Source organism: Budorcas taxicolor, chromosome 5, assembly GCF_023091745.1.
Source record: "Budorcas taxicolor isolate Tak-1 chromosome 5, Takin1.1, whole genome shotgun sequence".
Classification (NCBI taxonomy): domain Eukaryota; kingdom Metazoa; phylum Chordata; class Mammalia; order Artiodactyla; family Bovidae; genus Budorcas; species Budorcas taxicolor.
This window is the reverse complement of record NC_068914.1, coordinates 144062617-144350974: the sequence shown is the minus strand read 5'-3', so window position 1 is coordinate 144350974 and position 288358 is coordinate 144062617. Positions and strand designations below refer to the sequence as shown.

Sequence of the window (288358 nt, the reverse complement as noted above, 5' to 3'; positions counted from 1 at the left end):
TTAAAAAAAATTTACATAATTTTGAAGGTTACTTTCCATTTATTGCTATTAAAAAATATTGGCTATATTCCCCAGGGTTGTACAACGCATCCTTGAGCCTATCTTACACCCACCTAATAGTTTGTGCCTCTCACGTCCCCACGCCTCTCTGACCCCTCCGCCTTCTCTCTCCCCACTGCTGGCCACTAGTTTGTTCTCTATGTCTGTGTCTGCTTCTTTTTTGTTATAGTTATTAGTTTGTTGTATTTTTTAGATTCCACATATATGTGTGACATTATATAGTATTTGTCTTTCTCTCTCTGATTGCCATTATGTTATCTTGAATATTCTGAAGTTCTGCTGGAATGAAGCTATTTTGAATTATTCCAAGTTTTATATTAGGTTATCACATCACCGAGAATGTCATTATTTGTTCATTAGAAATATAGGGTACAGTGCAAGGCAGTAAGTGAGCCTGGAGTAAATTTGCATGAAAAGAAGAAGGAATCAATGATAGATACTCTCTAGAAATATATATTGAGAGTTTAGCACACTTGTTTAGCGTCTGTATTGCAGACAGCGAACAATCCTTTTAAAGAGTCCTGGTTCTGACGATTCCAGCAAAACCTTGTCTATAGATAATGGGCTTCAAATATTTCCTAGTTCTGCGTCTGTAAAGGGAAAAAGTAAACGGATGATTTAGGGCTTTACAGGTGTGAATGCACTTCTAATTGGATATTAATGACAGGTCTTGATAAAGGAAGCCAAACTGGCTGTAACTGAGATTGGGATTCATCAAATATCCACTGTATAAAAAATACAGACTCTTCTGGTAAAGAAATTAGAAAGAAATCTTTCAGAGAGTTAGCACTCTTCTCCCCTAGTGTATACTTCTGTGTTATTATGTGGCATGAGGAATCTGAGATCAAGTGGAAAAAGATCTAGATGATTCTGTATTTAGGAGGACTGGCTTTCAGAACAAAATAAAGACGACACTTGGAACACAGACTGCTTACCAGTGTTACAGGGAGTTCTGTACTCAGCAAAAGCTGGTTAATCTGAAAGACACAATGGGGGAAAAGCTTGATAAACGGGAGCTTCAATGGGACAGGTTTTCATGGAGAGGTTTTCACAGATCGGAACTGCACACTTGACTGAAGCAGGAATTGTATCATTGCAGAAATACCAGCTCACTGGGGAAATAGACAAAAATGTCGAGGGATTTCCTCTCTTGATATCATTGAAGGAATCCCCTGCTCTGGGGGAGAAGTGAAGGGCTGCCCACACTGCAGTTGTTCAAGCAAAGTACAGGATGCGGCTAACCGTGGCGTGTGTCCTGTCAGTTCTGCTTTGATATTTGCTTCTTACTCCCTTCATGATATTTTCTCATCCTTCTTTCCAAGTCTGCAACATTCAGCAAGTTCCTCTCCACTAATCAGAATAGTACTCACCCTCTATCTTCCAACTAAATTTTTATTTTTTTATTCTTTTTTTTAATGCTGGAGAAATATCTGAAAGTATATTTATTTCAGATCACCAGCATTATATCATTAGTTTTTAAAAAAATTTTCTTTTCTTTTTTTTTTTTTTTACTTTACAATATTGTATTGGTTCTGCCACACATCAACATGAATCTGCCATGGGCATATGCGTGTTCCCATATCCTGAACCCCCCTCCCACCTCCCACCCTGTACCATCCCTCCGAGTCAGCCCAGTGCACCAGCCCCAAGCATCCTGTATCGAACCTGGACTGGTGATTCGTTTCTTATATGATATTATACATGTTTCAGTGCCATTCCCCCAAATCGTCCCACCCTCTCCCTCTCCCATAGAGTCCAAAAGACTGTTCTTTACATCTGTGTCTCTTTTGCTGTCTTGCATACAGGGTTATCGTTACCATATTTCTAAAGTCCATATATATGCGTTAGTATACTGTATTGGTGTTTTTCTTTCTGGATTACTTCACTCTGTATAATAGGCTCCAGTTTCATCCACCTCATTAGAACTGACTCAAATGTATTCTTTTTAATGACTGAGTAATACTCCATTGTGTATATGTACCACAGCTTTCTTATCCATTCATCTGCTGATGGACATCTAGGTTGTTTCCATGTCCTGGCTATTATAAACAGTGCTGCAATGAACATTGGGGTACACATGTCTATTTCAATTCTGGTTTCTTTGGTGTGTATGCCCAGCAGTGGGATTGTTGGGTCATAATGCAGTTCTATTTCCAGTTTTTTAAGGAATCTCCACACTGTTCTCCATAGTGGATGTACTAGTGTACTAGTTTGCATTACTACCAACAGTGTAAGAGGGTTCCCTTTTCTCCACACCTTTTCCAGCATTTATTGCTTGCAGATTTTTGGATCGCAGACATTCTGACTGGCATGAAGTGGTACCTCATTGTGGTTTTGATTTGCATTTCTCTGATAATGAGTGATGTTGAGCATCTTTTTATGTGTTTGTTAGCCATCTGTATGTCTTCTTTGGAGAAATGTCTACTTAGTTCTTTGGCCCATTTTTTGATTGGGTCGTTTATTTTTCTGGAATCGAGCTGCAGGAGTTGCTTGTATATTTTTGAGATTAGTTGTTTGTCACTTGCTTCATTTGCTATTATTTTCTTCCATTCTTAAGGCTGTCTTTCCACCTTGCTTATAGTTTCCTTTTATAAGCAGAAGCTTATAATTTAAATTAGGTCCCATTTGTTTATTTTTGCTCTTATTTCCAATATTCTGGGAGGTGGGTCATAGAGGATCCTGCTATGATTTATGTCGGAGAGTGTTTTGCCTATGTTCTCCTCTAGGAGTTTTACAGTTTCTGGTCTTACATTTAGATCTTTAATCCATTTTGAGTTTATTTTCGTGTGCAGTGTTAGAAAGTATTCTAGTTTCATTCTTTTACAAGTGGTTGACCAGTTTTCCCAGCAGCACTTGTTAAGGAGATTGTCTTTACTCCATTGTATATTCTTGCCTTCTTTGTCAAAGATAAGGTGTCCATATGTGTGTGGATTTATCTCTGGGCTTTCTATTTTGTTCCATTGATCTATATTTCTGTCTTTGTGCCAGTACCATACTGTCTTGATGACTGTGGCTTTGTAGTAGAGCCTGAAGTCAGGCAGGTTGATTCCTCCAGTTCCATTCTTCTTTCTCAAGAGTGCTTTGCCATGCAAATTGTGAAATTATTTGTTCTAGATCTGTGAAAAATACTGTTGGTAGCTTGATAGGGATTGCATTAAATCTATAGATTGCTTTGGCTAGTGTACTCATTTTCACTATATTGATTCTTCCAATCCATGAACATGGTATATTTCTCCATCTATTAGTGTCCTCTTTGATATCTTTCACCAGTGTTTTATAGTTTTCTAAATATAGGTCTTTTGTTTCTTTAGGTAGATATATTCCTAAGTATTTTATTCTTTTCGTTGCAATGGTGAATGGAACTGTTTCCTTAATTTCTCTTCCTGTTTTCTCATTATTAGTGTATAGGAATGCAAGGGATTTCTGAGTGTTGATTTTATATCCTGCAACTTTACTATATTCATTGATTAGCTCTAGTAATTTTCTGGTGGAATCTTTAGGGTTTTCTATGTAGAGGATCATGTCATCTGCAGACAGCGAGAGTTTTACTTCTTTTCCAATTTGGATTCGTTTTATTTATTTTTCTGCTCCGATTGCTGTGGCCAAAACTTCCAAAACTATGTTAAACAGTAGTGGTGACAGTGGGCACCCTTGTCTTGTTCCTGACTTTAGGGGAAATGCTTTCAGTTTTTCACCACTGAGGATAATATTTGCTGTCGGTTTGTCATATATAGCTTTTATTATGTTGAGGTATGTTCCCTCTATTCCTGCTTTCTGGAGTGCTTTTATCATAAATGGATATTGAATTTTGTCAAAGGCTTTCTTTGCATCTATTGAGATAATCATATGGCTTTTATTTTTCAATTTGTTAATGTGGTGTATTACATTGATTGATTTGCAGATATTGAAGAATCCTTGCATCTCTGGGATAAAGCCCACTTGGCCATGGTGTATGATCTTTTTAATGTGTTGTTGGATTCTGATTGCTAGAATTTTGTTAAGGATTTTTATATCTATGTTCATCAGTGATGTTGGCCTGTAGTCTTCTTTTTTTGTGTGGCATCTTTGTCAGGTTTTGGTATTAGGGTAATGGTGGCCTCATAGATTGAGTTTGGAAGTTTACCTTCCTCTGCAATTTTCTGGAAGAGTTTCAGTAGGATAGGTGTTAGCTCTTCTCTAAATTTTTGGTAGAATTCAGCTGTGAAGGCATCTGGACCTGGGCTTTTGTTTGCTGGAAGATTTCTGATTACAGTTTCAATTTCTGTGCTTGTGATAGGTCTGTTAAGATTTTCTATTCCTTCCTGGTTCAGTTTTGGAAAGTTGTACTTTTCTAAGAATTTGTCCATTTCTTCCATGTTGTCCATTTTATTGGCATATAATTGCTGATAGTATTCTCTTATGATCCTTTGTATTTCTGTGTTGTCTGTTGTGATCTCTCCATTTTCACTTCTAATTTTATTGATTTGATTTTTCTCTCTTTGTTTCTTGATGAGTCTGGCTAATGGTTTGTCAATTTTATTTATCCTTTCAAAGAACCAGCTTTTGGTTTTGTTGATTTTTGCTATGGTCTCTTTTGTTTCTTTTGAATTTATTTCTGCCCTAATTTTTAAGATTTCTTTCCTTCTACTAATCCTGAGGTTCTTCATTTCTTCCTTTTCTAGTTGCTTTAGGTGTAGAGTTAGGTTATTTATTTGACTTTTTTCTTGTTTCTTGAGGTATGCCTGTATTGCTATGAACTTTCCCCTTAGCACTGCTTTTATAGTGTCCCACAGGTTTTGGGTTGTTGTGCTTTCATTTTCATTCATTTCTATCATATTTTGATTTTTTCTGTGTTTTGTTGGTTATTCAGAAGCGTGTTGTTCAGCCTCCATATGTTGCAATTTTTAATAGTTTTTCTCCTGTAATTGAGATCTAATGTTACTGCATTGTGGTCAGAAAAGATATTTGGAATGATTTCAATTTTTTTGAATTTACCAAGGCTAGACTTATGACCCAGGATGTGATCTATCCTGGAGAAGGTTCCGTGTGCACTTGAGAAAAAGGTGAAATTCATTGTTTTGGGGTGAAATGTCCTATAGATATCAACTAGGTCTAACTGGTCTATTGTATCATTTAAAGTTTTGTTTCCTTGTTAATTTTCTATTTAGTTGATCTATCCATAGGTGTGAGTGGGGTATTAAAGTCTCCGACTATTATTGTGTTATTGTTAATTTCCCCTTTCATACTTGTTAGCATTTGTCTTACATGTTGTGGTGCTCCTGTGTTGGGTGCATATATATTTATAATTGTTATATCTTCTTCTTGGATGGATCCTTTGATCATTATGTAGTGTACTTCTTTGTCTCTTTTCACAGCCTTTGTTTTAAAGTCTATTTTATCTGATATGAATATTGCTACTCTTGCTTTCTTTTGGTCTCTATTTGCATGCGATATATTTTTCCAGCCCTTCACTTTCAGTCTGTATGTGTCCCCTGTTTTGAGGTGAGTCTCTTGTAGACAACATATATGGGGGTCTTGTTTTTGTATTCATTCAGCCAGTCTTTGTCTCTTGGTTGGGGCATTCAACCCATTTACGTTTAAGGTAATTATTGATAAGTATGATCTGGTTGCCATTTACTTTATTGTTTTGGGTTTGAGTTTATACACCCTTTTTGCATTTTCTGTCTAGAGAATATCCTTTAGCATTTTTGGAGAGCTGGTTTGGTGGTGCTTAGTTATCTCAGCTTCTGTTTGTCTGTGAAGCTTTTGATATTTCCTTCATTTCTGAATGAGATCCTTGCTGGGTACAGTAATCTGGGCTGTAGGTTATTTTCTTTCATCACTTTAACTATGTCTTGCCATTCCTTCCTGGCCTGAAGAGTTTCTATTGAAAGATCAGCTGTTATCCTTATGGGAATCCCCTTGTGTGTTATTTGTTGTTTTTCCCTTGCTGCTTTTAGTATTTGTTCTTTGTGTTTGATCTTTGTTAATTTGATTAATATGTATCTTGGGGTATTTCGCCTTGGGTTTATCCTGTCTGGGACTCTCTGGGTTTGTTGGATTTGGGTAATTATTTCCTTCCCCATTTTAGGGAAGTTTTCAACTATTATCTCCTCAAGGTTTTTCTCATGGTCTTTCTTTTTGTCTTCTTCTTCTGGGACTCCTGTGATTCGAATGTTGGGGCATTTAATATTGTCCTGGAGGTCTCTGAGATTGTCCTAATTTCTTTTAATTCATTTTTTCCCTCTCTGATTCATTTATTTCTACTATTCTATCTTCTATTTCACTATTCCTATTTTCTGCCTCCATTATTCTACTATTTGTTGCCTTATTCATTATATATTGACTCTTTTTTATTTCTTCTAGGTCCTTGTTAAACCTTTCTTGCACCTTCTCAATCCTTGTCTCCAGGCTATTTATCTGTGATTCCATTTTTATTTCAAGATTTTGGATCATTTTCACTATCATTATTCAGAATTCTTTCTCAGGTAGATTCCCCATCTCTTCCTCTTTTGTTTGATTTGGTGGGAATTTATCCTGTTCCTTTACCTGCTGGGTATTCCACAGTCTCTTCATCTTGTTTATATGGCTGTGTTTGGGATGGCCTTTCTATATTCTGGCAGTTTGTGGAGTTCTGTTTATTGTGGAGTTTCCTCACTGTGGGTGGGGTTGTATGCGTGGCTTGTCAAGTTTTCCTGGTTAGGGAAGCTTGTGTCAGTGTTCTGGTGGGTGGAGCTGGGTTTCTTCTCTCTAGAGTGCAATGAAGTGTCCAGTAATGAGTTACAAGATGTCAGTGGGTCTGGAGTAACTTTGGGCAGCCTGTATATTGAAGCTCAGGGCTGTATTCTTGTGTTGCTGAATAATTTGCGTGGTATGTCTTGCTCTGGAACTTGTTGGCTCTTGGGTCGTGCTTGGTTTCAGTGTAGGTATGGAGGTGTTTAAAAGACACTCCTTGGAAGAAAAGTTATGACCAACCTAGATAGTATATTCAAAAGCAGAGACATTACTTTGCCGACTAAGGTCCATCTAGTTGAGGCTATGGTTTTTCCTGTGGCCATATATGGATGTGAGAGTTGGACTGTGAAGAAGACTGAGTGCTGAAGAGTTGATGCTTTTGAACTGTGGTGTTGGAGAAGACTCTTGAGAGTCCCTTGGACTGCAAGGAGATCCAACCAGTCCATTCTGAAGAAGATCAGCCCTGGGATTTGTTTGGAAGGAATGATGCTAAAGCTGAAAGTCCGGTACTTTGGCCACCTCATGCGAAGAGTTGACTCATTGGAAAAGACTCTGATGCTGAGAGGGATTGGGGGCAGGAGGAGAAGGGAATGACAGAAGATGAGTTGGCTGGATGGCATCACTGACTCGATGGACGTGAGTCTGAGTGAACTCCAGGAGTTGGTGATGAAGGCCTGGCGTTGGTGACGAGGCCTGGCGTGCTGCGATTCATGGGGTTGCAAAGAGTCAGACTGAGTGACTGAACTGAACTGAACTGAACTGAATTGATGGAGGTGTTTGATGAGCTCCTATTGATTAATGTTTCCTGGAGTCAGGAGTTCTCTGGTGCTCTCAGGATTTGGACTTAAGTCTCCTGCTACTGGTTTTCAGTCTTATTTTTACAGTAGTCTCAAGACTTCTCCAGCTATACAGTGCCATTGATAAAACATCTAGGTTTAAGATGAAAAGTTTCTCCATAGTTAGGGACACCCAGGGAGGTTCACAATTACATGGAGAATAGAGGGAGGAGGGAGTTAGAGGTGACCTGAATGAGATGAGGTGGCATCAAAAGAGGAGACAGCAAGCTAGCCAGTAATCACTTCCTTATGTGCACTCCACGGTCTGGACTGCTCAGAGATGTTCATGGAGTTATACAGAGAAGAGAACAGGGAGGAAGCAGACAGAGGTGGCCAGGAGGATAAAGGGGAGAATCAAAAGGAGAGAGACAGATCCATCCAGTAATCAGTTCCCTAAGTATTCTCCACCATCTGGAACACACAAAGAGATTCACAGAGTTGGGTAGAGAAGAGAAGGAGGAAGGAGGAGACAGAGGCGACCTGGTGAAGAAAAAGAAGAGTCCAAAGGGGGAGAGAGAAGTCAAGCCAGTAATCTTGCTCCCAAGTAAAAATGAGTACTAATAATTGGGTTCTTAAAGGTACAAAATTGACAACAAATACTAAAAAGCAAAGATTAAAAATCTAGAGGTTGGATTTTCAAAAACACAATATTAAAGAAAAGAAGGAAAAAAAAAGTCACAAAAATTATAACAAAAAATATATATGAAGTTTGCTTTAAAAAATAGGGTCTCTTTTTTTTTTTTTTTTTGCAAAGTAATAGTAGGTTATAAAAATGAAAATTAAAGGAGTAGTAGAGGACTTAAAAATTAAAAAAATTAAAAAAAAGAATGATAGTAAAAATATACCTAGGACTTTCTCTGGTATTGCTGTAGGCAGTGTGGGGTCAGGTCATTTTTGGATAGTTCCTTGGTCTGGCTTATATTTCTCAAGATCTATAGGCCCCTTCCTATGTAGTTGGTACTAACGACAGGGTTTTAATCTATTTCACCTGTCACTTCCAAGGTGGTTCCCTCTGTTTTAGCTTCTTCTGTTTGCTGGTCTCTTCAGTGTCTGGTTTCTGCCCTGACACAAGGAGGCGGTGGTGGACACTTTTTTAGGCTCACTTGTTCAGTTGCGCTGTGGGGAGGGAGGGACGCTGCAAACAAATAACACTGGCATGTGCTCGCAGTGCCTCAGCCACACTGGGCCTGCCCCCGCTCATGGCGCGTGTACCCTCCCTGCCCACACTGCTCAGGCTCTAGGTTGCTCCACCAGGAACTGTCTGAGGCTGGCCCTGGGCTGCATGCACCTCCTAGGTCTAAGCCGCTCAGGTTCAGGCACTCAGGTAGTCCTCAGAGGCACAGACTCGGTTGGGCCTGCGTTTGTGCCCTTCCCAGATCCGAGCAGCTCTGGTGATGAGGTGTTTGGTGAGTGTGGTCACTGCAACTTATCGCCTCTCTCGTCCCTGCCACTCGGTTTTCTGGGTGTACAACGAGTGCCCCTTCTCAGGCAGATGTTGACCGTCCAGAACCCCAAGGAGTCTTAGTTAGCAAAGTAGCCTGCTTGCAATTTGGTAGATAATGTCTCTCTGGGGCTGCAATTGCCCCCTTCCGGCTCTGGCTGCCTGTCACCAGAGGGGGATGGTCTGCAGTGGGCTAGCTCTGTTCAGTCCTTTGTTTTGTGAGCAGGCCTGGCGGTGTCTTAGGTTAGGGCTTATCGCATGGTAGTTATCTCACAGTCTGGTTTGCTAGCCCAAGTTAGTTCCCTCAGATTGCCCTTGGGGCATTCAGGCCCAGTCCTTACTCTAAGCAATGCAGCCCACTACTCCCTGCCCAGTCCCCGCTTGCTAGTGGCAGGTGCAGGCATCTGCGCTGCTTCTCTACTGGGAAAGTTACTGTTGGGCACGTAATCTGTGGGTTTTAATTTTTTATTTATTTTTCCTACCGATTATGTTGCCCTCTGCGGTTCCAAGGCTCACCACAGACTCAGCAGTGAGAGTGTTTCTTGGTGTTTGGGAACTTCTCTCTTTTTAAGACTCCTTTCCTGGGATGGAACTCCATCCCTACCTCTTTTGTCTCTTTTTTTGTCTTTTATATTTTTTCCTACCTCCTTTTGAAGACACTGGGCTGCTTTTCTGGGTGCCTGATGTCCTCTGCTGGCATTCAGAAGTTGTTTTGTGGAATTTACTCAGCGTTTAAATGTTCTTTTGATTAATTTGTGGGGGAGAAAGTAGTCTCCCCGTCCTTCCTCCACCATCTTAGGACCGTCCCTGTATTTTCTTTTATTCTTAAATTTTTATTTAAAAATTTTTTGCAATACCACATGGCAGGCAGGATCTTAGGTCCAAGAGCAGGAATAGAACCCAAGCCCACTTCAGTGGAAGTGTAGTCTTAACCACTGGACCACCAGGGAAGTTCTCCACTTTTTTTTTTTTTTGATTGGTCTTCATTGACCATTCAAGGTTGTTCTCTTCCTATCTCTAATTTTCTCCTATAAATATCTGTATAATTCTCCCAACTTATATTTATTACTTTGCATTATTCAAGTATCTTTTAAAGAAGATTTATATATCTCCTTATCTGTAAACATTTCTTCATAAAACTCTTAGTCCCTTGGAAATCATTGCATGATTGGCAGACTTATGTTGTAGCTAGTTTTTATAGTAGTTTTATAGGCCAAGGTAGCAGAATAAGGTAATAGAATATGTCGAAAACAAGAATTACCTATACATGTCTGTCACACTCTAATTCCTTTATTATGGATTGAGGTAACTTAGGGTCCTTGCTGTTGTTGTTTAGTCGCTAAGTTGTGCCTGACTCTTTGCAACCCTATGGACTGTAGCCCAGCAGGCTCTTCTGTCCATGGAAAATACCAGACAAGAGTACTGGAGCAGGTTGCCATTTCCTTCTCCAACTTAGGGTCTTAGTCCTCTGTTACTCACTGGTCTCATGGTAATCGTAGACTTTCATGATAGCAGGTTGCAGGTTTCCTACAGGGATGTCTTGTAGAACACAGAAGGAAAAGCTCAGTGTCTGATTGGTACCTGAAAAAAGACAGGGAGAATAATCCAGAATCAAGGAGTCCTCACCTCTTTTTCTTTAGCTACATTCAGTCTTCATCCTTTGAGGAACAGTCCTGTTGGTGGTGGTGTTTAATCTCAAGGCAGCTGTGCTCCCTCACTGCTCTTGCAGGAGGACGGTGATGAAGATTTTAGAGTAGGAACCCCAGGAGTTAGAGAAGAGATCCTTAGAGTACTGAAACTTTACCTGACTTTTAAACAATTAAAACAATTCAGGGACTTCCCTGGTTGTCTGACAGCTAAGATTCCACACTCTCAATGCAGGGGGCCCAGGTTCCATTCCTGATCAGGGACCTAGATCCCACACACTGCAATTGAGTTTGCATACTGCAACTAAAGATTCTGCATGCTGCAAGGAAGAGGGAAGATCCTGAGTACTGCAACTAAGACATGGCTCGGTTCAGTTCAGTCGATCAGTCGTCTCCGACTCTGCGACCCCATGAATCGCAGCATGCCAGGCCTCCCTGTTCATCACCAACTCCTGGAGTTCACTCAGACTCACGTCCATCGAGTCAGTGATGCCATCCAGCCATCTCATCCTCGGTCGTCCCCTTCTCCTCCTGCCCCCAATCCCTCCCAGCATCAGAGTCTTTTCCAATGAGTCAACTCTTGGCATGAGGTGGCCAAAGACTGGAGTTTCAGCTTTAGCATCATTCCTTCCAAAGAAATCCCAGGTGATCTCCTTCAGAAGGGACTGGTTGGATCTCCTTGCAGTCCAAGGGACCCTCAAGAGTCTTCTCCAACCCCACAGTTCAGAAGCATCAATTCTTCGGTGCTCAGCTTTCTTCATAGTCCAACTCTCACATCCATGCATGACCACAGGAAAAACCATAGCTTTGACTAGACGGACCTTAGTCAGCAAAGTAATGTCTCTGCTTTGAATATACTGTCTAGGATGGTCATAACTTTTCTTCCAAGGAGTAAGCGTCTTTTAATTTTATAGCTACAGTCACCATCTGCAGTGATTTTGGAGCCCCCCAAAATAAAGTCTGACACTGTTTCCACATCTATTTCCCATGAAGTGATGGGACCAGATGCCATGATCTTCATTTTCTGAATGTTGAGCTTTAGGCCAACTTTTTCACTCTCCACTTTCACTTTCATCAAGAGGCTTTTTAGTTCCTCTTCACTTTCTGCCATAAGGGTGATGTCATCTGCATATCTGAGGTTATTGATATTTCTCCTGGCAATTTTGATTCCAGCATGTGTTTCTTCCAGTCCAGCGTTTCTCATGATGTACTCTACATAGAAGTTAAATAAGCAGAGTGACAATATACAGCCTTGACATACTCCTTTCCTGATTTGGAACCAGTCTGTTGTTCCATGTTCAGTTCTAACAGTTTCTTTCTGACCTGCATACAGATTTCTCAAGAGGCAGGTCAGGTGGTCTGGTATTCCCATCTCTTTCAGAATTTTCCAGAGTTTATTGTGATCCACACAGTCAAAGGCTTTGGCATAGTCAATAAAGCAGAAATAGATGTTTTTCTGGAACTCTTTTGCTTTTTCCATGATTCAGCAGATGTTGGCAATTTGATCTCTGGTTCCTCTGCCTTTTCTAAAACCAGCTTGAACATCAGGAAGTTCACGGTTCACGTAATGCTGAAGCATGGGTTGGAGAATTTTGAGCATTACTTTACTAGCATGTGAGATGAGTGCAATTGTGCAGTAGTTGGAGCATTCTTTGGCATTGTCTTTCTTTGGGATTAGAATGAAAACTGACCTTTCCCAGTCCTGTGGCCACTGCTGAGTTGTCCAAATTTGCTGGCATATTGAGTGCAGCACTTTCACAGCATCATCTTTCAGGATTTGAAACAACTCAACTGGAATTCCATCACCTCCACTAGCTTTGTTCGTAGCAATGCTTTCCAAGGCCCACTTGACTTCACATTCCATGATGTCTGGCTCTAGGTGAGTGATCACATCATCATGATTATCTGGGTCGTGAAGATCTTTTTTGTACCGTTCTTCTGTGTATTCTTGCCACCTCTTCTTAATATCTCCTACTTCTGTTAGGTCCAGACCATTTCTGTCCTTGATCGAGCCCATCTTTGCATGAAATGTTCCCTTGGTATCTCTAATTTTCTTGAAGAGATCTCTAGTCTTTCCCATTCTGTTCTTTTCTTCTATTTCTTTGCATTGATGAGTGAAGAAGGCTTTCTTATCTCTTCTTGCTATTCTTTGGAACTCTGCATTCAGATGCCTATATCTTTCCTTCTCTCCTTTGCTTTTCACCTCTCTTCTTTTCACAGCTATTTGTAAGGCCTCCCCAGACAACCATTTTACTTTTCTGCATTTCTTTTCCATGGGGATGGTCTTGATCCCTGTCTCCTGTACAATGTCATGAACCTCAGTCCATAGTTCATCAGGCACTCTATCTATCAGATCTAGGCCCTTAAATCTATTTCTCACTTCCACTGTATAATCATAAGGGATTTGATTTAGGTCATACCTGAAGGGTCTAGCGGTTTTCCCTACTTTCTTTAATTTGAGTCTGAATTTGGCAATAAGGAGTTCATGATCTGAGCCACAGTCAGCTCCTGGTCTTCTTTTTGTTGCCAGGATAGAGCTTCTCCATCTTTGGCTGCAAAGAATATAATCAATCTGATTTCGGTGTTGACCATCTGGTGATGTCCATGTGTAGAGTCTTCTCCTGTGTTGTTGGAAGAGGGTGTTTGCTACGACCAGTGCATTTTCTTGGCAAGACTCTATTAGTCTTTGCCCTGCTTCATTTCACATTCCAAGGCCAAATTTGCCTGTTACTCCAGGTGTTTCTTGAGTTCTTACTTTAGCATTCCAGTCCCCTATAATGAAAAGGACATCTTTTTTGGGTGTTAGTTCTAAAAGGTCTTGTAGGTCTTCATAAAACTATTCAACTTCAGCTTCTTCAGCATTACTGGTTGGGGCATAGACTTGGATAACTGTGATACTGAATGGTTTGCCTTGGAGATGAACAGAGATCATTCTGTCGTTTTTGAGATTGCATCCAAGTACTGCAGTTTGGACTCTTTTGTTGACCATGATGGCTACAGCCAAATAAATAAATATTTAGAAAAAAACGGTCCATGTTTCTCCATAATGTCCAATATATGGTTCTGCTCGGAGTGAGAGAGAATTTTTTCTTTTTAATGAAAAAAATTCTTTTCTTGGCTATGCCATTCAGAATGCGGGATCTTAGTTCCCTGCCCAGGACAAACCCACATCATCTCATTGGAAGCTCAGAATCCTTACCACTGGACTGCCAGGAAGTGCCCAGAAATTCTTTTTACTGGTCGACTGACTCTATCCATATTAGTATTTATGAATATTTAGAAAATATTTTTCAACGTATAAACATTCACATACAAAATCAGAGTGGTTTCTTGTGTTGCTACTGAAATTGATTACATTATGATGAAAGTAACTATGATTAACACTTCTAGACTGACAACATATCTGTCTATATCTATCTATGTATATATCTATCTACTTACCTATCTATCTATTTATCAACATCTAATTTTTGGTATATATTTATGTTAAGGTGAGGTTGGCATAATCATTGGCCAACTCCTGGGAACACTTCCTACTCTTGATCAGCAACTTTCAACTAAGCTTCTAGATGATCGAGCCTGTTTGAGGAAAAGTGTGTCTAGAACTCACAGAGACTCACATTCGACACCTGAGTAAACATGTGCCTTTGGTAAGTTTCTTCATTTATAAAATAGAAATAATAAAACCTATCTTCCTAGAATTGTTATGGAGACTGAATGTCTACCTGAAGCAGACAGAAATACTCATATTCCCACTTTAGTACAAGTCCATATTCTCTGAAATGCTCATATTCCCCCCACCCCCCATGCTTTTGACACTCCAAATTCCAGGGAAGACTGCAGTGAGGAAAGAGACTTTATAATATTATCTAATGGAACTGAAAGAATGTGCTTTTCGAGGAGGCTTCCCTTATCGCTTTTCTCATATCAGGTACCTCCCAGGTGAAGAGACCCAAGTAAGAGGAATGTCCACCTGCCTGTGTCTAGCAAGGCTGCAGGGCTCTTACCTGTTCCACGTAAATCAGGGCATTGTTGTTGCTCACTTCTATCCTGCTCACGTGGTGCGAGTTATCAAGCTGAGGCAAATGAGAGAAATCACCAGTGTTCCTGAATAAATGAAGCCCTTGGGGTACTATGGCTTCCCTGATAGCTCAGTTGGTAAAGAATCTGTTTGCAATGCAGGAGCCCCCAGTTCAATTCCTGGGTCTGGAAGATCCACTGGAGAAGGGATAGGCTACCCACTCCAGTATTCTTGGCTTCCCTTGTGGCTCAACTAGTAAAGAATCTGCTTGCAATGCAGTATACCTGGGTTCGATCCCTGAGTTGGGAAGATCCCCTGAAAAAGGGAAAATCTACCCGCTCCAGTATTCTGTCCTGGAGAATTCCATGGACTGTATAGTCAGACACAACTGAGCGACTTTCACTTTGGGGTACTAAAGGACAAGCAGACTGTGTGAAGTCTATACAAAGAAGAAGCTGGTATTAAATTCCTTGAGATGGGATTTGCAGATGCTTATCCAGTAGAATGGAAACATATATGGGAAATTGTGACTACCAATATATCAGAAGCAAGACTGAGTCTTTACATGACTCCGTAATAGATATCTTTGGCTTTGGTTTGAAGGTAAGGGAGAAGTATTCTCAAATTGGATAGCTGTTCATCTGAGATTATTTATGAAGGTGTCTTTTTATTTCTAAAGTTGCATCTAATAATAGTTTACATTTATTCAAACACAGCTCTGAGCATTCATCATGGCTTTATCTTGTTCAGTCCTCCTCACAACTCTATGAGGTAGACACTTGTTACCCCCATTTTACAGAAGAGAAGACTGAGGCACAGCAAAGTGAAGTGTCTTGCCCAAAGTCACACAGTAAATAATCAAATGAGGACTTGAGCCCAGGAAGTCTGGCCCCAGAGTTTGTGTTCTTAGCTGCTAGGGTGCTCTGCTTTCTGCATGAAAAATTTACTCCTAGGTGTGGAGCTGAAGGTATCTTTATTTATTCTAACACTAATCTCAGCTTTTTCTGAATTCCCACAGTATTAAAAACTATACCAATCATTTGGTACTTAATTACATCTTGCCCTGAAATATTGATGGTTCCAGTTACCCATTTCTAAATATTCTTAAGTAGAATGTAGGCCCAATTAATTCAGACATCTGCTGGGAGCCAGCGTGAGGAACTCTGCCCTTGGCAAAGGTCATGAGGAAGGAGGCTTGGCATTACGCAATGGCGGGATCGAGCCTCAGGAAACCCCCTGTTCCCGAGCATCTACCCCCCAAACCAGGGTCTGCCTACTTTACTGTTTTATGCTCTCACCTATACCCCTGACTTTACGTGGAGCTGACCCCCATTACCTCTCTCTGAGAAGGAGTTAACTTATAGCTCCAAGTCAATAAAAATTCCTGGGCATGACAAGAGTGTTTCAACTTACGAACTCCTCTGAAGGTTATCTATCCTGCCTGTACAGGTTCATCCGGCCACATGTGATTGTTTACAGCCTCCCAATCATGAGAGGCATGAGATGTTTTAGATTTACTAAAGGCAGATTCTTTTGGGAAGTTAGAAATTATTAGTATAGTGGGTTAGTTAAGAATTATATTGGTGAAGGGTTTTTCATTTGTTGTGCCAATAATTGCTGCTAATTCCCTGCCCTGGGTGTGACAAAGGTGTCTCATGTCAAATCTCTCAGACTAGCTTGTGTGACAGGATTATCCATACTCCTGCCACTATGCACATGATTGTTTACTACCTCTCAACCATAAACAGCACAGAGAGTTTTGGAGTATTTTGAAAATCTTAATTAGCATAGGGCTCTTCTCATTGTTGAGTCAATGATTGCCGCCAGGCCTCCATATCCTTAGGCACCTGGGAATATATTAATGTATTTGGAATATAGAAAAGGAAATATAGTAGTTTTTGATGTTAGCAATACTAGACTTTTTGAGTTAATGAATTTTCTCTTTTGTTATAGATCACTGTACTTTGTTATAAATCACTGTGTCTTTGCTATGTAAAAATGTAACTTTATCACTATCTTAAGACTAAATAGATCTTAAGGGGACATTGGCGAAGGGTTTTCATTTGTTGGGCTGATGTTTGCTGCTAAATCTCCATATTCCCTGCCCTTATAATGAATATAACTAGCATAAAGGAAAAATAAGTATTAACCTTTAAGATTAATTATGTTAACCTTAGGTTAATTAAATTCCTTTCTTAGTTATAACCCACTACACCCTCACCCTATAGGAATGCAATTTTATCTGCTACCTTCAGAGGGTGGCGCCTGGTTTAAGAAAATCTCCCTTGGAAAAAATAAGTTTTTTGGTTATCAGAAAGATAGGATCATAAAATGTCAGCAGGCCCCATGGCCATAAGATGATGTAAAACCCCTAAGACCTTTTTTTATACATTTATGTGAAGTACCTGATTTTGATAAAGGTCAGGTCTGCTGACCCCCACGTGACTCTGTATTCATCCCTATGTATAACAAAAGGTATATAAGCAAACCTAAAAAATAAAGAAATCAGATCAGTTTCTGGAAAGACTGATTCCCCTGTGTCATTCTTTCTTTCCCCTTCTAGCTGAATTCCCATCTGGAATGTGGGTACTCACCAAGCCTGCTAATTTTGCCTGGGCTTCTAAGATCAGACCAGGGAGGCCTCAGTGCCTCCTCTCCTTCGGGAGAATGGAAAGACGCCTGTGGCCTACATAGGTGGTGATTGGTATTCCATGTAAACCAAGTTATTCAGCCTCTTTTTCTCCACTAATTTTCCTGCTACACTATCCGTTTCTAATCTCTCTCTATATCTGTAATTAAATAAGTTTTTTCCTAGGACGCCTACTCTGTCTCCCCTTCGAATTACCCTGGATCCACTGGGGCTGAACCCCGGCAGACATCTTTCATATATTTCTTGTGTTTGTACCAAATTAATTCAATGTGTTTAATTAGGACCAATGTTGCTTTGATACATACAGGGCAATATTATGAGGATACTGTTGGTGTGATCCTAAGCTAGCAATACAGAAATTTCAAATACCTAGCATCTGCTTACCTTTTTCACTATTGGCTTCAGGGGAATGAAACCAGGTATCATCTTTACATCAACAATTATCATGTTGGAGACCGGACAGATCCCTGTGTGGCTACAGACACAAGAAAGGGAAGAAACAGGCTTCATTACATTTGAATCTTGCCCTTCCTTAAGGTCCAACATAAGCCTTGGCATTTTTTTGTTTTTTAAATTTTATTTATTTATTTTTGGCTGTGTGTGTGAGATGAGTGCAATTGTGTGGTAGTTTGAGCATGCTTTTACATTGCCTTTCTTTGGTTTTGGAATGAAAACTGGCCTTTCCCAGTCCTGTGGCCTCTGCTGAGTTTTCCAAATTTGCTATCACACTGAGGGCAGCACTTTCACAGCATCATCTTTCAGGATTTGAAATAGCTCAACTGGAATTCCATCACCTCTACTAGCTTTGTTCATAATGATGCTTTCTAAGATCCACTTGACTTCACATTCCAGGATGTCTGGCTCTAGGTGAGTGATCACAACATGGTGATTATCTTGGTCATGAAGATCTTTTTTGTACAGTTCTTCTGTGTATTCCTGCCACCTCTTCTGCTTCTGTTAGGTGCATACCATTTTTGTCTTTTATCGAGCTCATCTTTACATGAAATGTTCAAGAGATCTCTAGTCTTTCTCATTCTGTTGCTTTCCTCTATTTCTTTGCACTGATCACTGAGGAAGGCTTTCTTATCTCTCCTTGCTATTCTTTGGAACTCTGCATTTAGATGCCTATATCTTTCCTTTTCTCCTTTGTTTTTCATTTCTCTTCTTTTCACAGCTATTTGTAAGGCCTTCCCAGACAGCCATTTTGCTTTTTTGCATTTCTTTTCCATGGGGATAGTCTTGATCCCTGTCTCCTGTACAATGTCATGAATCTCAGTCCATAGTTCATCAGGCACTCTATCTATCAGATCTAGGCCCTTAAATCTATTTCTCACTTCCACTGTATAATCATAAGGGATTTGATTTAGGTCATACCTGAAGGGTCTAGTGGTTTTCCCTACTTTCTTCAATTTAGGTCTGAATTTGGTGATAAGGATTTCATAATCTGAGCCAAAGTTAGCTCCTGGTCTTGTTTTTGCTGACTGTATAGCATTTCTCCATCTTTGGCTGCAGAGAATATAATCAATCTGATTTCGGTGTTGACCATCTGGTGATGTCCATGTGTAGAGTCTTTTCTTGTGTTGTTGGAAGAGGGTGTTTGCTATGACCAGTGTGTTCTCTTGGCAAAACTATTAGCCTTTGCCCTGCTTCATTGTATATTCCAAGGCCAAATTTGCCCATTACTCCAGGTGCTTCTTGACATCCTACTTTTGCATTCCAGTCTCCTATAATGAAAAGGACATCTTTTTTGGGTGTTAGTTCTAAAAGGTCTTGTAGGTCTTCATAGAACCATTCAACTTCAGCTTCTTCAGTGTTACTGGTTGGGGTATAGATTTGGATTACTGTGATACTGAATGGTTTGCCTTGGAGACGATTCAGTCATTTTTGAGATTGCATCCAAGTACTGCATTTCGGGCTCTTTTGTTGACCATGATTGCTACTCCATTTCTTCTAAGGGATTCTTGCCCGCAGTAGTAGATATAATGGTCATCTGCATTAAATTCACCCATTCCAGTCCATTTTAGTTTGCTGATTCCTAGAATGTCGACATTCACTCTTGCCATCTCCTGTTTGACCACTTCCAATTTGCCTTGATTCATGGACCTGACATTTCAGGTTCCTACACAATATTGCTTTTTACAGCATCGGACCTTGCTTCTATCACCAGTCACATCCACAGCTGGGTATTTTTGCTTTGGCTCCATCCCTTCATTCTTTCTGGAGTTATTTCTCCACTGATCTCCAGTAGCATATTGGGCACCTAATGACCTGGGGAGTTCCTCTTTTAGTATACTATCATTTTGCCTTTTCATATTGTTCACGGGGTTCTCAAGGCAAGAATACTGAAGTAGTTTGCCATTCCTTCTCCAGTGGACCACATTCTGTCAGAACTCTCCACCATGACCTGCCCATCTTGGGTCACCCCACAGGGCATGGCTTGGTTTCATTGAGTTAGACAAGGCTGTGGTCGTAGTGTGATTAGGTTGCCTAGTTTTCTGTGATTATGGTTTCAGTGTGTCTGCCCTCTGATGTCCTTTGCAACATCTACCATCTTACTTGGGTTTCTCTTATGTTGGACGTGGGGTACCACTTCATGGCTGCTCCAGCAAAGCACAACCACTGCTCCTTACCTTGGACGAGGGGTATCTCCTCACCACCGCCCCTCCTGACCTTGAACGTGGAATAGCTCTTCTAGGCCCTCCTGTGCCCACGCAACCAGCGGTCCTTGGATGTGGGGTTGCTCCTCTCGGCCGCTGCCCCTGACTTTGCATGTGGGGTAGCTCCTCTCGGCTGCTCCTGTCCTGTTGCAGCTTGGCACTCTCGGCCGCTGCCCCTGACCTTGGAAGTTGGGTACGTGGGTGGCTGTGACAGCACACAAGCGTGGACAGCAGTCACATGCTTAGAGGATTGGAACTTTTAGGCTCAACTCCTCCTCCTGCTACTCATCCCTAGGGAGTGGAGAGAGGGTCGGGGTTGAGTTAATCACCAGTGGTTAATGATTTAAATCAGCCAAGTGTATGTAATGGGCTTCCAGAAGATCCCATGGACAGAGGACCCTGGCAAGTTACAGTCCATAGCTTAGCAAAGAGTCAGACACGGATGAAGCAACTTAACACGCAAGTCTGCGTGATGGGACTGCTACAAAAATCCTAAAGAAAGGGATTGAAAGGACTTCTAGGTTGGTCACCACCCGGAGATGTGAGGGTAGGGGTAGGGGGTAGGATAGTATGCCAGGGGAGGGTTTGTAAGCAGTGCACCCTTGGTACAAGCCTCACTCTGGTCATCTCCTACGTTTGGATATTCCTGTTTGCTTTCCTGAGTTCTGTGAGCCATTCCAGAAAATTATCAAAGAGGGGGTTGTGGGAACACCTAAAGCATGGCTGAAGTACAGGAGGCCTAGACTAGTGACTGGCATTGGAAGTAAGGGGCAGTTTTGTGGAGTGGAGCCATTAACCTGTGAGGTGTGTGCTTCTCCAGGTGGTCCCTGCCGGAAGTGTTGAGGGAGAGGAAGATGATCTTCCCTTTAGGATATAATATTTGGAAGTAAAATTGGGAGAGTGTCAAGAAAGGAGGAAAAGAGATGCCAGCTGGTGCAGTGGGCAATGGCAACCCACTCCAGTATGCTTGCCTGGAAAATCCCATGGACAGAGGAGCCTGATAGGCTGCAGCCCATGAGGTCATGAAGAGTTGGACACGACTGAACGACTTCACTTTCCCTCTTCTCTTTCATGCATTGGAGAAGGAAATAGCAACCCACTCCAGTATTCTTGCCTGGAGAATCTCAGGGACAGGGGGGCCTGGTGGGCTGCCATCTATGGGGTTGCACAGAGTCGGACACGGCAAAGCGACTTAGCAGCAGCAGCAGCAGTGAGAACAGAAAGACTTGGATGAGCTTCTCTTGTTTGTCCATCACGTTTTAGGTGATCCACCCCATGGTTCAGTTCAGGGATCGACTTCTGGGATTCTAGGCTTTCCAGAGTTTTTGTCATTGAACATAAACTAAGGTTTTGGTTTCTGAGCAAAAGATGGTGTGGTACAAAGTGAGCTTTAGAGAGAACTTTAGTTCTCTAGCACACGGATTAGGACGTTAGAGATTATTATGGGAACTGTTTTAGACTCTTCTTATTTCCTGCAGACTCAAAATCATAACAGATATCCTTTTCCTCATTTCACTTCCTCACTCCCTTTTGTTTCCTCTCGTCGCCAGATGTCTATCTCTTGTTCAAGCCTCCGTGCTGCAACGTAACCCAAAGGGGAACCATGGACCTGGGTGCAGAAAAAGCTCCAACATCCTGCTGCCCCCGCCCCGCCCCCACCGGGAATTCTGCTGCTTTGAGATCCACTTCATTATGCTCATGGCAGAGGTGAGGTCCTTGAGGTCCAGGCAGGCTGGACAGTGAGGTAAGCGAGGAGTGCTTGGTGGTCGTCTCCACCTCCGCAGAAGGAGCCTGGGGTTGGTAAATACCCTCGGTGGGCGTCCTGGGTTTCTTAGGTCACTCCCAGTGAACCGCATTGTCTTAAGAATAGGGAAAGAACTAAAGCGACTGGTGTTTAATGTAGGACAATATCTTAATGTTTAGAAATAGATACATATAGCAAAAGCGGAAGTTTTTTTTTTATAGTCTTGTTATCCCTGGGCTTGTTATTTACAAATAAAAGACTGAACTTGCAATGGTCTAGTGTGGTCCAGGGGAGCATTGTAGACAGGAATTTATATGAAGTGAACAACTTTCTCACCGGCCTGTGGGCCAGCGCACTAAGCGTGGCTGAGAGCTACCCCATGTCCGAAGTCAGGAACAGCAGCCCAGAGAGCCAGGCTGTGATGGCGCAGGAATGGCCAGGAGGAGCAACCCAGTGTCAGAGGCCAGTGGCGGCCAGGAAGAGACACCCCACGTCCGAGGTCAGGGGCGGCTGGGAGAAGCCACCTCACGCCCAAGGCCAGGGGCGGTGACCCTGAGGAGCCACCCCAAGCCTGAGGCCAGGGGCGGCAGCTGGGAAGAGCTTCCCAGGCCCGAGGCCAGGGCTGGTGGCCGGGAGGTGCAACCCGAGGAGTGGTGGCTGAGCAGGCACAGGAGGGCCTAGAGGAGCTATCCCAAGTTGAAGGTCAGGAATGGTGGTGGTAAGGAGATACCCCTTGTCCAAGGTAAAGAGCAGCGGTGGTGCTTTGCTGGAGCAACCGTGAAGAGATACCCCACGCCCAAGGTAAGAGAAACCCAAGTAAGATGGTAGGTGTTGCAAGAGGGCATCAGAGGGCAGACACACTGAAACCATACTCACAGAAAACTAGTCAATCTAATCACACCAGGACCACAGCCTTGTCTAACTCAATGAAACCAAGCTATGCCTGTGGGGCACCCCAAGACGGGTGGGTCGTGGTGAAGAGGTCTGATAGAATGTGGTCCACTGGAGAAGGGAATGGCAAGCCACTTCAGCATTCTTGCCTTGAGAACCCCATGAACAGTATGGAAAGGCAAAATGATAGGATACCAAAAGAGGAACTCCCCAGGTCATTAGGTGCCCAATATACTACTGGAGGTCAGTGGAGAAATAACTCCAGAAAGAATGAAGGGATGGAGTCAAAGCAAAAACAATACCCAGCTGTGGATGTGACTGGTGATAGAAGCAAGATCCGATGCTGTAAAGAGCAATATTGCATAGGAACCTGGAATGTCAGGTCCATGAATCAAGGCAAATTGGAAGTGGTCAAACAAGAGATGGCAAGAGTGAATGTCGACATTCTAGAAATCAGCAAACTAAAATGGACTGGAATGGGTGAATTTAACGCAGATGACCATTATATCTACTACTGCGGGCAGGAATCCCTTAGAAGAAATGGAGTAGCCATCATGGTCAACAGAAGAGTCCAAAATGCAGTACTTGGATGCAGTCTCAAAAACGATAGAATGATCTCTGTTCATCTCCAAGGCAAACCATTCAGTATCACAGTTATCCAAGTCTATGCCCCAACCAGTAACGCTGAAGAAACTGAAGTTGAACAGTTCTATGAAGACCTACAAGACCTTTTAGAACTAACACCCAAAAAAGATGTCCTTTTCACTATAGGGGACTGGAATGCAAAAGTAGGAAGTCAAAAAGCACCTGGAGTAACAGGCAAATTTGGCCTTGGAATGCAGAATGAAGCAGGGCAAAGACTAATAGAGTTTTGCCAAGAAAATGCACTGGTCGTAGCAAACACCCTCTTCCAACAACACAGGAGAAGACTCTACACATGGACATCACCAGATGTCAACACCGAAATCAGATTGATTATATTCTTTGCAGCCAAAGATGGAGAAGCTCTATACTGGCAACAAAAACAAGACCAGGGGCTGACTGTGGCTCAGATCATGAACTCCTTATTACCAAATTCAGACTCAAATTGAAGAAAGTAGGGGAAACTGCTAAACCATTCAGGTATGACCTAAATAAAATCCCTTAAGATTATACAGTGAAAGTGAGAAATAGATTTAAGGGCCTAGATCTGATAGATAGAGTGCCTGATGAACTATGGACTGAGGTTCATGACATTGTACAGGAGACAGGGATCAAGACCATCCCCATGGAAAAGAAATGCAGAAAAGTAAAATGGTTGTCTGGGGAGGCCTTAAAAATAGCTGTGAAAAGAAGAGAGGTGAAAAGCAAAGGAGAAAAGAAAAGATATAGGCATCTGAATGCAGAGTTCCAAAGAATAGCAAGAAGAGATAAGAAAGCCTTCTTCAGCGATCAATGAAAAGAAATAGAGGAAAAGAACAGAATGGGAAAGACTAGAGATCTCTTCAAGAAAATTAGAGATACCAAGGGAACATTTCATGCAAAGATGGGCTCGATCAAGGACAGAAATGGTCTGGACCTAACAGAAGCAGAAGATATTAAGAAGAGGTGGCAAGAATACACAGAAGAACTGTACAAAAAAGATCTTCATGACCCAGATAATCATGATGGTGTGATCACTCATCCAGAGCCAGACATCCTGGAATGTGAAGTCAAGTGGGCCTTAGAAAGCATCACTACGAACAAAGCTAGTGGAGGTGATGGAATTTCAGTTGAGTTGTTTCAAATCCTGAAAGATGATGCTGTGAAGGTGCTGCACTCAATATGCCAGCAAATTTGGACAACTCAGCAGTGGCCACAGGACTGGAAAAGGTCAGTTTTCATTCCAATTCCAAAGAAAGGCAAAGCCAAAGAATGCTCAAACTACCCCACAATTGCACTCATCTCACATGCTAGTAAAGTAATGCTCAAAATTCTCCAAGCCAGGCTTCAGCAATACGTGAACCGTGAACTTCCTGATGTTCAAGCTGCCTTTTAGAAAAGGCAAAGGAAGCAGAGATCAAATTGCCAACATCCGCTGGATCATGGAAAAAGCAAAAGAGTTCCAGAAAAACATCTATTTCTGCTTCATTGACTATGCCAAAGCCTTTGACTGTGTGGATCACAATAAACTCTGGAAAATTCTGAAAGAGATGGGAATACCAGACCACCTGACCTGCCTCTTGAGAAATCTGTATGCAGGTCAGGAAGCAACAGTTAGAACTGGACATGAAACAACAGACTGGTTCCAAATAGGAAAAGGAGTACGTCAAGGCTATATATTGTCACCCTGCTTATTTAACTTCTATGTAGAGTACATCATGAGAAATGCTGAACTGGAAGAAACACAAGCTGGAATCAAGATTGCCGGGAGAAATATCAATAACCTCAGATATGCAGATGACACCACCCTTATGGCAGAAAGTCCGTCTAGTCAAGGCTATGGTTTTTCCTGTGGTCATGTATGGATGTGAGAGTTGGACTGTGAAGAAGGCTGAGCACCGAAGAATTGATACTTTTGAACTGTGGTGTTGGAGAAGACTCTTGAGAGTCCCTTGGACTGCAAGGAGATCCAACCAGTCCATTCTGAAGGAGATCAGCCCTGGGATTTCTTTGAAAGGAATGATGCTAAAGCTGAAGCTGCAGTACTTTGGCCACCTCATGCGAAAAGTTGACTCATTGGAAAAGACTCTGATGCCGGGAAGAATTGGGGGCAGGAGGAGAAGGGGACGACCGAGGATGAGATGGCTGGATGGCATCACTGACTCGATGGACATGAGTCTGAGTGAACTCCGAGAGGTGATGATGGACAGGGAGGCCTGGCATTCTGCGATTCATGGGGATGCAAAGAGTCGGACACGACTGAGCTGAGCTGAACCGAACAACTTTCTCAAGTGTTGTTCCTATAGAGTTGGTGTGAAAAAAGGCCTTATATGATTTCCTTACTGGTTGGATCCTTCGCTTGCAGTCTAAAATGATTTGGTTATAATTTAGGCTTTCTTTTAAAAATGAGATATAAAACCTTCCAATTTATTTCAGAGAGTTGTACTGGAAACAGTAACATGGAAGGTGTTATTGTGGATGACGTTGTCTTTGCTACAGCGCTTCCACCCACCCTGATATACATTTGTGTAAAGAAATGTGGTAGGAAATGGCAACCCTCTGCAGTATTCTCGCCTGGAAAATCCCATAAACAGAGGAGCCTGGCAGGTTAGAGTCCATAGGGGTCACAAAGAGTTGGACATGACTGAGCACACACATACCATAAAGAAAAGTATAAATGTTAACTATGTTTGTCTTTATAAATAAAGGAAGATTGGACCTTCCACTGTCCCAACTCAGTCTGTGTTATTATATTTATCTATCTTGTTGTCTCTATTACAAAAAATTGCAGAGAAGGTTTGGGTATAAAAGGAATATTAATCCTGTAATGAGTTGTTGTTGTTCAGTCGGTCAGTGGTGTCCACTTCATGGTGTCCAACTCTTTGTGACCTCATGGACTGCAGTCCACCAGGCTTCCCTGTCCTTCACTATCTCCCAGAGTTTGCTCAAACTCGTGTCCATTGAGTTGATGATGCCAACTTAATGAGTTAGTCTACATCAAGATGTCTGCATTTGTGGGAGGTTGTTCTCAGGAATTCTGCATTCTTCCACTTTTCTTTCTCTCCACTGGAAGGGGGTGGGAAGAACAGCTTGATGTGTGCTTTCATCTTCTGTTATAACATTCTCATCAAGTGATTTCAGTATCTCTCTCCTTTTGGCCTGGTCACTGGGCAGGGCAAAAGCATAGGCCAGCAGTGCTCTGGTGTGGAAGTGGCTGCCTTGGGCCTTTTCTGGTGTTCTCTTCCAGGCTGACTCCAGGCAGCCCAGGGCCTTGTCGACAACAGGGTGTTGTAAAAGGAGAGCGGTAGTCTCCAGAGTTTTGTGCAGAGAGGTCCTGGCACAGTGTAACCAGTGTACCAGTGCTTCTCAGATCAAAAAACTTATATCAAATGGGGCTATCTATCTATCCACTGACCATGTGTTTAGAAATCACTTTTTTTTGATTGTCAAAAACACACAACATAATAGAAATCAGTCTTCAAAAAATTACTTTCTAACTAAAATAAACTGATAAGGGTTGGGCTAGAAGCTGTGTGTTTTAGAATTGGCTTTGGCACATAGTCCAGGTCTCTACTGGACAAGTGAATCCTTCATGAACTAGTTGGTTTCTTTATCATTTTGGCAGATGTCTCAGCATTGCACAGATGGAGAGCTGTCACTGGGCTTTGAGAGGAGTGTCATTAGAACTGCAGGGCAGCGGTTTCATGGTGGTCTGGGAGGCTGAGGAGGTGATGGTTACCTACGGTGACCAGGAGAGGCATTTCCAGAAGGGCGATGGTGATGTTGGCAGAGAGGGTCAATTTATCTTCTGCCTCATCCTGCAGGTACAAGGGTCGGACAGAGAGATTATTTCCACTTCATAAAACCCTTTAGAGATGTCTCCTCTCGTGGTCAGTCCTTTCTTTTGCATAGTTCCTGGAAAGTTCTCATCTACATCTCTCCCTGTGGCACAAAGTGTGACTCTAAACAAATTCCATTCCTTTTAGCTCAGGGGTATGTGGATTCACTCTCCCTCCCTAGTGTGCTAGCTGCTCAGTCATGTCCGACTCTTTGTGACCCCCTGGAATGTAGCCTGCCAGGCTCCTCTGTCCATGGAATTCTCCAGGCAGGAATACTGGAGTGGGTTGCCATTACATTCTCCAGGGGATCGAACTGGGTCTCCTACATTGCAGGCAGATTTTTTACCATCTGAGCCACCAGGGAAGCCCTCCCTTCCTAAGCCCTTCCCATAATTCCCAGTCCTTTCCTTTAGGAATTCCTTTGTGCTTTCTTCTTAGATGCCTTCACCCTTGGACAGACTGCCATGGAACAGTGAGATCAAGAGCTTCAGACTAGCTCACAACAGTGATCCCCTTGATGGCATTGTTGAGTGGTGACCCAGAACTCCTGAAACAGCTATTGTTCTGCTGCTTCTCCGAGGGCCAGGTGAGGGCTTCAGTAATGTGGGGGGTGTCGATGAAGATGAAGGCTCGAACCTGGACAAAGAAGGTCTTGAGAACAAAAGCTGTGAGCCTGGGAGGAAGAAAGAGTGGGCTGGTGAGCACCTTTGATGCACAGGCTTCCTGGGTCCCCTCCAGACTCACCCATCGGTATGTGGGGTTCTGAGTATTTTGAGTTGGGGATTCTCTAGTTGTTCCTCCAGGACTAAGTGGTTTTAAGGGGTTCTTACTTCCTTGTCCACTTTCTCATTGCTTCAAGGATTCAGGCTTCATGTTCATTATTTAGGTGGTTGACTCAGATATTTGTACTCAGGCTAGGTTTTCTCCCTTTCTCTGTTTTTCTACTGCAGAGGAGACAAACCTTCTCTTTGGCAGCCCCTGCTGTATGGACTAACTTCTTGGTGATGTCTGTATCTTCAAAAAATGAAATACCTTCCCCCTGAGCTTCCTTGCCTGTCTTTCCACCAACCTCATTTTCATTAATTACTGCTTGTTTGCCTGTGTGTTTTGTCTCAGAGGGACAGTGCTTTTTGATACAGGGTGCAGAATGGCAGCAGCTTTTTGAGTTTCAGTTGCTAGTATCTCTGGATACTGGAAAATAACTTAAGGTTGTCAGGGTCCTTTAATGGACTGGAACCTGGTGGTCCAGAGTCGACAATAAGAAAGTGAAAGAAAGAAAGAGGCTAATATTCCCTGGGTTATGCAGCAGGCCTTTGTGCTCCAGGGAATTAGCCAGAAATAAAGAGATATATATAGAGAGAGATAAGGAAGGACACAGGGAACCCAAGTCTGCTGCTTTATTGAATTCTGTGTGAGTATATATACCATATTACAAGGTAGCTTCTTCAGAAAAAGATCAAAAGATCAGGCTTTACAAGTTACCAAGAAAACAAGGAAGAATAGAGACCATAAGGCCAAAAGGCAATCCATATCAAAAGAAGGTCGTAGATAATCCCTTTCATCATATGGAAAAGCTAATGAAGGAAATCCTATGCAAGAATCCCATCTCTTTGACCTCAGTCCTGGGAGTGGCTTGCCACTCCTCTTGCTCCTATCAGGAACTGATAAGGAACAGAGGGTTCAAGAGAGATAGGAAACAGCACACAAGAATCCTACTATTAAACATTCCCTGACAATTCCCCCTATTTTATCATATGTGTAAAAAAGGTCCTGACCATTTGAGTTTGTTTAGTTTTAACAATTTTTGCAGAAAGGCAACGGCAAACAACAAATATAATTGGCAAGACAATTGCCAGAGTTACAGTTCCAGACCCAATGCTGTGGGTGATACTTTGAAACCATCCTTGTGGGTCTAGCCCAGATAATTGATCAGCCAGTTGTTCAGCTAAAATTTCCAGATTGGTGGATGAGGGCAGACTTTTAGAGGTTTCAAAGATTTATTTTTGCAATAATTGTACATTCAGAGAGGCATTATCATGTATATTTTGTAAATGAAATTTGATTTGCTCCCAGTTATAGGCACTATGATTGAATTGAACAGGAGTAACACAAAATTGAGTAGAATTCCAACCACATTTTAGTATCACTTGGTTTTGTACATCTATTAATTGATCTCCAACCCATTTGATGGCTGTTTTTAGTTCCTGTATTTCATCTTGAATATCCTTATCTATCTGGGCCTGAGTGGCCCACATAATATGAGCATCTTTAGTCCAATTTTGGATAAAATTATGTGTTTGAACTGAGGTTTGTAAAGCAATGCCAGCAACGGCAGCAGTGTTGCAAATAGCTATTAATCCCAAAATGCCAAAAATCAGCCATCCAATGAATCGTTTAGATCGTCTGAGTAATTTAGTAAGTAACTGGGAAGCAAGCCCAGCCATGGGACCTTCTTCCCAGGGCCGTTGGAGATTTACCGGTAACCACAAGTTATGTCAAGATCGAAGAAACTAAAAGGATTCATTTCTTAAGGAAATGGAAGAGTTAAGACAGGTATATAATTTGCAGTTTATACAAGTTACAGAACGTAAAGTCTTATTTACTGGAGTCCAGCTCCAGCAGCCAGGGAATCAGCCTGAAGGGATGAGCGGTGTCGGCAGGGGATGATGTAGCCTCTGACTCAAAGTACGGGACTACATGTTTATTTCAAGCTTCAGGTTTTCTTTTATACTTTGACAAAAGCATTAGGTCAGAGATTTGACATTTTTAGTTTCCCTCACCCAGATTTATTGTCTCCAGAAATCATTGTTGCCCTTCAAACAGAGTTCTTGCTTCAGCAATTCTCTCAGAATTGGCTTTACTATTATCTACTTCCTCTTATGTGTCCTATACTTAACTTATGATTACATTGTAACTCATGCTACATTCCTCAGTTTATTTCTTATCTTTCTAAATCCTGTTTGCCCCTAGCATCTTAAGATCACTATCTCCTAAAAAGGCTTCTAGCTATTCTTAATTATTCCTAAACCCTAAGCTCAGCAAACTTCTTTTGCCATAAACATTCCCCTCACAAACAGGTCTCAGATAACAATCCTTCCCATGGCCTCAAGCTGCAGCCTATGTGCTCATCCTGGAACATTCTTTGTAAAGATCCTTGAACAAATGTCAGTGGTTAACTTTATGGATTATTTTCTGGGCACAAGTACAGAAGGCTTTGTGCTTTCTCATGCTCCTCTCAAAAACAATAAGCACCTTAACATTCTTTCCAGCCAACTCAACTGAAGAAAGGAAGAAACAAGTCAGAATCACAAGAGATAACCCCTTCATCCTGGGACCGTGCCTGCAAGATGAGGAGAGGGGGTTGGGGCCATGCCTCCATTTTGTCAGTAATGTCTAACGCGGCTCCCGACACTTATTGAATTGCAAGATTCCTATGGCTAAAACAAAAGGAAGGGGAATACAAGCTTGTATGAAATATGATTGATTATAGTGAAAGAAATAATTACTATGACTACGACTGGTTCTTGTGAAATGTCCAGTCCAATGTTCCAAGTTCTTCGGTGCTTGCAGCAAGTTTCCATACATCCCACTGTTCAGGCCCAATTTGTTTATTGAGGATGATCCAAGGATGAGGGGGTGCCATTCCACTGTCAAGCTAGCCAAAAAATCCTTTGTCATTGTAATGTTCCATCGTAGTGTTAGTAACTTTCCAAGCCACTTGAGTAGCATAATCACATACAGTGCTATTAATATCATCTGAACAGTTAGATAACCACATACCATGGGGTCCCCAATTGACAATGGTGTGGCTAGCCACAAACATTAGTTTTCCTGATTTGGCTTGACATTTGTCCCAAAGAACAGGAGTATATTTAAAGTTCTTATAAGTAAACCCTTTACATAATGTTCTTTGTTCTTTCCCTAACTCTTTCCCTAAGGTTTTAGTAGTATAAACATGGTTCACAGACAAAGAAAGGGCAGTAAATAATCCAAGCAATGTCTGAAAGTCTTCTTTTGGAGGCAGGACAAAAGCCTCTTTGTCAGCTGACATTTATGCATAATTCCCCTGGGCCCAGGCACAAGGGGAGGACTTCTAGCTTAGAAAAATGTTAATTAGTTTTCCCTCCTCCCCAGGGTGTGAGGGCCCTTTCACGTTCCAGGGAGGGGGCATATGGGTGGAGTCATTTGTTGATACAGTCGGTCCTTTCTCTGTCCATTCTATGCAATAAAGGGGGGGTGGGTAGGTAAGTAAGCCCAGTAAGTATGATTAGTTAATCCGGCTTGAGTGGGGCATTGGGTGGGGTGGGTAGGGGGGGTGGGGGTGGTGGGGGTGGTGGTGGGGGGTGGGTGGGGGGGGTGGAGTTGTGAGGGCCAACATAGCCATAGCGATAAGAAGGTTTTCAGGACTCCAAGGCATTCCCCAGATTTTCAGCTTGATTAGTAAAGGTTTTTATCTGTCCCCAATAGGGGAGGTCATAAGGTTGATGTCACCGAGGGTGGTGCTTCCTGGATATCTTTAGAGCCTACATGGCCCGTATTGGAATTTCTTCCTCCTGGGGTTTTTGTTGTTTCATCTCCAGTTTGAATGCCAGGGGTCCCCTTGGGTTGAATCTTCTGAAGAGGAAGCCATATGAGTTTGTTGGATCCATCTTTGGAAATACAAGCATATCCCTTTCCCTGTAAGATTAATTTTCCAGACTTCCATTGTTTATTGAACCTGTCTTGATACCAAATGGGCAAAGGAAGAGAAGTGTCCTTCAATTCCTCGAAATGTTTTTCTGCTCTTGTCAAGATATCTCCTTGTGATAAGTTAAAAAAATTTAAAACAAAGCTGTATTAACAATAGTTATAGGTTTAGATAATATCTTATGTCGGAATCTAGTAGAGTGTGCTTTAGAAAGGAAAGATAGCAATGTTCCAGGGTATTCCTCCTTTTTTAATTTTTTATTTGCAATTTTAGTGTGTGATGTGAATAAGAGCATATAATTCGTTTTGTTGAGCAGAATGGAATTTAGTGTAAAAACCTTTATATTTTTTGAGAGACCAGAATGAGACTTGAGCGTGGTTAGTCCCATCTATATAGAAAACTTCAGCTTGAGGTATTGGCTGTGAGCTGATGATGGGGGAAATAATAAATTCAGTATTTTTGAAGAAATTTCATAGCTTGTTAGGAGGATAATGAAATGAAATCTCTCCAAAATATTCTAGAAAAGCTATCTGGAAATCAGTAGAAGTTTCTTTTCTTCCAAGGAGTAATAGTCTTGTCTGTTTAATGGGCATTAATTACTTTGTGTCCTGGCTTTCTCATAGTAATATTATAAAAGTCAAAAGAGAGGACTTACGGGGAAAAGTTTGTTGTAATTTAAAAATGTTATTTGCTTATTGCTGTTTTGAGTGACTCTTACCTGATATACAAATAAGGAGTTGAAAGTATATTCCTTCTTGATTCCTTCAGGCTTCAGTGGAAAAAAGAGTTAGAGATAAGAAGGGACTGAGTATTCAACTTAAAAATAGTGTGAGTTTAGAGAGGGTATCTACAGCCTCCTTACTTGTGAAGTGATGAACTTCAGTTAGATGCTTTCTTCTTTCCATTACATTAGGAAAGGCCTAAAGTATGACTGTGTGGATCACAATAAACTGTGGAAAATTCTGAAAGAGATGGGAATACCAGACCACCTGACCTGCCTCTTGAGAAATCTGTATGCAGGTCAGGAAGTAACAGTTAGAACTGGACATGGAACAACAGACTGGTTCCAAATAGGAAAAGGAGTATGTCAAGGCTATATATTGTCACCCTGCTTATTTAACTTCTATGCAGAGTACATCATGAGGAGTGCTGGGCTGGAAGAAGCACAAGCTGGAATCAAGATTGCCAGGAGAAATATCAATAACCTCGGATATGTACATGACACCACCCTTATGGCAGAAAGGGAAGAGGAACTAAAGAGCCTCTTGATGAAAGTGAGAGAGGAGAGTGAAAAAGTTGGCTTAGAGCTCAACATTCAGAAAATGAAGATCATGGCATCAGTCCCATCATTTCATGGCAAATAGATGGAGAAACAGTGGAAACAGTGTCAGACTTTATTCTTTTGGGCTCCAAAATCACTGCAGATGGTGACTGCAGCCATGAAATTAAAAGATGCTTACTCCTTGGAAGGAAGATTATGACCAACTCAGACAGCATATAAAAAAGCAGAGACATTACTTTGCCAACAGAGATCTGTCTAGTCAAAGCTATGGTTTTTCCAGCAGTCATGTATGGATGTGAGAGTTGGACTATAAAGAAAGCTGAGTGCTGAAGAATTGATGCTTTTGAACTGTGGTGTTGGAGAAGACTCTTGAGAGTCCCTTGAACCTCAAGGAGATCCAACAAGTCCATCCTAAAGGAGATCAGTCCTGGGTGTTCATTAGAAGGACTGATGTTGAAGCTGAAACTCCAATACTTTGGCCACCTCATGTGAAGAGCTGACTCATTGGAAAAGACCCTGATGCTGGGAAAGATTGAGGGCAGGAGCAGAAGGAGAGGACAGAGGATGAGTTGACTGGATGGCATCACTACCTCAATGGACATGAGTTTGGGTAAGCTCCGGGAGTTGGTGATGGACAGGGTAGGCCTGGAGTGCTGTGGTTCATGGGGTCACAGTGTCGAACACGACTGAGCGACTGAACTGGAACTGGAAAGTATGAGAAATTTAGAGAAGACCAAGTGAGGCAGACAGGAATAAAGAAGGATAATCAAGGAGAAAAGGAGAAAGAGGTGATGGGAAAGGAGGGGAGGGATGCAGAATAAAGAAAAAGAAATTGGCACAAAATATATTAGCCCAACTTTCAATGAATGGGAAAATAGCCAAAAGGCAAGTGGAAAAACAAAACAAAATACTGACTTTATTTTAATGCATAGACTTGTCATTTGTTGTCAAATATACTAAGTCGATGTATTATTCTTCACACTTTTTAAGAGATGGGAGGAATTGAGAGATTGTGATTGACACATATACACTGCTACATTACGTATAAAATAGATAACTAATGAGAACATACTGTATAGCACAGGGAGCTCAACTTCATGCACTGTGGTGACCTGAGTGGGCAGGAAACCCAAAAGGGAGTGAATATATATATTTGTGCGTGTGGCTTATTCATTTCGCTGTATCAGTTCAGTTCAGTTGCTCAGTCGTGTCCGACTCTTTGCGATCCCATGAATCGCAGCATGCCAGGCCTCCCTGTCCATCACCAACTCCAGGAATTCACTCAGATTCATGTCCATCAAGTCAGTGATGCCATCCAGCCATCTCATCCTCGGTCGTCCCCTTCTCCTCCTGCCCCCAATCCCTCCCAGCATCAGGGTCTTTTTCAATGAGTCAACTTTTCGCATGAGGTGGCCGAAGTACTGGAGCTTCAGCTTTAGCATCATTCCTTCCAAAGAAATCTCAGGGCTGATCTCCTTCAGAATGGACTGGTTGGATCTCCTTGCAGTCCAAGGGACTCTCAAGAGTCTTCTCCAACACCACAGTTCAAAAGCACCAATTCTTCGGTGCTCAGCCTTCTTCACAGTCCAACTCTCACATCCATACATGACTACTGGAAAAACCATAGCCTAGACTAGAAGGACCTTAGTCGGCAAAATAACATCTCTGCTTTTGAATATGCTATCTAGGTTGGTCATAACTTTTCTTCCAAGGAGTAAGCGTCTTTTAATTTCATGGCTGCAGTCACCATCTGCAGTGATTTTGGAGCCCCCCAAAATAAAGTCTGACACTGTTTCCACTGTTTTCCCATCTATTTCCCATGAAGTGATGGGACTGGATGCCATGATCTTCGTTTTCTGAATGTTGAGCTTTAAGCCAACTTTTTCGCTCTCCTCTTTCACTTTCATCAAGAGGCTTTTTAGCTCCTCTTCACTTTCTGCCATAAGGGTGGTGTCATATGCATATCGGAGGTTATTAATATTTCTCTCGGCAATCTTGATTCCAGCTTGTGTTTCTTCCAGTCCAGCGTTTCTCATGATGTACTCTGCATATAAGGTAAATAAGCAGGGTGACAATAGACAGCCTTGACATACTCCTTTTCCTATTTGGAAACAGTCTGTTGTTCCATGTCCAGTTCTAACTGTTGCTTCCTGGCTTGCATACAGGTTTTGCTGTATAGTAGAAACTAATACAACATTATAAAGCAAGTATAAATAAGTAATATTTGTCATTCAGTTGTGTCCAACTCTTTGCAACCCCATGGGCTGTAGCCCACCAGACTCCTCTGTCCATGTAATTTTCCAAGCAAGAATACTGGAGAGGGTTGCCATTTCCTTCTCCAGGAAAAACAATTATACTGCAACAAAAATTAATTTAAAAATACTTTTTTTTTTTTAACCTGAGGACTACAGGCAGCCAATATTGTTACCGTTCTCTGGACTCTGTAGAGCTGTCAAGCAAGTCAGGCTTACTCAGCTCAACTAAAAGAAGTTTGACAACTGTGTCTTTCCTCCCAATTTCAGGAACTGTAGCCACCTGAGTATCACACAACTTCGAGGAGTGCACAATTTTTGCATGCAGAGAGATATTCACATTCCCTGAAAGAGTGTGTTGATGTGAGCTTAGCAGTCCCAGGGACCTCTGCACATCATGTCCAATCTGGTGCTCTTGAAATCCCCAGAATCCACAAGGTATCCTAGATTTTGTGAGCAATTCAAAAGCTTTTGTTGTTGTTCACTTGCTCAGTTTGTCCAACTCCTTGTGACCCCATGGACTGCAGCATGGCAGGCTTCCCTATCCTTCACCATCTCACAGAGCTTTCTCAAACCCATGTCCATTGAGTCAGTGATGACATCCAACCATCTCCTCCTACCTCCTATCTTTCCCAGCATCAGGGTCTTTTCCAAGGAGAAAAGTTTGCTCCTGATTTTAAGGAGCTGGCAAGTTCAGGGACATGTATAGCATCAACTGAAGTCTTTGACTTGTGGGGTCCAAAGAGGCAAACTCAATTTGAGGAACCTTCCTATTTCCACCGTCTTTGAGTGAAATGGTCTCTTCAGAGAACTCTCACTCACCTAGTGATTTGGCAGTAACCAATCAGAATACTGATTGCCTCCCATCTTCTCAGAGGCAGGAGGAATATTGGTCTTTCTCCACAGGGACAGCCATGAAGTCAGGAGGCTTCCAGCTGCACAGCCACCTGTAGCCCCCCAGGGGCAAAGCAACATGAGAGAGACGGTTAGAAAGGTAATAAGATGACACATGGGATGGGCAAGTGAGAGAGCCTGGAGTTGTTAAAAAGAGACAGATGGACTTCATAGAGTAGCATTGACATAAACAGACTAACATGTATAAGAAGAGTTAAAAGCTTTGCCTACAAAGGTCCGTATAGTCAAAGCTATGGTTTTTCCAGTAGTCATGTACGGATGTGACAGTTGCACCATAAAGAAGCCTGGCCACCAAAGAACTGATGCTTTTGAACGGTGGTGTTGGAGAAGACTCTTGGGAGTCTCTTGGACTGCAAGGAGATCAGACCAGTCAATCCTAAAGTAAATCAATCCTGAATATTTCAATGGAAGGACTGATGTTGAAGCTGAAGTTCCAATACTTTGGCTATCTGATGCGAAGAGCTGACTCCTTTGAAAAGACCCTGATGCTGGGAAAGATTGAAGGCAGGAGGAGAGGACGACAGAGAATGATATGGTTGGATGGCATCCTCAACTCAATGGACATGATTTTGAGCAAACTCTGGGAGGTGGTGAAGGACAGGGAAGCCTGGTGGGCTGCAGTCTATGGGGTCACAAAGAGTAAAATACGATTGAGCGACTAAATGACTATGTGGGAAGCTGCTGCATAGCACAGGGCATTCAGCTCAGTGCTCTGTGTTGACCTAGAGGGGTGGGATTGTGGGTGGGATGGGATGGAGGCTCAAGAGGAGGGGATATATGTGAACATAGAGATGACTGAGGGCAGGAGGAGAAGAGGGCAACAGAGAATGAGATGGTGGATCACATCACTCACTCAGTGGACATGACTTCACTATCTCTCCGATAGTGAAGGACAGGGAAGCCTGGTGTGCTGCAGTCCTTTGGGTTGCAAAGAGTCAGACACAGCAACTGAACAACAACATATTTACATAAAAAATTTGTATCATAGAACATATGTATTTCTAAATATGCTTAATATAAATATGTATTATGTTTATTAATTTTTTTGTATGTGGTGTTGGAGAAGACTCTTGAGAGTCCCTTGGACTGCAAGGAGATCCAACCAGTCCATTCTAAAGGAGATCAGTCCTGGGTGTTCTTTGGAAGGAATGATGCTACAGCTGAAACTCCAGTACTTTGGCCACCTCATGCGAAGAGTTGACTCATTGGAAAAGACTCTGATGCTGGGAGGGATTGAGGGCAGGAGGACAAGGGGACGACAAAAGGATGAGATGGCTGGATGGCATCACTGACTCAAAGGACATGAGTCTGAGTGAACTCCAGGAGCTGGTGATGAACAGGGAGGCCAGGCATGCTGCAATTCATGGGATCGCAAATAGTAGGACACGACTGAGCAACTGAACTGAACTGAACTGAATTGAACTGAGTGAAGGAACAGGAAAGTGAAAATAGCATGTTGTCCTGAGGAAATTTAGGTACTGGCTTAGACTCATGAGACTTCTCCCGGCTAACTTTGTAGCGATAGTCCATTTGGCGCTCCCTCTTTCAATTTTTTCCTTCCTTCATTTTTTTTTTAATCCGCACTGTAATCTACTCATTCAATTAAAAACATTTATTTCTTTATGGTAAACTTATGCAAATAAGCACTTCTATGACATAAGTGCCTCCTTTCCTCAATATGGTTTTGGTTGCAGGATGTAAACGATGCCAGCAGAAGAGTTACATTACATAAGGGTTAAATGCAATGTGTGTTAGAAGAAAGGTACAAAGTAAGTCATAGGAATTTAGAGGAAGACTTCAGTTCAGTTCAGTTGCTCAGTCGTGTCTGACTCTTTGCGACCCCATGAATCACAGCACGCCAGGCCTCCCTGTCCATCACCATCTCCCGGAGTTCACTCAGACTCACGTCCATCGAGTCGGTGATGCCATCAGCCATCGCATCCTCGGTCGTCGCCTTCTCCTCCTGCCCCCAATCCCTCCCAGCATCAGAGTCTTTTCCAATGAGTCAACTCTTCTCATGAGGTGGCCAAAGTTCTGGAGCTTCAGCTTTAGCATCATTCCTTCCAAAGAAATCCCAGGGCTGATCTCCTTTAGAATGGACTGGTTGGATCTCCTTGCAGTCCAAGGGACTCTCAAGAGTCTTCTCCAACAGCACAGTTCAAAAGCATCAATTCTTCGGCGCTCAGCCTTCTTCACAGTCCAACTCTCACATCCATTCATGACCACAGGAAAAACCATAACCTTGACTAGACGGACCTTCATCGGCAAAGTAACGTCTCTGCTTTTGCATATGCTATCTAGGTTGGTCATAACTTTTCTTCCAAGAAGTAAGCGTCTTTTAATTTCATGGCTGCAGTCACCATCTGCAGTGATTTTGCAGCCCCCCAAAATAAAGTCTGACACTGTTTCTACTGTTTCCCCATCCATTTCCCATGAAGTGATGGGACTGATGCCATGATCTTCGTTTTCTGAATGTTGAGCTTTAAGACAACTTTTTCACTCTGCTCTTTCACCTTCATCAAGAGGTTTTTTAGTTCCTCTTCACTTTCTGCCATAAGGGTGGTGTCATCTGCATATCTGAGGTTATTGATATTTCTCCCGGCAATCTTGATTCCAGCTTGTGTTTCTTCCAGCCCAGCATTTCTCTTGATGTACTCTGTATAGAAGTTAAATAAGCAGGGTGACAATATACAGCCTCGATGTCCTCCTTTTCCTATTTGGAGCCAGTCTGTTGTTTCATGTCCAGTTCTAACTGTTGCTTCCTGGCCTGCATACAGATTTCTCAAGAGGCAGGTCAGGTGGTCTGGTATTCCCATCTCTTTCAGAATTTTCCACAGTTTATTGTGATCCACACTAGAAAATCCAAATAATGAGATTGAATAGTACTGACTAATGTCATTTTTGGACACTTGGCCTAGGTTATAATAAAATACTTTTTGTAAGCTTGAGAAATGAAAGAAGACCTAGAATGTGTAAGCTATAGTTTCACAGCCAATGTTTTATATATTTTTGAAAAAAAAAAAAAAAAAAGGCTACTTATGCCCCTTAACCTAGGACATGATTATTAGTGGCATGGTAATATATGTAATTGGAATCATGGGTTACTTCAGTGATCTGGAAGAAATGTTATGGGCAAAAAACAATTTTAAATTCATGCTTAATTTGGGAATGTCCTTACCCAAATACACTTGGGAAGGTAGTTAACACCATGGCCTTAGTGGGAAGGCTTCTCTGTGGATCACAGAGTAGGGCGTCGTGACCTCCAAGAAGAAGGGCTGGAAGGCTCAGAGAGAGGCAGTTGAGAGAGAGATCAAGTCCAGTGTCACTGGACAGACACAGGACCCCTGCCTTCCACTCAGTGATGGTATCAGAGACTGTTACTCACTCCTATTTCAGTTACACCCAAGGAGCTGCAGAGGACAGCCATGTGATGAACAAAAAACAAGCAAGTGAACTGGTTATTTCTAAGATGGGAACTGGGCTTCCCAGGTGGCTCAGTGGTAAAGAATCCAGCTGAGTGACTGAGCACTCACACACAAGCTGGTAACTGATGAGTGTGACCCAATATCATACTTTTGAGTTCTCTCAAAAGAGTTAGGGGCTTCCCAGGTGGCTCGGCTGGCAAAGAATCTGCCTGCAATATGGAAGACCTGGGTTTGATCCCTGAGTTGGGAAGATCCCTTGTAGAAGGGAAAGGCTACCCATTCCAGTATTCTGGTCTGGAGAATCCCATGGACTCTATAGTCCATGGGGTCTCAAAGAGTCGGACACGACTGAACAACTTTCACTTTCAAAAGAATTATAGAAATTAACAGTGTAAGCAAGGCCCAAGATGGAAAAATAAAAGGATTTCAGTGACTCAACTTCCCCCAACATGGTCATGCCTCCCACATGTGTGTACAATCATTAGAAATCTGACTATAGGTACTCCCCTGTTGGTCCAGTGTTAAGACTCTGAGCTCCCAGCGCAGGGGCCCCAGGTTTGATCCGTGGTCAGGGAACTAGATCTTATATGCTACAACTAAGACCTGGGGCAGCCAAATAAATAAAATTAAAAAAAAATCTGACTATAGAATTGAAATTGTCATTGAGCTTCCCTCTCTAAAATACTCTCTGACAACTTTATAATTCTAAAAGTGGTTTATTCCACTTGCTTGTAGGATTGATTCAGGTTTGCTCTTCAATATGGCATTTGTGCTTGGTAAACATTAAACTTGATTATAATTGGCTTCCCTGATAGCTGAGTTGGTAAAGAATCCACCTGCAATGCAGAAGACACGAGTTTGATTCCTGGGTCAGGAAGATCCACTGGAGCAGGGATGGGCTACCCTATCCTGTATTCCTGGGCTTCCCTTGTGGCTCAGCTGATAAAGACTCTGCCTGCAATGGGGGAGACCCGGCTTCAACCCCTGGGTTGGGAAGATCCCCTGGAGAAGAGAAAGGCTGCACACTCCAGTATTATGGCCTGGAGAATTCCATAATTAGTCACCTCTTTTATTTTCTAGAAGTGCCAGAAATAAATACATATCTACAATTGATGAATTGATATAGTTAGACCAAAGTTTTATAAATTAGCCTAGTCCTGTTTTGAAATGACAGATAATTAGAGAAATGGTTGGAAATAACGAAGTCATGTTTTTTACATCCAAAGCAAATGTGGTTGAGTGGAAGATACTCACTTTATTACCACCAAGTCCTAGATCCAGGCTTCAGGGAAATAGCTTCTCATGGTCTTAGTGATTGATTTGAATGGATCTCTTCCATTACCGTGGTATCTTCCTCAGTGGCAAGGGCCATTGTGAATATTACAGTGGGAAGAAGAAGATGCTGCTTTGAGAAAGTTATTTCCACACAATGTGACATATATGAATAATGCAGCTAAATATTTAGTTTTCCTGCTAAAATTAAAATGTTAAAACAGTTGCACTGGAAACCATGTTCAGCCACTCATTTTCCAAATGGATAGAATCTTTATCAAAAGTAGAAATGAGTGGATTTTTCTGATGGCATAGTGGATGGGAATTCACCTGCCAGTGCAGGGGATAGGGGTTCTGAGATCCCTGGTTTGGGAAGATTCCACATGCCGAGGGGCAACTAAGCCTGTGGGCCACAACTCCTGAGCCCGAGTACTGTACTACTGAAGCCCGTGTGCCTACAGCCTGTGGCCTGCAACGGGAGAAGCTACCACAATGAAAAGTAGCCCCCACCCACCACAATCCGTGCAGACAAAACTTTTTTTTAAAAGTAGAAATGGCAAAATCCTGAAGAAAGCCCAACCTAGTATAAGAGAGACTAGAAGGAAAATGAAAGTCGCTCAGTCATTTGCGACCCCATGGGCTGTCCAGTCCGTGGAATTCTCCAGAACAGAATACTGGAGTGGGTAGCCATTCCCTTCTCCAGGGGATCTTAACAACCCACAGATTGAACTCATGTTTCCCTCATTGCAGGTGGATTCTTTACAAGTTGAGCCACCATTGAATGGTGTATATTTTGAGAGTGAGGGTAGTTGGGGAGGGCTTCCAAAAACAGGAGAACTTTCACATTAGATAGCAGCAGGAACCTTAAACTGCCCTTTAGGCAAGATATCTCCAGCTGTAAGAAGAGTCATTTCAATTATGAATGGCAAGAGCTGAACAGTGCCAACGTTATTAGTAGAGAGATTCTTGCAATCAGCAAACTTAATGCTTTGACTTACCTGTTTTTAATTTGTGAAAAAAGGCAAGAAATGGAAAAGTATTAACTTCTGAACTAGAAAGGGTTGAAAGGGAACATTCCCTATCCAGTGTGTGTGTGTGTGTGTGTGTGTGTGTGTGTGTGTATTTGATGGGGCAAAGGAAAATCAGGACACAAGAATCATAGCTTTTTCTTGGAGTTAAAGTGGCAGGAAATAAAAATCTTACAACTAGTAGCAGAAGTTCTTGGTCTGCATTTTCTTAGAATATGAATACAAACAGATTCAGAGTTAAGGCTTGTAACAAAGTGTTCCCTTCTTAAGTGGACTTAATTTCAGAAATAACTGTCAAAGAACTGATAAAATGAGGAGACTATACAGAAATTGTTTATCCTTCCCTTGTGGATTTTTTTCTGCATTTATACAGTTTCATTTTTTCTGGGTTTTTCTCTGCCATGGCCACTGACTTCTTAACTTGGCCTCTGACTTTCTTTTTAACATTCATTCCTCAGAGTTTTCTAAGGTCTCAGTTCTCTACTCAGCATCTGCCAGTCTGCATGACCAGTTTATCTAGCAGGTACAGTAGAGCTTCCCTGGTGACTCAGTGGTAAAGTATCCGCCTGGCAGTGGAAGAGACTTGGGTTTGATCCCTGGGTCGCAAATAAGTTGGACACAGCTACTAAACAACAATAGCAAATAGGAAATAGAGTGACCATACTTCATCTATAGTGTTGTCGTTCAGTTGCTAAGTTGCCTCTGACTCTTTGCGACCCCATGGATTGCAGCATGCCAAGCTTCCCTGTCCTTCACTATTTCCCAGAGTTTGCTCAAAGTCATGTCTGATTGAGTCAATGATGCCTTCCAACCATCATTTGACTTAATTATTTCTCTTTCTTTGATAGTATTCCCTTTGCTTAAAGGGTCTTTTTTCTTTTGTTCTATCTCTCACACAGTTGCTAAAATGCTCTTCATTCCATATGATACATCTTGTATATGTAAAAACATCCAGACTTCTTAGAATTGTTCTCTTCTGATGTACACTTCATCCACCTGCTATAGGAATAATTATATTTTATCTTACTGTTTATTTTTTTGCTTATTGAATGACAGCATAATGTCCAATGCAGTAAAAAAAAAAAAAGTGGCTCCTCCGTGGCTGTTTTTATTTTATCTGGATGATAGAAACTTATAGGATCAGGACAGAATTTGGGATGTTTGAGCTTCAAGTTGGTGAGCCTTTAGTCTATGTCCTGGAAAGAAAATAATTACCAAATCAAACACAAATATTTAAATATTATATAAAAACCCCACTTTGTGTTACAAATCATAATACCTAATAAGTGAGTTTCATTATCGTTTTACATAACCAAGAAGAGTTCAAAATACTCAGTGCAGCAGTGGAATAATAACATTTTTCCAAAATTTATCCCATGTATTGTTTCGCATAGCAAAGCTGAGTATTGTAAAGTTAAACTTGTAAAGCCACAGAGCATGTTTAAAGGAACACAGCTGTGTGAATGCACACTCATAATCAGCCTTATGCCCTGCTTTGGCTCTGATACAATGAGCTATGTTCCATAAGCAAGTCCCTTAAAAGCCTCTTGAAAGTGAAAGTGGAAAGTGACAAAGTTGGCTTAAAGCTCAACATTCAGAAAAAGGAAGATCATGGCATCTGGTCCCATCACTTAATGGGAAATAGATGGGGAAACAGTGGAAACAGTGTCAGACTTTATTTTGGGGGGCTCTAAAATCACTGCAGATGGTGACTGCAGCCATGAAATTAAAAGACGCTTACTCCTTGGAAGAAAAGTTATGACCAACCTAGATAGCATATGCAAAAGCAGAGACATTACTTTGCCGACTAAGGTCCTTCTAGTCAAGGCTATGGTTTTTCCTTTGGTCATGTATGGATGTGAGAGTTGGACTGTGAAGAAGGCTGAGCACCGAAGAATTGATGCTTTTGAACTGTGGTGTTGGAGAAGATTCTTGAGAGTCCCTTAGACTGCAAGGAGATCCAACCAGTCCATTCTGAAGGAGATCAGCCCTGCGATTTCTTTGGAAGGAATGATGCTAAAGCTGAAACTCCGGTACTTTGGCCACTTTCATTTTCATGAGAAGAGTTGACTCATTGGAAAAGACTCTGATGCTGGGAGGGATTGGGGGCAGGAGGAGAAGGGGATGACAGAGGATGAGAGGGCTGGATGCCATCACTGACTCGATGGATGTGAGTCTGAGTGAACTCCGGGTGTTGGTGATGGATAGGGAGGCCTGGTGTGCTGCGATTCATGGGGTCACAAAGAGTTGGACACGACTGAGTTACTGAACTGAGCTGAACTGAACTAACCTCTTTATGTCCCTGTTTCCTCTGGAGAAAAACAATGATCCAGACTGGGTACTTTCTAGTATTTTTTATTCATATAGTGTTCTAATCCTAAATAATTCATAAGACAGACTATTAATGGATATATGGGCTTTACAGTTAGGGTTAGGGTTGCCATCATGAAGCTATAAATATCCTCTGCTTGTCTGTGTGATACTGGAGAGCCCATGAATTCATCAGTAAGGGTATTGTGAAGATCAGGGCTGATACAGTGTTCTCAGTCTTTTTGCCACTGAGTGAAGCTCTGAATGAAGTCTGTCATGTCCCTCCCAGGTATCAGATTATATATCTATAAAAAAGGGGGAAAAAGGAGAAAAACTTATTTTTTTGAATGATACCCATCAAAAAGAAAAGAACCTTTGTGATCAACACCAATCATTTTTTGAGTGTTCATGATCTATAAAAGAGATTTTGTAGACATTTTGTTTTGAATAGTGTTTTGTTCTAAAGCTGTATATTCAAGAAAAGACTAAAAATATTCCAAGTACCTAAGACTAACAGGAGCATTAAAAGAGAGCTCAGGACTTCTTGATGGCACAGTGGATAAAACTTCACCTGCCAATGTAGGGGACATGAGTTTGATCACTGGTCTTGGAAGATTCCACATGCTGAGAAGTAGCTAAGCCTGTGCCCCACAACTACTGAGCCCACGTGCTGCAACTCCTGAAGCCTGTGTGCCTGGAGCCTGTGTTCCTCAATGAGAAGCCACCACAGTTAAAAGCCCACATACCGCAACCAAGAATAGCCCCTGCCAACCACAACTAGAGGAAGCATATGCAAAGCAACAAAGACCCAGTGCAGCCAAAAATAAATAAAATTGAAAAGAAAGGAGAGAGCTCAAAGACAAATTATAGACCTTATGCTTGATAGAATATTTATAATTGGATATATAATATATATTAAATAAACTTAATATATGCTTACAATATAGTAGCAATCTCAATAATAAAACTTTACTACATGAAAGAATAAAATTAGTTTTGTAGGTCTCACTCTCAAGGTGCAGATCAATTCAGTTGGATTTGTAATCTAAATAGGTGTGTGTAATCTTGCCACTATTCAATGAGTTTATATCTCCACTTACTTTTACCTTTCATGTAAAGCAGTAATTTTCTCAAGGTCCCTTCAAACATGTAGCTATTTGTTGAATAACTTTGAGTTATGCAAACCAAACCAACCAACCAAAAATTGTTTATTGCTTTTCACATATTTCACTAAACAGTCTAGTTGGTGATCCAGTAGTGTTATATAAACTTCCCAAGTCTAAAGAATAGTTAAAAATTGCAGAGGAAGGTAAACTTCCAAACTCATTCTATGAGGCCACCATCACCCTAATACCAAAACCTGACAAAGATACTACAAAAAAAAAGAAAACTACAGGCCAATATCACTGATGAACATAGATGCAAAAATCCTCAACAAAATTCTAGCAATCAGAATCCAACAACACATTAAAAAGATCATACACTATGACCAAGTGGGCTTTATCCCAGGGATGCAAGGATTCTTCAATATCCGCAAATCAATCAATGGAATTCACTACATTAACAAATTGAAAAATAAAAGCCATATGATTATCTCAATAGATGCAGAGAAGGCCTTTGACAAAATTCAACATCCATTTATGATAAAAACTCTCCAGAAAGCAGGAGTAGAAGGAACATACCTCAACATAATAAAAGCTATATATGACAAACCCACAGCAAACATTATCCTCAATGGTGAAAAATTGAAAGCATTTCCCCTAAAGTCAGGAACAAGACAAGGGTGCCCACTTTCACCGCTACTATTCAACATAGTTCTGTAAGTTTTGGCCACAGCAATCAGAGCAGAATAAGAAATAAAAGGAATCCAAATTGGAAAAGAAGAAGTAAAACTCTCACTGTTTGCAGATGACATGATCCTCTACATAGAAAACCCTAAAGACTCCACCAGAAAATTACTAGAGCTAATCAACGAATATAGTAAAGTTGCAGGATATAAAATCAACACTCAGAAATCCCTTGCATTCCTATACACTAATAATGAGAAAGTAGAAAAAGAAATTAAGGAAACAATTCCATTCACCATTGCAACGAAAAGAATAAAATACTTAGGAATATATCTACCTAAAGAAACTAAAGACCTATACATAGAAAACTATAAAACACTGATGAAAGAAATCAAAGAGGACACTAATAGATGGAGAAATATACCATGTTCATGGATCAGAAGAATCAATATAGTGAAAATGAGTATACTACCCAAAGCAATCTACAGATTCAATGCAATCCCTATCAAGCTACCAGCGATATTTTTCACAGAACTAGAACAAATAATTTCAAGATTTGTATGGAAATACAAAAAACCTCGAATAGCCAAAGCAATCTTGAGAAAGAAGAATGGAACTGGAGGAATCAACTTGCCTGACTTCAGGCTCTACTACAAAGCCACAGTCATCAAGACAGTATGGTACTGGCACAAAGACAGAAATATAGATCAATGGAACAAAATAGAAAGCCCAGAGATAAATCCACACACATATGGACACCTTATCTTCGACAAAGGAGGCAAGAATATACAATGGAGTAAAGACAATCTCTTTAACAAGTGTTGCTGGGAAAACTGGTCAACCACTTGTAAAAGAATGAAACTAGAACACTTTCTAACACCGCACATGAAAATAAACTCAAAATGGATTAAAGATCTAAATGTAAGACCAGAAACTATAAAACTCCTAGAGGAGAACATAGGCAAAACACTCTCCGACATAAATCACAGCAGGATCCTCTATGATCCACCTCCCAGAATTCTGGAAATAAAAGCAAAAATAAACAAATGGGATCTAATTAAAATTAAAAGCTTCTGCACAACAAAGGAAACTATAAGCAAGGTGAAAAGACAGCCTTCTGAATGGGAGAAAATAATAGCAACTGAAACAACTGACAAACAACTAATCTCAAAAATATACAAGCAACTTATGCAACTCAATTCCAGAAAAATAAACAACCCAATCAAAAAATGGGCCAAAGAACTAAATAGACATTTCTCCAAAGAAGACATACGGATGGCTAACAAACACATGAAAAGATGCTCAACATCACTCATTATTAGAGAAATGCAAATCAAAACCACAATGAGGTACCACTTCACACCAGTCAGAATGTCTGCGATCCAAAAATCTGCAAGCAATAAATGCTGGAGAGGGTGTGGAGAAAAGGGAACCCTCCTACACCGTTGGTGGGAATGCAAACTAGTACAGCCACTATGGAAAACAGTGTAGAGATTCCTTAAAAAATTGCAAATAGAACTGCCTTATGACCCAGCAATCCCACTGCTGGGCATACACACCGAGGAAACCAGAATTGAAAGAGACACAGGTACCCCTATGTTCATCGCAGCACTGTTTATAATAGCCAGGACATGGAAACAACCTAGATGTCCATCATCAGACGAATGGATAAGAAAGCTGTGGTACATATACACAATGGAGTATTACTCAGCCATTAAAAAGAATACATTTGAATCAGTTCTGATGAGATGGATGAAACTGGAGCTGATTATACAGAGTGAAGTAAGCCAGAAAGAAAAACACCAATACAGTGTACTAACACATATATATGGAATTTAGAAAGATGGCAATGATGACCCTGTATGCAAGACAGCAAAAAAGACACAGATGTGTATAGCGGACTTTTGGACTCAGAGGGAGAGGGAGAGGGTGGGATGATTTGGGAGAATGGCATTGAAACATGTATACTATCATGTAAGAATCAAATCACCAGTCTATGTCCGATGCAGGATACAGCATGCTTGGGGCTGGTGCACAGGGATGACCCAGAGGGATGTTGTTGGGAGGGAGGTGGGAGGGGGGTTCATGTTTGGGATCGCATGTACACCCGTGGTGGATTCATGTCAATGTATGGCAAAACCAATACAGTATTGTAAAGTAAAATAAAGTAAAAAAAAAAAAAAAAAGAATAGATGAAATTGTTTGCATTTCTACTTTTGAAAACTGCAACGTCTACAAATTTCTCTTTATATGATCTTTTTATTAGAAAAGGAAGTAGAGTTAATAGAACTGAATTGAACAGTGTTTACAGAATCATTAGAGGTGTAAAGACAGACAGAAAATGGGAGAACAAAAACCCTAAGCAAATGTGAAAATAAGGCAATGATTAAACTCCAGGAAAAATAAAAATAAGCAAGAGGGGAAATATAATAATAATACACAATTTGGTTTAGTGATGAACTACATGTATATGTATATATATAGTTACAATAAGGAAATTTGACAAAGGATTTAAGCTAAATTATCATGTAACTGTATTGGTAAGATGAGGTGAGAGGAAATGAATAGTAAGAGTTAAATGCTACTTTATTATAGTAAGAATCAATCCATGCATGCTGAGTCCTGTCCGATTCTGTGACACTGTGGACTGTAGCCTGCTAGGTTCCTCTGTTCATGGGATTTCCCCAGCAAGAATACTGGAGTGGGTTCCCATTTCCTCCTCCACAGGATCTTCCTGACCCAGGGATTAAACTCAAGTCTCTTGAGTCACCTGCAGTGGCAGGTGGATTTGTTACCACGGTGCCACCTGGGAAGCCATGTTGTTGTTGTTCAGTTGCTCAGTAGGGTCTGACTGTTTTCGACCCCATGGACTGCAACATGCCAGGCTTCGCTGTCCTTCACTATCTCCCAGAGTTATAGAAATTAATAGAAAATGTTAAAAAAGATGAAGTATGAACAATGGTTGGGAATTTTTCTTATTTGGAAATATGGAAGTAAATATCAGAGGAAAAAACCAGAATGGTTGATAGTATGTGCCTCCAAGGAAAGTAATGAAGAAAGGAGATGTGGAGACAGAAAACTGTTATTGTTTTTTGGTTGTAACTCTTCTAACACTAACTATACTTTTATTTATTTTTTTTGATTTTCAAAATGCAAATTCTTATTCCTTGAATCTGAGATTGAGGCCTGAGATTCTGCATTTTCTTTTTTCTTTCTTTATTTTTTTAAGTTTTTTTTTTTTTAATTTTAAAATCTTTAATTCTTACTTGCTTATATGTATGTCCCAGATACAAATAATTGCTCAAGAGATATCTTGTTATAAGGATATTTTAATGAAGTGAAAATATAAATGGCAAATTTTAGTAATATTTTTTCAAAGAATTTGTTACATATGAAACAAATTCTCATTGTTTAAACTGTAGTTTAAGCACTAATTTAATTTAAACATCATTTGAATTAAACAGTGATAAGTTCCTAGCCTTATCCTAGCTAAATAATTCTGTAAATAATTAAACAGCTTTTAATAAGTAAAATAATTAAATGAAATGCAATAAAGTTAAAATTTATGTACACAATCTGTTTTAAAATCATGCTGCCAAATAATAATAATTCTTAAATTTCTTTTAAAATTAGAACTGTCATACAACTGGGCTTCCCTGGTGGCTCAGTGGTAAAGAATCCACCTGCCAATGCAGAAGATACAGGAGACTTGTGTTTGATCCCTGGGTCGGGAAGATCCCCTGTAGAAGGAAATGGCAACCTTTGCCAGTATTCTTGTCTGGGAAATCCCACGGGTAGAGAAGCCTGGTGGGCTACAGTTCATGGGGTCACAAAGAGTTGGATGTGACTGAGCACACATATAAAACTATTTTTCATAAATGTTGTTTTAACCCAATATGAAAAGTAAATATAAAAGCCAAGAGAGTTTACATTTTTGCTTGTTTGATTTTGGCTATGCCTCACGGTTTGTGGGATCTTAATTCTTCCTCCGGGATTAAATTCAGGCCATGACAGTGAATGTGCCAACTCCTGAACACTGGCCTGCCAGGGAATTCTCCAGACTTTACGTTTTAACTAGCTTAAGTAAGTAAGTGTTAGTCGCTCAGTCATGTCCGACTCTTTGTGACCCCATGGACTGTAGCCTGCCAGGCTCCTCTGTCCATGGGATTCTCGACACAAGAATACTGGAGTGGGTTGCCATTCCCTTCTCCAGGGGATTTCCGAACCCAGGGATCGAACTCAGGTCTTCTGCATTGCAGGCAGGGTCTTTACCATCTAAGCCACCCGGGAAGCCCTTTAATTAGCCTAGGTAAGACTACTGCAATTAGTTCATTACTTCATTTGTGCTTTGAGAATTTTGATAAGAATTTGAGAACCTCCTTTATTTTTATTTTTTTAATTTCATTTTCTCCCTAGTTTAGGAGCTCTTGAAATTTATAAGGATCTGTTTTTACAAAAAGTTTACTTTGGTACCCAAAGACCAGTGTTACTCTGATAGGCTCTATGCTGAGTATCTTAAGGGCAAAAGTAACTAAAATATACATTTGAGCCATGATGAACATAACAGTGACATAATAGGGGATCTTCCCGACCCAGGAATCAAACCAGGGTCTCCTGCATTGCAGGCAGATTCTTTACCAGCTGAGCTACAAGGGAAGCCCAGATGGCAGGTAGATAGGCAAATGGCTTCTCTTGATTTGGAGCATGGGTTCTAGGGTGTGCAGGCTTCTGTAGTCGCAGCATATGGGCTCAGTAGTTGCAGCTGTCGGGCTCTAGAGTACAGGCTCAATAGTTGTGGTGCACAGGCTTAGCTGCTCTGTGGCATGTGGGATCTTCCTGGATCAAGGATTGAACCCGTGTCTCTCGCATTGGCAGGTGAATTCTTTACCACTGAGCCACTAGGGAAGCCCTAAAGATTACTTTAGAGTGAAAAAATTACATAGAATTATATAATATTAAAGTTGAAAGGAGTTGAGATTTTAGGGAAAAATGGTAATGGAAAAATATGAGAGAGAGAAAGATGGAAAAGAGAAATGATGAAATGAAATAGGGCCTTGGGTGGTACTCACGGTTTCCCCTGGACAGAGACAGGACAGGCAGGAGAGCAGCAAGGATTAGAGCAAGACCCAGTGGAGCAGGTCTGACTTCCTCATGATGTCGGGCGAAAGAGCAGGGGATCAGGGAATACAGTGTCCTCCTCCTTGCACTCTCCCTGGCCTCAAAAACTCCCCAGTCCACAGGAATTTATTTATGAGAGTGCTCTGTGCACACAGCAATCCCCACTCCAAGGCTTCCCAACACTGTATAATTTGGCAAGAATTCCTCAAAGGGGTTATTGCTCTCAGTGGCGGCCTCATGTCACTTCAACGATAAATCTCAGTAGGCTCAGAAACGGTGTCAGCAGCATGGGGAGGAAAGGGCGGGATGAATTGCGAGAGGAGTGTTGGCTTATATCTACTATCATGAGTAAAACAGATAGCTAGAGGGAAGCTACTATATAACACAGGGAGCTCAGCTTGGTGCTCTGTGATGACCTAGACGGGTGGAATGGGTGGTGGGGGGAGGGAGGCTCAAGAGGGAGGAGATATATGTATATTTATGGCTGATTCACCTTGTACAGCAGAAACCAACACAATATTGTAAAGCAAATATCCCCAAAATTAAGTAATGATGACTTAAAATGATAACACAATAAATCATAAGCTCTCCCTTCCCCTGCAGAAAAGAAGTGGTATCAGAGTAGTTGTTGGTGGCAAAGAATACGTTACCACCAACACATGAGTGGAAGCCCACATTATAGTTAGAATCCACTTCCTTTGCATGGGAACAGAGGCTCTGAACTTCAAAACCATTGCCAGTTTGGAGCAAATAAATTCGTATTGTGGAGGGTTGTCTTGTGATAGAGGGCTTCCCAGGTGGCTCAGTGAGAAAGAATCCTCCTGCATTGCAGGAGTCACAGGAGATGAGGGTTCGATCCCTGGGTTGGAAAATTGCCTGGAGGAGGGCATGGCAACCCATGCTGGTATTTCTGCCTGGAGAATCCCATGGACAGAGGAGCCTGCTGGGCTACACTCCATAAGGTCACAAAGAGTGGGACATGACCGAAGTGACTTAGCATGCAACATTCTTGCTAATACCCACTGATGCCAACGGCATTTTCTCGTTGTGACAACTGAACGTCTCCTCTCTCCTAGTTGAGAACTAGTGGCTTATAAAGTTCTGGTAAGAGATTTTCAGCTTTCCTGTGCAGATTCCAAAACTGTTACTAGCCACATGGCACTGCTTTCGACTTCCTCATTAGAACAGTAAACCTCAAAATTTTTCACATTGCAGCACACATGGAAAATAATATTTGCACAGTATACTGGGAAGTCAAAGAGATTTCTTGCAGCTAAAAGTGACCTGTTGAGGGCTGAGGGGATTAATATTTGGGACATACCTTAATTCTCTTTGTACCACATTACTGTACTGGCTGGGAAGTACCTCAGTATTTTTCTTTTAGATAATGTGGGCTCTTCATTTTTGCAGAGAATCTAGGAAAATATTCCTGAGAGAGGAGAAATAAGCTAATATCAACTGTAATATTGAGGTATTAATCAAGCAATAGTGGTAAAAGAAAGACAATGCTGGGGGAGACTATGGTGGGAGTCAAGAGGATGGAAGAGTAAATAAAACTTTCTGTTGTTCACAGATTTGCCCCTAAAAGGTCCAATCTCTCATTGGTAAGAAACGTCTTACCAACACCTGAACTTGTCATTTGTTTCTAACTTGGGCTTCCCTGATAGCTCAGTTGGTAAAGAATCCGCCTGCAATGCAGGAGACCCCGATTTGATTCCTGGGTTGAGAAGATCCACTGGAGAAGGGATAGGCTATCCACTCCAATATTCTTGGGCTTCCCTTGTGGCTTAGCTGGCAAAGTATCCACCTGCAATGTGGGAGACCTTGGTTCAATCCCTGGGTTGGGAAGATCCCCAAAAGAAGGGAAAGGGTACCCACTCCAGTATTCTGGCCTAGAGAATTACATGGACTGAGTTGGACAGGACTGAGTGACTTTCACTTTCAGCTCTTATGATAATTATATTTGTTCACCCATTCATTCAACAAATACTTATTGGACATTTCTAAGATCAATATACTGCACTATACATTGAAAATACATCAATGAACAGTATGGACATTGTTTAAGTCTAAGTAGGGACCCTTAACTTCTGGGATCTAATGCCTGATGATCTGAGGTGGAGCTGATGTAATAATAACAGAACAAAAGTGCACAATAAATGTAATGCCCTTGAATAATCCCCAAACGACCCTCCCGCTCTGGTCCATGGAAAAATTGTCTTCCACAAAACCGGTTCCTGGTGCCAAAAGAGTTGGGAACTGCTTTTGGAGGGAGTGATGGATACCAAGCCTTGAACAGCACAGTGTAGTGAATAAAAACAGAGGACATGTAGAGCTTACTAAAAAGCACTGAGTTGGGTGTGTAATCCAGGCTTCAAAACTCAGGGAAGACTTCTTTTAGAACGTTAGAAAAAGCTGGGCTATAATGAATGACTTAAAATTTTTCGGATGGTTGGGCTGCAGGTCTTTGCTTAGGAAAAACACACAAACAGGCTTAAAGATAAGAGAAAGTTTGGTATAGTCTGAGAATGGGAAGTATTTCATGAAAATAAGGATGCAGAGAGAAGTTAGAACTTGATCATAAAGAGGCTTATGAGGAGTTTAGATCATATCATGGGAGAAATGAGGAGCCCTGAGGAAATTAAAGCAACACAATGGTGTAATCAGGTTTACGTTTAGAACGACTATTCGTATGATGATTTGGAAGAAGGCTGGTGTGATTATCTAGACATGTTGTGATGGTGTCCTGAACTAAGTAAGAGACGGGTTGTAAGAATAGAGAAGATGAAGGATTCATGAGATATTTAGAAGAAAAACAAAACAAAACTAAACAATGTTGCCTGTTGATTGACTGCATGTTTAGGATGGAAAGGGAGAAGTTCAGGGTGAGGTCCAGGTGTCTGCTTTAGTTAGTTGGGTGAGTTATTAAATTTTTTGCTGATAAGAGACACAGCAAGGAGATTGTGTGTGCGTGTGTGTGTGTGTGTGTGTGTGTGTGTGTGGTGTGTATGTGTGTGATTATGAATGTGGCTTAGACATGGTGTGCCTATAGGTATCTACTATTGAGTTGGACATGAAACTCTAAGTCACAGGAAAGACCTCATGCTAGAGACACACATTTTGGAATTTTCATGATATTTTGAGGATTTTTTTAGCAGTGGAAATAGATGAAAGCCCCTATGTAGAGAACACGGAACAAGAAGAGGTGTAGAAAGGGGTTCTGAGAAGCAAGTGCATTTAAGGAGACCTAGAGGAAGGAGCCCGGAGAAGGTGATGGCACCCCACTCCAGCACTCTTGCCTGGAAAATCCCATGAACGGAGGAGCCTGGTGGGCTGCAGCCCATGGGGTCGCGAAGAGTTGGACACAACTGAGCGACTTCACTTTCATGCATTGGAGAAGGAAATGGCAACCCACTCCAGTGTTCTTGCCTGGAGAATCCCAGGGTCGTGGGAGCCTGGTGGGCTGCCGTCTATGGGGTCCCACAGAGTCAGACATGACTGAAGCAACTTAGCAGCAGCAGCAGCAGCAGAGGAAGGAGCCAGAGCAGTAGGAGAAAAATCAGGATAATGTGGTATCATGAAAATTAAAGGAAAAACAAGGCATGAAAATTTAAGAGGTATAAAAATAAATACAGATTTTTACAAAATTGGGCAATTGTAAAATTTGTTATCTTTTCAGTTTGGGTCAGATTTAATGAAGGATTATTTACATATAGAAACTTAGTCCTTTAGTATATAGTTCTGTGTCACTCAGTTGTGTTTGACTCTCAGGCAACCCCATGGACTGTAGCTTGCCAGTCCTCCACTGTCCATGGGATTCTCCAGGCTAGAACACTGGAGTGGGTAATATTCCCTTTTCCAGGGGAGCTTCCTGACCCAGGGAGCGAATTGGGTCTCCTGCATTGCAAGAGGATTCTTTACCTTCTGAGCCACCATAGTTCTTTTAATTTTTAATTCTAGTGTTCATTATTATTATTTATTATTTTGGTAAAATACCATAAACTTTCCTGAAACAGGAAATTTCCTTGCTTGGAATATTGCTCTACCAAGTCAGATCCTGAATACACACTGCTCTGAGTACCACACTGAACTGGAAGTCCAAATGGAGTTCTGTTTTTACACTGGGTAGTTTATTGAACTCTAATGTTTATTGAACTCTTATGGTATGCTAGGCTGTGTTACCTAATTTAACACTTCCAATTACCTCACCAAGTGGGTCTTATTATTGCCCCCACTTTAGAGATGGAGTACCCAGAGGTTAGGTCACCTCCTGGGGATTCACAGCTAGCTGGTAAGTGCAGCAAGAAAATCTGAACTCAGGTGTTCTGGGCTCAGGGCCCCAGCTCTTCTTCACCACGATGCACCATTGCCTCTTTCATGTGCTTCTGATGAAGTCACCTTTGCTTCTAACCTAAGCTACAGGTTTCTGAGCACTAACACTGGGATAAGGAGATTTTCATGAGAAGAAGCCTTAGAAAAAACACTGAAGAGTTCAAGACTCGCATGATGATTGAGAATGTCTGGAGTTAGAATGCCAGGGTTCAAATCCTGAGTTCTCTGGTTTACTTAAGATTGCAAAGCTTCACTTTTACATCCTTAAAATGTGGATACTAATAGTATCTGCTCATAGGATTACTTGAAAGTGCAGAAAGAAAGCTGTGTAATATGTTCATGACAGGGCAGGATGCAAGGTGAACAAGGGTAAGTGCTAGAGCACCTCCCTTTTCCCCACCCCTAATAATAATAATAATACAATAACAATGATAATAATCACTGCTCCCAAGATATGTTAAGGGAAACAGTTATAAGTCTGCTACTGATATGAATGATGTAGGGAAGAAATTTATCAATCTTTAGACAATACAGCTATTAGATTATCTTTGTAAAGATTCTGTGAGGAACAGAGCTGCTATGACTTTAATACAGATTCTACAGCTTTTCAATACTTATTTCATCGTGTAGTTTCTGTAGTAAAGAGGAAGAGAGAGAAAAGGTAGAAGGAAAGAAGAAAGGGAAATCAAAGACAAGAAGGCAGGGAAACCAGAGACAGGAAAACGCACAATATTTTTTTCACCTTTTACAAGTTGCTGCATAAAAGTGAGCCTCTCCTGGAGGCTTTCCTGTTTAGAGATGTAATCACTTTCCACTCGTACTCACACCTTCTTCCCCTGCTTTGTTTCCCATAGTGGGAAACATTTCTTATATGCAATTTAGCTTCTTCATTTATCTTGCTTTTTATCTTTCTCCTCACTCTAGAGCATAAGCTCTCTGTTGTTCAGTTGTTCAGTTGCTAAGTCTCTCTGACTCTGTGATGTCAGGCTTCCCTGTCCTTCACTGTCTCTCGGAGTTTGCTCAGATTCATGTCCATTGAGACAGTGATCATATCTAACCATCTCATCCTCTGTCACCCGCTTCTCCTGCCCTCAATCTTTCCCAGCATCTGTATCCTTTCCGATGAGTCTGCTCTTACATCAGGTGACCAAAGTATTGGAGCGTCAGCTTCAACATCAGTCCTTCTAATGAATATTTAGGGTTGATTTCCTTTAGGATTGACTGGTTTGATTTCCTTGCAGTCCAAGGGACTCTCAAGAGTCTTCTCCAGCACTACCATTTGAAAGCATCAATTCTTTGGCGCTCAGCATTCTTTATGGTCCAACTCTCACATTCGTGCATGACTACTGGAAAAACAATAGCTTTGACTAGACAGACCTTTGGTTGCAAAGTGATGTCTCTTCTTTTTAATATGTTGTCTAGGTTTGTCATAGCTTAAGCGTTTTAATTAAGCTCTCTGAAGGTGGGGATTTTTGTCTGTTTTACTTCCTAGTGGGCCAGAGTGTAGTTGCTCAATAAATAATGGTTGAATGATTGATGGACATGAAACAGAAAGCAAAAGTGTTTTCAGTTGGAGACAAAATAGGGATGATGAACTGAAGGCTTGAACCAATTTTATAAAATGTTAATTTCCCATAACAGTTACTGTATGACTGAAGAACTCACCTGTCTTCCCTTTGCATCCCACAAGTCTCCTTCTTGTATTTGCACTCTACCCAAATAAATTACACAAGAGTACATTTAGCTGCACTTTGCCTGAGTCCCACACCTGCTGAGGACATTTCCTTTGCTTAAATATTAACCTGCTTCAAGTACAGGAAGCCCAATTACTGGATATGACCAATTTTTTCTTCTCAGAATCTGAGCCCAACTATGTTTTGACATAACTCTTTTCACTAGTTTTTAAACAGAAGCTAATCAGAATACACAAAGTGAAAAACATAATAAAACACTTTAAAAACTATCACTATCCATAAAGTTATAATTTGGTTCTTATTTTAAGCTGAACTTTATAGTTTAGGTAATTTTTTTCATTTTGAAAAATGACCTAAAGAATAAAATACATTGATAATAAGTGTCAACATCTGAAAATTAAAATCTTTTTCCTTTAATGTTGTTCCAGAAAGGTCTCCAGCTCATTGTCCAGTGAAAATAATGGCTCATTTATTTTCCTGCCAAATTTCTTTCTGTGGGGATTCTGATATCTCTGCCATCCTGCATTTTTAAAAAGAATACATGAAGGACATCTTTTAAGACAGTCAGTCATAAACATAAAGCCAGTATAGAGGGATTAAAGAAAAAAATAAACTGGAATCCAAATGCAGGCTTTACTATTTTTTAAACCATTTTTTTCTAAATTGTAAAGCAAATTGACTCATTGAACTGCTTAAATGAAAATCAATTTTTTATTGCCTAAAGGGTTGTATAAACTTCCATTGATTTTGCTACAATTCTCTCCTTCCTTGACCCAACTGGGTAAAACCTGCCATTTATCCACAAAGTATTAGGAATTTTATCTAGTGGAAGAAGAGTTTCTGTGTGTTTTAATTCAGAGCCAGTTAATTATTTTATCTGCTCTATAGTATTGTATGGATGTCCTTGGTGGCTCAGACGGTAAAACGTTTGTCTGCAATGCAGGAGACCCGGGTTCTATCCCTGGGTTGGGAAGATCCCTTGGAGAAGGAAATGGCAGCCCACTCCAGTATTCTTGCCTGGAAAATCCCATGGACAGCGGAGCCTGGTAGGCTACTGTCCATGGGGTCGCAAAGAGTCGGACACAACTGAGCAACTTCACTTCACTTCACTTCATAGTATTGTATTGCACAATACCACATTTTATTCTGCCCTTTTAATATTTAAACTGTGGTTTCTAGGTTTTTCGGATAACAATGCTGTAATGAATGTTCTTGCATAGGCTCCTTATTTACATGTCGGGTATTTCTTTACGGTAGACATGCAGAAGTGGAATTGTTACCATACTGTATGTTTATTTTAGAATCCTAACAAATTACACTTCAAGGTATATATTCCCTTCTGCAATCTTGCCCAATTTTAACAGTACCAAACTTAAAAAATTTTCCCGATGTATGTAAATAAGTACAGTTCAGATCAGTCGCTCAGTCGTGTCGGACTCATTGCGACCCCATGAGTCGCAGCAGGCCAGGCCTCCCTGTCCATCACCAACTCACAGAGTTCACTCAAACTCATGTCCACTGAGTCAGTGATGCCATCCAGCCATCTCATCCTCTGTCATCCCCCTCTCCTCCTGCCTCCAATCCCTCCCAGCATCAGGGTCTTTCCAATGAGTCAACACTTCTCATGAGGTGGCCAAAGTACTGGAGTTTCAGCTTTAGCATCATTCCTTCCAAAGAAATCCCAGGGGTGATCTCCTTCAGAATGGACTGGTTGCATCTCCTTGCAGTCCAAGGGACTCTCAAGAGTCTTCTCCAACACCACAGTTCAAAAGCATCAATTCTTCAGTGCTCAGCTTTCTTCACAGTCCAACTCTCAATCCATACATGACCACAGGAATAACCAGAGCCTTGACTAGATGGACCTTTGTTGGTAAAGTAATGTCTCTGCTTTTGAATATGCTATCTAGGTTGGTCATAACTTTTCTTCCAAGGAGTAAGCATCTTTTAATTTCATGGCTGCAGTCACCATCTGCAGTGATTTGGAGCCCCCCAAAATAAAGTCTGACTGTTTCCCCATCTATTTGCCATGAAGTGATGGGACCAGATGCCATGTTCTTAGTTTTCTGAATGTTGAGCTTTAAGCCAACTTTTTCACTCTCCTCTTTCACTTTCATCAAGAGGCTTTTTAGCTCCTCTTCACTTTCTGCCATAAGGGTGGTGTCATCTGCATATCTGAGGTTATTGATATTTCTCCCAGCAGTCTTGATTCCAGCTTGTGCTTCTTCCAGCCCAGCACTGCTCATGATGTACTCTGCATATAAGTTAAATAAGCAGGGTGACAATATACAGCCTTGATGTACTGCTTTTCCTATTTGGAACCAGTCTGTTGTTCCATGTCCAGTTCTAACTGTTGCTTCCTGACCTGCATATAGGTTTCTCAAGAGGCAGGTCAGGTGGTCTGGTATTCCCATCTTTTTCAGAATTTTCCACAGTTTCTTGTGATCCACACAGTCAAAGGCTTTGGCATAGTCAATAAAGCAGAAATAGATGTTTTTCTGGAACTCTCTTGCTTTTTTTGATGATCCAGCGGATGTTGGCAATTTGATCTCTGGTTCCTTTGCCTTTTCTAAAACCAGCTTGAACATCTGGAAGTTCACAGTTCACATATTGCTGAAGCCTGACTTGGAGAATTTTGAGAATTATTTAACTAGTGTGTGAGATGAGTGCAATTGTGCGGTAGTTTGAGCATTCTTTGGCATTGCTTTTCTTTGGGATTGGAATGAAAACTGACCTTTTCCAGTCCTGTGGCCACTGCTGAGTTTTCCAAATTTGCTGGCATATTGAGTGCAACACTTTCACAGCATCATCTTTCAAGATTTGAAACAGCTCAACTGGAATTCCATCACCTCCACTAGCTTTGTTCGAAGTGATGCTTTCTAAGGCCCACTTGACTTCACATTCCAGGATGTCTGGCTCTAGGTGAGTGATCACACCATCGTGATTATCTGGGTCATGAAGATCTTTTTTGTACAGTTCTTCTGTGTGTTCTTGCCACCTCTTCTTATATCTTCTGGTTCTGTCAGGTCCATACCATTTCTGTCCTTTATTGAGCCCATCTTTGCATGAAATGTTCCTTTGGTATCTCTAACTTTCCTGAAGAGATCTCTAGTCTTTCCCAATCTGTTGTTTTCCTCTATTTCTTTGCACTGATGGCTGAGGAAGGCTTTCTTAGATGGTCAACACCGAAATCAGAGTGATTATATTCTATGCAGCCAAAGATAGAGAAGCTCTATACAGTCAACAAAAACAAGACTGGGAGCTGACTGTGGCTCAGATCATTAACTCCTTATTACCAAATTCAGAACTTAAATTGAAGAAAGTAGGGAAAACCACTACACCATTCAGGTATGACCTAAATCAAATCCCTTATGATTATACAGTGGAAGTGAGAAATAGATTTAAGGGCCTAGATCTGATAGATAGAGTGCCTGATGAACTATGGAATGAGGTTTGTGACATTGTGCAGGAGACAGGGATCAAGATCATCCCCATGGGAAAGAAATGCAAAAAAGCAAAATGGTTGTCTGGGGAGGACTTACAAATAGCTGTGAAAAGAAGAGAGGCAAAAAACAAAGGAGAAAAGGAAAGATATAGGCATCTGAATGCAGAGTTCCAAAGAATAGCAAGAAGAGATAAGAAAGCCTTCTTCAGCCATCAGTGCAAAGAAATAGAGGAAAACAACAGATTGGGAAAGACTAGAGATCTCTTCAAGAAAATTAGAGATACCAAGGGAACATTTCATGCAAAGATGGGCTCGATCAAGGACAGAAATGGTCTGGACCTAACAGAAGCAGAAGATATTAAGAAGAGGTGGCAAGAATACACAGAAGAACTGTACAAAAAAGATCTTCATGACCCAGATAGTCATGATGATATGATCACTAATCTAGAACCAGACACCTTGGAATGTGAAGTCAAGTGGGCCTTAGAAAGCATCACTTCGAACAAAGCTAGTGCAGGTGATGGAATTCCAATTGAGCTGTTTCAAATCTTGAAAGATGATGCTGTGAAAGTGCTGCACTCAATATGCCAGCAAATTTGGAAAACTCAGCAGTGGCCACAGGACTGGAAAAGGTCAGTTTTCATTCCAATCCCAAAGAAAGGCAATGTCAAAGAATGTTCAAACTACCGCACAATTGCACTCATCTCACATGCTAGTAAAGTAATGCTCAAAATTCTCCAAGCCAGGCTTCAGCAATACGTGAACAGTGAACTTCCAGATGTTCAAGCTGGTTTTAGAAAAGGCAGAGGAACCAAAGATCAAATTGCCAACATCCGCTGGATCATGGAAAAAGCAAGAGAGTTCCAGAAAAACATCTATTTCTGCTTTATTGACTATGCCAAAGCCTTTGACTGTGTGGATCACAAGAAACTGTGGAAAATTCTGAAAGAGATGGGAATACCAGACCACCTGACCTGCCTCTTGAGAAACCTACATGCAGGTCAGGAAGCAACAGTTAGAACTGGACATGGAACAACAGACTGGTTCCAAATAGGAAAAGGAGTACATCAAGGCTGTATATTGTCACCCTGCTTATTTAACTTATATGCAGTGTAATCATGAGAAACGCTGGACTGGAAGTAACACAAGCTGGAATCAAGACTGCTGGGAGAAATATCAATAACCTCAGATATGCAGATGACACCACCCTTATGGCAGAAAGTGAAGAGGAGCTAAAAAGCCTCTTGATGAAAGTGAAAGAGGAGAGTGAAAAAGTTGGCCTAAAGCTCAACATTCAGAAAACGAAGATCATGGCATCTGGTCCCATCACTTCATGGGAAATAGATGGGAAAACAGTGGAAAGAATCAGACTTCATTTTTTTGGGCTGCAGAATCACTGCAGATGGTGACTGCAGCCATGAAATTAAAAGATGCTTACTCCTTGGAAGAAAAGTTATGACCAACCTAGACAGCATATTCAAAAGCAGAGACATCACATTGCTGACTAAGCTCTGTCTAGTCAAGGCTCTGGTTATTCCTGTGGTCATGTATGGATTGAGAGTTGGACTGTGAAGAAGACTGAGTGCAGAAGAACTGATGCTTTTGAACTGTGGTGTTGGAGAAGACTCTTGAGAGTCCCTTGGACTGCAAGAGGAAACCAGTCTATTCTGAAGGAGATCAGCCCTGGGGTTTCTTTGGAGGGACTGATGCTAAAGCTGAAACTCCAGTACTTTGGCCACCTCATGAGAAGAATTGACTCATTGGAAAAAACTCTGATGTTGGGAGGGATTGGAGGCAGGAGGAGAAGGGGATGACTGAGGATGAGATGGCTGGATGGCATCACGGACTCGATGGACATGGGTCTGAGTGAACTCCGGCAGATGGTGATGAACAGGGAGGCCTGGCATGCTGCGATTCATGGAGTTGCAGAGTCGGACACGACTGAGTGACTGAACTGACCTGAACTGAACTGAACTTGCTATTCTTTTGAACTCTGCATTCACGTGCTTACATCTTTCCTTTTCTCCTTTGCTTTTCACTTCTCTTCTTTTCACAGCTATTTGCAAGGCCTTCCCAGACAGCCATTTTGCTTTTTTGCATTTCTTTTTCTTGGGGATGCTCTTGATCCCTGTCTCCTGTACAATGTCACGAATCTCAGTCCATAGTTCATCAGGGACTCTATTTATCAGAGCTAGTCCTTTAAATCTATTTCTCACTTCTACTGTATAATCATAAGGGATTTGATTTAGGTCATACCTGAATGGTGTAGTGGTTTTCCCTACTTTCTTCAGTTTAAGTCTGAATTTGGCAATAATGAGCTCATGATCTGAGCCACAGTTAGATCCTGGTCTTATTTTTTCTGAACTGTATAGAGTTTCTCCATCTTTGGCTTCAAAGAATATAATCAATATGATTTTGGTGTTGACCTTCTGGTGATGTCCATGTGTAGAGTCTTCTCTTGTGTTGTTGGAAGAGGGTGTTTGCTATGACCAGTGTGTTCTCTTGGTAAAACTCTATTAGCCTTTGCCCTGCTTCATTCTGTATTCCAAGGACAAATTTGCCTATTACTCCAGGTGTTTCTTGACTTCCTACTTTTGCATTTCATTCCCTTATAATGAAAAGGTCATCTTTTTTGGTGTTAGTTCTCAAAGGTCTTGTAGGTCTTCATAGAACCGTTTAACTTCAGCTTCTTCAGTGTTACCGGTTGGGGCATAGTCTTGGATTACTGTGATACTGAATGGTTTGCCTTGGAAACGAACCGAGATCATTCTGTCTTTTATGAGATTGCATCCAAGTACTGCATTTCGGGCTCTTTTGTTGACCATGATGGCTACTCCATTTCTTCTAAGGGATTCTTGCCCACAGTAGTAGATATAATGGTCATCTGCATTAAATTCACCCATTCCAGTCCATTTTAGTTTGCTGAGTCCTAGAATGTCGACGTTCACTCTTGCCATCTCCTGTTTGACCACTTCTAATTTGCCTTGATTCATTGACCTGACATTCCAGGTTCCTATGCAATATTGCTCTTTACAGCATCAGACATTGCCTCCATCACCAGTCACATCCACAACTGGTATTGTTTTTGGTTTGGCTCCATCCCTTCATTCTTTCTGGAGTTATTTCTCCACTGATCTCCAGTAGCATATTGGGCACCTACTGACCTGGGGAGTTCCTTTTTCAGTATCCTATCATTTTGCCTTTTCATGCTGTTCTGGGGTTCTCAAGGCAAGAATACTGAAGTGGTTTGCCATTTCCTTCTCCCGTGGACCACATTCTGTCAGACCTCTCCACCATGACCTGCCTGTCTTCGGTGGCCCCACAGGGCATGGTTAGTTTCATTGAGTTAGACAAGGCTGTGGTCTGTGTGATTAGATTGCCTAGTTTTCTGTGATTATGGTTTCAGTGGATCTGCCCTCTGATGCCCCCTTGCAACACCTACCGTCTTACTTGGGTTTCTCTTACCTTGCTGCTGCTAAGTTACTTCAGTCGTGTCTGACTCTGTGCAACCCCATAGATGGCAGCCCACCAGGCTCCCCCGTCCCTGGGATTCTCCAGGCAAGAACACTGGAGTGGGTTGCCATTTTCTTCTCCAATGCAGGAAAGTGAAAAGTGAAAGTGAAGTCACTCAGTCATGTCTGACTTGGACGTGGGATAAATAATGTTGTTTTAATTTGTGTGTTTCTGATTACTAAACAGGCTAGGTATTCCTGTGTTTACCAACCACTTACATAACCTTTAGGATATATATAGGGCTTCCCTGGTGGCTCAGAGGTTAAAGTGTCTACCTCCAATGCGGGAGACCTGGGTTCGATCCCTGCGTCGGGAAGATCCCCTGGAGAAGGAAATGGCAACCCACTCCAGTATTCTTGCCTGGAGAATCCCATGGACTTAGGAGCCTGGTGGGCTGCAGTCCACGGGGTTACAAAGAGTTGGACATGACTGAGTGACTTTACTTACTTATATATCCTTTAATTGTTTCATGTCTTTGTTCATTTTTCTATTAATTTGTCTTATTCATGATGATTTATACCCTTAAAAGATACATTCTAGACACTAATATTTTTAAAATTGAAGTACAGTTGATTTACAATGCTGTGTTAATTTCTGCTGTACAAAGTGATTCAGTTATATATAATTTATATATGTGTGTGTATCTATCTATCTGGAAAAAGGCATGGCAACCGACTCCAGTATTCTTGCCTGGTGAATCCCATGGACAGAGGAGCCTGACGGGCTACAGTCTTTAGGGTTGCAAAGAGTGGGACATGACTGAAGCGACTCAGCGGGCATGCACACACACACACACACACACACACACACACACACACACACACACACATGCTTTTCTTCATTATAGATTATCCCAATAGATTGGATATAGTTCCTTGTGCTATACAGTAGGACCTTGTTGTTTATCTATTCTATATATGTAATAGCTACGTCTGCTAACCCCAAACTCCAACTCCATCCCTCTCCCAAACCATCTCCCTTGGCAACCACAAGTCTGTTCTCTGTTAGGGACTAATAATTGTTTTTTTTTTTTTTTTTTTTTTTTTTAATTTTTATTTTTTTTTATTATTATTATTTTTTTTTTTAATTTTAAAATCTTTAATTCTTACATGTGTTCCCAAACATGAACCCCCCTCCCACCTCCCTCCCCATAACATCTCTGTGGGTCATCCCCATGCACCAGCCCCAAGCATGCTGTATCCTGCGTCAGACATAGACTAGCGATTCAATTCTTACATGATAGTATACATGATAGAATGCCATTCTCCCATATCATCCCACCCTCTCCCTCTCCCTCTGAGTCCAAAAGTCCGTTATAGACAGCTGCGTCTTTTTCCTGTCTTGCATCCAGGGTCGTCATTGCCATCTTTCTAAATTCCGTATATATGTGTTAGTATACTGTATTGGTGTTTTTCTTTCTGGCTTACTTCACTCTGTATAATCGGCTCCAGTTTCGTCCATCTCATCAGAACTGATTCAAATGAATTCTTTTTAACGGCTGAGTAATACTCCATTGTGTATATGTACCACAGCTTTCTTATCCATTCATCTGCTGATGGACATCTAGGTTGTTTCCATGTCCTGGCTATTATAAACAGTGCTGCGATGAACATTGGGGTACATGTGTCTCTTTCAATTCTGGTTTCCTCGGTGTGTATGCCCAGCAGTGGGATTGCTGGGTCATAAGGGAGTTCTATTTGCAATTTTTTAAGGAATCTCCACACTGTTCTCCATAGTGGCTGTACTAGTTTGCATTCCCACCAACAGTGTAGGAGGGTTCCCTTTTCTCCACACCCTCTCCAGCATTTATTGCTTGCAGATTTTTGGATCGCAGCCATTCTGACTGGTGTGAAGTGGTACCTCATTGTGGTTTTGATTTGCATTTCTCTGATAATGAGTGATGTTGAGCATCTTTTCATGTGTTTGTTAGCCATCCGTATGTCTTCTTTGGAGATGTGTCTATTTAGTTCTTTGGCCCATTTTTTGATTGGGTCATTTATTTTTCTGGAATTGAGCTGCATAAGTTGCTTGTATATTTTTGAGATTAGTTGTTTGTCAGTTGCTACTAATAATTGTTTATTTGAATTAAAAGTATCCTCTCCCAGTCTGCCTTTTGTTTACCTAAAATTTTTTTGACCCTTGTTTGTAAGTTATCTAGGTGTATATTTTTAGATTTGAAGATATTTTCTCTCAATGTTTTGAGATATTTTGTTATCTTCTGGCTTCAATTACTGTTTTTGAGTAATCTGTTCATTCTAATATATGTTCTTTGTCTTCGTTTTCTGAATTTTCACTATGATATGCCTAACATTGGATTTTTTTGGGTGTTTTTACTATAGTGAAGTATATAAAGTATAAAAATTGTCATTTCAACCATTATTTAAATGCATAATTCAGTGGCTTTAATTATATATGCAATGTTGTATAATCATCACCACTATTTTATCTCCAATACCTTTTTGCCATTCTTAAGAGATGCTTTGTATCCATTAGGTAATAGCTCCAGTCTTCCACCTATCCCCTGTCCCTGGTATCCTCTAGTCTACTTTCTGTTTCTAAGATGTCTTCTCTTCTAGATATTTCATATAAGTGGAATCATACAATATTCATCCTTTTGTTTGTGGCTTATTTCACTTAGCATAATGTTTTCAAGTTTCATCCAGTTGTAGAAATGTCAGAACTGTATCCCTTTTTTATGACCAAATAATTTTCCACTGTAGGTACATACCACCTTTTATATATCCCTTCATCATCTGTTGATGGATTTTTGATTACTAACTTATTGTGACTAATGGTGTTGTGAACAATGGCATACAAGCATCTGATTGAGGTTTCTTTTCCAATTCTTTGGAGGTATATCCTTAGAAGTGGAACTGTCGAATCATATAGTAATTTTATGTTTAACATTTTGAGGCTCCAGCACACTTTTTCACAGAAGCTGCACCATTTGACATTCCTGGCAGCTATACAAAGGCTATAATTTCTCTACATCCTTGACAACACTTGTTAATTTTTAAAACAATTATAGCCATTTTTGTAGATATAAAGTGGTATCTTATTATGGTCTCAATTTATGTTTCTCTAATCAGTAATAGTATCAGGGTTCTTTCAGGTCAGTCAGTCAGTTCAGTCACTCAGTCATGTCTGACTTTTTGAGATCCCATGGACTGCAACACACCAGGCTTCCCTGTCCATCACCAACTCCCGGAGCTTGCCCAAACTCATGTCCATTGAATTGGTGATGCCATCCAACCATCTCATCCTCTGTCATCCCCTTCTCCTCCTGCCTTTAAAATCTTTCCCAGCATCAAGGTCTTTTCCAATGAGTCAGTTCTTTGCATCAGGTGGCCAAAGTACTGGAGTTTCAGCTTCAGCATCAGTCCTTCCAGTGAATATTCAGGACTGATTTCCTTTAGGATGGACTGGTTGGATCTCCTTGCAGTCCAAGGGACTCTCAAAAGTCTTCTCCAACACCACAATTCAAAAGCATCCATTCTTTGGCACTTAGCTTTCTTTATAATCCAACTTTCACATCCATACATAACTACTGGAAAAACCATAGCTTTGACTAGATGGACCTTTGTCAGCAAAGTCATGTCTCTGCTTTTTAATATGCTGTCTAGATTTGTCATAGCTTTTCTTCCAAGGAGCAAGCATCTTTGAATTTCATGGCTGCAGTCACCACCTGCAGTGATTTTGGAGCCCAAACATAGTCTCTTTGTTTGCTTTGTTTCTCCGTCTACTTGCCATGAAGTGATAGGACCAGATACTATGATCTAAGTTTTCTTAATGTTGAGTTTTAAGCCAATTTTTTCATTCACCTCTTTCACTTTCATCAAGAGGCTCTTTAGTTCTTCTTCCTTTTTTGCCATAAGGGTGGTGTCATCTGCGTATCTGAGGTTATTGATATTTCTCCTGGAAATTTTAATTCCAGCTTGTGCTTCATCCAGCCTGGCACTTCACATGATATACACCACATGTAAGTTAAATAAGCAGAGTGACAATATGCAGCCTTGAGGTACTCCTTTCCCTATTTGGAACTAGTCTGTTGTTCCATGTCCAGTTCTAACTGCTGCTTCTTGACCTGCATATAGATTTCTCAGGAGGCAGGTAAGGTGGTCTTGGTAGTCCCATCTCTTTAAGAAATTTCCAGTTTGTTGTTCTTTCAGGTACTTATATGTCATTTATATATCTTTAGAGAAATACCTATTCAAGTGCTTTGACATATTTTAGCAAGTCTTCTAGATGATTCTGATGCACACTAAACTTTTAAAAATCAAGTAACTAGAAACTAATAAACTACTACCACAAATAATGTATTAACATAATTGGAACCAACTGGAATAAAGCTGTTAGTTTTTTTTTTAAATTATTTATTTATTTATTTGTGCTGAGTCTTAGTCGTGTGCACGTGGGATCTAGTTCCCTGATCAGGGTTTGAACCTGGGTGCCCTGCATTGGGAGCTCATTGTCTTAAGCACTGGACCACCAGGGAAGTTCCAAGTGTTAGTTTTTTGTTATAAGACTATTTAATAGATCACGGTGAATATGTGCTATTTAATTTTCAAAAGCTTGTCTCTTGTCTTCTTAAGTAGACAAAAGCTGAGGAGAAATAGATAAACATTTGTGGAAAGGAAGAGAAGAAATCGAATAAGTGGAGGATAAACAGAAACAAGAGCAGGAAAATAATTTCCACAAAACCAGATATGTGGAGTATTTAAGACCAAATGAGGATTATGAAGTAAGATGTCTTTAATTGTACTTCATAGAGTAAGTTTCCTTTTTTCTTGTGCAGAAGGACAGGTACTGAATTCAAGGACTTCCCTGTAGCTCAAACGGTAAAGAATCTGCCTGTGATTCAGGAAGCCAAGGTTTTATTCCTGGACTGGAAGATCCTCTGGAGAAGGGAATGGCAATCCACTGCCGTATTTTTGCCTGGAGAATTCCATGGACAGAGAAGCCTGGCAGGCTACAGTTCGTGGGGTCGCAAAGAGTCAGACACGGTTGAGGGACTAACACACAGCTTGAAGTGAAGTGAAGTGAAGTGAAGTCACTCAGTCGTGTCCGACTCTTGGGACACTCATTGGGCAAGTCCCAGGCAAATACATTTTTAGTAGCTTTTTTTTTCTTTCTGGTGGACATCATTCTAATCTTAGTTTATGTAAGTGCAAAAAAAGGACACATTATTTCCTTCCCCTCCCCTTATTATTTAAGAGCCTGTATTATGTACCCGGTCCTTTGCTCTATTGTTTTCTCATAACAGTATAATCCTGGAGATATTTCTGTATTGATATGGAGAGTGCTTTCTCATTCTGTTTCCAGCCGCATATGTTGCCATTGTTTGGATGTTTCCCAATATATTCTGAATTCTTGTGACCTCTTTCATACAGTAAACTGTTATACCCTCACCTCCCAGTGTTAACTTTTGATTTATCAGTAGAGTTTACCTGAATATAAAAGACATTTATTCTTCCGAGGTAGATCAAGTATTCTATTTCTTTCTCTTTGAATTCCTGCCATAACCACGCAACCAACCTCTGACCTCTCTATCTCATTTACAGTCATTTCTCTACATACTTTTACAGAAAGAATAAATAGTTCATGAAATTTGATGTTGTCAAGATATATCATTCTTTAAAAGTCTGCTGAATTTTAATCCCATGATTCCCAACCAGTAGGCTGGTGGCAGATCTATTTTCAATTATAATTAGATATTTTCTTCAGGATAAAGAACACAATGCAAAAATTCATGACTCAAGAGTGTCCAGGTCTCTCTGGTTATGAAAATAATGTCCAAAATCCTCTTACAATGAAAAGTGAAGTGAATTATAAAAGAATTCATACAGAGTGACTGGTAATTACCAGAATATCAGAATTTGAATGTGGTATGTCAAAACTTGAGAAGGTCATTGTATCTGGAGTCCATCCTAGAAATAGTTTGCAATATTTATCATGTAGTATTACAATAAGCCAAATATGAAACTGTTTCTTTTATTCTTCAGTGTAATTTCTCTAAGGAAAGAATCCCAATGTATTCAGTTTTGCATCATAGCATGGAATATAGTGCCTGACACACTGGAATGAATGAATAAATGTTTCTTGAGTGAGTCTTCTTGGTCCAAGGAGATACAGTGATTGATTTGCAACAAGCATACCCTTCAAGTACTTTTGCAGTCATGACTTCCATAAGAACAAAGAAAAAAGGACTAGACTAAGTGATAGAATTTATTATAATCCTGTTAGTTTATTTCCTTTAGTCATACTCTTAGGAGAAGGAAATGGCAACCCACTCTAGTATACTTGCCTAGAGAATCCCGTGGACAGAGGAGCCTTGTGGGCTGCTGTCCATAGGGTTGCACAGAATCAGACATGACTGAAGTGACTTAGGATGCATACATGCATTGGAGAAGGAAATGGCAACCAACTCCAGTATTCTTGCCTGGAGAATCTCAGGGACAGAGGAGCCTGGTGGGCTGCTGTCTATGGGGTTGCATAGAGTCAGGCATGACTGAAGTGACTTAGCAGCAGCAGCAGTAATACCCCTAATTTCTTTTATATTTCATGCCTTAGATTGATCTAATTATAACATGTATTCAGCTCTGAAATGTTTTCTCCTTGGCCTTGTTGTCTGGTGTGGGTTGGAGAGGCAGAATGGTTTGAGGTTATGAGTGTAGACTTGGAAGCCAGACTTCTTGATATTGAATTCTGGTTTAGCCATTTACTCCCTGAATAAATTGGGGAAATTACACCTCTCTGTGCCTCAGTGTCCTCGCTTGTTATGCAAGTGAAAGTGTTAGTCACTCAGTTGTGTTCCCAACTCTTTGTGACCTCGTGGACTGTAGCTCGCCAGGCTCCTCTGTCCTTGGGATTCTCTAGGCAAGAATACTTGAGTAAGCTGCCATTTCCTCCTCCAGGGGATCTTCCCAACCCTGGTCTCCTGCATTGCAGGTAGATTTGTTTACTGTCTGATCCACCAGGGAATCCTCAGTTGTTATAATAATACCTGTTTCATAGGGTTGATATATTAATACCTATGAAGTGCTTAGAGTAGAATCTAGCACAAAGGCGATTAACTTTCTTTCTTAAAGATTTTTTTGATGTGGACCATTTTTAAAGTCTTTATTGAATTCGTTATAATATTGCTTCTGTTTTATATTTTTTGGCCAAGAGGCACATATGATCTTAGCACCCTGACCGGGGATCGGACCCACCCCCCCCCCTCCCCCTCCCCCCCCGCCCCCGCACTGCATTGGAAGGCAAAGTGTTAACCACTGGATAGCCAGGGAAGTTCCAGGGTGATAGCTTTTAGCTTTTATTTTGCCTAGCCTGGAGACAGAGCTAAGGGTGCTTGAACTTCAAAGACCTTCACAGTTTTTAGTTTATAGCATCCAGGCTCTGTCAGACTCAACCAAATGAAGACTAGGACTCCTAGGACTTTCCAGGGATCTTCTCTTCAAACTCTGGAAGCTTCTACTCCTCCATCCATATGATGGATGATTTAATGCATATGAGTATCTCCGTGAGTTTATATTCATCCTTTGGTTCTGGCTTAAAGTTCCAAAAAAAAAAAAAGATGTTTCAATGTAACACTCTTATTTAGGCTTTGACTCCTATGTATTCTTTCCTCTAGGAAAACTCACTTCTCTTTGAATCAACTCTTCAGTATTTTCAATCTGTCATCCTTCACTCAATCTGATACCCAAGGTTAACTAACTGATCACATGTAGTGGTCAATGGCAGATTTGGTTCTCAGGACACATAACTTCCAATTCAAATCAAGTCCCAATTAATTATGCTGCCTCCCTATGTTGGACAGTCAACTTTCTATTTTATTACTTCCCTTTAATGTGGAAAGTTTTCTTTCTCCAGGCAGCCTTTTGTTCTCTCATGAATCCACTCTGGCTTTTTCTTAGGGTACTGCCATAACCAAACACACTTTAAATGCTCCTAGTATATTATACAATACTTTCTTCTTTTCCCTGCAACCTTTAAATGAAGCCTACTCAGACTACCATCTCTGCAATGTTTCTCATTTTTGAAATCCCTTAACTCTTGACTTTTTAAACAGTAATTTTATTTATATATTTTTGGCTGTGCTGGGTCTGTATTGCTGCACAAAGGCTTTCTGTAGTTGTGGTGAGTGGGGGCAACTCTCTACTTGCAGTGTGTGGGCTTATCATTGCAGTGGCTTCTCTTGTTGCAGAGCATGGGCTCTAGTGTGTGCAGACTTCAGTAGTTGCAGCACGGGGGCTCAGTAGTTGCAGCTCCTGAGCGCTAGAGCACAGACTCAATAGTTGTTGCACATGGGCTTAGCTGCTCCTCAAGATGTGGTATCTTTCCTGACCAGGGATCAAATCCTTGTCTCCAGCATTGGCAGGTGGATTCTTTACCACTGAGCCAGCACAGATACCCCTTTCTATGAATTTTTATCTCAGGAGTCTATTGGGAATCACATGGAATTTTAATAAACATTTATTGAGTAAATGAGGAAACAGTGATAGAGACTGACCAGAAAAAAAAAAAAAGAAAGTTTATTCAACAAGCCTTCAGAGATGTTAAAAACTGTCTTCTTCCATGGAGATCTGAGTCTGTGGAACAGGGACTCCAGGAAAGTAGTTTTCATTGACATGGTCTTTAAGCATTTCCAGTATCTGTGATAGTGGAAAGGATAGAAAGTTCAGATGGACATAGGTTTCTGGAGCAGTGTAAATTCCTTCCAAGGTCTGGGTGGCATACTGCCAGAGGAAATCCAGTTAGTATAGTGGAAATGAGATTCATTACTTAAAATGATTCAACTTGCAGTTCTATGAACTATCTGAGATTTGACTATCAGGGGCCCCTTTCCAATAAAGGTTTTTTTTTTTTTTTTACAATAAGTTGCACCTTGAGCAGTATGATATCCATGAAAAATATTTAGCAAGAATTTTATGGAGGAGATTTGAGGGGAGACAAATTGGTTCTCACTCCATCTGGAAGGAGTTTTGCTTACCTTTGCTGCAAGGAGCACTGTACTCAGCAACTGCAAACTCATCTGAATAAAAACAAAAACAGTCAGGCAAAGTGAGAAGGAAAGCAAACATTGATGGGATACAGGTTAGTGAAAGAATCTTTATTGTGGGAAGAATTGTATTAGAAACACCAGCATCATTCATTTGATGTGTTCTTACTGCCTTGTGTCTTCAAATACTTTATGTTACTCTTGAAGGGCAGCAGTTTAGATATCATACTTATTTAAATTTCATATTGTCCTAAGTTGATTTTATCTGAAGAAAAGAGAACTAGATATCCTACAGGTGCTTTGTATTAGGAATAGTACATTTATACAGTAGGTAATTTCTACAATGTTTGTGTAGAAGACAAAGATAGGAGAATCAGACTTGGTGGAGACACACGAACTGATGAGAGCAGTTAGTTTAATGAACTGGCCCAACACATCTTTCAAATATAAATCTCTGTGATCAAGAATTTAATTTCTGTGTGAACGTTTTTCTCACTCACCTGTCTCATAATAGTCATAGACTTTCACTATGGCTGGTTTCAGATCCCTTACTGGGATGTCTTGCAGAACTGTGAAGGTCAAGGTCAGGGTCTCATTTGTCACCTATAAAGCAAAAAGGAAGTAAATGATCCTCCAGGGAGCTTCCATCTCTCTTTGAGTGAGTTTAAGTATTCACCTATTTGGGGGAAAAACTTTTTGTCAACTAACAGAGCCCTTAAATTGGGTTAAAAGCTCTCAAAGTAGATGAAAACTTCCCCAAACTATTTCTTAAATAACTAAAACTATTCATACACTCCCATTAATGTGAGTTCATGGCTCTGTTAATAGGGGTGAATGATGTATGCTTTTTATTGTTTGAATACCTATGTTTATTTTTAAGTATCAGAATTCAATACTTTTACTTCTCTATCATACAGAAATACTTATTATCTCAAAATACGTGTATATATATGGCTGAGTCCTTTCGCTTTTCACCTGAAACTGACACAACATTGTTAATTGGCTAATGTATGCATGCTAAGTCGCTCAGTCGTGTCTGGCTCTTTGCGACCCTATGGACTACAGCCCACCAGGCTTCTCTGTCCATGGGATTTTCCAGGCAAGAATACTGGAGTGGGTTGCCATGCTCTCCTCAAGGGTATCTTCCTGAACCAGGGATTGAACTCTTGTCTGTTATGTCTTCTGCATTGGCAGGTAGGTTTTATTTTTTATTTTATTTTTTACCACTGAGCCACCTGGGAAGCCCAACTGGCTATACTCCCGTACAAAATAAAAAGTTTAAAAAAAAAAGAATATAAAAGGCAGGTCACTGCAGACTTAAGTTTCATAAAATTGTAAGCTATAATATCCATTAATATGGGAGCAAATAAACTATGTAACAACGCACAACTATAAAGTCAGATTGGTTTATTGGTGGACTGATCCTATATTTTATGGCCTAAGTCCTTCCTGAGATTGATAGTGCATTACCCTTTTGTTTTACTGATGTGATGTTGAAATGTGTGTGTGCTGAGTCATGTGCAACCCTTAGCGATGCCAAGGACTATAGCCCACCAGGCTCCTCTGTCCATGGGATTTCCCAGGCAAAAATACTGGAGTTGGTTGCCATTTACTCCTCCAGGGGATCTTCCTGACCTGGGGATCAAACCCTTGTCTTTTAAGTCTCCTGCATTGGCAGGTGGATTCTTTACCTTTGGTGTCACCTAGGATGCTGATATAGTAATTGACTAACCCCAATGGTTGCTTCCTTCTATTATGCAGTATTTGCAAAATAACTTGTGCACATAAGTCAGCATCTTTTGTGGAGAATTTCTTGCTTTTGAGGGTCCCTAGAAATATGCATATCCCAATATTATATATAACAAGCCATTTCTTCCCATAGTCCCAGATGAAATATAAATAGAGGAGAGGAGAATATTCATTGGAACTAATGTTAGAATTCTCAAATTTTTAGTATGGAGATGATGTCTCCAAAAATGTCTTATCTGTATATTTTTGCAACTAGATTGGCAGGGCGCTCACCTTATCCAGATAAATCAAAACACGATTGTTGCTAACTTCTGTTCGGCTCACGTCAGATCTTTCTAGCTGAAGAAAATTAAGACATTGTAAATGTTAATAAACAGGTGAAAACTCTGGAGAACCAGAGAAAAGAATGTTTATTACCAAACTAAGCCTGAGGATGAAATTTTTTGAAACGCTTTTTATAAGCAAAGACAATAATGTGGCAAAATTAAAAAGGAAAGGTAATTGGGATGCAGGGTTTAATATTAGTATGATACAGGACCTATGTATAAAGTTGATTTATTTGAGGAACAGGGAAAAAAAATTAGAAATTACCTATATTTCAAGGTTCAATTCACATTCCATTCCTTTATGGAGGCTTTTTTTTCTTTACTTTTTCTTATTCTCAGTTTTCTCTGTACTTCTGCAGTAGTTCTAGTTTATGTCAAACTTCTTCATATTTTTTCACTAGCTCATGTGCTTATGCTTTATTTTCTAAGCTCCATTAAAATAGAAGCTTGCCAATACTTTTTTTCCTAGTAGATGTGGCTCCTAGCATAGTGCTGTTCATGACAGGAGACAGGCTGTTGCTGTGTCACTAAAGCAGTGGACAGGAAGGATGCTGGAGCTGGCATACAGCATCCAGGTATGCTCAGGAAGTTCAGAAGACTAAATTAATATGATCCCTAATACCTGCCACCCCAGTGTGATCCATGGTGGAAGAACAGTCTCAAAATTGTCTGAATTGACCACTGAAGTTAGTAGTGAAAGACTAGTTAATGATAACAATGCTTCATAAAACTAGAAGAAAAGGAGAATATTTTACAGACCATTTGTTTTTCATGGGTGGCAGTTTTGGGTTACTAGTACTTAAAATTAATATTTCAAATTAATATCTTAATGGAAATATGACCAAAAAATTCATCACAAAATTTTGAAACCCATTAAAGCAAAGTTTAATGAGAAAAGAAACAGGCTCCCCATACAAACATGCTAAATTATATTTCTGCATTTGGTGAAAGTAATGTCTTTGGTAGGAGTTGATTTAATAGTATTTTATATTAATGTCTTAGTCTAGAGATATATAAAACATTAAATAAAATAGAGTCTCCTGGGCTTATGTAGACCTACCATTTTCACTGTTGGTTTCAAGGGAATGAAGCCAGATACCATCTTCACATCAACAATTGCCATGTTGGAGGCTGGACGGCTTCCAATATAACTAAAAATCCAGGGAAGAAAGAAGTTAGGATTTTCTGTGTTATTAAATATTTTTTTTCTATGTCCAGTAAGCACATAAGAGTCCTGAAAGGTACCAGAAATCTTCCTAAATTTCTTATCAAGTAGCTCAAAAAACTGGCTGTGCATTAGAATCTTCAGGGGAGCCTGTTGAAGCCACAGAGACCAGGCCTTACTCCAGACCAGATGAATCAGAATTTCATGGGTGTGACCTCTGAGAATCTGCCTTTTAAGAAAGCTCTATAAGTGATGCATAGTTGGGCAGTTCAGTTCAGTCGCTCAGTCATGTCCGATTCTTTGCAACCCCATGGACTGCACCATGCCAGGCCTTCCTGTCCATCACCAATTCCCGGAGTTTACTCAGACTCATGTCCATCGAGTTGGTGATGCCATCCAACCATCTCATCCTCTGTCGTCCCCTTCTCCTCCCACCTTCACTCTTTCCCATCATCATGGTCTTTTCATATGAGTCAGTTCTTCACATCAGGTGGCCAAAGTATTGGAGTTTCAGCTTCAGCAACAGTCCTTCCAATGACTATTCAGTACTGATTTCCTTTAGGATGGACTAGTTGGATCTTCTTGCAGTCCAAGGGACTCTCAAGAGTCTTCTCCAACACCACAGTTCAAAAGCATAGATGGGCATAAGATTGCTAATTTATCCAGTTATTTGTTACATGCACTTTGTTTTTTTTTTTCCTGAATAATATCCCCAACCAGGTTATAATATTCTTGTTGTTCAGTCACTAAGTTGGGTCTGACTCTTTGCGATCCCATAGACTACAGGATGCCAGGCTCTTTTGTCTTTCACTATCTGCCAGAGTTTGCTCATAATATTCTTTTTTTTTTGTTCATAATATTCTTGTGTACAGATACAGATAGCCTAGTAGTTATTTGAAAATGGCTGCATATGTATGTATTTCCCCCAGATTGATTATTTTATATGTAATCTGAGATTTAATTATCACCAGTAGGAATTCTAACTAAAGAGTCACTACTCCCTTCTATTCATACTTTTCAAGAGGTCTCCACCTTTGTCCTGGATAAAGCAAGAATAATATTAGATTTCATGACAATAGAATGAAATCAGGATGAATCATAACATTAGAATAAAATCAGGAATTCAGGTTAGAGGCAAGGGGTAATGTTCTTTATGTAATTATTATTGAGGGGGATTAATAAGCTGTAAATAAGGAGATTAGACACTAAGAGATTCTGCAGTGGGGGATATAAAATGTAAACTCCATCACTGAGAAATTCTGTGTCAATATGGGAACAGGTTGCTTTTTCAATAAATGCAGAACAGACATTCACTGTCACGCTGCTCTGCTTAACGTGGAGTTCTAGTGAGAAGATTGGCTGTTATACCCAGAACTACATGATGCAGTTAGAGGTCTTACCTGACATTCAGTGAGATCTGGAAGCTAGTGTGGGCTTTGGGTCCATCACAAGTTTGAGGCAGTGTCTGCACCTCCAAAGCAAATGGGAACTCGTCTTTTTTCAGGAGAATATTGTATTTCAAAGATGTCTGTGGAACAGAGAAAAATCTGTGATTTTTCCTTCTCCAGGACTCCTCCCAGATACCTCAACTCTTTCTCTCATTTGTGCCATCGCTCACTGAGTTAGGACTTTTCAGTGACCATGGTGACTCTGGACCTTCTGTCCCCACAGTCTCACCTGGAGGTAAACACATCCTTCTCCTGTGACTGACATGCTGTACTCTCCAGGCACCTCTGGCAATGAAACCTGCTGCAGCAACAGGCGGTTGCTGTTTTCCACTTGGAATTTTGTGGAAAATGTCCCTGAAGACTTGATGGTCACCTGTGCAGCCTTGCTAGTCCTGGTGAAAGTGGCTGCTCCATATCTGGACAAGGCGTGGAGAGCTACCACTGTGTCCTGGAAGAGACAGGTGAGAGGACCCACGTAGGCATGACAGCCCTTGAAAGACCCAAAAGTCCATGTTAGTGAATAGTGAAAGTCACTCAGTCATGTCTGACTCTTTGCGACCCCATGGACTGTAGCCTGCCAGCCTCCTCTGTCCATGGAATTCTCTAGGCAAGAATACTGGAGTGGTTAGCCTTTCCCTTCTCCAGGGTATCTTCCTAACCCAGGGATTGAATCCAGGTATCCCGCATTGCAGGCAGATTCTTTACTGTCTGAGCCACCAGGAAAGCCCAAGAATACTGCAGTGGGTAGCCTATCCCTTCTCCTGGGGAACTTCCCAACTCAGGGATAGGACCAAGGTCTCCTGCATCGCAGGAGGATTCTTTACCAGCTGAGTTACCAGGGAAACCCAAAATCCATGTTAGCTGCCACAAAAGGAGCTTCGGTTTCCTACGGTTTCCTATTTCCTGTTCCCCTCACTACTTCAGTAGTAGAATCCTCATTTTAAGATTGATTATAGTCCTTAGATAGATGACAGAACCATATCTTTTGCATATCTGCCTTGGACTGTATGGTTCTGATCATGTATCTATCCTTATTTCTCACCATCCTTCAATACTAATAACATTTTTCCTCATTTCAAGCATTTGTATCTTCATTTTTTTCTTCTTTTGAATGTTTGTATCTTGTTCAAACATTTTGCTACCTGAAGGTGAAGTGAAAGGTTCTGGCTAAGCACGGACCTGGGTGGAAGAGAAGCCCCCCTGGGAATTCTGCTGCTTTGAGATCCACTTCACGATGCTCGTGGCAGGGGTGAGGTCCTGCAAGGTCGGGGCAGGCTGGGCCGTGAGGTGAGCAAGGAGCACGTAGGCCGTCATCTCCACCTCTGCAGACGGAGCCCTGGGTTGGTAAACATCCTCCGTGAGCGCCCTGGGTTTCTGAGGTCGTGTCCAGTGGATGGAATTACCTGGAGGTGAGAAAAAGATTTTTTCATGTGGTATGTAAGTGACCACATACTCATATTCAACTTCAAGTAAAAGTATAGGAGCCAGACCTGAAGTGAGGGTTGCATTCCAATGATAGTCTGTTAAACCTTATCTAGATGCTTTTCCTTATATGAAAAGCTGAACTTGACTTCTCATAGAACTTGGGCTAAGGCGGTCATGTTGCTGGAGTCCAAAGCCTACAGCCGGCCAAGATGCCAAATGGTTGCTGCAGTTGTGTTAGTGGAAGAAATAGCTGAGCAAGTTCTCTCATTGGTTGTAGTAATTTCCTGTATTTGATGTTATTCTAACCTCAATTTTCTATAAAGCCTGTCTTTGGAGATTTCTTATGAGGATCACAAATCACATGAGATAATGGAGTTTTCATTCATTAGATTAAAAAAAGTAGAGTAATTCTCAAAATACCAAAGGCTGACAGGGTGTGAAATAACAGGTACTGATTTATACTGCTGTGGGAAGCAAACAGCTCTTTGGAAAGTAATTTGGCAGTAATCCAGCAAAGTGGAAAATGTACTGAGCTCACGAATCCAGCAGTTATGCTTTCCAAGTTCAAGTTAGACAATCTCAGGTCCTACCCCCTCAAGGAGAATATGAGTATTCATTGCAGCATGGTTTGCAACAGAAGTAAATAACAAGAAAAGATCCATGAGAAGAGACACTCTATATAAGTTACGCCTTTTTAGTATATTGTAATGTATTATGCTAGTCAATCTAATCACATGGACCACAGCCTCTTCTAACTCAATGAAACTAAGCCATGCCCAGTTGGGCCACCCAAGATAGGTGGGTCATGGTGGAGAGGTCTGACAGAATGTGGTCCACTGGAGAAGGGAATGGCAAACTACTTCAGTATTCTTGCCTTGAGAACCCCATGAACAGTATGAAAAGGCAAAATGATAGGATACTGAAAAAGGAATTCCCCAGGTCGGTAGGTGCCCAATATGTTACTGGAGATCAGTGAAGAAATAACTCCAGAAAGAATGAAGGGATGGAGCCAAACCAAAAACAATACCAGTTGTGGATGTGACTGGTGATGGAAGCAAGGTCCGATGCTGTAAAGAGCAATATTGCATAGGAACCTGGAATGTCAGGTCCATGAATCAAGGCAAATTGGAAGTGGTTGAACAGGAGATGGCAATAGTGAACGTCAACATTCTAGGAATCAGTGAACTAAAATGGACTGGAATGGGTGAATTTAACTCAGATGACCATTATATCTACTACTGTGAGCAGGAATCCCTCAGAAGAAATGGAGTAGCCATCATGGTCAACAAAAGAGTCCGAAATGGAGTACTTGGATACAATCTCAAAAATGACAGAATGATCTCTGTTCATCTCCAAGGCAAACCATTCAACATCACGGTAATCCAAGTCTATGACCCAACCAGTAATGCTGAAGAAGTTGAAGTTGAACGGTTCTATGAAGACTTACAAGACCTTTTAGAACTAACACCCAAAAAAGATGTCCTTTTCATTATAGGGGACTGGAATGCAAAAGTAGAAAGTCAAGAAACACCTGGAGTAACAGGCAAATTTGGCCTTGGAATACGGAATGAAGCAAGGCAAAGGCTAAATGAGTTTTGCCAAGAAAATGCACTGGTCATAGCAAAAACACTCTTTCAACAACACAAGAGAAGATTATACACATGGACATCACCAGAAGGTCAACACCGAAATCATATTGATTATATTCTTTGCAGCCAAAGATGGAAAAGCTCTCTACAGTCAGCAAAAACAAGTCTGGGAGATGACTGTGGCTCAGATCATGAGCTCCTTAATGCCAAATTCAGACTCAAATTGAAGAAAGTAGGGAAAACCACTAGGCCATTCAGGTATGACCTAAATCAAATCCCTTATGATTGTACAGTAGAAGTGAGAAATAGATTTAAGGGACTAGCTCTGATAGATAGAGTGCCTGATGAACTATGGACAGAGGTTTGTGACATTGTACAGCAGACAGGGATCAAGACCATCCCCAAGAAAAAGAAATGCAAAAAAGCAAAATGGCTGTCTGGGGAGGCATTGCAAATAGCTGTGAAAAGAAGAGAAGTGAAAAGCAAAGGAGAATAGGAAAGATATAAGCATCTGAATGCAGAATTCCAAAGAATAGCAAGAAGAGATAAGAAAGCCTTCCTCAGTGATCAAAGCAAAGAAATAGAGGAAAACAACAGAATGAGAAAGACTAGAGATCTCTTCAAGAAAATTAGAGATACCAAGGGAACATTTCATGCAAAGATGGGCTCGATCAAGGACAGAAATGGTCTGGACCTAACAGAAGCAGAAGATATTAAGAAGAGGTGGCAAGAACACACAGAAGAAATGTACAAAAAAGATCTTCACGACCCAGATAATCACGATGGTGTGATCACTCACCTAGAGCCAGACATCTTGGAATGTGAAGTCAAGTGGGCCTTAGAAAGCATCACTATGAACAAAGCTAGTGGAGGTGATGGAATTCCAGTTGAGCTATTTCAAATCTTGAAAGATGATGCTGTGAAAATGTTGCACTCAATATGCCAGCAAATTTGGAAAACTCAGCAGTGGCCACAGGACTGGAAAAGTTCAGTTTTCATTCCAATCCCAAAGAAAGGCAATGCCAAAGAATGCTCAAACTACCCCACAATTGCACTCATCTCACATGCTAGTAAAGTAATGCTCAAAATTCTCCAAGTCAGGCTTCAGCAATACGTGAACTGTGAACTTCCAGATATTCAAGCTGGTTTTAGAAAAGGCAGAGGAACCAGAGATCAAACTGCCAACATCTGCTGGATCATGGAAAAAGCAAGAGAGTTCCAGAAAAGCATCTATTTCTGCTTTATTGACTATGCCAAAGCCTTTAACTGTGTAGTGCCGGGAGCCAGCATGAGGAATTCCACTCGTGACAAGGTCATGCGGCAGAGCTCTGACGGCAGGGCTAATCAGACCTCAGGTTTTCCCCCTGGAATTTCCTGAGCATCCACCCCCCAAAAATAAGAATCTGCCTGCTTTTCTACTCTTCTGACATTCTCTGGAAAAAGTCAATTCAGGGCTTTAGTCTTCTGCATTTGAAACAGTGTTTCAATCCAAAAACCCCTCTGATGGCTTTCTAGCCTGCCTGCAGGACTCGCACAGCTGCGCCTGTGATTGTTTGAGGCCTCCTGACTGCAGGAGGCACAGGAAGCTTAAAATACCCTGGGAATGTAGGGGCTTCCGAAGAGTCAAAATCATTAGAATAGGACTGATTAAAGGTTTCATTTGCTGAGCCAATACTTGCTGCCAAATTTTCATATCCTTTATTTTTAGATATAGTTGGTATATAGAAAAACAAGTAGTAGACCTGGTAGATCTTTGAGTTAAGTACCTTCTTTGTTATAACCCACTGCATGTAACTTTAGCGCTTTAAGGGGATACAGATTAAAGAAAAACGCTTAGGGGAAACGAAATTAACATTCATTAAGGAAGAGAGCCAAAAAGTGTTAACAAGCCTCTTGGCCAGAAGATAATGTAAATCACCTGAGACCTTTTGTATACAAAAAGATATACAGAAAGTCTGGGCTGCTAAGGCTACATAATTTTGTATTACCCACTGATCTCTATGTATAATCAAAAGTATAAAAGGCCTTGAAGGACAATAGAAGGAGAGCCAGTCGCTGGACTGGTTTCCCCCGTGTCTCCTCTTTACTCTGATTTCAGGCTGAATTCCCATCTGGGGCGTGGAGGCTCACTATGTCTACTTACTTGTCCCGGCTTTTAAGATACTTAAGAGAGAGAGCCCAAGGCGGCCTAACGTAGATGGTGCAAGCTCCTTGTCTGGAACTTTATTGGTTTTCCATGTAACCCAAGTTAATCAGCCTCTTCTCTCCACTTAATTTTTCCTACTACACTATTTCTTCCTAATCTAATCTGATATTAATAAATAAATAAGTCTTTCCTCGCTGACTCCGTCCACCCTTAGAATTCCCTGGATCCACCGGGGCTGGGCCCCGGCAATGTGGATCACAATAAACTGTGGAAAATTCTGAAAGAGATGGGAATACCAGACCACTTGACCTGCCTCTTGAGAAACCTATATGCAGGTCAGGAAGCAACAGTTAGAACTGGACATGGAACAACAGACTGGTTCCAAATAGGAAAAGGAGTACGTCAAGGCTGTATATTGTCACCCTGCTTATTTAACTTATATGCAGAGTACATCATGAGGAGTGCTGGGCTGGAAGAAGCACAAGCTGGAATCAAGATTGCTGGGAGAAATATCAATAACGTCAGATATGCAGATGACACCACCCTTATGGCAGAAAGTGAAGAGGAACTAAAAAGCTTCTTGATGAAAGTGAAAGGGGAGAGTGCAAAAGTTGGCTTAAATCTCAACATTCAGAGAACTAAGATCATGGCATCTGGTTCTATCACTTCATGGGAAATAGGTGGGGAAACAGTGGAAACAGTATCAGACTTTATTTGTTGGGGCTCCAAAATCACTGCAGAGGGTGATTACAGCCATGAAATTAAAAGACACTTACTCCCTGGAAGAAAAGTTATGACCAACCTAGATAGCATATTCAAAAGCAGAGACATTACTTTGCTGACTAAGGTCCATCTAGTCAAGGCTATGGTTTTTCCAGTGGTCATGTATGGATGTGAAAGTTGGACTGTGAAGAAGGCTTAGTGCCGAAGAATTGATGCTTTTGAAGTGTGGTGTTGGAGAAGACTCTTGGGAGTCCCTTGGACTGCAAGGAGATTCAACCAGTCCATTCTAAAGGAGATCAGTCCTGGGTGTTCATTGGAAGGAATGATGCCAAAGCTGAAATTCCAGTACTTTGACCACCTCTTGTGAAGAGTTGACTCACTGGAAAAGGCTCTGATGCTGGGAGGGATTGGGGGCTGGAGGAGAAGGGGACGACAGAGGATGAGATGGCTGGATGGCATCACCAACTCGATGGACATGAGTTTGAGTGAACTCTGGGAGTTGGTGATGGACAGGGAGGCTGGTGTGGTGTAGTTCATGGGTTCACAAAGAGTCGGACATGACTGAACGACTGAAGTGAACTGAATGTATTATGCAGCAGTGAAAATTAACACACATGTACAAGGGATTCCTTTCAGCCTAATGTTGAACTTAAAATACAAATGGCAAGCAGACAGAAAAAGATCAAGTAGAAATACTTAGAAGGATGATAGTTCTTATCTAAAGATGAAAAATGTAAGCATTCTGAATATTATTTAGGATTACACATGCAATAAAAAGATAAATCCATGGAGATTGTAATGACAAATTCTAGATCAACTACTTTTTAGCGTAGGAGTGGCACCCTGAGGGTTTTTCCAGCATTGGTAATATTCTGTTTCTTAATCTGAAAGGGAGGTATTAAAGGTATTTGCTAATTATTCTTTATGCATTTTTGTATATCTGAAATATTTCTCAGTGCCTTACAAGAGTAAACAACTAATAGCACTGTCAAGGGAGAAGAGCAGGATATGTTTTATTGGATATCTTATTATTTGCATTTTATTTTGATTTCTTCTACCTGTCACATAGACCATTATATACATAGAAATATTGTGTGGATAATGAATAGACTTGTCCAACATCATCAGTTTTGTGAAATGAGCATAAAATACAAGAATTTATTCATGGGATTCCTTCTTTCAGTCTTATGTTTAAAATGATATGATACACTGGGTGAGGGTGGAGCATATATTGAGAACTGATATATTAATCAATAGCTAATACTTGTATAGCACTTGCTCTGGGCCATATACTTTTTAAGCACTAGTCTTCAGAGGCCAAGCTTCTTACTATTACAGTATACTGCCTTTTAATCTTTGGATGTGTAAGTTGAGTAAGAAACTTCAAGTCTATAATGATATAGAGGGACTTCCTTGGTGGCCCAGTGGTTAAGACTGAGCCTTCCAATGCAAGTGGTATGGATTCAACTCTTGGTCGGGGACCTAGGATCCCACATACTGCATAGTGTGGTCAAAAATTAAAAAATAAACAAAATGTAAATATAATGATATAGTTAAAAGAAGAGAGGGAAAGGGATCCTGAGAGGTAGTCATGGGAGACCTTTGGTGTAGAATTCTTGATCCCGAGAATGTGGGATGGGAGAAAGTTCTTGGGTGTGCTCTCACCTTTCTTCACGGCTTCCTTATGCAGTGACGTGAGTACCTCTGTCCTCCTTTCCTGGTTACCTGCCAGGGCAAAGGCATAGGCCAACAGTGCCTTGGTGTAGACGTGGCTGCCTTGGGATCCTTCCTTGGCTGACTTCCAGGCTGAGTCCAGGCAGAACAGGGCATTGCGGACGACAGGATGCTGGCGAGGGAGAACAGGAAGGGGGTGAGCTGTGTGAATAGGGAGGTTGGGGCCCCCAGGTGAAAACAGACCACAGCACAGAGGTCAAGTTGTTCAGAAGCATTTGTCCCTCTAGCCTCGTTCTTAGGGAGGGAGAGAATAGTATTTTTTAATTTGTTAGTCTACATTCATAGTGCAAGAATATAATCCATATCTTTAGAATTCTAGATTCTATGTGTGTGTGGTGCTGGTGGTGAGTTTGCTCGGGAAGAAATAGATGAGGGCCATCACTGAGAAAGTGTAAATGTGTCTTAGTGGTTTGATCAAATTCTCTTATGATCTGGGAAGCATTGGCATTGCATAGTGGGAAAGGTGAGTAAGGTGACATTTCAGACAATATGTCAGCAGTTTCACTGCATCCAGAGCAATGCTTTAGCCAGGACACTTACTGTGACAGGGAGAGGCATTTCTAGAAGGGCGATGGTGATGTAGGCAGAGAGGGTCACTTCATCGTCCACCCCACCCTGTAAACATGAGACAGAGAGAGATTTAAGAAGGACATTTATAGAGATACAGCTTACTTTAGGAAACAAGAAAAATCTCAAATAAACAATTTAATCTTATGCCTGAAGCAACTAGAGCAAGAAGAACAAACAAAACCCAAAGTGTGTAGAAGGAAAGAAATCATAAAGATCAGAGCAGAAATAAATGAAATAGAAACTAAAAATTAAAAAAAAATCAGTGAAACTAAAAGCTGGTTCTTTGAAAATACAGATAAATTGATAAACCTTTCACTGGACTCGTCATGAAAAAAAAAGGGAGCGGGCCCAAATCAATAAAATCAGAAGTGAAAAAAGAAGTTACAACCGACACTGCAGACATACAGTGGAGTATAAGAGAGTGCTATCAGCAACTGTATGTCAATAAAATGGACAATCTAGAAGAAGTGGACAAGTTCCTAGAAGGTGCCATCTCCCAAGAAATTGAACCAGGAAGAATAGAAAGTTTGAACAGACCAATTACCAGTACTGAACTTGACTCAGTAATTTAAAAACTCCCAGTAACTTCTGAGAATGCGCTTCATCAGCTCCTTGTATTCTGTTGTCAAGGGATTTGTCCTAATCCATATTCATCACCGTGGGGCAAAGTATCACAGTCACCCTAAGTTCCATCCCCTCTTCCTGGTGCTGCTATCCAGGTTTTATTTTCATCTGATACCTTCCTTAAGGAATCCTTAGGTTATCACTTCCTCTCCTTATTCTTGTGGACAGTATAATGGACAAAGGAAAAATAGCCCTGGGAATACTCCACCTTGATGGCATTGTTAAGCAGAGACCCAGAACTCCTGAAACAGCCATTGCTCTTCTGCTTTTGGGCCAGCCAGGTGAGAGCTTCAGTAATATGTGCTTCATCAATGAAGATATAGCTTCGAGCCTGGGCAAAACTCTTCAGTACAAAGGCCGTGAGCCTGTGGGGGAAAGGAAGTGATGATCAGATCTATGTTGGTACAGTGGTTTCATAACCACTTCACAGCAGCAGCCTGCATAGGACACGTCTCATACACTGATGTGAGTCATCTAACAGACATACTTGTGCACTTAGAGCTTCCATTGCCTTTACTTGATGAGTCTGCTGGATTTAGTATAGTTGACTCTTGAACAACATGGTTTGAAATGCATGAGTCCACTTACTCAATGGTTTTTTTTTTTAACAAATATGTACTACATGATCCCCAGTTGGTTGAATCTGTGGATGGACAATTGGGTTACAGAGGGCCAACTGTAGAGTGACAGTGTAGAATTTTCTACTGCTGAAGGTCAGCACCCATAACCTGCATGTTTTTCAAGGGTCAGCTGTACTCCTAATGTTACTTTTTTTTGTCTGTTTGATTAAGGCTTTAAATCTTTAGTGATTTTCTTTTGTAGATGGTAGCATTTTCTCGTATATAGCTGTTACATGTGGTACCTTCTGACACTGTTTTGCCTGAGGTATCTCTTTTTTGATTTTTTTTGATGTGGGCCATTTTAAAGGTCTTTATTGAGTTTGTTACAATATTGCTTCTGTTTTATAAGGCTTGTGGGATCTTAGCTGCCCAACCAGAGATCGAACCTGCACTGCCTCTGTTAGAAGGCAGTCTTCACCCCTGGACCACTGGGGATGTTCCTACCTTAGGGATTTAAAAATAATGTTTGATATCACTGGGACCATCTCATTTCTTTCCTCACTATTAGTTTATTAGTGATCAAAGTGAATCTGATCTAAAAAAAAACATAATCTGAAGTTAACACAGTTTATTTGGAAGTTATGTGATATGGCCACTGGCTATCTCATTTAAAAAGTCATGGTTATGGAGGCTGTTTTTTAAAAAAATAGCTATTTCAGAAAGAATACCTTGGTGTATTATGAACAGGATGAATTCTGGGGACAAGTCTAACATATGTGTATTTGAATCTCAGCTTTTTTGCTTGTTGCCTTGCTAGTCTTGTATATTTATCCAGTATAACTAACTATAGGCTTAATGATAATATCTGATAGGGTTACTGGGAATATAATTTTGATTATATATGTAAGAGAGCTGACACAAAAATAGAAGCTTGTAAAAGCTTTCTTTCCCTTACCAAGTATTGCCCTCACTGTTGCCGTGATGCTCCCCAAAGGTGCTGTAAGAGCCATCGAAGTGCTTGTAGAGCAGCTGTCTCTGGTAACCTGGAGTGGAAGTTTCATAAGCAACATGATATATTGTACATTGCATGGCCAGACAAATCATTAAAATGCCCTGGCATCTTGTTCTATTCCCTAAATTCTGTTGCAATATGTTGGATGGTTCTGAGTCCTAAACATTTTATCGGAGGTTGGGCACTGGATAGGTCTCATGAAATTAACCGTCATAGTAGTCTTATTATTGTAAATATCCTAGAATGATACATTTACATATCATAGAATGGATAAGTAACTCAAGCCTACCGGAGAATCCAATCTGTTATTAAAATAACACTGCAAAGTTTTCATGCACTTATTCAGTCACTCACCAGTGTTGAGGTAGTGGATAGCCTTGGACTTGAGCTCTGCAGTCAGCTGCTGTGTCTCATTTAGATAATCCAGAACATAGATGTTAGGGGCAAAGAGGGCCATATTCTGTTCTCCACAACCATAGGGCATTTGGAGGAGATTTTGGGTGTTTCGCATGGCAGAGCCTAATATGTCTCCTAGGAAATGGGAGAGATGGGAAGTAATAAAATTTATAGATTATGATGTATCAGAATCATTAAGAAGAAATGTATAATTAGCTAAGGTAAAGAAAGGAGGATTTTTAGGAAGGGTGGGTCTTTTAAGTACAGAAGTATGATTAAAAGCAATAAATAAGTCCAAAGGAGAAGAGAACAAAGAAGTTAAAATTATAGCTGTTATTTTGAGAAAATATTTATGGAAAAAATAGTAGATATTGTCTAATATGGTTCACTAGTCCCTATAGTCCCTTAGGGCTGGAGACTCACCCAAAACTGAGAAGGAGGCTCGGGCAGATTCTTCCACCACATTTGGTGGCAGCTTCAGAGGTAATGATTCAGACGCCTCGGCACCTAGAGAAAGAAACAAATCAACCATGATGAAAATGACTTCTACTGTCTATCTTCCTAAAGAGCTCCAAGACCCAGAAGCCAGAACTATGCCTTGAACCTAAACTTCTTCTGAAAAGTTGTCCCTCTTTTAATATTCCAGTTTTTTAAATATCTTCAACATATATGAATGGGACTCTGAGATTTCTAGAATCTTTCCTTTCCCAGCTTCCTTGTGTGTGGAATTGCAGCCAAAAGAAGGCTACACATTGACAAGAGCCTGTTATATCATGATTCTCTGTAATTCCCCATAAGGGAAGCCCAAAATCTAGTTTTTTTGGGCTTCCCTGATAGCTCAGTTGGTAAAGAATCCGCCTACAATGCATGAGACCCTGGTTGGATTCCTGGGTCGGGAAGATCCGCTGGAGAAGGGATAAGGTACCCACTCCGGTATTCTTGGGCTTCCCTTGTGGCTCAGCTGGTCAAGAATCTGCCTGCAATTCAGGAGACCTGGGTTCAATCCCTGGGTTGGGAAGATACCCTGGAGAAGGGAAAGGCTACCCACCCCAGTATTCTGGCCTGGAGAATTCCACGGACTGTGTAGTCCATAGGGTTGCAAAGAGTTGAACACAACTCACGTGTTTCATTAAGACCAGACTATGGTCAGAATATCTTGGTGGTGGTTTCAGCTGTCACTCAAAAGTTCCTGAATTCTACCTTAATGCTCAGTCTTTACTTCCATTAAATTTCACCAGATATGAACACAGTATTTTTATGGAAACCCTAGACATGGGGCAGGGGGTAAAGATGAACAGTATTTGACTCACTGAAAAGAAATTAATAGTTGCTGATAAGCATACACTTGCTGGCCTTTTAATATTGGTGAATAACATGAAGAAGAAAAGAAAAAATTGTAGTATTTATCATCATACTGAATTCCATCTTTATAGATTAATAATGAAACTTTTGTCAAAGGGCACAAAGTATCAGTTATACAAGATGAATAAATTCAAGAGGTTTATTGTAAAGTGTAGTGCCTAGAGTTAATAATACTGTATTGTGTACCTCTTGCTGCTGCTGCTAAGTCACTTCAGTTATGTTCGACTCTGTGCAACCGCAAAGATGGCAGCCCACCAGGCTCCCCAATCCCTGGGATTCTCCAGGCAAGAATACTGGAGTGGGTTGCCATTTCCTCCTCCAATGCATGAAAGTGAAATCCAAACATTTGCTAATAGGATATATCGTATATTACAAAAACATAATAATTAGAGAGTGAGAGGAAACTGTTGCAAGTGATGGATAAGTTTATGGTATAGATTGTGGTGACAGTTTCACAAGTGTATACTTCCTCCAAACTCATTAAGTAGGATACATCAATTATGTATGTACTATCAGTTATATTAATTACATAGTCATGTAGTTAAATTTAATCCTGTAGTTAAATATATAATTGTGTGCTAAATATATAGTTATATTAATTATATATTACTTGTATATCAAAAAATTCTGTTACATTCAAGAAACATTTTGTAAGAAAACATGACATAAGCAAAGCAAAAAGACAAATTACCAAATGAAAGGAAATATTTACAAATTACTTAGTAGATAAAGAATCAATGTATACAACTGAATCCAAAAAAATCCAAACTACTCCAACATATTGAAAATGGTCAAGGATATGAAAGCAATTCATAAGTGTGCAAAAATAAAGTCATGCTAATTTTCAGCTAGAGAAATGTAAATTAAAGCAACAATGCTTTTTTTTAATCCACATTTTTGGTCAAAATTTAAAAACTTTGATGGTAACAAATGCTGGTGATAATGCAGGGAAATATAAATTGGTGGAAATAGAAGCATATTTAGGTAATAGACTTTGTTTAGTTCTATTAAGACTAAGAATACACATTACTGGTTCTTAATTAGGAATTTCATGTTTTGTTATCTACCTTAGATATACTTGCATATATACACAAGAAGGCATCTATCTATCTAGTCCAGCAAATAGTTAGAAAAATCAATTTGGGAACTGCTATAAAACCAAGCAGAACTGTGATAGTTTGAAATTAAACGAAATTATCTAAATCTATAATTTAACATGGAGAGATTTCTAAGATAAAAGTCCTTGAGTGAAAAAGAAAGCAAGTTATATGATTAAACTTATCCATTTATGTAAATCACACATACAGAAACAAATTTATCAATGTATTATTTAAAAATGTACATTGATAATCATTAAAGTATTGGAAAGATTTCAAGGTGGTGACAATAGCCTTTAATATGAGGTTTTGATTTTTTTTTAAGGAGAAAGTATTTTTTGCATTATGTGGGTAATTAAAATTAATTTAAATAAAACTCTGATGATTAGCCCTAGACACATGAGAGAGAAATCAAAATGAAAAACTCAGAAATGGAGGAAAATCTATGATGGATTTGGTAGTAAGCAGTAAGTTCACTTAAATGTAGAAACAAGGCTAAATAATAAGGCAATTATGTTTTTAAGAATACATTTCATATATTAATATGTTAAGTCTTGACATGACAAAAAATATAATAAAGAGAAGTGAGTATGAAGAGAAAGGCAAGAAATGATGTTGATTAGACATTAATTTGAGATAAGAACACATTGCATTGATAAATTTCTTAGTGTACTAAGTTTCTATAAATGTTTTTATTTAGACTAGGAAATTCTCCACAAAGATAAAGCTATATCTTTTACTATAAGGTTCTTTAGTTCCTCCTTGGAATGACTGATAAGATGTTAGAATCGACACCAAACAAATATTGACAGGACAAATGGTACAGGCTATGGAAACCTTTTCTCAGGAAGTACCATAGCCTCATCCTCTAATGTAGTTAGCTATGCAAAACTCGGTGTTGCAGTGGCTTGAATTCAGCAATTCAGCTACTTGTATTGTATTGTATATTATAATTGTATTATATATATGCCTTCCATGTTGTATTACTAAATATCCAAGAAAATATCCTCTTTGGCAATATTCACTTTGAATCTACCCACTTTCTATTAAAACCTATAACCACATCATACACTAGTCAGAAGGTCATTTTGATAGTTGTACAGGTGCTTAAGAAATAAAGACTCAGAATTCATGGAATAAGGATAGTCCCCTGATCAAATTACTTGGCCTCTTTAAGAAGCAGTTTCCTCACTTACCAAATGGGTTGATGGTTCTTCGGGTCTTACCTCATAGGGAAAGTGTAGGAAGGGTATATATAAAATACTTTGAACTTCAAATATTATACTCTAGTCAATGTCATTTTAATTATGATGGCCGAGTCTTACCTGATGGACAAAGCAGGAAGTTGAATATTTCTTCCTTCTCTAGTCCTTCAGGCTTTAGGTGGAAAGAAAAAAAGTTAGAAATGAGAGACTTTCAGGACATAGGGGAACTACAGGTTTCTTGATGAAGAAAAGTATTGGAACTGATTTTCAAGAGTATTATATAAACAAATTGATTAAGTGTAAGCAAAAGCTTCTTGATGAAAGTGAAAGAGGAGAGTGAAAAAGTTGGCTTAAAGCTCAACATTCAGAAAACAAAGGTCATGGCATCTGGACTCATCACTTCATGGTAACAGATGGGGAAACAGTGGAAGTAGTGTTGGACTTTATTTTGGGGGGCTCCAAAATCACTGCAGATGGTGAGTGCAGCCATGAAATTAAAAGACGCTTGCTCCTTGGAAGGAAAGTTATGACCAACCTAGATAGCATATTCAAAAGCAGAGACATTACTTTACCAACAAAGGTCTGTCTAGTTAAGGCTATGGTTTTTCCAGTGGTCATGTATGGATGTGAAAGTTGGACTGTGAAGAAGACTGAGTGCTGAAGAATTGATGCTTTTGAAATGTGGTGTTGGAGAAGACTCTTGAGAGTCCCTTGGACTGCAAGGAGATCCAATCAGTTCATTCTAAAGGAGATCAGTCCTGGGATTTCTTTGGAAGGACTGATGATAAAGCTGAAACTCCAATACTTTGGTCACCTCATGCAAAAGGTTGATTTATTGGAAAAGACTCTGATGCTGGGAAGGATTGGGGGCAGGAGGAGAAGGGGGCGACAGAGGACGAGACGGCTGGATGGTGTCCCTACTTGATGCACATGAGTTTGGGTGGACTCTGGAAGTTGGTGATGGACAGGGAGGCCTGGCATGCTGCAATTCATGGCGTCTCAAAGAGTTGGACACGACTGAGCGACTGAACTGAACTGAACTGAAGCAATATATGAAGGAGACAAATTGATAGATGGGAAATGGAGGGGAATTATAAAGTTAAATCAAGAGAGGTAGAGATGAGAGAGACAGAGAGAGAGAATCATATTGTGAAATATCACATGATCGTATATTATTTAGTTCTTCTTACCCAAAAGCAGAAACTCCAACTGGATTAACCACTGTTTTTCTTGACTCATTGGGACCCATCAAAAAAAAAAACCAAACAAACAAACAAAACACAGCAGGCTTACTTACCTCAACCAACAGGGACTTGATGATTGTGTCTTTCCTTCCATGCTCAGGGACCACAGGCACCTCACTCCCACACAGCTCTTGAGAGTTCCCTGCTTCTGCTCTCACTGTGAAATTCACATTCCCTAGAAAATGGGGACCAGTAGAGATGAACGCCATCTCTGTCTTCTTCAGCGACTCCAAACCCCAAGGTTTATACATGTTTAATGCTCTGTGACTTTTTATTTTGGTTTATAAAAATATAGGAGCAGAAATGGAAGTAGTATAGACTAGAGGCTAATGATACTGAGAATCCAAGGTAGAGATGGAGGTGAGGGAAAGAGGGTATCCTTCTAGACCTCCTAGAATGAAAGAGAGAAAAATATTCTACCATCTGGTGGAGAGGGGGCACATTCTTTGCCTGGATATAAGGATCCCATAGATATATACAATCTTTAGGTACAGAATTGCCTATAAAAGGCTGTCTCTCACCTAAGGACTTTGGGGTTACCGCCCAGGACACAGTCTGCCGGCCATTCCCACAGATGCAGGGAGTCTCTTGTTCCTTCTTTTCTGGAACAGCTAGGAATGCAGGAGAGGCTTCTAGGTGCACACTGACCTGAAACCATGGGTGAGACGAAGAGACAAATGGACCAGAGGAAAAGGGAACCAAAGAGGGAATGGCTTAAAATAAAGCACATTGGGGGATTAAGTAGATTTCAGGTTGCCTAACACTGAAGATAATATAAATGAAGACTGAGCATCTTATGGGTGGATCTGACATCTAAATCTTAGTATTTGGGAGTAATCTGCTCTTTCACGTGGTTAGGAGCCGAGTTGAAGAAAAGTCATGATAGTAGGTTTGTTGCCTGTGGAAGCTCTATTCCTTTGGCTTAGGATTTTTTTTTTTAAATTTATTTTTAATTGGAGGATAATTGCTTTACAGTGTTGAGTTAGTTTCTGCCATACAACAATGTGAATGAGCCTTAACTGTACACATATCCCCTTCCTCCTGAACCTCCTTCCCACTCTCTTGGCTTAGGATCTCAACCGCACCTTCAGGTCTCCCAGCAGAGTATATAAGATTTACAAACAGTTATGGTGAGATGTAAAAATTAAGTTTAATATAATTAATCATATATGAAAAGTTAAATATTAATATATACGAATGCATAGGTTGAAATCTTGGAGAACAAAAGACATGAGGATTATGATAAGGTCAGAACCTTATTTCACATTGTCATTTGGTATTTGGACATTTCAGAAACTGCGGTCATATAATACCTGAATATTTCTGACAGTATTCTCTCCTGGTGAGCCCATCTTATAAATAGGAAGTTTGTCAGTATTCCCAGGAATGCAGTTCTTAATTTATTGGATGGTTACCCTGTGTTCAATTTAAGATAGAGAGGTCATTACCCGGATGCATTTGGGAAGGTAGTTTAACACTGTGGCCTTGAGTGTGAAGGCCTCTCCACGGATCACAGAGTAGGGCATCGTTAGCTCCACAAAGAAGGGCTGGAAGACTCGGAGAGAGGCGGTCGGAGAGAGACCAAGTCCAGTGTCTCTGGACAGGCAGAGGGCCCCTGCCTTCCACTCAGTGATGGTATCAGGGACTGTTACTTCTACTTCATGCACACCTGAAGAGCTGGGGAGGATGGCCATGTGAAAAACAAAAAGCAGGCAGTTAAAATACAGGCCTTGTTGTTGTGTTTAGTTGCTAAGTTGTGTCCAACTCTTTGAGACTCTATGGACTATAGCCCACAAGGCTCCTCTGTCCATGGGATTCTCCAGACAAAAACACTGGCGTGGGTTGCCATTCCCTTCCTCAGGGGATCTTCCTGATTCAGGGACTGAACCCGTGTCTCCTACATTGGCAGGCAGATTCTTTACACTGAGCCGCCAGGGAAGCCCCAACACAGGCATACCTCGTTTTATTGGGCTTTACTTTACTGTGCTTTACAGTTCTGTGTTTTTAAACAAATTGTGGCTATCCTGTGTCAAACAAGTTTATTGGTATCATTTTTCTACCAGCATTTGCTCACTTCAGGTCTCTGAAGTAATTCTTTCAATATTTCAGACTTTTACATTATTATTTTATTTGTTGTGGTAATATGTGATCATTAATTTTTGGTGTTACTATTTTACTTGTTTTGGGGTACCATGAACTGCACCCATATAGGACAGCAAACTTAACAGATAAGTGCTGTGTGTGTCTGACTGCTCCACTGACTAGCCATTCCCCCAACTCTCTTCTTCTTCTCAGGCTTCCCTATTCCCTGAGACATAACAATACTGAAATTAAGCCAATTAATAATCCTAGGATGGCTTGTAAGTGTTCAGTGAAAGGAAGGATTGCATACCTCTCACTTTAATAAACCAAAAGCTAGAAATAGGGTTTCCCTGGTGTTCCAGTGGTTAAGAATTCACCTGCCAATGTAGGGGACATGAGTTTGATCCTGGTCTGGGAAGATCCCACATGCCTCAGGGCAACTAAGCCAGTGTGCAACTACTTGAGCCTACATTCTAGAGCCCATGTTCCACAAGAGTAGTCACTGCAATAAGAAGCCCACACACCACAACAATGAGTAGCCTCCACTCACTGCAACTAGAGAAAACCTGCATGCAGTGACAAAGACCCAGTACAGCCAAAAATAAATAAATGCAATTTTTTTAAAAGCTAGAAATGATTAAGCTTTCTAGGGAATTCAAGTTGGAAGCTAGGCCTCTTGCACCAGTTAGCCAAGTTATGAATGCTCGGGAAAGTTCTTAAAGGAATTTAACAGTACTACTTGGGTAAACACTTAGATGATAAGATAGAAAATCAGCCTTACTGCTTGACATAGAGAAAATTTGAGTGATTTAGCCAGAAGACCAAACCAGCCACAACATTTCCTGAAACCAAATCCTGATCCAGAGCAAGGCCCCAACTGTCTTTGGTTCAACTCTCTTCAATTCTTTGTGGGGTGAGAGAGGTAAGGGAGCTGCAGAAGAGTTTGAAGCTGGCAGAGAATGGTTCATGAGGCTTAAGGAAAGAAGTCAACTCCATAACATAAAAGCTCAAGGTGATGTAGCAAGTGCTGATAAAGAAGCTGCTGCAAGTTACCCAGAAGATAATTAGTGAAGGTGACCACACTAAATGACAGATTTTTAAATGTAGATGAGGCAGCCTTATATTGTAAGAACATGCCAACTCGGACTTTCATAGTTGGAGAGGAAAAGTCAGTGTCTGACTTTAAATCTTCAAAGGACGGGCAGACTCCCTAGTTAGGGGCTAATGCAGCTGGTGACTTGAAGTTGAAACCAGTGCTCATTTATCATTCTGGAAATCTTGGGGCCCTTCAGAATTATGCTAAATCTACTCTGCCTGTGCTCTATAAATGGAACAACAGAGCCTGTATGATAGAACATCTGTTTACAACATGGTTTACTGAATATTTTAAGCCCACTGTTGATACCCACTGCTTAGAAAGAAAAGATCCCTTTCCAAATACTACTGCTCATTGACAATGTACCTGGTCTCCCAAGAGCTCTGATGGAGATGCTCAATGAGATTAATGTTGTCATCACGCCGGCTAACACAATAATCACGGAAGTCCATGGATCAAGAAGTAGTTTTGACTTCCAAGTCTCATTCTTTAAGGAATATATGTTGTAAGGCTTTAGCTGCCATAAATGGTTGAGTCCCCTAAGGATCTGGGCAAAGTCAATTGAAATCCTCTTGGAAAGGATTCACCATTCTAGGTGCCATTGAGAACATTCATGATTCATAGGAAAAGGTCAGACTATTAACACTAACAAGAGAGTGAAAAAAAGTGGATTCCAACTCTCATGGATGACTTTGAGGGGTTAAGACTTCAGTGGAGGAAGTAACTGCAGATGTGGTATAAATAGCAAGAGAACCAGAATTAGGAGTGCAGCCTGAAGATATGACCAAATTGCTCCAATCTCATGTTAAAACTTGAATGGATAAGGAGTTGCTTTTTATGGATGAGCAAAGAAAGTGGTTTCCTGAGATGGAGACTACTCCTGTGGAAGATACTGTAAACTGTTGAAATGACAACAAAAGAGTTAGAATATTACATAAACTTAGTTGCCAAAGCCATGGCAGAGTTTGAGAAGACTGACTCCAATTTTGAAGGACATTCTACAGTGGGTAAATGCTATCAGACAACATTGCATGCTACAGAGAAATTGCCTGTGCACAGCAAGGAAGACCCAGCAGAGTCAATAATAAATAATAAAATAAATGAAAAGTGAAAATAAAATAAATATAAAATAAATAAGTAATTTAAAAGAAGTTGCTTACCTTACAACCACCAAATCCCAGATCCATGTCTCAGGGAAGTACTTTCGCACAGTCTCTGTGGGAGGCTCTGAAGTATCATCAAAATGTATAAAACCACCATTTCTTCTCATTTCAGCTAAGGCTGTGGAGGAAACAGTAACAATAACTATAAAGATAAAGCTTGTGAGAGATTGTAATAAGTGCAACAAAAGAAATAGGGTGATGAAAAAGATAGGAACTGGGAAAGGACACTTGGGTTAAGGGAAAGCTTCTTGGAGGAGGTGATATTTTTAGGTGAATTCTGAAGTATTACAGTAAGCTATATGTGAGCTGGGGGAAGTGAGCCCCAGTCAGAGAACAGTGAGACGCAGAAGCAGAAAGAGTCTGGATAGTTTATGAGAGGAGACCTAGAGACAGAAAGGAGGCTCTGCAGCTACTCCATGTTGTTCTAAGTGGAAAGGGTTATGACTTGAGATCTGGATTCGGTCTGCACGAGCAAAGAAAAACCATACTCAGACATTATGACAGGGGCTTTGAGAAATAGTTTATGGGAGTGAGAGGATCAAGAATTTAAAAAGTTCTTCATTCCCCAATTTTTATCCATCCTATATATAATAGTTTGCATCTACTAACTCTAAACTCCCAGTTCACCCCTCTCCAAACCTTCCTTCCCTCTTGGCAACCCAAGTCTGCTCTCCATGTCTTGAATCACAAGTTCTTTTTGGTTAATTTCATCACATTTTATCTTTTTTTAAAGAATTATTTTATTTGGTTCAACATATTAGGCAATTAATTAATTTTTTACCTGGAGAAGCTAATAGTGGCTGTCTTTGAGACTGCATTCTATATTGTTCAGGCTGTGGACATATCTTGGGTTTATGAATCTTAGAGTTGGTAAATGCCTTCAAGCCCATATCCTGTAAAGGAAATCATAACCGAATCAGTACATCAATATTTTATACCCATTCTTCTTTTCATAGAATTGAACAAATAATCCAGCTAGGTTAATATTAAACTTTTAATGTTCACATGAGTAGAAAGGAAATTGATAAAGAGATAATTTTATTCTGGCTTTAAACCTTTTTCAAAGGTAATTATTTTACATATATGATATTTATAAATATCATAAGGCAATGAATTTCGGTAAAAAGCCAAAACAAAATTCGCTTAATAGTCCCAGAAGTTCCAGTCCTAGTTATGTTGCTCTTGCAGATCTGCTACTATTAGTAGATGTTGTAGAAGTTACTTGACCTCTCTATGTTCCATTGCCCTCAACAATGGTACGGAAGCATTAAAATAAATATTCTTTCTATGGGTAATATTTTGTGAACCTTAAGAAGTGAGCCGATTATACAGAGTGAAGTAAGCCAGAAAGAAAAACACCAATACAGTATACTAACACATATATATGGAATTTAGAAAGATGGCAATGACGACCCTGTATGCAAGACAGGAAAAAAGACACAGCTGTGTATAACGGACTTTTGGACTCAGAGGGAGAGGGAGAGGGTGGGATGATTTGGGAGAATGGCATTCTATCATGTATACTATCATGTAAGAATTGAATCGCCAGTCTATGTCTGATGCAGGATACAGCATGCTTGGGGCTGGTGCATGGGGATGACCCACAGAGATGTTATGGGAAGGGAGGTGGGAGGGGGGTTCATGTTTGGGAACACATGTAAGAATTAAGATTAAAAAAATAAATAAATAAATAAATAAATAAAAAAAAGAAGTGACCATCAGCAGTATAAGGGACTTACCTGTAGGAAGCTATACATATCTTTTTCATTTGTATTTGATACTGGAAAATACATGATTCCATTGATATAGACATTGTCATGGCTGATGCAGTCTTCATTGTCTTCCTCCTGTTGATTTACACTTGAGGGGAAACTGCTGAGGTCCTTGACTGGTAGCAGGTTATAAATCTATACAAATGCAAAGGACAAAAGGACAAAATTAAGGACTTCTGTGGAGGTCCAGTGGTTAAGAGTCCACGCTTCCAAGGCAGGGGGCTCAAGTTTGATCCCTGGTTGGGGAGCTAAGATCCCACAAGCTGTGCAGCTTAGGGGGGGGGGCGCACCATGCCCCCACAAAACGATTAAACAGTTTTTTAAAAAAGGCCAAAATTATTTGTGGCTTATTTTTCTTAAGTTCAAGGAGAAATGAAAAGACTAATCAACGCCAGACTTTCTTTGAGTGGCTCTGTTACTTAGATAATTTATAGAGAAGGTGATTTTGAAGATGTTTAACAGTGTTAGGGGGGAAAAAGCCCCCAAACATTCCTATCTAAGTACCCAAAGATCATTATCCTTTGTTACATAATTCAGAGACAAACCCTAGACTCTATGTTGGAATGAAATAAAATTTAATTAAGAGAAATTGAAGTTTGCTCTACTTGAGAGATTGTGTAACACTTTGGGATGAGAGAATTAAGTAATGGTTTTTTCTCTACCTGGTGGTTAGCAACAGACTCAGTGTATAACAAAGTAAATGGATGCATGTTCTAAACAGGCACATGGATAAGCCTGTATCCTCTATATAGGTCAGGGTGGTATTTTCTTACTATTAATGATGAGAACAAAATGCTCCATATCTTTATAAAATACATAAACTTTGATTGTAGAATACTGAAAATGATACTTGCAAATTCACTTCAACAGAAGAATAAAACAAACATAAAAATCTTGACGAAATTGTTTGACAAGACTAGATTAGCGAGTAGCACAATGAAATGAAACACTTTCTCAAAGGCAGCTCCCTTTTGGCATCTCTGTCTCCTTGCTCTGCTTTATTTTTCTTGAAAGTGTATAATGTAATTATTGTCTATCTCATCTACAAAAATGTAAGATCCATGAGTGCATAGATTTTTTTCTTTCTAGTAGTTCACTATTGAGATCCCCAGAATTTAGGCACACAGTAGGCACATCCAGAACACAGTAGGCACTAAATAAGTATGTGTGGACTGAATGACTTATGTTACTGCTGCTGCTGCTGCTGCTAAGTCGCTTCAGTCATGTCCGACTCTGTGCGACCCCATAGACAGCAGCCCACCAGGCTCCCCGTAGCTGCAGGCATTTCATTACTGAAACATTATCATAGATTGAGAGGAACTCTTGTTCTAACCCAGGTTTGCTCCTAAATACCTGAAAGTGTCTGTTTTATTATTAACAAACTAGTAGAATCTTCTGCCTTATCTATCCACTGAGGTTGTTATAATTTAAAAAAATTTTGAGAACTGTGAACTTATGTTCAGTTCAGTTCAGTTCAGTAACTCAGTTGTGTCCGACTCTTTGTGACCCCATGAATTGCAGCACCCCAGGCCTCCCTATCCATCACCAACTCCCGGAGGTCACTCAGACTCACATCCATCGAGTCAGTGATGCCATCCAGCCATCTCATCCTCTGTCGTCCCCTTTTCCTCTGCCCCCAATCCCTCCCAGCATCAGAACTTATGTTATATAAGCATAAAACATTAATTTAATTTGCCCACATATTTCTTTCCACTATGCATTTAAGAATTCCTTTAGAAGTATCTTAAGATTTTTAATTAAATACCATTGGAAGGACCCAAAAGTCCTTTACTTATGTTTCTCTTGTAGGGAAGAAAAAACATAACTTTCCCTTTATAAAATTTTGATAGTAAAAAAAAAACTTCAGTAAGAGGTATTCCAATTGGCCTCATTGAAAATTTGAAGAAATGGGCAAACTACTATTAGGATACATTAAGTAGTTTCTTGTTGTTACACTCAGAATATTCTTTTGTTACTTTTCCTATTAGCCCAATATTTTATCTCATTTAATTTATTTTTCTATGTATTATTATTATTTTCTTTTTTAGTATTTATTTGGCTGTGTTGGGTGTTAGTTGTGCATGAGGGAATCTAGTTTCCTGACCAGGGATCAAACCCCAGACCCCTGCTTTGGGAGGTTGGAGTTTAGCCACTGGACCACCAGGGAAGTCCCCTAACCCAATATTTTAAAAGATTTCATTTTCGTTTGCCACACAGCAATTAATTTTTCCCAATTTTTATTAATCAGAGACAATATAGATCTTCCTTCAGAAACTGTGTTCATCTTGGGAAATGCAATGTTACAACTGATACAATTCTTATAAAAAATTGATATTTCATTTAGCCTGTGCAGTCTTAGTGCAGGTATATGTATCACTTCTGTTAAGACTTTTTGAAATATTGAAACTAGTTTGAAAACTCTTATTATTGGGTTCATAAAGCTCTTCAATATCAGGGATTTTGGATTGTGCATCATTTAACTCTATATATTCATATGTAATATCTTCCTTACCAAAAAAAAGGTGCACATGAAAGAGCTCAAAATGATTAACTCCTAGATAAATATAACTTTAATAGAACCCACCCCACTCTTCTTGCTCTGAGTCACCCGTGGGGCCCTTCCTGTCCCCTGGGGCTCACAGAACTCACCGTGGCCGCTGAGAGCTCAGCTTCAGGCCTCATGAGCAGCACACTTTGATCCACGGCACGGAGGGCGCAGAGGGACTGAGGGGAAGCGGTGACTTGAAGGTGGGCCTGGGAGGCTGGGAAACTCTGTCCGGGGCTGAAGTTCAAACCCACCTGTGGAATTGGGGACAAAGTCAGAAGAACAAATTTCCTGATTGATCCATGGATTCACCAGCCTTTCCTGGGTGTTCCTCAAATTTGGTGCACAATCACCCTGACTTTGTTGATGTTTGGCGCCGTGTGAGTCTTAAGGCCTTTGATTCCCTATTTGTCACTCTGATATTCATCAATTGAGCCATTATAATGATATCTATTTTTATAAGTTATTAAATTTGAGACTCCGCTTTCCATCTTTGATACATGATGAGGTGTTCATTAACTGTGGCTAGAATGCAAATGGCTCTAGACACTCTTGTATTTTTTTGGCTCTTTTGTAGTCTTATAAACTTGGTTACATATTTCCCAACACTTCACCATAAAAGAAAGGAACAAGGTACTGTGAACTGGGTAAGAGATAATGCATGGGGATTTTGTGCTAGGAGTCAAGTGACATGGCTTCTTTCTTTCTTTTTTTAAATTGTGATATAGTTCCTTTAAAATGTTGTGTTAGAGTCTGTTGTGCAATGAAGTGAATCAGCTATATGTATACATATATCCCTTCCCTCGTGGACCTCCCTCCCACCCTCCTCCCCCAACACCCATCCTGGTCATCACAGAGCACCAAGCTGAGCTCCCTGTACCTTACAGCAGCTTCCCACTATCTGTTTTACACATGCTGGTGTGTATACATCAATCCTAATCTCCCAATTCATCCCACCCTCAATACCCCCTCCTTGTTCACACATCTGTCCTTTGCATCCACGTCTCTATTCTTGCCCTGCAAATAGTTCATCTGTACCATTTTCCTAGATTTCAAAAATATGTGTTAATATATGATATTTGTTTTTCTTTTGATGTGGCTTCTTAGTGTGATCTGCCACTACCTTGCTGAAAATTTCTGGAGAATTCATTTAACCCCTTTGACCCCAAAGTGCAAGTGTAGAAAATAATTGATAGTGATAGTAACATAGTTTTAAATGTTGAAAATTTTACCATATAAAACACTCACCTTGTTGGTCAGACAGTGTTCAGCTTCATATCTTGCAGAATCCCCTACCACTTCTCCATCAGGCAAAATGGCGTAGATGAGCAGCCTAGCGACAGGAGCGATGTCTGACTCCACGGGGACTGACATGGAAAAATGGCCTTGCACTGGAGCACAGAGACAATAAGGAAGCGATCATGGGTTAGAGTTCAAGGCTAAATTAATGCTTTTCTGTTGTATCAGTACAAAGTCATTTTAGAAGCCTGGTTTGGCTAATGACTCTATTAGTAATGTAATGTTATTTAGTCGCTAAGTCCTGTCTGACTCACGGCGACCCCATGAACTTGGTCCCACCAGGCTTCTCTGTCCATGGGAGTTCCCAGGCAAGAATACTGGAGTGCGTTACCATTTCCTTCTCCAGGGGATCTTCCTGACCCTGGGATCGAACCCAAGTCTCCTGTTTGGCAGGTAATTTCTTTACCACAGAGCCACCAGGGAAGCCCAGTAGATGTAGCAGATATAAGAAATAGTAGATGCAATAAATGGATGACTACCTCTAAGAACTCTGGGTTAAAAAAAAACTTTATCAATATTCTCATCTCTGAAAACCACATAATGATTTCTCCCCAGTTTTAAGCTTGAGTTAAGCTTGAGTTCATCTGTATAAAATTCTGATGTTATCTAAGGATGTGGAGACATCTGCTTGGCTTCCATTTGATCTATACTTCACAGTGGAGAAGGAAATAGAACTTGCAGTTGTGAGATATAATAGTAAGAGTTTAATGCATTGTATTTACCCTTATATCCTCTAACTTTCTATGAACCAAATATTCTAGTTTTTCTTCTTAAGAGGAGTACTGAGCTCCTTTGAAAGTTGTTTTTTGACACATACATAGATTTGTTAGAAGTTAAATCAACCTTCTCTAAGTCTACTGTAGCGCTTCTATGTTGCTACAAAGAAGCAACAAAAGAGTAGTTCACTGATAATTTTCTAGTAAGGGATCTTTTAGATTCCCTTAGGATAAGTGAAAAGTTCAGAGATTATATTGTTTCACATATGTTCCTGTGGAAAGTCCGATTCAATGTTGGAAAAACTCAGTTTATCTATTCATAAGTCATAAATATCTTCAAAAGGGAAATATAATGTGAAAATGTAAATAACTCTGCACAAGACCCAATATATAAAAGACACTGCAAAGTTTTAGCTTCTTTCCACTGTCTAAAACAATTTTGAAATGTTATTTTGAGGAGGTTCATGAGTATTTATTTTGGAAAATTCGGAGTAAGCAGAGATGGTGAACCAACTCAACATTTTAAGTCTGAACAGATTAACCTGAAGGAAAAGAAAAATATTTGATAAAGTGTTTGTTAAAAAAGAAACATTATTGCTTTCCCCTCTCAACTTTTCTTTTTTTTCTTTTAAATATTTTTTTGGATGCTTACCGTTTTTAATGTCTTTATTGAGTTTGTTACAATATTGCTTCTGTTTTATGCTTTGGTTTTTTTGGCCACGAGGCATGTGGGATCTTTGTTCCCTGATCAAGGGTCAAACCTAAACCCTCCACATTGGAAGTGTGGAGTCTTAACCACTAGACTGCCAAATAAGTCTCCCTTTTCAACTCTTTTTTTGAGGGTGGGATGAACAGTCTCTCCCTATTTGAGACTATTCCTGGTATTTTTGCCGCATAAGGCTGCATGTGACAGAGGAGGGCAAGCATGAGGCAAGCATGAGTATAGAAATACTCACTGTCTCCCTGCTCCACGGGCAGTGTGTGAGTCCCAGATCGGACAATGCTTCCTTTTGCCATTATCTGCAAACAAGAAAATGAAAAGGGATTCAATTTGCCTGAAAGAGCTCTTAGCCAAAGTTCTTGCCCTCCATGTAACATGCCTGTTTTATTAAGCCCCTACTGGCAATAATTAGATTGGAGAAAAGTCAAACTTTCAAAAGGAACGTGGATAAGAGGTCAAAGAAGTGATATGTAAGAGTGGAAGTTGCTCATCGTGTCCGACTCTATGTGACCCTGTGGACTGTAGCCCGCCAAGCTTCTCTGTCCCTGGAATTCTCCAGGCAAGAGTACTGGAGTGGGTTGCCATGCCCTCCTCCAGGGGATCTTCCTGACCTAGGGATCAAACCTGGGTCTCCCACATTGCAGACAGATTACCATCTGAGCTTTCAGGGAAGGAATGTAAAGAGCTTCATAAATGCCCACACAGTGCTTTTATCTACAGACAGTGAAGGTGACCCTCCTTCTCACCAGGTAATAGAACACGAGCTCCTTTAGATCCTTTAGGACCTGTCCCTTCAGCACATAATGTGCCTGGACTGTCTGAGTTTGGCCACAGGGCAGTTCACGAGGCAAGGGCTCAAGGTAGACAAAGCTGTTGCTTCTGGAGAACACAAGATTAGCACTGTGATAAGCGTCTTCATGTTGTTCTGACAGCCACTGGTAGCCGTAACAGGGGCTATGATCCTTGTATTTGACCTGATGAATTAGAAAACCAGTATTAGCTTATAGATTATATATCAGAGAGAATGGCAGTGTGCTCACAAAATTGGTTTAGTTTAGTACCCTACCTTAACTAGTGTACCTAGAAATCTTTTGCTCCACACTAAAAAGTGAGAGAGAAGTGTCCCTTATTTTGTTTATCTGTATTGCAGACCCTTTACATGGCAGAGGCTTCCTGGGTTGGTATTTATACTTCTGAAGAGCATATGAAGAGGCAGCCTTGACTCTGATTAGTTCCCTTGCGTTTCTGTAGCCACCTTATGTATTCAGACAGAGACACTGGAGCTATAAAACCTCACTGGGGAGACTAACTGATCCTCAGAAACTAAAGAATTCCATTGCGGAGAGGAGATGCCTCATTTAGGATGGGTTTCAAATGGATATTATGAATAAATGTAATATTGCAAACTTAGAGGTCTGAGAACACTTTCTGTAACTAGCATTTGTTCAAGAGTTGAGTTTATGTTTGTTTATGTTCAGTCACCCAGTCGCGTCTGACTCTTTGCGACCCCGTGGACTGTAGCACACCAGGCCTCCCTGTCCTTCACCATCTCCCAGAGCTTGCTCAAACTCATGTCTATCTAGTCAGTGATGCTATCTGACCATCTCATCCTCTGTCGTCCCCTTCTCCTGCTGCCTTCAATCTTTCCCAGCACCAGTGTCTTTTCCAATGAGTCAGCTCTTCATATCAGGGGGCCAAAGTATTGGAGCTTCAGCTTCAGCATCAGTCCTTCCAGTGAATATTCAGGGTTGATTTCCTTTAGGATGGACTGGTTTGATTTCTTTGCTGTCCAAGGGACTCTCAAGAGTCTTCTATAGCACCACAATTTGAAAGCATCAATTCTTTGAGTGAAGTAATTGATGCCTACCTCTCCCAGGCTGCATGTGTAGACTGCTCCCCCACTTTAACCACAACTCTGTGCTGCCTCTTTTTAATAAACTGTTTCAAAATTGACCTTAAATTAGTTTCTAATTTCTCATTTTTTCCCTGTCTTCTTTAAGACTAAACACAACTTGGAAATGCCATCACTTTTCGGTTGCAACCTTTTTTCCTTAGACTTCTTCATGTCACTGGTAACTTCCTTACAGACTTACCCTGATACTGAGGGAGGTGCCCTTGATGTTGGTGGTGGTGATGGAGAACTGTGCCCGGCCGTGCTCATCAGTGGTGACGTTAAAGTTGTGGTTGGCTTCATTTGCTGTGATGAAGATGACTTTATTTGGCATGGGGACACCTTTCCCATCCACTAGGAGCACCTGAAGATTAAAAGCTGTAGATCAGTTATGTGGCTAATATCCAATATGCAGCAAACATTCATTTTAGCACAGATATTTATTGTGTCTGATACATTGAATGTGGTTGCAGGCATTGAGGCTACAGTAGCGAACAAAACAAAGTTCCTTCTGTCTTTGAGCACTCAGTCCAGGAAAAGAGAGAGCTGCTAAATAAATGCGTAAGTAACGGATTTCCCTGGTAGCTAGGCTTCCCTGGTGGCTCAGTGGTAAACAGCCCGCCTGCTAATGAAGAAGACATGGGTTCGATTCCTGGGTCAGGAAGATGCCCTGGAGAAGGAAAGGGCAACCCATTCCAGTATTCTTGCCTGGAGAATTCCATGGACAAAGGAGCCTGGTGCACTATAGTCCACGGGGTCACAAAGAGTCATACACAACTGAGAAACTAACACTTTCAATTTCAACAAACTCTGAGTTTGCCAATGAAATGTCAGTTGCATGTCTGAAGACCAGAACACCAAAATTCTTTCTCTTTTGATAACAAATGGGAGTATTGGGATAGTTATTTAGCAGGAATAAAATCTCAAAAAGTACAATATATCTCTGAGAAATCTGAAAAAGTGAACTTTCATTTTAGGAAGTGACCAAAGTTTCTGAACATGTGTGCTGTCATAACATAATCAAAACATTCTAAAATTTATTCCACCACTGCTCTAGAGCCTGATCGTGCTGTCTTTTACACTCTCCATAGCTGACACAATGTTTCTATTGAAGATGAGATGCATGGTGATTATACTTGGAGGTACATATGACTGTCATCTTAGACTTCTGGAGTCTGAAAACTCCATTAGCACTTTTGCATATAATAGAAAAATAACAGGAGAAGATATTTTTTATGTGTAGATTTGAGAGAAAAAATTTGTATCTTTAAAATCTGGTGAAAGTGAAAGTATTAGTTGCTCAGTTGTGTTTGACTCTTTGCAACCCCATGGATTGTAGCATGTCAGGCTCCTCTGTCCATAGAATTCTCTAGGCTAGAATACTGGAGTTGGTTGCCATTCTCTTCTCCAGAGTATATTCCCAACCCAGAGATCGAACCCGGTTCTCTTGCATTGCAGGCAGATGCTTTATCTTCTGAGCCACCTAAGCAAATATTTTATAATATTTCATAACTCCAGGGGAATCTTCCCAACCCAGGGATTGAACCTGGGTCTCTTGCATCTCCTGCATTGGCAGGCAGATTCTTTACCACTGGCACCACCTGGAAGGGTAAACCTTAAATAGCAGTATTTTACCCCTCTATGTACTGTTTTTAAAATATACTTGCTATTAAAGAAAGAGTAATATAAATACAAAATCCATGAAAGAAACAACAGGTACAGTGATTGCCATGTGCTCAGTCATGTCCAACTCTTTGCAACTCCATGGACTGTAGCCTGGCAGGCTCCCCTGTCCATGGGATTCTCTAGGCAAGAATACTGGAGTGGGTTGTCATTTCCTCCTCTAGAGAATCTTCCTGCCTCAGAAATCTAACCCTAATCTCCTCTTGCATTACAGGTGGATTCTTTACCTCCTGAGCCATCAGAAAACAGTAGAACCTCTTACATTTCAAAATAAAAATAAAAGCCACCTACCCATCATTTCCATACAAAATTAATGTAGGAAAGATAATGTAATTGGCCAGCATGAATTTTGAGATGCATATGGAAAAATATAAAAATCTGAGACTGCATGGTAAGCCATGGGAAAGAGTTTGAATGATAACACACAGGGCTGTTTTAAAAACCTTCTAATTTTAGCATGTTTTTTATAGATTTGATATACAAATTTACCGAGGAACAAATCTATTTTATGCAGTTTTATAGCCTTGATTGGGGGCTTCCCAGGTGGTGCTAGTGGTAAAGAACCCACCTGCCAATGCAGGAGACATAAGAGATGCAGGTTCGATCCCTGGGTTGAGAAGATCCCATGGAGGAGGGCATGGCAACCCACTCCAGTATTCTTGCCTGGAGCATCCCCATGGAGAGAAGAGCCTGGCAGGCTACAGTCCATAGGGTCACAAAAAACTGGACACAACTGAAGCGACTGAGCACACACGTACACGTTTTTGATTATATTAATCAGTGGATAATACCAGCCAAATGTGGTTTTAGCAGAATATTTTGTGTCTATTAGGGGAGACTATGGTTTGACATGTGAATTGAAAAATACTTCACCTGCCCAGTGAAAGGAATTCCTCGTCTAAGGTTTGAGTCCACTGTGACAAATGAGAGTTTGGTGATGGTTGTTGTTATTTCAGTGGCCCCCTTTCCAGTTAATTCCACCTCTGAAAAAGAAGGAAAAAATAAGTTCTCATTTGGAAGGATTTTCTCCGTGAACTTACACCACCACCTCCCTTTCATAATTTGGCAAAGGAGCTAAATCAGTGTCCGTTGTTCTTTTGCCGTGCCCAGGAGGTATACACACCTGTTCCTTCTTCTTGGATCTTGGCTTCCACTTCGATTTTCATTTCAAACTCTTGTCTCTTCATCTGGAAGATCTTGGTGTTTACTTGCTGAGAGAAGCAGCCCTCACTGTTCAGCTAGGAGGGGATGAAATAAAACACACAAACGTAAGACTGGACAAATGAATGGTCAAGCAGTCTGGAGGGATTTTTTTTTTTTTTTTTTGAGGCAACAAGACTTAGGAATTTTGCATGATAGAAACACAATAAATATTCTCTAGGAATTAATTATTATTATATCTCACAACAGTCTCTGCCTTAAAACCTGACAGGTGTATTCCTTAGTTTCTGATAATCTCCAGAGTGAAGGAGGTATAGAAACTTAAACCATTAAAATTGGAGTTTGATCCCTGGGTCAGGAAGATCCCCTGGAGAAGGAAATGGCAACTCAGTTCAGGATCCTTGCCAGCGAAATCCCATGGACAGAGGAGCCTGGTGGGCTACAGTCCATGGGGTTGTGAGAGTCAGACTCGACTGAGAAACTAAACAATAACAACAATCTTACTGTAGGAGGCAGCTAACTCTTCACTGAAATCTGGCTTCCTTTAGTTTACAGCTGTGGCTGGGAGGTAGCTGCCCATGTGGGGACTGTGTTTCCTCTGTCCCTGACATCTAGGTGGGGCTATGTGACAAGCTCTTGCTCATAGAAAGAGGGAAGAACTGAAGCCCTTCCCAGCCAAGGTGGTTAAGATGGGTATATTTTGTCTTCTTTCTTCCTGTAGATACTCAAAGGGGTTTTAGATACCAGGTTCTGGGTCCTTGGTGCACAAAGAATGCCTACAACTGACAAGAAATAATTCCTATTAGGCTAAGTCACTGATTTTTATCAAGAAAAACTACTATAGCTAGCATAGAATTCTTTTATAGGTCTGTTCTTGCTTGAATTATCACCATGTTATAACTCACTGCTTGTCAATGGTGCCTAGGCTGTTAGTCCCTAGGAGTGGCTTCCCACGTACCTGCCCACTGAACTTCTCACAGACAGCATTGGATTCTTCACCATGACAATTAGAAGGGTTCCTGTACTTTCTGCACATGTTCATAGTCACACGTCCTGGGACAGGCTTCCCATAAGTGTATCTGTCATAAAAGCATCCACAAGGATCAAATCAGACATTGAACACCCTCATTTTTGAGCTGTTTATTTCCCCTCTAGCTATAGCATATTTTTACTCTCTGTATTTCCTTCTAACTTCTGCAGGGCTCATGTAATGTTGAGGGCAAGTAAACTAACTGGTTTGAGTTCCCTAACATACATCCAGCAAATTCCCACTGGCTATCTATTTTATATATGATAATGTAATTGTTTCCATGCTGCTCTCTCAATTTGTCCCACCCTCTTCTTCCCCAACTGGGTCCACAAGTCTGTTAAAACCTTCTGTTTTAGAAATTTACAGTGCAGCATCCTGAAATTTACTACCATCTCTTTTACCATGTCTTTTTTCCCCTTGATATCTGATTTTCAGTTTCATCTTTTTAAAAATATTTTTCTTATTGTCAAAGCTACACCAGATCTTAAGAGAAAACAACCATACCAACAAAACAAAGACAAGAAACGAGTGCTTTCAATTCTACACAGGAATATAAACCATTAATTTGATGGTGTCTTTCCTTCCTCCATCTTTTTCCTATGGGCAGCTATCTCTGTTTATGTCGAAGTTTACTTGTTTACTTTTTACAAAAACTGTGGTGTTGGAGAAGACTCTTGAGAGTCCCTTGGACTGCAAGGAGATCCAACCAGTCCATCCTAAAGGAAATCAGTTCTGAATATTCTTTGGAAGGACTGATGTTGCAGCTGATACTCCAATACTTTGGCCACCTGATGTGAAGAGTTGACTCATTTGGAAAGACCCTGATGCTGGGAAAGATTGAAGGCAGGAAGAGAAGGGGACAACAGAGGATGAAATGGTTGGATGGCATCACTGACTCAATGGACATGAGTCTGAGTAAACTCCAGGAGTTGGTGATGGACAGGGAGGCCTGACATGGTGCAGTCCATGGGGTCGCAAAGAGTCAGACACGACTGAGCGAGCGACTGTACTGAACTGAACTGAACTGAACTGAGCTTTTTACAAAAATGAGATTGTGGCATAAATATGTCATTGGTAATTGCTGTAGTTTTGAGAGTGTTTTCTTCCCAATTTAAATATCCTCAGGACTGCCCAGATGGTATAGTGGTTAAGAATCCACCTTCTAGACATACAGATGGCTAACAAATACATGAAAATATGCTCAACATTGTTCATTATTAGAGAAATGCAAATCAGAACTACAGTGAGGTATCACCTCACTTTGGTCAGAATGGCCATCATCAAAAAATCTACAAACAATAAAAGCTGGAGAGGGTGTGGGGAAAAGGGAACCCTCTTCCACTGTTGGTGGAAATGCAAATTGATACAGCCAATATAGAGAATACTATGGAGATTCCTCAGAAAACTAGAAATAAAACTATCATCTGACCCAACAATCCCACTACAAGGCATATAACCTGAGGAAACCACAATTGAAAAAGACACGTATACCCTGTGTTCACTGCAGCACTATTTACAATAGCCAGGACACGGAAGCAACCTAGATGTCCATCGACAGATGAATGGGTAAAAAATCTGTGGTGCATATATACAATTGAATATTACTCGGCCATAAAAAGGAACACATTTGAGTTATATATATATATCCTTTTCCTATTATACAGAGTGAAGTAAGTCAAGAAAAGAAAAATAAATCCCACATATTAATGCATATATATGAAATCTAGAAAGGAAGTACTGGTGAACCTATTTGCAGGGCAACAAAGGAGATGCAGGCATAGAGAACAGATTTGTGGACCTAGCTGGGGAAGGAGAGTGTGGAACAAATTGAGAGAGTGGCATGGAAACAATTACATTACCATATATAAAATAGATAGCCAGTGGGAATTTGCTGTACGACTCAGAGAGCTCAAATCAGTACTCTGACAACCTAGAGGGGTGGGATGGGGTGGGAGGTGGAAGGGAGATTTAAGAGGGAGGAGACACATGTAAACCGATGGCTGATTCATGCTGATGTATGGCAAAAACCAACACAATATTGTGTAGCAATTATTCTCCAGTTAAGTATAAGTAAATTAAAAAAATAGAATCTGCCTTCTAATGCAGGAGACGTCGGTTTGATCCCCGGTCAGGGAACTAAAATCCCACATGCCTCAGGGCAGCTAAACCTGTATGCCACAACTACAGAAACCTGCAACGAAGGCCCAGTGCAGAAAAAAAAAAAAAAAAAATCCTCTATCTCTGTATATGTAAGAGTATTGGTTCATTAGCTCTGTGGAACAGGAGCTTTGTGGTCTTCCCCTGAGAGAGTGCTGGGCAGGAACCCAGCTGAACAGCTAGTATATTACAACTGTGGTCTTTAGGTAGGACTTGTTTCTTCATTGCTTGTTCTTTCTGTTACTGCTACTGCTGGGCTACTGGAGATGGGAGGATAAGATCCTAGTAACATTAATTCTCAAGGTTGGAAAAGCCTGACTGAGAGATCATGTCCAGTCTCATCAGTGACAATGGCAGTGCCAAGAAGTATGTGACCTGCCTTAGGTAGATGGATGAGTTAGATGAGGTTTCTGTAACACGCTTATCTCTATAAATTCCAAATCTAAGTTATTTTTCCACTATGTCTGCAAGGTCAGGTAAATGATCTGTTGATGACTGACTTTCCTTTACAACCTGATAAAGTGAAAGTCACTACCCTTCAACACTCTCTTATTTGTGTGCCTATGTGTGCACGAGTAGCTTTATTACTTTCAGAATCAACTCTACTAGCATAGCTTCTCTAGAAACAGTTGCCTATCCCGTGATAGTTACAATAATTCTGGTAAGGACAGGAAAGAAATTAAGAAGGAAAATAGAAAAGCAACAGGAAAGTTCTAGAGATGGGAATGTTCCCATGTATTTAAGGTGTTTGTGCAGCATTCCTCATAGACAAGCTAGCAAGATATCCCAAAGAGTGAGTCTCTTTTAAATAAATAACCCACCCTAAAAGACGATTTTTGGAAAGTATAAACTCACAGGCCGCACACGGACACTTTCACCTCTTCTTCCAAGATGGTGATTGTCTTTGGCATTCTTACTTGTACTTCAAACTTAGGAAGCACTGTTGATTGGAGAAAAGGAAGTTGATGATTGGTTTTCAACTTTTGGGGAATTGGCATTTCCAGATTCTCAATAATAATTCCCTAATATTATTTTAGGGCCCTGTAAAGGAGCCCTCTTCTCCAGTATATTCACCTTCCTCTCAATTGGAGATCTTGGTTGAAGGACTGTGATGGATCAATGTAATCCTAGTGAATTATGGGAGACCCCACTAGACAACAAATGTTTTACATTTTTAAAGGTTAAATTTGTTACAAAAAAGGCTATATGACATCCTATTCACAAATCACTGATGGTCCTTGTTGGATTTAGATATAATTTGCTCCACTCCAAGTCTAATCTCACCCATGAGTAATAGGAAGATTCAAAAAAAACTTGAATTCTAGGCCTTAGAAGTTCAAATATAAAAAAAAGAACTCCATGGTGATTTTTCTTATTGGCATACCGAATTCCTCCACGGTGAAGTGGTGCTCTGCAGTCCCACCTGATTCTTTCTGTACCACCACCTTATAGGACCCTTGAAAGGGTTCTGACGAGAGGGGGAAGGTCAACTGCTGGAGGCCATTCTCTACCTCGAGGTTCTGCCACTGTGCGATGCGATTTCCTTTGGGGTCCTACAGACACAATAATCGTAATTTACAAAAGCCTAGAGTGTTAGACAGTACAGGAAATCAATGGGGACTCTGATGTTATCCACAAAGAGGGATTCTGATGTTATCCACAAAGAGGGGTGGGAGGAGATGACTTGGAACAAACCAGTGTTACATGAGTTTGAAGGCTTCTCCCTTAATGATAAATTTCTGAAATATTGTAAGAATCTCTTAAATAAGAACATTTCCCCTAAGTTTATTATAATTATGGAATGTTTCACATTGCTTACCTCAATATATACTAGTGGAACCTGAAAGACAAAAGGATAGTAAGCAGTTTAGAACTCTTCTCATAGCCTCAATTCTGACTTATAAGCAAAGTAGTTTTATGCAGAATAGTTTTATTTATAGTAAAACACAGAAAAATTCTAGATTAAGTTTTATAGAAGTTTAATCCATTACAAGGAATTAATGAGTAATGTTAAGTACTTATTGGACTCTCAGCAACAAATGCATGTGTGCCATTCATTAGGAATGGTATTTACTAATATTACTTAAATACTTATAGCATCCCAGTGAAGAACATTCCTTTGCTATACTATTTTACAGATTGAGAAATAAACACCAATGGAACAATGAGTAACCATGTTCAGATTCAAATATTAAGGTAGACTACAGCATTCTTAACTAGTTCTAAGAATAAGAAGGAGTGGGAATAAATCCTCTACTATTAATGCATATTCATTTTATTTTATTTATTTTTTCATTTTTACTTTATTTTACTTTACAGTACTGTATTGGTTTTGCCATACATTGACATGAATCCACCACGGGTGTATACAAGCTCCCAATCCTGAATCCCCCTACCACCTCCCACCCCATATCATCACTCTGGATCATCCCCATGCACCAGCCCCAAGCATCCTGTATCCTGTATCGAACATAGACTGGCACTTCGTTTCTTACATGATAGTATACATGTTTCAATGCCATTCTCCCAAATCATCCCACCCTCTCCCTCTCCCTCTGAGTCCAAAAGTCCGTTATACACATCTGTGTCTCTTTTGCTGTCTCGCATACAGGGTCGTCATTGCCATCTTTCTAAATTCCATATATATGTGTCAGTATACTGTATTGGTGTTTTTCTTTCTGGCTTACTTCACTCTGTATAATTGGCTCCAGTTTCATCCATCTCATTAGAACTGATTCAAATGTATTCTTTTTAATGGCTGAGTAATACTCCATTGTGTATATGTCCCACAGCTTTCTTATCCATTCATCTGCTGATGGACATCTAGGTTGTTTCCATGTCCTGGCTATTATAAACAGTGCTGCAATGAACATTGGGGTACATGTGTCTCTTTCAATTCTGGTTTCCTTGGTGTGTATGCCCAGCAGTGGGATTGCTGGGTCATAAGGCAGCTCTATTTGCAATTTTTTAAGGAATCTCCACACTGTTTTCCATAGTGGCTGTTTAAAAACAGATATTTATTAAGTGCCTACCAGGTGCCATGTATAATCTTAGTGTAAAGAACCCACCTACCAAAGCAGGAGATGTAAGAGATGTGGGTTCAAGCCCTGGAGGGGGGCATGGCAACCCACTCCAGTATTCTTGCCTGGAGAATGGCATGGACAGAGGAGCCTGGTGGGCTATAGTTCATGGGGTCTCAAAGAGTTGGACGCTACTGAAGTGATTGAGCATGCACATTAAGTGCTTACCAAGTGCTGTGTATCATCCTAGGTGCTATAAATACAGCAATCCACAAAAGAGCAATAGCTCTGCTTCTCATGGAGCTTGCATTCTAATAGGGATGGATATATGAAAAACAGACATATATGCAATATATGTTTTTGATATGTATAGATACACATTTGATATATATGTTTGGTGTATGAGATACACATATTTGACATATATATTTAAGGTACATATATATTTAAATTATATATATATGTTTAAAGTAGTGTCAAGAAATGAAAATAAAGCAGAGTTCAGGTAACAGAGTGATGGATGAAGTGTTTAATTTTAGATAGAAAAGTTTAAGTAGAAACCAGGAGACCCATTTCAAGGCTACTGCAATAGTGTTATTTAGAGGTGATATTGGTTAGAACAAAGTTGTAGCAATTCAGGTGGTAAAGCACAGTCTGGATATATTTTAAGCTAACATGATTTTCTGATAAAATAGGATGTGGCTGTAAGAGAAGGAAATGAAGGATTATGCCTTAATCTTTTGCTTTAGGAGCTAGAAGGAAAAAATTGCTCCATCCCCGCCAGTCCTCTCCGCTCCTTCTGACAACACCCTCCCCCATTCCCACCCCATTCCTGAGCAGAGATGGATTTAATTAGGATCAGCAGGGAATTGCAGCCCCCCATGGCCTGGGAAAGGGTGTGTTTTTAAGAGGGGAAAAGGAAGTTGGGAGGGGGAGGGACTATAGTAAACAGAGTTTGTGGCTTTTAATTGAAAAGTGTCTCTTTCCAAGATTAAAAAAAAAAATGTGGCTGAGGACTAGATTTGGGAGAGAAAAATTAAGACTTTGGTTTCTTGTCTACATTAAAATTGAGTGTTAGTCTTGAGGAACAAACGTTGATTATACTCTCCTTCCTTTATAGGAGAGGTTTTGGTAGGTGTGTTTAGAAAAATTTTTAATCTGTGAAAAGTTATTTAAACCTAAGTTTTTTGACAGTTTATTTATTTAGTGTATCTTTCTAGTTTGCCTAACTGAGAATTTTTCAAAGAGTAAGTTTAATTGTGTGACAATCAAGTACCAGTAACAAGAAAGAATCAACAACTCTCTTGACCCAGGGTACTGTTTTAAATGAGGATTTTGCACAATGGCCATGCCAGAAAATATTGTTATCAGCAATAGATTCTTCCTTTCTCTGGCCCTCCTCCAACACCAAAAGCAGACTCCCAGCCTGTTTATACAGATAATAATAATTCTAGATAGATATTAGGAGACTTACCAACTCATTCAGGGGGTGAAAGCTTTCATTCAACAAGACAATACGAAATTTCACTGAAACAGAAATATTTTCCATGAGTCCCAGAAACCTTAGGCCAGGTCCGTAGGTTAGTAAGACAAGCTATTAAGGAACCAGGATTCCTTTGACTGGGAAACATGCAAGAGAGGAAGTTGGGAACTTTTGGGAAGTTGTCCTGACTATAGGCCTCTGTACCTGTCTGCTCTGGTTTATAGATGGGTTTGTCTGTCTGGACAAAGACCAGGCTCTCTTCATTTTTAACCAACACTGTGGTCCGCTTCTTGAATTCTTGGGTTGGTCCTTTAACTTGGATGGTGAGGAACATTACCTCTTGACTGGTTGGAGATCTTGGGAGCTGAAATAGAGGAAAGACCCTGAAAACCCACTCATTTCTCAAGTTTCTTCTCCAAGTCCCTCTCCAACTTCTCCCTAGGGGTCTTGCCCCTTTTAATTTCACTGGCCCATCTCATCGGAGAAAGTTGGCATGAACAGAAATTCATGGACAGAATGATCTCTGTCACTTGTGAATGGGAAGACAGAACAAAAGGTGGAGGAAATCAAAACAGTGAATGAGGTCATACATGAGATGCACATCTCCTTATAGATCAGCCAGAACAGTTTTTTTAAAAAATTTTTTTGCTCAATTGTTTTTAACTTTTATTTATATTGGAGTATAGTTGATCAACAACTTTGTGTTAGTTTCACGTGTACAGCAAAGTGATTCAGTTATTCATATATATGTATCTATTCTTTTTCAAATTCTTTTTCCACTTAGGTTATTACAGGATATTGAGCAGACTTCCCTATGCTATATAGTAGATCCTTATTGGCTATCTATTTTAAATATAGCAGTGTGTACATGTCAATCTCAAACTCCCAATCTATCCCTCTGCCGGTAAGTCTATGAGTCTGTTTCTGTTTTGAAAATAAGTTTATCTGTATGATTTTTTTTTTTAAGATTCCACATGTAAGTGATATTATGTGATATTTGTCTTTCTCTGTCTGACTTTCTTCACTTAGTATGATAATCTCCAGGTCCATCCATGTTGCTGCAAATCAGCTAGTACAGCTTTGATTCATTTATACACTGAACTTAACCAAACTGCTGTTATGTGATAAATGAGCATGGTATTATAGAAGCATTTCTTAATGCTATGAGAAAGGAAACTGCAATATTTTATTGGCTGGATGCTGTAAGGATTCTATACAACTCTGAAGAGATAATGGCTGTACATTCATGGTGATTTCCACAGTTTCATGCTTAGAAAGAGTCTGGGATGATGTGTTTTGTGTTCCAGTCAGCCCACCACTGGGGCTTATGTTGAACACTGGTCTAGTATGTTTTATTAGTCTTTTTTCCATTTTCATTTTAAGGAGAAGTCACACTTTCCCTTTGTCTAGTTCTTACTTTTTTTTTTTTGTTAAGAGGAATTTTCTCAATTCATTAAGCTCATTTTAATATCTCTGTAAATATTTGTCTACTGTGGTTGGAAATTCACATATTGCTTCTTAATTTCTACGCTTAGTCGTTACATTTAGATTCCCTCGTGAAGTCCATGCCAGCCTCGCAAAGTCTTATCTTGATGAATTCTAGATCCCTGTGTTCCTGACCCATAGAAACAAGTGTATTAAGTCAAACTGTCATACTCACACTGAAGGAGACACAGTGGAATAAGTCCTTCTCTGCCACCACATCAGTGAAGAGGCTCCTGTTCTCTCTGATGGACTCCAAGGAGGCGCTGACAGTCACCGTCTCATTCAGGTGGCTCAGAAGGAGGCAGCCCTTCTCAGGGATTCCAGTACGGAGCAGGGAGGGGACCAGCACCATGTATTGCCTGGGGTTGGGGGAGTCCAGTTAAAGGAGAGTGTAGGAGGTGAGGCATTGTTATCAGCAGCACTATTTTCTGCTGTAATTTTGTTACTATCCATAGTTCTATGCCAAGAGAAGACATATTGGTAAGCAGGAAATTGATCCCTGCCACTGAAAGGCATGCAAGAGAATTATTCTCCTTTCCATAGTCAGTGCCATGTCAGTGAACATTTTACTTGAAGTGAGCCTTAATGAGGTGAACATTTGCAGGCATATCTCACGCTGAGGAACTCAAATCTGAATTCAAATAAAGACATGATAATTATACTCAGTCAAGCTGTCAATCTATTTTACATTAGGATTACTGAGGAAAGCAAGCAATTCTCATGTGAGACATTACAAAAGCCAATCCATTTATAGAACTTTTCATTGAATACATAGCAAGCCTGTAAAAATGGAATGGCATGTTCTTGCTTTCCACTTTATGGATATGGAGCCTGAGGCTTAAAGAAAGTCATTAGTTTAAAGTCTCAGTGTGTTAAGCAACTAATGACATCTTGGTGTGTTACCTAACCCTGAATGTTTGTACATTAAATATTTGACTTTCAACTCATGGCTGGACAAAAATGGTCTACTCAAGGGTGGTTTTCGAAAGATTGAATTTGGAGTCCTGGTAACTCATGAGGAGAAAAGAAACTTTCCCAATACCCTCATATATAATTTTATTGACTCTCAAATTTTCAAACATTTTTGCTTACAATATCCCTAACATAATTCTTAGACACTATGGACTCCTTACATATACTCAGGAAAACAACTTTTTTTTTCACAAGTTTAAGTAATAGTGAAATATATTATTTTTGATGATACTTTAAAATAAAACTTACATTACTTTTTTTTTTTTTTTTTTTGCTACCTGGATATAACTCAGTTGGTAGAGAATCTGCCTGAAATTCAGGAGACCTGGGTTTGATTCCTGGGTTGGCAAGATCCTCTGGAGAAGAAAATGGCAACCCACTCCAGTATTCTTGCCTGGAGAATCCCATGGACAGAGGAGCCTGACTGGCTGCAGACCATGAGGTCACAAGAGTCAGACACGACTTAGAGACTAAAGCAAACCACCACCGCCACATTACTTTTTTGTAACTTTCCCATGGAATCTTAAATATCATATTGATAAGATATCCAATATGATCTATTTAAAAAATACACCAAAATCTTCTTTTTGTAATGATCAGAAATTTAGCAGCTTTCTCCTTTTCCCTCGTGAGCTTGAATTTTCATGTCACTTACCTAACAGAAGTCTGTCCTAACATTTCTATGCTTTAAAATATTTTATGGATCACTCTAGTGTCTTTATTTTGTATGGGTATACATATGCATATATGCATATGTATGTGTGATGTGTATGCATATGACTTTGCATATGTACATGTATGCATGTACTGTTGTGTGTGGGTATATAAATTGCATTTTAACTCTTAAATTTAATGTGATCATAAAGTTGTAAATGTTAAACATTTTCTTCTGAATTGTTTTCAAAAGTCTTAGTAGTATACAACAGATCACAACAAAATAAATATATTACAAGCTATGATTCATATATTTTACATATTAATATAAAATCAAAACACTTTTGAAGCACATCTCTGATGAAAATGATGAACTGTTCTTATATATTCATGGACAGATATTCCTTACTGCAAGAATTAAACAAAGGTCTACCATGAACTCTGTTGCTAGTTTTGGTTTGTGTAGATGCAGTGCTGTGAAAAATTGTTTGCATAAAAGTAAATAAATTATATCATTTTTTATCAGCTCCTGTAACTTCTGCATTACATGCCAAAAAATCACAGTGCTCTATTATCAAGAGTTGCTTCTTATCATCTATCAACTGGTATTTCCCTTAGATCCTCCTTCAATTCTGTTGAAACAAAGAATTCATCACCACACTATCTGCAAAATGATTTTCTCTTCTGTCATTTGAGTCTTTTGTTTTCTCAACATCAACATCAGTTTTTCAAATTGCTCCTTTATTTGGAACTCTAGAGATTTTTATATTCCAGAACAATGTTCCACAGTAACAACTGATTGAGGGGAGGTTTGTCTCTTTTAAAGTGGAAGATGGGAAATTAAAAAAGGGGAGGTAAGAAAGGGTAGATAGCATGGTCTCAAGCTGATCAGCATGAGTGTGAGGATCTAAAAGTTGATTCTTTTAAAAGTATCAATTTCCAGTGCCCTTTAGGAAGTCTTTGTATATCCTCAGATAACTTAGAGATTCAGAGATCCAGAAAGTTGGAGAGAAATGTTTAAGAATAAGCAAAGATTTGTAAAATCTCATTCTTGAAAGATACCTTAAAGATAAGGAGGTGACAGTTCCATAGGGGGGACAAATAAATGAATGGGAAGCATTTAAAATAAAGGAAAGGACTCTTCAAATTTATGTTTTATGTGAAACTCACGGTTTTCCAGAGACTGAAGCATCTGTCAGCAGCAAGAGCAGAAGAAGAAGAGTAAGACTTGGATAAAGGAGTTTGTTCTTCCCCATGCTGCAGGGAGAAGGGACCGGAGGAGACCAGACTGTGTTGCACCTTTCTCCCTGCAGTTGTTCTGGTCCCAGACTTTCCTCAGAGCAAGTAGGCTTTATGCTGCCCTCTGTGTAAACAGGAAGTTCCACCCACACAAGGTGTCTAAACAAAGTAGAGGTCTCTGAACATTTTCTGGAAGGTCATTGCTCTCAGGGACTTAATTACAGTCAAGGTTAATTCCTGGCAAGCTAAATAGGATTCCTGGAGGGATAAAATCCACATTCCCATTAGTGCTCATTTTCCCCCGGTTTTCCTGTAAAGCAGCTAATCGGCTTTTCAATCCCTTCTCTCTCTCTTGCTCCCTCCTTCTGCTTCCTCATAGTGCCTTTTATGGCTTTCCTCTCATCTCTTGCATGAATAGCTGGCAGGGGAAGCTATAATTTAAGCAACACTGGAAGGCTCAAAATAGATATTTCACTACAAGTCAGTCTCCTGCAAGTCCTACATCAGATATGTCTACCTCAAATACTGAAGCAGTTTAAGAATTTAATTGTCCTCTGTGGAAATGACAATGGATTAAAAGAATACCTTTTTGTCTTGGAGGAGATTGCTGAATTGCAGATAAAGAACTAGGTTCTGGAAGAATAATAGAAATATTTCCCTGTATTAAGGAAGTGAGAAGATGAAAGGAGAAGTAGCAGGATCTCAAAAACAAGCTTTGACTTACTCTGCCCAAGAAAGATCTTAATTGCCTTTACCATCTACTTAAGTGAACATGAACACATTTTGTTACTGCTTTCTAAATATGCAACTCCCCTCCAGTCTATCCATACATCCATCCATCCACTCATTCATTCATTCATCCAATTGATTGATTGTTTTGTAAGTTTTATTGAGCCCAGTTGGTCTAGGATCATACAAAATCATGGAGATGGAATGATCAAATATGTAGAAACAGATTGCACATTCTTGAGGGTATGAAATCAGGCAAATAAACAAGCAATAAAAATACAGTAGCTGGATATTATTATCGGAGAAGTTCAGGTGCTCTGGGAGCACAGGATTGGGGCACACAATTTAAACTTGGGTCTTGGAAAGGAAATCAAAGGGAAGGAAAAAAGCAAATTAAGCATCCACCCACACTTGTGGGTGGTTAGCCAGGGAAAAGAGGAGATGCAAAGTGCATTTGAAGCACGTAAGGAATGACATAAACAAAGACACAGGAGGCAATAACCATCATGACACATTCATGATAAACATCATGACAGTAAAATGAAAAATTTTTGGAATGGAGAAAATGCTTGTCCACTTAGAAAAGTGGTGAAGTAAGCTCGCTTCAGATTAAAAAAAGAAACTTTCTGGTAGTACTAGGGTACTTGGGGAGTAATCAGTGAAATGAATTTCCCAAATTTATTTCTTGGAAAGATCACACTCACTGAAATTTGGGAGAGTGATGGGAAGGAGGCAATCCAGAAAGCAGGGTGGGTGTTGGCACAATTATATGGATGAGAAATGATGGTATTTGAGCTAGGGTTGGGGCTTCCCAAGTGGCTAGTGGTAAAGAACCACCTGTCAAGGCAGGAGACATAAGAGATGTGGATGCGATCCCTGGACTGGGAAGATCCCTGGAGAAGGGTATGACAACCCACTCCAGTATTCTTGCCTGGAGAATCCCCATGGACCAAGGAGCTGGGCGGGCTACAGTCCATGGGGGTCACAAAAAGTTGGACACAATTGAAGTGACTTATGCATGTATGCGTGTGTTTATAATGATATTGGATAGAGGTTGACAGATTTATATCATATCTAAGAGGTAAAATTACAGTACACAGTGAACACATGAATGTGATGGGTAAAGGAAAATGTGCCTTCCAATTTTCCTGGCTATTCACTGAATGACTTATGTTGCTTTTAAGTGATTGAGTGAAACACAGGACATAGGTTGAGAACAGAACGAGAACAGAGGGGTGAGAGTTGGGAAGATAAAGAGTCTCATTTTAGAAAGTGTTGTGCTTTAAGTAATAACATTTGTAGGAAGTTTTACATTAGCTTTTGAACTGTGGTGTTGGAGAAGACTCTTGAGAGTCCCTTGAACAGCAAGGAGATCCAACTAATCCATTCTAAAGGAAATCAGTCCTGAATATTCATTGGAATGACTGATGCTGAAGCTGAAACTCCAATACTTTGGTCACCTGATGCAAAGAACTGACTCATTTGAAAAGACCCTGATGCTGGGAAAGATTGAAGGTGGGAGGAGAAGGGGATGACAAAGGATGAGATGGTTTGATGGCATCACTGACTTAATGGACATGAGTTTGAGTAAACTCTGGGAGTTGGTGATGGACAGGGAGGCCTGGTGTGCTGCAGTCCATGGGGTTGTAAAGTGTCAGACATGACTGAGCGGCTGAACTGAATTGAACTGAACTGAACTGAATTGTTTAGTGGTTTTCCCTACTTTCTTCAATTTCAGTCTGAATTTGGTAATAAGGAGTTCATGATCTGAGCCAGTCAGCTCCTGGTCTTGTTTTTGTTGACTGTTTAGAGCTTCTCCATCTTTGGCTGCAAAGAATATAATCAATCTGATTTCGGTGTTGACCATCTGGTGATGTCCATGTGTAGTCTTCTCTTGTGTTGCTGGAAGAGGGTGTTTGCTATGACCAATGCATTTCCTTGGCAAAACTCTATTAGTCTTTGCCTTGTTTCATTCCATATTCCAGCTGTGTTTCCTCCCTGCTATTTACCTGGGGCCAAAGACAACTCTTTCTTTTTTGGGGGTGTTAGTTCTAAAAGGTCTTGTAGGTCTTCATAGAACCATTCAACTTCAGCTTCTTCAGCGTTACTGGTTGGGGCATAGACTTGGATTACTCTGATATTGAATGGTTTGCCTTGGAAACGAACAGAAATCATTCTGTCGGTTTTGAGATTGCATCCAAGTACTGCATTTGGGACTCTTTTGTTGACCATGATGGCTACTCCATTTCTTCTGAGGGATTCCTGCCCACAGCAGTAGATGTAATGGTCATCTGAGTGAAATTCACCCATTCCAGTCCATTTTAGTTCGCTGATTCCTAGAATGTCGACATTCACTCTTGCCATCTCTTGTTTGACCACTTCCAATTTGCCTTGATTCATGGACCTGACATTCCAGGTTCCTATGCAATATTGCTCTTTACAGCATCGGACCTTGCTTCTATCACCAGTCACATCCACAGCTGGGTATTCTTTTTGTTTTGGCTCCATCCCTTCATTCTTTCTGGAGTTATTTCTCCACTGATCTCCAGTAGCATATTGGGCACCTACTGAACTGGGGAGTTCCTCTTTCAGTATCCTATCATTTTGTCTTTTCATACTGTTCATGGGATTCTCAAGGCAAGAATACTGAAGTGGTTTGCCATTCCCTTCTCCAGTGGACCACATTCTGTCAGACCTCTCCACCATGACTTGCCCATCTTGGGTTGCCCCGCGGGCATGGCTTAGTTTCATTCTTTCTCCCTAACCATCTTCAAACTATGGGTAGCTATTTGATCTAGTCTGGCCAGTGACATTTAAATGGAAAACTTTTGGGCAGGGCTTGTAGAAAACTTTTGGTTTCTTAACAAAGAAAACGTTTCAGGAGACACAGCAATGAATGTTTTTATTTATTCTTTCTGGATGGAAATTGAAGGTAACACTTAAAGTTTCAATGGCCATCTTGAGTTGACAAAGCAACGAACAGGATGATCAAGGTCTGTATGCTAAGCAGGTACAAACGATAGAAAGGGCTTTGGTCTCTGTCAGTATTATTGGGTAATTGTGTCAAAGTTGGAATGTCAACCTATGGACTTCTTCCCTATTTGTTCAGCAATTACTAGTTGCTTTTCTGTTATTTATTGCCAGAGGAATCCCTAGCTGATTCACAGACAGAGGCAAAATGCATTTTAAATATATAGAGAATATTAGAACTTAAAGTAACATTGCAACAGTGGGGAGAGTGTGAAAAATGTAGATTTTAAGTGTATTGGACATGACAATTACTAGTTTAATATTGATGAACATACTAAGAGAAAAATTACAGTACTCCTTTTTTACCTTGTTTGATGCACTATTGATATAAAGGACACAATTATTTAATATATTACTTAAAGGAAAAGCTCTTCCAATTAAATTATGTAAAATATGTTATGGTATGAAACGATGTGTATGTTGCAATCACTGAATGCCAGAAATAGCTAATATTTGTAGGTACTATATGTTAGGCATTGTGTTAAGCACTTCATTTCATTTATTTTGTTCAAAAATACATAAACTAGTTATGGGCTTTTCCATTTTGGAGATGATAAATAGGGAATGACTCTAGGTTTCTCACTGAGGCTCTTGTGGGTGATCTTGCTAATAAGAGACAGGAAATTGTCAGGTAGAATCTTAGGTATGTTGGCTTTGAGGCTTTCTTGTGAAATTCAGGGAAGCTGTTCAATAGGGAGTTGGGGATAAATTTCAGAAGTGAAGGAAAAAAAAGAGATTGATTAATTGGCTCCTTCGTCCATTCAGTTAATATTTAAGCTTACTATGAACCAGGCTCTGTATTAAGTACTGGGGATATTGTGAAGCAAAGCAGTAAAGTGGAGAAGATGTATATTATTTAGTCAGTCCACATATATTCTAATGCATATTTTATACCAGACACTGTCCTGTGGTTAACAAAAACCATATGTTTCTGCTATTGAGGAGTTTGCATTCCTTTGCAACAAAATTAAGACGGTGACTGGTGAAACACATGTGACCATGCCAACAGATCCACTTTAAATTCACGACTGCAGCCTTAGGTGCAAACACAGCCTCTATGCACTGCTGCTGCATTGCTCAAGTGATTTTATTTTCTCACTCTCCCAGGTCATCATTTCTATAAACAATGCCCTTTCTCTCTTTTCTGTCTACTGATGACATTGCTTCTTATTTCACTGAAAGAATAGAAATGATCACAAGTAAAATTCTGATCATCTGTCTCCAATTTTGAAATTGTCAGCTTGTCTGCATCTGCACCCATGGACTCTGTATTCTCTTGTGTTGCACCGGATAAACTTGTGTGCATCTAAATGCAAACCACCATTAAATTTTTTTTTTTTAGTGTAACTTACTCTTTTCACATACTCAAAAACTTTTTTACTAAATTGACTTACCTCTCTCTGTGCCGTGCTTAATCACTCAGTCATGTCCGACTCTTTGCAACCCCATGGACTGTGGCCTGCTAGGCTCTTCTCTCTGTGGGATTCTCCAGGTAAGAATACTGGATTGGGTTGTCATGCCCTCCTCCAGGGGATCTTCCCAACCCAGGGATAGGACCCAGGTCTCCCACATTGTAGGCGGATTCTTTACTGTTTGAGCTACCAGGGAAGCCCTTAGCTCTCTCTACTACACCATAAAAATCTCTCCTCTCAACCTCATTATTCTCATCAGCATATAAATATATATTTCACCTGTGAAAAAAACAAAATCTTTGACTATACATATCCATCTATCAATCCCCCCCCCCCCCATTTTTTGGTTTCTTTTCCCATAAATCTCCTATCAATATTTGTCCAAACTTACTACTTCAGCTTCTTCTTCTCTCATTATTTCATTAAAAACCCACTCCTAACAGGCTTTATCTCCATCTGTCAGTCACCAGCGATCTCCATGTTGCCAATTTCAGTGGTTAATTCTCAGTTCTCATTTTATTATGTCTTTCAGAAGCAACTGACTTAGCTGCTCACTCTGTTCTTGAAATTCTTCTGGAAGCCATTTCTTCACTTGAATTTCAACTCCCTGCCCTTCTCTGATTTTGTCAATCATTTTCAGAATCCTTTATTATTTGTTTTCCTGACACTTAAACATTGCCGTGTCTCAAAGTCCAGTCTTCTAACTTCATCTCATTTCAAGACATATTGTTGCTTTTTGTCCCAGGGTTTTAAATGTTATATTTAGAGAGTATTTAAACTCTCATTCTCAAACAATTTCTCATTGCAAAGTATCTATCCCTGATTGCTCCCTTCTGATTGAGAATTGTATTTATAACTGCTTCCTCTGACTCTCTACTGAAGTCTTACCGGCACCTCAAATTCAACACAGGATTAAGCATCTGATTCCTCCTCCCTTCCTGGGACTTTTCCTCTAAGTGGTATCTCCATTAAACCAACTGCTTAGGCCAAAAATATGTGGATTCATCCTTGGTTTCTTTCTTTCTGCTATTTCCAGTGTTAAGTTTAACAACAATCAGAATATATCTTTAGTATGCTGATGTTATTTCATCTACTGCCGTCTAGTCTAAATCACCATCATCCTTTGTCAGTCCCAGTGCAAGACTAGTTTAACTTGTCTTCTTGATTCTCCCACTGTTCTCTGACAATCCACTGTCTCACGCAAAAGTCGGAATAAATCCTTTAAAGGAAAAATCTATTTATGTCACCCCTCGGAAACTCCTCTAACAGCTCCGCATGATCCCGAATCCAGATTTTTTATCAAAGCCTAGAAGATGTCCAGGACTTGGTGATTCCCTCCCATGGTCTGACCTCATTTTTATGGCTTCACCCATCCTGTTCACTCTGCTGAAGTCACACTGCTGTCTTTCCTGTTCCTAGAATACACAAAGTCTGTTTTTGCTTCAGGGCCATGTACTCCCTGTTTGCTTTTCTTGGGGCACTTGGGATATGCATATGGCTTTCTGTTCTACTTCATTCATGTCTCTGCTCAACCTCACAAAGACTTTTCTTGACCATTCTACCAGAATAGCAGTCCTCCACATATTGTCCTCTGTTTCCTTATGCTGTTTTTTATTGTTTCTAGCACATTTCATTTGGGGAAGGCAATGGCACCCCACTCCAGTACTCTTGCCTGGAAAATCCCATGGGCGGAGGAGCCTGGTAGGCTGCAGTCCATGGGATCGCTACAGGTTGGACACGACTGAGCGACTTCACTTTCATTTTTCACTTTCATGAATTGGAGAAGGAAATGGCAACCCACTCCAGTGTTCTTGCCTGGAGAATCCCAGGGAAGGGGGAGCCTGGTGGGCTGCCGTCTATGGGGTCGCACAGGGTCGGACACGACTGACGTGACTTAGCAGTAGCAGTAGTAACAGCGTATTTCATTACACACATATATGTGACCATATGACATTACATAAAAATATAAATGACCCATGATGGCTCAGATGATAAAGAATCTGTCTGCAAAGCAGGAGACTCAGGTTCGATCCCTGGGTTGGGATGATCCCCTGGAGAAGAGAATGGCAACCCACTCCAGTATTCTTGCCTGGAGAATCCCATGGACAGTATGGACAGAAGAGCCTGGTGAGCTACAGTCTATAGGGTTACAAAGAGTTGGACACAACTGAGCAACTAACACAGAGTGTACATATGACAAAATGTATTACATGTAACCATATGAAAATGTACATACAATTTATACAGTATCAGTTCAGTTCAGTTCAGTCGCTCAGTCGTGTCCGACTCTTTGCGACCCCATGAATCACAGCACGCCAGACCTCCCTGTCCATCACCAACTCCTGGAGTTCACCCAGACTCGCTTCCATTGAGTCAGTGATGCCATCCAGCCATCTCATCCTCTGTCGTCCCCTTCTCCTCCTGCCCCCAATGCCTCCCAGCATCAAAGTCTTTTCCAATAAGTCAACTCTTCTCATGAGGTGGCCAAAGTACTGAAGTTTCAGCTTTAGCATCATTCCTTCCAAAGAAATCCCAGAGTCGATCTCCTTCAGAATGGACTGGTTGAATCTCCTTGCAGTCCAAGGGACCCTCAAGAGTCTTCTCCAACACCACAGTTCAAAAGCATCCATTCTTCGGTGCTCAGCCTTCTTCACGGTCCAGCTCTCACATCCATACATGACCACTGGAAAACCTATAGCCTTGACTAGACAGACCTTAGTCGGCAAAGTAATGTCTCTGCTTTTGAACACGCTATCTAGGTTGGTCATAACTTTTCTTCCAAGGAGTAAGCGTCTTTTAATTTCATGGCTGCAATCACCATCTGCAGTGATTTTGGAGCCCCCCAAAATAAAGTCTGACACTGTTTCCACTGTTTCTCCATCTATTTCCCATGGAGTGATGGGACTGGATGCCATGATCTTCGTTTTCTGAATGTTGAGCTTTAAGCCAACTTTTTCTCTCTATATACATATTAATGCGAGAACAGTACCCATTTGTTCATATTAGGTGCTCAATAAATAACTGTTGAAAGAAAAAATGACTGAAGTTAATATGTAAAAGAATATTATGTTGGCAAATATTGGCCTTTATTTTCAGTTTTCAAATGTGATTCCAGTGTTCATAGAGTTGTCTTTCCCAGTACTGTTATTTACAAAATTGATAACCATTCTTTTTTTAAAAATTATTTTTATTTATTTATTATTTTTTGCTGTGCTGGGTGTTGGTTGCAGTGCAAAGTCTCTTCGCTGCTGGGAAGGGTTTTCTTTAGTTGTGGGGAGTGGGGGCTGCTCCTAGTTGCAGCTCGTGGGCTTAGTTGCTCCATGACATGTGGAATCTTCCTGGATCAGGGATCAAACCCATGTCTCCTGCATTGGCAGGTGGATTCTCAACCACTGAACCACCAGGCAAGTCCCTGATAAGCACTCCTTTTGTGACAGTACATGAAGAGTTGAAAAGGCTAAATACTAAAGACTTAATGTGTTCTCAGTTCAATTCAGTTCAGTTCAGTCGCTCAGTCCTGTCCGACTCTGCAACCCATGAATCACAGCATGCCAGGCCTCCCTGTCCATCACCAACTCCCAGAGTTCACTCAAACTCATGTCCATCGAGTTAGTGATGCCATCCAGCAATCTCATCCTCTGTTGTCCCCTTCTCCTCCTGCTCCCAATCCCTCCCAGCATCAGAGTCTTTTCCAATGAATCAACTCTTTGTATGAGGTAGCCATAGTACTGGAGTTTCAGCTTTAGCATCATTCCTTCCAAAGAACACCAAGGACTGATCTCCTTTAGAATGGACTGGTTGGATCTCCTTGCAGTCCAAGGGACTCTCAAGAGTCTTCTCCAACACCACACTTCAAAAGCATCAATTCTTCAGTGCTCAGCTTTCTTCACAGTCCAACTGTCACATCCATACATGACCACTGGAAAAACCATAGCCTTGGCTAGACTTTGATGAGACATTACTTTAAAGTAATGTCTCTGCTTTTGAATATGCTATCTAGGTTGGTCATAACTTTCCTTCCAAGGAGCAAGCGTCTTTTAATTTCATGGCCGCACTCACCATCTGCAGTGATTTTGGAGCCCCCCAAAAATAAAGTCTGATACTGTTTCCACTGTTTCCTCACGTATTTGCTGTGAAGTGGTGAGACCAGATGCCATGATCTTCGTTTTCTGAATGTTGAGCTTTAAGCCAACTTTCTCACTCTCCTCTTTCATGTTCATCAAGAGGCTTTTTAGTTTCTCTTCACTTTCTGCCATAAGGGTGGTGTCATCTGCATATCTGACGTTATTGATATTTCTCCCGGCAATGTTGATTCCAGCTTGTGCTTCTTCCAGCCCAGCATTTCTCATGATGTACTCTGCATATAAGTTAAATAAGCAGGGTGACAATATACAGACTTGACGTACTCCTTTTCCTATTTGGAACCAGTCTGTTGTTCCATGTCCAGTTCTAACTGTTGCTTCCTGACCTGCATATAGGTTTCTCAAGAGGCAGGTCGGTTTCTAAGTTAAAATGTATTTATTAACATTCTAGGTATAGTAATATGACTGTGAATTAAGCTATGAATTTACTCACAACTATGCAACTCACATTTCTCTATTTTAAAAAATGTATTTATTTATTTAATTGGCTGTGCTGTTAGTCGTGACATGTGGGATTCAGTTCCCTAACCTGGGATCGAGACCAGACCCCCTTCATTGGGAGTCGTAGCCACTGGGCCACCAAAGAAGTCCCCCCCTATTTTTCATAAAGGCACTTTCTACACTCCTCTGCCTTTGTCAGCAGTGTTGCCCAGTGCCATCACTGTCACTGCTCCTGTTGCCTCCAGGATCGTGGGTATCTTGCTGCTCCAGTATCCGTGGCAGCACTACCTGGGGCACCAGGATGACAGGTGCCTGTGCCACGTCCAAGGCCTCCTGGGGCGTAGGCTCTGGTGCTGTGTGCTGTGTGTGGGCTGAATCCAGAATCATGAGTGTCTCTACCATGACCAGAGTTGTTGAGTCATGGATACTGCCACTGTGTGTGTGTGTGTGTGTGTGTGTGTGTGTGTCAAAGGTGGAGTTACAGGTACCTTTGTGGCTGGAGGGATAGGATCTCAGGCCCCACTGCCATGCTGTTCAGTTCCCTGTGGCCACGGGCGCGTCTGCACCCAGAAGGTCAGTGTCACGTGCACTTTTCCTGATGCTGCCGGCTTGTGTGGGGCCGCGGGCTCAGCCACAAAGTCTGGTGATCCAGAATCACAGGCATGGCTTCCGGCGTTCTCCTGGCTTTGCCTCCTCTATGTGCCCAGGCCACCCACCTTTAATGTATGGATGTGTGAAATCCTCTGATGTCCTGGTGTGTTGGATGGAGGCACCTTTGCTGAGTTGCAGATGTTTTCCTGGTGGTAGACTGAAGAGGGGCAATAAAGAGAGCATCTCAACCACCATGATGCTGATGTCACACCAAAAAGATTATTCTTGCAGCGGTGGGAGACAATGGTGCTTCAGATTAGGATTTAGAAGGAGATAGGGAGAGCATATTTAGCTAAGTGATGATAATGCCGTTGCCAAGATAGTTTATACGTGAGGAGAGGAAAAGTGAGGAGGCGGCAAGAGTTTGATGTGGTTGTAAGACATCCAGGTAGAGATGTCCAGAAGGCATGTGCATCTTCAGATGGGATATCCCAGGGTGGTGCTGTGTTCTTATTGTAACCCTGTCAGGTAGTACATGGTTCAGTATTTTCCATTTGGGGCAATGTTAAATCCAATCACTTGATTAAGGTGTTATGTGCCATACTTGTGAATTTATGTTTTGCCTTGTAACTAATATTTTATGGGGATACTATTAGACTATATAAATGTCCTGCTGTGTGCCTAGTCGCTCAGTCATGTCCGACTCTTTGCCACCTACCTACCTACTTCTCAGAGACAGAGAAGCCTGGCAGGCTACAGTCCATTGGGTCACCAATAGCTGGACACAACTGTGCAACTAACACACACATACCTACTTCTCATCAAAATTTCAATGTGTTTGTTTGTTTCTGCCAGTATAGTCATGTTTTCCTCCTTTGTATAATGGGTTATAATCTATTATTTCATTATTTAATTTGATGCTCAAATAGTCTCAGATTTGACCAGTAAACATCCATTTAAGCTGACTTCTGGGTCCTATTGGCATGCCTTCATTAATCTTGGGCAACTACTTATCTTCTGACCCAAGATATTTCAGGCTCATATTATAATTTTCCTTTACTATGTTTTTTTTTTTTTTCTTTTAGTGAATGACATTAGAAATCAAGAATTGGTATGTAGGTATGCCCTTTATTTTTATGGTGTCCCTACTCCTAGACTTTCTTAGCAAAAGAGCTAGGGAGTTATGCATGTTTAAACATACATACACATGTAGATAAATTGATACATGCTCTGTTAGGCTTCTGATGCCCCACGCGTAGACTAACCCTCCATAAGTACACCCACCTCATCTTGCTCCAACTCTATTACCACAGGAGTGGTATTTATTCTTTCTCAATCTGTGTAATTTTAATTTCCTTTTATTGTCTTATTGAATTAGCCAGAACTTCTAATATGCTATTAAGCCAGGCTACTTTCTTTGTGAACATTCTTCTCATCCTTTTAGGAGTTGTACACCGCACTATCTACTATCTTAACTCTCTTCAACACAGTGTGACATCTGTCTTATCTATCTCTATCTAGTGGTGTTGGGCTGACTTATTCAGAAAACAATGGAAGAGGTAGAGACATGATTTTCATTGGCCAATCCAATACTTCTTTAGTGGTTTGCTACATTTTTCAAATTTACTCTAGGAACCAGTGCTGCTTATAAAATAAACACAATTAAGGAAAAATAAACAGACAAATCTAGGCAGATAAATAGGATTATCTTGCTAAAATGCTATTTATTCTGTGAGGAAATTAAGTCTAATTCCTTCAGGGATTGCTTAACTAGTATTATATCTAGTTAAAATAAATAGAGAAGTCTGTAGCTTGTCTTCTCATTTTCTTGATAGAGTCTTTCACAGAGCAGATTTTTAATCATAATCAAGTTTAGCTTATCAATTATTTCTTTCATGGATAATGCCTTTGCTTTGTATCGAAAAAGGTCATCACTATAACTAATGTCACCTAGATTTTCTCCTGTGTTGTCTTCTAGGATTTTGAAGTTTTGTATTTTACGTTTAGGTCTATGATGCATTTTGAGTTAATTTTTTTTGAAAAGTGTGTAGATTCCTTCATTTTCTTTTTTTTTGCATGTGGATGTCCAGTTGTTCTAGCAGCATATGTATTTATTTTGTTAAGTTTATACCTAATTATTTCATTTTGGTGGGGTTGTTAATGTAAATGGTATTGTGCTTTTAAATTCTAAATTTTACTTGTTCATTTCTGGTATATAGGAAAGCAATTGAGTTTTTATATTAACTTTGTATCCTGCAACCTTATTATTACTGCTGTATGTAGTGATCTGAAAGAAATAATTAAAAAAAACTCCCATGACTAATATCACAGGAGTGATATTTATTCTTTCTCAATCTGTGTAATTTTAATTTCCTTTTATTGTCTTATTGCATTAGTTAGAACTTCTAATATGATATTGGAAAGAAGTGGTAAGAGAGAATATACTTTCTTTGTTCCTGTTAGTGGGAAAATTTTAGTTTTGCACTAGTAAGTGTGATATAAGTTGTAAGTTTCTAGTACATTTTTAAAAAGAAAATCATGTTGAGGAAGTTCTCCTCTGTTTCTGTTTTGCTGAGTGGTTTTGTTTTTTGGGGCTTCCCTGATAGCTCAGTTGGTAAAGAATCTGCCTGGAATGCAGGAGACCCTGGTTTGATTCCTGGGTCAGGAAGATCTAGAGAAGGGATATTCTTGGGCTTCCCTTGTGTCTCAGGTGGTAAAGAGTCTTCCTGCAATGCGGGAGATGTGGGTTCAGTCCCTGGGTTGGGAAGATCCCTTGGAGAAGGGAAAGGCTGCCCATTCCAGTATTCTAGTCTAGAGAATTCCATGGACAGTCCATGGGGTTGCAAACAGTTGGACACAATTGAACTACTTTCACTTTTTTTTTTTTTTTAAATCACGAATGGGTGTTGGATTCTGTTAACTGCTTTTTTCTGTATCTACTGATACCATGTAATATCAATTTCTTCTTTAGCCTATTGATGTAATGGGTTACATTAATTGATTTTCAAATACTGAACCAGATTTGCATAACTGTGATAAATCCCACTTGGTCATTGTGTATAATTCTTTTATACACTGTTGGATATGATTTACTATTTTTTAAAAAAAGATTTTTGCACTTATGCCCATGAGAAATATTGTTCTGCAGTTTTATTTTATTGTATTGCATTGCCATGGTGCAGTTTTAGTATTATGTTAATTCTGGGCTTATAAATTGAGTTAGAAAATATTTCCTTGTCTATCTTTTGAAAGAGACTGAAGAGAATAGGTATAACTCTTTCCTTAGATGTTTGATAAATTCACCAGTGAACCTATCTGGGCCTGATGGTTTCTGTTTTGCAAGGTTATTAATTATTGATTCAATTTCTTCAATAGATGTAGGTCAGTTTGAATTGTCTATTTCTCCTTGTAGGAGTTTTGGCAAAAGTGGCCTTTCAAGAAGTTATAGTATTCCTTTGTTATCCTTTTACTGTCCTTATGATCCAGCAATTCCATTCCTGAGTATTTATCCATAGAAAACAAAACTACTAATTTGAAAAGATATATGCTCCCCTATGTTCATTGCAGTATTATATATAATAGCCAAGATATGGAAGCAACCCAAGTGTCCATTGACAGGTGACTGATAAAGAAAATGTGACATGCAAATACAAAGGAATATTACTCAGCCATAATAAAGAATGAAATATTACTATTTGCAACAGCATGGATGGACCTGGGGGATATTATGGTAAGTGGAATGTGTCAGACAGAGAAAGACAAATGCCATATAATTTCACTTACATGTGGAATTTAAAAAAGGAGAGAAGTGAACAAACATAAGAAAACTGAAACAAACTCATAGAGCAAACAAGTGGTTGCTAGGGGAGGGGAGTAGGGGGAATTAGTGAAGCAAGTGTGGGAGATTAAGAGGCACAAACTTCTAGTGAGAAAAGAAATGAGTCTTGTGGATGAAATGTACAACATTTATGAGGAATATAGTCAATAATATTGTAATAGTTTTTTATGGTGACAGATGGCAAGTAGACTTATTGTGGTGATCATTTTGTATAGAAATATCAAATCACCATGTTGTGTGCCTGGAATTAACATAGTGTTGTAGGTCAATTGCACTTCAATCAGAAAAAGAAATATAACATTGCTTTACTTTCTTTGTGCGTGTGTGCTAAGTTGCTTCAGTTGTGTTTGACCCTTTGCTACCCTGCAGATCCTAGCCCACCAGGCTTCTTTGTCTGGGACTCTCCTGGCAAGAATACTGGAGTGGGCTGCCGTGCTCTCCTCCAAGGGATTTTCCTGACCCAGGGATCGAACCTGTGTCTCTTGAGTCTCCTATGTTGGCAGGCAGGCTCTTTACCACTAGTGCCACTTGGGAGTTGAATTAAATCTGACTCTGCTTTCATTCTTCTAAAATTCTAGTGAGACTTAATCTTCATTTTTATTAGCGCCTTCCCCACACTGGGGTTTGTAAAACAAACTATTTGGGATGCTGCTTTTGTCTTTGCATGAAACTGGTTACTCCTCATATGACCATGCCATTGTCCAGCCCTTCAGCCATTTTGAAGCCTGGCTACTTGGCTGCTTCTATGCTCTATCCGGACACGGGAATATTTCCTGAGACTGAGAGCTCTGTAGGCCAGAATGTGCCTCACACAGCTACTTAGCTCAGAAGTCCTATCTATTACCCTGAGTGCAATGATGGAGGTGACCCAGTGCCCACTATCCTGGGTCCCATAAGCTCCACTCATGTCCTGGTTTTGATTTCTTCCTGCCAGTGGGGCTTCTCTCTCTCTCTTTTATAAAAAAAACCTTTTGATTTTGTATTGGGATATAGCCAATTAACAATGCTGTGATAGTTTCAGGTAAACAGAAAAGGGACTCAGTCACACATATACGTATATCCATTCTCCTGCAAACTCCCTTCCCATCCTGGCTGCAGTGGGGCTTCTCTTTAATGTCTCTGCAAAAGACTTCTTTTTCTTCTTCCTCAGGAGCACCTCTGGTGACTTGCCCAAGCGCCAGGGCTTTTGCATAGTATCTTTAAGCAACCTCTGCTTCTAACCTTGAAAATTCTTAAGGCAAAAGGCCACAAGGACTTGGCTACACTTTGAAATAGGGAAGGGAAAAAAATACCATAGGACAAGAATCAGCACAGATTACAATCTTTTCAAATCCTTTTCAGTGATGAAACCAAAATAATCTTTCATATTTCAGTAAATTATTCTTCCACATTAGGAAGGGAAGTAGGCTGGGAAAACAGAGGTATTTTGCTTACTTTGGGAAAAGAAATGTGAACTTGTGTAGTTTCAGTTAAGATTTATCCATGTAACTGTTAGGGGGAGGAAAAAAAAAGATAAAGGAAAGGGGAAAAGCAGGCTGATCTTTTTATTATTTGAGAAATTCATGTTTTCATATATATAGTTCCATAACCTCATATTATTGAACAAAAACTAATGTAGAGACTTCTGCTGATCTGTGTGATTTTCTTATACAATAGTAAATAAAATGACTCTTTTTCCAATTTCTTCTTTGGTTCTTGTTTGGAAGTGCTGTTACTGTCCCACACACATATCTTTCCTGCTTCTGCAAGCAAACATATGGTTCTGGAAATCTGGAATTTTAACCCCAGGATTCAATAAAGAGCACTAGTATTGAAACTTAACTGTTCCGCCCCATCCCCCTCCCCCCACCACCTGGGGAGTAGTGATACGTTGGGAGAATGTGACTATCTTTGCTTTCTGTTTCTACCATTTCTACCATTCCCTATGAAAAAATGCATTAACAATATTTCACCTTATGAGAGAGGGATCAAAATGCATAGTAATAAGTGGTATTAAACACATCCTTTGAGGAAAAAGACCAGTACACAGCTTCTTTTCTCTTTGCAAAATATGAAGATGAAATTTAAAAAGTGGTCTGGATTAGGAAGAGAATTCTTAGACTTCTAATTGCCCTAACCTCCTATCCTGTCTCTTGTTGGCCTATGTATTCTCTATGATTGAGAAATCCCTTGTTTCGAACAAAATTCTTTCTTACATTCTAATTCAGATCTTTTGGATCATTTTCAAAGATTTCTTTCAAGTTTCCCATTGTGAAATTCTGTGTCTTGTGATTATGGTCTACAATGAGGCCAAGGAGAGCAGTTTCTCATGCTGCTTCTGGCTTATTCTCTGGAACAGTTTAGAAAAAAATGAGATGTATAGAAACATCTCTGAGATGTGTAAAATACCATGCAAGTATAAAATTATATCAATATTTTATTTTCCTACCAAAAAGAAAGAGAAAGAGAAGACCCCACATAAAAATAAAAAACGAATGGACAAAATTCCTTCATAAGTATATTGTGTAGGTTAAGAATTCTCTGACCAAAAGGACTGCAATGGAAACAAAACTGAGTTTCTGAATCAAGTGAAACTTCTCTCCTTTTCTTTGCTTAGTGGCTCATTTAAAGGATGCTGAAAACAGAGATGGGCTTCCCCAGTGGCTCAGCGGTAAAAAAATCCAACTGCAATGTAGGAGCCACAGGACACTCAGGTTTGATCCCTGAGTCAGGAAGATCCCTTGGAGGAGGGCATGGCAAACCACTCCAGTATTCTTGCCTGGAGAATCCCATGGACAGAGGAGCCTGGTGGGCTACAGTCCAAAGGGTCGCAAAGAGTCAGACATAACTTAAGTGACTTAGCATGCATGCATGAAAATAGAAACCCACAGTAGGGCTGAAAAGGAGACACAACCAGCTCAGATTGATAGATGATTCTTGCAAATTAAATACAATTAACGAGGAATTATACATACATAAGGATGAAACAGCAGGGGGCGTGGCAGCCCAGAACACTGAGATGTAGACATTGAAGCCATTATTTTGGAGGGAAATAGATTCTAATCATGGTTTTCTCTTTCTGGTGCCCAGATCCCATTTTGAAGCTATCCAGGAGCCCACCAACAGTTGCTTCATTAGAAGAAAAGATCTCTTATCTAAAAAATCCCAATGGATTTAGGAGCTCTGAGTCAGCAACTTGGGTCAAAGAGCAAAACTTTAAATAAAAGATGCTCTAAGTACTCTTATCACTTAGGAAATTCCAAGGGGATTTTTAGGAGTGCTATGCCAGGAACTAGGAGCAGACAGATAGACACATAGGCAGACAGACACACATATATAAAATGTCATCTATCTTAATGGGGTTTTTAAAATCTGAATTTTAGAATCAGCATCTCTGATCCTAATGGTCTTTGAGCTAAGATTACTTCAAATGTAAATAAATTTAGGGAGTATTGACATTTGACATTTTCATGATGCTGACTTTTAACCTATCCAAAAATATAGGGTGCTTTATTAACATTTGTTCAAGTCCTTTTTTTGTGTTCTTCATTACTATTTAAAAGTTTTTCTTATATATATTTTACCCATTTTTTTCACATTTATTCCTGGGTATCATGAGAAAAATCAAACCCAAAATAAAAATCAAAGTACAGAATCAATGTACTTTGGGATAAAAATAAAGTCAAAGTTTTGACTGTAGCATCCGACATTAAGGTTCAGAACTAAATAAAGTTATGCCTAGCAGTTACTTTCGAATAGAAAAAAAATTCTGAGAAATTTAAGGGTATTCCTCTGTATTTGCTAGACAATAGGAATTCTAATAATCTAGTTCACAGGAGCCCTGTAGGTGACCTAAGGCAGAGATGAGCCTTTTGGAGAGGTTTGTGGGTATTGGTTTTGTCTCATGGAATAAATCTCATTAAAACTGATATGAAACCATGACATTTAAAAGGAGAATTGTACTAACAGAAGCATTTCCAGATGGGACTTCAAAGGACAGAAATCATTCAAAGGGAAAAGAAGATTTCAGAGCCCTCAAATATCTACAGACTGGAAGAAGATTGAGAGCATATCTCAGCTGAAAACATATGCCTTTTCTCATGGGAGATAAAGGATGAATTAGAGTGTAGAGTGGATTCCAGAGCCACAGAGAACCACTCTGAGGAAGCAAGACTGAACCCTAATCAGAGAACTGGTGACAACTGCCTGGTCAGATTTCAGAGTGGCTATGGACCATGAACTGGAGTGGCCTCCTGTGCTCCACCTTTTTGAATAGAAGTATCTGTCACAGTTGTCCTGGGATTGTCCCCAGCAGAGTGGTGGTAGATAAATTTTCTGTTTAGTTCACAGATATTCAGAACGAGAACTACACTAAAGGAACTGAAATTGAGCAGATGACCCCAACGAGTCTCATCTATACTTGGACATAATTTAGATGCTGGATTTCAAGCCTGAGGCTGATGTCTTCATATGACAAGACATCAAGTGTTGGAGGGGAACATGGATGAGTGTTATTTTTTTTTTTTTTTAACATGGAAGTGAGATGCAAATCAGTGGGGGGCTTATGCAAGATTATGAAAGCTTAGTGGTTAGAGATTGTTTATTAATAAACCATGCCTTTCAGTATTTTAAGGCTTATGTGGTTCCCTCTCCTTGCCCTATGCCTTGCTTTTGAAAAAGGGTAGTGACGGAAGTGGTACTATGTGACTTCCAAAGCTAGGCACTAAGAGGCTCTTCAGGTTCTGTCCCATTCCCTAGAATGCTTATGTTAATACTTGGGACACAGTCTCTTGGAATCCTGCTCCAAATCCTGAGCCATTTGGAGAGGACATGTGTCAACACTCTGGGCAGCATTACTAGATGAGCCACCAGGTGATGGCCAGCATGAACTGCATGCCATCTGAGGAGCCATCTTGGATACCCAGTCCAGTTGAATCTTCAGAGGACCAAAGCCCTAGCCAATATCTGACTTCAACTGCAAGAGAGAACCAAAGCAAATAATGCCTTGTTGGGTGAACCTGGTCAAACCATAAAACCATGAGAGAAAAATGATAAAGTATTGTTTTAATTCATTACACACTGGAACACATAGCAACATAGACACACATACACACACACACATGATTTGTAGCAGAGACTGGCTAGTTGTGCACTGAGTTTCTTTCCTTTTCCTCCTGAATACACAGAAAGACTGTCTCATCATGCAACTGAGTTCTGGCTAATGGAGCATAAGTAAATGTGATGTATGTCATATCCAGGTTTGCTGTATTAAAACTTCCTGTGGGCACCTTTATATCACTGTTTGATGGATAAGTATTTGGAAGTGACACACACAAAAACGACAAAGTTAGGTTATTGTGCTTTGTCACTGAGTTTTTGGGTTTGCTGTTTAAGCAGCTAATGCAAAATCAACTAAATAAACAGCTGTAACAAACTGGCAGTATTTTATTTTGCATTTTGCTTCTATGTCCATACATGAGATTGACATTTAATTTTCTTTTTTGTGTGATTCTTATGATATTAAACTTAAAATAATTTATATAGGTATTCTTTTTCTGCTCTCTAAATATTGTTTTTAGGATTGGGATTATCATTTCCTTGAAAGTGTGATGAAATTTTTCTATAAAATATTATTATGCTATCTTTTGTAAGTGAGGGATTATTTTTTACTCCTAATTCACTTTCATTCTGGTTTATTCAATTTTTAAAAATATTCTGTCCTCGGTTTTGATAATTTGCATAATTTTTATTCTTCTAGAACATTATATTTTTCATTGAGGCTTTCAAAATTTACCAATTGTATGTTTTATTAATCTTTAGAATACAGACTTTTGTTTTCTTGATTCTATCATTTTGTTGACTTTCATTTTATTAACTTCTGTTCTTCACAATTTGCTGTCAACACTGTTTGTATATTGCTTTCCCCCCCATTTTTCTAGCTCATTTCATTCATATAACAATCTTTCTTGATTTTTAAATTCATAGAATGTTTAGGTTTTATAAAATGTACTTCCACATGTACTAGATATTTAAACAAATAAATCAGGTATTTTGACATAAAATGGTTTAATTCTTGTTCAGTTCTCAATGTTTTGTAACTTTCATTGTTACTTCCTTTTAATTTTAAAGTTTTTATGATGGAGCATTTCAAACATGCATAAAATTAGACAAAATAATAAATGAATCCAAATATATCCACAATATTATTATTATTTTCATAATATGTTTTTAATAGGCTTTTATCCTGCTCTCCTGACATATGTTCCACTCAGAAAAATACTAGTATTTAAAAGTAGTGGTAGTAGTTATAGTCTTAAAAAAAGCATCATTTGAACAGAAATGCTAAAGTTAACCTCAAAAATAACCCTAATGCTTGGTTACCAGTCACCCATGACCACACTGAAAATCTTTCTGGTTTGTAATTTATCTGCAAGGCATCTTTTATATGTAAAGTGAGAAATCACCAATCCTGTGTAAATTTTAATCTGGAATATTTTTTGTAAATATATAAAACTTTCCATGTAATATATGTACACATATTCTTTATTTGTTCATCTAACTGTTCTAAATCTACTAAAAGTCTACATCCGCAATACTGTATTAATATAATGAGCTACCAGACTCTTAATACCCAGTTCTAACGTCCAAGAACATCTATGTGCACTCTTGCCTTAGCTATACCATATCCACATTCCATCTACATTCACCTTCTAAGCACCTCACCTTTCCCATTATCATTTTGAAGCAAAACCCCAAAATATTTCAGCATATATTTCCAGAAGGAAAGGGTTATTTTTAAACAAAAACATGCTACATTATCATACATAAACATTTAACAAAAATTTTTAATATCATCTATATTTAAATATTCAGCCAGTACAAATTTATAATTCCTTGTTAAAATGTCATTTTTTTTAATTGGAGTAAATGGCTGTACAGTGTTGCATTAGTTTTTGTTGTACAACAACATGAATCAGCCAAATGTATACATATAACCCCTCCTTCTTGAGCCTCCCTCCCACGCCCCCATCCCACCCGTCCAGGTCATCACAGACGTCATGATGTTTTAAAAGATGTCTTTGAAATCATTATAAAAATTAGGCCTATACATTGTGATTGATTAATTGATTGATATACCTTTTAAATCTTTCTAATTTTATAGGTGGTCTCTGCTTCTCATTCTGAGACAATTTATTTGTTGGAGAAATCAAATGGTCAGTTTTCCACGGTATGAATTTTGCAAATTATATGCTTGTGATATAATTTAACATGTTCCTTACCTTCTGTGTACATATAATCTGCAATATGAGTTTAATTACTCCCAACTGTACATTTTAAATATTTTTATAGTCCATACCTTTCACCTGAAAGAATGATTCTGTGAGGGTAAGGCCTGAGGTTTGTCATGCTTCCTAATGACTGCTTATTGTGTTTATGACTATTATTGACTCCATGAAAAACATGACTTCAAGAATGTAGAATAAGTGAAAGAAAAAATATATTACTTTCTTATAATTTTAAGGTATTTTAAGGAATGGAAGGGTAGCAATTACTAGGAAAGGCAAAGCCTTGTTATATTCTTACTACTTTCTTATAACTTTAAGGTATCTTAAGGAATGAAAGGGTAGCAATTACTAGGAAAGGCAAAGCAGAGATATAAGGGAGAGACTGAAATAAAAAACAGACTATTGAGCAAGAGATGTTGGGTGAGACTTACGGTTCCACAGAATCTGAGGCGCTGGTAGAAAATCGAATGAGGAGAAGTAGCAGGAGACATGAGTGAAGAAGTCTGCCTTCCCCCATCGTGAGGGGCAAACCGCAGGCACCGTATCGTGCCCAGCTCCTGCCCTCAACCTGGTCCTTGAGACCTTTCAAATTTAGCAGACTTTATATGCTATTTGCAAACAAGCTCCACCTAGTGCCTCCAAACGGAGTTCATGGTTGGACACAGATTCCCTGAAAGGGTTGATGCTCTCAGCGATTGCTTCATTAGTCTCAAGGCTAAACTCTGTCTGACAGGCTCTGAGTCATTTCCAGACAATAAAAATTTATGTTCCAGTGAGAATTAACCTTCTTTAACTTTGACAGCAAAGCTCCTGAGGAGGAACTTTCAACCCATCCTTCTTCAACTCCTTCAAAATTCTTGCAAGTAGCTGTCAAAAAGAGCTACCTTTGAGGGTCAAGGGATGTGTCATTATGCCAGTAACTCATTCAATGACTTTAGGGGGACTTCTTGGCAGAGGATTGAATAAGCAGCTCTGGAGAAAGTAATTCAAAACAAATGCCCGTGCTTGACTAAAATTGCAGGTGTTCTCCCTGTCTTCTCTATCCCCCTCACTTCATCATGACCCACCCATCTAGCACTCTCTCCTAGCCTTCCTCAAGCTGCAGCCAAGCCCTGCTCCCAACATACTTCCCCTGTATCACTAACACTGTGGATCCACCCCACACTCAACATTCTCCTACAGACTTGCTAAGGCTGGGCAGTAGACACAGTTCACACAGGACACCTGTTGATCACCTGGTGCTGGTGGCCACAGGGACTAACCTCCCTGGGCCCCACAGGTCTGTAATGATTGGAAAGATAGTTCGGGGCAGGCGGACACACCCAGGACATTACACAGGCAGCAGAAAAAAATTACCCATAGTCTGCCTGTGAAAAAGACATTTACTTGTCCCGGAACTTCAGCCTTAGGGACAGGCTTCAGCACTGCCGCTCTTCTAGAGGCTGCAGACGAACTTGTAGGGAATATAGGGAGGAAGATGCAGTCTTTGTGCCTTTCCGTTGTTGCATCGTCCCCTGACCTCGCCATGGCTTGCTGGGATCTTCCAGCAATGAGCTTATACACTCAGAGGAAGGCTTAGTTCTGGCAACTGTTGCCCAGAAACACTCCCGGATCTCCTGGTCTGGAGGTCAGCAGGGATTGCAGACCCACAGGACTATTTATGTACTTTAACAGCTGTTGCTGGAGGATCTGGCTTTCAATCTGTCTGAAACTAGGCACTAACTCTGGCAGCAAGCTTTCTGGAACACTGACAGGTCTTAAAACACCCTCAACAACTGGGATCCATCAAGAATAAATCAGGCTGCTAAACACACTGATTGGAAACAACCAAGAGCTAGGGTGAGGATAAATGATAAGCTTCATCTCATACACAGGACACTCTTTCAATGGGAAAGTGGGCTGTTTTATTTAGCATGCAGACTCAAACATAGAGAGTCAAGCAAAATGAGGAAAATGGGGGAAGATGCTTCGAATGAGCAAAACGAAACTTCAGGAAAAAAATCTTAGCAAAATGGGGATACTTATGGCTGATTCATGTTGATGTATGACAAAAATCATCACAATATTGTAAAGTAATTATCTTCTGATTAAAGTAAATAAATTGAAAAAATGGAGATACATAAATTATCTGAAAAAAAAGTGCAAAAGAATAGTTGAAAAATGCTCACTGAATTTGAGGAAGAATGGATGAACACAGTGAGAGCTTGAGCAAAGATAAATAAGAAAGTGCTGAACAGAAGTCATAGAGCTGAAGAATATAATAACTGAACTGAAAATAGGCTTGAGGGGTTCAACGGAAGATGAAGTGGAGCAGAAGACAGGATTAGTGACCTGAAAGAGCAGTGGAACACATCCAAATAGAGCAGCAAAGAGAAAAAAGAAGAATGTTGAAAGAGTGGAGGCAGGTAAAGAGTTCCTATGGGACAACATCAAGCAGAATAACATTCACATTAAAGGAGTCCCAAAAGGAGAAGACAGAGAGAAAGAGCCTGAAAATTTGAGAAATAATGGCTGAAAACGTCCCTAAGAAAGGGGAAGAAACAGATACTCAGGTACAGGAAGCACAAAGAGTTCCTTATGAGAGGAACCAAAGAGATCTCTACCAAGGCATGTTATAATTAAAATTAAAAGTTCAAGAGAGAATCTTAAAAACAGCAAGAGAGAAAAAAACAAAAAGACCTTGTTACATACAAGGGAACTGCCATTGGACTATCAGCTGAGTTTTCAGCAGAAACTCTGCAGGTCAGAAGGGAGTAGCAAGATATATTTAAAGTTGTGAAGGAGAAAACTTCTCACTAAGAATCTCTACCCAGCAAGGCCACCATTTAGAACTGAAGGAAAGAGAAAAAGTTTTCCATAGAAGCAAAAGCTAAAGGAGTTTATCACCACAAAACCGGCTTTACAGGAAATGTTAAAGGGACTTCTTTAAGCTGAAAACATACTAATAACTTGAAAACGTATGTAAGTAAAAATCTAACTGGTAAAGCCAAGTAAATAGTAAAGATAGTGGTTAACTGCGGCTTATTTGTACTAGTGGCTCAAGACAGGTTTTCTATGACATTTTTAGCTTTAAAAGCAAATATACTTCATGAAAAAGAATGCTTTGCCTAGGATCAAGCAGAATAAGAATTACTAGGATTGAATGAACAAGGAGAGAAACTAAAATGTGGATATTTATTTAGAATATGATAGGTCTTTATCCCCCTGGAGGAGGAAACAGCAACCCACTCCAATATTCTTGCCTGAAAAATTCCATGGACAGAGGAGCCTGGCAAGCTACAGTCCAAGAGCATTGCAAAGAGTTAGACACAAGTGAGCAACTCAACACACACACACACACACACAAACATACACACAGAGGTATTTTTTAAATGTATTTTAAACAAATATGGGGAAAAGTTCTTCCTCTTTCTTTAAAAAAAAAAGCTTTATTTATTTATTTTTGGCTGTGCTCTGTGGGCTTCTCTTTAGTTTCAGTGAGGGGGGGCTACTCCTCCAGATGAGGTGCTCAGACTTCTCTTGTTGCAGAGCACAGGCTCTCAGGCATGTAGGCTTCAGTAGTTGTGGCTCCAGGGTTTTAGAACACAGGCTCAGTAGTTGTGGCACACAGACTTCGCTGTTCCTCTGCATGTGGGATCTTCCCGGACCAGGAACTGCTGAACCTGCATCTCCTGCATTGGCAGGCAGATTCTTTACCCCTGAGCCACCAGGGAAGACTTTTCTCTTTTTGCTCTATATCTAGCACCTAATTTAGTAGATTCTGTTTCTGTATGTAGATGGAGACAAAGCATTTAAAAATGGTATCTGATTTGCACTAACTCTCTTAAAATTCAGAACAAAAACTTACTTTTTCAAGTAAAAATATATCCATACGTTTCATGGCAACATAGTTAATTGCATTAGTTTAATAAGAATATGTCTTTTTAAAAAATCTAGACATAATTTGGACAGATTGATTGTGTAATTAAGGCCTACAAGAAAAATAATTTTTGAAAATAATTGTTATTTAATCAGTCATGACAAGCTCACAATAGAGAAATATGGGTGGAGTCAATATTTACAAAGTCCTCAAAGGAAACTGACATGGTGTATGACATATAGGGTACCAGCTTCACACATAAAGAAAATTGTTTCCTGGCAGGCCAAGGATCTTGGGAATTTGGGCGGGGGAGGCTTCTAGAGGAGAGGAATTCCTCTGACTTTGTAGTTACTGCAGGTAATAATACAAGTTTTCAGTTCAGTCGTTCAGTCGTGTCCAGCTCTTTGTGACCCAGTGGACTGCAGCATGCCAGGCTTCCCTGTCCATCAGCAACTTCTGGAGCTTGCGCAAACTCATGTCCATAGAGTCAGTGATGCCATCCAACCATCTCATTCTCCGTCGTTCCCTTCTCCTCCTGCCTTCAATCTTTCCCAGCAGAAGAGACTTCTCCAGTGAGTCAGTTCTGCACATCAGGTGGCCAAAGTAATGGAGCTTCCATTTCAGCATCAGTCCTTCCAATGAAAATTCAGTACTGATTTCCTTTAGGATTGACTGGTTTGATCTCCTTGCAGTCCAAGGTATTCTTGAGAGTCTTCTCCAACACCACAGTTTGAGAGCATTAATTCTTCGGTGCTCAGCTTTCTTTATGGTCCAACTCTCACACCCATATATGACTATTAGAAAAACCATAGCTTTGACTAGACGGACCTTTGTCGACAAAGTAATGTCTCTACTTTTTAATATGCTTTTAATCTGTTTTTAAATACAGTCATGGCTTTTCTTTCTTCCAAGGAGCAAGAGTCTTTTAATTTCCTGGCTGCAGTCACCATCTGCAGTGATTTTAGAGCCCAAGAAAATAAACTCTGTCACTGTTTTCAAGTTTTAGGGGTTCTTAAAAGCTTAAACCAAAACACTAATTTGAAAAGATATATCCACCCTAATGTTCACTTCAGCATTATTTACAATAGCTAAATTATGGATTCAATCTAAATGTCCATTGATAGATAAATGGCTAAAGAATGGCATATTACTTGGCTAAAAGAAAAAATAAAATCTTGCCATTTTGACAACATGAGTGAACTTAGATGTATTATGCTAAGTGAAATAAATCAGACAGAGAAAGACAAACACGGTATGATCTTATATGTGTGTGTTTGTTGTTCAGTCATGTCTGACTTTTTGTGACCCCACGGACTTAAGCCTATGAGGCTCCTCTGTCCATGGGTATTCTCCTGGCAAGAGTACTGGAGTGGGTTGCCAGTTCCTTCTCCAGGGTATCTTCCTGACCCAGGAATCAAACCCAGGTCTCCCACATAGCAGGCAGATTCTTTATTGTCTGAGACACCAGGGCCAATCCAACTTCTATAAGGAATCTAAAAACTCATAAATACAGAGGGCCAAACTGGTGGCTGCCAGAGGAAGGGTGGTTGGGGGGTGGGCTGAAACAGGTGAAGGAGGTTAAGAGATACAAAACTGGTTATAAAATAAATGTCATGAGGATGTAATACATAGCATATGGAACATAGTCAATAATGCTGTAATAATTTTGTATGGTAACAGACAGTTATGAGACTTACTGTGGTGATCATTTTATAATATATTTAAATGCCAAATCATTATGATGTATACCTAAACTAACATAATATTGCACATCAATTATACTTCAATTAGAAAAGAAAGACCTTCAGCAATAGTTCTGCTTTGTATTCAGTTCAGTTCAGTCCCTCAGTCGTGTTCAACTCTTTGCGACCCCATGAATCACAGCACGCCAGGCCTCTCTGTCCATCACCATCTCCCAGAGTTCACTCAGACTCACGTCCATTGAGTCCATGATGCCATCCAGCCATCTCATCCTCTGTTGTCCCCTTCTCCTCCTGCCCCCAGTCCCTTCCAGCATCAGAGTCTTTTCCAATGAGTCAACTCTTCAAATGAGGTGGCCAAAGTACTGGAGCTTCAGCTTTAGCATCATTCCTTCCAAAGAAATCCCAGGGTTGATCTCCTTCACAATGGACTGGTTGGATCTCCTTGCAGTCCAAGGGACTCTCAAGAGTCTTCTCCAACACCACAGTTCAAAAGAATCAATTCTTCAGCACTCAGCCTTCTTCACAATCCAACTCTCACATCCGTACATGACCACAGGAAAAACCATAGCCTTGACTAGACAGAACTTAGTCGGCAAAGTAGTCTCTGCTTTTCAATGTATCTAGGTTGGTCATAACTTTTCTTCCAAGGACTAAGTGTCTTTTAATTTCATGGCTTCAGTCACTATCTACAGTGATTCTGCAGCCCCAAAAAATAAAGTCTGACACTGTTTCCACTGTTTCCCCATCTATTTCCCATGAGTGATGGGACCGGATGCCATGATCTTTGTTTTCTGAATGCTGAGCTTTAAGCCAACTTTTTCACTCTCCTCTTTCACTTTCATCAAGGGGCTTTTTAGCTCCTCTTCACTTTCTGCCATAAGGGTGGTGTCATCTGCATATCTGAGGTTATTGATATTTCTCCCGGCAAACTTGATTCCAGCTTGTGTTTCTTCCAGTCCAGCGTTTCTCATAATGTACTCTGCATAGGAGCTAAATAAGCAGGGTGATGATATACAGCCTTGACATACTCCTTTTCCTATTTGGAACCAGTCTATTGTTCCATGTCCAGTTCTAACTGTTGCTTCCTGACCTGCATGCAGATTGCTCAAGAGGCAGGTTAGGTGGTCTGGTATTCCCATCTCTTTCAGAATTTTCCACAGTTTATTGTGATCCACACAGTCAAAGGCTTTGGCATAGTCAATAAAGCAGAAATCGATGTTTTTCTGGAACTCTCTTGCTTGTTCCATGATCCAGCGGATGTTGGCAATTTGATCTCTGGTTCCTCTGCCTTTTCTAAAACCAGCTTGAACATCAGGGAGTTCACGGTTAACGTATTGCTGAAGCCTGGCTTGGAGAATTTTGAGCATTACTTTGCTAGTATGTGAGATGAGTGCAATTGTGCAGTAGTTTGAGCATTCTATGAAAACTGACCTTTTCCAGTCCTGTGGCCACTGCTGAGTTTTCCAAATTTGCTGGCATATTGAGTGCAGCACTTTCACAGTATCATCTTTCAGGATTTGAAATAGCTCAACTGGAATTCCATCACCTTCACTAGGAACACAGCCTTGTCTAACTCAATGAAACCAAGCGATGCCTGCAGGGCAACCCAAGATGGGTGGGTCATGGTGGAGAGGTCTCACAGAATGTGGTCCACTGGAGAAGGGAATGGCAAGCCACTTCAGTATTCTTGCCTTGAGAACCCCATGAACAGTATGAAAAGACAAAATGATAGGATAGCAAAAGAGGAACTCCTCAGGTCATTAGGTGCCCGATATGTTACTGGAAATCAGTGGAGAAATAACTCCAGAAAGAATGAAGGGATGGAGCCAAAGCAAAAACAATACCCAGCTGTGGATGTGACTGGTGATAGAAGCAAGGTCTGATGCTGTAAAGAGCAATATTGCATAGGAACCTGGAATGTCAGGTCCATGAATCAAGGCAAATTGGAAGTGGTCAAACAAGAGATGGCAAGGTGAACATCGACATTCTAGGAATCAGTGAACTAAAATGGACTGGAATGGGTGAATTTTACTCAGATGACCATTACATCTACTACTGTGGGCAGGAATCCCTCAGAAGAAATGGAGTAGCCATCATGGTCAACAAAAGAGTCCGAAATGCAGTACTTGGATGCAATCTTAAAAACGACAGAATGATCTCTTCATCTCCAAGGCAAACCATTCAATGTCACAGTTATCCACGTCTATGCTCCAACCAGTAACGCTGAAGAAACTGAAGTTGAACGGTTTTATGAAGACCTACAAGACCTTTTAGAACTACCACACAAAAAAGATGTCCTTCTCATTATAGGGGACTGGAATGCAAAAGTAGGAAGTCAAGAAGCACCTGGAGTAACAGGCAAATTTGGCCTTGGAATGCGGAATGAAGCAGGGCAAAGACTAATAGAGTTTTGCCAAGAAAATGGACTGGTCATAGCAAACACCCTCTTCCAACAACACAAGAGAAGACTCTACACATGGACATTACCAGATGGTCAACACCGAAATCAGATAGATTATATACTTTGCAGCCCAATATGGAGAAGCTCTATACAGTCAACAAAAACAAGACCAGGAGCTGACTGTGGCTCAGATCATGAACTCCTTATTACCAAATTCAGACTTAAATTGAAGAAAGTAGGGAAAATCGCTAGACCATTCAGGTATGACCTGAATCAAATCCCTTATGATTATACAGTGGAAGTGAGAAATAGATTTAAGGGCCTAGATCTGATAGATAGAGTGCCTGATGAACTATGGAATGAGGTTTGTGACATTGTACAGGAGACAGGGATCAAGATTATCCCCATGGAAAAGAAATGCTTTGTATTAAATACTGATAAACATTCTTTGAAAGGCTGTACTAGAGCAGATTAAAATCTATAAATCAGTCTTTTTACCCACATTTGCATTGAAGTCTAGCAATATTCATGACTCAAAGATTTATTAATTTATATCATGAATTATTTTATTTTCTGGAGTGGATTGCCATTTCCTCTTCCATGGGATTTTCCTGATCCAGGGATCAAACCCATGATTCCTTCGTCTCCTGCATTAGCAGATGAATTCTTATCACTGAGTCACCTGAGAAGCTGGCAAATTTTTCCTCAAGTCCTAATAAATAACCCAAATTCCTTCTTCTTATTTCTCTGACTTTGGAAAAGTATGAAAATCTGTTTTATGTGTTTGTGAAACAGTAAGCAATTCAAGTCAGATTTGAGTGAAAATGATCTTTCTGGCTCATTTTCTCTACTGGTATGTGCTAAAACCTTTGCATTATTCCATTTATCCTCTGTCTCTCTGCTTGAGGGAATATGCTCACTCAGCACTGACCCATTTTTTTTCACTGTCTACTATATTCCCAGAACTGTGTTGGGTGAACAGGCGGCAGACATGATTAAAATACAGGTCTGGCTTCAAAGAGCTCTGACTATACAGAAGATGGGGAAAAAACAATTTTTTAAGGTGTGGAATTGTACAAGTCAAAAGAGAGATATTTGTGCTAAACCATCAGAAGCATGAAAAGAGAACAGTTCTGCACAAATGACTCTATCAGAAATCAGAAAGATCAGAAAAAAAACTTTCTTTCTTTATCCTACCATGGCCTAGAAGATGGACTACCTATAATACAACTCTGAAATAATTCTCTTTTTAAAAACCTTTCAGTGGTTTTCATAAAAAATGACGATTATTGTTCTAGTCTTTACTTATTTTGTAATTTTATTTTTGCCCTTATCTTTTAATTTGTCTATTTGTACACATTTTATTGGGTTTTTCAGATGGTGCTGGTGGTAAAGAACCCGCCTGCCAATGCAACAGACATAGAGATGAGGGTTCGATCCCTGGGTCGAGAAGATCCCCTGATGGAGGGCATGGTAACCTACTCCAGTGTTCTTGGCTGGGAAATCCCGGGGACAGAGGAATCTGGCAGGCTAGAGTCCACAGGGTGGCAAAGAGTCAGACACGACTGAGGGAACTTAAGCACACATGCATGCATACATTTTATTATTCTTTCAACTTATTTTTGCTATTTATGCCCGTGAAATTAATCTTTAATTTTCATTTTATAGATCAGTCCAAATTCAGAAATTAAGTCCGAATTAGAATTCACTTCTTGTTGAGTTGAATAAATGAAGATAAAATGTATCTGACTAAGGAAGGCTAAATATTGTAAAAAAAAAAATTGACATTCATAATCATTATACATTTATTTGTATTCAGTGAATCTCCAGACAATACCCAATGTGACTATAGGGATAATTCACATCATAAAAAAAATTCAAAAATTTCAAAAATTTTCAAAATTTAACCTGGAATAAATGATAAGCTTAGTATTGCAAAGAAGGTGAGAACTGACCAGCTGAATAATTACAACATTTCATTTAGCCACAGTAATTCAAATATTTTAGTATGTATGAAAGAATAAACTGGTTAATCAGTGAAATAGAATAAATCATTTAGAAACAAATCTTAAAATAAAGGAGTCATCTCATTTGCAGGGAAATCTTGAATTGGTTAATAAATGATAATGGGACAATTAGAAGGCTACATAAGTGAGGAAAAAAGTCAATTTAGATATCAACTCATATAGTACACAATAGGCAACAAAATGACTTGAGATGGAATTAAATGTAAAAATTCAAACCAGGACTTTTGCTTCCACACATGCAGGATTTCTTCAGCACAAAGTTCTCTCTAATGCAATCCCTTTATAAGTTGCACCCCTTTTCCCATTTCCCTAGCACCTATAACCCCTGGAAACCACTCATTTATCTTCCATTTCTATGGTTTTGTCATTTCAAGAATGTTTTATGAAAGGAGTCATACAGTGTGACCTTTTGAGATTGTATTTCTTATCACTCAGTGTAAAGTTTGTGAGATCCATCCAAGTAGTTGTTTGTATCAGTGCTTTGTCTGTTTTTATTAGTGAGTAGTATTCCATAGTATGGATGTACCACAGCTAGTCTGATGGACATTTTGGTTGTTTCCAATATTTAGAAATATTGTTTTCTTTCCCCTATCTTCTGGGAAAGCAGATTTTGGAATTTAATTTTTAATTATCTGCAGATTTTTTTGTGTGTACCTTTTTGTGTAGTTTTTCTGTATTTTTAAAAACACCATAGGGACTTCCCTGGGGTCCAGTGGTTAACCTACTGTGCTTCCACTGCATGGGGCAAGGGTTAGATCCCTGGTTGGGGAACTAAGATCCTGCATGCCATGTGGAGTGGCAAAAAAACAAAACAAAACTAAACACTGTGGAGAATAGATACATAAGAAGGAACACATAATATTGATAAAAATAGTTATAAATGTCATAAATTTATTCAACATACAAATTTAGCATACTTCCAATTCCTGTCCTTTCTTTCTCCCACTGGCCTCTCTTCTGATGACTCTTTGTTCTTTGTTTCTGAAGCAGTTCATCTGATGAGGTCCACAAGTTACCATCTTCAATCATTTCCATGTTCAGACTAAACAGTAAAGAAAAGATAGAAATATTAGGAAAATTTTGTGATCTAATAAAGGAATAATTTTTCATACTTTAGTGATAAATATTTGAACTTAGTATGCTTATTTATTTTTATTGATAAGGCTGGTCTCAGTTTTTCCATGTTTTAACGTAGAGAGTGGAAAGTCTCATAGCAAGTATTGTATTGTCAAAGACGAACCCTGTCAGTTAGCCAAAAGGAACATCTTAGAGATCACATCTCTTGTGCAGTATTATATGGACAATTTTAGAGTGAAAAGTTGCCTGACTTTAACTTGTGTAAGTTTAGAAACATCTCAGAAAGGCCATGGGCGATAAATATATCACCACTGAGCACAGAGATATAAACTAAATATTAAATGATTTAGCTTTTATATGTGGCAAATTCCTGGATTCATCCTCAAACAAGTCAACCTAGATACATGTAATTATATTTTACTTGCATTTTTTCCTACTGTGAAAGTGTATAATACATCTGAGATAGTTCAATTCATAAATGATTCACCAAGGAGTTTTATAATATGGTAAGGGAATGCTCAAGAGGCAGCTTTACTCAAACAGCAAATGTTTATTTTCTTTTCATTGGCATCAGATTTTACTGTCTATACTTTACCAGCACTGCAGGGAACACTGTACTCTTCGATGGTGAATTCCTCTGAAATGCAAAAAGAATGAGACAGCGATGACAGACATGCAGTAATAGGCACATGAGTAGTTAACTGTAAATAAACTGCATAAGCTATGAAAGAAAGTGTAAAGCATAGTTATAGAGCCAATAAAAGGGCTTCTTTTGTACTAAGCCACTTGGGATTGTTTGGTGGGAAGTAACAGAAAGTTGGGCCTGGATACAAAGCTCACAAATGGATAACTGTCTTTCTGTAGGACACTGTATAGCCCCTTTTCACAATTATGTTTTTCTTATTGGAGTTGTACCTTCTGCTCTAAACCTTTTCTTTTCTAAGAAAGAGTTAAGTTGGAACACCACCAGCATGCTAAGATGGTGTAAGTTTCTAGTTCAAAGTCATGAGCAAATCAAAGAATTTCCTGATATATTACACGGTTTCCCAAAATTCGTGATTCTCCAAGGCCCAGGTGAAAAATAGATCAAATTTTGGGTCTCATAGCACACATTAGTACTGGGAAGTGTTTGCTTTTTTTTTTTTTTTTTTTAAGTTATTGCTGCTCTTCTTTCCTGTCTAGAATAATTCAGTGTAGAACAAACAACTTCATAGGAGAATTTAGAAAGAACTGATCCCCTTATTGCTTTATGATCAGTTTATAAGAATGACTCTGATACTTGTTTGGGGACAATTATTATGAATAAGATTATCCTGTGATTATAAACTCACTCTTTCTTCCAGTGAGAGATTGTGGAGTTTTCTTTCAGTTATGGTGACACTATCCTAGGATAGTCATCTTTTTCCTTTCAAGGCTTGGCATGTCTGACTCTCACTCACCTGTCTCATAGTAATCATATGCCTTTACAGTAGCTGGTTTTAAATTCTTTACTGCGATGTCTTGTTCCACTGAGAAGGAGAAACTCACGATATGATGGGTTAGCTGGAGAGACAGGAAAACTGAATTGGAATCAAAGATTAACTTTGTCTCTCTTTAAGATATTATCAAACCCTGTACTTATGCTATTCTCTGTGCCAAAACCTATGGAAAGAACGAGATGGCTTCAGACTTGTATAATACATTCAAGGACAGATAAAAGAAGGGCAAGAAGACAATTCTACAGACATTTAAATGTAGTAAATCAAGCCTGTTGACTTGGCCAGGATTCATTTTCCTCTATAGCTATTTCCTCCCCTTTCATAAATGAAATACCAGGGAGTTTTATAATATGGGAAAGAGTCTGCCTACAATGTGGGAGACCCGGCTTCAATCCCTGGGTCAGGAAGATTCCTCTGGAGAAGAGAATGGCAATGCACTCCAGTATTCTTGCCTGGAGAATTTCTTGGATGGACAGAAGAGCCTGGTGAGCTGTAGTCTGTGGGGCTGTAAAGAGTCGAACATGACTGAGTGACTAACACTTACACCAGAGACTTATGCAACATGGTAAGCTGTGTATGTGAAGTACACTCTTTGGAACCTGGGTTGGCTTGTTAGAACCTCTAGTGGCTCTTCTGGATCTAGCAGAGTCACAGAGAATCTTACCTCTTCAAAATAAATCAGGACATGGTTGGTGTTCACTTCAGTCCTCTGAATCTGAGCCATTTCCTGGAGCTGTAGATGCAGAAGATAAACCAAAGGGTATGAGATGAGGGACTCTCAGGCTGAGATAGTCTTCAGATATTTATGTTCTAAATGGCTTCTCAGAGACATCACACTCTAATTTGATCTCCTCATGAATAATAGCAATAGTAATACAAATAACATTGACTAAACACCCTTCCTATCTATTATCTACATAGAGAGACAGGGAATTATCTTCTAACTATATTTTAAAAAAGGCAGGGAGGAGGATAAAAGACATTTCTCCCCATCTTTTGAGTCTAGCATAATTTTGATACCAGAAACCAGTAGGAATAATGTAAGAAACAAAAAGTATAGCCCAATGTCAGTCATTGGGATGATGTCAGTCACTGGGAGAAGGGGACAACAGAGGATGAGATGGTTGGATGGCATCACTGACTCAATGGATATGAGTTTGGGTAAACTCCGGGAGTTGGTGATGGACAGGGAGGCCTGGCATGCTGCTGTTCATGGGGTCACGAAGCATCGGACATGACTGAATGACTGAACTGAACTGAGTGTCAGTCATGATATTAAAAAAAAAAAAAAAAAAAAAAAAAAAACCACAACCATCTATAAGCAAACAGAATCCAGAAATTTATTTTAAAAAATAAACACAACGACCAGGTCCAGTTAGTCCTAAGAATGTAAAGTTGCTTCAGAATTTAAAAGACCAATGTGATTTATTATACTAATTAAAAATAAAATCACTGTCATCTAAAATACAGAAAAAGATTTGAACTAAAGCACAGCACCCATTTGCTACAAGAACTTTTGTAAATTATAATTGGAAACTTCCTGAACCAATAAGAAAATGATCCAAAACCCTAAAGCAAACATTTTATCAATGATGAAGAGATAAAAACTTTCTCTTCTATGTCAAGGAAAAGCTCAGAAAAAAATTTTTAAAATGGAGAATATATGTACATACATTCATATGATGTAGTCTCCCTTTTCCTTTTTATACGTAATGGAAAGATAATTTAATGCACTATGCATTCTTACAGGTCTCCAGGTTAAACATTATTAACCATGTTTATGATTTGTATCTTGTAGTTGAGACCATATAACTAGGATGCCCACTGTTCAAATAATGGAAACACACACTAGAGACACAAGTTTGAGAGACCTCTTGAAGAATTGAATCAAAAAAATAAAATTTACAGCATTTATTTGCCATGACTTTGCTATCTGTAAGGGATTTAGGGCTTACCTTTCTCACGGATGATTTCACAGGTATGAAGCCTGATACCATCTTCACATCAACAATGACCATGTTGGAGCTGGGTCGTTCCCCCGTGTAACTATGAAGTCAAGGTGTATGGACAAGGCAGTCAAACAAAATCCTTTGGATTTCATTCAAGACAGAAGTCTCTCCTCTTTTATTTCTAGTGTTTCCTATCCCTGGCTACCATTCAGCTTCACCATCTACTCTATTTGCTTCTGTATAGTTGTCTGGGGCTTCTCAGGTGGCACTAGTGGTAAAGAATCTGCCAGCCAATGCAGGAGATGCACGTTTGATCCCTGGATGGGAACAAGAACCCCTCTTGGGTAGGAAGGAATGGGCAACCCACTCCAGCATTCTTGCCTGGAACACTCCATGGACAGAGGAGCCTGGTGGGTTACAATCCATGGAGTTGCAAAAGAGTGGGACATGACTGAACAATTGAACATGTAGTTGTTTAGAAAACTGATAAGAAGTCATACTCTGCAGGCATAGTGACATCATATTCTCAACATCAAAGGCTTTTTGGTTAAGAGTGAAGAAAACTTTCTTTTGAATAAATATTGCAAGAATTTCTTATTCATTGTGTATGACCCTGGACAGTGAAGATCCTGTGCACCAGAAAATCAATTTCACCATATTCTACAAAAGGTCGGGTAGCAATTTACAATTTACCTAATGTTGATGTGAATCTGGGCTTTCCTGTGAGTGCTGGCTCCATCACAATTCTTGGGGAGAGTTTCAACTTTCAGAGTAAAGGGAGCTTTTCTTTCTTTCTTGGGCAGGATATTATATCTCAAGGATGTCTAAAATAAATGGGGAAAAAAAGCCTTTATTTTTACACTCAATCTGTTGCTTCTAGGTAATTTATATTTCCCCTTGGTACACGTTTCTTTCTCTGTTTTGAAGTTCCGATCTACTTCTCGAGACTTGATCTCCCATTTGTGACACTTCTGGAACCCTGACAAGTCTCACCTGGACATACACACATCCCGACCCTGACACAACTGTGCTGTACTTCCCCGGGATCTCTGGCAAAGCCACCTCCTGCAGCAGTAGGCGTTTAGCTTCATCTACTTGGAATTCTTCAGAGAAGGTCTCCTCAGACTTCACGGTGACAGTAGCTGCTTTCTCCCCTTTAGTGAAAGTTGCTGCCCCATATTTGGAAAGTGCCTGGAGAGCCACCACTGTATCCTGAAAAAAGATGGGTGCAGAAATTATAGGAGAGGAAGGTGGTCAAATCATACTGGATATAAACCATATCCATGCTACTCTCAGAGTTACCTAGTCATAAACACTGTTCATTCACTGAATTTCAAGTCTATTCAGAGCTCGTTATTCATCTTGAACTATTCATTCATCTTGAACTAGTCTATGTACTTCGTGTGCGTTAGTCACTCCATCATGTCCTACCCAGCGATCCCATGGACTGTAGCCCACCAGGCTTCTCTGTTCGTGGAATTCTCCAGGCAAGAATACTGGAGTGGATAGCGATTCCCTTCTCCAGGGGATCTTCCCAACTCAGGGATTGAATCCAGGTCTTCCACATTGCAGGCAGATTCTTTACCATTTGAGCCATCTGGAAATCCTTAGGTACTTTGGGGAAATGCAGTTTCCTCATTCAAGTAGTTTACAATGTACATATGGGACTTAGACTCTAATAATTGACATAGAGTAGAACACATTTCAATAATCTATACATTTCTGTGTATTTCTACAAGCTTTACAGGTGGCAGAGTGGTAAAGAATCTGCCTACCAATGCAGGAGATGCAAGAGACTTGGGTTTGATCCCTGGGTCAGAAAGATCCCTGAAGGAGGAAATGGCAACCTACTCCAGTATTCTTGCCTGGAGAATCCCAAAGACAGAGGAGTCTCACAGGCTACAGTCCATGGGGTCACAAAGAGTCAGACATGACTGAGCATGGACACATGTAATATATACATTTCTATAACAATATTTGTTGGGAAAATTCAGGAAAAGAGGAGTTGGAGCTAGTATACATAATAAGAGAAGGCTGTGAAGAAGATGAGAATTAAGATTATCTCTGAATAGTGAGAAAGATTTATGCAAACAGAAAAGAGGCATCAGGCAATAACAGGAAGGGACATATTGGAAGTTAAGACCTGGAGAAGAGTGAAACAATTCCAGGAAAAGTGAAGAGATCAGCCTTATTAGACAAGATTATTCATGTTTACTGAGGAGAGGAAATATTTTGGGCAAATTAATTTTAGTCTTTGGATGAAAAATGCCACAAAGCATGTGGGATCTCAGTTCCCACACCAACCAGGGATGGAACCTGAGCCCCCTGCAGTGGAAGCACAGAGTCTGGACCACCAGGAAAGACTCTAAAGGAAGTAATCGTATGAAGACATTGTTTTAGGAAGATTGGTTACTTTATAGAAAAGGATCCACTAAGAAGAGAAAATATGAGAGATTGTATAGAGGACAGGGAAATAACCCAAGTATAAAATAATGAGGCTTAAACCTTTTTGGTGATGCAAGAGTAAAACATAATTTAGAAACACTATTCACTTACTCAACTCTTAGAATATGGTTGTGTCTACATAGGTATTAGTACATTAATTTTTCTTCCTAGAGTCTCTTCACAGACCTGAGTGGAGGAGAAGCCCCCATTGGGGTTCTGTTGCTTGGTGAGCCATTTTACAATCTGTGCAGCCACAGACAGATCTTCCGAAGATGGGGCAGGCTGGGCAGTAAGATGGGCAAGGAGGGAGTAAGATGTCATCTCCACGTCAACAGAAGGAGCCCGGGGTGGACTGTAGAGTTCATTAACTTCTTGAGGCTTCCTAGGACGTTGCCAGTGGATTGAGTCCTCTTAGAAATAAAAAAGGATATCATCTTCAGCTTAGAGAACATTTTCAAAAAATCTAAATCTTTAATGATCCCTGTAATTACAGCTCACCCATTGAATGGACATACGTGAAATGAAGTGAAAGCTTCTCAGTCGTGTCTGATTTTTTGCGACCCTATGGACTATACAGTCCATGGAATTCTCCAGGCCAGAATACTGGAGTTGGTAGCCTTTCCTTTCTCCAGGGGATCTTCCCAACCCCAGGGATTGAACCCAGGTCTCCCGCATTGCAGGCAGATTCTTTACCAGCTGAGCCTTCAGGGAAGCCCCAAAATACTAGAGTGGGTAGTCTTTCCTTTCTCCAGTGGATCTTCCCAGCCCAAGAATTGAACCAGGGTCTCCTGCATTGCAGGCAGATTCTTTACCAACTGAGCTATCAGGGAAGCCCAGACATACATGAAGTGAAAGTATTAAGTAATCACCAATCAAGCTAATCTTTGCCAAGAAAGTACATTGAGGTTCCAGTAAATCACCTCATGTCCTTGTGTTTACTACATCCTTGTGTGATATTAGAAACTGGACTGTTTCGAGGCCTATAATGTATGAATTGATAAAATCATCCATGTTACCTAGAGATGTTAGGTTAGTAATAATTAATCTTCTTATAATAATAAAAATGGATATAATATAATATAAGCATGATGTGAAAGTGAAAAGTGAAAGTCATTCAGTGGTTTCCAACTCTTTGCAACCCCATGGACTCTGATTATATACAGTTCATGGAATTCTCCAGGTGAGAACACTGGAGTGGGTAGCTGTTCCCTTCTCCAGTGGATCTTCCCAAACCAGGGATAGAACCCAAGTCTCCCGCATTGCAGGCAGATACAAGCTGAGCCACCAGGGAAGCCCAAGAATACTGGAGTGGGTAGCCTATCCCTTCTCCAGGGGATCTTCCTGACCCAGGAATCGAACCGGGGCCTCCTGCGTTGCAGGTGGATTCTTTGCCGGCCGAGCTACCAGGGAAAGCCCAAAATAGATGTGAATAAAATAGGCTCTCTCCCTTTGATCACTGGTGACTTTGGAAGTCAATTCTTACCTTCTCTTACAGCTTCTTTGTCTAGTGACTCAAGCAGTTCCTTTCTCTTGGCTTGGTCTCCTGCTAGTGCGAAGGCATAGGCCAATAACGCCTTGGTATAGACAAGACTTCCTTGGGCCTCTGAGGCAGATTGCCAGGCCCTTTCCAGGCAGAACAGAGCATTGCGGACAACTGGGTGCTATAAAGAAGATAAAGACCCTGCTTCTGTTTTCCCTTGTTCCAGCCATTTACTTATTTATTTATTTTTGGGGGGTGGCGTGGGGAGGGTATAGCTGCTTTACAACATTGTGTTAGTTTCTGCTGTACAGCAAAGTGAATCAGCTCTACGTATACATATATCCCCTCCCTTTTCGACTGCCTTCCCATTCAGGTCACCACAGAGCACTGAGCAGAGTTCCCTGTGCTATACAGCAGGTTCCCATTAGGTATCTATTTTACACATAGTAGTTGTGTATACGTCAGTCCACATCTCCCAGCTCTTCCCACCTCCACGTTTCCCCTTTGGTATCCATATGTTCTCATTCTCCACATCAATCTTGTTCCTGCCTTGCAAAGAGATTCATCTGTACCACTTTTCTAGATTCCACATATATGCATTAATATACAAAATGTGTTTTTCTTTTTCTGACTTACTGAAAATGAAGGAAGATCTTAAGCTAGCTGAACCAGGCTAATGAACTGTCCCCTGGCTAGCCACAGATTAAATGCCCCAGTGTGCTTGCACAACACCACAGTTCTGACCAGAGGGTAATTTCCTTTGCAGCTTCCCAAGGGATCTACTGTCCTTTGTGCTCCAGTGAAATATACTAATTTTAAATAATGTGAAAATCACAACTCATTTTCCTCAGAGATTCATAGCTCTACGAGTTTCATCCTTACATTAGAGGAAGGTACAGGGTGGGAGTGGCGGTACATACGGTGACAAGCAGTGGCATCTCCAGCAGAGCGATGGTAATATAGGCAGAGAGCGTTACCTCGTCATCGACCCCACCCTGTAGGATCAGAGGCAGAGACACTCAAACACTCCAATAAGCATCACCCAGAGGCAGCTAACTCTAATTTCCCCCTTGGTTATCTTCACCAGAATGTATCTTTTCTAGGGCAATATTATTGTTTCCTCTGCTTCCTCTTTCACCCCCAAATTCTGAAATCTGTCCCAAATCACTTTCCCTCATTTTTAGTGACATAGTGGAGTTTTTTGGACATGCTATTTTCTTAACCATAGGAAACACCTAATTTATTGTTAGGTTTCAAAAGCTTTTGCTTCTGCTGTCCTTCTCAAAGTTATGTCACCATGACTTGAGGAATCCATAGGAGCATCACAACTCATACATTTCACTCTTCTCAGGGACCAGAACAAATTTAAAGGCATCACCTTAATAGCATTGTTTAGCAATGATCCAGAGCGCTGGAAACAGCCATTTTCCTTCTGCTTCCGTGAAAGCCAGGTAAGGGAGTCTGTGATGTGCGAGTCCTCTACAAAGATGTGTGATTGGGCTTGAGAAAAAGACTTGAGCACAAATGCAGTAAGCCTGTTCAGCAAAGAAGAGAAGGAGACCTGAGGATCATCTCCTTTTTAAAGGTCACTGTGTTTCATTGCCTCCAGAGAGCTTTGCAGTTCCATGGAGAAAATTGGTGGGGAGATGACCCTTGAATACTGAATATACTCTTATTTGTCCAACAAACTTCTGAATCTATTTAAAAATCTCTCAACTTTATTGGTTTCTCCAGAGTTGATACTTTTTTTTCCTCATAAAAAGTTTGTTGGAGACTCCAAGCCTTCCCACCACCCAAATTGCCATTTTCTGAATGATTTTACTACATTACGGTGTCTTTCTGTTCTTCGCCTCCTCTCCTTCCTGAATGCACAATATAGAAATTTCTTCCTCTCTCATTTCACATTGTGACACCTTATGCCTTATATTTCTGCTTGAGGGGACCCTAATTTTACTATTATCTATTGTACTATCCGCCTGCAATGCAGGAGACACAGGTTCTATCCTTGGGCCTGGAAGATCCCCTGGAGAAGGAAATGGCAACCCACTCCAGTATTCTTGCCTGGGAAATACCATGGACAGAGAAGCCAGGTGGGCTACAGTCCATGGGGTCCCAAAACAGTCAGACATGGCTTAGCGACTAAACAACTGTACTATCAGAACAGTGAGCTTTCATACATGAAATGGTGAGATCTTCCGCTAGCAATGATATGCATGTGGGTTTTTAAAGGATAACAAATTTCTACACAATAAGTCCAGGTATCAGATAAGAGCTATTTCCAGTTATCTGAAATATCTTGGATCTACAGAGAGCATATGGAAATAATTATCTTACCAAGTGTTTCCCTGACTTCTACCATCACGATCCCCAAAGGTGCTGTAAGAACCATCACTGTGCTTATAGTTCAACTGTCTTTGGTAACCTTAAGAAGAAGAATGTTTGCATAGATTTAGGAAATAGCAGAGACACTGGAGAAGGAATCAGGCTTTTCCTTGAAACTCATTGAGGAATCACAGGGAAGCTACTATTTTACTACAAAGTCTCCAAGATTTGAAGATGCCATTTAATTCTCTGGTTGTATTGTGAGACATCTTGTTGGATGTCACAGCAAAGGTAATTACTAAATCTTAATCTAAGGGAAGTGGATTTGAGTTCAATGGAGGAGATATTTAGGAAATCAACTAATGTTTTTCCTTTGGGGGTAATCTCTCACCACTGATGAGGTAGCTGATGGCTTTGGACTTGATCTTCTCAGTGAGCTGTCCTGTCTCATTTAGATAGTTCAGAACATAGATGTTAGGGGTGAAAAGGACCATATTCTGTTCTCCACAACCATAGGGCATCCGGAGAAGATTCTGAAGATTTTGCATTGCAGAGCCTAGTATATCACCTGAGGAATGAAATACAGAAAAAATTTTAGAGGAACTCAGCTGATTGATGTTAGGGTAGGAAAATAGATGACTAGCTAAGTGAGAAGTCAAATCATGTATAAAGAAAGCATAAGAGGTGAAGAAAAACAAGAATAGAAAGAGAAATGTTGGAACAATAAAGTAGATGTTCAAAGATGGGAAAAATAGGAAAAAACAAAAATGGAAGGATATACCTTTCTGATGCGTCACACATCTGGTAAAAAATGATTAGTTTCATCTCTAGTAGAAAGCATCACTATCTAGCCAATATCTTGAAGGTGAGAGCACAAAGAGATGACTCTCTTTGCTCTTTAGAGTATATCAAGGTTTAAGATGCAGCATAGCATTGATTCAGCCCCTCTTTCCCACTAATACACAGTGTGGTCCTGATGCTTTCTCTCAGTTCAATGCCTAGACACAGGGACTTCATTAGGAAGGGATGATGAGACGCCATGCACTAGAGTTAAAAGGATGGACAGATGCTTCTTTTGGGATGGGAGACTCACCCAAAACTGAATATGTCGCCCTGGCAGAACCTTCAACCACATTTGAAGGAAGTTTTAATGACAACATTTCAGATCCTCCAGTTTCTAATGAAACAAGACAAATACACAGAAGGGAGGGAAAAATGAGAGAAATGTTCTAGTTCTATCTGCATTTTTTCCCATCTCTATGATCAAGATCCAACATCATGTTTTTCTTAGTTATTATTTCATTTCTTTGATGCAATCCAAGTTTCTGCTAGAGCCACAATTCATCTCACAGTGAAGTTCATATTAATCATATATATTTATGCTAAATCTCTATAGATCTCTGTATAAGCATATACCTTATGTTATACTTATTTCCTTCTCTTTCTTGTTTATGTTAACTTATACTATAGCTAGTGGTTGTAAAAAAATCATATTTACTCCATAAATATGTATTAAGTGTGTGCTATGTACCAGATTTTGTATTAAGTGCAGTGATACAGCAATTTTTGGAAGACATTTCCTGACATCATAATAAGTTCATTTTGATGGGAGTAATAAAAAAACAAATTTTTAGTATGCTAGATACTGATAAGTTCTATACAAAAAATAAAGCAGAGTGTTTATATGGGTGAGCTAGTGAGGCAAGGTAAACCAGGAAGTGCAGGGTGTGGGGAGGAATTTGTCATCCAAATACTCATTGATTAAAAAATCAGGTACTTCCCTGTTGTTTCAGTGGCTAAGACTCCATGCTCTCAATTCAGGGGGCCTTGGTTCAATCCCTGGTCAGGGAAATAGATTCACATGCCCCAACTAAGATCTGGTATAGCCAAAATCAGAAAGGTACCAGGAATGTTAGGTCCATGAATTAAGGTAAATTAGAAGTGGTCAAACAAGAGATGACAAGAGTGAACATTGACATTTTAAGAATCAGTGAATTAAAATGGACTGGAATGGGCAAATTTAATTCAGATGACCATTATATCTACTACTGTGGGCAAGAATCCCTTAGAAGAAATGGAGTAGCCTTCATAGTCAACAAGAGTCCAAAATGCAGTACTTGGGTGCAACCTCAAAAATAACAGAATGATCTCTGTTCATTTCCAAGGGAAGTCATTCAATATTACAGTAATCCAAGTCTATGCCCCAACCAGTAATGCTGAGGAAGCTGAAGTTGAATGGTTCTCTGAAGACCTACCAGATCTTTTAGAACTAACCCTCAATAAAGATGTCTTTTTCATCATAGGGGACTGGAATGCAAAAGTAGGAAGTCAAGAGATACCTGGAGTAACAGGCAAATTTGGCCTTGGAGTACAAAAGAAGCATGGCAAAGGCTAACAGAGTTTTGCCAAGAAATCACACTGAGGTCATAAAAAATACCCTCTTCCAATAACACAAGAGAAGACTCTACATGGACATCACCAGATGGTCATTACCGAAATCAGATTGGTTATATTCTTTGCAGCCAAAGATGAAGAAGCTCTATATAGCCAGCAAAATAAGACCAGGAGCTGACTGTGGCTCAGATCATGACTCTTTATTGTACAATTCAGACTTAAATTCAAGAAAGTAGGGAAAGCCACTAGACCATTCAGGTATGAATTAAATTCTTTACAATTATACAGTGGAATTGACAAATAAATTGCAGAAGTCAGATCTGATAGACAGAGTGCCTGAAGAACTGTGGACTGAGGTTTTAAACATTGTACAGGAGACAGGGAGCAAGACCATCCCCAAGAAAAAGAAATGCAGAAAGGCAAGATGGCTGAGGAGGCCTTACAAATAGCTGAGAAAAGAAGCAAAAGATAAAGGAGAAAAGGAAAGCTATACCCATTTGAATGAATTCCAAAGAATAGCAAGGAGAGATAAGAAAGACTTCCTCAGTGATCAATGCAAAGAAATAGAGGAAAACAACAGAATGGGAAAGACTGGAGATCTCTTCAAGAAAATTAGAGATACCAAGAGAACATTTCATGCAAAGATGGGCTCAATAAGGACAGAAATGGTATGAAACTAACAGAAGCAGAAGATATTAAGAAGAGGTGGCAAGAATACACAGAAGAACTGTACAAAAAAGATCTTCATGACCCAGATAACTGCAATGGTGTGATCACTCACCTAGAGCCAGACATCCTGGAATGTGAAGTCAAGTGGGCCTTAGAAAGCATCACTGTGAACAAAGCTAGTAGAGGTGATGCAATTCCAGTTGAGCTATTTCAAATCGTAAAAGATGATGCTGTGAAACTGCTGCACTCAATATGCCAGCAAATTTAGAAAACTCAGCAGTGGCCACAGGATTGGAAAAGGTCAGTTTTCACTCCAATCCCAAAGAAAGGCAGTGCCAATGAATGTTCAAACTACCACACAGTTACACTCATCTCACACAGTAGGAAAGTAATGCTCAAAATTCTGCAAGCCAGGCTTCAACAGTACATGAACCATGAACTTCCAGATGTTCAAGCTGGATTTAGAAAAGGGAGAGAAACCAGAGATCAAATTGCTAACATCAATTCTATCATTGAAAAAGCAAGAGAATACCAGAAAAAATCTACTTCTGCTTTATTAATTATGCCACAATCTTTGACTGTGAAGATCACAACAAACTATTGAAAATTCTGAAACAGTTGGGAATACCAGACCACCTGACCTGCCTCTTGAGAAATCTCTATGCAGGTCAAGAAGCAACAGTTAGAACTGGACATGGAAGAACAGACTGGTTCCAAATTGGGAAAGGAGTATATCAAGGCTGTATATTGTCACCCTGCTTATATGCAGAGTACATCATGCAAAATGCTGGGCTGGATGAAACACTACTTGGAATCAATATTGCTGGGAGAACTATCAATAACCTCAGATACACAGATGACACCACCCTTATGGCAGAAAGTGAAGAAGAACTAAAGAGACTCTTGATGAAAGTGAAAGGGGAGAGTGAAAAAGCTGGCTTAAAACTCAACATTCAAAAAACAAAGATCATGGCATCTGGTCCTGTGACTTCATGGCAAATAGATGGGCAAACAATGGAGACAGTGAGACACTTTATATTTTTGGGCTCCAGAATCACTGCAGATGGTGACTGTAGCTCTGAAATTAAAAGGCACTTGCTCTTTGGAAGAAAAACTAAGACCAATCTAGACAGCATATTAAAAAGCAGAGACATTACTTTGCCAACAAAGGTCTGTCTAGTCAAAGCTATAGTTTTTTCAGTAGTCAGGTATGGATGTGAGAGTTGGACCATAAACAAAGCTGAGCGCCGAAGAATTGAAAGTTTAGAACTTTGGTGTTGGAGAAAACTCTTGAGAGTCCCTAGGACTGCAAGGAGATCCAACGAGTCCATCCTAAAGGAAATCAGTCCTGAATATTCATTGGAAGGATTGATGCTGAAGCTGAAACTCCAATACTTTGGCCAACTGATGCAAAGAACTGACTTGTTCAAAAAGACCCTGATGCTAGGAATGATTAAAGGCGGGAGGAGAAGGGGATGACAGAGGATGAGATGGTTGGATGGCATCACCGACTCAATGGACATGAGTTTGAGCAAACTCTGGGAGTTGGTGATGGACAGGGAAGCCTGGTGTGCTGCAGTCCATGGGGTCACAAAGAGTCAGACATGACTGAGTGACTGAACTGAACTGAATAGCCAAAATAAATAAATATATAAATAGTTTTAAAAAATCATAAGTGATGAAGACTAAATCAGGGAGTAAAATTTATAGATATCTAGGGGAAGAGACTTGCTGGAATACAGAGCAAAACATGAAAAGACATCAAAGATGAGAGCATGCTGGTTGTGTTCCAAGATCAGATTAGGAGACCAGTGTGATTAGATTAGGAGGAGCAGGGTGAGTGGAGGACAGGGTAAGAAGGTATGAAGTCACAACGGTGGAAAGGTTTTGTAGGTGAGGTTGGAGACATGCTCTAACTTTGAGGGACATGGGAGACTCTTGGAAGATTCTGAACAGAGGAGGGGCATGGTGTGAAATATGCTTTAATGATTCTCTTGCTATGGAAGAACAAGGGGAGATGACCAGGAGACCAGTTAGGAGGTGGCTGAGATGATCCAAGAGAGAAAGGTCTAGAGCAGGAGTGGACATGATGAGAAGTGGGAAAATTCTGAATAATATTTAAAGGTAGAACCAACTAGATTTGGAATTGATTGGGTATGGAGTAAAAGAGAAAGAATATAATTAAAGGACAACTCCAAAATTTTTATCTCCAGCAAGCGGAAGAATAGGATTTCCATCACTGCAGCAGCATCTGAGATGAAGAAAACTGTAGGAGAAGCAGTGAGTCCTGCAGGGGTTCAGTTTTGAGCAAGCTAGTTTTGAGAGACCTCTTAGACCTCCAAGCCTGCAAGTGGAGATGATAAGTGAACAGTTGAATACATGAGTCTCAGTTTAGGAAAGAGGTATGGACTGAAGATAGATACATTTTGTGGTCTCTGGTACAAAGTTATTAAAGTTCTGTGACTAGCTGAGATTATCAGGGGCTACTTAAATAGACAAGAGAGGCCATCTGTACACTAAGCATTGTTCTCAAGATGATTTTAGATAGTGCAGAGTTGAACATTTTAATAGTCATTTTCTAAATGACTGTATGAATGTTTAGATGGTAATTTTAAGGGTTCAATAAAGATTGTTTTTCTCTATATGTTAGTGACCTAAAATTCTTCAAATAATTTGTTTAAACAAAAACATGAATACACTTAAACTATTAACTGAATAACCAATAATACTAGTGCCACAAAGATATTTCAATATTTGGAAAATTGTGTAGGAAGAAGTTTGGGAAGCAAGGTGTATTGGAAAGATTCCTGTCTGATAGTCATCAGCTTTAGTCCTCATTATTGGCCAAGAATTTTTAAGTGAATCTCTTTAACTTTTCGATGCCCTCATCAGGAAAAGCTTGTTCTCCATCAAATGTCCTTCGATTTGCACATGGGATAATATACTTCTTTCCTTTTTTTCCCACCAGAGAAAACGTGCCTCCAAGGGCATTTCACATCATATACTTTAGCAAGTGGCTTAACATAAAAATTTTATCTATTTCTGACACTTACCTGATGCACAGAGAAGTGTGTTGAAAGTTTCTTCTCTTTCTATTCCTTCAGGCTTTGTATAGCAAGAAGAAAATTAAGAAGAAAAGTTATGTGTATATATATATGGAATCTAGAAAAATGGTACTGATGAACCTATTTACAGGGAAGGAATAGAGGACAAACTTGTGGATACAGGGAGGAAGGAGAGGGTGGGGTGAATTGAGAGAGTAGTATTGACATATATATACAACTGTGTGTGAAATAGATAACTAGTGAGAAGCTGCTGTAAGCATAGGGAGCTCAGCTCAGTGCTCTGTAATGACTTAGAGGGATGGGATTTGGGAGGTGAGTGGAAGGGAGGATTCAGAAGGAGGGGATACATGTATACATGTAGCTGATTCACATTGTTGTACAGTAGAAGCTAATACAACATTGTAAAGCAATTACTCTCCAATTAAAAATGAATTAAAAAAAAAGAGAAGTGATAGTGCATCAGAGAAGAAGCAATTACTTTAGAAGAGAAAATGTTAGTGAAAGCTTGAGTTGTGAACATATTCATATTCATGGGAATGAAATGTCACTGCCACATACATGTTAGATAATGCGATTTCCATAATAAAGCTTCGGAGACTCAGAGAAATTAGACCTTCATACCTCAACAAGTAAAGGCTTGATAACGGTGTCCTTCTGTCCAAGTTCTGGGAAGTGAGGCACCTCACTGCCACATAGTTCCTGAGACTGTAGGGCTTCTGCAGTAGCTGTGAAATTCACCTCTCCTGCGGAATAAAATTCGTAAGGAGTTAAACAGTGATCCTATATTGAATGGTTTCTTCTTTTTAAGCCTCTCCAATATATATAATTGTTTTCCTTCCATTGATCAGTCAAAGGAGGAGAGAAAAACATGCATCTGAGTGGAAGTGGAAAGCAATCAGCACAACAAAGGAAGTAGGATTCGTGAACACCGTTATCACTCACCCAGTGACTTTGGGGTCACAGCCCAGGACATGGTTTTCTGCTTGTTTCCACAGACACAGTGAGATTCTTCTTTCTTCTCTACTGGGATGGCCAAGAAGGCAGAAGAGGCCTCCAGCTGTATGCTCACCTGTCCCCCATTCCCACCCACAAGTTGGAGAAAGAACGCAGGCAAAAGGTCAGTAATGGGATGTCAGGGCGGGGGGAGGGAAAGAAGCTTAAAGGGACAATGCATACTAATGAGAGGCTTTGAGAAGCTGTTCAGACAAGGTAAATCCTGTCAGGTATTTTGTAGTTTAGATGTTTGCCATAAGGACATTGAAAAACTGACGGGAATCAAGATAAATACTCAGGATTTAGGCTTGTGCCAACACAAGGAAGAAATATTTTTCTTTTGTTAGAGTGAAAAAATAATCAGGTGGGAGTAATATCTGAATTCAGGAATACACAAATAAAATAGAGTCCTGGATGACTATAACCTTACCACCTTGGGTCTGTCGGGAGCTTTGTTCTTAGCACTTGAAAGTGGAAGTGTTATTCACTCAGTCGTGTCTGACCCTTTGCGACTCCCTGGACTGCAGCCCACCAGGCTCCTCTGTCCTTGGGGATTCTCCAGGCGAGAATACTGGAGTGGGTTGACATTACCTCTCCAAGGGATCTTCCCAACCCAGGGATTGAACCCAGGTCTCCCACACTGCAGGCAGATTCTTTGCTATCTGAGTCACCAGGGAAGCCCAGATGGTTGTAACCTTACCACCTCGGACCTGTTGGGGAGCTTTGTTCTTAGCACCTATTCCAGTCTAAAATTAGGCCACATCGTATTCGGTTATGATTTACTAGGAGATGACCTGGAGGAGATTTAGGAAACGGATGGTGTGTTCCTTCCTCCTACCTTCACTTACATCCAGACAAGTGCCCTTACCCGAATGCAATGGGACAGATAGTTGAACACAGTGGCTTTGAGTGTGAAGGCTTCTCCTCGAACCACAGAATAGGGAAGAGTGAGTTCCAAGAAGAAGGGCTGGAAGGCTGTGAGAGAGACGGTGGGCGAGAGTCCAAGCCCTGCTGCTCCAGACAAGCAGAGGGCGCTGGCTTTCCAGTCCGTGACGGTGTCAGGGACCTTGATTGCCAACTCATGTTTGCCCCACATACTAGAGATGGGAAAAAAGAAGACAAGAGTCAATGAATTCCTTTTCTTAAAAGCATGGACCACAGCTGACTCTAGAGCATGACACTTTAGAAACCCAGTGTGATAAATGCTAAACTTGATATAAAGTTTGGTGCTCCTAGAGAGGTCTCTGAAAAAATTTTTTTTTTTTTTCTTTTTAGGGTTAAGGGTGGCTTTCTATTAAGTATCTCAGGAACAAATTAGAAAAACAAAATTGCATTGTTTAGCTATGAGATAAATGAACTACGAATCTACACATCTATCAGAAAAGAGTGGGGCAAAACAGAAAGGACTGGCCCTACGATTACACCAGAATCATAGAAGAGGATTCAAATCCTCCTACGAACTCAGTTCCAAGCAGCACACAACTTACTCGAGTGGCATCAACTCCCAGATCCAGGTCTCAGGGAAATACTTTCGGATTGTTTCTTTCACTTTCATAGCTGAAGAGTCTTCTCTCACATTCAATGGATAAACTACCCCTGCACCTACACCTGCTAGTCCACCTACGGGGCCTGGTGGACCTGGTGGGCCTGGTTGACCTAGTGCACCTGGTGCACCTGGAGCTGTGGAGAGACAACACGAGGGCCTAATGTAAGCCTGAGTTTTATCATCAAGTTCTCAGAGCTGCCTTATGTATCAAGTAGAATAAGGCCATACACTCAGGGAATGTCTTTTATTAGAACAATTTACCCTACCACCTTCTTACTTTGTTTTCTCATCTGTTTGTCTTATTGGAAGGTTAATCCTGTTGCTTCATCAAATAGTTTAGAGGCAAACGTATTTTTCTCTAGAAATGAAGACAAATGTAACTCTCCCTAAGCTGATTTTTCAACTGGTGAAAGGAAGAATAAAGAGTAGTTTAACCACCCCCACCACTCCCATACTGCTCAGATGGTAAAGAATCTGCATGCAATGTGGGAGACCTGAGTTTGATCCCTGGGTCGGGACCCCCTGGAGGAGGGCATGGCAACCCACTCCAGTATTCTTGCCTGGAGAATCCCCATGGACAGAGGAGCCTGGCAGGCTGCAGTCTATGGGGTTGCAAAGACTCAGACATGACTAAGTGACTAACAACAGCACAGCACATACTGCTTATGGCCTTCCCAGGTGTCACTAGTGGTAAAGAACCTGCCTGCCAATGTAGGAGACGTAAGAGACATGAGTTCAATCCCTGGGTCAGGAAGATCAAGTGGAGGTGGGCATGGCAACCCACTCCAATATTCAAGAATCCCATGGACAGAGGAGCCTGGAAGGCTACAGTTAACAGGCTCACAAAGAGTTGGACATGACTGAAGTGATGTAGCTCAGCACACAGCACAGGAGGAAACAGGATTCGTAGGCATCTCAGCATGCCTAGAGAAATGTCTCTGTTAGCAGCAGAAGAGAAAACAGAATCTTTTTGACTTTTCCTCTTTTCTATGTATACTTGAGACACAAGGAGACTAACAGTATATCTGCCAAAAGTTGAATTATTCTATTCTATTATTTAACTTGTCAGAATCACTGATTTCCATGAAAGAATGACTGAGGCAAATAATATCCATATAATCGTTCACATTTCTCAGATCCCTTGCAGATAGGGCACCATGATCTGTGCCACTTCCACAGCTGGCTGTGCATATCTACTCCTTCTCCAAGATAGTAACCTTGAAAGGCTTGCTGGAGATAGAGTCACAAGAGGAAAGCTGAATGAATCTCCTTGACAATGATTGGTCAGTATTCTGACCAATGGAGGTGTTTTGAACAGCCCCTGGGCTCACAAGCAGTTTTTGTGAGAGCATTAAAATTAACTGTTAGGTGCTTAGACGGTGACTTCACTTTCACTTTTCACTTTCATGCATTGGAAAAGGAAATGGCAACCCACTCCAGTGTTCTTGCCTGGAGAATCCCAGGGACAGAGGAGCCTAGTGGGCTGCCATCTATGGGGTTGCACAGAGTTGGACACAACTGAAGCGACTTAGCAGCAGCAGCAGCTTAGACTCTGAGATGTGGGGGTTTGTTTGCTAAGGCGGTATAATTTATCTTATCTTGACTAATTCAGATACTGAAGGCACAGTAGATAAAGAGGATTTAAAGTACCACGACTGTATTTAATTTTGATTAGAGAGAGACAGAGAAATCATAATGCTTCATTTTTTCCCTAGAGAAAAAAGTTATTTGAGGAAATTTTACTGAGAAATTGCTGCAGAGTCATAACATTCAGTACCTAAAAAATGTTTTTTTATCACAACCCAGCAAAACATTACTTTTCTTCTATTATTTTAGTGGATAAATAACTTTCACCCTTACCATATGCATAGTTCATAGACATTCCTGGATATGGAAGCGGCTGGCAAAAATATGGCTTGTGGATTTTTGAGTTGGTAAAAATATTTAACCCTGCAGACTGGAAGAAAAATAATTATTAAAGCATATCGGCAATCCAGTCTAGAGACTGGGATATTTTCTTACATCTGTATTATACCCTTAGTATTATACATAGAACTCAGGATTATCGTGAAAATTCCACCCAATGGAGAAGAGAGGTATTTTATAAAAATGAAAATGGGGTCACAGAGAGTCCAGATCATCCAATTAATGAATGGGAGTTGGGATTGGAATCTACTTCTGATTCCTATTTCTGAATTTTGTCTCCTGTATGCTTGGAGCCCCTTTAATTATCTTTTGCCTCCAAGAAACTGAGTGTTTTAGCTTTGGATGTTTTTCTTCCCTTCCTCCCCCTGCCTCAAACCACACATTAACTTTGTTGCAGAGAATAGTTTTTTGTTCCTTTTCATTTGAAATTGTAGGGTTGCATATTGGAGGTTTTTCTTCATAGCCATTACACTTTGCTTTGTTTTTGTTTTATTGGGAAATATGCCTTTGCCTGAATATCTGTGTTCAGCTCATCCCTTTTGTGATTTATCCTTTTGTTTTTTTTTCTTTTTCAGTTTTAAGCATATTGAAACTCTGCATGCAAAACACCCGTGCAGACATCCACAGTAGCTTGATTCCTTGATTCCTGTTACAGACTTCCTCCTTCTTCAATATTAGCCACAGTTAAATACTACTTGCTGTCCTCTAGAGTGCTAGGGAAGCTGTGGGACTCTGAAGCACAGTTGTCAGTGGTGGCAGTGGTATGGGACAGGGAGAAAGAAGTCAGAAAGAAACATTTAACAGTTAATAAAGAGCCTTCTTTTTCTCCCTCCATCACCAACTGATTCTGGAGGCTCCAGAAAAGGGAGGTTTAAACTGCTCTCAGCTAAGCTGCAGACCTCCACAGCAGTATGACACATGGCTTCCTCAAGGTATAGAGAGTGTTTTCAGTCCTTTTTGGTGCAGCTAAGATTTAATCTCACAACTTGGATAAACTTCCCTTTCATAACTCTGCCTAACTGCAGTTAAAGATACACATTTGCTCTAGTGTACCTAAGGCATGCTAATGCTTCTACTGCAAGTTTTATAAATTCTTCTGTATGAACAGCTACTTTCAATTCACCTGAAATTTTACTGCACTGAAACTGTTGGCTGCAGTATTTTACTTTATGTATTCAGTCATTTGCTGATTCATTTATTGTGAAATGACTGTTACAGTGGTTGCTGACAGAGTATTCACTTTTTTTTTTTAAGGATGTCAGAGGCTCTGTGGGAAATGTTTGCTTTGTTTTTCTCACATATTGGAATCTCTGAGAATCACCAAGAGGATATATGATGGTGATGACTAGCTTTGGATCAACTTGGTTAAAGTTGTGGGCCCTAAAAGTATACCCCTTGCTCTTAAAGTGCCAGAGAAATTCATGACTGACTGTTTGTGTGTGTACAAAGTTCTCCATCCTTCTGACATTTCAATATTTTTCTGTTAATCATAGCTTTGTTTTTTGGTGGTTGAGAGGAAGATCAGATTCTAGAGCTTAGAAATCCGTTTCTTCTCCATCTTGATGATGATGTAGACATCAATTTAGGTTGTGTTTTTAAGAAGAGGAATTACCTCAAAGATACTGTAAACATCATCATCACTGATGAGCTGCTTTGGAGCGTAAATGATTCCACTGTGAGTTATGTCTTCCGCATTGATGCATTTTTCCCCATCTTCATTCATGTGGTCTCTATATCCCATGCTAAAAGTTCTCTTTACTGATAGCAAATTATACACCTGCAAAGTAGAACAAAGGAAAAACTGTTATGTATTTTATAAAGTGAGATAATGTTCAATCTGGAGTTTAAGAGATCTTGGTGTTTATTTAATACTCCCACAGCAACATTATAAAACATGACACAGAAGTCATGGAGTGATATCAAAGGTTATGGATCCCAATCCTTTTGTTGTACAACAGAAAATAATGTATAAAGAAATCAAATTCATTGATGAAACACTCAGAGGTCATTTAGCCTAAAACTCAAGTCTCTTTGTCTCCCAGCCCAAATGCCTACTTTTTTTTTTAAATTTATCTTTTGAATTTTATTTATATTTATTGGTGTATAATTGCTTTACAATGTGGTGTTAGCTTCTGCTGTACAACAAAGTGAATCAGCTATTTGTATACATGTATCCCCTCCCTCTTGGAACATCCTCCCACTTCACGTCTCATCCCACCCCTCCAGGTCGTCGCAGCAAGCTGAGCTTCCTCTGCTTTACAGCAGGTTCCTGCTAACCAGCTATTTTACACATGGTAGTGTATATATGTCAGTCCTAATTTCCCAATTCGCCCCACTCTCCCCTTCCCCACCCTGTGCCTATATGTCATTCTCTCTGTCTGTGTCTCTATTCCTGCCCTGGAAATAAGTTCATCAGTACCATTTTTCTAGACTCTACATATATGCATTAATACATTTGTTTTTCTCTTTCTGACATACTGCACTCTGTTTGACAGACCCTAGGTCCAACTTTTAAAAGAAAGCACAGAGAAGCATTATGAAAGAACAGAAGTCATTCATATCCATCACCTAGAAACAACCTCTGTAAATACTTAATTTGTTTCCTTTTCCCACTTTATGTGATTATATTCTTACCAGGTTTTTTTTTTTTTCCCCCAGTCTACTGCTGTAGGACCAAGTTTAACTCAGGAGGAAATTAGATGCAAAGTTAACCCAGAAATAAATTCATTCTAGTTCAGTTTTTGCCTTGTGCGTGCGTGCTGAGTTAGTTGTGTCCGATTCTTTGTGACCCTATGGACTGTAGCCCACCAGGCTCCTCTGTCCATGGGATTCTCCAGGCAAGAATACTGGAGTGGGTTGCTATGCCCTCCTCCAGGGGATCTTCCCATTCCAGGGATAGAACCGCATCTCTTATGTCTTCTACACTGGCAGGCAGGTTCTTTACCACTAGTACCACCTGGGAAGCCCCATCATAAGGCCACCTGCTCAGTCGTACAGTATTCAGGCTGTTAAAGACACATTGACTCCATGCGGACCTGTTGTCATCTCTTATCTAAGCTACTACCATAGCCTCCTATTTCCATGCTTTCATTCTTGCTCCCATACTCTGAACAGCAAACTGGTTCTTCATAACTAGGTAAATCTAAATTGTCGCTCTCCTGCTTTAAACTCTTCACTGATATATCATTGCCTTTGCTGTCAATTCAATTCCTGGGTCGGGAGGATCCCCTGGAGAAGGAAATGGCAACCCACTCCAGTTCTCTTGCTTGGAAAATCCCATGGACAGAGGATCCTGGTAGGCTACAGTCCATGGGATCACAAAAGAGTCAGACATGACTGAACGACTTCACTTTCACTTTTCACTTTGCTGTCAATGCCTAATTCCACTCCAGGTTCACGGTCCTCCTTATGATCTTCCTGACTTTCATTCCACCAACTGCCTCTACCATCCTTTTCTCTCACCACTTAATGGGAGGTCATTACCGTTTCCTTTGTTCTGGCCTCAGGACTTTCATGCTGCTTTCATTCTTTACATTCCCTGCCCCTGCCCGTGTTATTTGACAATCTAAGAAGAGATCTCGATCACTACATTAAAACTTGCTCAACTGTTTTCTTCATCTCAACATCCTGTTTATTCCTTAAATGATACTTACCGACACTTAGAACTACTATATGTTGATGTGTTTTTGTTGCTTGCTTGCTTAACACATGAGACTATGAATCTAACATGGTCAAAGATCACATCTATTTTTCATCATTAGAACTCTTATTCTCAGAGCACTATCTTGTAGTCAAAATGCAGTGGATATTTGTTAAATAAATAAATGGACAATGAAGACTATAAAACTGAACTCTTTTACAAGTTATTCATTATAAGAAACATCTTTTTTTTTTTTTAAGCTGTGCTGCGCAGCATATGGGATCTTAATTCCCCAAGCAGGGATCTGAGATCCCTGCAGTAGAAGCAGAGTCTGATCCATTGGACCACCAGGGAAGTCCCAAGAAACATGTTTAAAAGTTTGATTGAAATCTCTTTTGTCCATACTTAAAACAAGTAAGTGCCTGGACTTTGGAGAAGATTTAAAAATTTGACATTTCACATACTATCTGGAACTGTGGTGTGTTAGACATGGCATTGAATAAAATTTGGTTCAAATTCTACCTTTAAAATATATTTTTTGGTGCATTGTTTCTATAGTTCCTTAATCTAACTCTGCTGTGTTTTCTTATTCCATAAAATAAAGGTAATAATGCCCTCCTTAAGGAATTATTCATTTCTTTACTCATTAAAAATGTGTTGAGCATCTTTTACACATGAGGACTGTGCGAGGCACAGGTGGGCAAGATTGCTCAGTCTTTGATACATCGTAGCAGACAATGAAGTGAGATGATCTGTGGAAAGCATCTTGTGCAATGTCTTTTTCAGAAACAAGTAGAATTCAAACTCTTATGTGACTTAGTGCACTATTCCTGACACTCTAAAGAACTTGTCCTTTGCAGGTATAACTTCCAGCTTCCAGAAATGGTCATATCATGTGTGCATTTTCTGATATCCGAGACTGAGATGGGACTCACTGACTGAGGTGAGAGCTCAGCTTCAGGCTTCATTAGCAGGACACTCTTGTCCACGGCTCGGAGGCCACAGAGAGAGTAAGGAGCGGCTGTGATCTTCAGGCTGGTGTTTGAGGCTGGAAGGCCTTGGGCTGAGGAGAAGCTCAGATTTACCTGTAAGGAGGATATAATTATAGCAATGAATTTTCCAATTGTTACAATCTTAAAACACTCTTCTACCCCAGGCTTCCCAGGTGGTGCTAGTAATCAAGAATCCACCTGCAATGCAGGTAAGAGATGCGGGTTTGATCCCTGGACCAGAAAGATCCCCTGGAGGAGGGCATGGCAACCCACTCCAGTATTCATGCCTGGAGAATCCCATAGACAGAGGAGCCTGGTGGGCTATGGTCCATAGGGTCACAAAGAGTTGGACTGAGTGAAGCAATTTAGCACACAGCACACACCCCAGGGAAGTCCCTAGAATATATTTTGAATTCCTCATGAATTTTCAGATAAAACAATAGACTTGCAAGAAATCGTGCTAATGGCCACCTGCTTTGAACTACTCCATTAGACTGCTCAGGTTTTGTTATCATTCTCTGCTGTTAGAGATCCTTTGGCAGAAAGTTTTAGAAGCACCACCTGACTGTCTTTTAGTGAACATAAGTTACTTATTTTCCATGCTTCAAAAAGAGGAGATGAAGAAAAGGACTGGGCTTAAACAAAACACCCACCTTATTGGCAAAACAGTTTTCAATGTCGAGCATCTCAGTATCTGCGACAACTTCTCCATTAGGTAAAATGGTATAAACAAGTAACTGGGCTATAGGAGCAATGTTTGATTTCACTCGGAAGGAGAAGGAAAATATCCCTTTTACTGCAAAGTAAAGAAAGTTCAAGATAATAGATTAGGAAGAGGGAAGACCTTCAGTTTTATAAAGAGGAGCCTCTCAAATTATTTTACTTATTTACAGGTGGAGTGTACTAACGTTACAAAAAGACTTGCCTTTATGCCATTGCGCTTGCAGTGAAAGTGAAAGTGTTAGTCTCTCAGTCATGTCTGACTCTATGTGACTCCATGGATTGTAGCCCTCCAGGCTCCTTTGTCTATGGAATTCTTCAGGCAAGAATACTGGAGTGGGTTGCCATTCCCTTTTCCAAGGGATTTTCCCCACCTAGGGATCGAATCTGGATCTCCTGCATTGCAGGCAGATTCTACGCAGTAGTATTCAGTAAACATATGCTGAACTACTGATATTATTTTCCTTAAAGATGTAGATTATATTGTTAATTTCCTCTGCTTAAGAAAGAAAGAACATTTAGTAAGTATTTTTAAATTAAAAAAAAGACATTAAGAAGTCAAGAGAGCAGAACTTCTAGACATCTTTAATGATCTCTATGATACAGTCAGCACAAGTTTTGTCATATGAATGTGCTTAGTCGCTCAGTCATGTCCAGGGAAGCCTGTCATATGCATGAGGGCAAGTCAAAGAATGCAACACAGTCTTTACCTTCAGGCCATTTACAGTAGAGCAGAGATACAGGTACACATGGGTGTCCCTAGTGGCTCAGCTGGTAAAGAATCCGCCTGCAACGTGGGAGACCTGGGTTCAATCCCTGAGTTGGGAAGACACCCTGGACGAGGGCATGGCAACCCACTCCAGTATCCTTGCCTGGAGAATCTCCATGGACAGAGGAACCTGGCAGGCTACAGTCCCTGGGACTGAAAAGAGTCAGACATGACTGAGTGACTAAGCAAAAGCACAGGTACACATAATCATGTACAAAATATAGTATGCCTCTGATTTTTATAATGCATCTATTTCAGTTGTTTTCTGTGTGAATTACATAGTGTTTAATTCACGCACCTTGAATCTTGTTCTGTCTAATCTTTGTAGCATACATTTATTTTAAAGCTGTTGTCTTATACATCTATAGAATATTTGAGGGCAACTTGTGGGGAAAATACACAAAACAGCAGGGTTAAAATAAATGTGAACTAGTGGCTGGTTCATATTTTTGTATGGCAGAAACCAATATGCCATTGGAAAGCAATTATCCTCCAATTAAAAATAAATTTAGAAAATGAATTAGTAAAAAAAAATTGAAGTAATAAAACTAAAACCATATGAAATTAAATTTCTGAAGCAGGGCTAAACATAGACAGGAATTAATTATTAAGATGCCATAATGAATGATTAAACACTAGAGTGCTTAAATTTAACAGCTTCCCAGAAATCTGAGACAAATGGAAAAACAACCATTTACATAGCTATCATCAAAATAAAGTATGCTTTATCTTACGGAGACACTTCCTTCTCCCCATTTCACCTCTCAAGATACTTAATATACTATGTAGGATTTAAATTCTATTAGTGTAAGTTAGTTCCAGAAAAACATCTATTTCTGCTTTATTGACTATGCCAAAGCCTTTGACTGTGTGGATCACAAGAAACTGTGGAAAATTCTGAAAGAGATGGGGATACCAGACCACCTAACCTGCCTCTTGAGAAATCTGTATGCAGGTCAGGAAGCATCGGTTAGAACTGGACATGGAACAACAGACTGGTTCCAAATGGGAAAAGGAGTACATCAAGGCTGTATATTGTCACCCTGCTTATTACACTTCTATGCAGAGTACATCATGAGAATCGCTGGACTGGAAGAAACACAAGCTGGAATGAAGATTGCTGGGAGAAATATCAATAACCTCAGATATGCAGATGACACCACCCTTATGGCAGAAAGTGAAGAGGAGCTAAAAAGCCTCTTGATGAAAGTGAAAGAGGAGAGTGAAAAAGTTGGCTTAAAGCTCAACATTCAGAAAATGAAGATCATAGCATCCGGTCCCATCACTTCATGGGAAATAGATAGGGAAACAGTGGAAACAGTGTCAGACTTTTTTTTTTCAGGGCTCCAAAATCACTGCAGATGGTGACTGCAGCCATGAAAGTAAAAGACGCTTACTCCCTGGAAGAAAATTTATGACCAACCTAGATAGCATATTCAAAAGCAGAGACATTACTTTGCCGACTAAGGTCCATCTAGTCAAGGCTATGGTTTTTCCTGTGGTCATGTATGGATGTGAGAGTTGGATTGTGAAGAAGGCTGAGCGCTGAAGAATTGATGCTTTTGAACTGTGGTGTTGGAGAAGACTCTTGAGAGTCCCTTGGACTGCAAGGAGATGCAACCAGTCCATTCTGAAGGAGATCAGCCCTGAGATTTCTTTGGAAGGAATGATGCTAAAGCTGAAACTCCAATACTTTGGCCACCTCATGTGAACAGTTGACTCATTGAGGATGAGATGGCTGGATGGCATCACGGACTCGATGGACATGAGTCTGAGTGAACTCCTGGAGATGGTGATGAACAGGGAGGCCTGGCGTGCTGCGATTCATGGGGTCACAAAGAGTTGGACACGACTGAGAGACTGAACTGAACTGAACCGAACTGAAAGTTTCTCAGTCGTGTCTGACTCTCTGTGACCCCATGGACTATACAGTTTATGAAATTCTCCAGGCCAGGATACTGAAAGGGTAGCTTTTCTCTTCTCTAGGGGATTTTCCCAGTCCAGGGATCAAACCTAGGTCTCCTGCATTGCAGGCAGATTCTCTACCAGTTGAGTCACAAGGGAAGCAGGAACTAATTTTGAAGAAATTTCCTCAAGAGGAAATTTGGCTTTTGATATGCTATTGGGAACAAACTTACCTGCTCTTGAAAAACCAAGATAATGTTCAGTCCCATAAAAATCCATGATAAATGGAAAATTAGAGAGACTGTTCCATATTTGAGTACCTGAATTCAATTTTTTTAAGGAATAAAAAAATTTAGTAAGAGAGTTTTTATCTAGAAAAGAGATTTTATGGACCTAAGGAGAATCTGTGATGAGCAGGGTTTAGAGTGGTATGTCTTTATTATGGCCTTGGTTGTCTCATGCTGCTGGAAAAATGGATAGACTAGAAAAAAAAGCTTTCATTTAGTGATAGAGTTAGTAGAAATTTAATAACAGATGAATTTGAAATTCAAAGAATTACAAGATTTTAAGCACAATCTAAAAGTCATGATTAATTATAAAGGTCTTTTTAATCCAGCTTTTTATGATTATTTCAACAAAGGTGGTGAATAAATAGAGTTAGGAGATTAAATAAAAATCAATCTTCATTTGGAAAATTCTGAAGAATGTTGAAGTGCAATGCTGGCTTTATGTTGTGTTGAGCTGCTTAAATAAAAAGAGATAAAGGGCCACTAGAGAAATGGAGTGAAAAGAGACCCTTCTTGGCACAGCAGTTTATCTTAAGCAAGTTGAGACTTTTTTTTTTTTTTGGCTAGCAGTTTTTCTACTTTACAAAATAAAGAAATAGTGCTTAATTCTAAGTTCTTCCATTAGAATTTTTAGTAAAGAATGGGATTTATTCAAACATATAAGCAGAAGAGTGCCCAAAAAATATAGCCTCTTGAGGGCAATGATCATGTTTTATTAATGTTTTTATGCAAAGCTCCTATTATGAGCTATAGCAAGATAGGAAGATAGACTCTCTTGAAGTATAGTTTTGATGGGGAAACTTTTTTTCCAAAAAATTTAACAGTTGTAAATCATAAAGAAATTTCTTAATCTTCATTTATGAATTAGTTAAAAAATATGTATTGCATACTCACTGTGTGTCAGGTACTAATGTGAGAAATGGTGTGTCAAAAATAAAAGACAAATATGTTCTAATCTTTATAATACATATTCTTTATTTTTCTTGAAAATATTCACTCACCTTGGGTGAATGGACTTTTTGATCTTTCCAAATATGCTTTTTTTAAAAATAAAAATTGTTTTAGTAAACTGACAGCCTATAATTCAAATGAACAGAAATAAAGGGACGCTACTTATGAGATTTAGCCTGGGGATATGTAACAAAAAGACTAAACATACTTATCTTTGGTAATAGAGTATTCCTTGAAAAGTTAATTAACAGATATTAATGGATATTTATGATTCAAGAAGATCCAGAAGGAAAGTATGATCTAAAAGAGAGAGGCAGGAATACAAGTGAGAGACTTGAAGATGGTGTGTTGCTAGCACTTAAGATAGAAGAAGCCATAAATTTAGGAATGCAGGAGGTCTTTAGAAGCTGCAAAAGGTGAGGAAACAGGTAATCCTCTGGAGTTCCAGAAGGAATTTAATTCTGCTGACACCTTGATGTTAGCCCAGTAAGACTTCTTTCTACAGAACTACAAGAAAGTAAATTTGTGTGGATTTTAGCCAGCAAGCTTCCTACAGAAGCAATAAGAAACTAATACAAAATCATACAGAGTAAAATATTTCTTTGGTGATTATTTTCATTTTTCAGTTATTTTCTGCATTAAAAAATTTAATAATAAAATGAATATATTTTACTTTAGAAATAAAATTTAAAATATAGAAACATTATAAAAAGGATTTTAAAAAGTACTAAAATGAACCTAGTATTCTTATTTTTAAAATCAGCTTCCCCATCTTTGGTTGATGGAAGAAAGTTGGTAGCCATTTGCTCTGATGTAAGAAATAGCTAAAGTGTTTAGGGCAATTTAAGAGAAAAAAAATAGGAAATCCTGAAAATACTTACACTCTCCTTGTTTAATGGATAACACATGGGTTCCTGATTGAGCGATGCTTCCTCTTGCTTTGATCTGAAGACAGAGGGAAATATGTTTAGTATCATTTTAAAGGGTAGTTTTTAAACTTACATATTTATAATATACAAATAACATATTTATAATTCACAAATAACAAGAATCTCACTATTTCAACCCAAAAGTTACTTTTGTTTACTAAATTTCTCTTCCAATATTTTCCAATATGTGTAGTTTAAGTAATAAACTTCAAACAATATACTTTAAATCACAAACATGTAATTTTACAATGTTTTAGAATTTTCTTACTATTTACTACTTATCTTGGATATTAATATTTTAAATTTACATATTCTTTCAACATATATTTTAAGCATCTATTATATGCAAAGCAATATATAGTGAAAGGAGATATAAAATATAATTAAGTATTATCTATTGCTGCCTTTATTTTAAAAAACAGCAAAAAATTACAAGCATTTACACTTTCCATGTATCTGGTACTGAACTAAATAATTTTAAGATTTTTCTTTAATTCTGGCAATAACTCTATGTTGCTGTTGTTTCGTTGCTCAGTTGTGCCTGATTATTTGCAATCCCATGGACTGCGGCTCACCAGGCCTCCCTGTCCTTCACCATCTCACAGAGTTTGCTCAAACTCATGTCCATTAAGTCGATGATGCCATCCAACCATCTCATCCTCTGTTACCCTCTTCTCCTTCTGCCCTCAATCTTTCCCAGCATCAAGATTTTTTCCAATGAGTCAGCTCTTTGCATCAGGCGGCCAAAGTAGAGGAGCCTCAGCTTCAGCATCAGTCTTTCCAATCAATATTCAGGGTTGATTTCCTTTAGGACTGACCAGTTTGATATCCATGCTGTCCAAGGGACTTTCAAGAGTCTTCTCTAGCACCACAGCTTGAAGGCATCAATTCTTTGGCGCTTAGCCTTCTTTATGGTCTGCCTCTCTAATCCGTACATGACTATTGGAAAAACCAGAGCTTTGACTATATGCACCTTTGTAGGTAAAGTGATGTCTCTGCTTTTTAACACACTGTCTAGGTTTGTCATAGCTTTTCTTCCAGGAGCAAGCATCTTTTAATTTCATGGCTGCAGTCACCATCTGCAGTGACTTTGGAGTCCAAGAAAATAAAGCCTGTCACTGTTTCCATTATTTCCCCATCTATTTGCCATGAAGTGATGGGACTGGATGCCATGATTTTAGTTTTTTGAATGTTGAGTTTTAAGCCAGCTTTTTCACTCTCCTCTTTAACCTTCATCAAGAGGCTCTTTAGTTCCTCTTTGCTTTCTTCCATTAGGGTGGTGTCATCTGCATATCTGAGGTTGTTGATATTTCTCTCAACAATCTTGCTTCCAGCTTGTACTTCATCCATACTGGCGCTTCACATGATGCACACTGCATATAAGTTAAATGGGCAGGGTGACAATATACGACCTTGACATATTCTTTTCCCAATTTTGAACCAGTCCATTGTTTCATGTCTGGTTCTAACTGTTGCTTCTTGAGCTGCATACAGGTTTCTCAGGAGGCAGATAAGCTGATCTTGTATTCCCATCTCTTTCAGAATTTTCCACAGTTTGTTGTGGAAAACTGTGCCAAAGGCTTCAGTGTAGTCAATGAAGCATAAGTATTCAAGAAAATTAAATACACCAAGGTAGCAATTCATGCAAAGATGGGCACAATAAAGGAAAGAAATGGTGTGAATCTAACAGAAGCAGAAGATGTTAAGAAGAGTTGGTAAGAATATACAGAAAGTGAAGTCACTCAGTTGTGTCTGACTCTTTGCAACCCCATGGACTATAGCATACAAGGCCCCGCTGTCCATGGGATTTTCCAGGCAAGGGTATTGGAGTGGGTTGGCATTTCCTTCTCCAGAGGATCTTCCCGACCCAGGGATTGAACCCTGGTCTGCCACATTGCAGGCAGATGTTTTACCATCTGAGCCACCAAGAAAGCCTCTAGAACATACAGAAGAACTGTATAAAAAAGGGCTTCAGTTCAGTCCAGTTCAGTCACTCAGTCATGTCTGACTCTTTGCAACTCCATGAACCGCAGCATGCCAGGCCTCCCTGTCCATCACTAACTTCTAGAGTTTACCCAAACTCATGTCCATTGAGTTGGTGATGCTATCGAGCCATCTCATCCTCTGTTGTCCCCTTCTCTTCCTGCCTGACCCTAACCACGATGGTGTAATCACTCACCTAGAATCAGACAACCTGGGGTGTGAAGTCAAGCAGAACTTAGGATGTGTTACTATGAACCAAGCTAGTGGAGGTGATGAAATTCCAGCTGAGCTATTTCAAATCCAAAAGATGATGCTGTGAAAGTGCTGCACTCAATATGCCAGCAAATTTGGAAAACTCAGCAGTGGCCACAGGACTGGAAAAGGTCAGTTTTCATTCCAATCCCAAAGAAAGGCAATGCGAAAGAATATTCAAACTACACTGCACAGTTGTACTCAGTACACATGCTAGCAAGGTTATTCTCAAAATCCTTCAAGCAAGGCTTCAACAGTATGTGAACAGAGAACTTCCAGATGTTCAAGCTGGATTTAGAAAAGGAACCAGAGGAACCAGACATCAAATTGCCAACATCCACTGGATCATTGAAAAAACAAGAAAATTCCAGAAATAATCTACCTCTGCTTTATTGACTACCGTTAAAGCCTCTGATTGTGTGGATCACAACAATAACTCTATGAGATGATTGACATTATTCTTTACAGGTGAGATTAAGTAAATGACCTGAGGTCATATAACTAGGAAGCAATAAAACTAGGATTCTAACTTACTGTCAATTATTTTACTTTTTTTAGAATTACAAAAATACTATATATATTATATGTTCCTATACAGAATTTTCTAACACATAAGGTTTTTTTTTTGTTCAAAAGTCTTACTTGGGTAATTACCAGCTTTGAATATTTCTAATTTTTGGACGTAAATAGGTATACTGACCCCAAAAGTATCATACCAACTTATAATATGCCTGTCAGTGTACTTTTGCCTATAGTCACACACAAATTCTTGAACTTGTAAATTATTTAGAACTTTTATAGGAGTAAAAGTCTACTGCTTTATTTTTAAAATTTTCACTTCTCCAATTAATGTAAAATTCAACATTTTTCCTAAAGATTGTTTATACATTTTATTTTCTATTGACTGTTTTGATTTTTGTCTTTTGTCTATTGATCTACTGAGTTCTAAGATAAAACATTCTTTCTGACTAATATGTTGCCTAAGTGTTTTCCTCTTCTGTTCAATAATTTTCCAATGGAACTCAGAAAAAAATGAAAAAACTTAAAGTTTCAGGGGAGACTAGAACATGAATGAAAAATTAAAGCATTAATTTGCTAGGAAGCAACTTTTTTTCACTGATAAACACAGAAACAAATTATATTGATATAAAGGGCATTACAGCAAGGAGATCCAACCAGTCCATTCTGAAGGAGAGCAGCCCTGGGATTTCTTTGGAGGGAATGATGCTAAAGCTGAAACTCCAGTACTTTGGCCACCTCATGCGAAGTGTTGACTCATTGGAAAAGACTCTGATGCTGGGAGGGATTGTGGGCAGGAGGACAAGGGGACGACAGAGGATGAGATGGCTGGATGGCATCACTGCCTCGATGGACGTGAGTCTGAGTGAACTACGGGAGTTGGTGATGGACAGGGAGGCCTGGTGTGCTGCAATTCATGGGGTGGCAAAGTGTCAGACATGACTGAGTGACTGAACTGAACTGAACTGACTGATTTAGATACAAATTCTATCTTTTTAGTTGGAACTTCCCTGGTGGCTCAGTAGAAAAGAATCTGCTTGAAGTGCAGGAGACCTGGGTTCGATCCTGAGCTGGGAAGATCCCCTGGAGAAGGACATGGCAACCCATTCCATTATTCTTACCTGGGAGATCCCAGTTGCAGAGAGTCAGACATGACTTAGCAACTAAATAGCAATCTTTTTAGGGTTTATATAATTAGGAAGAGCTACAGTGGCTTTTAGTCTTACCAAATAATAAAAGGTTAATTCCGTTTCATCTGTCAGAATCTGTCCATTCAGGATGTAGTGCACCCGAATCTCCTGTGTTTGCCCACAGGTGACAGTACCAGCCACAGGTTCAAGCTGAATGTAACTCTTGCTTGGGGAGAAAATATGTGTTGCAGTATGCATTGCTGGTATGTGAGATTCTTCAACCCATCTGCTATCAAAACAGTAGCTATTCTGTTTGTAAGTGACCTAATGGATAGAATAAAGGTCTTAAGTAAGTTATTTTTATTAACATTATATATATATATATATGTATATAACGTCACTCTGTCATTTGCTGAAGATTTTTTAAGACCCATGCTTACTCGATTACATTATAGGCTGCCTTCCAAAATAAAGAGTAACCTATAAACAACTTTCTGTTAAGTTTATTTAAAGTTACACTGTATGAATTTAGTCACATTCACTCATAATCAAGATCAATAACTTTTTCTTAATATCCTTATGGTTGTACATTGCATAAGGACATTATAATATTTCACACAAAATGAAAATAGTGGTTTACTAAAGAAATAATTAAAATCGAGTTTGTAATAAAGCTATAAAAATGTTGGATTTTCAAGGGACTGTCAAGATGGTTTAATAAATGTCTCCTGAAACTAGATCATGTCATAAAGTCTAAAGTGAAAACTTTCTGACAGAATTTTTTATTTCTTATTTTGTATTTAGATTTCCACTTACCCCAACTGAAATGAAAGAAGATGTGAAGTTACTGGTATCAATGGAAATGTTCACCAAACCGTGCTCATTTGTAGTAAATCTGGCACTGTACTGAAACATATCCACATTGACCACTACAGTCTCACTGGGGATTGGCTGATCCTTCTCATCAACTAGAAGAACCTAGAAGTAGGAAAGAGAAATAAGAAAGTGAAAACTGATTTCAGGTGTTATATAGCAATAACATTTTCCACTCTATTGTGTTCACTTCTTGACACCTTGGCCATTGTCATCTAATGAAGATCTTAGAATATAAAAGTAAGATTTGTTTTCTGGGCTCTAAAATATTTTGCTTTTTGACATTTCTGTTTAGATAACTTATGAGCGTTTAATCGAGAACTGCCAACAGTAGATTCACGGTGTTACCTTCCCCAGCTTTCTTCATCTTTGTTGTTCTGTATCTCATTATAAGGCTTCTTTTTGTTTTTGTTGTCACTGTTGCTCAGTTGTGTCCGACCTTTTGCGACCCCGTGGACTGTAACCTGCTAGGCTTCTCTGTCCATGGGATCTCCTGCAGTGGGTTACTATTTCCTTCTCCAGGGAATTTTCCTGACTCGGATCAAACCCAGGTCTCCTGCTTGGCGGGTAGAGTCTTTACTGCTGAGCCACCAGTGAAGCCGTATATAAGGCGTTTGCCTTTAAAGTTTTTATAATTTCTTTACTCACTCTAAATAAATGTTTGTTTTTATAATAAATTTTGCTTTTGTATAATAAAAGAATTTTGATTCATTTAAAAGATAAGTTTTGATATAAAACTTGGTTTTCCGATAAGTCACATGCCCCCAAATATGGTTATATTGAAAAGAAACTTTACCTGCCCAAAGAAAGGAAGCCCACGTCTGTAATGTGAATCCACTTTAGTAAATTTCAGTTTGCTTAAGGTGTTTGTGATTTCACTTGATCCATGTCCGGTTAGTTCCAACCCTGAAGAATAATTCAGAAAAGTTGAACTGTTCTATATGTTCTGTTCACCTCACCTCCTATCCCATCCCAGCTTCACTCCATTATTAAGAAAAAACCATCCATATACTCTTATTCTTTCATTGACATCTATAATTCCTCAATTCTCTCATTTCACAAATATCCTGCTTGTTCCATCCATGTTCTTGAGGAGATTTTTTCCTCATTTCCTCAGAGATCTTGCTCTGATTTGCTCCCCTCCAGCAACCATCTGGGAACAACTTGATTCTTCACACTGGCCTAAAAATATTCTTAAATTTCTGTCAGAAACCCCTTCCCCAGCAAAAGCCTTCTTTCCAGCACATGGTGAAAAGTATAGCCAATACCCAGGGCTTTTTCATTCAGTGAAGTGTGATCTGTATTTTACCTCCATTATCTAAAGTCTTCCTCTGTCAAAAGAAACTACTTTTTCATTCCCCCCAACTCTAACCCTATGTGTGCTCAATCACCTAGTCATACAGAGTGGGTTGCCATTTCCTTCTCTAACCCTATGTCTTCTAGTTTTATTCTGCCTATTTATCTAATCTTCTGACTGTAGTTGTTTCAGTTTTTCAGCCCCTCCTTGTCCACCTCTAGCCTCAATTTAGCAATGATAATTAACTTACTTTCAGAACACTTGCTTTTTCTCTTAGGATGATCTGAATACAATAAGAATGGTTTCAGATTTACATTTCGGATCCTGATTTTGCTCAGACTTTTCTTTTGAAATTGTCCATTGAGTGAATCAACTGACATTTTGATATTCCAAGCTATGATGAATTGTCTTAGACAAATCCTTATCACCATAATTCTTTCTCATCTTTTCCTTATCTTGGTTAATGATATTTTCATTTCCTAGACCTCCAAAATTGTAGTCTTTGGGGTCATTTTGGACAGTATTCTGATTTAACACATTGTAACATATTTTTCATCTAGCCTGTCCTTTTCACGCCTGCTAAAATTAACTTTTTTTTTTCTTGTTCTTATATTTTTTAAACTGAAATGACAATAAAAAAATAAAAGTGACTATTTAAATCAAACTTTAACTTTACAAATATAAAAATATAACCAAAGCCCTCTTTTGCATTGTATAATTATAATATATGCCATGTTCTTTTCTCTGAGTAGTCTAAGTACTGTATATTCTATATAAAACTACTAAATGGTAATTGGAAAATATTTAATAGCTTGAGGTGAAAAAACTAAAAAGTTTTACTCAAATGTTTTAAATCACATTTAGGATTGACATCCCTTTGAAGAAAAGTGAAATTTGTGTTTTTTTCTATGTGATGAAAACATGATTTTTAAAAAGTGGATAATATTCAAAACAGCATTATGATAATTCTGGGTATGGACTCATACTATTAATAGCATTAACAGATTTTTTTTTTTTTTACTTTTTATCATTGCCTTCCCTTGTAATTAGCATTGTATGGTTCACTTGCTATTTTTTTATATATTTAAGGGTTCTGTTAAGTTAGCATTTTATTTGGAATTAACAATTATTTTATTTATATGAATTTTTTTTGGAATTAACTTAAAAATAGTTTATTAGGTCATTCTCCTTAAATATAGCTGAAGATATCTAATTCTTTCATAAGAAAGTCTAACCTCTCTAGTATACAATTTACTTTTCTAAACACCTTTATAACCAACCTACTTTTAAAGATTCCTTTGGGACTGAAGACATTTGTTTCATGCTTATTATGCTTTTCTGGTGCATTAGTGTTTCGAAATACAATCCATTCTATTCAAATCTGCTCAAATGCTACTTTTTAGAAGTTTTTTTTGGTCTATATTAGAATAAACTATCTCTCTTCACACTTATTGTGCCCTTATTTATTAACTTCCTGTGAAAACTTTATGGTGTGGGCCAAGTCGCTTCAGTCGTGTCTGACTCCTTGCGACCCTATGGACCATAGCCCGCCAAGTTCCTCTGTTGATGGGATTCTCCATGCAAGAGTGCTGGAGTGGGTTGCTATTCCCTCCTCCAGGGGATCTGGGAGGCAGTTTCTTTATCACTAGCGCTACCTGGGAAGCCTCCAGATTTTATTATGGTCATATATAATACATAGATACATATATACATAGCCATTTATATGTATAATTTCTTTTTAGATTCCTAATTCCTTGAGGGCAGACACCATATCACTAACATAGTCCCCAGAAACTAGAAAGTATTTTACATGGATTGAATATTTAATAAATGTTCAACAAATTAATACACATTTAATAATAATACAAACCTGTTCCCTCCTCTCTGACCTTGGCTTCCACTTCTAATGTGTTCTCATATCCTTTTTGTTTCAGCTGAAGTGATTTAGCATTTACTAGTTGTGTGAAACAACCTTCATCGTCTGTCTGAAAAGAAAGGAAGAGAAGTCCTGGGTTCTCTGATTTGTGATTTAAAAAAGTCAGTTTTCAACCAATGATGATTTTGTGTTGGCCATAGAAGAAAATTTTACAAATGTTTTGTTCACCTTTTGGGTGCTTATCTTTTCCCCCAGGTGATACAAAATTCGTTCACTAATCATTGCATCAAATCATTGCAAACCTCTGCTTTCTCCCCTCGCTTCTGAAGGCTTATCCCATTTCTGTCATATTTAACTTTCCTTCCTATGTGATGCTAGTGATAAAGAACCTGCCTGCCAATGCAGGAGACACAGGAGATGCAGGTTCGATTTCTGGATTGGTAAGATCCCCTGGAGGAGGTCATGGTAACCGACTCCGATATTCTTGCCTGGGAAAGCTCTTGGACAGGGGAGCCTGGTGGGCCGTCGTCCATAGAGTCGGAAAGAGTTGGACATGACTAATGCAACATATGACCAACCTAGACAGCATATGAAAAAGCAGAGACATTACTTTGCCAACAAAGGTTTGTCTAGTCAAGGCTATGGTTTTTCCTGTGGTCATGTATGGATGTGAGAGTTGGACTGTGAAGAAAGCTCAGTGCTGAAGAATTGATGCTTTTGAACTGTGGTGTTGGAGAAGACTCTTGAGAGTCCCTTGGACTGCAAGGAGATCCAACCAATCCGTTCTGAAGGAGATCAGCCCTAGGATTTCTATGGAGGGAATGATGCTGAAGCTGAAACTCCAGTACTTTGGCCACCTGATGCAAAGAGTTGACTCATTGGAAAAGACTCTGATGCTGGGAGGGATTGGGGGCAGGAGGAGAAGGGGACGGCAGATGATGAGATGGCTGGATGGCATCACTGACTCGATGGACATAAGTCTGAATGAACTCCGGGAGTTGGTGATGGACAGGGAGACCTGGCGTGCTGTGATTCATAGGGTGGCAAAGAGTTGGACACGACTGAGTGACTGAACTGAACTGAACTGAATGCAACATAGCTAGTGTTTCCCAACATTCCATGGTATTTTGTAATTTTATCTCTTTGTGTACATTGTTCCTTAAATATCTTTTCTTGCTTCCACTCTCATTGTGGCCAACAGTCACAGCTCTTCTAAACACAACTCAGACATAACACGTTCTGAGCCTTTGACTGTGTGGATCACAATAAATTGTGGAAAATTCTGAAAGAGATGAGAATACCAGACCACCTAACCTGCCTCTTGAGAAATCTGTATGCAGGTCAGGAAACAACAGTTAGAACTGGACATGGAACAACAGACTGGTTCCAAATGGGAAAAGGAGTATGTCAAGGCTGTATATTGTCACACTGCTTATTACACTTCTATGCAGAGTACATCATGAGAAACTCTGCTGGAAGAAACAAGCTGGAATGAAGATTGCTGGAAGAAATATCAATAACCTCAGATATGCAGATGACACCACCCTTGTGGCAGAAAGTGAAGAGGAGCTAAAAAGCCTCTTGATGAAAGTGAAAGAGGAGAGTGAAAAAGTTGGCTTAAAGCTCAACATTCAGAAAACGAAGATCATGGCATCTGGTCCCATCACTTCATGGGAAATAGATGGGGAAACAGAGGAAACAGTGTCAGACTTTATTTTTCGGGGCTCCAAAATCACTGCAGATGGTGACTGCAGCCATGAAATTAAAAGACGCTTACTCCTTAGAAGAAAAGTTATGACCAACCTAGATAGTATATTCAAAAGCAGAGACATTACTTGCCGACTAAGGTCCGTCTAGTCAAGGCTATGGTTTTTCTTGTGGTCATGTATGGATGTGAGAGTTGGACTGTGAAGAAGGCTGAGCGCTGAAGAATTGATGCTTTTGAACTGTGGTGTTGGAGAAGACTCTTGAGAGTCCCTTGGACTGCAAGGAGATCCAACCAGTCCATTCTGAAGGAGATCAACCCTGGGATTTCTTTGGAAGGAATGTTGCTAAAGCTGAAACTCCAGTACTTTGGCCTCCTCATGTGAAGAGTTGACTCATTGGAAAAGACTCTGATGCTGGGAGGGATTGGGGGCAGGAGGAGAAGGGGACGACAGAGGATGAGATGGCTGGATGGCATCACTGACTCGATGGACGTGAGTCTGAGTGAACTACGGGAGTTGGTGATGGACAGGGAGGCCTGGCGTGCTGCGATTCATGGGGTCACAAAGAGTCGGACACGACTGAGTGGCTGAACTGAACTGAAGAAGCCTCTGTAATGATCTCGACCTAAATATTGACTGTAGTTGTTCAGTGGCTCAGTTGTGTCTGACTCTTTTGCCACCCCATAGACTGTAGATCACCAGTCTTCTCTGTCCATGGGATTCTCCAGGCAAGAATACTGGGTTGCCATTTCCTTCTCCAGGGGATCTTCCTGACCCAAGATCGAACCCACATCTCCTGCATTGCAGGAAGATTCTTTACTGCTGAGTCATCAGGGAAGCCTAAATATTGACTAGGGATTGTTAACTGTGTTTTCTTGATATCTAGGACATTAATGAAAGCACATATATTTATTGACTAGATGATTCATTATAGAAATTAGATTTCTAATCTAAACACTGGGTTCCATATTATAATAAACTTTTGTTTTCATTTTTTACTTGTTTGCATGATATTTATTGCATAGTAAAATTTAGTCATGCTTAATTTGGGCTTCCCTGGTGGGTCAGATGGTAAATAGTCTGCCTGCAATGCAGGATACCAAGGTTTGATCCCTGGGTCCAGAAGATTCCCTGAAGAAGGGAATGGTTACCCATTCCAATATTCTTGCCTGTATTTATTGAACAATAAATAAATATTTATTGCATAACTTTAATCAATTTAATTTACTTATATACAGATGCCATGACTCATTTGAAAATGAAAATGAATCTTAGTCTCCCTGATTTGATAAAGATTTTGACAGCTATATTTCTCTCATGATTATCTTGCTTATTAGTATTCATCTTGACATTCATCATCATGTTCACCACCTTAGCCTTTCATTCTGCAACTTAGATACCTTGCTTTTCCACACCTGACAATGTCTGTTCACAGTGCCTCACCTTGACCTTTTTTATACGCTTCCTCTGAAATCAGTAATTCATACATTTCATTTCTTAATACAGCATGTCCTGCTGCTGTTTCCTTTACATCTCTGATGTAATCGAGGACTCTCATCCATCTTTTCACTTGGTCCCCCTCTCTTCAACCTGATGCTGATCTCATAGACTCCCACATGCAGGTTAGATTCCATAGTGTCATTTGATTTTCCCACAGGCCCAGTTCTTAACATTTGCCATATTTTTCTTCTGTTTTCTGTTTGATTAAAGTCAACTTTGGAGACTTCCACATCCTTTTATGCCCGGAAACCTGACATTTTGATTGCTATCAAAAGGAAATTGCAAAACTGGCCAAATAAATACTATCATAAATCCATGAGCCCTATCTTCAAGTGGGTTCTGATTATTGCCAGGCAATCTTAAAATATTTCCCTATTCCACAGTTTTCCTAGGTGACTAATTCAAACACTACTCTCATATTGCATTGTATTATGTTGCATTGTATTGTGTTCTTTATTGTATTATCAGTCACAACAAAGCAAGATCTGGTGTTAGTGTCCTGGGGAGAGTGGTTTCCATATACCTGTTGACTGAATTCTTCACAGATGCTTTTTGGATATTTTCCATAGCAGGGAGAAATGTACTGCAAATATTTTCTGCATACATTAATCGTCACCAGGCCACGGACAGGCTTTCCATATGTGTATCTGTAACAATAAAGTGGTCATACAAAAAGATATTTAACATAAATTACTCACATTTCCTATACATGATTTGATCATTCATCTTACTCATCTACAGCAATTGCATTTCCTTTCACAGCATTAGCACTTTAGAAATACTTATTCTGAAACAGTCTTATCTATACCTCTAAAAGAAAATACTTATGAGTACTGAACTGTTTTTTGAAACACCTCCAAATGGAAAAGTAACAATGTAGTTTTTCGCAGATCTTACCTTCCTCTCAGTTGAGGTTTGACTATAAAACTGCTTATTTCCTTCTTTTTCTGCTGTCATATTATCTAGGTTATGATTCTAGCTTTGTCAGTACCTCCAAAGTTGTTTTAGGGAAAAAAATTAGAGAAACATAGAGAGTGTATTGCTTTTGTTTGCTGGTTTTATTTATTTATTTATTTTTTATTTGCTGGTTTTATTTTTTAAGATTTTTGTTGTTGTTGTGGACTTAAAAATCTCACCCGAATTTGTTATAATATTGCTTCTTTTTACATTTGGCTTTTTGACAGCAAAATGTGGGATCTTATCTCCCTAACCAGGGATTGAATCTGCACCCCCTGCCTTGGAAGGCAAATTTTTAGCCACTGGACCATCAAGGAAGTCCAAAGAGTGTATTTCTAAGTCCTCCCTAACTTATATATGTTTTAAGAGGATAAGTGAGGAATTAAATGGGAAAGCACTAGCTACTAGAACAAAAATATCACAAATGAACTGTATCATGATAGTTGGATTCTGCCAAATCTGATGGAAGGATGTGATGTATGGCCTGAATATTTATGTCACCCTGAAATTCATGTTGAAATTCTAAATCCCAAAGGATGATAGTTAAGGAGGTGAGGGTTTTGGGAGGAGGGTGAAGTTCTCATGAATGGGTGAGTGCCTTCATAAAAGAGGCTCCAGAGAGATCTCTTGTCCCCCCTTCCATGTGAGGACACAAGAAGATGCTCTGAACCAGAAAGAAGACCTTCACCAGAATGTGACCATGCAGGCACCTTGATCTTGGATTTCCCAGCCTCTGGGACTGTGAACAGGAGGAGAAGGGGCCGACAGAAGACAAGGTGGTTGGATGGCATCACTGGCTCGGTGGACACGAGTTCGAGCAAGCTCTGGGAGATGGTGAAGGACGGGGAAGCCTGGTGTCTGCAGTCCATGGGGCCGCAAAGAGTTGGACACGACTGAGCGACAGGACAACAATAGAACTGTGAACAATACAGTTCTGTTGTTAATAAGCTCCTCAGTCTGTGGTATTTTGTTATGATACCCTGAACAGACTAAGGCGTGATGTGAAGCTGAATTCAGTCTATTGTTTCTTAAAGTATGCTTTCTGGACCACCTCCATGGACATTCCCTGAGACATGCAGTGAGATTCAGAGTACCAAATCCTTCTTCAGATTTAGAAGTGGGGCCAAGGAATCTACATTTGAAATAAGCACCTCCATAGATTCTCATGCATGCTTAAATTTGAGACCCTGTCCAAACTGTGAAGTAGGTGAAGTTTGGTCTCAGAAACCCCAAGCTTCCTCTTTTTAGTGTCTCCTCCCCTTCAAATTTCTATAAGTGCTGATAAAGTAATACATTATTTACTAAATTTAGTCATTTTGTTGAATCTTCTCTTTAAATCTGAAGCAAAAGGCTTTTTCCCTAATGAAAAAATGTAAAGCATCAAAGCTGGTGAGAAGGAAAACACATGTTTTTTATGTTGTTTTTAAAAGCAAGCAGTAAATCCAACCTCCTTGATGTAACTGGAGGGGACTTTATTGCCCAAAGGCAATCAGAGAAGAAATAAATAGCATGCATTTTATTTATTTTTAAAAATTTCATTTTATTAAACCAGAGTATAGTTGTTTTACAATATTGTGTTAGTTTCTGCTGTATAACAAAGTGAGTCAGCTATACAGAAACATATATCCCCTCTGTTTTGGATTTCCTTACCATTTAGGTTACCACAGAGCAGTGAGTAGAGTTTCCTGCACTATCTCGTATGCTCTCATTAGTTATCTATTTTACGCATAGTATCAGTAGTGTATACATGTCAATTCCGATCTCCCAATTCATCCCACACCCCTTTCCCCTTTTGGTGTCCCTACATTTGTTCTCTACGTCTGTATCTCTATTTCTACTTTGCAAAAGAGTTAAATGCATGTATTTTTAATTCTATATTAATATATCCAGCATTTAAGATAGAGGGTTTGCTTAACTTCTTTCTAGCTTCCCAGAGTTAAAAAAATTGGGGGCAATATAAAATTGGAGATAATAAGACATGGAATAACATGGAAGCTATGGGCTCCAGAATTAGGTGGTTTGGGTTCACTTTAGTCCAGTGTCTGGGATATAGAAATGCTTCATGCAGCTATATGTATTTTTTTGTTACTTGCCGAGGCAATATAGAATTATGGAGAAAGGTTCAGGGTCTGGAGCCAGACTGTTGGATTTAAATTCCGATCTGCCATTTATTGTCTGTAGGAACTTGAACAAATTAGTTTATTCTTTATATGTTATAGTTCCTTCATTTGTAAAATGAGAATTATTATCCTCATCTCACAAGGTTAGTGTAAGAACAAAAATGCAAATAAGTGCAAGGCACTTTGAACATTGCCTGGCACATTTTAAATGCTCAGTTAATAATTTTACTAACAGTAGTAAACATATTGCATGCTATCACCCCTGCTCCTTGGTCTAAGCTCAGACAAGTTGGAGAGACTCGTTCCTTCTTTAATTAAAATAGTTGGAAGGTCAGTAATCATTATGTGCAATACAAACAGGGTAGGGAAATAGAAATGAGATGAAAAAATGTAACTCACAAGCTGCAGACAGAAACCTCAAATTCATCCTCTAGGAAACTAATCTTCTTGGGCATTTTCACTTGGACCTCAAATTTGGGCAAAACTGTTATCAATAAAAGAAAAAAAAAACACAAATGTGAGAGCAGGCAGAAAGTCTTGCAAGAGTATTAGTAATGATTCTATTACAGAATCTTGTAACAAAGAGTCCCCTGAAGTGATTTCAATTACAATAAGGAGCAGCAGGTCACTACTGGCAAAAAAGAGATGCCATTCATACCCATGGGCAGTTAGCACCATGGTAACTTAGACTGGTATTATAGTTCCTAGACTCTCCTCAGAATTTGTCCAAGATTTCAAAGGTGGGAGGGAAACAGCTGCATTAGTCTCTGAAGGTCACCATGATTAGACCTGGTCACAGGTACAGAGGGGCCAGAAACTTTCAGTTTGTCCTTATTTTTTTTCCCTGTCTGCTCTAGCTCTTCTTCCCAACTTCTAACCCTGCTGACTCACAGAGACCCTGGGCCCACGATCAGACACCTGGTTATAGAAATACCAAAGTGGGAGGACGGAGAGCTAACATCCTCCCATTGATTCTTCTACCAGTTTCCCTCAGTGGTCCACTCTGGAATCTGAATGTGCTCTTGAAAGTTCTGATCTGTACATCCTCACCCTTGCTTCAGGAGGCTTGGTTAGTAATTTCCTCAGATCCATCAGCTCCTCCTGAGGCACTCTGACTTTTCCAGCCTCTCCCACACAGTTGTATTTAAGGTTAGTCGTTCCTACAATTAATCCCTGTTCCATAATTCTCATGGCAGTTCTGGTGAGACAGGAGAATCCTGTTTTTGTGATATCTCCTATTCATGGCAAACAGATGGAGAAAAAGTGGAAATAGTGGCAGATTTTATATTCTTGGGCTTCACAATCACTCCAGATGGTGACTGTAGCCATGAAATTAAAAGCTGCTTGCTCCTTGGAAGAAAAGCTATGAAAAACCTAGACAGTGTATTAAAAAGCAGAGACATCACTTTGCTGACAAAGGCCTATATAGTCAAAGCTATGGTATTTCCAGTAGTCATGTATGAGTTTGCGAGTTGGACCATAAAGAAGGCTGAGCGTCAAAGCATTGATGCTTTCGAGCTGTAGTATTAGAGAAGACTCTTGAGAGTCCCTTGGACAGCAAGGGGATTAAACCAATCAGTCCTAAAAGAAATCAACCCTGAATATTCATTGGAAGGACTGATGCTGAAGCTGAAACTGCAATGCTTTGTCTACCCGATGTGAAGAGCTGACTCATTGGAAAAGGCTGTGATGCTAGGAAAGATTGAGGACAGGAGGATAAGAGCAGGCATAGGATGAGATAGTTGGATGGCATGACTGACTTAATGGACATGAGTCTGAGTGAGCTCCAGGAGATAGTGAAGGACAGGGAAGCGTGGCATGCTGCAGTCCATTGGGTTACAAAGAGTCAGACATGACTTAGCAGTAGAACAACTCCTTATCCACAGCATGATGTATTTAACTTACCTTAGAAATTCTACATAATTGATAACTAATAAGATGGTTTCAATGTCTGAGAACTATTATTAGCATAAATTACATGTAGGTTACAGACAGCAAGGATGTAATCCCAGAAAATACACCCTTTTATAAGATATAGATCAAGAGATGCATGTAGATGACACAATATATTGGTTAACAATTTATGTTTGAATAGGGTCAGTTGGAACTATTAAAATCTCTTATGCTTCTTGGCTCCATGATTTTGGTAAATTTTTAACTTCTCTCAGTTCATTTCAGTTCAGTCGCTTAGTCGTGTCCGACTGTTTGCGACCCCATGAATTGCAGCACACCAGGCCTCCCTGTTCATCACCATTTCCTGGAGTTCACTCAGACCTACGTTTATCAAGACTGTGATGCCATCCAGCCATCTCATCCTCTGTCGTCCCCTTCTCCTTCTGCCCCCAATCCCTCCCAGCATCAAAGTCTTTTCCAATGAGTCTACTCTTCTCATGAGGTGGCCAAAGTACTGGAGTTTCAGCTTTAGCATCATTCTCTCCAAAGAAATCCCAGGGCTGATCTCCTTCAGAATGGACTGGTTGGATCTCCTTGCAGTCCGAGGGACTCTCAAGAGTCTTCTCCAACACCACAGTTCAAAAGCATCAATTCTTCGGTGCTCAGCCTTCTTCACAGTCCAACTCTCACATCCATACATGACCACAGGAAAAACCATAGCCTTGACTAGACGGACCTTAGTCGGCAAAGTAATGTCTCTGCTTTTGAATATGCTATCTAGGTTGGTCATAACTTTTCTTCTAAGGAGTAAGCGTCTTTTACTTTCATGGCTGCAGTCACCATCTGCAGTGATTTTGGAGCCCCCCAAAATAAAGTCTGACACTGTTTCCCCACCTACTTCTGCTTTATTGACTATGCCAAAGCCTTTGACTGTGTGGATCACAATAAACTGTGGAAAATTCTGAAAGAGATGCGAATACCAGACCACCTAACCTGCCTCTTGAGAAATCTGTATGCAAGTCAGGAAGCAACAGTTAGAACTGGACATGGAACAACAGACTGGTTCCAAATGGGAAAAGGAGTATGTCAAGGCTGTATATTGTCACCCTGCTTATTTAACTTATATGCAGAGTACATCATGAGAAACACTGGACTGGAAGAAACACAAGCTGGAATGAAGATTGCCGGGAGAAATATCAATAACCTCAGATATGCAGATGACACCACCCTTATGGCAGAAAGTGAAGAGGAACTAAAAAGCTTCTTGATGAAAGTGAAAGAGGAGAGCAAAAAAGTTGGCTTAAAGCTCAACATTCAGAAAATGAAGATCATGGCATCCTGTCCCATCACTTCATGGGAAATAGATGGGGAAACAGTGGAAACTTCTCTAGTATCAATATACTCATTTGTAAAATAGAGATGGTATAGTATCTGCCTGAGAGGGCTATTGTAAGGATTTAATGAGATAGTGCATGAAGTGTTTGGCAAATATTTAGATAAATAAAATTTCTTTCTACTTTTTGATTGTTATATGCTAGGTTTTTGCTTGTCACTACATATAAAAATGATCTGATCTTGTGTTCTTTAATGTCATAAATGTGTTTGACATGTGTGGAATTCTTACCGTATTCATCCACTTCAAAAGAGTGCTCTATTTTTTTCCGAGACTCCTTCAGCAGTACCACCTTGTAGGGACCCAGTGCAGGCTCCACTGAGAGTGGGAAAGACAGCTGACTGAGTCCCCCTTGCAATTTGAAACTGGGCCATTGGAAAATCCGGTTCCTTTTGGGGTTCTATAGGTAAAAGCATCACACGTATATTGAAGTAATTGAAATATATAGTTTTGAGTAGAAGGACAGCTTTTCAGGGAGGATGACATGGGAAGCAGGCTAATTAGTTGGTTGGTAAATTGGCACCAAAGGTATTAGCAAAGGTTTCTAAGAATTCTAGACTGAGAAAAGGGCAACTTGCCCAGCTGAGATAAGACAGGTGATAGTTTCTCTTTTTGTGATTATGCATACCCATCTCAGTCAGAAATATTGGAAGACCCACTACATTGCATCATCTCAGAGTATTTTTGTTCCTTCACTGACATCTTATCCACTCTCCCCAGGATTTATGAGAGACAGGGAAAACAGTATTTATTTAGTTCTGAAGAAGTGCCAGTGGGGAAGGAGAAAGTGGAAAGAAGAAAGTTAATATAACTCACAGTGAGTCCTCATCCCAAGAGAGAGACACAAGATATTACCTACCTCAATATAAACCATCGGGAACTGAAAAGAAAACAAATAGCGTGAGTGTGAGACAGAGTATAAAAAGACAAAATTGTGACACCAGCATTAAAACAGTATTTGGACCAGAAGGAAGTGAGCCTATTCAGTTCTTGTCTGGATGAGGAAATGTGGCCCTGTTTGAGTCATTACACTTCATATGTTTGGTCTGGGACATAGTCTCTGAAGAAGTCACGGGGGCTTCCCTGATGGCTCAGTGGTAAAGAATCCACCTGCCAGTGAAGGCGACAGTTTCTATCCCTTATTTGGGAAGATCCCACATGCTGTGAGGCAACTAAACCTGTGTGCACCAACTATTGAGTCTGTGCTCGAGAGCCTGGGAACCATAACTACTAAGCCCATGGACCTTAGAGCCTGTGCTCTGCAACAAGAGAAGCCACCGCAATGAGACCCTCGCGCCCTGTGGCTGCAGAGTAGCCCCCGCTCTCCACAATCAGAGAAAATTCTGAGCAGCAACAAAGACCCAGCACAGCCAAAAATGGATAATTTTTTTTTTTAAAGAGAAGGAAAAAATCATTCTTAAAAAAAGGAACAAACAGAAAAGAAATAATGATTTCCTTTTATGAAATAATGTAACCTAGACTTGTGTAAAAAGATACAAATAATGAGTTTTATTTTGTAGTTGACTTATCTGTGAAAAATTCTCCATTTCTCTTAAGAGAGATATCAAATGTACTTATTTTCTTTTGTCCATTTAGAATAATTGAGTCTTTAAGGAGATAATTTCAACTGAATATTTAATTAACTTTAAGAATGTAGTTGATGAACTTATCTCCCTTATCCTCCAGTAGCCATATGCTTTGGAGAACTTTCTGTGGTAGATTTAAGTATCTCATATTGGTCTCAGGTTCTCCAAAGAACAGGTTTTACCTTTTGGGTTTTTTTTTTTTTTTCTCCCAGTCTTACTGCTGGGAAAGATGGAAGGCAAAGGAGAAGAGGGCGACAGAGTAGGAGATGGTTAGATAGCATCACTTACTCAATGGACATGAACTTGAGCAAACTCTGGGAGTTAGTGCAGGACAGGGAAGCCGGTGTGAGGCAGTTCATGGGGTTGCAAAGAGTCAGACACAACTTCGTGACTGAACAACAACAAAATAGCCATTGTTATGAGACTCACCGTTTCATTCAAAGGGTGAAAGTTGACATCCACAGAGACAATGCGGAAGTTCACTGAAACACAGAGATTTTTCTCATGAAAGCCTCCAGTGGAAATTCAGGATAGTAACACAAATAACAATGTGCCAGGATTTCCAAAACGTAATAGAGAACTACACCTCCAACCCTGCAGATTGCATTTGCTTGTTTGGCTCCTTATACCTGTTTGTCCTGGCTTGTAGATGGGTTTGTCTGTCTGGACAAAGACTAGGCTTTCTGCTTCTGTAATGTACATCCGCTTCCTCTTTATGAAGTTCTGGGTTGGCCCTTGCACCTGTACAGTTATGAATGCTAAGGGAGAAGATGACGCTGGAATCTGTAAAACAGAAATGAGCTGAAGAATCTGCCCAGATCCACTTCTGAATGTCTCAGCTTTTGTGACTTTCTCATTTCTCTGGTTAGTCCCATGGGAATTAGTAAGAGCTAGGCTTCCTTGGTGGTTCAGATGGTAAAGAATCCACTTGTTATGCAAGAGACCCAGGTTCGACCCCTGGGTCAGGAAGATCCCCAGGAGAAGGGAATGGTTACCCACTCTAAGATTCTTGCCTGGAGAATTCCATGGACAGAGGAGCCTGGTGGGCTATAGACAACAGGGTCACAAAGAGTCAGTTGGACATGACTGAGAAAGAGATACTTTCGCTTTCATTTTTTCAGGGTCAAATGGAATGTCCCCTGCTTTATAGATTAATATGAGTGTGTACTTTGGCCACCTCATGCGAAGAGTTGACTCATTGGAAAAGACTTTGATGTTGTGAGGGACTGGGGCCGGGAGAAGAAGGCGACGACAGAGGATGAGTTGGCTGGATGGCATCACTGACTCAATGGACGTGAGTCTGAGTGAACTCCGGGAATTGGTGATGGACAGGGAGGCCTGGCATGCTGCGATTCATGGGGTCGCAAAGAGTCAGACACAACTGAGCGACCGAACTGAACTGAACTGATGAGTGTGTAACATGAAGGCAGCAATTTATTGAACTGATTAAAGGAGAAATGTCATTGCAACAAAAATGAAATAATTCTTCAACTAGTCATGACAATGAAGGAAATAAGTTCTCATTTTTACAGTAATATGGTAGTATTGAAATAATTTTTAAAATTTATTTTCTAGTAGTCAAAAGTAGCACTGTATATTATCATTGGTAGTGAGCTGGTATGATTAACTATTTAATACTTTAAGTTAGTAAAAGGTCACAAGGACAGTACATTAAACATCAACCATCTGGGAGATCTTAGATAAGTCACTAAACTTTATGAATCTGTGTTTCTATCTATAAAGGCATGAACATGATTTACCTTCAAAGTTTGCTTTAAGAACAAACAAAATCATTCTTGTAACCATTGTTATCTTTTGTATATTGTACCAGTTCTGTTTGTAAATATTATGAAAGTATATTCAGTAGAACTTTTATCTTTAGACTTGTTTGAAATTCACTCTGCACTCCTCATTTTACTTTTTTGTATTTTATTTTTTATTGGAGTATAATTGCTTGATGATGTTGTGTTAGTTTCTGCTGGGCAACAAAGTTAATCAACTATATACATACGTATATCCTCTCCCTCTTGAACCTCCTTCCCACCCCTATCCCACCCATTAAGGTCATCACAGAGCACCAAATGGAGGTTTTTTAATTGTTGAGGGTCAGAACCTAAGGCATCAACTAATGTGCTCTCTCTGTAGTGATTTCCCTTCCCCCAAGGAGGAATGCTGACCGTGAAGGAGCTGCAGTAGAAGGAATTTTTCGTCTCCAGGTCTGTGAGGAGATTCCTGCTCTGTATCCCATCTTCCAGAGTTACTGTCAGCGCCACTGTCTCATTCAGGTGATTCAGCAGGACACAGACCTTCTCGGGAATACCAGCGTACAGCTGTGATGGGGCCAGCACCAGGTACTGTCTGTGGAGAAGAGGGGTCTGGGTCAGCCATGGAAGGGTTATTGTGGTTGTTTTCTAGATAATCTTTGCTATCTTCATCAGTCACAGAACCGAGTTAGATTTCAGCAGGAGTGGCAAGGAATATATTCTTCAAAGGCCAATCCAGAGACCTTAGAAACTCAGAATCCCCCCTACCAAGTTAAACACCCATACATTTCTCCAGGATTGTGGAAACAGTCACCATTACAACATTAGCAAACCTATTCGTAAGCTATGGATAAGCACTCCATGAGTTGTTATACGTTTTGGATAGAGGTAATTTTCTAAATTAGAAATTTTCAATGAACCAAGAAAATGTGATCATACACACACACACACACACACACACACACGAATGTTATTCAAACTTAAAAAAAAAAAATAAGGAAATCCTGCCCTTTGTGAAAACATAGATGGCCCTTGAGGGCACAGTGCTAGGTGAAATAAACCAGAGAAAGACAATTATGCCTGGTATCACTTACATGTGGAATCTTTTTTTTTTTTTTTTAAGTCAGACTTAGAAACATAGAGTAGAAAAGAGTTTCCAGTGGCTGGGAGGTAGAGGGAAACAGGAATAGGTTGGTAAAAGGGCATAAACTTTCATTTATGAGGTAATAAGAGCTGAAGATATAATATCTAACATGGTGACTATGGCTGATAACACTGTATTATATAACTGAAATTTTCTCAGAGATCAGAAATTGAATGTTCTTACTTCTCCCTCAAAAGTAGATACTGAGAGACAGATGTGTTAGATAAATCATTAGATTAATCTATGTGATAGATTAGTTAGGTCAATGGGGAAAATGCTTTCACAATATATATGTGTGTTGTACACTTTAATATCTTACAACTTTAATTCTCAGTTATATGTCAACAGTCCTCTCAAAACACTTTTATTAACAAATAATATTATTAATCAATTAATTATTATTGAAACCAGTAAGAGAATCTGTCTGTGTGTGGTCTTGGGTTTCGTATGATGGTATCACAAATCACTTTGTTCCAGGAAACATTAAAGAGATAACAATTCATGGAGAGGAACTGAATCTATTTTCAATACTGTTTCAGAAGCAACTTTAGCTCTTCTTTTTCTTCCACTCTCTGCAGATAGAAGACAAACTAGGCTAATCATCAGATGTATTACCATGTACACCCAGAAGAAAATATCAGTCCTCTGTTGCTGTTTATCTATCATTTAGAAAAGCCCAAACATACTGTACTCTGTGATGCTCTGGTGGCTCATGCGTGTTGATCTATCTGAAGTGTCCTGGTCTAGCTGGAAAACGTCTATTTGCTTCATAAGACTCATCTCAAAAACAACTTCCTTATGTAGAGTTTGGTGATGCCCCTTCCTTTATATAAGTTCCCATGAGGAGTTAGGTATTATTTGTCAGTATTCCCACAGAGGGCTTCCCTAGTGACTCAGGAGATGGGGGTTTGTTCCCTGATCCAGGAAGATCCCCTGGAGGAGGAGATGGCAACCCACTCCAGTTTTCTTTCCTGGAAATCCCCTTGGACAGAGGACGTTGGTGGGCTACAGTCCATGGGGTCGCAGAGTTGGATACAACTTAGCAACTGAACAACAACAATTCCCACAGAATCCTGGTTCTGTTTTTGCATTTTATTTCATTCTCTGTGCACCATCTCTCTCGCTCTCTTTTATACTATGAGGTACTGAGGTCACAGCCCACATTTTGTTGATTTGTATGTTCTCAAAGTATAATGCTAGCCTTTAAAGATTTGATGAAGGATTGAGTGACTTGACTCCATCCTTGGGCTTCCCTGGTGGCTCAGACCCATAATGCAGGAGACCCGGGTTCAATTCCTGGGTTGGGAAGACCCCCTGGAGAAGGAAATGGCAATCCACTCCAGCACTCTTCCCTGGAAAATCCCATGGATGGAGGAGCCTGATAGGCTACAGTCCATGGGGTTGCAAAGAGTCGGACACGACTGAGCGACTTCACTTTCACTTTGAGTGACTTGACACATCCTGGCTTGTCTTTAGGTCTCATCCATCTTGGGAACCCACGACTTGGAGGAGACACAGATATTATGTCACTTTGCAATGGCAAAGACAAGACACTGCAGCCTTTTTCATTAGCCAGTAAAGAATTTATCTCCTTTTTTTGGTAGGAATTATATGTTTTTATTTGGTGAATATTGTAGAATTCCATCATCTTGTCAGGTGAATGTTTTACAAATATTTCACAAGAGACACCTTGTGTCTCTGAGTTTTCTAGAACTGGGAGTATACCTTTTACCACCTGTGGTAATCATTTTTCAGTGCTTTTCAACAGCAGTTAATTTCATAGAGAATTAGGAAATAAAAAGACAGACATCAAGAAATGGATAACAGAATGGGAGAGAGGAGGGCAATAGAATTTTCTGGAAATGTTGCTTACGGTTTGGAGGTAGCTGAAGCATCTCTGGGAAGGAGCAAGAAAAGCAGAATCAAGACTGGATTAGGCAGTTGATGTCCCCTCATGGTGTAGAGAGGAACAGGAAAGAATGGGAGTCTGAGTCCTTGATTCCTTGAACTCTGTTCTTGTTCCAGAATCCCTGGTTTTTATTTTACCTGATGGGTAGTGAAAGTAAACGGCCAACCATTTATTTTTGTAACATATTAACTACTTCCAGCATAAAAAAATCAATTGCAGATCACATCCATCCACTTGCTCAAATTTTCAAAAGGCATGAAAAATAGCATGTTGAGACTATATTAGTTGTGGTTGTTAATCAGCAACTTTCAACATCTTTAAGAAAATAAATCAAAATAAATGATATGATTTGATGAAATTAAGAACTACTTATGTAAATACATAACACAGATCTTTTCCTGGAAGTCCAGGGAACAGCACACATTCCCTGAGCATTAACCAATAGAGTTCATTAATGAAACAGAGGAAAATTTATCCCAGAATTTTAAACAAAATGAATATAAAGATAATCTCTCCATTGTTTGAAAGCTTAGTTTTCACTTTTTATAGCTATCTTTATATTTATTTAGAAAGAAAATGAACCCATGTAATACATTATTATAGTTTCTTAGTTCATTTAACATCTAGAACATAAAGCCAATTAATTTTATCTTCTAAGAAAATAAGCTTTAGAATCTTTAAAAAGATGGTACAAATGAACTCATTTGCAAAACAGAAATAGAGTCACAGATGTAGAAAACAAATTTACCAAGGGGGACGGCACAGGGAGAGGGGGAAGGGATAAACTGGGAGACTGGGATTGACATACACACTACTGTATATAAAATAGGTACTAATAAGAACCTACTGTGTAGCACAGGGAACTCTACTCAGTACTCTGTAATGATCCATATGGGGAAAAAAATCTAAAAAAGAGAGTATATGTAAAATTGATTCACTTTTGCTGTAAACAGAAACTAATACAACATTATGAATCAACTATACTCCAATAAAGATTAATTGAAAAAAAATAATTCCAGTGATGATAATAAACTATGATTGATATAATGCTAGGTTAAATAAACTGTAATAATACATTGTGTGAGGCCTTGGTACCTGGCAAATGCTTGCCAAATGAAGATAAAACTCTACAGCTTCATTTGGTTTCCTTTCTCATTAGAAACTATGCTCTTTCCAGTTCCATCCTGCATTCCTACACTGCCATAAATAAATATCTTCATTCTCTGCCAGCTTAATATGGAATAAAGTAAACTTACAATAGATAATAAATGATTTTTAGGAAGTCTCCAAGTAACTTTTCATAGGCATAATTATACTTTTTTGGATATATACCAATCCCTTACTTTGGCCAAATGTCTAACGACTAAGTATAAAAATCCACATTTTGATGAAGCAAAATCACCATTACAGTTTAAATTTCTAGAGTAGAAGAATACATCTGAAGTATTATGTAACTTTGTTGTTGTGATTTTTAATTGAAAATGATAGTAGATACATTCAAAATATTTATCATAGAGCATAAACAGTATGTTCTCCACATTCTCTGCTAATGCTTATATTACATATTTTTGTGGTCTTCAATCTTTTCCCTCCTTATATTCCCAAAAGAATTTTATTAAGCATGTAACCTTTCACACATGCTTAGCTTCTAAAGCTTCTCATCATGAGTAAGATAACAAAAAATATAAATACTGATATTTTAAAAATAAAGTGAAATACCACTTTGAAAATGTATTCAGTGAAATGTAAATACTGGAGTCATTTATTTCCTACCATTATCAATTTAAAACAACATGATCTATTATTTTAAAAGTTGGAAATTTTAGTATCATTCTTGTTTCTACTCAATCTTGTATTTCCATCCTTATTTCCCACATAATTTTACCTTGTTATTTTGTGCTTCAATATATTTTATTTTTTAAAAGTTTTTTTTGATGTGGATCATTTTAAAAGTCTTTATTGAATTTTTTATAATATTACTTCTGTTTTATACATTTTTCTGGCCTCAAGATGTGTGGGATCTTAGCTCCCTGACCCGGGATTGAACCTGTACCCCCTGCGTTAAAAGGTGAAGTCTTAAACACTGGATGACTGGAGAAGTACTGCTTCAATATATTTTAAAGATCACTCTATCATACATTTCTGAAACTAAAGATAATCAAAACTATAAAAGACGTTCTTGTACCTATCCAGTTCTGAGTAGTAATAGATTTTTCTAGAGCAAGCTATCATTATAAGTATGGTCAATATATTCTTTATCAAAACTATATATAGCTAGTATAATTTCAATAATATTAAACACAAGAAAAATTTTGTTTGAAAGTCATTTCTAAACGACATTAATTGTATATTCCATCCATCTGGGTCCTCCAATCAGATCATGTGTCTTTGGATGAATATGACTTACTGCTAGATTGACGTACATCTCACCTATCCTCTTGCTATGTTTTCTATTCTCCTATGTTCTACTCTGCTATATTTCTATTCTAGAACATTCCTATTCAACTTATTCTATTGATGCAAGCACCAAGAAGTCTTGTTCACATAAAGAGAGATAGAGGTCTTCCTTGCTAGTCTGGTGGCTAAGATTCCACACTCTCAATACAGAGGGCCCAGGTTCCATCCCCAATCAGGGAACTAAGATCCCACATGCTGCAACTAAGATCCAGCGCAACCAAATAAAATAAATATTTTTCTAAAATAGGAAAAAAGCACAAGAAGTTCTGTTATAACATCATCATTTGAATATTTAGTTATCTAAGTTATAAGCCAAAGGTCACATTGTAATCATCATTGAAAAAGAATTTTAATTACCTGTGCTGTGCTGTGCTTAGTTGCTTCAGTTGTGTCCAACTCTTTTTGACTCCATGGACTGCAGCCCGCTGGGCTCCTCTGTCCATGGGATTCTCCAGGCAAGAATACTGGAGCTTAATTACCTATCAGCTGATGAATCAAGTATGACTTCCTTAATGCTATTGAAAGCACACCACTGGAAACTAGGTCAATTGCAAAAGGATTTGGAACTCAGTTATTAGTCATTCTCATTCTCATTGTCTAGAAACATTGCAAAAAAGGCACTTATAAATGGTTACTAATTGCTATAGTTCTACTTAGAATCACCTGATATGCTCAATAACTTTGGCAAAAGTGAAATATTATTAATTTAAATATGCTTTATCAATATAAAACCTCAAAGTGCTTTTATTATTGTCAAAACTATGACTTGCATAATTATATTTCTAGAAAGTGCCTACAAATAATCTGATTTTCAAAGCTAGGCCTTATTGTCAAGATAAGCAGTCAAGTTAGATTTATGACTGATAGGAAAAATATTATTTCATTTTTAATTCTAATAAACTCACAAATGTACATTTGTATGACAATTATCCCACTTCTGAATTCTAAGATAAATTAAAATCCCATATCTGAATTCTAAGATCAAGAGTTTTGCTGGGTACCTGTTTCCTGGATTCAGTGTTTCTTTCTATGCTCTCTCCTTTGTTCTTATGCAACTCTCAGGGGCAATATAAACACTGACAAGAGTTGAGGAAGAAATAGGTGAGGTTTAAAAATGAAAACTTTTATTATTTTTACCTCCCACCACTATAATAAATGAGTACAGAAAATTTCAAAATGAGTCAAAAGTACCCATTTTAAATGCCATACATTTTTAATACCAGAAATATATTTAAGATAGTTGGATGTATGAGGGCTTATGAGCTACAATGGGTTCATGATTCCGTGATTTAAGAGACTTGGTGCAAATATCAATATTTTGGATGTGTTTTTGTAAAAGACAAATTTTTCACTCTAAGATATATCTAAAACACATATTATAGGTAAATATCATAATATTAAAATAAATCCACAGGTCATGTCTTGATTGAATTATCAACATTTTGGTAGAAGTTTTATGTAATTATTACCTACAAAGATCATAGATTTATTGGTCATGCACAATTTCAGGGGTTTCAAAATGATGTTGAAATACATTGAGGCCAAAACCGAACCTTATGGCAGATTCTATCTACCCAAATGTCAAAGTCAAAGATCAATGTTATAGTATTCCAACTTTTAATAGTAGGTAGCCATTTAACTCACATGAATGAAAATAGAGTAATGAAACTCCAGTCATCAGTTTAATAGACACTCAGTAAATATTTGTTGAGTGAAAGAATAAATAAAATAAGTTGGTAAACTTTCTTGGCTAAAGTATTGTCCTATAAGCAGGAAAAGCATTTGGAAAGAAATAATCTGAACATACAATATGGGAATATTCTAACTGACCTCAAAGCAGGATGACAAAGTACTTAAGAGAATAGACTCAATTGTCAAACTCATTGGAAAGAATCCCAGGTTCCTCACTGTTACCTTTTGGACAAATTACTTAACCTCTCAGGGCTTCAGTTTATCTATAAGGTTGCTTAAGAGTAGCTCCCCAAGGATTAGATTTAATTTAACATACTTAAAAGTACTTAGAAAGTGTCTGGCATAGAGTGAAAGCTATATAAATGTTTGTTATTATTATTAATAGTAAAACTGTCTTTCCAGGTTTTTCTAAATCTTAGAAACTCTTTTTTCTTTTGTGCAGAGAACAATCTGTTTTACATAACTGATATGTAAGATTCATAGTTTTGAACACCAAGTGTAATTGACTCATCCAAGAAATTCCCACACAAAGAGTAAAATTGCACACAGCTACCCAGTCACTCACTAAGGGCTTCCCAGGTGGCACTAGTGGTAAAGAACCTGCCTCTCAAGGAAATGGGGATTTGATCTCTGTGTTGGGAAGATCTCCTGGAGAAGGGCATGACAATCCATGCCAATATTCTTGCCTGGAGAATCCCATGGACAAAGGAGCCTGGCAGGCTATATAGTCCATGGTGTCGCAGAGAGTTGGATCTGATTGACCTGGCATTTCCTTTAATCATTCACTAAAGCAAAAATTAATATTCATAAAACTACAGATGAACTGCAATGTTTGATAACTGAAGACACATGCTATATATTGCCTTGGTAGAATCTATCTTACACATCCACCAAAATAGGAAGGCCTTATCACAACATAAAAGCTTTGATTACTTACTGTTAGGTGAAAAGGAACAAAAGCTAACTTTTTTTTTTTTTCGGTTGAAGACAGCAGTTTGTTTTCTGTGTATTATGAAATGATTATGACAATAGATTAAGGTAACATTCCTCTTCTGATATAGAGACAATAAAAAATAATGAAAAAGGAAAACACATTTTCATTGTGATGAGAACTCTTTAAGATTTGCTGTCTTAATGTTTCTATATATCATACATCACTGTGTTAGCTCTAGTCATCCTGTTGTACATTACACCCCCAGTACTCATTTGTTTAGAATCTAAAAAAGCTAACTTTTGACTATAATAATAGCATTAAATTTTGACATAAACTAGGAAGAGAGGCGAACACATAGATGTGAAAAGAGTTAACACTGTAATTGCTGATAATTCTCATGCTAATTGTATGGCAAACAGATTTTTTAAAATCTCAAAGTTATTTTAAAAAAATTCTATGAAAGACATTATAACCTTTGGACCTATTTCTAAACTGCTACTTCCAATGAAAAATATGTTTACAGAACATTGAGCAACTGTGAGTGGGTGAGAATGGAGATGTCCTTGTCACTTAGTGTACACTGGGGGAGGTGCTGTTAGAATCACTGGCATAAGCAGAATGAAATCAAAACTCACATTAAGAGAAATGGGACATTCAGAGCAATATTTTTTAAAACTGTATTTTTAATTGGAGGGAAATTGCTTTACCAAATTGTGTTGGTTTCCGTACAACAATGAGATTCAGCCATAATTGCACGTATTTTCCCTCCTTCTTGAGCCTCCCTCCTCTCTCCCCATCCCATCCTCTCTAGATCATCACAGTGGGCCAGGCCAGGCTCCCTGTTATAGAGCAACTTCTCACCAGCTATCCATTTTACACATGGTAATGTACATATGTCAAGGGTACCTTCTCCATTCATCCTACTTGCTCCTTCCTCCACTGTATCCACAAGTCCCTTCTCTATGTCTGCATCTCCATTCCCTCCCTGTAGAGAGGTTCATCAATATAATTTTTCTAGATTCCATGTATATGAGTTAACATATGATATTTGTTTTTCTCTTTCTGACATTGTATTCTTATACTTTGTTTTTAAAAGCAATAGGACCCTGGGAAAACCATGACTATTTGAAGCATTATATCTTAGACGCTAGTGATCAACTTTTTTGAAAACTGAATATCCTCAATTGTGTCACACTCATTCATCTTTTTTGCTACTTAAAAACCACTTCCCAGCATCGTAAGTCCTCTACTAGAAAATATATGGGATGAGAGAAAAAAAAAAAACCACCTCATTTTAATTAAATTTTCATGTTTCTGGGTTGTTGGAAGTAGTAGCACGCTTTTAAACCTCTGCCTTCTTTAGCTGTTCTTAGTGAGAATTCCAGAAGTCTTCCAGTTTAGTCCCTAGTCTTATTTCTTGAAATATTTCCTATCAGGAAAGAAATTATTAGTTAATAGTGTCAGTTGCTAAGGCTGATCTTCTTGAGACTCCCTTGGACTGTAAGGAGATCCAACCAGTCCATTCTGAAGGAGATCAGTCATGGGTGTTCTTTGGAAGGAATGATGCTAAAGCTGAAACTCCAGTACTTTGGCTACCTCATGCGAAGAGTTGACTCATTGGAAAAGACTCTGATGCTGGGAGGGATTGGGGGCAGGAGGAGAAGGGGACGACAGAGGATGAGATGGCTGGATGGCATCACCGACTCGATGGACACAAGTCTGAGTGAACTCCGGGAGTTGGTGACGGACAGGGAGGCCTGGCGTGCTGCGATTCATGGGGTGGCAAAGAGTCGGATACAACGGAGCGATTAAACTGAACTGAACTTAACTGAAGGCTGATCTTCAGGCTGTTTTACAGAAAACAGCTCTTCAGTTCCATAGCTCAGACTTTCCTGTAACTTTTCTCTTTACTTGAACTTATTTCCCTCCCTGCTGCAAATAAGTCTATCCAACTCTCATCTTAAGGCGTGATTTTGAATTAATTCCACCTCTGTGCTTTCTCATGTGCCATTCATCTCATCAGAAATGTCTTCTTTTGAGACATTTCTGTGGTAACCTGTGCCTAAGAACTGCTTCTTGACCATGGAGATGAGATTTCTCAGCTTAATTCCATGCCACGCTGATCATTCTATTACTGGGCAATTCTCTACTCACTAGGGTTCTCTTACTAGTTCTTGATATACTTTATTGCTGTTTTACTTACAGTTCAGCTGTTAGCTTATACATTTATATAAACTGTCAGTGATTTTAAAACTTGATTATTATTAAAATCACCTAAGAGTCCCTGGGACTGCAAGGAGATCAACCAATCAATTCTGAGGAGATCAGACCTGGGATTTCTTTGGAAGGAATGATGCTAAAGCTGAAACTCCAGTACTTTGGCCACCTCATGCGAAGAGTTGACTCATTGGAAAAGACTCTGATGCTGGGAGGGATTGGGGGCAGGAGGAGAAGGGGACGACAGAAGATGAGATGGCTGGATGGCATCACTGACTCGATGGATGTGAGTCTGAGTGAACTCTGGGAGTTGGTGATGGACAGGGAGGCCTGGCATGCTGCGATTCATGGGGTCGCAAAGAGTGGGACACGACTGAGCAACTGAACTGAACTGAAGCAGCTCTAAAAATACAGTTTCCAAGGTTCCCCACTCCATACTTACTGAAACTAAATATTTAACCTTTATGCTGCATAACGGATAAGGCAATGGCACCCCACTCCAGTACTCTTGCCTGGAAAGTCCCATGGACGGAGGAGCCTGGTAGGCTACAGTCCATGGGGTCGCTAAGAGTTGGACACGACTGAACGACTTCACTTTCACTTTTCACTTTCATGCACTGGAGAAGGAAATGGCAACCCACTCCAGTATTCTTGCCTGGAGAATCCCAGGGGCGGGGGAGCATGGTGGGCTGCCGTCTATGGGGTCGCACAGAGTCGGACACGACTGAAGCGACTTAGCAGCAGCAGCAGCAGGCTGCATAATCTATGTTTTCAAGTTCCTTTTTTTAGTATGATTGACATGAAGAATGCCATATATTTAATGTATAGAAAAGAAGCATATATCTGTAAAAAAATGAAATGTTTCATGAATTTGTGTATTCTCCTTATCTAGGGGTCATGCTAATCTCTGTATTGTTCTAAGTTTAGTATGAGTGAGTCAAAGTTGCTCAGTCTGTCCAACTCTTTGCAACCCCATGGACAGTAGCCTGTCAGGCTCCTCTGTCCATGTGATTCTCCAGGCAAGATGCTGGAGTGGGTTGCCCATTCCTTTCTCCAGGGGATCTTCCCAATCCAGGGATCGAACCTGAGTCTCTCACATTGCAGGCAGATTCTTTACTGTCTGAGCCACCAGGGAAGACAAAATCTGGGCTTTAGAGGGGCATACCCGGATTTTAGTGTACATGCTGCTGAAGTGAGCACTTTAATCTATATTTTTATTTTATATTTTAAGCAAACTCTCTAATGGATTTTAATATGACTGATTTGCTAGCATGTATTGGTGGTGGTGGTTTAGTCACTGTGTTGTATCTGACTCTTGCGACCCCATGGACTGTGGCCCTCCAGGCTCCTCTGTCCACGGAATTCTCCAGGCAAGAATACTGGAGTAGGTTGCCATTTCTTTCACCAGGGGTTTTTCCCAATCCAGGGATCAGATCCAGGTCTCCCACATTGCAGGTAAATTCCTTACCAGCTGAGCCACCAGGGAAGCCCCAAACATGTATTGAGTACCATCAATTTAGATACCCTATAAATGATAGTAGCTGAGCATAATGAAACTTAGATACACTCAGTTTCTGCCCAGGCTTGTAGATGGATATCTGTCTGCACGAGGACCATGTATTCTCTGGGCCTGATTGCTACTGATCTTTCCTTCTGGTTGAGAGTTGCTCTTTTAGCAAAGAATGTAATGACAGCTGGTCTAGTCTGGAGAACCTAGGGAGCAAATAAATACGAAATAGCTGTTTTATCAAAAAATCCCTCCCTGGGGAGAAGGGGGCTTTGGGGTGACAGCAAATGGGTATAGATTTTTGGAGGGGATAATGAAAATATTCCTGTGGTGATGGTTACAAAACTCTGGATATACTAAACTATATCTTGATAAAGCTGTTAAAAAAAATCCCTCCTACTAACCAGGTGTTGGCATCACTCAAAATTTTAATTCATCACTTGTCATTCTTTTTCTGGAAAAGCCAATCTTGTTTATTTCTCTCATTTTGTCACTTTCTTATATCATTATTTAAATTCTTTTTTTTTCCCCTTTCTTAAAATTTTCCTTCTCTGTATGAGAATGTTCCCTTTTATTTATCTTATTCCATTTGACAAATTTCTATCCTCATTCCCTTGTCAGCACTTATGACTGTACTTACATCATCCTAAACTGAGGACTATGTTATTCTTTTAAAAATTAGAATACATTTACATACACTATAAAATAGCCTGATATCTCTCCATAGAAAGTCAGTTATACGGGTACCTTTTGTGAACCTGCAATATTCTTATCTCTACCAGCTAGACTGAAATATTTAATTCAAAGCTAATGCATTTGAAGAAATCCTGTCCAGTTACATTCTCTTCAGATATTTTGGTCTGGATCTCACTATAGTTGAGAGAGACAGTCAAGAAAACAGATTCTGTTTTGTAGATTGAAAAGCTACACATAAGCTTTATCTAAAGAGCTTTCTTATAGAATGGAGGGATGAGCAGAGCATACTGCTTACAAAATTTAAGCCAGAGCATTAAAATTGAAAGCATCAAAGCAATATTTAGCTACTTAGCAATCATTTTGATAACTGAAGGATTTTGGAGTTTAAGAAAATTGCAATACATCAAAAGACTGAATCTGAGAAATTAATGTAACAGAAAGATGCTGGCCTATGAATTAAATTTTGTAGCCCCAACAAAGGAAACCTCAATAAGAGAGAAGCAATTAATTAATTAGTTCTATAAAGGCTAGCAAAGTCAGCATCTTCATTACAATGATTTGCCTCCAACTTGATACAACGGATTTCATTTCAAATTTTCCCACTCTTAGTCCAGCTTCTTTCCTCAGCTTCCCACTGATGCCTTTTCTTTAATATGGATACAACAGTGTTAGAGCTCTTGATTACATTCTGGATATTTACTAGGCAAATATGATGGTGCCATTTAAATTTGGAATTTATTGTATGAATTAATGGGCTTCTCAGGTAGTGCAGTGGTAAAGAATCCACCTGCCAATGCAGGAGATGTAAGAGACTTGGGTTCAACCCCTGGGTCAGGAAGATCCCCTGGAGGAGGAAATGGCAACCCACTCCGGATAATTCCATGAACAGAGGAACCTGACAGAGTACAGTCTACGGGGTCTCAAAGAGTGGGAGATGACTAACTATACATTTCCTCTAATCATTCACTAAAGCAAAAAAATGATATTTATGATCTTTTCTTTCTCTTGTTGTATTTTTACCCACCCCTTTCTACAAGGACAACCTCTTATTGTGTGTTTCTTTACTGCAAAGGTTTTGGCCAAATCTAAAGAAAATTGTCTGTGTCATTTGACCAAGACTGTATCTTTATGCCTTTAATTAATATGTCTCTACATCACAAATGGAAAACAATGTCATAGTGGTGATCACTTACCTTATCCCTCATAAAAAGCAACAACAAAAAATCTACTTTTCTCCATGCTTCTCCCCCTTTACTGATTCCATGGAGTTTCTTTGTCCCTTGTCATAACACTCACTTCAAGGTGTGACCCTAAAACAATCACTTAATATTTGAAGAACATTCAAATAGTCAGTTATATACTTACACTTAGAACATCTTTGTTAATCAAAATGTAGAACATAAATTTACCAGAAATGGGCTTATCTGGAAGTCAAATGTTTTCTGAGACTTTATTAACATGATACAACCTGGAAGGTTAAATCTAATATCAACAACAAGAAGTCTAACATGAGGAATTTAAAAAACACAAATTGATTGGTATACATGTTGAAGTTTGCTGAGTGAGAGAAGCAACTTGCATAACACTTCTTTTTACTAAGGTGAATTGAATTTATATTTTCAAACAAATGTAATCTGATTTATCTGATTTGGAGGAGACAAACATAAACGTTTGAATACATATCCCTCTGATAAATATATCTATATATGTGCTGTGCTTAGTTGCTCAGTCATGTCCAGTGCTTTGTGACCTCAGGACTATAGCCTGTCAGGCTCCTCTGTCGATAGACTTCTCCAGGCAAGAATGCTGGAGTGGGTTGCCATGCCATTCTCCAAGGGAACCTTCCCAACCCAGAGATAGAACTCAGGTCTCCCACATTGCAGTCGGATTCTTTACCATCTGAGCCACCAGGGAAGCCCATGTATATATACACTTTAAGTTCGTTAAGTTGACTCATCCATATGAGAATTCTCTAGATTGTCAGTTAGCAGCTAAAATTTGTTGTACCTATCCTTAGAATTTTCTATCTAGTTCTCATGTTTGGAATTTATATATTTGAAGTTAATACTCATACTTTAATACATAAAACTCTTTATATCCAGATAATTTTGTCTATGATAAAAAAGTGATTGAAAATTATATAGGTAATATATACTCTTAAAAAGTAAATAGGTAGCACATACTGGTGAAAAGTAAAAACAAGAAAGAGAAAAAATAAATTATTTCCAGTCTTGTGAAAATACATCCCAAATTCCAAAGTCAAATTTGGAATTATAAGTTATATCCTTATCCTCTTTCAGGCTTCACTTTCTTTAAGGTATGGTTCCTTGGGAAGTAGTTATAATTCATTGTTAAATTAATTTTTAAACTTTTTATTTTATATTGGGGTATAGCCAATTAACAATTTTGTGATAGTTTCAAGTAAAGAGTGAAGGGGCTCAGCCATACATAGACATGTAACTATTCTCCCCCAAACTCCCCTCCCATCCAGGCTGCCACATAATATTGAGCAGAGTTTCATGTTCTAAACAGTAGTTCCTTAATTATTCATTTAAAATATAACAGTGTGTACATGTTCATCCCAATCTCCCTAACAATCTCTTCTTCCCACCCTTCCCTCCCTGAAACACAATTTTTAATATTAAGAAAGTAGAAAACTTCTGTAAAGAACCCTAACCCTTTCACAATCTTTGATGATAATCACTTTGATGATAGTGACATTGCTTTGCACAATATTCAGTGTTATGCAATTATTTCCTGTCAGATAAAGGCTTAGGGCAAAGGGAAAATGTTCCAGGAATCTATCAAGACTAGTGTCATGAATGAGAACTTGTTCCTTCCTCAGAACATGTTCTTGATGAGAATTCTACCCACAACCCCATAGGCAGTCATGTCCTGCAGCAGATGGTAAGCAAGGCGCCTCTGTCTTCTCCCCTCAAACCCTTCTTTGTGTGAACGCTCACAGGATTATGCACCTGGGGTGGGGCTGAGGGGGAGCAAGCTCACAGTGTTCTCTTTGGAATTACCATTACCTCAAATAATAAGGTTTCTGTCAACTTGTTTTGGTTTTGACAAATCATAAAATTTTCCAGACTCTTTTTGCCTTGAGAGGTGGACTTTCTTTTAGGCAGAGTGAGTCTGGGAACCAATGGCTCCTGCTAGGAAATGGGTGCAGCCAGTGCAGCCCCTTTGCATCCAGTGGCTAAGACTCCAAGAGACCAAAGCAGGGGGCACAGGTTTGATTCCTGGTTGGGGAACTAGATTCAACATGCAGCAACTAAGACCCAGGGCAGCCAAATATTTTAAAAAGGAAAGCTTTCCCTCAAAAAAATAATAAAAAAATTTTTTTTGTTGTTGTCAAAAAGAAACTACATTTACTCACCCAGTGCTTTAAATATCATTATATTAAGAATGGGGTTTGTATGTAGAATTTTCTTTCCTTTTGCTGGGTGGAAACTCACAACCTGTGTTTGGATTCTGCTTCTGTCACTTAGAGACAAATAGTCTCTGATGAGTAACTGAAATACCCGGTGCTTCTCTTTCTTTGTCTATGAATGGGAATAATTATAACAGCAATGATTTATAAGGTTATTGTGGGAATTAGGTGGCGCTGGAGTGGCGAGCGGTGTCTGTGTGGCTTGGAGCAGCAAGCGGCAGAGAGGAGATACCCCACGTCCAAGGTCAGAAAAGCCCCAGCAAGATGGTAGGAGGGGTGAATTCGCATTCAGAATCAAACCCCAGTTCCACCAGAGATGCCCAGAGGGCTCAAACAAACCTTGTGCACACCAGGACCCAGGGACCACACAGAGACAGAGACAGAACTGTGTTTGAGCGTCTCTGGTGGAGGTACAGGTTGGCAGTGGTCTGCCGCCGGGACAGGGGCTCTGGGTGTGGGTATGGCATAAACCCTCTTGGAGGAGGTCGCCGTTAACCCTACTATAGAGCTGCCAGAACTTACATGGGACTGGGAAATAGACTCTTGCAGGGCACAACAGAGCCTTGTGCACCTGGACCCAGGAGAAAGGAACAGTGACCCCACGGGAGACTTGCCTGTGGGTGTCCGGGAGTCTCCGTTGAAGGCGTGGGTCGGTGATGGCCTGCTGCAGGGTTGAGGGCATGGAGTGTAGCAGTACATGCCTGGATTCTTTTGAGACAGGTCACCACTATCTTCATTACCTCTACCATAGTTTGAGTGAGTGAGTGACTGAAGTCGCTCAGTCGTGTCCGACTCTTTGCGACCCCAGTGACTGTAGCCTACTAGGCTCCTATGTCCATAGGATTTTCCAGGCAAGAGTACTGGAGTGGATTGCCACTTCCTTCTCCAGGGGATCTTCCCAACCCAGGGATCGAACCCGGGTCTCCCACATTGTAGACAGACATTTTACCATCTGAGCCACCAGGGAAGTCCCAGGTAAATAGCAGGGAGGGAACACAGCTCCACCCATAAAGAGAAAATTGGATTAAAGATTTACTGAGCATGGCCCCGCCCATCAGAACAAGACCTAGTTTCCTCCTCAGTCAGTCTATCCCATCAGGAAGCTTTCATAAGCCTCTTATCCTTCTCCATCAGAGGACTGCTGCTGCTGCTAAGTCATTTGAGTCATGCCTTACTCTTAGCGACCCCGTGGACAGCAGCATACCAGGCTCCTCCATCCATGGGATTTTCCAGGCACGAGTGCTGGAGTGAAATGCCATTGCCCTCTCTGCCATCAGAGGGCAGATAACTGAAAACTCACCATCACAGAAAACTAACCAATCTAATCACATGGACCACAGCCTTGTCTAACTCAATGAAACTGTAAGTCATGCCGTGTAGGGCCACCCAAGACGGATGGGTCATGGTGGAGAGTTCAGAAAAAATGTGGTTCACTGGAGAAGGGAATGGAAAACCACTACAGTATTCCTGCCTTCAGAACCCCATGAACAGTATGAAAAGGAAAAAAGATAGGACACTGAAAGATGAACTCCCTAGGTTGGTAGGTGCCCAATATGCTACTGGAGATCAGCGGAGAAATAACTCCAGAAAGAATGAAGAGATGGAACCAAAGCAAAAACAACACCTGGCTGTGGATGTGACTGGTGATAGAAGCAAGGTGCAATCCTGTAAAGAGCAATATTGCATAGGAACCTGAAATGGTACATACATCAGCTCAGTCCAGTTGCTCAGTCGTGTCCAACTGTTTGCGATCCCATGTATCGCAGCACGCCAGGCCTCCCTGTCCATCACCAACTCCCAGAGTTCACTCAGACTCACGTCCATCGAGTCAGTGATGCCATCCAGCCATCTCATCCTCTGTCATCCCCTTCTCCTCCTGCCCCGAATCCCTCCCAGCATTAGAGTCTTTTCCAATGAGTCAACTCTTCTCATGAGGTGGCCAAAGTACTGGAGTTTCAGCTTTAGCATCATTCCCTCCAAAGAAATCCCAGGGCTGATCTCCTTCAGAATGGACTGGTTGGATCTCCTTGCAGTCCAAGGGACTCTCAAGAGTCTTCTCCAACACCACAGTTCAAAAGCATCAATTCTTCGGTGCTCAGCTTTCTTCACAGTCCAACTCTCACATTCATACATGATCACAGGAAAAACCATAGCCTTGACTAGGCAGACCTTAGTTGGCAAAGTAATGTCTCTGCTTGTGAATATGCTATCTAGGTTGGTCATAGCTTTTCTTCCAAGGAGTAAGCGTCTTTTAATTACATGGCTGCATTCACCATCTGCAGTGATTTTGGAGCCCAAAAAATAAAGTCTGACACTGTTTCTACTGTTTCCCCATCTATTTGCCATGAAGTGATGGGACCGGATGCCATGATCTTAGTTTTCTGAATGTTGAGCTTTAAGCCAACTTTTTCACTCTCCTCATTCTCTTTCATCAAGAGGCTTTTTAGTTTTTCTTCCCTTTCTGCCATAAGGGTGATGTCATCTGCATATCTGAGGTTATTGATATTTCTCCCAGCAATCTTGATTCCAGCTTGGGCTTCTTCTGGCCCAATGTTTCTCATGATGTACTCTGCATATAAGTTAAATAAGCAGGGTGACAATATACAGCCTTGACGTACTCCTTTTCCTATTTGGAACCAGTCTGTTCCATGTCCAGTTCTAACTGCAGTACTTGGATGCAATCTCAAAAACGACAGAATGATCTCTGTTCGTTTCCAAGGCAAACCATTCAATATCACAGTAATCCAAGTCAATGCCCCAACCAGTAATGCTGAAGAAGCTGAAGTTGAACGGTTCTATGAAGACCTACAAGACCTTTTTGAACTAACACCCAAAAAAGATGTCCTTTTCATTATAGGGGACTGGAATGCAAAAGTAGGAAGTCAAGAAACACCTGGAGTAACAGGCAAATTTGGCCTTGAAATGTGGAATGAAGCAAGGCAAAGACTAATAGAGTTTTGCCAAGAAAATACACTGGTACATACATGAATCAAGACAAACTGGAAGTGGTCAAACAGGAGATGGCAAGAGAGAACGTCGACATTTTAGGAATCAGAGAAGTAAAATGGACTGGAATGGGTGAATTTAATTCTGATGACCATTATATCTACGACTGTGGGCAAGAATCCCTTAGAAGAAACGGAGTAACCATCATAGTCAACCAAAGAGTCAAAATGCAGTACTTGGATGCAATCTCAAAAATGACCAAATGATCTCTGTTTGCTTCTGAGGCAAACCTTCAATATCACCGCTATCCAACTCTATGCCCCGACCAGAAATGCTGAAGAAGCTGAAGTTGAACGGTTCTATGAAGACTTACAGACCTTCTAGAATTAACACCTAAAAAAAGATGTCCTTTTCATTATAGGAGACTGGAATGCAAAAGTAGGAAGTCAAGAAACGCCTGGAGTAACAGGCAAATTTGGCCTTGGAGTACAGAATGCAGCAGGGCAAAGGCTAATAGTTCTGCCAAGAGAATGCACTGGTCATAGCAAACACCCTCTTCCAACAACACAAGAGAAGATTCTACACATGGACATCACCAGATGGTCAACACGGAAATCAGACTGATTATATTCTTTGCAGCCAAAGATAGAAAAGCTCTCTACAGTCAGCAAAAACAAGACAGGAGCTGACTGTGGCTCAGATCATGAACTCCTTATAGCCAAACAGAGATTTAAATTGGAGAAAGTGGGGAAAACCACTAGACCATTCAGGTATAACCTAAATCAAATCCCTTATGAATATACAGTAGAAGAGAGAAATAGATTTAAGGGACTAGATCTCATAGACAGAGTGCCTGATAAACTATGGATGGAAGTTCATGACATTGCACAGGAGAGAGGGATAAAGACCATCCCCATGGAAAAGAAATGCAAAAAGCAAAATGGCTGTCTGAGGAGGCCTTACAAATAGCTGTGAAAAGAAATGAAAAGCAAAGGAGAAAAGGAAAGATAAAAGCATCTGAATGCAGAGTTCCGAAGAAGAGCAAGGAGAGATAAGACAGCCTTCCTCAGCGATCAATGCAAAGAAATAGAGGCAAACAACAGAATGGGAAAGACTAGAGATCTCTTCAAGAAAATGAGAGATACCAAGGGAACATTTCATGCAAAGATGGGCTCAATAAAGGACAAAAATTGTATGGACCTAATCCCTCCCAGCATCAGAGTCTTTTCCAATGAGTCAACTCTTCACATGAGGTGGCCAAAGTACTGGAGTTTCAGCTTTAGCATCATTCCCTCCAAAGAAATCCCAGGGTTGATCTCCTTCACAATGGACTGGTTGGATCTCCTTGCAGTCCAAGGGACTCTCAAGAGTCTTCTCCAACCCCACAGTTCAAAAGCATCAATTCTTTGGTGCTCAGCCTTCTTCACAGTCCAACTCTCACATCCATACATGACCACAGGAAAAACCATAGCCTTGACTAGATGGACCTTAGTCGGCAAAGTAATCTCTGCATTTGAATATGGAGAAGCGGATGACAGAGGATGAGATGGCTGGATGGCATCACTAACTCGATGGACGTGAGTCCGAGTGAACTCCGGGAGTTGGTGATGGACAGGGAGGCCTGGCGTGCTGCAATCCATGGGGTCGCAAAGAGTCGGACATGACAGAGAGACTGAACTGAACAGAACTGAACAGAAGCAGAAGCCATTTAGAAGAGGTGGAAAGAGTACACAGAAGACCTGTAAGGAAAAGAGCTTCACACCCAGAAAATCACCATGGTGTGATCACTCATCTAGAGCCAGACATCCTGGAATGTGAAGTCAAGTAGGCCTTAGAAAGCATCACTACGAACAAAGCTAGTGCAGGTGATGGAATTCCAGTTGAGCTGTTTCAAATCGTGAAAGATGATGCTGTGAAAGTGCTGGACTCAATATGCCAGCACATTTGGACAACTCAGCAGTGGTCACAGGACTGGAAAAGGTCAGTTTTCATTCCAATACCAAAGAAAGGCAATGCCAAAGAATGCTCAAACTACCGCACAATTGCACTCATCTCACATGCTAGTAAAATAATGCTCAAAATTCTCCAAGCCAGGCTTCAGTAATATGTGAACTGTGAACTTTCAAATGTTCAAGCTTGTTTTAGAAAAGGCAGAGGATCCAGAGATCAAACTGTCAACATCCGCTGGATCATAGAAAAAGCAAGAGAGTTCCAAAAAGCCATCTATTTCTGCTTTATTGACTATGCCATAGCCTTTGACTGTGTGGATCACAATAAACTGTGAAAAATTCTGAAACAGATGGGAATGCCAAACGATCTGACTTGCCTCTTGAGAAATCTGTATGCAGGTCAGGAATCAATAGTTAGAACAGGACATGGAAGAACAGACTGGTTCCAAATAGGAAAAGGAGTACGTCAAGGCTGTATATTGTCACCCTGCTATTTAACTTATATGCAGAGTACATCATGAGAAACGCTGGGCTGGAAGAAGCACAAGCTGGAATCAAGATTGCTGGGAGAAATATCAATAACCTCAGATATGCAGATGACACCACCCTTATGGCAGAAAGAGAAGAGGAACTAAAAATCCTCTTGATGAAAGAGAAAGAGGAGAGTGAAAATGTCTGCTTAAACCTCAACATTCAGAACACTAAGATCATGGCATCTGGTTCATCACTTCATGGGACATAGATGGGGAAAGAGTGGAAACAGTGTCAGACTTTATTTTTTTGGGCTCCAAAATCACTGCAGATGGTGACTGCAGCCATGAAATAAAAGATGCTTACTCCTTGGAAAGAAAGTTATGACCAACGTAAATAGCATATTCAAAAGCAGAGATATTACTTTGCCAACAATGGTCCATCTAATAAAGGCTATGGTTTTTCCAGTGGTCATGTATGGATATGAGTGTTGGACTGTGAAGAGAGCTGTCAGTCAGTCAGTTCCGTCGCTCAGTCGTGTCCGACTCTTTGCGATCCCATGAATCACAGCATGCCAGGCCTCCCTGTTCATCACTATCTCCTGGAGTTCACTCAGACTCCTGTCCATCGAGTCCATGATGCCATCCAGCCATCTCATCCTTGGTCGTCCCTTTCTCCTACTGCCCCCAATCCTTCCCAGCATCAGAGTCTTTTCCAATGAGTCAACTCTTCACATGAGGTGGCCAAAGTACTGGAGTTTCAGCTTTAGCATCATTCCCTCCAAAGAAATCCCAGGGTTGATCTCCTTCAGAATGGACTGGTTGGATCTCCTTGCAGTCCAAGGGACTCTCAAGAGTCTTCTCCAACCCCACAGTTCAAAAGCATCAATTCTTCGGTGCTCAGCCTTCTTCACAGTCCAAATCTCACATCCATACATGACCACAGGAAAAACCATAGCCTTGACTAGATGGACCTTAGTCGGCAAAGTAATGTCTCTGCTTTTGAATATGCTATCTAGGTTGGTCATAACTTTTCTTCCAAGGAGTAAGCGTTTTAATTTCATGGCTGCAATCACCATCTGCAGTGATTTTGGAGCCCTAAAAAATAAAGTCTGACACTGTTTCCACTGTTTCCCCATCTATTTCCCATGAAGTGATGGGACCGGATGTCATGATCTTCGTTTTCTGAATGTTGAGCTTTAAGCCAACTTTTTCACTCTCCTCTTTCACTTTCATCAAGAGGCTTTTTAGCTCCTCTTCACTTTCTGCCATAAGGGTGATGTCATCTGCATATCTGAGGTTATTGATATTTCTCCCGGCAATCTTGATTCCAGCTTGTGTTTCTTCCAGCCCAGGATTTCTCATGATGTACTTTGCATAGAAGTTAAATACGCAGGGTGACAATATACAGCCTGATGTACACCTTTTCCTATTTGGAACCAGTCTGTTGTTCCATGTCCAGTTCTAACTGTTGCTTCCTGACCTGCATACAGATTTCTCAAGAGGCAGGTCAGGTGGTCTGGTATTCCCATCTCTTTCAGAATTTTCCAGAATTTATTGTGATCCACACAGTCAAAGGCTTTGGCATAGTCAATAAATTAGAAATAGATATTTTTCTGGAACTCTCTTGCTTGTTCCATGATCCAGTGGATTTTGGCAATTTGATCTCTGGTTCCTCTGCCTTTTCTAAAACCAGCTTGAACATCAGGGAGTTCACGGTTCATGTATTGCTGAAGCCTGGCTTGGAGAATTTTGAGCATTATTTTACTAGCATGTGAGATGAGTGCAATTGTGCGGTAGTTTGAGCATTCTTTGGCATTGCCTTTCTTTGGTATTGGAATGAAAACTGACCTTTTCCAGTCCTGTGGCCACTGCTGAGTTGTCCAAATGTGCTGGCATATTGAGTCCAGCACTTTCACAGCATCATCTTTCACGATTTGAAACAGCTCAACTGGAATTCCATCACCTGCACTAGCTTTGTTCGTAGTGATGCTTTCTAAGGCCTACTTGACTTCACATTCCAGGATGTCTGGCTCTAGATGAGTGATCACACCATGGTGATTATCCAGGTCATGAAGATCTTTTCTGTACAGTTCTTCTGTGTATTCTTGCCACCTCTTCTTAATATCTTCTGCTTCTGTTAGGTCCACACCATTTCTGTCCTTTATCGAGCCCATCTTTGCATGAAATGTTCCCTTGGCATCTCCAATTTTCTTGAAGAGATCTCTAGTCTTTCCCATTCTGTTGTTTTCCTCTATTTCTTTGCATTGATGACTGAAGAAGGCTTTCTTATCTCTTCTTGCTTGCTTGAAGAAAGCTGAGCACCAAAGAACTGATACTTTTGAACTGTGGTGTTGGAGAAGACTCTTGAGAGTCCCTTCGACTGCAAGGAGATCCAACTTGTCCATTCTAATGGTAATCATTCCTGGGTGTTCATTGGAAGGACTGATGCTGAAACTGAAATTCCAATACTTTGGCCACCTCATGTGAAGAGCTGACTCATTGGAAAAGACCCTGATGCTGGGAGGGATTGGGAGCAGAAGAAGGGAACGATGGAGGATGAGATGGCTGGGTGTCATCTTCGACTCCATGGACATGTGTTTGAGTGAACTCCGGGAGTTGGTGAGGCCTGGCATGCTGTGATTCATGGGGTCGCAAATAGTTGGACCCGACTGAGCGACTGAACTGAACTGAATTGAACTGAGAGATCTCTTCAAGAAAATTAGACATGCCAAGGGAATATTTCATGCAAAGATGGGTTCATTAAAGGACAGTAATGATATGGGCCTAACAGAAGCAGAAGATATTAAGAAGAGGTTGCAAGAATACTCAGAAGAACTGTACAAGAAAGATCTTCATGACTCAGATAATCACGATGGTGTGATCAGGCACCTATCCAGACTTCCTGCAATGTGAAGCCAAGTGGGCCTTAGGAAGCATCACTATGAACAAAGCCTGTGGAGTTGATGGCATTTCAGTTGAGCTATTTCAAATACTAAAAGAATGATGCTGTTAAAGTGCCACATTCAATATGCCAGCAAATTTGAAAAACTCAGCAGTGGTCACAGGACTTTAAAAGGTCAGTTTTCATTCCAATCCCTAAGAAAGGCAATGCCAAAGAATGCTCAAACTACCATGCAATTTCATTCATCTCACACTCTAACAAAGTAATGCTCAAAAATTTTCAAGCCAGCCTTCATCAATATCAGTGAACTGTGAACTTCCAGATGTTCAAGCTAGTTTTAGAAAAGGTAGAGAAACAAGAGATAAAATTGCTAACATCCACTGGATCATCAAAAAAGCAAGAGAGTTCCAGAAAAACATCTATTTCTACTTTATTGACTATGCCAAAGCCTTTGACTCTGTGCATCATAATAAAGTGTGGAAAATTCTGAAGGAGATGGGAATACCAGACCACCTTACCTGACTCTTGAGAAATATGTATGCAGGTTAGGAAGAAACAGTTAGAACTGGACATGGAACAAGAAACTGGTTCCAAATAGGAAAGGCAGTATGTCAAGGCTGTATATTGTCACCCTGCTTATTTAACTTATATGCAGAATACATGATGAGAAATGCTGGGCTGGATGAAACACTAATTGGAATCAGTATTCCTTGGAGAACTATCAACAACCTGAGATATGCAGAGGACATAACCGTTATGGCAGAAAGTGAAGAAGAACTAAAGAGCCTCCGATGAAAGTGAAAAAGGAGAGTGAAAAAGCTGGCTTAAACCTCAGCATTCAGAAAACCAAGATAATGGCATCCGGTTCATCACTTCATGGGAAATAGATTGGGACACAGTGGAAACAGTGGCAGACTTTATTTTTGGGGGCTCCCAAATCAGTGCAGATGATGAATGCAGCCATGAAATAAAAAGATGCTCACTCATTGGAAGAAAAGTTATGACCAATCTAGACAGTATATTAAAAAGCAGAGACATTATTTTGTCAACAAAGGTCCTTCTAGTCAAGGCTATGGTTTTTCCATTAGTCATGTATGGATGTGAGATTTGGATTATAAAGAAAGCTGATCGCCAAAGAATTGATGCTTTTGAACTGTGGTGTTGGAGAAGACTCTTGAGAGTCTCTTGGACTGCAAGGAGATCCAACCAGTCCCTCCTAAAGGAAATAACTCCTAAATATTCATTGGAAGGACTGACATTGAAGCTGAAATTCCAATACTTTGGCCACCTGATGCAAAGAACTCGCTCATCACTGACTGAATGGAAATTAGTTTGAGCAAACTCAGGGAGTTGGTGTTGGACAGGGAGGCCTGGCATGCTGCAGTCCATGGGGTTGCAAAGAGTCAGACATGACTGAGTGACTGAACTGAACCGAACTGTGGGAATTACATTGTTGTTGTTCTGTTGCTAAGTTGTGTCCACCTCTTTGCGATTCCATGAACTACAGCTCGCCAGGCTTCCCTGTCCATCACCAACTCCCTGAGTTTGCTCAAACTCATGTTCATTGAGTCTAGTGATGCCATACAACCATCTCATCCTCTGTCAACCCCTTCTCCTCTTGCCCTCCATCTTTCCTACTATCAGAATCTTTTCCAATGAGTCAATTAGTATACTTAAAGTGATCAGCACAGTGCCTGCCATGTAGAAAACATTGGATAGGTCCCTTTTAAGATTAAATTTTACACACACACACACACACACACACACACACACACACCCCTTCAAAGTCCTACTCATGGAGACTATTACTGTGAGCATTGTGTGTTTCATGTCAGCCAGGCACCTATACGGACCCCTCTAAATGATTTTCCTGGGATTAGTAATCAGAAAGAACTTTAAAAAGGAGGCATCACAGGTTCTCTATGAAGATAAGACAGGAAAACAGAGGCAAAGAACTAGGGAAAAAAATGAATGATATGGAACTTTATCAGTGGCAAGTAAAAGAATGTCTTACTAGCAGAGATTTAAAAATACCAAACATTTATTATCTCATTTGGCACAAGTTCTGAGGAACGTGGAAGCAGCATTAATTCAGCAGCTCACCGATGCCATCAAGAAGTTTCTTCCATTGTTTCTGCTTTACTTCTTAGGTTTATCAGTATTATTTGCCTTTTTGGCCACAGTTTGGCTACTAAAGTACCAAAAATGGTTTCTTCCCAACAATATCCCAATCTGGGGAAGAAAGGAGTCAGTAAAAAACAAAATTTTCTGCTCCAGAATCTCTCTCTTTCTTTTCCTTTCTCTTTCTCTCTCTCTCTGCTTCTTTCTCTCTTCTCTACCAGAGAGCAAAATCACTCTGGTTGCTGTATCAGGAGACATCCCTGTGTAGGTCCTTAGTCAGATTCAATTTCAATTTCTCATTGTTAGGTCAAAGTATAGTAATTGGAGGTGTGTTCCTTAGAAATTCTACTTCATGGCTGAAGTACTCGTAACTGCTGGGAATCTGGGTGGCTGTTAGTTCTCGGATGAATTCACACAGAATTTCCCTGAATATCAGAAAGACTTTTTACACAACTCCCCTCTTCTTCCTCCTCTTCCTTAGAGGCATCTCTGTATTCAGTAATGGTTGCTGTGGTGGTATAAATACAGTCCATGGGGTCACGAAGAGTCAACCCCATGGACTGAGCACATGATACTTACGTGGAAAGTTAATTGCAATCATAAAGTGAAGTGAAAGTGAAGTTGCTCAGTCATGTCTGACTCTTTGCGACCCCATGGACTGTAGCCCACCAGGCTCCTCCGTCCATGGGATTCTCCGGGCAAGAATACTGGAGTGGGTTGCCATTTCCTTCTCCAGGAATTGCAATCATAAAGAAGTAGCAAATAACTGTTTTTCTTTTGTCTCTTATTTATCCATGATGATGTAAAGACTTGGCTCCCTTGCCTTAATGTGCACGTACATGCTCAGTTGCTCAGTCGTGTCTGACTCTTTGCAGCCCCATGGACTGTAGCCCACCAGGCTCCTCTGTCCATGGAATTTTCCAGGTGAGAATACTGAAGTGGGTTGCCATTTCCTTTCCAGGGGATATTACTGACCTAGGGAGTGAACCTGGATCTCCTGCGTCTCCTTTATCGGCAGGTGAATTCTTTACCACGACACCACTTGGAAGTGCCTTGCCTTAAAGTAGGAGAAGCTCTAAAAGACCACCCCGGCATCAAAGCTCACTATGGGCCCAAACTTTTACTGTGACCCATTGCAGCTCAACTCTTCTGTCTGTACAATTCTGATCCTTTATCCTGTACTGGTGTTGGTCTTCAAAGTTGTCCCCAATAAACACCCTACACACATATCTCCATCCAGGGTTTGCGTTCCAGGGAACCGGACCTGTGAAAACCAGTCACTGTCAGAGGAGACTGTGATAATGTGATTGGCTTAAACACTTATTGGCTTCCCTTGTGGCTCAGATAGTAAAGCGTCTGCCTACAGTGCAGGAGACCCAGGTTTGATTCCTGGATCGGGAAGAAGGAAATGGCAATCCACTCCAGCACTCTTGCCTGGAAAATCCCATGGATGGAAGAGCCTGATAGGCTACAGTCCATGGGGTCGCAAAGAGTCGGACACGACTGAGCGACTTCACTTTCTTTAAACACTTATGCTCCATCCGAAAGTACACTGAGGCCAGAGATTTCATTTTACTCCTCTGGTTTCTCCTTCATAGTCTGCTTTATTCGTTCTTCCTCAAGCTGCTCCTACTTTGTGTTTTAATATTTGAATGCCTCCTTGCTTTTCTTCTCCATACAGACTCACTGCCTGAGTGAACTCCTCCCATCCATGATCTGTGTGCTAACATCACCCACATATATTTATTTATTTTTTAACCTTGACCTCTCTCTCAAATTTCTAACAATGTTTTTGTTGTTCAACTTCCAACCTATTATCTCCATTTGAGTGTATAAAATCACAAACTCCCTGCATCCAAAGACAAATTCCTATTTTCCCATTCAAGCTTGCAGCAGCCCAGGGAATCTATTTCTCAGTAGCTCGACTGGTAAGCATGGGAATAATCTCTGTGTCCAACTCTTTGCGACCCTATGGACTATAGCTTACCAGGTTCCTCTGTCCATGGGATTCTCCAAGCAACAATACTGGAGTAGGTTGCCATGCCCTCCTCCAGGGGATCTTCCCAACTTGAGGATCAAACCCATGTCTGTAAAGTCTTCTGCGTTAGCAGGCGGGTTCTTTTACCACCAGCACCACCTAGGATGTCCCCATTTCCTCATCCTTTTATCCAGTCCATCAGGAAATTCTACTGATTTTACCCTCAAGATATACCTGGAACTTGATAACTTCTATCTTCACCATTGCAACCCTGGTCCAAGTACTTGAATGGATTCCTTGAATATAATAGGTATAGACTCTGGGGTGTGTGTGTTTAAATGAGTACAAAAAAAAAATATGAGTACTGATTATCTACGTATGTGACATACAATGTTTTGGTAAACTAGGTATAAAGGAATTCTTAACACAGTGAAATAAGCTTTTGTAGTCCTTCACATGGGCTGACATAAGTAGTTTATCTAGGATGATTCAATAAATATACGTTTATTAAGGGCCCAGTTCTAGCTTAGGTACTATTTCTGGGGTACATTGAGCAGAGAGAGTATAAAATAAATAAGCCTAACCATCTTTTACTGTCACTCTATTATTAATTTGTTGAATACTGATAGACCCTGGGACACTTTGTTTCCAATATTTTGAACTCCACAACTGGAGAATTTATCTATAGCTTCTTCCTGTCTGTAACAGAGTCTTAGTAGAGTCAGGGCCTGCATTGAAATTGGTAGAGCAATGAATTCATTTCCACCCCTCTTTCCTCCAATTTTGTCCTGCCACCATCTTCTCAGTATTAACTCATTGCTTCAACTATAGTGTTAGGTAAAGGGTAGACAACAAGTATTGCTTTTCAGGAGTAAGTGATAAGCTCAGACCAATAAAATAATTTTTAGAGAAATAAACTGTCCTTGGATTACCCTCTCGATCATGTGAGTGAATTCAATAAATCCATCAGCTAATTTGTGACTAAGTATACTTCCCCCTCCACACATGCTTTGTTATTTTATTGGAAAGAGTGTTTTATGTCTCCTGTGTTTCTTTTTACATCATTAAGCTCACGTGAAATCCTCTTAAAGGTGATCTCCTCTTCTGCCTCTCCGGGAATCTGGGCTCTCGCTTTCTCTGGATGCTGGAAGATTTCATATTCAGTACTCTGAATTCTGTCTAAAAACTTGAATTCAGAATTGACAACAGTAAAGCAAAATTGTTAGCATTGGTATCAAACAAAACCTTGAGTTTTCTAGGATGAAAATTATGAATCATGTAATGAAAAAAAGAAAATCAGAGACTTGGATGCAAAAATCACAGCATTTAATGAAACAAACTCTGGTAAGGACTCATAGCAGAGTGAACTCTATTCAGAATGTGAGGTGGTTCATAGATTTCTGCCAGGTTTGAGACAGGAGAATGAGTTCATTCAAAGTAAATTGTTTTCTACCTGGGATTTAAAAACAGTTCAAACAATAAATAAATGTGTGTATGTACATATAAATACATACATAGAGGTGGATAAACAAACACATATTTATAGACATTCACAAATACACATTAGCGTACACATGATGTGTATAAAATATGTACATACATATTAATAACATATCAATTCATAAAACAAACGAGAGTTTTAAAAAATGAAACATTTATGCAAAGCACAAAGTTTCAAATTCTTTAAAGTTATTTTAAAGACATTAATAAAAATCTTAATGCTGTCCTATTAGAGTACTTACCTAATGTACATAATTGTACAGACCGTGTGAAGCACCAGAGACTTCTCTTTGCTTCATCTATTGTTTTATCTTCTTAGATTTTCATTTTCTCATCAGATGTGTTTTTAATAACTCAAGATGATTATGATTTCCCTACCTTTTTTGTGTATTTTGTTTTGTCTCACTGAGACACAGAAACACTGTTGATATTGTAAGAAGCAAGGGCATATTCATCTGGAAAATAAAAAGAAAGTTCATCCTTATTACATCTCCAACTTTCTATAACCAGGTGATATCAGACAACATAATTACACTAGGTAATTACTAACCCTTCTAGTAATTCTGCAAGAAAGTCAATTCCTTCTATTTTCTAAATCCAGGAACATCATATCAGAGCTTAAGGCACTTGACAAAGTACATTCAATTAGTAAATGACAGAGTCAGAATTCAAAGACTGCTTTACAAGGGTTTCCCTGTGATCCAGTGGTTAAGAATCTACCTTCAAATGCAGAGGATGCAAGATTGATCCCTGGTGAGGGAACCAGGATCCCACATGCTGTAGGGTTACTGAGTCTACGTCCTGCCAAGAAGACCCAACACAGCCAAAAAGACAAAAGAACGACAAAAAACTCCACCAAAAATCCCCGAAGACTTGCTGACAAACTTCTCATGACATTCAACAAGAAATTAATAGCACTAACCTTCCAGGGAACTTTTTAAAAAATCCTCTGAACAGCATCTTGGTAACTGCTTTGAAACCTAATCTATCAAGATTTGCCTGTAACGCTTCAGAATATTTCTCACTCTTCCTCTCAAATTAAAGTCCATAGATGTAGCATGGAATGGTTAGTCTCAGCCATTAACAACAAAACAACAGCAACAAGACCTGGAAGCTTAGCTGGTTTGTATTTCAAATTAAAGGCAGTGCCTTCTCATTATATCAAAAGGATTCTAGGTGTTGAAAAATTCTGGCAAATAGAAAAAGGCCAAGTCAGAAGTTTATATATATATAATGGAGTAAAAAAAAACACACACACAATATGTAAAGTAAACCCAGATATTGAAGACCAAGGATGATTTTCAAAAGTTAAGTAGTTCAGGGAATCCTAGATACAGATATAACTTCCAGTAGTTTTAAAGCATGGTTGTTGCCCACCTACCTTTTTCATAATAATTGTAGACCATGACTGGGGATGGCTGAATGTTTGCTACATGGTTGATTTGCTCAACAGAGAGGGTGAAACTCTTTGCTGTACCTGAAACCTATAAAGATACAGATTATAAATACACCAGAGCAGGCCTGCAAAAAATAAAACCACAGAGCAAATTATTTCCAGAAGTTTATGATAAATCCAGGGTGTAATGATCTTACATAATGGCAAAATAGTGAGTTAAGTAATATTAAATTGTGTAAAATGTTGTTTCACCGATTATATTGAGGTACAAGAAAGTTGAAAATATTAGAAAAATGTAGGCATTTGTATGGATGTTAATGATACATACATAGAAAGGATGAGTCTGAAACTCATGCCTGTCTCTGCTGGAGTTCAAGTCAAATTATAAAAGAATTATACATCTTTGACCAGACTATGTTAGATGCTGTGGGGAATAAAAGAACAGGGAAATGATGCTTCTAAACTTGAGAATCATCCAGTTAGCCAAGGTATATACGAAATAGCACAGTATTTAAGAGGGAAAAGACAATTAGTGTGGAAGACCACTGATCACCTTTAACATCTTACATAGTTTTGACAAGCCCTATCATGTATATTTATGAGAAATTGAAGCATCCAGTTACCCTCAAAAGAAAAAGAAAGCCGTGGAGAAAAAAATTATTGTCAACTTACATTTTCCAGATAGAAAAGAACATGGTCATTCTTGAATTCACTCTTCATTACTTGGCCACTGTTTTCAAGCTTTAAGGAAATTGGCAGGGAGGGATAAATATGAAAGAGCATCATTCCAGACTTCAGTGTTTCATGCTTTTTTCTCTAATCAGTATCAGGAAGTTGTTTTATGGAAAATTTCCTTGTGCATGATGTTTTCATAAACACAAGTCAGAACTAAATTTAAAAAATAGGTTACGAACTATTGGAAATAATGACTTCTAACTGCTATAAATCAAGAATCCATTCCACCACTGTTTAGCAAAAATATGAGTGTGAACTGTGAATGTTTGTTTAAGTGAAGAATTACACAGCTTGGCTTTGCTAACCAACTGTTTCATCAACACATTACTGCTTTTTGGAGGCTGAAAGACTGGGCTTCTCTTACTTACCTCTTCAATGGATGACATGACTGGAGTAAATCCTGATAGCATTTTTACATCAACAAGGACCATGTTGGAGTTATTGTGATTTCCTGTATATCTGAAATTTAAAAACAAAACACTAACTTAGACATCATTTTAGAAGAGTGACTTAACCTTATGGCAAGGATATGAGTATATTGATGCCAATTGGCTCTAAGCCTGGAGGAGAGGCAAAAGCTGGAGAAAAAACATCTGAAGATAGTCATTCTCACATATCTGGAAACAAGCACAATTAGAGTGATCGTGGCTGAGATGATTCAAAGCAACATAAATTGAAGTAAAGAATGAATGGACCTAATCTCCCCAAATCCTGCTTTTAAGCTTACTTGAGGCTTTAAAGTCAGAACTTATAGACAAAACTTTTAAATTTATATTACACATATGGTGGCTCAGTGGGTAAAATATGCCTATAATGCTGGAGAAACAAGGGACACAGATTCCATCCTTGGGTCAGGAAGATCACCTAGAGAAGGGCATGGCAACCCACTCCAGTATTCTTGCCTGAAGAATCCCGAGGATGGAGGAGCCTCATGGACTGCAGTCCACAAGGGTGCAAAGAGTTGGACATGACTGAAGCGACTGCACACAGCACACATACTTATGTCAGCCTTAGATTCTGTGCAACACTTAGAATAGGCTCATATCTCAAAAGCAGGATGTTGGCAAAATCATACAACAGACATGCCCCCAAGAGATCTTCTAAGTTATACCCACAACTTTGGATAAAATTGTTGGGACATCAAGTTGAGAGGTGTGTATTATATTATTAGCATTAGTGTTCAACAGATTTTCATTTTGAAATCCTGAGAAAAATCCCCGAAACTAATTTTATTCAATGTTTCTCCACACATTAACCAAGAATAAAACTCTTTGGTACCTATAAATTATATTTTAATTCAAGAGAATTACTTTGCTTTTATACACTGAAAAATATCTAAAATTTTGCTTTGTGTACAGTTACATTAATGATTAAATAAATGTTAGCAGGTTTTCTCTTTTTGGCCCACTCATGCTTGTCTTTAGAAAGAAAATTGTATCTCTGTTGTGCAAAACTGACACACAAAAAGGTAGAAGCACTGCTGAAGGATTAATGAGGCAGAAGCTTTCAAACTGCATACAGTGCAGATTATATTTGCATAACTCTAACTTTGATTTAGTTGAAAATGTACTAAATTGTGATGTGGGCACAGAGAGTACCATCAACATGTGATTATTGACATTAATAATATATAAATATCTCTAATACAATTTAAAGATTACTTTCCATTTATAGTTATTACAAAATATTGGCTATAATCCCCAGGGCTGAACATCCTAGGGTCTATCTTACACCCTCCATGGTTTGTACCTCCCATTCCCCCATCCTTAGATTCCCCCTCCTCCTTCTCCCCACTGGTAATCACTAGTTTGTTCTTTATTTCTGTAAGTCCACCTCTTTTTTGTTAAATTCACTAGTTTGTTGCATTTTTTAGATTTCATATGTAAGTGATATCATACAGTATTTGTCCTTCTCTGTCTGACTTATTTCACTTAGCATGTGCTTTGTGCTTAGTCTCCCAGACATGCCCACCAGGCTCCTTTGTACATGCGGATTCTCTAGGCAAGGATACTGGAGTGGGTTGCCATGCCCTCCTCCAGGGGATCTTCCCAACCCAGGGACTGAACACAGGTCTCCCACATTGCAGGTGGATTCTTTACTGTCTGAGCCAGCAAGGAAGCCCTTCATTTAGTATAAGGCCCTCCAAGTCCATTTATGGGCTTCTTTATCCATTCATGAGCTGATGTACACTTAGGTTGCTTCCATGTCTTGGTGATTGTAAATAATGCTACTATGAACATTGGAGTCATGTGTCTTTTCAAATGAGTGCTTTTGATATTTTGTTAGTGTTTAAAATAATTCTTTTCTGATGCACCACTTTCTCTCTAACCTGAAAGTTGACATCAAAATGGGACACTTACCTGAGGGTTACTGTCAGGTCAAAATTACTCTGGAATACATCAGAAGAGTTTTTCTTTACTATTTGTAAGGAAAGGGAAAATCCAGATTCCTTCTTAGGTAGTAGCACATTATACCTCACGGTAGCCTAGAAAGGATAGCAAAGTGTAAAAAAAAAAAAAAAAAAATCCATCCATCTATCACTTGAAGCACTTATTGTTTTTTCTTATTTCCATTATTGCTGTTGTTGTTTAGTCACTAAGTTGTGTCTGACTCTTTGCAACCCCATTATAGCTCACTGAGCTCCTCTGTCCATGGGATTTCCTAGGCAAGAATACTGGAGTTAATTGCCATTTCCTTCTCCAGGGGATCTTCCTGAGCCAGGGATTGAACCACTGCCTATCCTGCATTAGCAGGTGGATTCTTTACCACTGAGCCACCAGGGAAGCCCTCATTTCCATTATTAATGCACTTTATTTTATAACTTCATTATCAGGGAATAAGGCTAAATATAATCATTTGATTGTCAGAAGACACAAGAATCTTTGACATTCCTCAAGAAACTTCTCAGTCATCCAGTTATCTTTAAGAGTAGGTAACCTTTTACAAAATAACTTTAGTTTTCGAGTGGAAAATATCAATGAAGGAAAATGTAATCATGAAAACATGCAAGAGTAAAATAGCACTTTGTACATAACTGTAAAGATAGTCTGTGTTTTTTACTGGAAAACACTCATATTCCTCACAGAATTCCATTACCTGGATAAATGCACAACCTTGTCCTTCCACATCTGCTGTATATTGTCCACTTGCTTTTGTTAGTTCTGAACGTTGAACCAATAAGTGATTATCACCATTAACCTGGAAAATCTCGTTGAATTCTTCACTGCTTAAGCTGACAGTGACTTGATCATCAGAGAAGATTAAATTCATGTAGCGGGTTATGGCAAGAAGGCAGACGGGCGTATCCTGCACAGAACAGTACAAGCAGCATTCCAAACTCTGTTATGATGCAATATCAGTCATCATGTGGCCATGACCTTTAAATCAACCCATAGAAATATTTCTGACATGTCAACAGAATACCAAGAAGCAGTATTCTAAACAACAAGGAAAACATTTTCTTGTGCTAATTGTTGTCGCTTTCTTCAACAGATCTTAATTAGATCTAAAAGTCTTCTAAATAATTTTATAATATTCATGTGAAATATTGCTCAATCTTTTCTAAAAATTAAGGTGTTATGTAATTTGGTTGCCATAGATAATGTTTATGCTCAACTGTCTTCAAAGATGGGAAGTCAGAATCCAGAAAGAATGTTGGGAGATTCACTAACATATGGTTTTACTTAGAAACTAAGACTGAAAAAAAGAAAGGAAGGAAGGAAATGATTTTCCTCGTGGGAATAAAACTTGTATTTCTTTGCATTAAATTTTTTGCCTATTACGGAAGGATATAAGTCATTGTTTTTGATACCCATTCCTTTGGCTATTCATTCATTTGCTTTTTCCAATGTATAGACCACAGAAGTAGGGAGAAATATTACTTCTTGGCTGACATGAAGTAACGGTTTGACCAAAGTGTTCTTATTTTCAGGGCTCTTGTATTTATAACAACCATCCTTTCTAGACTTTCATTCTATTTTTACTGTGTAAATGGAGATATAAATCAGGCATACATTCCCTGAGAGGGGATTTTATTTTATTCATTTATACATAGAAAATTCCTAGTAGAGTTCCTAGTATACAAGAACTGCCCAATAAATGCTTGTTGACTAAATATTGGGTCACCTTTAGTGATGTCGATGGACCTAGAGACTATCATACACAGTGAAGTAAGCCAGAAAAAAACCCCCAAGTATTGTATATTAATGCATACATGTGGTATCTAGAAAAATGGTACAGATCAACCTATGTGCAGGGCAGGAATAGACACACAGATGTGGAGAATGGATGTGTGGACATGGGGTGGAGGAAGAAAGGGTGGAATGAATTGGGAGATTTGGATTGGCATGTATACACTACCATGTGTAAAATAGATAGCGAGGGTGAGATGGCTGGATGGCATCACTGACTCTATGGATGTGAGTCTGGGTGAACTCGGGGAGTTGGTGATGGACAGGGAGGCCTGGCGTGCTGCGATTCATGGGGTCGCAAAGAGTCGGACACGACTGAGCGACTGAACTGAACTGAACTGAACTGAGCACAGGGAGTTTACTCAAACTCATGTTCATTGAGTCAGTGATGCCATCCAGCCATCTGTGATTCATGGGGTTGCAAGGAGGCGGACACGACTAAGTGAATGAACTGAACTGAACTGAACTGGGCACAGGGAGATCAGCTTGGTGCTCTGTGATGACTTAAAGGGGTGGACTGGGGTGGGGGTAGGCGGGAGGTCCAAGAGGGAGGGGCTATATGTATACATATAGCTGATTTGCTTCATCACACAGCAGAAACCAATCCATTGTAAAGCAACTAAACCCCAATAAAGATGATTTATAGTAGCAAATATTCCTTGTCTCAGAAGGTATTTCCTACCTTTGGTATTTTTATTATATATATATCTATATAATATATTATCTATATTACTATAGAGTGGCAACTTTTACATTGAACATATTGTGGTTATGTTAGTAGATCCACGCCAATCACCTGAGGGGAGGAGAAGCCTCCGGAGAATTCATCTGTTGGGCAAGCCACTGAACAATCTTACTAGCGTAGGTCAGGTCAGGGTTTTTCTGGGAAATGATAGCCAACAGCACATAGCAAGTCTTCTCCATCTCAGCAGAAGGTGCCCGAGGAATAAAGAGTGGAGATGCCTCTGTCTCAAGCTTCTTCGCTTTTCCCCAATATATCACGTTATCTGAGAAGAAAAGAAGAATTTTCACACAGTCCCTATGTAAAGAAAGATGCGAATGCCATCCTTGACCTCTGTTATGGGTTCATTGTGCCCCTCAAAATTCATATGTTCAAGGCCCTACTACCTAGAACCTCAGAATGGAACTGTATTTGGATATAGGGCTTTTAAAGGGGTGAATAAGTTAAAATGAAGCCATTTAGATGGGTCTTAGTACTTAGCAACTAAACAACAACAACAACAAATGTATCCTTATCAGAAGAGATAATTTGGACTCATGGAGGGAGCACCAGGAATGCATGTACATGGGAAAAGACATGTGAAGATGGTTAGAGAAGATGGCCATCTACAAACTAGGCAGAATGGCCTCAGAAGACATCATACCCGCTGATACTTTGATCTTGGAATTCTAGCTCTAGAACCATGAGAAAATAAATTTTTGTCATTTAAACCACCCAGTACAGTGTATTTTATTGGGCTGGTCAAAAAGTTCATTCAGGTTTTTATGGAAAAACTCAAACGAACTTTTTGGCCAACCCAATATTATGGCAGCCCTAGAGAACTAAGGCAACTTCAGAGAGCAACTTCCTAAGGTCAACGTTTTTGACCTTAAGTTCAAGGCCAAAGTTTCACAAGCAGTTTCTATTATCTGTAGCCACTCCACTTGATTTTCTTTACTTCACTCACTTGAGAAGAAATGAGCAGAAAAGAAAAAGAGGAAGCTAGAAAATATATAATGTTTTGTTTTTTTAAAAAGTCACTCAGAAATTTCATAAGATAAATAGAAGCATTCTAGAAAAGAGAGGGTTCCTATGTGATTGCTCAGTTTCATCAGTTTATTCTTAGGGTCATCTCTATTACGAAAGAAGTGAAGTGAAGTGAAGTGAAAGTTGCTCAGTTGTGTCTGACTGTTTGCGATGCCATAGACTATAGCCCATGAGGTTCCTCTGTCCATGGGATTCTCCAGGCAAGAAAACTGGAGTGGGTTGCCATTTCCTCCTCCAGGGGATCTTCCCCACCCACGGGTCAAACCCTGGTCTCCTGCATTTCAGGCAGATTATTTGCCTGAAAGCCCCTCCATTAGCAAAAATGAATAATAATACTTACTTAATTTTGTAGCAGATTGATCCAGGGTCCGGAGTAAGGATTCCACTTTCTCCTCTTTTCCAGCTAATGCAAAAGCATAAGCTAGAATTGCAAGGTTGTAGCCATTTCTGACACCATTTTCCAAGGCCTCTTCTAAGCAAACGAGCCCATTTCGTAGAGTGGGAAACTAGTCAAGAAGAACAATTCATTTTAAGATGATGCTTGAATACTTACTTGTAAGCTTGACTGTTTAAACTAATCATTTTTTATAATGTATATAATATACCCTTGAAGTATATTTTACATGCAAACCTGTTCATTTCTATACATGTGAAATATATTTTATAAATATCATTAAAATTCATTTTTAATGGATTATCAGTATTTGAAAAAATTTAAGTAGTATGAAAATGGCAATCTCTGTCTGACTGGTTGTATTTTAGTTAATGATGTAAATGTTTTCTATGTGTCAAAGTATACATATTTATTTTTAGACCTAAGGTATTTTACACTAATGCCCAAAATAGGAGCTCGTATTTCTAAAGATGGTTTTTGAGGTACACCAATGACCCTGAAAATTCCTAGGATCTTATTTCAAGAATAGATTTCGCAATTGGATAATCTGAATTTTGGATTGAGAGGCAGCCAAGATGAGCCACACTTAAGCTGAAAATGTTTGCATACTGAGTTGTTTAGACAAACAGAATATCAGGTTGTAGTTATACTTGGAATAAGAGTTCTTAATCTGAAATTAATAGCTGAATTTCAGGAGATATATGGATACCGAAATGGTATGAAACACTTGTATAAGTGTGCATACATATATCTTCTCCAGGGAAAAACTCAATAATGTTCATCAAAGTTTCTATGAATCAAAAAGGTCATGCTAGAGGTAAAGAACTTGTCTGCCAATGCAGGAGACCTAAGAGATGTGAGTTTGATCCCTGGGTCTGGAAAATCCCCTGGAGGAGGAAATAGCAACCCACTCCAATATTTTGCCTGGAAAATCCCATGGACAGAAGAGCATGGCAGGCTACAGTCTATAGGGTCTCAAAGAGTTGGACATGACTGAAGCAACTTAGCATGCATGAATAAAAAAATTTGGGGAGAGTTAATTTAAAGAGTGGTAGTGAATTAATTATTCTCTTGATGTTTCACCCAGTCCAGGAATTTTAAATCACTCTGAATCGATAGTCAAATTCATGTGCATTCAGCTGACTGATACTAAAAGACAGTGGGACCCATACAGTGAAATTGAGTCCAGCTTCAAGGAATGCAGCAACGATATAGGCAGTGAGTACAATGTCCTCTTCATCTCCAACCTAAACACAAAGGAACCATAAGTCATATAGGACAGCAGAGCACAAAAGGACAGCTATCCTTCTGAAGGGAAACTAGATACGAAAGAGACAGTGGGACAAATATCATTAAAATTTTTTTTTTTTTTGGCCACGGTGCAGCATATGGAGATACCGAGTGATATATCTAAATATGGACTGGAAAAGGGAAAGAATAGATCTATCAAGGACAGACTTCATTCCATTTGCATTTTGACCTGAGGCAAGTGAGGTCCTCGTGCTTGTGCTTTGATTTATGGAGGTATTGGATCAGTGCTTCATTGAAACAATGTAAATTAGGGGATCCGCTTCCTGAACTGGCTTACCATCCATAAATAGAAATGAATAATGTTTGGCTTCAAATTTATAAACTGTTTCCTCTCTAGGTTCTTTTTCAGTCCCCTCTCACCTAGTCTCAGTTTATCTACTCAAGGAGACCGGTTCTAAGAAAGGACTGAAAACAGTAAGGCAAATAATAGATTCAAGAGGAATTCAGCGTAGGCTGAGGATAACATGCTGGCAGCAGTAATAATGGCTTTGATTTACATACCACAAGCCTATCAAGGCAGCAGAAGGAGTAATATTCATAAGAAGTGTACTCATGTTCTCAGGAGCTGGATAAGGCAGGTAATGCAAAGGAGAAAGGAAAGCTTACTTGTGTGAATCACTCACCTCCCAGGCATTGCTGAAAAGCTTGCCATCACTTTTAAAGCAGCCATCTATTTTCTGTTTGCTTGCAAGCCAGATCAAGGTCTCCCTTTGAACCAGTTCATCAATGAAGACATATTTCTTCATTCCCGCAAATGTCTTAAAAGTAAGAGCACTGAGCCTGTAAAGCCAATCGTCAGTTAGACAGAAGTTAGATAAGAAAGAAATGATGTCAGCTTCCCATCAGGTCCGTCATCACTGATTGCTTTGGGTCATGGGTGGATCTAATCTGGCTGAGAGCGACTGTAACAAGTCTTGATTGACAGCAGTTCTTTCCTTTGGGTCAGTAAATATGTGAAAGTAAGATCATGTAATTTCCAGCACGTTTACACACAAATTTCTATAGAATCCATCAGATTGTTCATGCATGAAAAAAGAATGGAATGTGTGTAATTAGGTGCTTTGAAGCCTTTTAGTTTTACACTCCTCAATCTACATGTGGCTCAGAGAGACAGACTAAGATGTGCCATTTACCACAAACTGTGGAAGTATTGGTGGGGGTGTCATTAAATGACCAGACATCTAAGCAATCTATTATGAGACTTTTAGTACATTGTTGGTTTAAAGTTGGAATAATCAAATATTTTAGTTTTATCTGATTCACCTCTCGGAACTCACTTTGAAACACAAAAGTGTTGCTTTCAAATCCCCACCAAACACAATTCCCCTCAGCCCCTCACAAGTCCTTCTCAGATCATTCTTGTATTATTTAAAATAAAATTTTCATCTCTTACCGTATGCTTCCTTCCTGATTCCTCTGCCAAAACACACTATAGGAACCATCCAAGTTTTTGAAAGACAACTGCTTCTGATAACCTAAAATACAACATGGTAGGAAATTATTCTTTAAGAAAGGTAAAAAAAAAAAAAGATAATGGTGTAGTAATAGCCCCGTGTTTTGGTATTAGACATAAATGACTAGATGATCATTTCAATTTTAATTTCTGAAACTCAGGTTCTCCATCCATAGGGAGAAAAGATAGCTTCTACCTTATAGGGTTTTAATGACAAGTAAGATATTCCATGTGACTACATCTAACTCAATATTTGTCTGATATTACTAATCATTTATTTTTTTTTCTTGGGGTTATTTTATTTCAGTGTTATTTTTCTGAAAAAAAAAAGAATAAAATAAATTATACTCCTGAACTTTTCTTTGATATCACATTTACAAGATATTTCTAAATACAAAACTAATCACTTCATCTCAATGGAATGCAATTGAGCAAACAAATACAGAAGTTGATAAATGAACTGTTTATAGCTACCATTAATAACAATAACAAAACTCACTAACAAAGTAGCTTGGCAAAATATTAGGCATTAAAAAAAAAACTGAGGTCATAATGTGAAACAGTACATGTGTGAATTGTGAAGCCAAATGACCATACTGATACTGAATACCAAAAAAGCCTCCAAACAAACAAAACCCCCCCAAAATAGAGCTAGGACTCAGAGTGACTCAGTTCTTCAGACATATTTTTTCCCCATGAGACTACCTCATAATAGCAGCTTTATGACATCTTGATATTAGTAATAATTTATTTAATCTATTATAGGCAGAAATTACTTCAATCTTCTTACCATTAGATAAAAAGAATAAAGCTTTAGATTTAACTTCCTCTGTCAGTTGTTTAGTAGATCTCAGATAGTCTAGGATGTAGGTATCAGATGCTAGCAGGGCAATATTCTGTTCTCCACCTCCATAGGGCATTTGGAAAAGATTCTCCAGATTCTGTATTGCAAGTCCTATAATGTCCCCTAAAAACACGACAAACAGAATGTTACTGTTTGTTAAACTTGGCATCTCAGCATTAATGACAATAGGTGAAAGAGGCATTGTGGAAGGAAAGAACATTTTAAAATAGGTCTAAAAGATGGAAACAAGGAATGTTTTCATGAAGTAATCCTAAAGAAGGTGAAGTAAAAGAGGTTTCTGGTATGAAAAACGTTTTGGAAAATCTCCTATTACCACAGAGAGAAGGAAATTAAGAAAGTGTGTTTGTTCACTTGATTGCTTGCTGGTTTGGTTTTTTGAGAAGCTGACCCTGTGAATTATACAATGTAATCTATCTCTTTCCCCAAAATGTAGATGTTAATAATAGACAAAGAAATTTGACTTCTCTGGAACAGTTTTATCCGTTACTGAGGAAATTTCCAGCATTTTTAATAAAGTATATTCTGATCTCCAAAGGCATACTTAATATTTCAGATGGACAGGCTATAACAGGAGTCTTTGTTTTCTAAACACCAATTGCCATTCAGCAGAAAAAATATCTTCTAGGGACATAGATTTTTAAAAAATTTATTTTTTTATTGAAATATAACTGCTTTACAGTTTTGTGTTCCATGAATCAGCTCTTAATATATGTATACATATATCCCTTCCCTCTTGAGCCTCCCTCCTACCCACTCCCGCATCTCACCTTTCTAGGTCATCACCGAGTACTGAGCTGAACACTCTGTGCTGTACAGCAGGTTCCCACTAGCTATCTATTTTACCCATGGTTGTGTACACCCTCTCAGTTCATCGCACAGGGACATGGATTTGAACATGGTGCTGTAAGTCCTGCAGATCCCATGCAGAAGCAAACATAGGAGATCATCCTCAACAATAATTCCCTTCAATTGACACTGTAAGAAAAATCTCTCCACCCTTTTAAGTTTTTTTTTTTTTTTAAGACCACCTCATCTAAGATTTCCAAATCACTGTGAAACAAAAAAATTAACCAACTTACCCACAACAGTGACAAAGGCCCTGGTTGATCCTTCTACGACATCATTTGTCAAATTCAAATCTACCTGCCTGGAGACTTTGGTGCCTGTAAAGGAAAAATATCAATAAAACAAATAATGTTTGGCTTTCTTTCATAAACAATAGCAGGTTTATGGAACAAACATATTAGGAAATATATTCCATTATTTATTTTATAAGTTGCTTGTTTGAAGAGATGAACGTGAGGTTTTGATCTAGTTTAGAATAACAATACATTTAGAAAATGGTATATAAATCTGGAAGTTAGAGATGGCCTCTATTCTCTAACAGTTTAGTGCCTGAACTACTTATGTATGAAAAATAAAAGTAAAAACTACTGATTGTGACATATGGAACATTACACATGAAAGGTAAAACTTGGAGAGTCTTACTAGGCATTAAAATCAAATCATCAGGAAATCCCCTGGCAGTCCAGTGGCCAGGACCCAGTGCTTTTACTGCTTGGACTTGATTTGATCCCTGGCTGGGGACTAAGATCCTGCAAGATGTGCAGTGTGGCAAAATAAATAAATAAATAAATAAATAAATTATGTTAATAAGAAATTAAAAAAAAAATCAGATCATCATCAACCACATAAAGCAATACTCATGAGGCCCATAAAACTGGCTATTGAAGGGCAGTGATTTTCTATTGTTGTTTCATCCCAGGAGTACAGAAGCAAAGATTACATTATGGACTGTTTACATTATGTGCTGTTTGGGCATAATCTTGACTTCCCACTGCCCAAAATTGTGCAACACTCACCTGCAAGATGAGCTCCACCCACCCCACCCCTGCAAAAATTCACAAGATGAAAGAAGTAGGCTGAGACAGATTGATGTCATAGATGGACAACAAAAAATAACCTCATAAATATCCTTTATGTTTGCTAAAATTATACAGTGAAGACTGGGCCTGAAATAAAATAATCCTCCATTGGATATTCAGAATAAAGTCACTGAGGTCCTCAGTATAGCAATAAAGTAGAAGAAAAGGAAATAAATAGACCTGTGGACAAATTTCCTTTAGGATTAGTTTGACCATGTAGAATATCCTACAGCACTTGGGAATCTGCTCAATATTACATGGCAGCCTGGATGGGATGGGAATTTTGGGGAGAATGGATACATGTATATGTATGGCTGAGTCTCTTCGCTGTTCGCCCGAAACTATCACAATGTTGTTGATTGGCTATCAGTTCAGTTCAGTCATTCAGTCCTGTCTGACTCTTTGCGACCCCATGAATCGCAGCATGCCAGGCCTCCCTGCCCATCATCAACTCCCGGAATTCACCCAAACTCATGTGAATTGAGTCAGTGACGCCATCCAGCCATCTCATCCTCTGTCGTCCCCTTCTCCTCCTGCCCCCAATCACTCCCAGCATCAGAGTCTTTTCCAATGAGTCAAGTCTTCGCATGAGGTGGCCAAAGTACTGGAGTTTCAGTCTCAGCATCAGTCCTTCCAATGAACACTCAGGACTGGTCTCCTTCAGGATGGACTGGTTAGATCTCCTTGCAGTCCAAGCGACTCTCAAGAGTCTTCTCCAACATCACAGTTCAAAAGCGTCGATTCTTCAGTGCTCAGCTTTCTTCACAGTCCAACTTTCACATCCATACATGACCACTGGAAAAACCACAGCCTTGACTAGATGGACCTTTGTTGGCAAAGTAATATTTCTGCTTTTTAATATGCTGTCTAAATTGGTCATAATTTCCCTTCGAAGGAGTAAGCGTCTTTTAATTTCATGGCTGCAATCACCATCTGCAGTGATTTTGGAGCCCCGAAAAATAAAGTCTGATACTGTTTCCACTGTTTCCCCATCTATTTCCCATGAAGTGATGGGACCGGATGTCATGATCTTCGTTTTCTGAATGTTGAGCTTTAAGCCAACTTTTTCACTCTCCACTTTCACTTTCATCAAGAGGCTTTTCAGTTCCTGTTCACTTTCTGCCATAAGGGTGGTGTCATTTCCATATCTGAGGTTATTGATATTTCTCCCAGAAATCTTGATTCCAGCTTGTGTTTATTCCAGTCCAGCATTTCTCATGATGTACTCTGCATAGACGTTAAATAAGCAGGGTGACAATATACAGCCTTGACGTACTCCTTTTCCTCTTTGGAACCAGTCTGTTGTTCCATGTCCAGTTCTAACTGTTGCTTCCTGACCTGCATACAGATTTCTCAAGAGGCAGGTTAGGTGGTCTGGTATTCCCATCTGTTTCAGAATTTTCCACAGTTTATTGTGATCCACACAGTCAAAGGCTTTGGCATAGTCAATAAAGCAGAAATCGATGTTTTTCTGGAACTCTCTTGCTTTTTCGATGATCCAGTGGATGTTGGCAATTTGATCTCTGGTTCCTCTGCCTTTTCAAAAACCAGCTTGAACATCAGGAAGTTCACCGTTCACATATAACTGAAGCCTAACTTGGAGAATTTTGAGCATTACTTTACTAGCATGTGAGATGAGTGCAATTGTGGGGTAGTTTGAGCATTCTTTGGCATTGATTTTCTTTGGAATTGGAATGAAAACTGACCTTTTCCAGTCCTGTGGCCACTGCTGAGTTGTCCAAATGTGCTGGCATATTGAGTGCAGCACTTTCACAGCATCATCTTTCAGGATTTGAAATAGCTCAACTAGAATTCCATCACCTCCACTAGCTTTGTTCGTAGTGATGCTTTCTAAGGCCCACTTGCCTTCATATTCCAGGATGTCTGGTTCTAGATGAGTGATCACACCATCGTGATTATCCAGGTCATGATGATCTTTTTTGTACAGTTCTTCTGTGTATTCTTGTCACCTCTTCTTAATATCTTCTGCTTCTGTTAGGTCCATACAATTTTTGTCCTTTATCGAGTCCATCTTTGCATGAAATGTTCCCTTGCTATCTGTAATTTTCTTGAAGAGGTCTCAAGTCTTTCCCATTCTGTTCTTTTCCTCTATTTCTTTGCATTGATCACTGAAGAAGACTTTCTTATCTCTTCTTGCTATTCTTTGGAACTCTGCTCAGATGCTTATATCTTTCCTTTTTCCTTTGCTTTTTGCTTCTCTTCTCTTCACAGCCATTTGTAAGGCCTCCCCAGACAGCCATTTTGCTTTTTTGCATTTCTTTTCCACTGGGATGGTCTTGATCCCCGTCTCCTGTACGATGTCACGAACCTCATTCCATAGTTCATCAGGCACTCTATCTATCAGATCTAGGGCCTTAAATCTATTTCTCACTTCCACTGTATAATCATAAGGGATTTGATTTAGGTCATACCTGAATGGTCTAGCGATTTTCCCTACTTTCTTCAATTTAAGTCTGAATTTGGTAGTAAGGAGTTCATGATCTGAGCCACAGTCAGCTCCTGGTCTTGTTTTTGTTGACTGTATAGAGCTTCTCCATCTTTGGCTGCAAAGAATATAATCAATCTGATTTCAGTGTTGATCATCTGGTGATGTCCATATGCAGAGTCTTCTCTTGTGTTGTTGGAAGAGGGTGTTTGCTATGACCAGTGCATTTTCTTGGCAAAACTCTATTAGTCTTTGCCCTGCTTCATTCTGCATTCCAAGGCCAAATTTGCCTGTTACTCCAGGTATTTCTCGACTCCCTACTTTAGCATTCCAGTCCCCTATAATGAAAAGGACGTCTTTTTTGGGTGTTAGTTCTAAAAGGTCTTGTAGGTCTTCATAGAACTGTTCAACTTCAGCTTCTTCAGCGTTACTGGTTGGGTTGTAGACTTGGATTACCATGATATTGAATGGTTTGCCTTGGAGACGAACAGAGATCATTCTGTCATTTTTGGGATTGCATCCAAGCACCGCATTTTGGACTCTTTTGTTGACCATGATGGCTACTCCATTTCTTCTGAGGGATTCCTGCCCACAGTAGTAGATAAAATGGTCATCTGAGTTAAATTCACCCATTCCAGTCCATTTTAGTTCGCTGATTCCTAGAATGTTGACATTCACTCTTGCCATCTCTTGTTTGACCACTTCCAATTTGCCTTGATTCATGGACCTGACATTCCAGGTTCCTATGCAATATTGCTCTTTACAGCATCAGACCTTGCTTCTATCACCAGTCACATCCACAGCTGGGTATTGTTTTTGCTTTGGCTCCATCCCTTCATTCTTTCTGGAGTTATTTCTCCACTGATTTCCAGTAGCATATTGGGCACCTACTGACCTGGGGAGTTCCTCTTTCAGTATCCTATCATTTTGCCTTTTCATACTGTTTATGGGGTTCTCAAGGCAAGAATACTGAAGTGGCTTGCCATTCCCTTCTCCAGTGGACCACATTGTGTCATTGACTATACTATCACAAAATTGGCTATACTCCAGTACAAAATAAAAAAGTTAAAAAAGAAAAGATCCTCTTACCTTGTGTACAGATAAGGAAACTTTGAGTCATCTCTCTTTCAATACCTTCAGGCTATCAAGGAGTAAAGTAAACAGAAAGAAGCAGAAAGTCAGGGGTCTGGGTCATCTTTCCACACAGAAAAAGCAACCAGGGGTCAGCTCACATAGGCATGGCTGGCTCATGGTTTGTGCTGGAGAAGATCCATTCATTGTCCCCTTCTGTTTATATCTGCAAGTCACTGTATGTTACCAACACCCACTCTGGCTCTGTGTTCCCATAGCTCTTTGAGGGACAGAGATAACTTCAGTGTTTAGTGGAACATACTCAGTTTCCCTGGCACTGTCCAGCTTCTCCAGTAGACAAACAAAAGTGTTTTGCAAAGTAAGAACATGCCAAAAGGTGAGGTGAGAGGATGCCATTGACAAGCAGTGATTCTTTTAGAGGATGATGAGGCCTGCACAGGCATGTGGATTTGTCTCTTGGATTTGAGAGTCAATTAAAGAATGGGAGGGAAGAGGATCAGGTGTATAGGAAGCATCATGAGTCAGGAGCAAGCAAAAAATCTAAGCCTGTTTCATGAGTTACATTTTTCTATCCTGGGTTAATTGTTAATTAAAGAATGGATGAATTTTATTGCCATTTTAGTTTATTTAAAATGGCATATCTTGTGTCAATAATTAGAGTGAAAATGTTAGTTGCTCAGTCATGTCCGACTGTTTGTCAACAGCAATTATGGTCAATTAAGTCTCTTCACAGAGAATGTCCTTTATTATTTAACCTATTACATGTATGGTAAGTCACTTCTCGAGTCCATCTCTTGTGACCCTATGGACTGTAGCCCACCAGGCTCCTCTGTCATTGGGATTCTTCAGGCAAGAACACTGGAGTGGGTTGCCATTTCCTCCTCCAGGAGATCTTCTCCTCAGGGATGGAACCTGAGTCTTTTAATGTCTCCTGCACTGGCAGGTGGGTTCTTTACCATTAGCACCACCTGGGAAGCCCATGATACTCTCTATTTTGTATGTGGAAGGGCTTGATAGTTTTGCATGTACTTACCTGTACCAACAGACTTTTGATCACAGTATCTTTCCAATTCAGGTTCTGTCTCTCAGGTGCTTCATTTGGGCAAGCACTATTTTGCTTGGACTCAGCAACTACAGTGATATTCACTTTACCTGAAAAACATTCTCAAATATAAATTACATTGACCACTGGCCCCTTCTGTGAAGGAAATGATTAAAAGTCTATAAATCACTTCTTGAATCAGATAAACTGAATCTTATCATCATATTTATGCTTGGACCAAAATAACTCATTCTTTCTCCTGCCTGGAGATAATATGATGTCCTTTTCTATCTTTTTCAAGATTCCCTACATGAAGTAACTGATTCAGTTAAATAACTAGAACTTAAGAACTTTTATGGAAAAAAGAGAATATTTTGCAAAACCAACTGAGCAAATTCCTTGATCTGGATTGCTTTTAAAGTTGATGTGTGGCAAAACCAATACAATATTGTAAAGTAAAAAAAAAAAAAATTTAAAAAAAAGTTTACATATGACAATATAGGGGCATAAAGTCAGAAAACTAGGCCTTCTAACTTTTTTCGAGATTGAACAAACCAAAACAGTAAACTATGACATAGTGGAAAGCGCATTGAATTTATCAAATGTTGGCAGGGGATCTATTGTTCTTAACTCCTGTGGCTTAGACGGTAAAGCATCTGTCTACAATGCGGGAGACCTGGGTTCGATCCCTGGGTTGGGAAGATACCCTGGAGAAGGAAATGGGCAATCCACTTCAGTACTATTGCCTGGAAAATCCCATGGACAGAGGAGCCTGGTAGGCTACAGTCCATGGGGTTGCAAAGAGTCAGACACGACTGAGTGACTTCACTTTCCTTTCCTTTCCTTACATCATACGTGCGTGCATGCTAAGTCAGTTAATTTGTGTCCACCTCTTTGTGACCACCATGGACTGTGTAGCCCACCAGACTCCTCTCTCCATGTAATTTTCCAGGCAAGAATACTAGAGTAGATTGCCATTTCCTTCTTCAGAGATTTTCCTGACCCAGTTATAGAACTTACCTCTCTTATGTCTCCTGTATTGGCAAGTGGATTCATTATCACTAGCAGCACCAAGGAAGCCCTATCTGGGAAGCCATCTGGGGAGTCACTGGGAAGTAATATAATAGGTCATAATTAAAATGGATCTCCAATTTTCTTGTGAAAATTAGAGAAATAAAAAATATAATATTTTGGTTTCATATTATCTGTATGCCTATAGTGAAGTCTCTCAATCATGTCCGACTCCTTGCGATCCCATGGACTGTAACCTACCAGGCTCCTCTGTCCATGGGATTTTCCAGGCAAGAGTACTGGAATGGGTTGCCATTATATACCTATGCATAACCAATACACTGTTTATATTTTTGTTAGTATGTTTTGTTTCTTTTTTAAGATAGATTTTTGACACTCCACTCTTAGAACTGTGTCCTCCTCTTAAAGCCTTAAAACCATACAAGTCAGTACAGTATTCTATCTCAGTTGCCTGCAGAAGATTTTTGAAGACCTTGTATAGCTAGAGAAATTGAGAAACTTAAAATCTAATAGGAAAACTAGTCTTATGCAGACCAATGTCAGGTGAACTAAAGTGAGCTCATAAATTACTCTTTATTGCTAAAGGAATATAATAAGTATCAGTTCAGGTCAGTCGCTCAGTCGTGTCCGACTCTTTGCGACCCCATGAATCGCAGTATGCCAGGCCTCCCTGTCCATCACCAACTCCTGGAGTTCACCCAGACTCACATCCATCGAGTCAGTGATGCCATCCAGCCATCTCATCCTCTGTTGTCCCCTTCTTCTCCTGCCCCCAATCCCTCCCAGCATCAGAGTCTTTTCCAATGAGTCAACTCTTTGCATGAGGTGGCCAAAGTACTGGAGTTTCAGCTTTAGCATCATTCCTTCCAGAGAAATCCCAGGGCTGGTCTCCGTCTACTACATCTATAATTCTTGTTTACTAGATTCTTTTTAACTTTTCCCTTCTCTTGTATTTTTAACAAGATATTGTCAAATTTAGTTTTCTATATTGCAGATAATCTGTGCATTGAGACTGTACTCTTCTCCATGTTTAATTCCCGTCTGAGTGTTCGGTGTTTTGGGTGTCTCATAACGCATCTAGTAGATTTACAAATCCTGGCAATCATTGAGATTGAGGAGCAATTTTTGTTTAGGTAACATGAGTTCCTGATGGCAAGTGAAGAAGCAAATGAGAAGTGAAGAAACTGAGCAGCATTAATGAAAATATGGTCTTCACTTGGGTTATGATACATGGACTTGATGAGTAATGCAAATTAGCCTTTGCATTGTATTTCAATCACATTCTGCTTTTATCCACATAAGCATTAGCAAAACCAGAAATTAGATTATAAAAACAAGATTTTAATTGAGACCCTAAAAAAATGAGAACTTTCAAAACCAGAAATTTCAAATGTGAGGGAGAAAGTTATCTTTGTATAGAGGATTTAAGGGAAACAGCCGCTGCTGCTGCTGCTGCTAAGTCGCTTTAGTTGTGTCTGACTCTGTGTGATCTCATAGATGGCAGCCCACCAGGCTCTGCCGTCCCTGGGATTCTCCAGGCAAGAACACTGGAGTGGGTTGCCATTTCCTTCTCCAATGCATGAAAGTGAAAAGTGAAAGTGAAGTCGCTCAGTTGTGTCAAACTCTTAGTGACCCCATGGACTGCAGCCTACCAGGCTTCTCAGTCCATGGGATTTTCCAGGCAAGAGTACTGGAGTGGGGTGCCATTGCCTTCTCCGAGGCAATAAAAATAAACTGGTTTTTCAGGAGAGGTTGGCATAGACACACAGTTACTTACCCAGCTTCTTAGGAGTAACAGTCCAGACATACGTCTTTTTCTCTGAAGCTTGGATAATCTCACTGCTGTTGTCTTTAGGGGTACTGATATCTGCCTCAAAATCCTGAGATGCTTCTAGTTGAGTGAAAATCTAAAATAACAGTCATGCAGTGAGAGTGACACTCTAAATATTTTGCTGACACTATTCCTCCTCCAATCTTGAGAAAATTCTCCCTGTTTTATATCATCAAAAATAAATGATACAAAGGACTCCTCTCATAAGAAGATAAATCTGGCATAACACATACTATAAAATGACTTTCTTAGAGCAGTATTTAAATCACTGCTGTGAATTAAAGCAAATTTTTGTTTGCTTTTCAAAGTTTTTTTTTTGATGTGGACCATTTTTTAAAAGTCTTTATCGAATTTGTTACAATATTGCTTCTGTTTTATGATTTGTTTTTTTCATCCATGAAACATGTGGGATCTTCTCTCCCTGACCAGGAATTGAACCCTCACCTCCTGCACTGGAAGGCAAAACCTCAACCACTGGACTACCAGGGAAACCCTAGCAACTGTTTTTGTTTGAGGAAAAATCTTATGACTCTATAGTACCATTTTGTATTTGAGAATAAAAAGAATATGGCAACATTCAAGGAATCTCTTGGCCTCATTAGATTTTGACTCCAGATCAAAGGGAATAATTTACCTCTACACAGGTATTCAGGTAGCTGAAGACACTAACAATCAGATCAGACCGTTCATTCTGAACAACTGAAGAGGGGGAGGTTATTTCAACAAAGAAAGGTTGGGAGGCTTCCAGAGAAGTTGTTGATGAAATGCCAAATCCAGCCTCACCATTCACACAGAAGCCACTTGCTTCCCATTGGGTTATAGTATCAGGGATGGTGAATGAAAGATTTGCTGAACCGGAGGAGCTACAAAGACAGATTATAGGTAAAATGCATCCTTTGTGTAAACCAGGAACCTAAATTTAATCCAGAGCAAACAAGAAAGTATTAACTGAAGGTTAAAAATGAGTCATAGATCGGTATCATTAGATCTTTGTCAGGGCTTTAGATCAGTATTTTGAGAGCTGGATTTCTAAACCCAGCTAAAATTTAATCTTAAAAAGGTCACATTTCTCTAAACACATTATTTGTTCTAATTCATGCAACTTGCATCTATCTGCATGAGATGAACAGACAAGAAACAATACTAGAGGAAAAGTAAAATAAAATATGTGGTCAGTACATACAAGTGAATGGTGTTTTGTATTTTACCGACATAGTTCTTCTTTATATACTCAGAAAGAAAGTTTAGGAAATAAAGACAAAAAGAAAATAAAAATAAAGATATATAGGAGGGAAAACATAAAAGCTCACTCAACGCTGACCAGGTCCCAAATCCATGTTTCCGGAAAGTTTGTTCTTACTGTTTCAATTATAACCCATTCTATGGAGTCAAAATTCTCCCTTGTGACTTCACCAGCTAAAAGAAAAGAGAAATATTTTAAAGAGAGAGAATAAAAATATACATTCCAAAGACACACCCATAAACTATGTCTCTGACCACACATGCTTAGTGGGACATGATATAGGGGTTGCTGCTGGGGCTCAGTGTCAATAAATGTACATCTCAGCCTAGGTGTCAGGGTTTTGATGCACAAATCAGTCCCATTATTAAAATAAGAGCAACACACACACACACACACACACACACACACACACACACACATCATCTTTCATTGTTCCTCCAGAGTCAAATTTAGAGAAAGTCATGTCTATTTATTGAATGGTGTTTCCCGTCTGACATTCTGGTGTCTGCCAGGAAACAATTTGGTATTGGCCAATTCCATCATCCTAATGACTAAAGTTTCTAAGGACATTAACTTTGCTAATGTCTGTTTTTTAAATTTATTTTTTTATTGGAGGATGAGTGCTTTATAGACTTTTGCTGTTTTCTGTCAAATCTCAACATGAATCAGCCATAGGTATACATATATCCCCTCCCTTTTGAACCTCCCTCCCATCTCCCTCCCCATCCCACCCCTCTAGGTTGATACAGAACCTCTGTTTGAGTTTCCTGAGCCACACAGCAAATTCCCATTGGCTATCTATTTCACAAATGGTAATATAAATTTCCATGTTACTCTTTCCAACCATCTCACCCTCTCCTTCCCTCTCTCCATGTCCATAAATCTATTTTCCATGTCTGCTTCTCCACTGCTGTCCTGTAAACAAATTCTTCAGTACCATTTTTCTATATTCAGTATATATGTGTTAGAATAGGATATTTATCTTTCTCTTTTTAACTCACTTTACTCTGTATAATAGGTTCTAGGTTCATCCACTTCATTAGAACTGACTCAAATGTGTTTCTTTTTACAGCTTAGTAATATTCCATTTTGTATATGTACCACAACTTCTTTATCCATTTGTCTGTCGATGGACATCTAGGTTGCTTCCATGTTCTAGCTATTGTAAATAGTGCTGCAATGGACAATGGGATACATGTGTCTTTTTCGATTTTGGTTTCCTCAGAGTATATGCCTAGGATTGGGATTGCTGTTTCATATGGTGGTTTTATTTCTAGTTTTTAAAAGAATCTCCATACCATCTTCCATAGTGGCTGTATCAATTTACATTCCTACCAACAGTAACATGGCTGATTTCTAAAGAACATTTTCTTTTGTTTCTTTGGCCTCTGGGCTATATTTGCCTGGGTTACTTTCTTCTATACAGTATAGTGACCCCGTTACACACACACACACACACACACACACACACACACACACATTCTTTTTTATATTTGGCATTCTTTTTTTCCTATTTTTTGGCCACGCCACATGGCTTATGGGATCTTAGTTCCCCCACCAGGGATTGAACATGCACCCCCTGTATCACCAGGGAAGCCAAAAATGGATGGGTATTTGAACACAATTCTCTGATGCCAGCTGTTTGCTCATCTGAGAATCAAAATGCTCTCTGCCTTGAACTATGTATTCTGATCTATACATAATAAGGGCATCTCCTCCTGTAATCATTATGATTGCCGTCCTGTACATTTCTGCTGTTGTGTTCTACCATAAAAATAAACTTCCTCTCATATCTGAAGCAAATTCTTCCTTTTAGTTAATACCATTCCCACTTGCCTTATTCTGCTTTATTCAGCTGCAGGATGTATAGTCATAGACAAACACATGACATACTGCACATGTAAAATTCCCAGTTTTGAATAGTCATATGAAATACAACCAATTCCATGAATCATTTTAACCATCTCCCCGTACACAATTCTAGGTTACCCACATGCAATTTTCAATGGGGCACTGTACATGGGTGCATATCCTCCTGATTCTAGATAGAGCAGCCCAGGGTATGGTATGCTTTTCTCTGTTGAACATACTTCTGGTTTCCGGTAATGGAGATTGGTGAAGACTTTCAGACCTATATCCTTCAAAGAAATAAATAGCAAAGGAAAAGTTGAGCAGTCTCTTCATACAAGACCTAAAAAAAGTTATCAACTATATTATAATTTAAAAAATAGATGATAAATATACATGTTTTCTTTGCTAGCAAGCAAGGGTCTGGTATATTACAAGTCAAGTCATCTGTCTTTGATGTGTGAGAAGTCTCTAAAATTGGAGGAAAAATGATAATCACTATGATTATTCAGCACTTGTGTTCTGGGATTTTGCTAAGGGTTTTACATTATTCTCCATTTGATTCTAAGGGAAAAATATTTATGAGATGTTATCATTGCCTTAACTAACATCACACACACATGTGAACATATGTGTATGAGACACAGCCAGTAAATTGGAGCTCTGTGATTTGAAGGAAAATGTCTGATTCTTTTCCCGTTTATCTCTATAGCTGTGATGGCAACCCATGCTGGTATTCTTGCCTGGAGAATCCCAGGGATAGAGGAGTCTGGTGGGCTGCCATCTATGGGGTCGCACAGAATTGGACACGACTGAAGCGACTTAGCAGCAGCCCCAGCAGACTTCAATCATAAATTCCTTTAGGGAATTCCCTGGTGATCCAGTGGTTAAGACTTTGCCTTCCAATGCAGAGGGTGTCAGTTTGATCCTTGGTCGAAGAGCTAAGATCCCATATGCTTTGTAGTAGAAAAACAAAAACATAAAACAGAAGCAGTATTGTAACAAATTCCATAGAAACTAAAAATAAAAGGCCCACATTTAAAAAAAAATCTTTAAAAATATACCCTTTTAGGAAGCCTCAGAATATTCCAATGATAGCTTTTGTATAAATGGAGCTGAGGCTCTATATTAGCCTCCTGATTTGATGATTTCTGCATAAAACTTATTGCAATACCTTGAAGATGGTCTCATTGCTTCTAACATCGTTTTAACTTTAACATTAACATCATCATTTCAGCCACCCCATAATTTATTTTCCACAGAGAAAAAAATCAACAAAAATGAATATCTTCTTTATAAGACAATTTCTAAGTGATTTTAAGCACGTTACTGACCTCAATCTCAAAGAAAAGGAGGTGTTAGTCACTTGGTCATGTCTGATTTTTTGTGACTCCCCCTGGACTGTAGCCCACCAAGCTTTTCTGTCCATGGTATTCTCCAGGCAAGAATACTGGAATGGGTTGCTATTCCCTTCTCCAGGTATCTTCCTAACCCAAGGATCAAACCCAGGTCTCCTGCATTGCAGACAGATTCTATACTGCACAAATAATAAAACATAGATTTGCATTCGGTGCATGCATGCATAGTCATGTCCGACTCTTTTGTGACCCCCTGGCCTGTAACCCACCAGGCTCCTCTGTCCACGGAATTTTCCAGGCAAGAATACTGAAGTAGGTTGTCATTTTCTTCTCCAAGGTATGCATTAGGAAAACTAAGATTAAAATTGACATGCAATAATTTTTTAAAGTATTTTTTTGATGTGGACTATTTTAAAAGTCTTTATGTACTTTGTTACAATATTACTTCTGATTTATGTTTTTGGGTTTTTTTGGGCCTCAAGGCATTTGGGATCTTAGCTTTTCAACCAGGGATTGAACCCACACCCCTGGCTTTAAAAGGTGAAGTCTTAACCACTGAACCACCAGAGAAGTCCCAGTATGCAGTAATTTTAAAGCTTAAAATGATCTTACCTTGACAATATCATAGGTGTCTCCATCCCCATGGTTGCTTACAGGTATATAATACAAGCCATTGTAAAACATATCTTTCTGAGGAATGCAAGGGTCTAGCTTGCCATCATCAAGGTTGAGACCACGATAGAAATAACCATACAGTTCTGTATCTGGGAGCATATTGTACACCTGGAAGAAAAATATAATGGTTTCTAATTGTTTGAAATATTCTTTTTGTAGAGGCAAAATTGGCAACTTTTTGTGCTATAACCATTTATTCTTCATTTAAAAATACATCAACACATAGTTATTTTATAATCCTTATACATTTTAATTTATTTTCAGTTTTATATTTTGATATGGTTTAAGGGAAAAAGAGTCCATTAAAAATTTATTTACTAACAACAAATAAAAAATTTAAAATCAAGTAAAATGAAGTAAATAAACATATAAAACACACAGGTTGCTATGTTTCCATGAATAATCATAGTATCAAATCTGAATCAGTTTCCAGGCAGCCAAGGCAAAAAAGAAACATTATTCAATATGTAAATCTCATTATCAAAAAGAGAAAAGCATATATTCTAGTTACACATAGTATAATTGCTCATAATATGATTTAAAAAATTTTTTATTGGAGTATAGTGAATTTACAATGTTGTGTTAGTTTCAGGTATATAGCAAAGTGATTAAGTTACACATATACCTATATTCACTTTTTTTGAGATTCTTTTCTAATATAGGCCATTACAGAGTGTTGAGATTCGTTCCCTGTGATATACAGCAGGGTCTTATAAATTACCTATTTTATATATAGCAGTGTGTATATGTCAGTCCCAATCTCCCAATTTATTCCCTCCACCCCCATATAACCATTTATCCTTGTTCTTTTCTTTATAGCTGTAATAGTTCATCTAACATGTTTGAGTCAGCTCATTCTAGGAGAGGAAACCTTCAATTTTGTTTTAGGTGGTTCACAGAAATTTTTAGTTTTACTTCAGGATTTAAGATAGCGTGTAAGGAAGAGATGCCTGAAGATCTATGGATAATTCCAAGGCTGAGATCACAGATGATTCGTGATTATCTGTGAATGCCTAGATCTGGAGGAAAATGATAGCAGCCTGATTCTAAATCTTCTTAAGTATCCTTCCAAAGAGAACATAAAATAAAAGAGAACAAGTAATCTCTAGCATGAGTGTGATACAGAGAATACCATGACCTTCAAATTACTTGTTAGCAGTAACGGGCTTACCTGGTGGCTCAGAGCAAAGAATCTACCAACAATGTAGGGGGCACGGGTTCTTTCCCTTTGTGAGGAAGATTCCCTGGGTGGGGAAGATCCCCTAGAGAAGGAAATGGCAACCTACCCCTGTATACTGGCTAGGGAAATCCCGTGGACAGAGGAACCTGAGGGGGCTACACTTCATGGGGTCACAAGAGTCAGACACAGCAACTAAACAACAACAAGAAATATCAACATCATAGTCCAACAGAGCTCCTACTGTTGAGAAGTTGGAGAGGGAAATTTTAAGAAACTACATGAAGGAAAGAGAAGACTGGCACGGAGAAATTGGAAGATACACACACCAGTCAACTCCAGATGAAAGAAAGTACAACATTAAGTGTCAAAGTGTGAATCATGGTCTTTGGATTCAATAAGAGAGGGGCTTAAAATAAATGGGCCCAGAAGTGGCGGCTTCCAAACCTTGTGGTTGATGGGACACAATCAGATCATTAGAGGAAGGAAAAGATGCAACTTCAAAATGTGAGAACGTACTTGCAGGGCAAGAATAGAAACACAGACACAGAGAACTGGGATGAAGTGAGAGAGCAGCACTGACAGATATATGCTACCATGTGTAAAACAGAGAGCTAATGGGAAGATGCTGTACAGTCCAGGGAGCTCAGCTCAGTGCTCTTGGAGGGATGCTCTGTAGAGGGATGGGATGAGGGTGCTGGGAGAGTTGAGGGGGAGGGAGTACATGTACACATATAGCTGGTTCACCTTGTTGTACAGTGGAAACTAACACAATATTGTAAAGCAATTCTCCTTTAATTAAAAATAAATTTTAAAAAAGAGGGATGGGAAATATGTATACATATAACTGATTCACTTTTTTGTATAGTAAAAACTAACATAACATTGTAGAGCAATTATACTCCAATTCAAAAAAAAAATAAAAACAAATGAAAAAAATGGGAAATTAAAATATCCAATAGTTTTTAATTGAGCTGACTTTGATGAAATATTCTGAAATTGCTGTTTTGGTAATGCTTGTGAAAATATAAGATCTATTAACATATAACAGAATGTCCAGGCATACCCTTTGATACTGAGATTTAACTGTAGGTTTTCATATATATGGTCACATCTACAGTTGTATAATCCCTAACCCATTGTAATTATCCATAGAATTCTTTATTGTTGAGTCCTGAGCCATCCAAGAAAAATAATTAAGTGGGCAATCCATGGAAAGACAAAGAAAGACAATGTTTGACATTTTTAACCTGTTCCATTTTAAATAAAAACATCATCTGGAGCATAAGACTTGAGGAAATCTGAGAACTTACACTTTCAGCTGACAGCTGCTGTTCTGACTTCAGTAGGAGAACCCTTTTATCCACAGCCCGGAGGGCACAGACCGAGTTAGGGGATGCCTGAAGATGGAGACCAGTGCTGGAGCCTGGTAGTCCCTGCTCCTTCGAGAACTTTATGCTAACCTAAAATTAAGGAAGAAAAGGAAGGAGTAAGATTATTTTACATGAAAATGTTGGGTTTGCCAAACATTTCATTCATGGTTTTCCATAGCATCTTATAGAAAACCCAAACAAATTTTTTTGGCCAACCCAGTAGTTGGACTATGTCTGATCTTTTCCAAGTAAATCTTTATAGATTTCTGTACCTTTATTTCTCTTGCCCACTCTCCTCCTTAATTCTCCATCATCACAGGGACACTGCCTTCACCAACCCTCATGCCATCTCAAGATTGGCACTCCTGTCAAAAGTGGTTCATTCTGTTTGACGATTCATCGCCTAATAACTGAGCTGTGCCAATGCTGATTGTGAGATGACCATGTACAGGTTATAAGCAGTCAACAAACAAGGAGACACCAGGGAGTAAACTGTCCACTCCTCTCACTCAGAACATGCAGAGAATAGAAGAGAACTCACCTTGTTTTTAAAGCATTTGTCCACCTGGAATTTGACACTGTCAGCTATGATTTCCCCACTGGGGTGAAGAGTGTAGACAAGCATGACAGCCACGGGAGCCAGATCAGCACTGACATTGATGGGGAAGGAGATGTTTCCCTTCCAGGCTGTGTAAATATGAGAGATGAGCAGCAGACACAGTGTCAGAAGTTTCCTGACTCACTGGGTACACTTAAATAAAAAAGAATGGCTTATGGATACAAAGAGCAAATTGGACTTTATTTTAAAGGCAAATCAATTAATTAATCAATAAATTGTGTGCATTCTCAGTTGCTAAGTCATGTCCGACTCTTTGCAACCCCATAGACTGTAACTCGCCAGGCTTCTCTGTCCATGGGATTTTCCAGGCAAGAATGCTGGAGTGGGTGGCCATTTTCTCCTCCAGGGAATCTTCCCAACACAGAGACTGAACCCACATCTCCTACATTGACAGGTGGATTCTTCACTATTGAGCCTCTGGGAAGCCCCAGTCAATCAATGAATGGGAAGTATACATATGAAGGAAGACTGCATAATTTAGACAATAACAATGTTTGAGTTTTGGACATCACTTTTTCCATATTGTACCTGATAGCCTAGCAATCATAGAAACAGGTTGAAATCTCTTTCACTGAAATATTTAGCAGGTTACCCTGAGCCTCTGTCCACAAATTGTAATGCTAAGTGTCCTTCCTAACTTTTTGACTAGAATCACAGTAACATTTCTTTAAAAGACAGAAAAATGAAGGTAGAGTGCATGTTTAAAAAAAAAATCAGTGCTTTATATACACCTTTGTTTCTGATCTCCTTCTGTCCACTGAGGAAGATTGTTCCTTTCGCCATAACCTGTGCAGAACAAAGAAAACACAGCATGTGATAGCGTGTTAGATGATATGGTGTGTGGACTTAAAAAAAAAAATTCACAACCTAAAAGTTGAGAGTTATACCTTATTCACTGGGAATTTTTAGGGTTTCAATCCTGGGAGAAAGCATTTCAAGTAAAACTGAGAGACCTGCTCGGAGGAGCCGAGGGAAGTCTTACAACAAAATGCAGTTACATCAAAAGGTTATTGTTAACTAATGAAAACCAGATATCCCAAGTTAAGGAATTTAGCACTTTTCAATATATGGGAAGATGCAAGATTCTGGGCTCAATGAAATTATTCCTCTGATATGTACCCCAGCTATCTGGGTCTAATACCCTGCATTTTCATTTCTCAGGTTTCCTCAGGGCTCACTCACTTCCTCAGTCACTTCCTGCAGTGAGTGACTGCAGTCTGGTGGCTTCTCAGTTCAGTTCAGTCGCTCAGTCGTGTCCGACTCTTTGCAACCCCATGGACTGCAGCACTCCAGGCCTCCCTGTCCATCACCAACTCCCAGTACTTTTTCTTTACCAAGTCCCCTCACGGCTCACCAGCTCACTAACCATGGTGGTTACAGCTGCTGATGACTGTGACATTCCTTGTTTACTGATATGGCAGGAAATATTCAATTTCTCAAGTATCATGTTATCATTAGATAATGAATGACCTAATCATAATTCTATTCTATAAGATAAAGTAGTTTTTACAAACAAATATGAAAAACGGGCTCTTTCACAACTTGGGAAGGAACAGAGCAAGTGACCACAGTTGACTGAGAGCTGATTATGTGCGGGAAACTTGGTGAGTGATATGCCAGTTATCATGGAAGGGTGAATAAAGCCCTGAAACCGTTGAGACTAACTGGTTTCAAATAAGCCAAGTCGTTTCACCTCTTTGCCCCTGTTCCCTTATTTATAAAAAGAAGATACTCATAGGGCTGATTAATGAGTTAATTAAAAAAAAACAAACACCCTTATAACACTGCCTGACACATAATACTTACCCTTGAAGCAAAGTCTTTTGTTTTTCTTTCCAGTGACAAATATATAGCTGAGGAAGTTAAGGCTTAGAGAGTTTAAACAATCTGCCAAAGATCAACTAACTCACCTAATACATAGGAGAGGGGAGAGGATTCCAGTCAGGAGTCCTAATTTCCAAGTTTGTAGATTTTCACCTTTCCATAACCATATAGAGATAAAATGGATAGGGCCAGAACCAAAAGGGCTAATTCTTTTTATTGCTCATCAAAGTCAGCCTTCTACTTTGCTCTCTGGCAGCTGTCTAATACTTCATTCTCCTGAAGGGTATGTATATACTTAATGTGAGTTAGTACTGAGTGCATAAAATAGCAGACTCTGAGTAATAAATTTTTCCAGGAACAGATTCACAGACTTAGAGAATGAATTTATGGTTGACCTGGAAGGGGAAAATGTTGTGGGCAAAGTGATAATTAGGGAGTTTGGGACGAACATGTACACACTGCTGTATTTAAAATGGATAACCAACAAGCACCTACTGTACAGCATAGCAAACTCTGCTCCATATTATGTGGCAACCTGGGTGGGAAGAGGATTTGGGGGAGAATGGATACATGTGTATGTATGGCTGAGTCCTTTCGCTGTTCACATGAAACTATCACAACATTGTTAATCAGCTATACACCAGTGCAAAATAAAAAGTTTAAAATAAATAAATAATTAAGCTTTTCAACCTTGGAAAACTGAAATGACCTTGAAAACTGAAATGAATTTTTGTGTGTTTATTTCTGGGTTTGTTCTTCGTGGACCCAATAGTACTCATCAGCAAAGGAAGAAGCTTGGTTCAATCTGATTAACATGGCCCAACTGATGTATAGGTTCTGAGCTGTACTGGGCTAAGCAGACAATTAGACAAGATCCATAAATCGACCCACTGAGACTTACCAAATAGAAGAAGTTGATGTTTGAATCATCCCTGTATGCTTCACTGTTTAGCGAGTAATGTATAGTAACAATCTTCTCTTGATTGCATCTAAGCTCCTTGGGTTCAGGCTCAATCATCAGGAAGCTGCTGGTTTGCGAGTAGAAGCGTTGGACTGAGAAATGGCCATCCATGTACTCTGGAATTAACCAGCTGGGAAGGTAGCAGCTTTGGGGTCTGATATATGTGGCCTGAGAAGATAAAAGAAAGCAAATGGGTTGTAGAGGTATAAAGATCTTCCGGGGACAGTCATTATTATAGAATGGAAAGCTTCTTATCCCTTCAGGGCAGGGAAGAATCTTAGCTTGTGCTTAACATTTCAGAGTTGTTACTGGCAGTAAAATAATAAGAGCACTCCCCTATTTTCATATATAAAACATGACCTTAGTTGTGTGTCTATTTCATCAGGCCTACAATGAGTTGTTTATCTCACTTTGTCATTGAAGTCAACATTAGGCCTCATGGCTTTCAGCTACATTTGAACACTAACCAATTATTTAAATGCAAAATTCTGTTTAAACAGAAGAGGAGAAATCATAGTATCTCTCTTATCTATGCGCAAAATGGTCAAAGGAAAGAAGCCAAATCATCTTTATGAGCTATTTCCACTTTCTCAGAGGAAAATATTGGTTATTGGAGAATTTATAATAATAGTAATTGGCTGTTATCTTGAATAAGTATTCTTATGTATTATTTAATGAACAAACATGAAATACTAAATGTTAAAGTGTATTAAAATGTATTTTCAATGCAAGGTATCTTTTAAGAGATTTCTAATCTTCAAAATTCCTAACATTATTTCTTCTGTGGGATCTCATCCACTCTGATATCTTACTTTCAGACGAAACTCCGGATCAAATATATCAGAAGTATCAATGGAAAACTGAGCTTCACCATTCTCATCTGTGGTGTAGTTTCCTACCAATCTGTCATTGAGCTCCAACTGCAATAACTTGTTCACCATCGGAACCCTATTAGGGCTGGAAAATTTAAGCTGCACACACACAAAAAAGAAGCATTAATTTTTTTAATTAAAATGTCCTATTTCTATTAAGAAAGCATTTTCTATTTGCAAATGTGATTGTTTATTTGTAATTATATTAAATTCCATTAAGCAGAAAGATGTGCTACTTAAAAATATATGATATGGAGATATCTATAATTGTATCTATTGCTTTCTTTCAGCCTAGGACTTTTTCCAATATATCATATGCAGTCATGCTACACATGTGTTATGAAAGTAGGAAAAAAGTGTCCAGAAATTTTCAAAAGGCAATCTATGACCTAAGAAAATGAAATGAAAACACTTTTTTTTTCAAACCCACAGTTCCAAAATAAGAAATTCCCCTTCTATAGAAAGTGTCCATGTTCTCGAAGCTCACACTTCCAAGCACTGGAGTGATAAAAATAGAAGACTTTTCACTGATCTGCACACCTGCAAGAAATGAAAAGCAGTGTTATGGGAAATAAGTCATTTGATCAAGAATTTCAGAAGAACAAATAACTTAGATTTTGTTTGTATGTGTGAAAATGCATATACACAAAATTATATTCTTGTTCTACATTGAAAGGGAGGTGTGGGTGCTAGGAGTAGGTTACAGAGTACTATTAGGTTATATAATTCATCAAGCTGAATAATGTAACTAGCATGAAAATATTTGAATCAGAAACAAGAGTGAACACTCATTGTCCTTCCTCCTACCATTCTAGTCATTTCTGGCTTGGAACTCTTCTTATGATGGAGAATACCATAGAAATTTCAAAAATAAGGCTTCATTTCCAAAATCATTATTAGCCTGCAAGGTAACTGTTTTCACATTTTTTCCAGATTCAAAAAAATATATCTGACAGCAAAGTAAGTAGAAATGTGTTGTGATACCAAAAAAGCATGTCATAAACAGAGGCAAGAATATGTAAGTTACAATATAAATGTGTCAAGCATCCATTATGAAGGCCATTATAATATTGATTAAGTAGATTTACACAAAGAAGTTTATAAATAATATTATCTCAATCATTTTTAGGAGAAGGCAATGGCACCCCACTTCAGTACTCTTGCATGGAAAATCCCATGGATAGAGGAGCCTGGTAGGCTGCAGTCCATGGGGTTGCTAAGAGTCGGACACAACTGAGCAATTTCACTTTCACTTTTCACTTTCATGCATTGGAGAAGGAAATGGCAATCCACTCTAGTGTTCTTGCCTGGAGAATCCCAGGGACGGCGGAGCCTGGTGGGCTGCCGTCTATTGGGTCGCACAGAGTCGGACACGACTGAAGTGACTTAGCGGCAGCAGCAGCAGGAATCATTTTTAAGTAACAAGAAATAGTAACTGAATCTGGTTTTACTACCTCAAATTAAATCTCACATTCCTCTTTTTCTGTTTCATTTCTTAAACAAATAATTATTGTACACTATGTGCAGATTTTTCACTAATAATTTTTGCTTTTGCAAATATCCAGTTGTATTAAATTGGAAGTTGGCAAAGTTCTATAAAGGATCTGATAGTTATTATTCTAAGCCCATGATTCACAAGCCCCTCTCACAGCTACTCAATTTTGTTGTCACTCTTATGCAAGGTGAGTAAATACGGTCATATTCCAATATAACTTTATTTACATAAACAGGCAAAGAGCTGCATTTGACCTACTAGATGTAGATTGTAAAATATGCATTAAATAAAAAACTGGGCCCTGGCAGTTGGTTATTACACAAAATTATAAAGAGATACCTAATTTTTTCACCTGTCAAGCTCCTCTGTCTCACTGATGCAAGCACAGGTGAGATGTAAACATAGAGCATTTACTTAATAATTTTAAGTATTATTAGGAAAATCTTATTCAAAAGCAACGCTCAAGTTGACCTATTGGCAAGGTACTCCACATGCTGAACAATTATTGGTCTGTATTTTGTGAACATTGTTAACTCAGTAAACGTCTCTCAGGGAGCTGCATATAGCCCCAGATTGCCCATAAAACAGGAGCATTACCTGTCCCAATTTCCGTAACAGTTGCGGTGATATAAAATGACATGAAAAGTCCAGAACGGTAGAGTTGGAAGACTTTTGTATTTACAGTTTGAGAAACACAACCATTTTTCAACTGAAAAGAAGAGAAAGTGTAATGAAAAGGTTAGGTATTTAAAAGTCTCTAAAAAATATGGAATTTCAGCACAGATATGTAACTCCCTCAATTGCTCCACGGCTCCATCTCACAAACTTGGTGAAATGACCAAGAATTACAAAACAAGGAGGAGGAGGTTGGGGGGAGTTTCATCAGTAATGAAAACAAAGTGGAAGTAATGTATATTTTACAGATTTCAGGGATATTCTCCTGGAGTCATTGATGGGAACAAATTCACGAAAGAAAAATGGCACTGAATAATATTTTAAGATTGAGAAATTAAAATCTCCTTAATACTTGAGAAGTATTAAGAACAGATGGAGTAGAAGCAGTCTTCAAATATGTGACACCAGAACACTTCAAGGTAAATTGTTCATTTAAAAAAAGAAAAATCTGGTGTATGTATACAATGAAATATTACTCAGCCACAAAAAAAAAGAAATAATGCCATATTCAGCAACATGGATGGACCAGGAGATTATCATACTAAGTGACAAAAGTTAGGAAAAAGATGAATATATGATTTCATTTATATGTGGAATCTAAAAAAGAGAATACAAATGAACTTATTTATGAAATAGAAACAGACTCACAGACATAGAAAACAAACTTGTGATTATTAAAGGGGAAGTGGGGAGGGATAAATCAGAGGTTTGGGATTACAATATACACACTACTTATATACAGATAGTTAACCAACAAGGACCTTCTGCATAGTATAGGAAACTATACTCAGTATGCTGTAATAACCTATAAGGGAAAGGAATGTAAAAGAATAATAGAAAAGAAATAATACATGTATTTATATATATGTGTGCAAGTGAATCACTTTGCTGTACATATGAAATTAGCATGACATGGTAAATCAACTGTATTTCAATAAAGAGTTTTAAAATTGCTACTAGTGTAAAGTGAAATGAAATAAAGAAAAATCTGTAGATAATCTTTCAGTAGTGACAAGAGTAATTAGAGAGATATAGATTTAATTCTATTTTAAAATATAGTGTTTATTAATTTCAAATGTAAAACATTAGAGGGATATATCAATTCATTGATCCTCAGAACCACGATATGAACAAGTCACTATTATCATCTTCTTGATATGGATAAATGAACGAAACCCAGGTTGGCTGTATAATCTGCCCAAGGTCACACAGTTGGGAGGTGGTGGAGGTAACCAGGCATTCTGATTCCAGAATATGTGGTGCTCTGAACTATCAGCTATAAAATCAACAACAACAAAAAAGGGCAAGTTTGTCTGTTTAAAATACAAATTAAAAAGAAATAATAAAAAGTAATCAAAGAATTTTAATTGCTTTGAAATTAAGAGGAAAAATTTTTCAGTCATCCCTGAGTCAAAGAGACCACGTGAAGTAAATCAATAATAATCTAGGTGTTGCCACTGTCAAGGGACGAATACTTCGCATCAAAATCTTTGCTGTTATGTTGTGATTAACCGAAAGTGTAAAAACACCGAATTTTTTTTAAACCAGAAGCAACTAACATCTTTTGAACTAATAAACTAAAATTTTAAGGAAAAGAAGAATATGAAAATGAAAGTAAATTATGCAGAAACAGAAAGTAATATTAGGAAAAAGGTGAAAGCAGAAGTTAAAGACCAATAAAATAGATGAACATTTTTATGAGATGATTTAGGAGGGCAAAATTGTACAAGAGGTAGATACTAACACAGATGAAAATCCATCTGGAAGAAAAGAAAATTATTTTAGAACTTAATAAAAATACGTTGATTAGATAAATTTTTAAAATCTTATAATAGATAGCTACATGTACAATACAATGGCAGGTAAGATCTTTTTCTAAGGCTGAGAGCCCATAAACATTAGAAGCTCTGGTATTTCAAAAATACCACAAAGTCAATATTTAAACAAAAACTTGAAGAAATTTTGCTTTGAGACTAGAGGGTACTTTTTTTTTGGCTGCACTGGATCTTTCTTGCGGCATGCAGATTCTTCATTGCTGTGTGCAGGCTTTTTCTAGTTCTGGCAAGAGGGTTAGAGGGCAATATTCATAAAACAAGAAAGTTTCCATTTCACAGCAACAGAAAAAACAGGTGTAATTAAGAGTTCTCAAACAAGAAGTCCAAACTGATAACAAAAATATGAAAATATTCTCAAACTCATGGGTTATTGCTGTTGTTGATTAGCCTCTCAGTCATGTCTGACTCTTGTCTATAGCCCACCAGGCTCCTCTGTCCACGGGATTTTCCAGGAAAGAATACTGGAGTGGGTTGCCATTTCCTTCTCCAGGGAATCTTCCTGCCCAGGAATGGAACCCACATCTCCTGAATTAGCAGGTAGATTCTTAACCACTGAGCCACCAGAGAAGCCCCAAACTCACTACTAATGCAAGTTAAAACAAGGTAAATTTTTATCTACCAAAATGGCAAAACATTTTAAATTCATGTATTGCTGGCAGTAATATTTAAAAAAAATTAAATCTATATATGATTGTATCTATCCACCTATCTATTTATCTACTTTGACTCAGGAAATCTGCTCCAAGGGATCTATTTCAAATAAAAAAAACTTCTCATACATAAAGATATTTTTAGCAGATTATTTATTGTTGCATTTTTCACACTGGGGAAAAATTAAACACTAGTTGAATGAAATCCCCGTCACTTGGGTAAAATGGCTGACAAAATTATATTATAACCACACCATAGAATAATGTTCTCTGATGTGAAAGAATTCCATTCAGTCTTTTTCAGTCTGCAATCCCTACCTAAAATATAGGTTTCTGTCTGTATTAACCAAATATTGATGTTTACAAAAAAGCCTTTAGGTAATTTTCTGTTCAAAAATTCAGTGAGATTAGGATAATCAGAATTAAAATACAAACTGTATGGTGTAAACACATTTCACTTTTGAAGTCTAAAGCTGATCCTCAATGAGATGGCCACAATCATTAATGTTATGATACTATAAACTGAAAAAGCAAATGGTGGCTTCAATAGTGAACTTCAAATCTAAGGTAATAAAATAGATACTTTGAATTGCAGCTATTTGCAAGTGACCTTTTTTCATAAAGACAATTCTAGGTGGCATGGTGAGTGCCATCAGGGATTCATTTATGTAAAGGATAGTTTATGATACTCCAAAGAAAGATCAGGGAGGTCACCTAAACAGTATAAACAAAAAAAGACAATAAGATCATTCAAATTCTAAAAATTCCATGAATACATAGGTGAAGAGCAATGGACTTGGCCTAGAGAATGAATTACAACTTGAATTTTCTTTTCATTCTTTACCTCACCTATTTACAACCTCCATTATCTACAACATGAAAATAGTGTTGTTCAGTCTCTTTTATAAATGGAATCAAAGAAAGAATAATATTGAAAATGAGGAAGAATTAATTTTTTGGAGTAAAGATCATGATCTGTACCTGTGCAACAAACTGTTCACATATTTCATTCTTGTCTTTCTCACAAGCCACAGAGGAAAAAAATCCCCTGCACACCTGGACTTGGACTTTCCCATGTACAGGTTGGCCAAAGGTATACCTAGGAGGAGAAGATATACTGGTAATATGAACAATACCATGGTCATATTTCATGGCCTCTTATTCATAAGTTATATATGAAATCTCTAAACTATGTCTACCCAACAACGAAATTCAATTAGGAAGCTCATCTATTTGCACTCTCCTCTCCACTGAATTTAGATTAAATTAGACATTTAATCTGTTAGGAGGATTCAGTTGTTTTTTAAAAAAATCAAATTCAAAGTAACATAAAATTCAAAATCTAAGTGACTTGGACCTAATGATCAAATTTAGTTTTAAAAGTTATATTTTAATCTGATAAAAATATTTAAAAAATTGCTTGCAGCACTTGCTCTAGCACAAAAGATATATACATATAAATAAATTACTCAGGATCATGAAGTACTTCTCGATTAATATTTTATATAACACTTCTCATTCCTCACTCAGTAAATATAAAAGGATTGGCATATACTGGATATCCTCTGACCAAAAGTATAATGTCTTTTGGGGTGCGTGTGTGCTTAGTCGCTCAGTCGTGTCCGACTCTTTGCGACCCTAGAGACTGCAGCCTGCCAGGCTTCTCTGTCCATGGGGATTCTCCAGGCAGGAATCTTCAGGAGTGGGTTGCCATGCCCTCTTCCATGGGATCTTCTCAACTCAGAGATGAACCCAGGTCTCCCACATTGCAGGCAGGTTCTTTACTGTCTGAGCCACTAGGGAAGTCTGTCTTTTGGGGTGGGATTAAATAAATATTTCATTTTCTCCCAAAACACACAAAAGACTATAATACAAGCTTTTTAAAGATTCAAAGGCAAATACGTTGATGATTTGAGCTTGTGGATTATTTAAGGATCCCTTCTACTAGTATTTAGAAAAACACATCTAAAATCAGTATACAGTAAAAGTGAATATTATTAAATGTAGTGATTATAATATTTTTTCTAGTAGTTGGACATTGGTGTTTACGTATATCGTTTATTTTTCCCAGTGATCCTGAGATGTAAGTGTGTTATCTCATTGAATGGATTAGTAAATTGAGATCGGGTATCTCTTTTCTCCACTTTGTAACTGACAGAATTAAAATTCAAACTCAGATATTTCTCAGGCCACAATCCATGTTCTTTCTCTTCCACTAATCTATTTAACAATTCTCAATGCTTCTGATATTTTAACTCAATCCAACTCACTATAATCTGTCAACTCTAAATATCAATTACAAGTAAAGTAGAGTCAAGACTCTAAACAGGTCACAAATGTTATACCCCAGCATATCTTATTTCCTTCTTCTTATTGTTTTTTATTTATCAGATAAAACTCATTGCGTTATCACCTAAAAAGATATGTAGCTTAAGTTTACATACAGATCAGAATAAGCATTCTCCTTTTATAATCTGAAAAGGTTTTGGTGAATACTAATACAGTTTATTAAAATACTTTTGCCTGTGGGCGATTTTCTTCCTCTTAAAAGCTCAATTCATCTCTGAGGTGGTTTGCTAAAATAATCTAATCTGTTGTTGTTTCCTCTGGCTGTTCCAAGCTAATGGTTAAGAAACAATGATTCAGTATTGTGCAATCTTAATTGTTGGCAACTCAGTCACTGATGTTATTTTCTGGACACACTGATTCATTCATCATGTTCTCTCAGCCTGCACAGAAACAACCATGAAGCAAGCTTAGCTCTGCTCTCAACTCTCTAGTCCTGTTGCAGGATTTGATTATTCTGATACTGACACATTGTTTAATGTCAGATCTGAGTAGAATATAACATTAAGGAAGTTTTAATAAATCCTAATTCCATATCAACATTTCAGTAAATCCAAACTCCATGTCAATAAATAAATAAAACCCTCCGCCTTGTGACCCAGCAATCCCACTGCTGGGCATACACACCGAGGAAACCAGAATTGAAAGAGACATGTGTACCCCAGTGTTCATCGCAACACTGTTTATAATAGTCAGGACATGGAAGCAACCTAGATGTCCATCAGCAGATGACTGGATAAGAAAGCTGTGGTACATAGACACTATGGAGTACTACTCAGTCATTAAAAAGAATACATTTGAATCAGTTCTAATGAGGTGGATGAAACTGGAGCCAATTATACAGAGTGAAGTAAGCCAGAAAGAAAAACACCAATACCATATACTAATGCATATATATGGAATTTAGAAAGATGGTAATGATAACCCTGTATGCAAGACAGCAAAAGAGACACAGATGTATAGAACAGTCTTTTGGACTCTGAGGGAGAGGGAGAGGGTGGGATGATTAGGGAGAATGGCATTGAAACACGTATAATATCATATAAGCAACAAATCGCCAGTCCAGGTTCGATGCAGGATACAGGATGCCTGGGGCTGGTGCACTGGGATGACCCAGAGGGATGGTATGGGGAGGGAGGTGGGAGGGGGGTTCAAGATTGGGAACACGTGTACACCCGTGGCAGATTCATGTTGATGTATGGCAAAACCAATACAATATTGTAAAGTAATTAACCTCCAATTAAAATAAATAAATAAAAAAAATCCCAATTCCATATCAACATTTAGCTTTTAGGAAGTCTTTGGAAGGTGATACTTGATAAAATATTTTCACTACTCCTATAAAATGCATTGCAGTGTTACAACATACCATTCAGCAGATAAATTATAGATGTTAATCCCACTGACAATTCTGGTTTTCTGTAGGATTTTCCTAGTGAAACCAGTTTAGGATCCTTATATTGATTATCCCATTATTTTTTACACAGATAATCTATAATATCTCATACACTACATTTACAAAATTCTGGCACATGATCAGCTACTCATCACTGAAACTCAGAAAAATATTATGATTGTTTTTCTAGAGTCTAAAGAACATTTTTTTTAAAGACTAGAAACGGTTTCTAAGATTCCTTATGGTATTCTCAGCAAAATCCCCATGTTTCTACCAGGCTGCCCTTTACCAATGTATCTTTAATATACTACTGAAAATATTCAAAGGCAGGTACTTTTCATGTCATTAGTTAAATAAACAATGCTTAACAAATATGGCAAATATTAATATTTTCAATTGTTTATATAAAGTATAATAGAGGTCTTGGTTAGGAGAGAAACTGAACTTAGATATCCTAGGTCTAAATTGTAGTTCTTCCATCAAAAAACCCCATTAATGTTGATAAGTTATTTAAATTCTCTCATTATCTTTCTTTATAAAATTGAGTTGATAATAGCTCCTTTCTCACAGTGATATGGTGAGAAAGTTAACAAATGTAATGCTTAGCACATTAATTGGTATTCAATAAATATTAGCTTGTTTTTTCTTTTACTATAATTAGAAATTTGAGGAAAGGCAAGGCATTAGATATAATCCCCTCAAAAGAAAATAACAATTTCTTGAGTCACATAGGAATTCCTTTTTTACATCAAGTGGATTCAAATTAGTTAAAATTAAATTGATAAAATGCCTCACTATGATATTTTCAATATTTCTTTCTGTTTTTTTTTTTAGTGAAAGCATCCACTGATGGTGAAGATTCAATGAGGCAAGGTGCTTTAGACAAGCTGTCGGAATCGTCCTTGTGCACAACATACTTAGTGAACAACATAGTAGTCAAAAACTAAAAGAATGTTAGCCATTTGTCATAGTATTGTTACACTTTTGTTGTAGTAAATCCAATTCTGGAAAATTTTCTTAAGTAAATAATTTTTCATTAAAATGCTACATTTTATACACAAAGACATTACTATAACTTTATTTGTCACTGGGACAAACAGTGACAAACAGGCTGCATGTCATATAATAAGAGAGTGGTTAGATAAATTTGGTATAGCCACACAGAGATATGTTTATGCAGCGAGGAATTGGAATACATGAAAAGCCTGGCATTATATAGTGACAGGTTTTCTTAACTGGAGTGGGTAAAATGTCTAATTGTTGAAAGTGCTCATAAAAGACCAGAGAAAAATAAAGTGTTAATGGCAGTTAATGTAATTAATTTTAGGTAATATCTCACATTTTTCAATATTTTTCAAATATTCTACAGTGACAATCCATTGCTTCTTTAATACTTTTAATATAAGCAGATACATAAGTTTACATGATTGATCTCATTTTTTGTTTCCTCTAACCCTTGTATTGACAGGTGGAGTTAAATCTCTTGAATACTTACTTAGCACATGCGCTGATTTGGAATTCATCATCTGAAATAGTTATTGTTTGTGGTACACTGACCTTAACTTCAAACTTGGGTAACACTGGAAACAAAGAGAAATATAACGTTACTTCAGCTCTCATACACTGCTGAGCAAAAATGATTACAACCATGTAAATGTGTTTCCACACATGACATTTTTCTATGTATGCCTCTGTATAGATCATGGTTCAGCTCCTCCAAATTCCATCAGTGGGTGATGGTGTCTCATTAATTAATAATTCTCTTTTCCTTCCTTTCCTATTCTTGGAACTTCACATTTTGTTTGTTGTAGTCCTTTAGATCCTTTCTAGATGGTTGTCTTTATTCTAAAAAAAATGGGATATTTCCTCAGGAGAAAAGGAAGGGATCAGAATAAGGATACAGGCAATGAATGATGAACAAGAAAGCAGAGACAATAAAACATAGAAGGACAAGAAAGGAAAATGGCAGAAAACCAAATCAAACTTAATGTAATTTGTCTGATTCTAACATAAAAGTTATCTTGTTAAACAGTTCTTTGGACACTTCAATTATATAAGACAACAATCATAATTAGCAATTGGTTACCATTTCTATTAACAGTAAATTGGTGTGTCAACGTCTTTCCTGATTTTTCTTTCACAACAATAGAGTAATCTCCAAACACTGGTTCTAAAACCAGTTGAAATGAGAGTTCGGTAATATTTTGAGAAGAGGTCACATTTTGCCATTGAAAAATCCTGTTGTTTTGAGGATCCTAGAAAATAAGGAAGAAATAAAAGCAGAGGATGTATGAGAATATCATCCTTTTCTTTTAAACTTGTGATCCTTTATGTAGTTGGGGCTTCCCTAGTGGCTCAGAGGGTAAAGGATCTGCCTGCAGTGTGGGAGACCAGGGTTTGATCCTTGGGTTGGGAAGATCCCCTGGAGAAGGGCATGGCAACCCACTCCAGCATTCTTGTCTGGAGAACCCATGGACAAGAGGAGCCTGCTGGGCTGAAATCCATGAAGTCACAAAGAGTCAGACATGACTGAGCGACTAAGCACCACACAGCAAGGTGATGCTAGTAGTAAAGAATCTGCCTGCCAATACAGGAGATGCAGAAGACATGGGTTCGATCCCTGGGGCAGGAAGATCCCCTGGAATAAGAAATGGCAACTTGCTCCAGTATTCTTGTCTGGAATATTCCACTGATGGAGGAGCCTGTTGGGATACAGTCTATGAGGATACAAAGGGTCAGACATGATCGAGCGACTGAACACATGTAGTTCAGGGAAGTAAAGAAAGTTCTATCATTTTATTGCACTTGTATCTCAAATTGTGAAAAAAATTACACACTGTTAAATGGAAGTCCCACAATAAGAAAGCATCCTTCAAGCCACACTTCCTCCGTCATTTGCTTTTAGCAGCTTGTGTGAGCCTGCTTTAATAAATGTATTGATATTATCCAGTAATAATTAAAGAAATTATGTCTTGGAAGCCTCCAAGCCAGGCTTCAGCAATATGTGAACTGTGAAATTCCAGATGCTCAAGCTGGTTTTAGAAAAGGCAGAGGAACCAGAGATCAAATTGCCAACATCCGCTGGATCATCGAAAAAGCAAGAGAGTTACAGAAAAACACTGATTTCTGATTATTGACTATGCCAAAGCCTTTAACTGTGTGGATCACAATAAACTGTGGAAAATTCTGAAAGAGATGGGAATACCAGACCTGACCTGCCTCTTGAGAAATCTGTATGCAGGTCAGGAAGCAACAGTGAGAACTGGACATGGAACAACAGGTTGGTTCCAAATAGGAAAAGGAGTACATCAAGGCTGTATATTGTCACCATGCTTAAATAACTTCTATGCAGAGTACATCATGAGAAATGCTAGACTGGAAGAAACACAAGCTGGGATCAACATTGCTGGGAGAAATATCAATAACCTCAGATATGCAGATGACAGCACCCTTATGGCAGAAAGTGAAGAGGAACTAGAGCCTCTTGATGAAAGTGAAAGAGGAGAGTGAAAAAGTTGGCTTTAAAGCTCAACACTCAGAAAACTAAGATCATGGCATCTGGTCCCATCACTTCATGGCAAATAGATAGGGAAACAGTGGAAACAGTGTCAGACTTTATTTCTAGGGCTCCAAAATCACTGCAGATGGTGATTGCAGCCATGAAATTAAAAGACGCTTACTCCTTGGAAGGAAAGTTATGACCAACCTAGATAGCATATTCAGAAGCAGAGACATTACTTTCTCAACGAATGTCCGTCTAGTCAAGGCTATGGTTTTTCCTGTGGTCATGTATGGATGTGAGAGTTGGACTGTGAAGAAAGCTGAGCACTGAAGAATTGATGCTTTTGAACTGTGGTGTTGAGGAAGACTCTTGAGAGTCCCTTGGACTGCAAGGAGATCCAACCAGTCCATCCTAAAGGAGATCAGTCCTAGGTGTTCATTGGAAGGACTGATGCTGAGGCTGAAGCTCCAATACTTTGGACACCTCATGTGAAGAACTGACTCATTGGAAAAGACTCTGATGCTGGGAGGGATTGGGGGCAGGAGGAAAAGGGCATAACAGCGGATGAGATGACTGGATGGCATCACCGACTCAATGGACATGAGTCTGAATGAACTCCGGGGGTTGATGATGGACAGGGAAGCCTGGCGTGCTGTGATTCATGGGGTCACAAACAGTCAGACACAACTGAGCGACTGAACTGAATTAAAGAAATCTGGATAAAAAGATATCTACAAAGGCACAGAAACATTACTCACTGCTCATCTTTTTTTTGTTTGTTTGTTTTTTTGCTTTCCTCCAAAGTAAAATCTAGAAAGTTAAATTAATTTTGTAGACTTCCTTTCAGTAAGAATTACTCATGTGATTGAGTGTTGGCTGATGACATGTAAATAGAAGTCACTGGATAGAGAAGAATCAAACTCAGATGCCACAGAAAATAAAGCAAGATATTGAGGATGACATAGAGGTTAAATAGAAGTCTATTGAGTAGCTTCAGCTGCATGCAACAAATTCTGGGAAATTCTCTTCCATTTTTATTCTATTATAAATATTTTCTAATTTTCCTCACTATGGCTTCTTAGATACACCCATCATTTAAAAGTGGACCTTTAATTTTCAAATACATGGGATTTTAAAAGTATTTTGATATTAATTTCTCATTTAAATGCTTGCTTCTCTGCAAACACCTGCTGTGTTTCATCAGTCTTCCAATTTATTGAGGCTTTCCATGGCTAAGTCAAAGATCTCTCTTGGTAAATGTCACATTGCTCTTGAAAATATATGGGTTATTTTCAAATATCTTTTGATGTTGATTTCTAACATCATTCCACAGTGGTAAGGAAACAGACTCTGTATGATTTCAATTCCTTTAGATCATGAAATTTTTGCACCTTGTTCTACATCCCTGGATATGTTTCAGTGTCTCCTGGTTCATAGTCTATGAGAACTTGAACAGAGTGTGTATCTCTGTTGTGTCAAAACTGCATAAATCTTAACTATGTTGAATTGGTTCATGGTGCTTTTCAGGTTTCCTATAACCTTCTACTTTTCTGTATATTCATTTTATTAATTTTGAGAGGTTGATATTGAAACTCCAACTAAAAATCTTAATTTAGCTTCTTAAAAAAATTGCACTATATGTAACTTTGTTCTGTATTTTCCAAGTCTCCTGTAAATGTGTTATCATACTTTTAAAATTTAAAAAATTAAAAAGAAAGAAAAAAAAAGAGTAAATAGAAGAAGCCTTAGTAACATTGTGCTATTACTGCCCTAACCTTGAACCTACTACTCAGGGGTAGTAGTTTCTGAAAACAATGGATTTTTTACTCATTTAAAGCGATGTTACTTAAGTTTGCTGTTACTTTCCATGGAACACAACATTATCTGCATGAAACATTTAAATGTGGAGATAATATTATTTACAGGTTACTAATAATGCAGAAAACATAAAATGGCCAACATTATTTATCCCACTAGAAGGACAAGTTGTCACCCATATAACAAAATCAAAATCATTTAAATTATAGACTATATTTACATACATGATCATTAATGATGAACTAGATTTCAATGTATTAACCTTTAGAACTAATTAGTCATGGTACCTATTATATGTAGAGATTAAAATACATACTGTTGGAGTTGATTGATACAAGCTATTTACGGACAGGCATGCAATTTCACTTAAATTTGAAAGCCACATTACACTACACCAGAGATTTGAACTGGTTGAAGGAGATGCAAACTGGTTTCTGAAAGTGGAGTCCATTTTATAATATCACCTTCTGTGTACTCCTACATTTTTAGGTGCTTTTGAGTTCTATTTTCTTAAAACAAAATGTGGCTAAATTAAAACTGAGAAGAGCCAGCAGCCAAAATCAAGCAATTTGAGGAGACATAAATCTCCCTTAGAAAGAGCCTGTGTGTGTTGCATGTTCAGTTGCTTCAGTCATGTCTGACTGTTTGTGACCCTATAGACTGTAGTCCGGCAGGCTTCTCTGTCCAGGGGATCATTCAGGCAAGAATACTGGAGTGGGTTGCAATGCCTTTCTCCAGGAGATCTTCCCAACTCAGGGATCGAACCGGTGTCTTTTGAGTCTCCTACATTGCAGGTGGATTCTTTACCCCTGAGCCACTGAGGAAGCCCCTATAAACAGCCTAATCTTATGTTTTTCCATGAAGATCCATCGTTGCCCCATTTGGCCCACAGCAGACACTAAAAGTGGCAGCCATTTCTTTGGTTCTTCACATGGTGCCTTATACTGTGTATGCATGTACAAATTTCCCTTCCCCCATATTTCAGTTATCTTAATTTCTCACTGTGCATAATGAAAACTACACACATATCACTATTTATCTGAACATTTTAAATGATGGGTTTGAAAAAGATCTCTTACCTGAAGTGTGATCAAGGGATACTGAAAGAAGAAAGAAAAATTCAAGTTAATATTAAAACAGTTCATTTTGGGGCCAGATATTGCATTATAAAGATTATCTGACTTAAATGTTGACTTATTCCTCCCTGTTCCAGATGGCAAAGTTTCTAGAGTCAAAGATACCAGGAAAACTCTAAATCTGAAACAGACTCAAACTTTCCTCTGGGAAGTAAAAAGCAAGTTCTATGTAAGTAATTTTTTCTAAAAGGATGAAAAGACCTAGAGAAGTAAAACAATTCACTGTATGCTTCTGCTGCTGCTAAGCCACTTCAGTCATGTCTGACTCTGTGCGACCCTATAGACGGCAGTCTGTATAGGAAAGTTTTTTATTTAATATTGAGGTTTATCTTTGAAACTATAGTTATATGTATCTCCATAGTTATGGAAAACTTCCCAGTGACACCTTATAGAGCAATGGAGTAATTTGTTTAGATTTCATTATGCCTTTAAAATGACTGAACTCACCACATCGTTGATAGGTAGGAACTTAGTATCAAGTGTCACAATGCGAAGTTTAACTGAAAGAGGAAGAGGGACAATAATATTTTCTTATTATTTATTAATTATTAGTTTTCTCATAGCTATTAATAAGATTATTATTCTTGTTATTTTCTCTCCAAGATATGATTGCTTATAAATAGACAGTGAAATTAATTGCTTTGCTTTCATAGAACACTGCACTTCCTTCTCCTCTAGCTCTGATTTAACCCTTTAAGATCTGGGTTCCTTTTGGAAAGATTTTTTATTGCACATTTATAATTCGTCTGTTGATCATGACCTGGTGTTACCAAAGCTGGCATGAGCTTCTGCCACCACTAGAAACTTTTTACCATAACAGCCCATAGGGAAGTCTCAAAACTTGGTGGCAGAATTAATCACAGAAGGACAAATGTGAAATACATATGGTAAGAGTTACACATGAGCTTCTGATGTGGCACTAGTGGTCAAAAAGCTGCCTGCCAATGCAGGAGACACTAGAGACTTGGGTTTGATCCTTGGATCAGGAAGAGCCCCTGGAGGAGAAATGGCAACTGACTCCAGTATTCTTGCCTGGGAAATCCCATGGACAGAGGAGGCTGGTGGGCTACAGTTTATGGGGTTGCAAAGAGTCAGACCCAACTGCCTACATGCACATACATACACACACATGCACATGAGTTATATGTAATTTTTATGGAAAAATATACTAATGTTGGCAACTATTGATTTTAGCAGAATTCCAGAAAAGCCATATTAGCTATTTTTGCACCTATAAACTGTCATCATAGTATTTTAATACATCCAGAAGAGAAAACATAATGTAGCAAAACAAAAAAAAAATCCTCAGTATAAGATAAATTCTGTTTTAGTTCTTTTACATTTTTTTTTAGTAAGTCATCTGTGTGCTCAGATGTTCAGTCATATCCAACTCTTTGCAACCCGATGGACTGTAGCCCGCTAGGCTCATAGAACAAAGTGTGTGGATGCTCTTATCCAACTTCTAATTTTACAAATGAGAAAACTAAAGATCTCAAAGACCAGAACTGACTTGGCAGAAGTTGATAATTTATTCTCAGATCCAAGACAAAAATCATATCCTTCTGAATCTTAGTTTGGTGCTTTTTCTGCTTTCTTCTACTTACAGCAATAATGAAGAAGGGCTCTGCCTAAGTTATCAGATTTATGATTCCTTTTTCTGGTATGAATAATAATGATGATGACAACAAATGCTATTTACAAATTACTTACTGTGTGCCAGGGACTATTTTGGGCTTCCCGGGTGGCACTAAGGGTAAAGAATCCACCTGCCAGTGCAGGAGGCATAAATGATGGAAGTTTTATCTCTGGGTCTGGAAGATTCCCCAGAGGAGGGCATGGCAACCCACTCCAGTATTCTTGCCTGCAGAATCCCATGGACAGAGGAGCCTGGTGGGCTGCAGTCCATGGGATCGCACAAAGTGGGACATGACCGAAGCAACCTAACATGCATGCACACAGAGAGACTATTTTATATTGACCATCTTATTCTCACAGTAAAAATGAGATACTTTTACTATTTCCATTCTATGGATGAAAAGAATTGAGTCAAAATAGAGATTTAATTAGTTTGCCCAGCTGGTAAATTATGAAGTAACACACCCCTAGCTCTCAGCCTTTGTATTATGCAAGCCTGTCATGAGAATTTGTAAACAGTGGGATAGACATGAAACTGTAAGAAACAAAGCACTCAACAATTGAAACTGGAGGGCACTGTTTCATAACTGACCTAGATCACTGGTCAAAATCCTAAAAATATTTGATCTGAAGAGTTAAGACCAAATTAGAACTTGGATTTAAATTTAATAATGTGTTTGGATTGCTTAACATTAGAAGAAAGAGTTTCTGAAATCAACTATAAGAAGGAAACATAAATATTGACTTACCATTCTCTCCAGATTTATAGATGGGTTTATCTGTCTGCACAAAAGTCACTGTCTCTTCTGAAGAGAGTGCTACAGATCGCCTCTCAAAGATTTTAAGAGTATCTCCCTTAATCAACAGAGTCACAAAAGCCATCTGTTCAGAAGACTTGTGGGAAACCTATTTAACATAAAGAGCAGAAAATGGGAAAATCATTATTAGACATTTAGGTGGTAAACAATCCCTTAATTTGCTTCTGAGGCTGAGAGAGCCTTGTGAATCCATTATGTCTTAATGGGAAACTTGTTGATCACTTGTTTCAATTCCTTTATTTAACCTGAGGACTGTTTCTAGTAAAGTTATTCCTGCGTTTTCTAATCTATTGTTTTCTGTGTTCCTGAGTTCCAATCTCTCATTCCTTTACTTAATTCTCTATCTTCATTTTTAAACAGTTCTACACTCTAAAAGCAGTTGTTTGGTCACTAAATTGTGTCTGACTCTTTTGCAACCCTATGGACTGTAGCCCACCAGGCTCCTTTGTTCGTGGGGATTTCCCAGGCAAGAATACTAGAGTGGGTTGCCATTTCCTTTTCCAGGGGATCTTCCTGACCCAGGGATTAAGCCCATGTCTCCTGTATTGGCAGGCAGATTCTTTACCGCTGAGCCACCAGCGAAACCCATCAGAAAACAGTTATATTGTCTTATTACCTACCATTCCCTGCAAGAGAAAAGTGTAGTGCTTAACAAGTTTTATTGTATATATAACTTGTCTTTTTATTTGGCTCTCAAAAATTATCCAATTTTGCTTCTCAGATTCCACAGCTTATCCAAATCAAGTTATGTTATTTCTCTAAAACTAATTCTTTTAAGATTTATTTTTTACTGAAGGATAATTGTTTTACATAATTTTGCTGTTTTCTATAAAACCTCAACATGAATCAGCCATAGGTATACATGTATCTCCCTTCCATCTCCCTCTCCATCTCACCCCTCTAGGTTGATACAGAGCCCCTGTTTGAGTTTCCTGAGCCATACAGCAGTCTCATTGGCTATCTGTTTTATATATGGTAGTGTAAGTTTCTGTGTTACTCTTTCCATAATTGTACCCTCTCCCACCTCTCCCCATGTCCAAGCTAGCACATACATATGGAATCTAGGGAAATGGTACGGAAGAATTTATTTACAAGGCAGCAATGGGGAAACAGACACAAAACTCATTTTTAAGTAGTAATTCCATCTTCCCATCTGAAGTTCTGAAATGTCGAATTCTGCACCTTACCTCAAAATTTGCACAAGCATAGAAGTTATCCTCTTCCACAGTCTGGTCAAAAATAGTGCTATTGGATCCACCATATTCTAAGACAACACTCAAGGACACAGATTCATTCAGGTTTAAAAGGTGGAGACAAGCTTGTTCTGTAGAGTGACTTTGCATCACAGAGGGGACCCATAAGATATATTGCCTATGCAAACAAAGTAATCAACACTCTAAACAAGGGTAAGAGAAATGCAGAACATGCATAAAACAATTTTAGCTTATTGACATATTTCTGAAACATATACACTTGTCATGATATTACAATAAACTTCAGTATACAGAAAGCTATCAAGAAAAAACAAAGTCAGTTCCCTTCATACACCTGTTTAAGCTTTACAAGGTAAATCAGCACTCTGTCTCAGAAATTGAAATGGTAAAATACAATTGAATTTTAACACAGCATATTTCATAAGGTCACTTTGCCAGTACTTTCATATGAATAGCAATATAATATTCCTTACGGGTTCAAAGTCTCAGAAACAGTAAAATGAAGCAAAACGGTGCTCATAAAAATGATGGGCACCATTTTACCCCAGTGCCTGAACAATTATTCAGGATATTCTTCAAGATATTCTCCTCTTTTTTTCTGTCTTTATTAGAAGTCAGCTGTCTCAACTCTGCTTTCTTTTCTTCCTTCTACTCTGCATCTCTCTGTATACTGTTGCTTTTATATAGTCACACAATGAAGGATCAATTGCTTTTTGGAGCAAATATAATGGGACTCTCCAATCATATTTGGATTTCCTCTCCCATTACTTTTCCGAGGGGTTGGGGGTGTCAATTTACCTACAACTTCCTTCTTAAATTCACCAGATGCTGATCTGTTTTTGGAATCAGCAGTACAGGTTGGACAGGAAGAAAGAGGAAAACAAAGAAAGCACTTGTGTGACACTTAGGATTCTATTAATTTAGTTCCTCACTCCCAGGGCTCACCGCAGTATCAAAAGCATTAATCCACAGGAATCAGTACTTGGAAGAAAATACTTGTCCAAA

The 288358-nt window shown here is 39.4% G+C and overlaps 3 protein-coding genes and 1 non-coding gene across 4 annotated transcripts; all 4 read right to left on the bottom strand.

Moving 5' to 3' along the window:
- Positions 1-72626: 72626 nt before the first annotated feature.
- LOC128047546 (alpha-2-macroglobulin) lies at positions 72627-143752 on the bottom strand. The gene is made up of 36 exons (XM_052639777.1): positions 143599-143752; positions 119030-119213; positions 117574-117733; positions 117361-117413; positions 114686-114706; positions 114251-114419; positions 113722-113806; positions 110638-110758; positions 109642-109756; positions 109392-109501; positions 107038-107199; positions 105691-105918; positions 105180-105243; positions 103457-103599; positions 102313-102462; positions 99631-99798; positions 98673-98784; positions 97889-98009; positions 94999-95227; positions 94072-94198; positions 93604-93725; positions 92427-92478; positions 89066-89149; positions 88601-88777; positions 88190-88277; positions 86883-87039; positions 86021-86095; positions 85412-85592; positions 79043-79266; positions 78093-78311; positions 77816-77943; positions 76311-76401; positions 75198-75263; positions 73676-73778; positions 73167-73208; positions 72627-72828 (listed from the first exon to the last, which is right to left on the bottom strand). The coding sequence occupies exons 1-36, from the start codon at positions 143682-143684 to the stop codon at positions 72812-72814; spliced, it is 4434 nt and encodes a 1477-aa protein (XP_052495737.1). The 5' UTR covers positions 143685-143752; the 3' UTR covers positions 72627-72811.
- An 833-nt stretch (positions 143753-144585) lies between these two features.
- LOC128048239 (pregnancy zone protein-like) lies at positions 144586-208642 on the bottom strand. Its single transcript, XM_052640625.1, has 36 exons — positions 208560-208642; positions 205957-206137; positions 204409-204562; positions 204209-204261; positions 203053-203073; positions 202425-202593; positions 199307-199391; positions 196354-196477; positions 192619-192733; positions 190248-190357; positions 189395-189556; positions 188675-188902; positions 184647-184710; positions 179787-179929; positions 179077-179226; positions 176114-176278; positions 174436-174532; positions 172517-172709; positions 171898-172126; positions 170979-171105; positions 170658-170779; positions 170025-170076; positions 165002-165085; positions 164300-164476; positions 163921-164008; positions 162965-163121; positions 162507-162581; positions 161590-161767; positions 160293-160516; positions 158655-158873; positions 158355-158485; positions 157668-157758; positions 156377-156445; positions 155674-155776; positions 154830-154871; positions 144586-144788 (listed from the first exon to the last, which is right to left on the bottom strand). The coding sequence occupies exons 1-36, from the start codon at positions 208640-208642 to the stop codon at positions 144586-144588; spliced, it is 4668 nt and encodes a 1555-aa protein (XP_052496585.1).
- An 8100-nt stretch (positions 208643-216742) lies between these two features.
- Positions 216743-216846, bottom strand: LOC128049118 (U6 spliceosomal RNA). Its single transcript, XR_008199486.1, has one exon. It is a non-coding gene; the product is annotated as a U6 spliceosomal RNA (small nuclear RNA).
- An 18959-nt stretch (positions 216847-235805) lies between these two features.
- On the bottom strand, positions 235806-287891 carry LOC128048839 (ovostatin homolog 2-like). Its single transcript, XM_052641282.1, is given in 35 exon segments — positions 235806-235858; positions 236785-236887; positions 237472-237540; positions 237903-237993; positions 239895-240019; positions 240631-240840; positions 242521-242543; positions 242546-242731; positions 243833-243998; positions 245059-245133; positions 245821-245977; positions 246591-246672; positions 247441-247617; positions 248595-248678; positions 252976-253027; positions 254012-254130; positions 256830-256959; positions 257518-257746; positions 258194-258283; positions 260116-260264; positions 261945-262115; positions 264498-264647; positions 265099-265257; positions 265260-265299; positions 267888-268129; positions 268774-268932; positions 269264-269373; positions 270926-271037; positions 274470-274587; positions 278726-278810; positions 279317-279485; positions 282124-282155; positions 286041-286227; positions 287327-287510; positions 287827-287891. Coding segments are annotated over 35 exon segments (4353 nt in total).
- Positions 287892-288358: the final 467 nt, after the last annotated feature.

Bases quoted from the DNA above. Each gene is read 5' to 3' on its own strand.
- LOC128047546 (XM_052639777.1), bottom strand. From the start codon at position 143,684: ATGGGGGAAGGCAGACTTCTTCACTCATGTCTCCTGCTACTTCTCCTC. The intron at 114,707-117,360 runs GTAAGTCTCCTA...TTTGTCTTTCAG, and splicing joins TTCACCCCCTGAATGAGTTG to GTTCCACTAGTATATATTGA. The intron at 105,244-105,690 runs GTGAGAAGGAGG...TCTTGTTTGCAG, and splicing joins AGCTCGTGTTCTATTACCTG to ATAATGGCAAAAGGAAGCAT.
- LOC128048239 (XM_052640625.1), bottom strand. From the start codon at position 208,642: ATGAGGGGACATCAACTGCCTAATCCAGTCTTGATTCTGCTTTTCTTG. The intron at 190,358-192,618 runs GTTTGTATTATT...ATTATTCTTCAG, and splicing joins GGTCAGAGAGGAGGGAACAG to GGTTGGAACTAACCGGACAT. The intron at 172,710-174,435 runs GTAAGGGTGAAA...GTCTCTCCACAG, and splicing joins GTCTATGAACTATGCATATG to CTCCAGGTGCACCAGGTGCA.